The sequence below is a fragment of the Pungitius pungitius genome, chromosome 9, assembly GCF_949316345.1.
Source record: "Pungitius pungitius chromosome 9, fPunPun2.1, whole genome shotgun sequence".
Classification (NCBI taxonomy): Eukaryota; Metazoa; Chordata; class Actinopteri; order Perciformes; family Gasterosteidae; genus Pungitius; species Pungitius pungitius.
Genome location: NC_084908.1, coordinates 6,763,438 through 7,051,795, shown reverse-complemented (window position 1 = coordinate 7,051,795; position 288,358 = coordinate 6,763,438). Strand labels below are relative to the sequence as shown.

Sequence of the window (288,358 nt, the reverse complement as noted above, 5' to 3'; positions counted from 1 at the left end):
AATGTCGCTTTTGTTAATAGAGATATCTCAAATAAAGGCAAACTTTATTTGATAATTGATTGTGTGTTTTTATGTGTGATGAACCAAATAAGCATATCTAAATAGCTCATCTCAACTCAAACCCCTTGATGGACTGTGAACCCCGTTTGTCTTGTTAGTGGACCATTCAAGGCCAGGTCTAAGTGTCAGTGTTGCTCCCATGACTCGAGCAGCCTCAGCACACTGCTGCCATTGATAATTGGACTTACGGTTCACTCCCATTATGTGCTTGTCGAACAACAATCCAACACTCTGTTTGTGTTAATGTTAATATTTTTTTTTCCCCAATGTTATTGTTCCAGATGGCTTATAATTGCATTGTTTCTTCTGCAGATGTTTAATGGTGCGGTTTTGGAGCATAGCCAGCTCTAGTTTGATAAAGCACTGAAACAGTTAATGGGAAAATAAACGCTTTCACAAGCAGCTTCCAAGTTTTTGTCACTATTCACACAAACAGTGTAATTACCACAAATGGGGCTAGGGTAACCATGGAATGACTGGAGGCCATATTAGCATGGGTCCACAATACAGAGGAAGAATTCAAATTTAGACTATGGCAGTGGCTAAATTCACCATGCTGAGAATAAATTAATCTCTTGGCACTGTAGTGTAGAAGGAGCTCCAAATGCACATTATGCGGGGAAATCTCATTATTTTGTATAGAGGGAGAAACCGCATACTAGGTAGACAGCGATAGCAGCAGGAACAATAGCAGCAGGAGTTTCAGTTCCAGGCATTACGTTCTTCTAGAGGTTCGGTTACTGTTCTGTTTTTTCAAAGTGTCTGCAAATATCCATAGTATTCTAAATGGAACCGCTTTGCTCTTGTGAAGGCAGTAGCTGTCCAGTTGCCATCCTTTGTAACAAATGTGCTATTTATTTGAAAAATTGCATAACATGTAATGCTTATGAGTAAAATAAGAGACAGTGACTGTATAGATTTCCTCTGCCTTGAGATGCTGAACCACAGCCTATTTTCCCTAATCGCCTGCGTGAGCACAACACCGCTGATTTAATCTGAATTTGACAAATGTTGCTGACTAGAAGAGGACAGCTCTGGCATCCTACATGGCAATTTTGAAGACGGCCTCATTTTCCTTCTCCATTGTCTGCATGGCAATAGTGTCTGAGATGGACTGGAATCACATTATCCTGCAGTCACCTGGGCAGCAGCTGTGCTGTTTGAGAAGCTGCTGGGAGAAATGAGGGTCACCACGACTCCCCCAGCCCCTGATTCATCTACTTAGATAAGGCAAAGGTCAGCTCATGATTCAGGCTCATCAGCTGAGCTCACCCAACCAGCCAATCAGTAGGGAAATTAAGTTTGGTAAAGGTAGAAAACAGGTGTAGGGAAGTATGGAGAATATTAATGACCACATTTAATATATATATTTGTATATCACACAATTATTATTCATCAGTAATCATCAATAGCAATCAATTCTGTCGTTTTTAACAAGTTCCTTGGAGTGATGTGTTATTTTACCGAGGACAGTAGATGTCAATCAACACAACAAATGATTACAGAAGCATGACAAAGGGTTTCTACTTTCCTCCACATCTTCACTTTTTAGACGCCAAACTATCTTCAGCACATTTCTCACCACTCAGAATTTGATGACTACAAAACGGTAGCTATTGTATTCCCATTTAAATAGCGTTCTGTCACAAAAGATAGTGGCATTGACAATGCTAATCTTACAGTGAGAAAGCGCAGCAGGCCATCGGGTGTCAGTAATCTCATTTCCTTTGTGTCTGAACCACCTCCTGAATCTGTTTAATTATATCAGGTATAATTGAGAACTTGAAAACCCACATGTTCGGACTGCTCAAGGTGCCATACTTCAAAAGGTGGGTGCCCATGTTGCAGTTAGCCTTTTCACTTCATTGCTAATGAAGCCGAAGGTTTCTGTGGAATGAATGGAACGGACTGCAGCATCAGGGTGGCTTTGTCCTCGGACCAGCTCGTTGGAAACTTATAAATGCCACAGAGGCCCTCCAATATACAGGGAACAAATTAAAAACAGACCACATCCACCAACAATGTTTTCTTTCCCTGCAGTGAAATGAGGCTCCTCCTGTGTTGGTGTATTAGACTTCATCAAGAAATGAGGCAGAGTAGTTCGATTAGCCTGAAGTAGCTTACACGAGATTCAGTAAAACACGAGGGGATCAGTGAGCTGAGAAAGGACAGGAAAAGGAAGTAGCTGAATAGCTGCCGTGGTTCAGGACACATCCAATGGCGAACAACGAATCATTGGCGTTATAATAGCAATCCAGAAAGAGTGTTATGTCTCCATTCGCTGCAAAGCAGGGGATTTAGGGGAGATTTATAACTCATATTATCTCCACCTTTCTGTGTGAGACGAGCAGGTGAGACGATGTAATGGCTGAACACAATGTCACCCCTTTACAGTATTTTTAGAGGTCAGGGTGATCTAATCTAGTATACATGTGTGATTGGAGACACTAATTTGGGATTTATCTAGTAGCTTCTGGATGTGGCCACGTTGTTTTAGCTTCTTCCCTCAGCAGTCGATGATTTTATTTTCACATAGTGTTCTTTTTACTGAATCAGCGTTTTGGTTTCAGCAGCTCAATGACCTGCTGTATTTGCCATTTCCCACCAATCAGATGAAAGAGCAGAACATGCTTACTATACTGCTTTTAAATCACTTTATCATGAGCTACTTTGAGAAATGCCAATACAATTGATGTCAAAGTAATCTTGTTCTTTACTTTTTGGCTCGTAAACAAGTGAGGACAAACCATCACAGGGGAATAAAATCAAACATGAATTGTGTTCAGAGCCATTGTTTTTATTTACTCAAGAGTTTGGGGACACCTTTTAATCTGTAACATTAAGTTGAATCAATGTCAAGGTCAATGAAACAATGGAGATTTTACAATTATTGGCCACAACATTTGACATACATCTCTTGGGTGTAAAAGGCTTCAGTGTTTTATTGTGAATTTGTAATAGAAATGAAGTATATCACTGAAATTGTGAAATGTGTGCTCTCTTTTCTGGATTGGCAGCCATAATGTGATGTAAATTAAATCCAAGTCAAGGGGACTTCTGACATTCAAATAGACCTTTCTTAAGGTGATAATGGCCTAAGATATAAACGCCTTCCATAACATAGTCCACAGATAGATTTGCTTGATTGGTCAAATTAATCATTCCATAAGGGATGTAAGAAAGGTTTGCCACATGGACTGTATTAGCCTTTCGCAAAAGTATTATTATTATTAACATTGAAATGTCTTGTTTTTCAACACTGCATTGATTGTTGCTGAAGCCTTTTAGGTTCAGATTGTTGTCCAAAAAACAAACTTATGAGTTTCTGACTCACTTTTCATTTGTTGGAGCAATGGCAATCAGATTAGTACTGACAAAGTGGGAGAGGCCAAGGGTTTTTAATGGGAGCTGTGGCAACCCACGGGTGCAGGCCCCTAGGAGCAGAAATCAGCACCAAGGTCAGGTGACCAAAAGGGGAAACGCTCCGCCCCCCTGGAGACAACGAGCGGCTCAGCTGCGGCTCATGAGGCTGATGAAGGTTGGCCACACTATAAAGGACCAACCATTCCAACAGCAAAGGGGAACTAGACGGGAGTAGGAGCTGGCGGCAGGCCGGGGCATTTTCTTCTGTGGTTCCCGCAGTGAGGAGACCGAGTGCTGGACAGTCGAGCGGGACTGAGTGACCTGATCTCTCAAAAGAGGAAGAACTTGTTTTTGCCCTTTTCCCTTTTTCTTTTGTTTGGACGTTAAAAATAAATCGTACCTTTTTTTTTGCAACCAGTCGTGACTCCAAGCGGAATCTTTTTGCCCACACCCGTCAGTTGCCACAGAGCATATTAATTATTTTCAAAATGAGTTCATGTAAATCACTAGATCCTGTAAATGGCTTTCATGTCCCTGTATCAGCTAAACGCTTTGTTCTGTAGTCGGCCTTTATATACTACATGGGTTATCTGTTATGCTGATGACCAATTGGTGCTTTAGAGTTAAATTAAGGGTCCGTATTGTGATATTGCGTTTTTTATTATAAAAGCAGGTGTAGGCCCTCTATATACTGTGAAAGTATCAAAAGAAATTTGGATCTAAAGAGTAAAGTTGTTGTGAGTTACAACATTTTTTTATATTTGGTCTTATGGCACCACAGAGCCAACATAATAGGAGCCAAGGCCTTTCATTATAATTCATATACAGACAAGGGAGTTATTTTTCTTCAGAACCTCAATTTTTGGTCTGTACTGTTCTGTATGTTCAGGCTACAAGGCAAAATACAGATATTAACTTAAAAGTCAAGCATTCTTAGTGTTCTTGTCATGTTACAATAGTTTGTTTACACTGATTATATACAAAAATCAAAGCTGATACTGTATGCTAATATTAGCATACAGTATTATTATGACTGCTTTATCTATTAGCGTAATAGATAAAGCAGTCATAATTACATGTTACATGCTTTGAATTCCTTATATATAGCTATGTAGTGTTCTAAGCAGCCTGGATGGGACGCCGTACGTGTGGCAACACTTATTATAACCACAAGAGACTTGAGAGCATCTCTGCTATACATTCAAGACCCAGAAACCTGCCTCCTTAATTTCTTAGATCTCCTGGACCCCTTGGAACTTACTCAGGATATAAGTTAAACATGCAAAGAAACATTAATATTCAATTACAATCCACCGCCAATTATAAAATGGTTTATTATAATTAAATACCGTGGGATATGGTTAACCCACAGCAATAGTGATCTGTATAAAAAGAATATGACATTGTATGTAAAAAAAAAATTAAAGATCAAATTAACTGGTCAACACCCCTATTGAGTTTAATTGAAAGAATCAAAATCATAAAGACGTCCATTTTGCCTAGATTACTATATCTTTTCATCCCCATTACCCGTCAAAATCCCAACTAGCCAATTTCAGGACTGGGACCGACTAATATCACGAGAGACTGTTAAGTGTTAAATACAGACAGGCGGGATGTCGCTGCCTAACCGTAGAAGCTATTTCTAATCCGCCCAGATAACAATGGTAGTTCTTTGGTGTGACGCGAGGTACGATTGTTTTTATTACCCTATATGCCTAGTTTGATTTGCACACAGCAACCCTCCTTGTCGTTCTTAATAAAACACTAACAACATGAAAACAACGTAAAGTGCTGCTTCATTTTAAATGATTACAGTACAATGTCTGCTTACCTCCGTCTCGCTCCTCACAGTCGCCTCCCGTCAGAGTTTAATGGCGGAACAGACGCCAAGTGCCCAGTCGATCCACCAATAGAAACTCCTGGTTCATTCAGCGGTGTAAGCCCCACCCACCATGTACAAAATCCGAGAGAGAAAACCTTTTGATTAGAGACCAACGGTTTAGTTAAAGTTAAAACAATAGTTTCATAAGCAAAACTAAAATAATTAATTTTCAGTTTATGTATTTTTACTTAACTTTATTTTTGCTTGCAATGCAAGAAATTTGCTCTCAAAACATTTTTTTTGTTTGCATAATAAAGACACAAATCTACCTTCATACATTTCCCCTTATGCCATATCGCCTACTACAGGTGTTAGAAGGTCCGGCGTATATAAAGCGCGTTGAAATTCCGGGGGGGGGGGGTGTATTAGTCGCTGCAGGCGGACCAACTGGTGGGGCAGGGTGGGCGCTGGTTTGCGAAACTGCACACTGAGGAGTGAACAATTGTGATGAGCGTGATATATAATGTCCATTCACTGGTGTTTCTTTCTGCACCATGATGCCCATTTCTGAACCACGTGTTGGATGAAGAAGCGCTAGTATGGAGACGTGCTTTCAGACGTGAGAGGGTGTTTGGGGACAGATCGGACCAGCACGAAGCACTCACCATCCCACAGGTGCTCTGGATAGCACTGCGCTTTTTAAATGAATGATGCTTTTGGCACTGAAGTCCTTAGCACACATCTTTATTACCTTCCCTGGCCACAGAAAACGATGAGGTTAGCAGTCCCTCGCAGGCCTTCTTTGGTTTAAAAAAAGGGCCAATTCCTAAGCTGGGGTGAAGCCTGCACGGTGCTGGTACCCCTCCCCCTCCAGTGCCAGACAAATGAGCCTTTTTTTACTGCTAAAAATCAGTTTAGATAAAATATGTGAGCAGACATCTTGATTAAGCAATTTCTACACCATTTGCAAACTGTTAAGGCACTCATATTTGATCTTGACCCATTTCCTGGATCTTTTCCAGTCTGTTTCTTCTGTGCACATTATTTTAGAAAGATATTTAGAATTTGACACAGCTTAGAGATTTGTGCATATTGTAAAACATTCTTGCATTTTGAATAAGGGTTTCAAATGAGGCCTAGTATTTAGGGTAAATTTCCAGAGGAACATTAATTCCCTCTGCTCACTTTTAAGGCAAAGTATTGTCACGAGGAGTTGCTGCTGGTGCGGAGGGAGGCAGGATTCCAAAAAGTGCTCTTTAATCCAAAACAAGGCAGCAACCGTCAGCATGACGTAGACAATGACGCGACAGAGGACAACAGGCACACATGGCTTAAAACACTAGGGTGGTGCAGGTGATTGGACACAGGTGGAAACAATCAGACAATCACAGGACAAGGCAGGAAGTGAAGCTATACAAAATTAAACAGGAAGCAGAACCAAACCGTGGTCCTTTCTCAATATGCGTTCTCGTGAGGACTTTTGTTCTCGTGGGCTCGTGAAACGTCATCAGTCGCAGCCCGAGTACTGTTCCAATTCTAAAGTCCGCATCTGGCCGAGAACGGTCATAATACCCGGATGTGACTCGCCCCGCCCATTTTACTGGGCATATATCGGAGCAGGCTCGTCTGTTCTTGTGAGAGCCAAATATCCCAGAATGCATTTCACCTCAGCAACAGGCAACAACGACAGAGGAAAATAGACAACTTTATGTCGAAGTTTATAAATACTACTATTTAAGTAACGTAATGACATTTTATGACTGAAGTTAGTTGTTAAAGCAAATGTTTGTCAACATTCAGCCTTCGTAACAATTAGCTCCGTGGATGGAGATGTGAGGTGTAGTTAACGGACCGTCAGACCCTCCAGTACCGAGCGGTCAGCTCATCTCAGCCCGGAGAGAGCAGCCTCTTTTCGGCGAGTCTTCTGTGAAATTCTCCGCTGGTTTTCACGTCTCTGTAGCGGTTATACATGAGATTTAACTGTACTATAACGAGTCTTCATAAGTTTTAATGTGGTGTCAGAGACTGATGTTCACCGTTTACGTCTGTTTAAGGACAGAGTTTAGATTCATAACTTCATCTTTAAATGTAACTTTAACATATTGTCTGTATCCGCAGAGTGCAGCTTGTTTATTGTCCATCATTGTGAATTAAAACTAACGATGTTTTAATTAAAGGACACGAGGAGACCGTCCTCAAGACTCTAAACCGACAGCAGAACTTCAGCTTCAAAGAAACTCTGAAGCTCTTAATTATAATAATAATAAATAAAAAAAATTCCATTCCATATTTGATGTGTGGTCAGCTACTTGCTGTACGAGGACCACTAAACTGATTATCAGCCTATTGATGTTTGAGTAACAAGACAAACGGTAGGTGTGTGTGCATTAAAATATTGAGTGTTTATTTTTTGTTACTGTATCCATCCTCCTCCTAAAATGACTGTAAAAAAAGCTAATTATTTAAAATAATTAGCTTTTTTTTAATAACTGATTATATATATATATAATCAGTTATAAAATAATTAGCTTTTTTTTACAGTAATTTTAGGAGGAGGATGGATACAGTAACAAAAAATAAACAGTTTTTTTTGCTCAATTTTATACCATTTTAAATGAAAATGAAACAAAAGTTGTTAATAGTAAAATATTTAAGTCAAAAAATAAATTAAAACGTATTCGCAAGACCAGCTGACATGGTGACGTCATCAAGTCAGCTGCTGTTACGGAAATGTCTGTTCTCCGTTCTCCCGAACCTGCGAGTCAGGACTCCCGAGTCTGTCTCCCGAGTCTATTCTCGCGAGAACGCGAGTCCGTTCTCGCCGTCTTAGGTATTGACAAACGGCCTGTGACAAGTATAAGCTAAATAATACGTTATTTATATAGTGCTTTTCATTTTAGGTTACTCAAAGACACTTTACAGTAAAACAGCACATTTGGAACATGAACACAGCAATAAAGCCAATACATAAAACAATCATTGTTAAAGCAATTTATTACAGAGTGTACGACTTTCCAAGTACCGTATTTTCGCGACTATAAGGCGCACTTAAAATCCTTTTTTTTCTAAAAAAACAGCGCGTGCGCCTTGTAATCCGGAGCGCCGTATATATGGCTCAATTGGTTGATCCATACTGGTTAACGAGGATCCATTGGAGGGCAAGTCTGGTGCCAGCAGCCGCGGTAATTCCAGCTCCAACAGCGTATTGTAACGGACTGTGTTTTCATGTTCTGGAGCGGCGTTGCACTTTACAGAGTTTTGGGATGGTCAGTGAAGGGCGCACTATGTGACGTCACTCATCTTAGTGCCACCTATGGGGACGGGGGAATTGTTGTTGTTTTGGAGAGCGGTGTGTTTTTGTTCGGCGTAGGCTACGGCCGACAGTAGCCTGTTTCTCCACAATAAAACCAGAAGATAAGCACATTGTCCAGAGACAATTAGCGAGAGTGGCTACAGTATATTAAAGCTCGTAGTTGGATGTCGGGATCGCGCTGACGGTCCACCGTCTGTTCCAGCGCTGCCTCTCGGTGCAAGATGCACCAAAGCATTTGCCAAGAATGTTTTCATGAATCAAGAACGAAAGTTGGAGGTTCAGAGATATTGTTAATATCCACATTAACGTTTGAACAACGTTTCCATGGGAGTGAAGAGTTTTCAGAACGCTTAATAACGTTTGATTTAGCACAGCCCGATCTAGTGGATGCATAACGCAGCCCCAGTCAAACGTTTTACTGCAGTTACTTCTATGCGCCTTGTGATCCGGTGCGCTCTATATATGAAAATAGTTATAAAATTGGCGATTTATTGAAGGTGCGCCTTGTAATTCAGTGCGCCGTATAGTCGCGAAAATACGGTAGATATTTTTTAAATCCTTCCACTGGTCCGCGATTGTCTGGTAGGCTTTGTCTCTCTGTTAAATTACTGTTTAATTACCGTATTCCTTTTTTTGCATATTGCTTATTATGTGCTTCACCTCCTCATATATTTTCATGATCAGTTGATCAGCAGGTGAGAAATATCCTGCGTGCGGTGTCTTCTCCATTTCTGCATCAGTAAATCTGTGATCGATAGCGTGGGCTACTTAAAAAAGCCGTGGACGCACACTCATCCCAGCTATGTGCACCTGAATCAACTTAGCTCCTTCTTCTCATCCCAGCTCGGGAAACGTGCACGAGTTACACTAAGTCAAGCGTCGCTTTAACACTTAGCCTGGATTTCTTAACCTACTTTTGTGCAATACACCCCAGGTCTGTGTCAGTTCCCTCATATAATTTTGTTTGTTGTCTACAGAGTTGTTTGCTTTTTTCAAAAGTAACACTGTCACACCTAACCAAGATGCGATCTTATGCATATAACCTTTGATCAAAGTCTGAGAAATAAAATACAAGTTTGACCTGACTGACTGACAATATTGTTTGTGTGTGTTTTAGATATTTTGTTACGTTTGTGTTTATTTATTTTTGTTTGTGTTTGGTTGGCTTTCTCCTCCCTGGCCTCTGCCAGAGAACGTATATTTTACTTATTTTCTGCTGCATATGGATGTGTGGTTCCGCCTACAAATTCAAAGAGAGAGAGATACAGAGATACATGGAGGATTTGAGAGTGTGAGATATTGATAGGTTTCTAAATGAGATTATTAGTGGCGGTGTCATTAGCATACACAAACCTGGAGCCTTATTATGAAGGCAGCTGGACCACTCAAGTAAGTGTGAGACTCACTGTGACCTCATTAGTGGGAGCATATGGGAGGCCGATCTGCGTTTCAGTGAGACCAGCCCAGCATGATCTTCACCCTGCACTATATTGTGTCACTCTAATGCAGTGGTTCCCACACTTCTTTTATTTAGCCCCCCTTTGATGATATAATCGCCTTCCCCTTTAGCACACTTATTAGAGATGAATGTCATTTAATGTGTGTTTAAAGTGTTTTCCCTTCATCCTTATCGGTTAAGAGTGAATGATTGGTTAAAAATACCATTTATTTATAAAATTCGATTCACTCCACTTAAATATTGGCGTGGCGATGGTGGCGCATGGAGTAGTGCAGTGGGCGGGGGGGCTGCAAGGTTGGTGGTTAGAATCCCAGCTGCCCCCGCGGCGGCCAGCCGTGGATAGCTGGCATTCACTGACAGCCAATCAAATTGCAGCTTTATTTTCACAGAAGACCGTGGTTCGATTCCCGGACGGGGAGAAATCTTAATTTATTTTCATTCATTTGCTTTACAACAGAGTGTACACATGAACTGTTTTGTATTTTTTTGTTTGTTTGAAGAACAACAAGCCTTGTTATCATTGGCCATTTGTGGATACCTGGCACTCACTGACAGCCAATAAATGTGCATCACTGTTGCCACTGTCTAAGGTGCTGAAACACCTTGTCCAAGGCGCTTTAAAGCTATTGTTATTGTGCTTTTTTCAGCACCTTGCACTGAATTGTTCTCCTGGACTCTGGGGCAAAGAGACACATGAATGATGAAGAGCTTTTTTACAAATAAATTAATGTTTACCTCACTTTGCTGTCTGCTGGTTATCACTATTTTAGTGGAAAGAGTTTGTCCTTTCGCCCTCTCTACACACACCTGGCTGTACTCAGGTGATGTCTCAATATAGTTAACGTACCCCTGACATAATCGTTTGCATCATCATGACAATCATTTTAGCTATTTATCAACATGTAAACAGTATTTCATTATGATCAGCATAATTTGATGGGTGGTACAATGATTAGAATTCACTCACAGGATGTAATGAAGCTAAAGTTCAAAACCAGTGTAATGGCTTCAAAACTCATTGATGACATGTAGACAGCGTGAATTAGATGTATTTATTAAACACAACAGGGACATTCCATGTTGACTACAGAGTATTGTAAGTCCTGTCTCCTTCAGCATGTCCTTCTGCTCACTGTGTTTATAAAGCAGGAAGTGGAAAGCTGCTCCATCGCTTGTCTCCTTCCTGTCTACAAAGGTCCAGTTGGTGAGGACAGCAGGGGCAGAGACGGACAACGTGGCATCTATAAAAACAGAAGACAGAGTACGATAAGTCCTTCTGACCTACAGAATCATACACTTCTGTGGGTAAACATATAATTTAATGTAATAGGACGTGACCTACAAGTTAGTTACTTCTAGTTAATGCTGAATTGTTGGAAAAACTTAAATAATGTTTTGTCTTTGTTGTCTAAGTAATATTGACTTAGACAACAGAGAGACTAACGTGTCTCTCTCACAGAGACACGTTGTGTTCATGGTCTGCTGATAGTCAAGATGTTTGTGTGTCAATGTCCAGATGATCTAGAGTGAACTTGTGAGGTAAATGTGTTCTCCTAAGGTGAACAGCATGATGGCATACATTTAAGGATTATTACCATCACTCTGTGTTTCCTAAGGCCTTTTTAATCTTAAGTTTTAATGTTTATCTTCCAGCTACATATTCCAGTCCTTGGGAAGAAGACCTTTGAGTAGCATCAATGCACCGCTTGTTTGTGTCTCCCGCTTGCAAGTATTATTCAATAAATGTGCTGTTTAATGATTTACACTGGTGTCTTTCACAATTATTACTATTGATAGTAAGTTGACGCAAGAAGGTAACTTTACATCTTCACTTTACTGCAGCTGTACACTAGAATGCTCCCTAGATTTAGTCAGAAAACAGTGCACTGGTTTCTAATTGACAACAAGGAAACCACTTTGAAGACTTTGATGAACACTATTTGTGAATATTCTTAGGATGCAGATAGAATACACAGTTTACAACAAACTGGCGGAACTGTAAGTGATTGAGTATCTTCATGTGGTAGAAACAAAGAATTAAAAGAGAGCAAAAGTTTACTCACAGCTCTGCACTTGATGCTTTGAAGGAAAGATGGTCAACATGGGCCTCCCCAGCTCCTGCTCTTCATCCTTCACTGTGATGTAAACATACAACAATGAACATGTCATTAAATGAACATCTGAAGTGCAAACAAGATGATGTGCATCTCCTTCTGTGTATGGAGGAGCCAGCTTCTTCTGGAGATACACCTGGAGCTTGTGCATCTTCGTACCTGGAGGACAGCTGTTCTTCAGGATGAAGGGTGCAGAGCCGTCATCCCTGCTGTCCCAGATTAATCTGTCACGATGAAGAGCATGACATGTTAATAAGTGTATTGAAGTGTGAAGTAAAGTTCACCTTCTGACCATTAAACTATGTAATAAACAACATAACCATGTTTGCCTGTCTGTTCTCTCATTTCCACACTGATGCAGATATTGTACTACAGTAAGAATATCTATCAACACCACAACCTGCTGTAAATACTGTATTTATAAGTAGAAATCCTTCATTCAAGTAACTTGTTACTTAATCAAAGTCTACAGACAAAAAAGTGAGCATCAAAATAAACCATGAGGATTAAAAACAAAAGTAGCCGCGATGCAATATATATCATACATTATCCTAATCATTGAGGCATTAATGTGTTTACATTTGAATGACTATAATCTAATAATAAGATCCTCATTTGTTAGTTGAGTAATGTTACATCTGTGATATGCAACTAGTAAACAATGCAGCCAAACACAACTAACAGGTGACGTGACACTAACATAAATGCATTTATTGGACGTAACACTTGTATAAAGTACAGTATTTATGGCTAAAGACGTTTTAAAGTTGACTGTTCTAAATACGTTTACAGTATATAATGTTTAAATTGTATAAGCTGAACATCTGGTGAGAATCTATATTAAATAACATACAGCAGCAAACGCTGCGCATTTATCTGAATAATTATTACACATTACATTTAATGTACTTACAGTTCAGCGTGACTTCCACACAGCGCGAGGTCCGGTAAAGGTGCGCCGTCTCTTCCGTGCTCTTTCCCGGCTAGACTGACGGAGAGTGTCCGGAGATACTCTTTACATCCGGGTAATCGCTCGGCCCGCACCACAGCGCCACAGATGGCCAAAGATATATTACATCAAGACAAGACACCTTACCCCTAATTGCTCCCCAGGCAAAAATGTAATGCATGGGTTATACTGCAATGTAAGTCGCTTTGGATAAACGCGTCAGCTAAATAACATGTAATGTAAAATACATTAAAATCTGATTCCTTTCTAAAGCAGTAGATAGCTTCTGCTTTATGTGGCAAAGTATTGAGACAAATGTATCCGACATTAGTAAACATCTCATATGCTTTTCGTTGTTTTGCACTGACACCATTTGAATTCTGTCTCTTCGTTGTCCATGATTTGTCCCAGATTACGCAAGAATTGTTTAGTGATAAACCTTTATCTGAACAAATGTTTTGATCATTTTATTTCATGGAAGTTGCCGACTAACGTAATTGGTTGGGAACATTATCTATCCCTAACCGTTGATTAAAAAAGTGCTTACATTTGTAATATAACATTTTGCACTAAACTCTAAAATAGTTCTGCCACTTTATGCATATTTAAAACTGCACATATTAAGATATCTTAAAGAAATTTTTATAAAACCTAAACTCCTGTACCTTTCAATTCAATACATTTTATTTTGTATAGCCCAATATCGCAAATTACAAATTTGCCTCAGAGGGCTTTACCTTTCACTGTATTGGCAATAAATAAATTAAAGTGATTCTGGTTTATGGCAACGCAATGAAGAACACAATGACATATTTGAATGGTCATCATGTCCTATGGGACAAGTCAAAGAAACCGCATAACGACCTTCAAATAGTCTGATGGTAAATTATACTCTTTCTACATATCTGTCTTAATCAAAAAACAGTCACTGCTACATGGTGTGTCCAGTCCTAATTGTAATTCCACTCCCAGGATCCTGATTGAACATTGTCACCTTATCTCTGAAAGGAACCAAGACAATGACATACAGGTATTACGCTTTAGAGGAAAGGCAGGTCATTTGGAAACCAAAATGGAGCTCATTACTACCTGCAGTGCTAAACTGGCAGAGATTTTCAGAATGAACGTTGCAAAGGTGCATATCCTGCACAACTTGGCACAAGGCGCTCCGGTGTCAGATAGAGCTTTGATGATGCCTAGGGCTGCTGCGCTGTCAAGAACCCCAGGGGAGCAACAGTGAAGTGGAAAGCTTTTTCGAAAGGTTGGAAACTACTTTCATGTTCCCCAAAATCCATCTGGTAGAGAATGAGGCAGGGTGGAGCATGCGCATTGTGCTCCACCTCAAATTCATTTTCCTGTCAATGATGGCTTTATATATATATATATATATATATATATATATATATTATAAAATCTGGATGAAACTAAAATCAAGATTAGTTGATAGTGAGATATAGATCATAAGAGTTGAAATAAATGCACTGTGTAACATGCATTTTAAATGTATAATCTCTCACTATTCATGACTCTTTCCAATTTTCCCCTTTTTTTCTTCAGGGACTATAGAAACCTTTTGAGTAACTCAATGTGTTTCAACCACAAGGACCAGGGTCTGAATCAAGTGCCAGAGGCATTTTACCCCCAATTATGCCATGTAAGGTAAGGAAGGAATTTTAAAAAATGTACAGTCGCTGGTGTACTTCCTGTATACCAGTGTTTCTCAACTGGTGAGTCGAGGGGCCTTTGCATTTTTTTTTTTTTAATTCATCCTGTGATTTTATTTTGAATGGACTTTTTCTAATGCAGCGGAGTGTCTGTTTTTTTTCCGGCTCGCCCGTCCATGTTTTTAGTCAGCGCGGCAATTAGAACGCGAAAGCACCCCCCCGTCGACACCGCTAGCGCAACTTCCTCCCCCCCCGTTGACGTTGGGTCGCAGCTTGTCATTAAGGGGTAAAGGTGGGTCCCGGAGCCAGACAAGTTGAGAGCCACTGCTCTATACCATTTTAGGACAAGGGGAAGGCATTTTACTTTTAAAGCTCAAATAAAAGCCATCAAACATCCACCCGAATTTTGGGTAGGCAGACACTCATCTCACACATTTGACCACATTCTAGTTAGTTTTTATCTCATCTGCAAGTTTTCTAACTCTCCTGTCATATCAGATCCTACCACATTAACAACTCATTAACCTCACCTGGTTCTCGTTACCCTTCTCATCTGCAGCACATCCCCTCATCAGCCATTCACCATTTAAGCCTGTCACGTTCTGTTGTTCCCAGCCAGATTGTCGAAATATCCAGCAGATTCCCAGTTACCCCGGTATATGTTTGTTCTGACCTAGCCTGTCTTTTGTTCACGGATTCCCCTCCTTCTCCGATTTGATCGCCTACCTTATCTCCATCCTGGTTTGTCCCTGCCTGCCCCTCTGGATTTGTTTGCCTCCTGACTGATCTGCCAGATTTGAACCTGCCTGAACTTTGAGTAAAGCTACCACTCTCTGTGTGCATTGGTACAAGTACGTACTTAGTGTCATTTCCCTCTTTTATTCATTACAAGAAGCATTAATAAACCTAATACAGTAGCTTATGATGCAGTCTTTTTTTAGAGGTTCGAAAATGAGGACTCAATTCTGGATTGGTAGAAAGCGCTTTTTGCAGCTGAGATGTAGGCAGAAAAAGAGGAGAGAAGTGACTGAAACGCATGCAGGTTGTTTGTATTTACGCCATTTCTTTCCGATGCCCGCAGAGCGGCTCTCACAGCACGCACCGGTTCAGAGAACCACGGAGCCGGAGGGGATCTGCCAGCCCGTCGAGTCTTAAGCGGACAGAGAGAGAGGAGGACAGAGTTGTTAGGAGAGGCTCTGCGGCAACGTTCGGGTGCAAGAGTGCGAAAGAGTCTGTTGAGGGGAGGCCAGAGAGGAAGGAGAGAGTGAGCGAATGTTGCGGCGGACGGGTGGGGTCGTTAGTTGGGGAGAACGGAAGAGAGTATGATATGAAGAAGTGATCAGAGACGTGGAGTTACAGTGAGGTTAGTCCAAGAGTGATTACTACTAGTGTTTTTGAAGGCACAATTATCACCAGTGACATCTGGGATGATTGCCGTTAAAGAACACACGAAACAATGTAAATGTCACTACCAATACGTTTTGAAAACTTGTTGCTCTGTTGTTTGCTTCAGACTCCTGTTTCCTTTCAGAGCAGCACTCTCACCTTTTTAAGGTACAAAGCGCATGCTGCTGGGATCAATGCACTGGCATTCAGCTACAGTCAGATCAGTCTAAAAGGTTATGAAGCCACAAAACATCAATATGAAGCATTAATATACTGCCATTCTCTCATGAATCCAGTCACATCACATGTGTTTTTTGGCTTCTATACAACTTTGATAGATATTTTCATCTTAATGATTCCAGCGGTTATTTATGAAATAGTTTTCCTAGTTTTGTGCAATTTAACAGCATTAGCTATTTATTAGTATAATGAGCCCTAAATGGCATGAATTTAATATTAATATTCATCTTTCAGTACGATGGGGCCACGCTAAATGAAGTTGCCAGTGGCAGTTGAACATTTCCAACGAGAACTGTAATGTATATTAATAATGTGTTTCATAAAGCATGGTGCTTGTTTCCTCCAGAAGCAAGAAATGGATCATGAGTCATGTGAAGGGCCATGCAGCAGGGGTCAAAGCGCCTGTGTGAGCTTTAAGAGAAACAAGTCTCAGTTTAGAAGACGACATAAAAAGATACTACTGTTGTAAAGACTGCGGCTGCTCTCCATTTGCTGTTGCACACCTTCCATCATGTCACTAATATATCAAGGCCAGGCTAATGGTTTATCATATCACATGTCCATACAGCTAAGAAGGTGGAGTACTGGAATCTACATCCTTTTCCTTCCACAGCTTATAGTTGTTGAGGTCTTAACAAAACGTGCTATCAAAGATAAGAGTTACATCACTAATTCAGCTTCTTTCCGGGAGTTCTTTGTGCTTTCTCGCCTAGCAGGTCTCCGTGAATCAGTTTTGTGCGGACCCCGGTTCTGACTCCTGGCATGGCTCTGCTGACACCTGCTGCTGCCATCATCATAAACCAACATCTTTCTGCTGTCCTTCCCAACAGAAGCCTCTGTGGATGGTGGTTGTCCCTGCAGTGGTCCTGCCGTACACTTCTATCATTTTTTACATTGTTGATTCTGTACAGATGTCGTCCATCCCGGGAGAGGGATCCCTCCTCTGAGGTTCTCCCTAAGGTTTCTTCCCTAGGGTTTTTTCATATTTTGGGGAGTTTTTCCTGTGCCGATGTGAGTGTTTCGGGACGTTGCATGTGTACAGACTGTAAAGACCTCTGAGGCAAATTTGTAACTTGCGATTTTGGGCTATACAAAATAAAATGAATTGAATTGAAATCTTCTGTGTTCCATTTGATATTGTGTGGCTCTTTGGTTCCGTCTAGTACTCAACCAGTCAGGTAGTTTGAAAATCAAAGACTCACTGCCAATGTCATCGTTAAGAACCCTTAGACTTTCAATGTGAACAATAGCAGCTACGCAAGAAGTCCACATCGCTGTAGCAGCACTTGATAAGGAGTCGTGTGCATACTCGATTCAGGGAAGATACGCACACCAGGCTGAGGGATTCCGAGCTGTTACGCACCGAAGCCCTGGTTGGCCCGCTCCGCCTGCCCATTTTTCTGTATTATTATCAAAGCATTAATTAAGAACTTACTATAATAAAAATTCTGCAAGAACTTGTATAAATGCAAACATGTGAAATTAGTATCACATGTAATGTGATGTTATGGAATTTAACTATGGCAATTAAGTGAGAGGAGATGGAAAGCTATGATGGCTATACAATTTCAAATATTTCTTGTATGAAGATAGTGCTAAAGAAGAAAATGTATAACAACATCACTCGTGTTTTTCTTTTATTTTGTCAATCAAGCCTTTTTTTTGCAATGTCAAGTCACTTCCACACATTCACATTAATGCAGTTTCTAAATGGCTGAAAGGTCATTAGTCTAAATGTTGCAAAAAAAGTAATCATCATCCCATATCTATCTGAGCATTTCACTGTGGTTAATTAATTTTAACACAATGTCAACATTTCCGTACACGGTTTTAACGAAGACACTTGTCTTTAATTTGAGATACTTGTACAGCTCCGCTACAGCGTCGCGTGCGAATGACGTCATCAACCGCGCTGGGCCGCTTGTGGATGACGTCATTCACATGCAGCTGCGATCGTATCTTTCGCGCCGAAAGATAACGGCTGGGACTAAGTAAAAAGTAGTAAAAATGGAGACATAGCGAAACGCTGATGTCTCCATTTTTACTGCCTTTTACTACTTGAATGGACTGAGGGTGATGATAGTGGGGCGCATAGTATTTTGGCGATTGACTGTGTCCGGAACTTTTCAGTTCAAGATTTTTTTGCCTCGACTGAACAAAACGAGAAGCTGGTGGAATGGCGAAACGGCCGCCAACCCTGGCCGGTTCACCCAGCCAAAATTATTGACGTGGCAAGTAAGTTATGTTACATTATGTATATATTACATTAAATTTTGCTCGCACGTAAAGAAGTGTAAAATGGATCTTGCTGGCTGTTAGCTACATTAGCAAACATTAGCTATTTGCTAATGTTAATGTTAAGTCTCTTAATTCGGCAGGGGAAGACTGAGAAGGCTTAAAAAAGGTAACTGACTGCACCAATTGGTGCTTTAGTTTAAGTTATCTCCCCTCTCTTGTTTCTTAATGTGTATGTTTGTAGGTTTGTAATTGTGTCATCTATGATGATTTAATGTGCTTTGCCAAGATATATGTGCAAGGTGGTGTAACGCAAGTTAATAAGAGTTGGGCTAAAAGTCAGTGTCTTGTGGGTTGACAGTAAAAAGGGAGGGTCTACCAAAAACAAGCACCAGGAGGGTGAGAAGCAGGAGGAGGGTCATGACAGACTTTGAAAGAACAAGGTACACTACCAGTCTGCATCCTGTGTCTGTGCTGTTACATTACATTACAATACATTCATGGTTCCTCTGTTTCTCCCTCTCCCTCCAAAGGTTGTCGTGAAAAAGAAAAATGTTTCTAAATACGAGACAGGAGGAGGAGGAGAAAGTGGATGATGAGGCGCGTCATGACACAAAGAACAAGGTACACTACCAGTCTGCATTCAGTGTGTGTTATTAACTAAGCTATAGAGATTTTTATGTTTGGAGAGTTAGTGGTAATATGTAATTTACTTGCCCCACATGCATAAAATTGTTGAAAAGATGTTTTTCTTCTCTAACAAGACTGCGGCAACAACTAAAAACTCAGCGAAACCACAGGTGAATAACATTATGTAGTAAGGATGAGTATAAACTGTATGCTTTGTAGGATCCAATTATGGCACTTTTCCACTGCATAGTACAGCATGGTACGGCTCGCTTTAAATGGTACCTGGTCTGTTGATGTTCTAAGCGTACCGTAACGGTACTTTAAACGTGACATGAACACACTGAAGTGGTACTTCTGCAGTGGAAAAGCAACTCAGTTAAAGCGAACCGAGCTGTGCCGTACTGAGACGAGTCGTACCACGCAGTGGAAAAGCAAAGCGAGCCGAGCCGAGGCGTTACATGCAGTGGAATAAATCATGTTTGTGTGCGGGCATACCATCGCTTTTTTACTTGCTATTTTTGTATTTCCTTGCACCTCAAGAAAATGTGATGTGTGTGTATATATAAAAAAAACTCTTGCTTACTCCACCTTCATTTTACCCGCCTTTCATAATAATTTTGAAATATTACTTTAAGGTGGGAAGCCAACCAGAGGGGACGGGGAGCAGCTGGTTGCCCTGGACAAAATAAAAAAGGCAGCCATTATTGGTGAGTAAATGCATAATGTGTTGAGAAGGGAAAACAAAACTTTTAAGACTTTATAAGTTCACCACTTTAACCATAGCCTACTTGTATCAATGTATATTAGGCATCAATGGAGACTGGATAAGGTAGGGCACCCATTATTGTTAATGTATCTGCTTAGCACCTATAATACTAATTCATTGCTTGCTCACTTTTTGATCCCACCTTTCCTTTTCTAAAGCCACATTTCTGGGGTATTGCGCTCAATGTGCTGTAAGGTGTGTAGTCCTCTATTTTGTAGAACATATATTGTTGCAAATAACCTCATGGCATATTGTTGTTGTCTGAAGTGTTCATAAATAATATTCACCCCTCCTTCACCCTTAATCCCCTCTGTCCTGCCTTATTTTGTCTATGCCGGTAATTGATTTGCTTGATTTTAATGCATACCTTCTTCGAGCATGGTGTGTGTGTGTGTGTGTAAAACAAAGGTCTTGTTTGCTCAAAGCCCAGCCCAGAGAACACGGAATGTGTTAAAAAGTCAGGATTTGTTAATTCAGAACAGATGGCTGAATGCCATTCGCTCATTATTGTTACAATATTATTATATTGTCTAATTATTTTTGTCTTCTCTAGATGCTACATTGAAGAAATGGCCGGCAGCCAGCCGAGGGCAGATAGGCACAGCTATAAATTCCAAGCTCGCAGAGATGCGAAGATCCATTAAATGATTATTTTTTTTTGTTGTCATTTTTGTACATTTTGATAGTCCTTAAATAAATAATGTAAATTTCCACATTTTGGGCTTTTATTTTTGTTTCCTAGTTTGGATTTTAATAATTTTACTAATGTATAGGTGGACATATGTGCATATATGTACCTATATAGGTACATTTATGCATGTATATATATGTGTACATGTATGCGTGCATATATGTGGCGCATACAGTATATGCCCACATGTATGCGTGCATATACACTCACCGGCCACTTTATTAGGTACACCAGTCCAACTGCTCGTTAACACTTAATTTCTAAGCAGCCAATCACATGGCGGCAACTCAGTGCATTTAGGCATGTAGACATTGTCAAGACAATCTCCTGCAGTTCAAACCGAGCATCAGTATGGGGAAGAAAGGTGATTTGAGGGACTTTGAACGTGGCATGATTGTTGGTGCCAGAAGGGCTGGTCTGAGTATTTCAGAAACTGCTAATCTACTGGGATTTTCACGCACAACCATCTCTAGGGTTTACAGAGAATGGTCCGAAAAAGAAAAAACATCCAGTGAGCGGCAGTTCTGTGGGCGGAAATGCCTTGTTGATGCCAGAGGTCAGAGGAGAATGGCCAGACTGGTTCGAGCTGAAAGAAGGGCAACAGTGACTCAAATAACCACCCGTTACAACCAAGGTGGGCATAAGAGCATCTCTGAACGCACAGTACGTCGAACTTTGAGGCAGATGGGCTACAGCAGCAGAAGACCACACCGGGTGCCACTCCTTTCAGCTAAGAACAGGAAACTGAGGCTACAATTTGCACAAGCTCATCGAAATTGGACAATAGAAGATTGGAAAAACGTTGCCTGGTCTGATGAGTCTCGATTTCTGCTGCGACATTCGGATGGTAGGGTCAGAATTTGGCGTCTACAACATGAAAGCATGGATCCATCCTGCCTTGTATCAACGGTTCAGGCTGGTGGTGGTGGTGTCATGGTGTGGGGAATATTTTCTTGGCACTCTTTGGGCCCCTTGGTACCAATTGAGCATCGTTGCAACGCCACAGCCTACCTGAGTATTGTTGCTGACCATGTCCATCCCTTTATGACCACAATGTACCCAACTTCTGATGGCTACTTTCAGCAGGATAATGCGCCATGTCATAAAGCTGGAATCATCTCAGACTGGTTTCTTGAACATGACAATGAGTTCGCTGTACTCAAATGGCCTCCACAATCACCAGATCTCAATCCAATAGAGCATCTTTGGGATGTGGTGGAACGGGAGATTCGCATCATGGATGTGCAGCCGACAAATCTGCGGCAACTGTGTGATGCCATCATGTCAATATGGACCAAACTCCCTGAGGAATGCTTCCAGCACCCTGTTGAATCTATGCCACGAAGAATTGAGGCAGTTCTGAAGGCAAAAGGGGGTCCAACCCGTTACTAGCATGGGGTACCTAATAAAGTGGCCGGTGAGTGTATGTGGCGCATATATGCGGGCATATATGTGGCGCATATATGCGGGCATATATGTGGCGCATATATGTGCGGGCATATATGTGGCGCATATATGTGCGGGCATATATGTGCGGGCATATATGTGGCACATATATGTACATATATAATAAAACATATAGGAAAACGGCCAATTTTATATATGTCACATATATCAATTACCTATATCAAAACATATATTAAAACATATATGTTTATATAGGTTCTTTCCATGTGGGAAGGGCCGTTTCACACTGCAGCCTCTTACCCAGCCTTTACCAACATCCCACAATATAATAGGGTTGCCACCCATTGCATGAAGTAGCGCGTCCCGTTTTGAATCAATACAGGACAGGTTTTGTCCCGTATTTTTCGAGTTGTCTTTAATGCAGCATCCCATGTAAAACATCCCTCCCGAGTTCTGTGAAGACTTATCCTATTCGCCCCTGATTGAGTAAGTCTCGCTGCCATCGTTGGTTTGATTAGCCATGTACCTGAAACGAACCAGAGGAGGGTGGGTCTCTTGGCGGAGTGTCGATTGGCGGAGGTAGCGCGGAAGAGTTCACTTTTGAATGTAACATTAAGTAATATAATTCACTTGAATATCTACCGCTATAAATGTTATAATATATAATATCAATTTTTAGTTTATGAAATCACTTAGGTTACGTGACTGAAATATATCATGCTCCGGAGAAGCGTATCTTCTGTACTTTAAAAGATTTGGGGGTTTTAAGGCTTTAATTAAGCTCAGCAGGTTGCTAGGGAGCAGCGAAAGTAATGGTTATGACGCAAGCAGGACGTCCCCCCGTAGGCCAGACCGTTCGGTTTAGCCTATGCGGTTGTTGGAGGACTAGGTCTACCGCAAAAGCTGCTGAAGGCTGGAGACTACAAGAATGCAGCCTTGAATATACAGGCTGAAGTCTACCTCAGCCTCTCATACAACAGTAGTCCAGGGCTGAGCTAGCAGCCAATACCCCTTTCTCATCCGCCCTTCAACTTAGTGATTTTATTAAACAAAGCAGTCAAAGCAGCAGACTTTCTAGATGTGCTTCAAGAAGGGATTGTGTTATTTCACACAGGTCAAGCAAATATGCATTCTCTGTGAAGGCAGCTCACTCGTGGAATGCTGTGCCGCAAAACATTCCGCACGTACAAAACCTTCAAATACAACCATATGAATTGGCTTGTTGCCAATCAGGTTTGCAAGCATTGATATGTGGTCTCTGCCTGCTTGATTCACTTATATGTGCATATGTCCTACTTAGTGTTGCTATTTTTGTCTCTGTGTACGTTATGTACTTCAGTGGTATACTGTTTAAGTGCTTCCACTGTAGGTGTATGTTCTGCCTGACTGATGTGGCAGCCTGTTATGGTTGCTCTAGTCTATTGTCGTACTTTTGATGTGTATTGGTTTAATGTACACGTTGGGTCCGTTTGTCTCAATTCTTTTTACATTTCCTTTCGAGATTTTTGAAGTTTTTTTTATTTTAGGGTGCCTTAAAAACATCTGGCAGCAGATGGAAATTAGGCTACCATATTTACAGTACACTTGTTGATAAGTGTGGATTGTCCCTGCAAAATAAATAACTATTTAAAATAAACCCCATCCTTCCCCAAACCGTATTGCCCTCCTCTCCATAATCCAAATTTAACCAACATTGAGTTGATGTAGTGAAATATTTCAAGTGAGAGCAGGAAAGAATTGAAGTTCCATAGCAAGATGGTCTTCAGTCAACATAAGCGACTATGAAAGGTTGTCTCTCCTCTTCCACTAGCCCTTTTCCTAACGCTGTTTTTTTTCTTCTCAGTCATTAATATGTCCGAAGTTTTGTTTTCTTTGCTACATAGTTTGTAAATTATACTAATCACTTTAACAGCTTGTTGTTTAGTCTTGGATTGTTTGGTAGATCAGCCGATTGATCATTTTCCAACATTCTACTCTATGTAGAAACACAAGTGATTGAGTGACATATTTTATATACATATAAATGCAGTCCTGCTTATTGATATGACAACTGCAAATGCATAGTCACAAGGCAGAATGTTAAGTTAACCCAGTGACACAAGAAGCATGAAACTACAAAATAAAACAGGACATGACCCCAAACTGTCACGGTTGATGTCTCCACACATGATTGTTAGGATTTCCGATCCCGTTGGTTGATGAGAAGAATCAAAGAATCAAAGTTAAAAAAAAGTTAACATTTATTTAGAAGAGACGAAGCTAAATATAAATAAAATATAAATGCTGTTAATATATATCAGCATTTATATTTTATTAACAATCATTTTCATAAAAGGATGTTCAGTTTTTTTAGCATCGTGTCAGGATTATATTAGTTGAATTTAATGTAACAAACATTAAATAGTCAACAAACCGATTGAACTGATTTGATTGTCAACATCACAGAAGGTTCATATGAGAGATGTATCTTCCTGTTTGTGCGCTTTTAAATTTTTTTTTCTTATAGAACAGATGTGACAATGCAAAAAATAACGCTGTGACCATATAAGGCAAATATGGGCACTAAGGTATGGAAAAGAACAGGAAGCGTGAAGATAAATCACTATCTGACACGGTACACCTGGCACAGAGTGGAGATCAGAGAACCTCCCGTGCAACAACCATCTAGGATGAACCGGTTCAAACTAGTTTTCAAGGGCATGAGATTATAAAAAATGTCAGTGGGACTTCAGACAGACTATTAAAGGGATCGCTTTTGATGCGTGCTTAGTGTCGCCAGATATATCTGTTGGAACTGCTCATGTATTCTTTTTCTCTTCTAGATAGATGTTAACCTTTTTGACTTTAAATGATTGACGCATTGGTTTCTTCTCATCAACCAACTCGGAGGGATCGGAAATCCCAACACAGTAAAGAAAACACATTTATATTTAATTAGTTGTCGGATTTGATCTGGTATCAATATGTTAATGTAGGTCAGAACAACTAAAAGACCACAAGTTACATGAGAGCTGGAGACAACACAAAATACTTCTTTATTTCCTTTCAGTCACGTCTGGCTGAATATTTGGCCTTCATGGGTTGTATCATCTCAATCTCTTCCCAAACATGGAGCCTAATATATTAATTCCAGTGGTCAAAAGACACTATCATATTCTGGGTTTTTAAATAATGACTTTATAATTAGAATTGAAAAACATATGCAAGTGCAAGTAATTAATATATAACACAAACACGTTCCACCGTTAGGAAGCACAGAATAAATATTCATTATTTTTTAACATGTGACAGGCTACAAAGATAACACATCTCTAGTCTGGCAGTGTTGATTACTGTGTGTCTTTATTCATTCTTGGTATTATTATAAAATACATTGATCATGTGAGATGTATGTTCCTGTATGTGTTTTTAAAAACATTATTATTCTTGTAGAACAAAGGAAATAATGCAGTAAAAATAACAGTACATCTCCAACAAAATGTCACAGTGGAAACCACAGTGGACATCGTGTGCAACAGGACGCAGCGGTTCAAACAAGGTTCATCATGTAAGGTAAAAGAATTAATGCTGTGCTTTTTTTAAAACCATTGCAGGGTGACTGAAGAACTGAAAGTAAAAGGAAGTTGACTTTGTGCGAAGGGGGGGAGCGAGAATATAAAACAGTTCACAGTTTGACAGCAGACAGACTCTTGGATGGATTCTTAGGGTCTTCAGGTATACCTGCACAAATTGCTTATCTAGCTTTGTCTCTTCTAAATAAATGTTAACTTTTCTTTACTTTGATTCTTCTCATCAACCAACGGGATCGGACATCCCAACAATCATGTTCTCAGACTGTCACGGTTTGGGTTCATGTCCTGTTTTATTTTGTAGTTTCATGCTTCTTGTGTCCCTACGTTAACTTAACATCTTGCCTTGCACTGTCATCCCCTGTGATTGTCTGCCATGTCCATGATTGTTTCCACCTGTGTTCAATCACCTGCACCTCCCCTGTGTATTTAAGCCATGTTTGAATCAAAAGTATTTAATAAATGAAAGGGTGTTGTGCTAAAAATAACATCTCAGCTGAGGAACTCTGTTGCAAACTAAGAGCAGAATTTATAGCTTGTGCTTTGCCAGTCAACACAATGTGCAATAGCAATGTCCAGACCTCGACTGCCCATCCCAAGCTGGCAACACTGATTTGGAGTGAAAGAATGAAAAGTGGTGTGCACCATGTCTACCAGAACTTCAGACATCCAGGAGATGTTAAATCGGATTAAGTATCTTTTCTTTAACCAAGCTTGTCTGCTAAACTTGTTGCTTCTGCTGTTTTTAAGTGAATCTTGACTGCTGCTTGCTTTAGCTGTTACACTTTCTTGTTTTAAGCTAACTTGACTGGTAGTTGCTGTCTATAGTGCCAGTTCTCATTGTAGATTCTGCTATTCTACATTCATTGAAGTGTATCCTATCTTTGTTTATCAAAAAGCACACGGTGTATGATCACTGATTAGGGTGTCAAAGTGTATGGAAGTAAATCTGTGCCATCGGGGGTTGAAATAAAAGGTTGATTGAATTTCTAGCACTGAATATTTATGCATTGAAATTATGTACCTGAATGTTTTTCAACATTAAAACACCGCAAAAAAATTCAACCTAAAAAAAAAAAATGTTGAAATATTCGAAATGGAGGCTACAATTTTCAACCCCAAAAAATTCAACCTTGGCACACCAACATCCGGAGGCTACAATATTCAACCCAAATAAATTCAACCTTGGCACACCAACATCCGGGACACTAAGGAAGAGCAATCGATTCTAGATTCAAGATCAGGAGCGTGCGTCAAGCTAAAGGAGCGAGCACCCAAAACACCTTCGGCTTTGGATTGTAAACATGTCCAATAATAACGGGGCTTTAACTCTTCTTCATGTCATCAGTGTGGTTTGTTTCTGTAAGATTCCGTAATAGACAGCTGACATTTGTACATTAACAGACTGTATTGGACATGAACTAAGCGGAAGTTAAACGGGAGCGTACAGCCGCTCACAATACGCCTCTTCTTCTAGTTTTGAATTCATTTAATGATGCTGAGATCCTTGGACAAGCTGTTAGGAGTGATTGGCGGAGTTTTGAATCCAGGAACGCGCTTGAAGAGGCACATGAGCCGCTGTATCGTAGTGGGGGGGCAGCGGCTTTAGCGGAGCGTGCAGACGCATAAACCCGACAGGACATGCAGGAATAACCGCAGTAGCGTCGGTGGAAGGATCCTTTTTCACAGCGGCACAAGCCGATCTCAGTTGGGTATTAATCGACATTCAAAGTCCACTTAACGTTAAATGAGTTTTCATGACCATGGGTAAACTTTATTGAGGATCTGGCACAACACAGCGACCTGCAAGTAGCGCAGAGTCTTACATAAAGGGATGTACGTCTTAATGCGAGGCTTTAGAATTTATCTCAAAGGGATCCTGTATTTGCTCATAAAGTCTGAAACGAGAACCCATTTTTCAGTGACGGTGTTACGTGCCTACTGGTTTTTGAACTACTGGTTTGGCTACGGGTGCGTGTTTGTTTTCCCCCGACAGGCAGGTGTTGTCTGCCTCCGTCACTTGAGTCGTCACACATTTGCAAACATATTGTTCTGAAAATGTTCAAAAATGCCTCCCATAGCCATTGCAGCGATTACGATTGTATAAGTGAGCACTACGTCACTGCCACGTATGAAGAAATACATAAAAGAACATTTATTAAAAGTCCGCCACAACCGGGATTCGAACCGTGTCGCGCAAAATAACATTGTGCCACAGAGCGGCTGTGCTACACACTCGGCCACCCGAGCTTAAGGGATTTTATTTTATTTGTATATTTTAATAGAGTTGTATATCGTCAGTGGCAAGCAAACGTTTTTGTTTAGGGTGAACATTATATGTTCTTTTATGTATTTCTTCATACGTTGCCACACTGATGGCATGAAGAAGAGTTAAAGTCCCGTTATTATTGGACATGGATACAATCCGAAGCCGAAGGTGTTTTGGGTGCTCGCTCCTTTAGCTTGACGCACGCTCCTGATCTTGAATCTAGAATCGATTGCTCTTCCTTAGTGTCCCGGATGTTGGTGTGCCAAGGTTGAATTTTTTGGGGTTGAATATTGTAGCCTCCATTTAGAATATTTCAACATTTTTTTTTTTTAGGTTGAATTTTTTTGCGGTGTTTTAATGTTGAAAAACATTCAGGTACATAATTTCAATGCATTAATATTCAGTGCTAGAAATTCAATCAACTTTTTATTTCAACCCCCGATGGCACAGATTTACTTCCATAAAAGTGCTCATTGTTTTGCATTTGGATACGTTTCGGCTGAGGTCAATCAACTTGTTGTTTCCTAACGAGGGGGAGTGGTCAGCGCAGCCGTAGCCGACTTCCATTAACGATGGAGTATTTAACTGGAGATTATGTGAATCGTTGGCAAAGACTCGCCGCACGTAGACAAGCAGGACCAAGACAAAGCAGTCTTTTGTGGAGTCTTCAGGGTGGCTGAGTGCAGCGCCATCTTATGTTCATTCCTCACGATGTGTTTCATCCCTGTACCTTTTCGAATCTCTACCCGCAGATACTATCGCCCTCGGACTAGATCTGCTCTCTATCATAACCTCTCCTATCTTATGTACCCCACCCGCTCCACACATGTCCAACACCTTGTCACAGGAGGCCTCGGGAACTGCCAGTCAGTCAGTAGACTTCATTTCTGGCTTTGCTATCCTGCAGTCGCTTGACTTCCTCGCTCTCACTGAGACCTGGGTCACACCGTAGAACACATCCACCCCAGCTGCTCTGTCCTAGAACACATCCACCCCAGCTGCTCTGTCCTCTGCCTTCACCTTCAGCAACACACCCAGACACACTAGCAGGGGTTGTGGCACAGGCTAATTCATTTTACCTAAATGGATCTTTTCTCTCTACCCTCTTTCATCCTCCGCCCAACGGTCTGTTGATTTCCATGCTGTAACAGTTACTCACCCGCTACAATTAAACATTGTTGTCCTCTACCGTCCGCCAGGGTCTTTGGGTCATTTCCTGGAAGAACTGGACATCCTTCTTTCAAACTTTCCTGAGAATGGCCCCCAACTCATCCTCCTAGGAAACTTCAACATCCCGAAAGAGAAGGCAAGAGTTAACCCACTCCTGAAGAGACCCACCCTAAACCCTTCTGAAGAAAACAACTACAGACCGGTATCTCTTCTTCCCTTTCTTCAGCTCAGTCATTCGCTCGCATGGTTTCTCCTACCACAGCTATGCTGTGACACTTGATTTCAAAAATCACAGCGACAACACGATCCTGTAGGTACACGCTCGCACAACATGTTTTATTGCCAAGACATCACCTTTTCTCCTAGTCTCCCCCCCAATCTCAGAAACGCTGGACAGAGATAGCACCAGTGTTATAATGTAGTTGATATAATAATTTGTATCAAACAGCAATGCCAATACTTACCTCACAAATAGATACCAGTCTGTGATTCAGTGCAACAGTGAGCTGTTTCTGGCTGGGTTTGTCTCTCAGCTCTTCTACTGGTAAACCTCAGATTTTCACTCTGCAATGAAACACAGTCCTCTTTTTCATTACAACAGAGTAGATAATTACAGGTTGGTTCTTCAAATTAAATTCTTGAAGGACTCGAGGATGTGAAAAGGCTGACACAGCAGAATGCTGTGGGATCCCTGTAGCCTCTCTGATAAGACTCACACTGCGGTGAGCCCTGGTGTCTACTGGATTGCAAACATCCTAGTAAGCAACGTCATTTTGATCTCTTCAACTGCATAACACAAAGCCTAGGATGCTATTTTCTGATCTTTGCTTTTACAGGTCAGCTCAGTTCAACATAAAAGGCAATTATTATAGTACTTGTGGGATGATTCACAGCATGCCTGACCTTGGCTAGAAAATTTACCCTGTACTTGGACAATATTGAATATATTTAACGTGACTCTCCACTTAGTACTCTGGGAAACTGTTAATCTGGTGGACAACATTTTTGGTCCATAACATTTGAAGTGCTTTTGGATGATTCTTCTTTAATAGCATTTAGAGCTCTTGTCAACTTAAAAAAAGCTTTGCAAAGACAACTTTTTATTCACAAATCTTCTTGCCTTTAAAGGGTAAAGGGCCACAACTGAGAATTTGATTAAACCAAGAGCTGCTTTTATGCTGCATATAAAGAAGCCCATGCATGACAGCGACTGCACCGATGGACAACAGCGGACCTGCCAATTGATTATCATTCAAGGATATCTAGCACAGCAGCATTTTTAGTCTAAACAAAGTCATCATAAACTCCACACCAAGGTTGTCCCGGAACAAGGAAGTCACTAATACTTGACAATCACTGTCAGCTTTAGCAAACAAAATGTCTTATCCCAGCCATATCTGAATAACACTGAGATAAATATTGAGGTGGGCCTCATCATTATTCATTAGAAGCCACTTTCTCTATGAGACAATGCGACTATTATATCAAAATCCCTGTCAGCTATTTTTATCATATCTGCCACTGATCTAGCTTCAGTGAATGCATAGGGAGATAATTACCTCACACTCAGGAAAAATATGAGGGAGACCGACAGAGGGAGAGGAGAGGTTTGGCACCAACCAACAACCCCAGGGTTGTCTGACTACAGGAGCAGTATGCAGGAAGGCAGTTAATATGTTTGAGATAAAATCAGAGAGACAAGGAAATTTATGATTACCGTGTCACCCCGAAGAGAGCTGTTGTGGAAAGCTAAATGTCAGCAGCAGTTATGAGTTTGATTAACCACATTCCCCGGAACCAAGTCGAAGGCAAACTGTGAGCTACTGCAATCCAGAGCGACACCAGTGATATAATTCATGGCCATCTTTGATGGAAAAGGCACACTTGATGTAAGCTTTTTCTATTATAAGTTACCCATAGGTTTGATTTTGTGGCATGTCTTATAGACTTGTTAGCAGCTGATGAATGTAATTTTAGAGGTGGTTATCTAATGTTGTAGTTTCACATTTTACTCACATCTAGAACAGTTTCCGCTCTTCCATTGTTGGCTATAACATAACAAACATCCATGTCTCCGTGCCTGACTTCACATTCAGAACATATCACATAATCAAATAGCTTTTCCAAGTTAACGCTAACTCAACTACTGACTGTCAAGAACATGCTGGGAGTAAGAATGTGTTTGGTATGCAGATGCTGTGTGTGAAATATAAAGAGCTCATCAATGTTGGATTTTATTGGCAGACACTACTACTACTGATAATTCCCCTGTCATATTGTCAGAAAATGCTAATCCCTAACACATTAATACATGCAACAAGCTTTACAGAAACAATATGGGTGAAGATTTCAGGCATGGATTAACTCATGGCTCTGGAAAAGCACCTGTCTAGTTTTCTAAAAACTCAGAGAGCTTTACACTTATTACACACATGCAATTTAGAGTTAATAATTAAAAAACACTGACAAAAGTACTTTGAGGGCAAGGGAATTGAACCTCCACCACGAGCCACAACCGCCCCAGAGGTCAGAATATCCTCCCCATACTGTTTGACACTGGGATGTATTGCACCAGCAAATGTTGATCTTTAGGATTATAGTCTATTGCACTTTCACGTCCACATTATATATGGAATTTACTCGCAACACACCTGATGTAATCCCTCCAGTCCAATGACAGATATGTGTGCGTCCATTTAATCAACTGGTTGCAGAATAATCTCATCATAAACCACCTCAGCTGCTCGTCCCCTGGAGTGAGCGATGCTCTACTATGAATCAATGCTTAATCAAAGTATCTTTACCTGGCTTGGTGCCAGGTAAGATAGCAGCGCAGCCTGCCAGACAGCCGGCAAACTGGCCTGCAGATCCCCCACTCCGGCCGAGAAGCCCACCCGGTGTTAATTCAGTGCAGACACCAGCCTGGCAGGCGCACTGTTGGGGAGATTGATGATGTTGCTGTGTTTAATTACTTTTATTTGTGTTTTTGGCACAGGAATGTCTCTGAATTTTTTTTTACTCTGTTGCCTTGTCAGAGAAAACCAATCATGTTGACAAGGATTTAGAGACCCAAGATTCATCTTGTCTCCCTCTTTTAAATGCTCATCATTTTGTGTATTAGGAAACTCTATGCTGAGAAAGGAAGTCCCTGAAAGAGACAGTTTGGGTGACCTCATAGTGCAGATTGGGGATATACTACACACTCTAAATGTACTTACAGGTATTTGGGGAATATTCCTGGAAAAAAGGCCCTTTCTCAAATCATCTGCTGTTCTTAGTACGAGCTGTTAGTGTTGCATACTTGAAGAAAGTAAAACTCTCAACATTCTGCTGGGAAAGGTTGTCTCCATTCATTTATAATTTTCATGGATTACTGCTCACTTTACAAAACAAAATTATTTTCGCGCTCTCGACCACTTCTTCACCGTCATGAAAACGACATTATCCCAGTGCCATCTATAGTCCAAAAAATCATGGAAAGGGACCAAAGAAAAGAAAAACTGGGGGATATGCCACACTCTCCCCTGCTTAACTAAATGTCGTCCCGACATTTCCCATTTCAGTTTGATCTCTTACATGTTAGAGTCCATTATTCTAGACACACATCTGATGACAGATTTCATTTGTTAAATAGAGGAAGTCATTGTGCACTACGACAACCATCCATTTACTCCGCTGTGGTCACGGGTAGCTTGTCTTGACTACAACAGGTGTGACCTTTGACCTGTACTGTAATCACATCACATAGAATCTCACACTTCAATTATACCAATAACTCACTTTTCATCATATCGTCGTGTTAAAAGATTCTTTTCACCGCTAGTCTTTTCAACCATACCAATGTAAACACAGTATCTTACAACCACAATTATCTTTGGGATTCTAATAGAACAAACTGACTTTGTGTGGGCCTGTATAAAAGTAACAGTAGCTTTTCTTTAACATCTTTCTTCACAACACTTTTCCATTTACATTGACTTTGACATTGACAGGAACTTTGCCAATTGCATCCATCCTAAAAGATGATGGCTAGATGGCAATAACTTTCTAAGAATCTCTAAAATGCATCATAAACCTAATTCAGCTAACAGTGGGCTGCCCCAACCTATCATACGGGAATGTTTTGGGAGAGTGTCTATTTCTAAAATGATACTGTCTTGCAGATGGTGAAAATGGTGGAGACACTTCTCCCTCCTTGTTTGCTGTCTCCAGCTCATAATATTCTATATCCTCACTTGGGCCTCCTGTCACTTCATTTTCCAGTTCAGTCCCAATCAGTTCTTTTTGCTCTCTATCCATGTCTGATGTCCACAGGCTCTGTTCTCCCATCACGTCTTCTCCCTACGGTGCTAGTGTTGCAGCCTATGCCTGGAACTCTGTAGCTACTAGTCTGAGGTTGCTCCTGGTTTGTGCTGCAGCATCTCTTTGGGGCCATCCGGACATGACATGCCCCGCGAGTCCTCTTCAGAGTCAGCTGAAAACTCAAGTTCTGCATTCTGACCCGAATGACCCGAGTTTCCCTGGTCCACCTTTTTCATTTAAGTTCCTTATTAGAGCTCTGCACCTTGGACCTTCCGGTCATACAGTTGTTTTCCCCTGTCTCAGTTTGCTTTTGCAGCCTTGGAGGCTAACTGGTAAGCCTCTTCCATCTTTTTCCATTTCTATGCATAGTAATCATGAGATGCACTGCCATCACTGTGAGGGATACCAAACATGATGTCAATAGGCAACCTGGGGTTATGACTAAAGAGCAGGTAATATGGTGCATATCCGGTGGACTCATTTCGTCATGCAATTGTAGGCGTGTATTACTTTGGCAAGAGTTTTTCCAGTCTGCTTTAGCTTAATCATCCAGATTATGGCCAGCAGGGTACAATTGAAGCGTTCCACTTGACCGTTTCCCTGGGGATGGTAAGGGGTGGTGTGAGAACCTTGGATGCCACAGTATTTCTGGAGCTCTGCAAATAGCTTATTCTCAAACTCTCTACCCTAATCATTGTGTAATTTAGTGGGCAAACCAAATTTGAGGACAAAGTCACCAAATATCCTCTCCGCTGCAGTTCAACACTGTTATTTGTACACGCATATGCCTGAGTGAATCGTGTAAAATGGTCCATGACTATAAGAATGTACTCGTATCCTCCTTTACACTTCTCCAGATGCATGAAGTCAATCGAGTTAAGCTTAAAGGGATATGCGGTCACAATATTGGTAAGTGGTGCTCTTACTGCTTTCTGTTGGCTTTTCCGTTTCACACAGCTACACACCTGGTTGATGTGATGCTCAACGTCTCTCTGCATGTGAGGCCAGAAAAAGCGCTTACGCATTAGATGGAGCGTCCGTTCAACGCCCATGTTACGCCCCAGTCAAGGGGTGCCTTGGACTCAACATGAATAGGCCCCATATTCCCCGTCACCCAAGTAGCCACAGCCAATCAATTTACTTTAAATAGTATACTTATTTATTTCAATAAACAAATAAATATAATGAATAACCATATTCATATAAGTAACTAATACATGGCTTCACGATGGCCTATAACCAATATAACAAACAAACAAACAAAACTATCCTGGCTAGAAATAAGCTGACCTACCAAACAGAAGAGAAAAAGAGTGACAAAAGCCTTACATACCTATCTACTAAAAAAAAAACAGGAGAAAACAATATCGAAAGAAACGGTATACAGGTGAAACTCGAAAAAATTAGAATATTGTGAATACAGTGCTAAAGTTGACTTATTTCAGTAATTCAACTTAAAAGGTAAAAATATATTATATACTCATTACAAGCAAAGTAAGATATTTCAAGCATTTATTTGATATAATTTTGGATGATTATGGCATACAGCTTATGAAAACCGCGAAATCTCAGAAAATTAGAATATTACATGAAATCAATAAAAAAATGATTTTAAATACAGAAATGTCAGCCCTCTGAAAAGTATAATCATGCATATGTACTCAGTACTTGGTTTGGGACCCTTTTGCATTAATTACTGCCTCAATGCGCCGTGGCATCGATGCTATCAGCCTGTGGTGTTATGGAAGACCAAGATGCTTCAATAGCGGCCTTCAGCTCGTCTGCATTGTTTGGTCTTTTGCACAATATTATCATTTTTAAAGTTTCACCTGTATACGATGAACAAAGTTTCACAACACAAAAAGGTGGCCGGTTGGGAGATGAGGACGAGGACTGCGTGCTGCTGCTGCTCTCCCTGCTATTCTAACGGACGCCATCATGGCTTCTTTTATATCCTGGTATTCCCCAGCTGCAGCCAATCACGGTACGGAGAGGATCCTTTCCACCAATCCAAACATGGCTATGGCACACACCTATTTGCAGGAGGGAAATGAAATGCAAGAAAAAATCAAAGGAAAAACACAGGTCACACACAGCCAGTTATGACTGTGGTACACATATGACCACAGTCATAACACCCAAGTGCCCCATCTCTTCATGCAGCTCCTTCGGAATGAGGGGACGGAAATTTGGAAGCACAACCATTTGTATTCGAGTTGCTGTTTGCCACCGGATAACATCCTCGGCATCAATCACTAACTTTCCTTTTTCCCTTGCAAACACCGCCAACTCACTGTGAGTGTCCTTCACCTTCGGCCACTGCTGTTGTGCGACCTGGTGATTAACCTGCTTCTGCAGTGGATCGTCGTCTTGAGCTGCTCTCAGTGCTTGAGGGATGATCTGCTTCGCTGCGCTCACCCGTGGCTCATTGCTCAGTTCTGCGATGGCTGTGGTGATGGTCACTGGACACAGTAACGGGTCTCTCCACCCGGGGGAGCTGACAACCCTTTGGTGACACTGGACAAGATTTCAGGCTGTATCTGTGTTGAAGGTTAGCATATACTTCTATGTCAAGGGGCATTTGCGATAGCCCGCCTGCGTCAGAATTAGACTTCCCTGGCCTATATCGGAAGTCTGCCAATTCAGCCACCCATCTCAGCAATGTGGTGTTCAATTTAGCGGTTTTGAGCACATATGTGAGAGGGTTATTATCTGTATAAACTACAAACGATGGAGTACAATACAAATTATCCCTCTCGCATATGGCCAATTTCATTGCTAAAAACTCTAGCTTACCAGAATGTAGATGGTAATTCTTCTCTGGAGCAGAAAGTGCAGGAGCCATACGCGATGACCTTTAACCTTCCCTCCTGTCTTTGATAGAGCACCGCTCCAAGTCCCTCATGGGACGCATCACAATGCAGAATGAACGGTTCTTCAAAGTCTGGGTAGCCCAGGACAAGAGGACATCTATCAGCTAGCTGAGAAGCGTACTGTCTTCTGTCCATATGATACACTGGTGTAAGGGTACCTTGCTTTGCGTTCACTGTAGCTGGCTTCTTCTGCTTCATATCTTGCACTTGGGCTACCTCTGCAGGATCCATTGTGTAGCTTTCCTTTGATAATCAAAAGTTTCTTTGATACAATCTTTTCCAAAAATCTGACTTGGTTCTTGAAGAGCTCACATTTCTTTGCAGTCAGATTCACCTGTGCTGTTGGTAGCGCTGAAGCACCTTTCTCACATCCGTTTGGCTATGCGCCAAGGTATCATCGATTTCTATTCTGAAAATGCCTTTTCTGAGAATTGTCAGGGTGTAGGGTAACCCGCTCTGTTGTTCTGGAGTGGCTGGGGAGGAATATTCTACAGTCTGTCCTTTTGCAATTACCTGAATCAGTGTTACCCCTTGCGTCCCTTTGGCCTCTGCATCCTTTCGGTTCGGTTTCTGCTGGATTTCTGCTGGGCTTTTTGCAGCTTGTATCTTCTGGCTTTTCACACTGGCCTTGACTGCAGTGCTGCGTTCAGACTGTTGGCCAGATTCTGTTTCCCTCTCACTATACAGCTGGTAAATAGTTGTTTCTGGCTGGCTTATTTAGGATACTTTTCTTCATTTTCTGCTGTATCTCCACAGCAGCAGCATCATTCATTTTCACTATTAATATCTCGTCAGTCACTCCTAGATCATCCAGGTGAGGTATCACCTGCAATTAAACATTATCACTTAGTAGTCAGGTACTGACTGACCTAAGAAACTTCTTCTGAATGAGGTCCGGGTTATACTGTACATCTAAGCTGGCATCGTTCGCAGCTGCCATTTGCCTCTCTATGACAAAGTTCTGAGCGGATTCTTTCGCATCTTGTGTTATGTTAACGAGTCTCTGGAAAATATCTGTAGTACTGTTTTCTTTGAAATGGGCTTTAAGAATAGTCTTCAAATGCACCAGATTCAAATTACTTTTAGCTTCCAGCATATCATGTAATCCAAGCCCTGGTGTAGCAGCTTTTACTACAGTTCAAGAATCTATTTGGTGCATGAGGTTAGTGTACGATAACTTGTCTTTGTGTCCAAGCTTACCTATCTGGCCATAAATGCGAATTCGTCTGGAAATTCAATTGCACTTCCGCATACTGTTTTTGAATCCTTTATAGCTCCTTTCCATTTCGTACACCCCTCTTTGATTCGGGCGCCGTTTCTCTCAAGCACTTAGCTGTAGCGAACAACTCTTGCACCCATGTCTCTGCTACGTCATGTTCCTCTTCTTCAAAAACTATCCACTGTATCATTAATTGCTCAAATCAACGTGTGCCTTTTCTCCTCATCTGATAAAACTTTGGCTTGGATACACACCTCTTTTAGCTGTTCAATATTTAGCCGACACAGTAGCTCCATTAGCTGATGTAGATAGCTGTACTGTTTGACCCTCGGGTGTTACTGTAGTAGAAGTTGTTCTCGCGGGATTAGCTTTGAATTATTGTTATGTGGTTGGCGGAAACGCAACTCGGGGATTTGTGATGTTAAACTGTGGTCACAAATAAAGAAGGTTCCAACTCCCATTCCGATGCTTTATTACGCAAGGCAACATGGTGTCAGAAGTGAGATGTCCATCCAGAAGACATCTCTCGGATTACTTCGTCTCTAGGAATTAGCCTACGTCAACTTTGAATTCTCAACCGCGACAGCGTCGAAATGGCAGATGTATTCAGACGTCCGGACCCGCTCGTTTTTGACGAGAATGTGGCAGAGCACTGGCGCAAGTTTGAACGAGAATATGATATTTTCATTGCCGCCGTACACAGCGATAAACCTGCCCGAACGAGAGCGTATATTCTCCTAAGTGACCTTACCACACCACTACGTCAGCTGCTTCACAAAGAAGTGGTGTGGAATTGGACGGAGCATCAACAGAATGCTTTTGACAGGCTCAATACCTGCATCAGCAGCCCACCTGTACTCCATTACTACGATGTGAGGCAAACCGTAACACTCACCTGCGATGCATCACAATATGGTTTATGGACTGCTTGCCTCCAAGAGGGGAATCCTGTGGCATACGCGTCTCGCACACTGACCCAGACGAAGATGAGATATGCACGAATCGAAAAGGAACTCATAGCGGTGGTCTTCGCCTGCTACAAGTTCTACGACTACATCTATGGCCCGTTGTGATTGAGACTGACCACCAGCCCTTGGTCACTATTCACAACAAGCCATTTCACACCATCCCAGCTCGGCTGCAACGCATGATGTTACAGTTGCAAAAATTTGACCTGACTCTCACCTACAAAAAGAGAAAGCATCTCTACTTATCCGACACCCTTTCCTGTCCACCGAGATGCAACGTCAGTCCCCGGAAGGACTGACACTATGGCATGGGGCGTCTGTAACAGCCTGAGGTCCCACCAACAAAAAGAGCCGCTAAAATTACACACAGTCCCAGACCTACCCTCCACCCGCCACAGACATATTTGAATGGAAGAACCATCATTACCTGGTACTTGTTGATTCATATTCAGGTTGGTTTGAAATTGACCAGCTCAGCAGCCTGTCATCTCTGACTGTCGTCAATAAGCTAAAGCGTCACTTCTCAGTCCACGGCATACCACAGAAGCTGTACTCAGACAATGGCACTCAGTATACCAGCCAGGCTTTCCATGACTTTGCCCGATCTTGGGTTTTTCAGCATGTGACGAGCAGTCCAGAGTATCCACAGTCCAATGGACTCATTAAGAGGGCCCGTAAGGAGTGCAAAGAAACTGTTAGAGACCACAGAGCGAGATGGGACGGATTTCTACCTGAATCTGCTTGGGCTCACCTGCACAAAGGTTGTTGTCCCGTCGCACTCAAACCATCCTGCCCATCTGCAAACAATTACTAAAACCGGCCGCAAGAACCCCAACCAGCATTAAAGCACAATTAACAAAGAAGCGGCAAACACAAAAACACTACTATGACAAGACCAGCAAACTACTACGACCCCTGAAACCAAACCAGGTGGTAAGACTCCAAACCAAAAAGGGACATGATAAAGTGGGAATTGTGAAGTGAAAGTGTGATGAGCCACGCTCGTATGTGGTAGGTTCTGAAGGGAAGGAATATAGGCGTAACCGACGCCACAGCCTCCAAAGAGCGCCACAGACGAAGATGAATCGAGCACTACAGGTTACACACTTGACCCTGACATGGATAAAATACAAGGGACTGAAAGAACTGAACAAACACCAGCAGAACAGTGTCACAGACAATTAAGTCCAGAAAACGCCCCCACCTCATGCACCAGCAAGGCGTGGAGTCTCAACAATGCGTCAAACCGCAGGCCAAAAACCCAGTTCAAGTCGCCACCTCCATGTATCTCACTAGATCTGCCAGAGCCTCTAGGCCAAATAGAAAATACCTGAACTGATATAGCTGCTCAAGTTCATTCAATACAAAATGTTAGAAATAATACTTTGTTCTTTGTGATCCACATGTTTTATTCTGTTGACAATGCACATGGTTGTGGGCCACTCAGTTACTTTTAAGCAACCCGGATCATATCTACATTTCTATTATAAAACTGCTGCTCTTGCAGAAGTGTGTGACTTTATTTTATCATGTTCAGGGGCCGCAGCTAAAGAAGGGGGGATGTAGATAGCTGTGCTTTTTAACCCTCAGGTGTTACCGTAGTAGAAGTGGTTCTCGCGGGAGTAGCTTTGTGTTATTGTTATGTGGTTGGCGGAAATGCGACTAAGGGATTAGTGGTGTCGAACTGTGGTCACAAATAAAGAAGGTTCCAACTCCCATTCCGATGCTTTACTACGCAAGGCAACAGCTGATATTGTAGTTCTTCCAGCTTCATGTTGCGCGTACCAACATTGCTTCTTTTTTTTTTGATGTCTTTTTGCATCACATTTTTTTTGTCTCCATTTATTCATCATTTTCGAGGATTACTGCTCACGTTACAAAACAAAAAACTCTTTCGTGCTCTCAACCACAAAGAAATTGAACAAATTAACTTCTTTCCATTTGAACTAGAAAAATCCTATAAGCATGCTTTACATGTAACATATAATCATGTAAATATAATCAATATATCAAACTTATTTTGACTTGATGATAGTTAAGAAAGGCATCAACATGATAAAGAATAGTTGCTTTGAACAGCGATAGACTATGTATATCTCAGGAGATCTTTTAAATGATGTGAGTTGATGACTGACGAATAGTTCTTGGAGAAATGACTCACAAAGGTGAAGACAGAAGTGTGGACGGCTGTCTCAACTATCATCTCCAATCACCCTAATATAAAATTCTTTCGATCTTTTTGAAGTGGCATCCTTCAAATAATTAGCAGCCGTCTTTGGATCTGATGCTGTTCGACATTGAGTGAAATATTGTCACCCTGAGTAACCCAATGTGTTCTCATTAGTTTTAAGGACAACATACAGAAACCAAGGTATTGCGCTGACATACAGAGAAATTAATCAGACATTGCCCCTTTCTTGGGTGTTTATTTTCAGAGAGGAGATGACAGATTGCTTACTGCTCACGAGAGTATCTGCACCCCCAGGGTAGTTTGCTTCTTCTTTTGCTGAGCTGTCATTCTAAAGCAAAAGCACCGACTGTCAGATTTCACTGCAATGTGCTACTGCTCATCCAGCCGGACTGGCACTGGATGATGAAAACCCCGAAAACCCTGCTTGGACATGAATTGTACATTATGATATTCTATTAAATAAGATGGGGAACTACTCATTGAGGAAAATTATCCTTGAATGAAAAAACAAACCTTAGGCAGAACAGCAAAGGATCCCCCTTCCAGAATGCTATGGGTGTCATGTGTACACACTGAAAAAAGTCAAAAGTTGTGTCATTGACTTGAAGTGAATTGTGATTTTTGGTTTACACCAGGGTTTTTCCGTTTGCCTAAAACTATACACCCCCAGAGTAAACAAACAGCAATACTTTAACTTAAAGCGTACTATAAAGGTTTTCATGTCATGTACAGGGACATGACATGAAACACAGGGAGGATTAGGAACATGTACGGGCAGCACGGTGAGGGAGTGGCACAGCCGGTGATCGCGCTGGGGCAGATGCTTGGAGAGATCGCTGCCATGCTGCAGGATCAGGCGAAGGTGAACCGGCATTACCTGGGGGCGCTGCAAGCGCAGGCGGACTGGCAGACCTGCGTAATGGAGCAACTGGCAGCCCGCATCTGGACGAGAACGGTCAAAATATCCGGATGTGATTCGCCTCGCAGAGAGCAGCCTGTTTTCAGGTCTCCGTAGCGGTTATACATGAGATCAAACTGTACTATAATGAGTCTTAAGTTTTAATGTTGTGTCAGAGACTGATGTTGTTCACCGGTTACGTCCGTTTGAGGACAGAGTTTAGATTCATAACTTCATGTTTAAATGTAACTTTAACGTATTGTCTGTATCCGCAGTGGAATGTTTTAATTAAAGGCCTTGAGGAGACTGTCCTCGAGACTCTAAACCGGCAGCAGAACTTTAGCTTCAAGATAACTCTGAAGCTCTGAATTATATTAATAATAAATAAAAAATTCCACATGAATTATTGTATAGATATTTGATGTGTGGTCAGCAGCTTGCTCTACGAGGACCACTACACTGATTATCAGCCTCTTGATTGTTTGAGTAACGAGACAAATGGTAGGTGTGTGTATTGACTTGATTTATTTTATGACTGATTATATGTGTATATATATATATATATACTAGGGCCGTGACTTTGTAATTAATTAATCTTAATTAATGTGCTAATGTGAATTAAGATTAATGTGTTATTTTTTGTGTAATTAAGTAAACATTTTTTACGCATTTTTACACTTATTTTTTGCACCGCGGGACGTTTCTCACTGGATGAGTTTCGGCGGCAACAAACCACAGTGAACATGAACGAAGAAGCTGACGAGACCATGTCGGTTGGCCCCGTCAATGGGAAATCTTATTATAAAAAACAAACGGATGGAAGTGTCGATAAGAGCATGGTTGTGTGCAAGCTATGCAACAAGGAATTTGCGTATCACCTCAATGCAAAACATTTAACAGCTAGCGTGGACGTTAGCCCGACTCCGAGTACAAGGACCCACACCCAACCCACACTGCACCAGATGACTGGTTTAAGGACCAGGGTAACTAAGTCCACGTCTGAAAAAATAACCAATCTTCTGAATGTACTTGAAAGTATTGGTCTACTTAAACAAAACATAGTTTACAGAAGGTCTACTTACCTGTAGGCGACCTGCATTTCTGAAAGTACTAAATTTCTAAAAATGCTATTGCTACACTTGTCTGCTGGAATTGGTTGAACAAAAATAAAAATCCATAAAAATCCATGTGAAAAAAATTACTTCTCACTGTTCCCAGGTCAAATAGTTATTCAATTAAAATGCAATTAATTACAAAGCCTCTAATTAATTAGATTAATATTTCTAATCGAGTCCCGGCCCTAATATATACATATTAGGTGCACCAAATTTGAATGGGACATTTTAATTTCAAAATATTAATTTGGCTGGCATTGCATTTTGTTCCAATTAACATAAAAATTACTTTTGCAAAGTTTGGAGGAATTCTATTGAGATTTAGGGGTGCCACCTAAGACATGAACTTACGAAATTACTAAAATGTGCAATTTTTAGTCTAATTGCTAAAGGTTTGACCTGGAAATGCAGTAACATGTTCTAGAGGGTTATTAAATTGAAAGTTGTTTGCTTGCCCTTTGGGCAACTTGGGAATTTCTCAGAATTCAACTTTCAAGATTCTCCATTCATTTGTCCTATAGAAAACATGAATGAGGTCAAGACATAAATTCTGGATCAATGGTGCATCCCAAACCAGCAATCCTTATTGGTCAGGTCAGCCAAGCTGGTAGTTGACAAGAGGGTGGGGAATTTTTGGCTTTGGATTTTGCCAAATCCAGTGCCAAAGCGCTGCTCAGGAATGTGCATGAGGAGATCAGCGGGCTTGTGCTCCAAGATCGCTCTGGCAAGTGCACGCTTGTCATCATCGGGCAACTTGCTGCTGAAGAGAGCCAGGGGTAGCATCTCACCCGTCAGGTACCAGCGATGCCTCTCCAGCGCCTTGATTGCTGATGCTGCAATGCCCTGATCTACAGCCTTGTATGCCTGCAGGTGGTGGTAGAGTGTCAGGTCATTCCAGGCAGCATCTACAGCTTTCTCGCAGGTCAACCACCACTTTGCACAGATGTGTGAAATAAAAAAGGCAAATGCCCGAATCTTTGGGACCTGCTGCCGTGTGGTGATTGTGCCCTGGGAAAGCAATGCATGTGCTGCTCCATCAAAGCCAGCTTGAGAGTATAAAGCAGCTTGGCCATCCATCGTGCCTTGTGAAGTGCTCCCGGTCGTTGGAAGGTCACTGCAGTCTGCTCTTCACCATCTACATCCAGAAACACAAGACACGGTTGCACAAACTCATGGTAGTCACCTCGCTTGTGGCCAGTGACTTCTTTTGCGCACCTGACAAGTTCAGCACGTAAATTGCCCAGGAGTGGTTGCTCGGTGTTGCCAGGAATGTAGCGGGACCATTGGCTGCTGGATCCTTGTGGTAACAGGTTCCATTTCTCTCTCAGACGTGTGAACAAGGTAACCTCTGGTGACCGTGATGACTCCACCTTCAGGTCTGCAAATACCTGGTTCAGGAGGACCTCACCAATGTGGTGCCGGCACCCAGACCAAAGCAGTGGTCGGCACAGTGAGAGCTGTATGGCAATGCAGGCTGCGGTGAGATGGCCAGTGTTTGACGCAGTGGTGTCAAATGCCATGTTGAGAACCTGGTCAGCACAGCACCAGTCCTGCAGCAACTTGCATGACAACCGGGCAATGATCCCTCCACATGCCTCATTGGTCTGTTTCTTATAAGCCGGGACACCAAGCAGTTTCAGTCGCTCTGCATCTCCAACAACCACTGTAAGACGCTCCTCCAACTGGCACACATTGCTGAGCATCGGTGTTAACTTTCTGTCCCAGTGTAGGGTGCACAATGGAGGTGGTGTCCACTGCTTGTGCTGTTCCTCACTGATGGTCTCCAGCACTTGGCATCTTGCTCGGTCAGCTGTTTGCGTGAGATGTGCACATTCACCACCCGACTCTGCAACAAGACCACGTGTGAAGGCAGCCTGTTGCATTGGTGACATCTTCAACCTTGTAGGCAGTGACACAACACTTGGTCGGCTAAGGATGTCATGTGGAATGAAGACGTTTGTTCCAGTCTTCTTATGCTTGTGGAATGGTTCACCCAAAGATGGTGGATAGACTGTGTTAGTATCCTCCTCTGACTCCTCCTCACTCTCCCACTCCAGGCTGGACATTGCCGTCATCTCCTCCAGCTCCTTTTCACAATGGTACTGCCTGGCTGCTGCGGCAGCTTGACGCTCCTCTCGCCGCTTCACCTTGAGCTGCAGCTTTTTGTCCAATACACCAAATGTGGCCACTCTGTCAGTCTTCATGCTGGCCAAGAAAGCTCAGTCTTCTGGGTAATCAATCAGCTTTTCAACATTTAGAGGTCACAGCGGAAATGTGGCATCAAGTCTGCACTCCATTTTCTTCAATTGTTTCGCTGTAGTCTCACTGGAGCGCTTGCCCTGGGAGATTTTCCGCAGCTTGTTGTTAGCATTGACAATTGTATGGTGTCAGATCATTCTCAATAATTACAACTTCACAAATGCGCACTGAACACTCCACAAATATATTTGATTTACGATTCCCAAATATATTTCTGCATTTACCGTAAATCCTCAAATAAAGACCGGGATTCAATTAGTGGCCGGGGTTCAGATAGTAGCTGGGGGCGTGGTCGATACGGACAAGTAAAGGCCGGCCCCAAATACAGGCCGGGGGTAAAAAAAAAATATATATATAAAAGTAGTATTTCATAAATACATGTTCCTTATGTTTAATGTTATTGGCTATTTTCATGGACTGTTGGCAATAAAAAAATACATTTTACCACGTAGGCGAATTTGTTATTGTTCATGAAGGTGCGTCTGGCAATTTGTTATTGTTTAGTCTAAATGCACGTATTGTAGCATATAAAGCAGTGCACTATGGCGCCAAGGCGAAAATTCGACATACAATTCAAAGAGAAGGTTTTAAAGTTCGCAGAAGAACATTCGGGAGAAAAGGCAGCAAAGGAGTTTAATATAGACCCAAATTCGATATTGGAAGAAGCAGAAGAATGAATCCAATGCGACCAAAAAGAACAGAGCCCGACTAGCGGGTGGAGGTAGGTAAAAAGTTACCCTGCATATGGAGACCAGCCTGGTCGAATGGATTTTTTCAGTCCGTGATAGGCATTCTAGGGTAACCAGAAAGATGATACAAAATAAAGTTTTGGAAATATTTCCCTCTGTGACAGTGGAGACTGTAGCTTCGTGGCAAGCAGGGGCTGGCTCCAGAGATTTCTGGAGCGCAATGGGTTTTCAGTCAGGAGACGTACAACGGTGTCTCAGAAAGACCCAGACCGGGTGTTACGTTCTGCCTCCCCAGGAGGGGAGTGGGATCCACGCCACTGCCTGACGGCGTCCTGTGGCCAATAAACAGGGTGTGGTGTTGAAGGTGTAAGAATTAGACATGGGCTTGAAGTTGAGGTAAACAGGCTTGTTTTTATTTATACCGCTGTTAACAGGGGAAATTAAGAGAGCTGGCGGTACCAAAGCAAAGAAAAGAACACAATGCTTCCCACCCCCTTACCTGTCCTATCTCACAACCTAACTGGCACACTACCAAGGCGCCCTAACAAAACTTACATTAGGTGGCCCAGCCAGGTGTAGCTAGTGTTGTTAGACAGGGGAGTAACACTACGTGCAGGTATGTAGACTCCGGAGCAGGGCTAAACTACTCCTCACCCCCCCCTGTAATAAAGATAACAAAGAAACAAAAAGAACACTTATTAATTGCATACACACTATACCAAATCATCAGAAATACAAATATTCTACCATACACCAGCACTCACGTATACACAACCAGAGTGCCAACCACCCAGCTGAAACAAACACAGGGGTACATATGCTGACAGAAGGGCATGATGGGATTGGAGATGAGTGGAAACAGCTGAACTGGGTAACGAGCGGGGGTGGAGTCAAGATGAATGGAGATCATGGATGATCAGTACCACCTGTATGCACACACACACACAACACAGAACACATACACAAACCTATACACAGAACAGGGGACGTAACACCGGGTGGTTGAAAAGCTGGTTTCCTACATTGACTATGTGGGCGGAGGACTCTATCCATGAGTCTCTGAAACGTGGCTGGTGCCCCATGGACCCCGAAAGGGAGAACCCGGTACTGAAAAGCCCCCTCAGGAGTGGTGAAGGCGGTTTTTGGTTTCGCTTGAGGGGTTAGAGGTACTTGCCAGTACCCTTTGGTCAAGTCAAGGGTTGTGATGAATCGTGCTGCTAACTGCTCGATCAACTCGTCTATTCTTGGCATAGGGTAAGTGTCAAACTGTGAAATCTCGTTCAGTTTCCTGTTATCATTGCAGAATTGTGTGCTTCCGTCTGGTTTTGGGACTTGAACAAGCACTTTGAGACTCTTCTATGACTCCTAACTCAAGCATTTTCCTTACCTCCTTCTGGATGACCTCCCTTCTAGCTTCTGGAATCCTGTATGGTCGAAGCCTAACAATTTTCCCGGGTTCTGTTACTATATCATGGGATATCAGAGAGGTCTGTCCCGGGAGATCGGAGAAGACATCTTCACGTCCGGAGTTACAGGGGAATGGACACTGGCTATGAGTACATCGCTTGGCAGGATAATAGGTTCACGCCATGGTTTTAAGAGGTTTATGTGATAGATTGGTTGGCCCTGTCTTCAGCCGAGTTGGCGTACTCTGTAGTTGAATGGGCCTGCCTTCTCTATAACCTCATAGGGTCCCAACCACCTGGCCAAGAATTTACATTCGTTGGATGGGATTAGAACCAGTACCTTTTCTCCAGGGTGAAATTCTCTGATCTGTGCCCCTAGGTTGTTGTGCCTGCTGCATGTGCTCCCTTACGATGGGCCAGACCGTAGTCATTCATTCGTGCATCTGTTCCACATGCTCAATGACGGTGCAATGGGGTGACGGCTGCTGTTCCCAACTCTCTTTGGCAAGATCCAGCACCCCACGCGGTCGTCGTCCATAGAGGAGCTCAAAGGGTGAGAAACCAGTTGAACTCTGTGGGACTTCTCGAACAAGACATATGGCAAGAGCTGATCCCAATTTTTCCCATCGACATAAATCACTTTCTTTAACATTTAAGAGTTTTGTTAAACCTTTCTACCAGCCCATCAGTTTGGGGGTGGAATATGGAGGTTCTGAGTTGCTTTACCTTCAGTTGTCAGTTAAACATTGTTGTCTTCTACCGACCACCAGGCTCTCTGGGTCACTTTCTGGAAGAACTGTCAAACTTCCCTGAAAATGGCCCTCAACTCATCCTCCTAGGTGACTTCAACATCCCAACAGAGAAGTCATCTGACCTCATACTCGTACTTTCTTCATTTGCACTGTCACTCAATCCCTCCCCTCCTACTCACAAAGCTGGCAATCACCTTGACTACATCTTCACTAGGAACTGCGCTACAACTATCCTCACTGTAACTCCACTGCATGTCTCTGATCACTACTTTGTCTCATACGCTCTTCCGCTCTCACCAACTAACGACCCTGCACCCTCAATCGACTTTATACCCGTCCGCCGTAACATTCGCTCACTCTCCCCCCCCTCCCTGGCCTCCTCCGTTATATCGGCTCTCCCCTCAACCAACTCTTTCGCACTTTTGCATCCGAACGTTGCCACAGAGACTCTCCTAACAACTCTGTCATCCTCTCTCAACTTGCTGTGTCCGCTTAAGACTCGACGGGCTGGCAGATCCCCTCCAGCTCCGTGGTTGACTGAACCGGTGCGTGCTACGAGAGCCACTCTGCGAGCATCCGAAAAGAAAATACAAACAACCTGATGACCTGCATGCGTTAAAGTTGCTTCTGTCATCTTTTTCTGCCTCCATCTCCGCTGCAAAAAGGGCTTTCTACCAATCGAGAATTGAGTCCTCATTTTCCAACCCCAAAAAACTATTTTCCATCTTCACTAACCTCCTCGAACCCCCCAGTCCTCCTCCCCCCTCAACCCTTTTTCCTGGAGACTTTGTCACCTACTTTACCAAAAAAATAGCTGACATACGCTCCTCCTTCTCCAACCCACCTCCTTCCAACTATATCCCACAGACCTCGCCTCAATCGCCCTCACTTCCCTGTTTCACACCCCTGTCTCCTAACAAAGTTCTTACCTTGGTAACCTCTTCCCGTCCCACCACCTGCACCCTGGACCCCATCCCATCCCACATCCTACAGTCGATCGCCCCCGATCTTCTTCCCTTCCTCACATGTCTCATTAACAATGCTCTGTTATCTCTTTTGAAGAGAAGCAAGAGTTAACCCACTCGTGAAGAAACCCACCCTCAACCCTTCGGAAGAAAACAACTACAGACCAGTATCCCTCCTTCCCTTCCTGTCCAAATCAATTGAACGAGCCATCTTCAACCAACTCTCCTCCTACCTCCATAGTAACAACCTCCTAGACCCCCCTACAGTCAGGCTTCAAGGCGGGCCATTCCACAGAGACTGCTCTCCTCGCTGTCGCGGAGCAACTCCACGCTGCAAGAGCCGCCTCGCTCATCCTACTGGGCCTTTCTGCAGCATTCGACACAGTAAACCACCAGATCCTTATCTCCGCCCTTCAGGAACTTGGTGTCACAGGATCCGCGCTCTCTCTTCTCTCATCCTACCTTGATGGTCGCACCTACCGGGTAACTTGGGGAGGATCAGTGTCGGAACCTTGTCCCCTTACTACTGGAGTTCCTCAGGGCTCCATCCTGGTTCCCCTCCTCTTCTCAATTTACATCAACTCCCTTGGCTCCGTCATTCGCTCGCACGGTTTTTCCTATCACAGCTATGCCGACAACACCCAACTAATTCTCTCCTTCCCCGACTCGGACACTCAGGTGGCGGCACGGATCTCTGCGTGGATGTCCGCTCATCACCTGAAGATCAACCCCGACAAGACCAAACTACTTTTCTTCCCTGGAAAAACCTCGCCCACTCAGGACCTGACCGCTAACTTCGGCGATTCAGTGTTAACGCTCACTCAGAGTGCCAGGAACCTCGGCGTGACACTTGACTCCCAACTCTCCCTGACTGCCAACATCGCAGCGACGACACGATCCTGTAGATATGTTGCGCCCTCAGTACGCATGTATAACCAGTACACCAGCTTCACCACTAGGCGGCAGCAGCGCGATTCGAATGATGGTGGCTTTATCTAAGCCTGCTCCTGCGGAGCCGGCTTGGTCCAGTTTTCAGCAGGGGAGAATGTCGACAGTTGGCGCTGTGGTGCTGATAAGTGTGTTTTTGTGTTTTGCAGGTGAGCTGGTGTCCGTAATAATTAGATGTGTGTATGAAGCTAAAATACCATGTTATGTGTCGTAGAATGTGAGTTTTGATGCGTTAGTGGGTTGAAAATAGGTTATATGTGTGTTAGCTAACTAGCTTGTTTCAGTGTTATTAGCTTCGCTGATCGGCCATCCCCTCCCACCCGTCTGAAGTCGTCCGCTACCGTGACAGGCAATCCTGTGTGTTATCTTCCTCCTCAACGCAAGACCAGGCTGATTAGTCTAATCGGTGAGCGATGTCTAATACAATGTTTTTTTGATGACGTGCCCGTGGAGGCACTTTGGGACACAGGCGCACAAGCCAGTATTATTAATGAAGACTCACCTGTCCCATCGTCCAATGCACCCCATTGAAGAACTGTTAGGTCCACGTACTTTAATTGGCATTGCTGCAAATCAGACACAAATACCCTTCTTATGCTGGGTAGAAGTAGAATTCAGACTACCTCAAGACCAGGGCTCGTCAGAGCCACTGTTAGCCCAATTGTTAGTCTCAAGTGATTCGAATGTGGCCGAGCAGCCTATAATCGGGTATAATGTAATTCAAGCAATAATAAGTCAAGGGGATGAGAAGCAGACAGCATCACAGACGATTCAGAAATTAAGTCAAGCTTTTTCTGTAACATGCAAAACAGCAAAGTTAGTGATGAAACTCATGAGAGAAGATTCGGAGTGTGACGTTGGAACTGTTTGCACTGGAAAAAGGACAATCCGCTTGGCTGCCGAAACAGTGACCACTGTGAATGTGAGAGCATGTGCGGGAATACAGTTCAAAGGCCAGAGCCTGCTGTTTGTCCCCGGTGACCAGCTGAACCTACCTGAGGGTGTGTCTGTAGAGGAAGGATTAGTGGCAGTGACACAAGGGAAGTCTATGTGTGTTCCAGTCCCTCTCATGAACACAAACAAATTTGATGTCACAGTAAATGCACGCACTGTTCTGGGCTACCTGCAACCGGTGAAAACAGCATACGCAGTTCAGTCTGAACCGCTGACTCCAACTGCAAAACAAAACAATGACAGCTCGCTAGTCCATCAGAGAGAAACTATGCCAAACAAGGAAGTGAAAGAGAAGTCAAGTTGCTGGGATCCACCGGTGAAAGTAGACCACTTAGAGCCCACACAACAAGAGAGAGTAAGGCAGATGTTGCGAGAGGAGTGTCATGCCTTTTCTTACAACGATGATGACATTGGGTTGATCCCATCCCTGAAGTTACACATCACACTTCACGACACCACTCCTGTAAAGAAATCCTATATGTCTGTGCCCAAACCTTTACACCAAGAGGTGAAGGAATACATTCAAGACCTGCTCAATCGTGGCTGGATTACTCAGTCAAGGTCGCCATATGCTTCGCCCATTGTGTGCGCCAGAAAACGGGATGGGGCGCTGAGACTGTGTTGTGACTACCGTGAGTTAAATAAGAAATCAGTCCCAGACCGCCACCCGATCCCTAGAATTCAAGACATGCTGGACTCTCTTGGCGGTAGCTCTTGGTTTTCAGTCATGGACCAAGGTAAGGCCTACCACCAAGGCTTCCTGGATGAACAAAGCCAAGCCTTAACAGCTTTTACAACACTTTGGGGTTTATTTCACTGGATTAGGATACCCTTTGGGCTAAGCTCAGCTCCCGCAGAATTCCAAAGAAATATGGAGGAGTGTTTAAGTGGCCTTAGAGATGTCATGTGTCTGCTGTACCTGGACGACAATCTGGTACACAGTGCCAGTTTTGATGGGCATCTCCAGGGCATCAGAACAGTGCTGCAGCGATACCAGAAGCATGGTGTCAAGCTGAGTCCACGCAAGTGTGAAATTTTCAAAAGAAAAGTACGCTTCCTTGGACGTATGGTCTCCAGTGATGGATATACCATGGACCCTGCAGAGTTAGCCCCGGTCCTGGCTTTGAAAGAGAGGAGCCCTGCGAAGACTACTTGGATTTCTCTCCTATTACAGAGCATACATACCGAACTTCTCCAAGTTGGCAACACCACTGTACCAGTTGCTGTCCTCCTCTCAAGTCAAACATCCACCTGCAGCAAGGGGAAAAGACAAGAGGGGAGCGGGCCCAAGAAACAGAGGTAACTTGTCACCAAACAGTCCCATTGTATGGACGCAAAGCCATCAAGAAAGACTGAACACTCTCATTGATAAATTGACTGTTCCACCTATATTAGGCTACCGAGCCCTTTGTACTCCACTGCGATGCATCACAAGAGGGGCTGGGTGCCATTCTTTACCAGAGGCAGATGGGGAAAGTGGTCGTCATAGGATACGGCTCACGGACACTGACCCCACCTGAAAAGAATTATCACATGCATTCTGGCAAATTAGAGTTTCTAGCACTTAAATGGGCTGTCTGTGAGCGCTTTAGAGATTACTTGGGTCAGTTTGTTCAAGCTGGATACTTTGAGCCTGTTAAGTGATGCATCTTGGGGTCCTCCGCGTCAGCCTTTAACAGCACAACAGATGCTAGAGAGTCAGGAAAGAGACCCTATCATAGGGCCAGCCTTGAGACTGAAAAGAACAAATCAGCCCCCATCATCCAGATGCTTTGCAGACGATCAGGAAATCGACATCAGCAGGTCCTCCCTCAAGAGTATTGTGAAACTGTTTTTACAGAACTGCACAGAGAAATGGGACACCCAGGTGAGGACAGGACATTAGACCTCATTCGGGAGAGGTTTTATTGGGCCAGGATGCAAGAGGAGGTAGAACACTTCCTTGCACATGTCTGCGAGTGCCTGAAGAGACGCAGGATACAAAAGGTAACAAGAGCACCCCTTGTTCCAATTGTTACAACACATCCATTTGAACTAGTGTCCATGGACTTTCTGCATCTGGAAACATGTAAAGGGGGCTACGAATACATACTTGTATTGATAGACCATTATACACGGTTTGCACAGGCATATGCCACTAAAGACAAGTCTGCGAAGACTGTGGCCCAGAAGGTATTTAATAGGGATGAGCGAGTACAGCATTATCTGTATCCGTATCTGTACTCTGATTGGGCGGGGCCTAACCCGAAAGTGGGCGGGGCTTAATCCGGAAGTAGGATGTATTTTACCCGTAAGTTGTTGGGTTGTCTTGAAATGGGCTGGGCTTTAACCGTTATGCTCTTTTTTAAGCATGCAATTGAACCTTTACAGAGAGCTTGATTAGCAGGTGACCAATATAAAATATGAACTTTGAAAACAGTGTACTGTACTGACGCATTTCTGCGGTTAAAACAGCATTCCTTCTTAATTATTGTTTGTGATATATTGTGTGTGAGTGTGAACAGAACCAGCAGACGGTAAAAAAAACTCCGGCAGAGAGAGGTCAGTGCATGAAGTAAAAAAACTAAAAACTTGTTCGAGCCAAATGAAAAAAAAAAAATCTCCGACAGGCAGAGATGCAACGCGAGTCGCATTCTTAAGAACCACGTCTTAATAAACCCCACGTTTACCTAAACTCTACGAATTAACAACAACCGAAGTAAAAAAAATAAATCTGAAGCCGAAGAAATCCTTTAAATTTATGGCGAAAGACCCGTGAACCTGACGACAGAGAGGGAGAGAGAGCTCTTCACTTCTCAGTGTTCCGTGTGTGAGCCGAGCGGGACACAGCAACACAATAAACAGTATGTGTGTAGGGGAGGGGCGCTGTGACTACCAGCCAATCACAGAACGCAGACACAGACAGCTACCCAATGAGGACTTTTATTCAATCCGAGCACAGATATTGACTCGTATTACTCGTATAACACTCGTACTCGGCAAAAGTGCTTTATCCGTACCGGATACTCGTTTCAGCCGAGTATCCGGCTCATCTCTAGTATTTAATGACTTTGCCCTCCGCTTTGGTTTCCCAGAGAAGATTCACCACGATTTGGGGGGAGAATTTGAGAACCGGTTAATGGATCAGCTCAAGAAATGCGCCGGGGTGCGAGGCTCTCATATAACGTGTTACCATCCTGCTGGAAATGGAAAGACGGAACGTTTTAATAAAACCATCTTGTCAATGTTGCGTACCCTGACTGACACAAAGGAAGCTGACTGGAAGAACTCCCTGGAGAAAATGGTGCATGCCTACAATTGCACACGGAGTGAGGCAACAGGGTTTTCTCCCTACTATCTGCTATTTGGTCGTTCTCCACGTCTGCCCATAATGACATAATGTTCAATTTGACAGTGCCTGAGAAACAAGAGAGCTACTTGGAGTATGTGCAGAACTCCCCTTCATGAGCCCAGCAGGTGGTAAGGAGATGGCAGTGGGGCCTTGATGATTCGGTGGTACTGGCCGTGGGCATGAGTTCCTCTCGGCCTGGGCAATCACGGGCCAGGTGTCCCTCCCTTCCACACGCGAAACATCGGAACGGACCAGGATCTCGCGGAGGCCTCTCATCCTTCCAGTTTCCTTGGGTACTTCTTCGAAGTCTCTTGCATCAGTTTCCAAGAGGGGGTTTTGGTTGCTTCAGTCCGCCATGGGCCATCTCTCTCTTTGGGCCGTTTTGTCAAAGAGGTCGAGGTAGGTTTCAACATCGTCTTCTCTAGTAATTTTGATCAGATAATTTTGGGGTCTCCTACTCGGTGACTGCTGCGTTCAGTGTAGTTTGAGCTTGCAGAATGACGTTCAGCGCCTCCTCCATCTTTTTATCGTTTCACGTCTGCCCAGTCTGAATCCAACGCGAGGCTCGACTCATGCCCGCATTCTCCACCATATGTAGCCTTCCGACACGAGGCTTGGAGTGTTTCTGTCAACACAAGTCACTAGGCAAAGTTTGGTGGCAACAAAACGTAACTTTTATTTCTCATAAAGGTGTGGGAGAGGGGAGTAGGAGAAACTAACTTAGGTTCGCCTTCTTAGGTATTTCCTGGCTTCCTCAAGCGTATATCTGCAGGGGCAGAAGAGACGTAGGGTTAGTACGGGGTTCCTCAGCCTACTCACGTCCTCCAGAGTGGGAGGGCGTCCAAACTGCTCCAACGTTTTGGTGATGTCTCGAGTGCTCCGTGTCCTCTCCTTTTCTCCCCCTGCTGTGGCTGCTTCGCTCACTTTTATGCCGCTCCTAATTGGTCCAACAGTCTGCAGCTGAGGCTCCCTGCCGGAGGGGGGGAATTGCCTACACCTGTTGTGTTGTGTGGCGCCATGTTTCCTTCGGGCTGCCACAGTATTCAGATGTTGCTGATTAATTTTGTATTGTGTTTGTGATTGCTGTCCTTTGCAGGACCAGATATTGTTACGTTGATAAAGTGCTATACGCGATAAACCTTTTTTTGGCCGAGTGGAATTTTTGACTTGCTTGATTGTAATTAAGAACATTGGAAAAAATCCGCAATTAACGATGTATCTTAAGACTGACACTATGGTTTATTACTGATTCATTTCTAAATGGTTAGTCCCCAGAAAGTTGATTAGCTCTAGGTCTACCGGTTTCATTCTACCGGTAGCCTATCGGTAAATGGTTGCAGGAAGTGCTGAACGGATATGCAATGAATGATATTAGCCTACTGTAATTATGCCCATTATTTAATTTAAATAATACAATTCTATAACAGAAGAAATGTAAGGCTTGCCCCAAATATAGGCCTGTGCGCTATACTCCTTCATCTCTCAGTTCCCATATGTGTCTTATATGGTTACAGCGTAATTTCCTGCATTGTCACATCTGCTCTATAGAAAACGATGTAAAAAGCACACGAACGGGAAGATACGTCTCACAATACAAACAATCTAGGATCATAAGCTAGCTTAGTTAGTAAATACATTCATTATAACTAACTTCCCACAACATAGCCTCACCAATAAATAGCTTGCTTGTTCAAACATTATGATAAAAACACAAATTTAGACAAAAAAAGACAACTAGATTGTGTTACTAAGTTCAAAGATTGATTGTCCGTGTAGCAACTCTTCGATTCTGCGTCATCTGATTTTAGCCAGTAGAGATGGTTAACATCAACTTCAAACAACAATCATTGCCATTGGAATTAATGAATTGGCCTTAAAATTTTTCAGTCAACACACATTTTTCTGATCCATTTCTGTAATCTTTTTTGTTTATTTATCTATCCTCTACAAATCACTGGGGCGAACATCCTTCAGATTATTGATAAACTGGAACACATTGTGGAGGAAAGATTTTTTGAAGGGCTACAGATAGCATGTTTTGTTGTGTGCTCTACAAGTCTGTATTTATTTACTTAAGACTTACTATGTTCTAGTTTATATTTACTTTACTGGTGAAGATACATGTATTCATATATACACAGACATTTTTATTTTAGATTCATTTGGAGAAGAGCACAATACTTTATATATGTACTTTATATATATATGTTACAACAATGTTACAATCGCTAAAGGAAATAATTGTATTATTATCTACACTCACCTAAAGGGTTATTAGGAACACCATACTAATACTGTGTTTGACACCCTTTCGCCTTTTGACATTGATTCAACAAGGTACTGAAAGCATTTTTTAGAAATGTCCCATATTGATAGGATAGCATCTTCCAGTTGATGGAGATTTGTGGGATGCACATCCAGGGCACAAAGCTCCCGTTCCACCACATCCCAAAGACGCTCTATTGGGTTGACATCTGGTGACTGTGGGGGCCATTTTAGTACAGTGAGCTCATTGTCGTGTTCAATGATTCAAGCTTTGTGACATGGTGCATTATCCTGCTGGAAGGTGGCCATAAAGGGATGGACATGGTCAGAAACAATAATCAGGTAGGCCCTGGCATTTAAAAGATGCCCAATTGACACTAAGGGGGCCTAAAGTGTGCCAAGAAAACATCCCCCAAACCATTACACCACCACCACCAGCAGCAGCCTGCACAGTGGTAACAAGGCATGATGGATCCATGTTCCCATTCTGTTTACGCCGAATTCTGACTCTACCATCTGAATGTCTCTACAGAAATCGATACTCATCAGACCAGGCAACATTTTTCCAGTCTTCAACTGTCCGATTTTGTTGAGCTCTTGCAAATTGTAGCCTCTTTTTCCTATTTGTAGTGTAAATGAGTGGTACCTGGTGGGGTCTTTTGCTGTTGTAGCCCAATTCGCCTCAAGGTTTTGCGTGTTGTGGCTTCACAAATGCTTTGCTGCATACCTAGGTTGTAACGAGTGGTTATTTCAGTCAAAGTTGCTCTTCTATCAGCTTGAATCAGTTGGCCCATTCTCCTCTGACCTCTTGCATCAACAAGGCATTTTTGCCCTTAGGACTGCCACATACCGGATGTTTTTCCCTTCTCACAACATTCTTTGTTAACCCTAGAAATGGTTGTGCGTGAAAATCCCAGTAACTGAGTAGATTGTGAAATACTCAGACTGGCCAGTCTGGCACCAATAACCATCCCACGCTCAAAAAAGCTTAAATCACCTTTCTTTCCCATTCTGACATTCGGTTTGCAGTTCAGGAGATTGTCTTGACCAGGACCACACCCCTAAATGCATTGAAGCAACTGCCAGGTGATTGCATAAATGAGAAATGGAACAGGTGTTCTAATAATCCTTTAGCTGAGTGTATACCTAGAGGCAAGTTTTTTTCCGCGTAACAAAACTGAAAACATATGGTATAAATAGCTAAATTTAAAAGTGTTTCACAAATTCTGGACAGACCTTCCTACACACTAAATAAAGAATATGTAACATTTGGTTGTTGTTAAAATATAAAGTATTTAGACAACAAGGAAATATGATGAATTACAAATTAGAGCATTAGTCATTATCTAGAACAAACTGAAGCACTCAAACACTCCTTGCTATATAAATATTGTTACACAAACTTGAATGTGGTGAAACTTCCCATGGGGTATCATGGGGATCTACGAGCCATTCTGTGGGAATGTCAGATTGGAAAAAAAAATGTTTACCCAGTTGGGTTGCCCATTACAGTCTGATTAATTAAAGCATGTTCCCAAATCCTGGAGACTATGTTGTGATGGGTCAACTGCTCCTTCTAAGAGAAATTGAGGGAAAAGGTCTTAAATTGTCAACGTGTCCTTGTCCCAGCCAAAGAAGGGATTAGGCAGTGGGATCAGGGAGTGTGTCTGTGCATGAATCAAGCCTTGTTAAAATACAGGGGCACTCTTCTGATTTCAAATGAGAATAGTTTGATAGTATTATACACATCCCTCATTTGTAGTTTTCCAATGACCTTGTGGAAAGCTAGCCGTCAACCAAGCAACAGCTGAAGCAAATGGTATACATATTACTGTTTGAAAACATTTAACTTCACGGATGATGTTGAAATATAAGATTTAATCTAAATAAAAGATTGTTTTGATTCACACTAGTCCGACACCATAGAGATACATCACAGCTGCAGGATTTCCTGCAGCGAGTTCAATAAAGTTTCATTTTACACATTATTCTCTGCGTAAGCGTATAAACATGCTCTCACGCTCCTGCATTTAAACACAGCACAATGTTGTGGGTCTATAAGTTGTTCAGTGATGTGTATGCAAACGTTAATATGGTGAAGATTTGTTTGTTTTGGTAATGTGTGCAGTTTCTATAGAGCAAAATTACTAAGGGGTTTATCTCTCGGTGTCTGAATGCACTCCTACTCACCTAGGATTTAAGTGGAGAGCAGCTTGGGTGTGAACGTTGGACATATAAAAGAAAAAAATTCTATTCTATTCTATTTGTTGGTGTTGAAGTCATATAACTACATCACCTATAGAATGGGCCCCTAAAATATGGGATTGGGACAGGGACATTGGCTTTAGTGACCTTCTTATGTTTTCCCATTATTAATTTTGACAAATGTTTTGCGACAACTCACCATTATTTTTTTTTGTAGCGCCGTACTGGCTCATGTGTTATTGATGTCTGGTGATTAAAACGTCCGCTCTCAGTCTCACCGGTGGCTTCGTTGTCCATAGAAAGTGCAAGCCGGCTTCTCGATCAATTAACCACCGCTTTTAAGGGCCTTATGTGTAATTGCATGGAAATTGGGTTCAATCCTATTTGATGCACACCCTATTCACCTGACCATGCTACATGAATTAAATGTAAATGTGATGGCCTTATTTTTATGGGGCGCAGTTTTGGTACATTTAGCATTACCGTATGAAAAATATTCATGTCACTTTTTCAAACATTTAGAGAAAAATTAATATAAATACAATTCCAAGGATAATGTTTGGTAGTAACACAAAGTTCTTAAATATACATATATAAATATTAAATCTAAATGTCAGACATGATGACTGAAAATTACAATATTTACGGTATTTCATGCACCAAGTGGTGTCAATCTGTCTCGTGTCTATGTCTCGTGATTTCCTGTTTTATTTTGAAAAATAACCTTCCTCTCGTTTCAGGCAGTTTTCTCCTTCCCCTTGTGTGCTGGTTCGATTGTCCGCCCTGTCCCTGATTGTTTCCACCTGCGCCCTTACCCTGTGTGTGTGTGTGTATACATTGCCTGCGTATCCCTTTATCCTGTGACACTTCGTCTTGTCCCATGTCAGAGAATCAGCCCGTACCAGTGTCCACCGTCAAGCCTTATCTTATCTGTACCTTATCCAGGCTCGCCTTCTTTCTTCAGCCTAGTGTTTATTTTCTAGATCCTTTTTGTTCTTAGATTTAGTATAGGGCCTTTTTTCCTCTACCAAAAGTGATTTTCAGTTTCCACCTTTTTGTTTAATAAACTTTGATTTTGAACATGAATTGTCAATTTGGGCTCTGGGCCATTGTCCGGTCATGACAGCCCAACAAAAGGGACATGCTTTTGAGATTTTACAGGACAATCCTTTGCTCAATAACCAGGGCAATGCTTGTTATTGTTAGAATTGAGCGGACAGTTCCAACGTCACCTTCAACAACTGTGACTATTCCAAGTTGAACTCCCTTGACACAAGACTCCTCTGGGTCTTAATTTTACAGAGGAACAAACAATAATCACCCCATTAAAGTTCTCATTTTTTACTTGCCATTCTGTTGAAAATACAACTTATGCAAATTTTAAAAACTAAAACATTTACACGTTAGTCTTACCAGACAGTTGTTCAGCAAGCCGTCCAGTTTCTCACAATGAAAGGTAAGACCATGTAGAATTGAAGACTTTGATTGGGCAAGCACATCTGAAAAATAACAATTTGACATAAATGTGTGCTGAACACAGTAGAAAAGGGGTCGAACAAATTGGCGACAGACCAATTTGTATTTTGGGACTTCTTAAAAAAAGCTGGAAAGATGACACATCATTTATTTGTCAGCAAATATACAAAATACCCATGATACTGATGGGCACAATTATTAGTGTAACTATAACGGCAGAAGAGGCATCTTTTCATTCAATCCATTTTATGATTGATGTTGTGTTTCCGACTTAATAGTCTGCAAATGTTTCTTGTGGGTGCCCACGATTTTGGTCCCAGCTCTAATCAAATTTAGAACCCCTGTTATACCACATTCCCAAACTACTTGTTGAGAACCTGCTTATCACAGTTGTTTAGAAGGATCCTCATGTCATTCCCAAGTGATCTGTACTGCTTAATAAGCTGCAATGAGTGTGCATCAGAAGATGACAGGAAAGTCTGCATCAGGTCCACCTGTGTAAAGGCTGGCGCATGCTTCCTCATATGCGTCTTTACGCGCAGTTGTATCGACCGACTTGTTTCAATTCATGGTTCAAAAAGGCTTGCCCGTGTTGCAAAGCAATTAGCCACTGCTTTTCATCACGGACATATTTGTCCCGTATTTTTGTACGCCCCTCAACTGGCAAAGCAACGTTTGCAGAGATCTGCGGGCTGCACTGGGCAGCCAGCCAGACACTGGCCGCAAGTTTGACATGTGTTGTAGAGGAACCTATTGTATTTCATTGAATTATTAATATTTTCCCTTTTCGAGGCCTTTATCATATTCAAGAAGTTGTTGAATTTGGCATGCATATCAGAACTGGTGACTCTACAAAATGGTATGAAAATGTGCCTGACTACTGTTAGGATATTCCTTATCCACCCGAGTTGGTTGATAGAAGAATCCACTGCAGGAAATTAGTTAAAAAGTTTAACATTTATTTAGAAGAGAAAAAGTTGTACATGAGCAATTCTCCGCAGATATATCTGGAGACAATGAAATACATCGAAATGCATCGCAAGCAAATCCCTTCCAAAGTCCGCCTGCCTTCTGGCACTGACCTGTTTTAATCCCTCTGGTGCCCTTGAACGTTGGTTCAACCCAGTTCATCCTTCTGTAACAAACGCCTTCCCCGAACAATGAGTGTCTGGTACTCTCTCCTGCAGCCTTCGGCCTTGCCCTGAAAATGGGTTCAAACTGGCTCTCCCTTCGGTCGCAGGTGTGTTATCTCAGATAATATTTTATCTTCATTTTTCCTGTGCTCTCTTTTCCACCATTCACATTGTCTGCCTTATAAGGACCGATCCGGTCACGCCATCTGTCCTACAAGCGGACATCTATTCTACAAGCTAAAAAGTAAATACAAGAAGACACACACAGAGAACCCCACATCCCACAATTTCCCCCTTTTGATCTCTTACAGAGATCACCCTAACTAATGGAGTAAGTCTGCCGGGTCGACCTCCTCCTCTAAGTCCTCTAGTATACCCCACACTATGGCAATCGAGATTAGTACCATGAAGCCCATACATTTCCAGCCCCCCAACGCGTGGAGTCCTCCACCCCTGGAGCCGTTGCCCATCATGCCGGTCTGTTGTGATACTGATGGAGGAGGGCCTCCCCTGGACCTTTAAACCTCTTACCTTACACCACGCCCTGTCTTTTCGTGTCTGACTTTGAGAAGGGACCCCCAAGTGTTGGTTCTGTCGCTTACTGTGGCTCGCTCTCTTTCCACTAGATTACACAAACCACTCACAGAAAGATATACCCAAAAACAACCCAAGCTATATAGTATCAACACCGTAATAACACTCAAACAAACAAGGTGGAACCTGTGACAGCTAAGTATATAAGAGCTAATGCAATTACAACCGTTACCCCCCCCATAGCAATTATGGAAATATTAAGCGTACTCAACATTCTCTATTTCAACTAAACTAACTGCGGAGAATTGAGAAAGATAGAACAGAGGAGAGGAGAGGATAGCATTGTGCATTTCTTCGTCGCTGGTCTTCTTCTTTCGTTGTAGACAGTCAACACAGAACACCATGCACTGGGTGTCTGTCGGTCACTGCCCGCCGAGAGCACGTCCGGGCACTATCCAGTGCCCAGTTCCGTCTCTTTCTGCTGCGTTGTCAGGATGTCCTGAAGAGTGCGACCCGGTTCGTCCGCGGGGGCGCACTGGCTCCAGTGGTACCAGGTGTCCCCTTTCCCTCTCAGCCTCACAGCGTGTGAGGTTCTCTCCTCCACCTGGTATGGTCCTGTCCACCGTGGCTCCGACCACTTCCTCTTAATGACCCTCAGGAGGACCCAGGCTGTTGTGTGGGGATCAGGGGTGTTCTGCCCTCCGGTTCTGTCTCGCACCTGGACTGCAAAATCTGAAACGAGAGCTCGTAGTTCGTTATAATGACTTGCATACTCACCTGTCGGTGTCTCCGGGTCAGGCTGGAGCTTCAAGCCTGCGCTTGGTCCGGGAAACTGTCTTCCAGTGGTCAGCTCGTATGGGGTGAAACCTGTACCCTGATTGACTGAGCTTCTGATGGCCATTAATGCAAGTGGGAGGGCTTGAACCCAGGTTAAATTTGTCTGTGCACAGATTTTAGCCAATTTTTGTTTTAAGTTTTGGTTCATGCGTTCTACTTTCCCTTGGGATTGGGGGTGATATACTGTACCAAAAGCATGTTTCAGACCCAACATTCTCTCCACTTCTTGTAGGTCATGATTTTTGAAGTGTGTGCCGTTGTCAGACCTGACTTTCTCAGGGAACCCATGTCTTGGTATGTAATGGTTTATCAAACATTTGATAACGGATTTACTGTCCTCTTTTTTTGTGGGCCACGCCTCTGGCCAGCCGGTCAAGGCGTCCACGCATACCAGGAGATACCTTTTACCTTCGCATCGGGTGATCATGTCAGTGTAGTCGATGACTATTTCCCGTCCCGGGACCAATGTCAACGGAAACACCCCCATCTCCGGCTTCACCGTCGGTTTTGGGTTAAACGTGATGCATATTTTACAGGTCTTAACATATTCACGTGTCATGTCTGCCAAAAACGGATGCCACCAGTGACAAAGATTCCTATTCATCTGTTTGTGTCCCACATGTGCCATCCCGTGTGCCTCCTGCAAACACCTGTTTCTGATTTCAGGTGGTAGCACTGGACGACCGTCCGGGGACCTCCAGAGGCCTCCAGCCTCCGTAGCCCCTCTTTGTTTCCACACCGTTTTCTCCTGTGGAGACGCCCCCTTTTGGGCTTCTGCAATTTGCTCCTCATTAAGTTGTGGCCCCAACTGTCCCTCTTCTTCTGCACTTACCATTTGGAGCCCCATTTGGTAACCTGCAGCCTGTTTTGCAGCTTGATCTGCTGCCTGGTTTCCCTTTGCCACCGTGCTGTTGGACTGCTCGTGTCCTTTACACTTTATAATGGCCACTGTGCTTGGTAGAGCCAAGGCTGCCGCCAAGTCTTTCATTTCTGGTTCGTGTTTAATCGGTTTTCCTCCAGCCGTCAGAAAACCTGCTCTTAACCACTGCCCCAGCTCCACGTGAGCTGCTCCTACCGCATAAGCCGAGTCAGTATAGATGTTTACTGCCTTCCCTTCTGCCAGCTGTAGCGCTCTTATCAGCGCGAGTACCTCCGCTCTCTGTGCTGACTGTTGACCCTGAATTCTTCCCGCTTCCAGAACCTCTGTTCCTGCCCCATTACTTCTGACTACCGCGTATCCGGACTGCAACCCATGTTGTGGATGTCTGAAGCAGCTGCCATCAGTGAACAATTGCCAATCAAAGTGTGTCAGTGGTGTGCTTTTTAAGTCGGTTCGTGCTTTTGCTTCCAGCTCCACCTTGTACTCACATTGGTGTGGTTTCCCCTCTCTCATGTGATCAGCCATGTTGATGCCTTCATGTGTGAAGGTGAGGTTTGGAGCTTCTAACAGCTTGCTCAGCCTTCTTTGTCTTAGTGACGTCATCGTGAAAGTTTGTGAGTTTACATAAGCTACTATGCTGTGTGTTGTTAGCACGTGTAGTGGGTGGCCCATGACTATGTGTGCTGTTTTCATTAATAGCTTTGCAACCCCTGCTGCGTGTTGTGTGCATTCATGGTGTCGTTTTTCCATGTTGTCCATCATGGCACTGATATACAGAAGCACCTTCCTTTTACCCTCCCCCTTTTTCTGAAACAAAACCCCATTTACTACCCCTGTTGTTTCAGAAACGTCCAGGTAAAACGGCGCGCTGTAATCTGGAACTGCAAGGTCTGCGGCCTGCGCCAGCTCTGTTTTTAGTGTAATAAATGCCTCCTCCGCCTCTTGGTCCCATTCGAGTTTAGCAGTGAGGTTCCTCATCCCCTTCTCGTTTACCTTTGCACGTAGAATCTGAGTGAGATTTGAATAACGCGGAATGAATTGTCTGCTGAACCCCGTGAGTCCTAGGAAGGAAAGCATTTCCTTTACATTCTGTGGACGCGAATGGTGGAGAATACTGGACCTGTGCGCGGCTGAGAGCCCTGAGCCACTTCCTGACAGCACTCTCCCCAGAAACGAAACCTGCCGCCTGGCGACCTGCAACTTTGACTTACTGACCTTGAAACCGGTCGTGGCCAACCAGCGTAAGATGGTGTCTGTTGCTTCCACACAGGATTCAGCTGAAGTGGATGCGAGGAGGATATCGTCGACGTATTGGATCAGCGTCGTGCCCTCTGGGAGCGGACAACCTGTCAATGCTTGTTTTAACACTTGATTGAAAATACCAGGTGAAAGAGCAAATCCTTGCGGTAGCCGAGTATAACGTAGTTGCTTGTTCCCATATGTGAATGAGAATACATCCCGCAAGTCTTCCTGTAGGGGTATGCAAAAGAACGCGTTTGCCAAATCAATGCACGTGAACCATTGTTGTTGTGGTGTTAGACTAGTCAACGCAGTGTATGGGTTCGGGACGGGTACCGTTGTCGTTACCAGCATGTCGTTTATCTTTCTGAGATCATGTGCCATGCGATATTTACCAGTTGCTTCCTTTTCTACCGGGAGAATGGGTGTGTTCCAGGCGGACTGAGAGGGCTCCAGTACTCCTGACTTAATGAGTCCCTCTATAGTGTCCCTGATCCCCTCTGCCGCGGCTGGCTTGTGAGGGTATTGGGACTGCCAAATGGGGGGTCGCTTTTGAATTTCAAACGTTACTGGTTTACATGTGTTACAAAAACCTACGTCCGTCGGGCCTTCGGACCAGAGGTAGTCTGGAAGTTTCTCAAGAAGGATAGCTGTGTGGGGATGGTCGGTCTTCTCCCTTCCGTGGTCTCTGGACACCTGTTCGTGCGTTAAAATGACAGTGTTAGTCGCTTTCCCTGAAATTCTGTACATCTTAGCGGAAGGAGAAAAACAAACATCAGGCAGTTGAGTGCACACCCAGTCATCTAGCAGCACTGCTCGTTTAGTCATTGGACCCAAGTCTTTAGCCTGATGTTTGGGATGCAGAGCCAGCGATACATGTGGCACCGCCTCTTGGCTCATTAAATACCATTTCAATTGATCAGGAGAGAGGACAACAGCTGCGGCTACCCCTTCTGGGCCCACATAGAGGTTTTGGGACGTCACCTCCCACTCAGTGCTCTCTAAGTGCCCCATAAATTCATCCCAGTAGCAATCATCCCCTTGTCTATCATAGAACAATGTTACATGAGGCGGGTCAGGAGGAGAAACATACGGATCAAGAAGAGTTATCCAAGGCTTCCACTTTTGGTAAAGAGCCATCACCCCTGGGATGTCAGGACACTCAGGCTTTAGGAGGCCCCAGTAAATGTCTGCGCACTGTTGTTGTTGCAGTGGCTGCATCACCCACTGGCCATTAGTCTGTCCATTGTCATTGCAATGCAACACAGTTCCATCCAGCAATGTGACACTCAGTCCGTCCGGGCCGCACAAGATTGAAGCCCCTGTTTTGATGAGAAGATCCCTTCCCATAAGATTCACTGGAACTTGAGGTGAGACAACAAAAGAGTGAGTCAATGTCTGATTTCCCACTTTCACCGGTAGGGGGACTGTTATAGGCAGTTTCTGTGACACCCCGGAGAATCCCATAACGCTGACACTGTCTTTGGACATAGCAGACGAGCCCGCTGCTTGTATGGTGGAGTATGTGGCCCCAGTGTCAACGAGAAACGGAAGTTGTTGTTGCAGTACCGTGAGTGACAGCATGGGGTCTGCCCTGCCCCTGCTGTCGGAGTCTCCCATCGGGGTGTGTCACTGAGAGGCATCCGCCTCATAGCCCCAGTCCTCCAGTGCAGGGTATTGTCCCCTAGGTGGCGCAGCATGTGGATTGGGGGCCCAAGCCCCCTGAGACGGGACACCCCTGCCCCTCCCCTGTCTCTTCTTTTTGCTAGGACACTCCATGCGCCAGTGCCCCTCCATACCACAGTTGAAACAAGCGTCTCTCCCTTGGTAGCCGCCTCTTTCTCCTCCCCCACCGTATGATCCTCTCCGACCAGCGCCACCCCTGTAATTACTTCTGTAACCTCCCCCTCGGTTTGGGCCCCACCCCTGGGCTGTCCCATACGACGTCTCCTCCCATGGTGGGAGTGGATACAAATCTGGGGCGTTACCTTCAGCTGGGGCAGCCTGGACTGTCATCTGTCGCTCGTCTTTCCCTTTCTGCTTCTTGTCGCTCACTTCCTGTTTGACCTTAGTGAGCTGAAGCCTAAGAAGCTGAGCCTGTAATTCTTTTAGCTGCTTCTCTTCCCCTGTCGCTTCCTCAGTCGCGTCCTGTAAATGGTGCAGTAAATGTCTTTCCCACACAGCAGATTCACTTCCTGGCATGTCTGGATTAGTGATCATTTTAGCTTTTACCCCCTCTGGTACTCCCTCCAGCACCGCCTGTCTGAACCATTCTCTCTGTATGCCCTCCGTTCCCGGATGATGGCTAGTGCTTTTTACCCAGGTTTCTTTACATTCGTCCAAATACGCGCGCGGGGTTTTCTTCGCGTCCCATGGTAATTTCGGTATTTTAGTCGACATTAGAAGTGGCCATTTCTCGCGCATTGCGTCCCCGATCTCCGTCGCGAAATACAAAAATCTGTCGTCATCGGCTTGTCGGGTCACCCCCGCTCTGTTTTCCACGTCCGCTAAATCATGTGCGGTCATGCATCTGGCTGCTACAGCCCTAAAGTCGCCGAGCGCCAGCGTGTGTCCGTTAGTAAGCGTATCGAGTTGTTTTAGCCACTTATCTCCCCCTTCAGATGGTGCAGGCATTTGCGCGACTAGAGCAGACACGTCTCCCAGCGACCACGGCTTGTATTTATTAACCCCTCGAGAAGACATGAATAACGGATACATTTTTCCCGGTTCCCCGTGAATCTCTGGGTCGCTGTTATCCCCGCATTCCCCGTTTTGCTCCTCCTGAGCCGAGGCAGAGCCTTTTTTTTCTCTCTCCCCCATGTCTGGTGATTCCCCGTATCTCAATTGTGTTTTCACCCGCTCATTCGCCCCGGCTAAATACTTTCTCTTATCCGCCTTATTTCTCCGCTGCACTTCTGAGCTGTCCCTTCTCCCCGGAGTGCGTGAGTCCGTCCATTCTTTAAACCCCTCCCGATTTTGACGCGCTTCGAAAGGCCGGCTTTCCCCCGTTACCTCGTTGCCCCGACAACCCCGCAGTGGTACACTTTCTTCAACTTCCAACTCTCCCCCCGTTATATTTAATACAGGATACAACCCAGCAGGTGCAGAAGCCGAATTCACACCGTTTATTTCAACATCGTATGCCGGTGGTCTTTCCTCATTACACCGTTCCTGGTTATTTCTCCCCACGGCTTTACTTTTTATCCAATACGAAAACAATGCGGACCTCATGTCCTCCACATCCTCCATCTCTTTACGAAGTTTTCCTTTTTTCAACACACTCGCCTTCTCGCGTTTCGACTCAAGCTCCTTCTTTTCTTCTCTACAATCTCTCTCCTTCTCCCACAAAATCTGCGCCAGTGACAGCCTGTCTGCCAAACTAACGCCTTTCTTTTCTAACAACTTTCTCACCGCGCGTTCCGTGCGCTCCACAGCCTCATGCTTCTTTTTCCCGGTGGTCTCTCCACCCACCGCCACCAACAACAGCCTCAGCTGGTCGTTTATTATTTTCCATCGATACCCCGGCGCTGGCCCCCAGCCGCCGTCAACAGTTTCCTGATCATATTCATCTTCCATTCCAACCACAGTTCCCAGTTATATCGCTTTAACCCGCTCGGACAGCTGGTCACCTCAGTGTGACACAGTAAATGTTCTCCGCAGCTCCAGCAAGCTTCCCCGTTTGTTCTGAGAACTTATGTTATACTTCCAGAATTCTTTTATTGTAACGAAGGTTTATTTTAACCCTTCGAAATCAATGCATTATAACGGAAGTTTATCTTAACCTTCCGAGAATCAATGTATTACAACGAAAGTTTATGTTAACCTCTCGGTCATCAATGTATTACACCGAAAGTTTATGTTAACCTCTCGGACCGTCTATGTTCTCAGTTTCCCCTCTTTTTTTCTTTTTTTTTTTTTTTTTTTTTTTTTCACTCTCCTGCTTGCTTGCACCCACACACACACACACACACACACGAGCTGCTCAGAGACTGCAGCCCAGGATTTAAGGAGCTTTTACTCCTAGGGACTCCAACCCTGGGATTCGGGGGTCCTCAAATCCCCAGGACTCCAACCTAGCTACTTCAGCCCTCGTCAGGGTCTGATGGGGTTGCCAAACCAAAGACCAGTTTTCGGGGGTCCTCAAATCCCCAGGACACTCACCTAGCGACTTCAGCCCTCGTCAGGGTCTGATGGGGTTGCCAAACCAAAGACCAGTTTTCGGGGGTCCTCAAATCCCCAGGACACTCACCTAGCGACTTCAGCCCTCGTCAGGAACTGATGGGGTTGCCAAACCAAAGACTAGGATTCAAAATCCTTTTATTTGTGTCAGATCATTGATCCCTTGGTACTCGCCGGTACCCACCAAACCCAATAGGATCCCTGATCCTTTAATTTGTGTCGGATAGAAGATCCCTTGGTACTCGCCGGTACCTACTAAACCCAATAGTACTCGCCGGTACTATTGTTGTGCACTTTTACCGGTTTCCTTAATATTAACTTTAGTGAATTGCTCATGTATCAATTTGGTTCCTTCACCACCAATCCACAGCGTACTCCTTATTTTAGATTAATCAATATGCAGAATTAGTAACAGGTTTCTGCTTACCTTGTTTTGAGGCCGGCCTGGGAGTACGCAGTGTTCAGCAGATGAAAGCTCTTGGACCGAATTCCCACCTGCAGGAAAACTCCTTTCCCGGACGAGCCCCCAAAATTGTTAGGATATTCCTTATCCACCCGAGTTGGTTGATAGAAGAATCCACTGCAGGAAATTAGTTAAAAAGTTTAACATTTATTTAGAAGAGAAAAAGTTGTACATGAGCAATTCTCCGCAGATATATCTGGAGACAATGAAATACATCGAAATGCATCGCAAGCAAATCCCTTCCAAAGTCCGCCTGCCTTCTGGCACTGACCTGTTTTAATCCCTCTGGTGCCCTTGAACGTTGGTTCAACCCAGTTCATCCTTCTGTAACAAACGCCTTCCCCGAACAATGAGTGTCTGGTACTCTCTCCTGCAGCCTTCGGCCTTGCCCTGAAAATGGGTTCAAACTGGCTCTCCCTTCGGTCGCAGGTGTGTTATCTCAGATAATATTTTATCTTCATTTTTCCTGTGCTCTCTTTTCCACCATTCACATTGTCTGCCTTATAAGGACCGATCCGGTCACGCCATCTGTCCTACAAGCGGACATCTATTCTACAAGCTAAAAAGTAAATACAAGAAGACACACACAGAGAACCCCACATCCCACACTACATTTTCAAGTTTTTTATATATTTTAAGAAAAGCTTAAAAAAGTTCAATCCCAGGTAATATCCGGCAAGAAATGGGGTGCACCCTGGACTGGTTGACAGTCATTCATAAGGCTGACTGAGACAAACAAACAATTTACACAACTACAGGCGATTTAGTGACCAATTGACCTTACCCTCCAGATAGGAAGGTATAAGATTTCCTTACAGTATGAATTTCACGTACCGTTCATACCAATTTTTTTTTTGCGCACAGCGGTCAGAGCTACTTGTCATAATGTGTTGAGATTGAGACATGATTAGAATTTAACAGGGTAAAACACAAACAATTCATAAAAATGACCCCGCCAAACTGCATGCTGGGTACAGCTCACAACAAGTAACTCTGTGGCTACAGGAGATGCAGCAACACAACTTGTGCCCAGGAGCTGTATCTGTTTGGTGGGTTTTTGGTTTTGGAAAAGTTACATCAGAAAACCTAGCCATTGGCAACACGCTAACGAGCAAGGCCAGCGTGTGGCAAACAGCTATTTGGGTCCTTTCCAGGGTAAATAGATTTTTGTATTTGGTCATACCACCCAGCCCTACCCCCAGAGCATGTCTTTGGGTAGTGCGGCTTCCTCCGTCCTTAAAGAACCCTCGCAGACACGGGGAGAACTTGCAAACACCAAACAGAAAGGCCACTGGTAGATTTCAATCTAGGACTTCCTTGCTGTGAGGCTACACCACGTGTTGCCCTTATTTGGTTGGGACATTTTGACTTCAGAGGTAGAGAAATTAAATTAAAGTTTTTTTCCTCAGGTTTACCATGGAACGCAGAAGTATTAGTGTCACAAAAAAGTGTCTGAGAGGGAGATAAATGGAGAGTCACTAATGGGATTATATTATATGTCGTCCTTTGACATTTAGCTGCACCTGCTTTGTTCATCAGTGATGCAATGATTATTGTTTTTCTAAAAACACAGCCAGGAAAAACAAAGGTGAAAATACAACTAAAATGGAGAAACAACATTTTTTTTAAAAGAAAGCTGGGTAAACCAGCATAGCTTTGCCGCAACCCTCACATTGGCACACAAAAAAAACACAAAAAAGGAAGGAACCTTGCGGGTAACGTGCAACGGACACTCGCCGACCAGATACGGCGTGTGGAGCGGACCAACTCGGACTTTTTGGTTATTGTCCTTGGGGACTTTAACAAAGGAAACCTCAGGCCACGAACTTCCCTAAATTCAAACAGTTTATTAAATGCCCGACCAGAGAGGAGAACACGCTGGATCACTGCTACAGTAAGCAGGGCTTATGCTGCTGTCCCTCGTGCTGCGCTTGGACACTCCGACCACGTCATGGTCCCCCTGATTCCTGCATTCCGGCAGAAAATAAAGCTCTGCAACCTGTGGTGAAGGAATCCTAGTGAGTCGTGTGTGTCGGGCGTGTTCGGACTGCACAGCCTGGGATGTTTTCAGGACTGCTAATGTCAATCTGGATGACTTCACAGAGGCCGTGACTTCTTACATTGGCTTCTGTGAGGAAAGCTGTGTACCATCATGCACCAGGGTGTGTTATAACAACGACAAACCCTGGTACACAGCGGAACTCAGAAAACTACAACTGCAGGAGAATCAGGCCCCCACTCCATGAATGTCTTTCAAATCTGCAGTTAAACTCAATGTCCTGACTCCATCCCCCACACCTACACCACCCCCCTCACCAGAAACAACCCTCTCTATTCTGGAGAGAGATGTTAACCGGCTCTTTAAAAGACAGGATCTGGACTCGCCCCTCACCCTGAAGCTGTGTGTGTGCTGACCAGCTGTCTCCTGTGTTCACTGCCATCTTCAACACCTCCTTGGAGACATGTCACATTCCAGCCTGCTTCAAAGCCTCCACCATCATCCCTGTTGCCAAGAAGCCCAGGATCACAGGACTTAACGACTACAGACCCGTCGCCCTGACCTCTGTAGTCATGAGGTCTTTTGAACGGGTAGTCCTGTACCACCTGAAGATCCCCTTCCGGACCCCCTGCATTTTGCCTACAGAGTCAACAGGTCTGTAGACGATGCTGTCAACATGGACCTCTACTTCGTCCTTCAGCATATGGACTCGCCAGGAACCTACGCCAGAATCCTGTTTGTGGACTTCAGCTCTGTCTTTAACACCATTGTCCCGTCTCTGGTGCAGGACAAACTCTCCCAGCTGCACGTGCCCTACTCAATCTGCGTGGATCACCATCACCCTCATTGGACTGATCTCTGGTGGGGATGAGTCCGCCTACAGGTGGGAGTCTGACCACCTAGTGACGTGGTGCAGCCAGAACAAACTGGAGCTCAACGCCCTGAAGACAGTGGAGATGGTTATGGACTTTAGGAAGTACGCTGCCCCACTTTCCCCCATCACCCTGTGTGACTCCCCTGTCACCACTGTGGATTCCTTCAGTTTTCTGGGCTCCATTATCACCCAAGAACTCAAGTGGAAGCTGAACATCAGCTCTATCCCCAAGGAGGCCAGCAGCATTGGTTCTGAGGCATCTGCCAAAGACAATGATGGTGCACTTCTACACAGCCATCATCGAGTCCATCCTCTGCTCCTCCATCACCGTCTGGTACGCCACATCCAAGGACAAGGGCAGGCTGCAGCGTGTCATCCGCTCTGCAGAGACAGTGATTGCTGCAATCTGCCATCTCTTCAGGACTTCTTCGCTTCCATGAGTCTGAAGGGAGCTAGAAAGATTGTTGCCGACCCCTCTCACCCCGGTCATAAACTGTTTGCGCCCCTTCCATCCGGCAGGAGGCGGAGGTCCATCAAGACGGAAGTTGGGTCCCCCACTGATTGACTCATCACACTCTACATGTACATACACTTTGTCACTTTCACTTTCTGTTGGATGGCGCACTTTATTTTTAACTAACCCATAGAATTGTATTTTATCTCATTCCTGCACTATGTTGTCTGCTGTCATGCACCAACCACCAAGTCATATTCCTTGTGTATGTGACATATATTGGCAATAAATGTTTCCTGATTCCTGAGAACGGCAGAGAAGGGATCCCAGTACCAGGATGGAGTGCATTGTATGTCACACCTTTACAAATGCTAAAATGCAGAGGGCGTTTAACTTATCTACATTCTCATAAATAAAACCAAATCTTTAACATGAGGCTTTAATTGACCCTCGATTGGCTTGAAACAGGCTCAGTATTCTAGGGAATCCTCTCTGCTAGCGATGCAGCTAAACTGAAATAAAATATCTGCAGCTTTAGAGGACATCCTCAGTATGACTCTCCGTTTGCTTTTGCCACATCAATATCCTTGATATCCTCATGCAACACAAAAAAGATTAATGTTTTCGTACACATTAAATCGTTCTGAAAATATCACATTGGGGAGAAATAGTTCACCTCTTCAACTCAGCTGGGGAAAAGTGGTTAGTATTCCCTGTGATCAATTATAGGCTCTATCATCTTGAAAAGCAGGCGCACAGCGTGGTAGGGATGCCACTGTATGAGATACTGGCTTCTTGCTGTCTGGAGCACTAGCTCTTTTAAGAATATGCTTTTACACTTAAAGTAAGAGTGAGGGTTGCCGGTGAGTTGGCAAATGGGGAGATGCAATGAATACGGAACATCTAGTCATATTATGCATCAGGATCAACAGGGCACCCGTGTTATTGCATTACTTGTTCATTATAAACCTTGTACAACATCAGCGACTATTTAAAATGATTACTTGACATAACATATGCTGAACACCTATGCACACAATCTCAGTGTAATGAATAAGGTTGTGTGTTACAAGTTCAGAATAAAAGGCATTCATTAAAAGTGTTTCTATTTGACAACTTGTGTTGTCGTGATAAGCAAAATATTGACATATCGTATAATGCATGAAAATGAGTGATCATTTTCTGTTGTGAGATATCCATTTTACATATGAATGAATGTTGAGCTGTCCTCTTGTCTACTTTCATTGTTGGAAGCGGAGGCAGGGCTTAGCCATTGGCTTTACACAGACATGCACACCAAAAGGGAATGCGTGAACCCACTGTGTTATGAAGTGTTATTTTTCGTGACATCTACAGACAATTAGGATAAATATGGTAAATCTGTGTCATCGGGTTTTGAAAGAAAAACGTGATTGAATTTCTAGCACTGAATATTTATGCATCGGAATGTTTTTCAACGTTAAAATACTGCAAAAAATTCAACCACAACATCCGGGACCTCAAGGAAGAGCAATCGATTCTAGATTCAAGATCAGGAGCGTGCGTCAAGCAAAAGGAACGAGCACCCAATACAACTTCGGCTTGTCGGCAACATGGTGACCGGATTGTAGCCATGTCCAATAATAACAGGGCTTTAACTCTTCTTTATGCCATCAAGGTGGCCACGTATGAAGAAATACATAAAAGAACATTTAATGTTCCGGTCATGGCGAACTTTTAATAAATGTTCTTTAATGCATTTCTTCATATGCAGCAGTGACGTAGTGCTCACTTATACAATCATAATCTCTGCAATGGATATGGGATGCATTTTGAACATTTTCAGCACAATATGTTTGCAAAGCCGAAGTTGTGTTGGGTGCACGCTCCTGATCTCGAATCTCGAATCGATTGCTCTTCCTTGAGGTCCCGGATGTTGTGGTTGAATTTTTTGCAGTATTTTAACGTTGACAAGTCTTCTGTAAATTTCTCTGCTGGTTTTCACGTATCTGTTATATTCAATTCAATTCATTTTATTTTGTATAGCCCAAAATCGCAAATTACAAATTTGCCTCAGAGGGCTTTACAGTCTGTACACATGCAACATCCTCTGTCCCGAAACCCTCACATCGGCACAGGAAAAACTCCCCAAAATATGAAAAAACCCTTCAATGGGAAAAAAGGGAAGAAACCTTAGGGAGAACGTCAGAGGAGGGATCCCTCTCCCGGGATGGACAGACTGCAATGGATGTCATGTGTACAGAATCAACAATGTAAAAGATGTACAATACATTCAATTTCTCTAACAGAGATGATACAAGTAATTGCAAATAGCAGAAGAGGTGTACGGCAGGACCACTGCAGGGACAACCTCCATCAGATCGAACCACCATCCACAGAGGCTTCTGTGGGGAGGGAGAGCAGAAAGATGTTGGTTTATGATGATAGTAATATGAATCATATTTAAAGTAATGGTGATGGCAGCAGCAGGTGTCAGCAGAGCCATGAGCCAGGAGTCAGAACCGGGGTCCGCACGAAACTATGATCCACGGAGACCTGCTAGGCGAGAAAGCACAAAGAACTACCGGAAAGAAGCTTAATTAGTGATGTACATTAATAAAACATGGATGATTGTGGGAGGAGAGAGTGAGAGTGAAAGAGGGGCTCGGTGTGTCCTAAGAAGTCCCCCGGCAGTCTAAGCCTAGAGCAGCTTAACTAAGGGCTGGTCCAGGCTAACCTGAGCCAGCCCTAACTATAAGCAATATCAAAGAGGAACGTTTTAAGCTTTATCTTAAATGAACTGACCGAGTCTGCCCCCCGGACTGAAAGTGGAAGCTGGTTCCACAAAAGAGGAGCTTGATAACTGAAGGCTCTGGCCCCCATCCTACTTTTTAAAACTCTAGGAACCACAAGTAGCCCAGCATCTACGGAGCGTAGATGCCTTGTAGGGCAATACGGTGTAACAAGCTCTTTAAGATAAGACGGTGCCTCACCAGCAAGTGCCTTGTAGGTGAGGAGAAGTACCTTAAATTCTATTCTTGATTTAACAGGAAGCCAGTGCAGAGAAGTTAATACAGGAGTTATACACTCACCGGCCACTTTATTAGGTACACCTGTCCAACTGCTCGTTAACACTTAATTTCTAAGCAGCCAATCACATGGCGGCAACTCAGTGCATTTAGGCATGTAGACAATGTCAAGACAATCTCCTGCAGTTCAAACCAAGCATCAGTATGGGGAAGAAAGGTGATTTGAGTGACTTTGAACGTGGCATGATTGTTGGTGCCAGAAGGGCTGGTCTGAGTATTTCAGAAACTGCTAATCTACTGGGATTTTCTCGCACAACCATCTCTAGGGTTTACAGAGAATGGTCCGAAAAAGAAAAAACATCCAGTGAGCGGCAGTTCTGTGGGCGGAAATGCCTTGTTGATGCCAGAGGTCAGAGGAGAATGGCCAGACTGGTTCGAGCTGATAGAAGGGCAACAGTGACTCAAATAACCACCCGTTACAACCAAGGTGGGCATAAGAGCATCTCTGAACGCACAGTACGTCGAACTTTGAGGCAGATGGGCTACAGCAGCAGAAGACCACACCGGGTGCCACTCCTTTCAGCTAAGAACAGGAAACTGAGGCTACAATTTGCACAAGCTCATCGAAATTGGACAATAGAAGATTGGAAAAACGTTGCCTGGTCTGATGAGTCTCGATTTCTGCTGCGACATTCGGATGGTAGGGTCAGAATTTGGCGTCTACAACATGAAAGCATGGATCCATCCTGCCTTGTATCAACGGTTCAGGCTGGTGGTGGTGGTGTCATGGTGTGGGGAATATTTTCTTGGCACTCTTTGGGCCCCTTGGTACCAATTGAGCATCGTTGCAACGCCACAGCCTACCTGAGTATTGTTGCTGACCATGTCCATCCCTTTATGACCACAATGTACCCAACTTCTGATGGCTACTTTCAGCAGGATAATGCGCCATGTCATAAAGCTGGAATCATCTCAGACTGGTTTCTTGAACATGACAATGAGTTCGCTGTACTCAAATGGCCTCCACAATCACCAGATCTCAATCCAATTGAGCATCTTTGGGATGTGGTGGAACGGGAGATTCACATCATGGATGTGCAGCCGACAAATCTGCAGCAACTGTGTGATGCCATCATGTCAATATGGACCAAACTCCCTGAGGAATGCTTCCAGCACCTTGTTGAATCTATGCCACGAAGAATTGAGGCAGTTCTGAAGGCAAAAGGGGGTCCAACCCGTTACTAGCATGGGGTACCTAATAAAGTGGCCGGTGAGTGTATGATCCCATTTCTTAGTTCTTGTTAGTACACGTGCTGCAGCATTCTGAATCAGTTGGAGAGGTTTAAGCGATTTACAAGAGCAGCCTGATAACAAAGAATTACAGTAATCCAGTCTAGAAGTAACAAATGCATGAACTAGTTTTTCTGCATCACTTTGAGACAGGAAGTTCCTGATTTTCGATATATTCCGTAGATGAAAAAAGGCAGTCCTTGAAGTCTTCTTTATATGAGAGTTGAAGGACATATCCTGGTCGAAGAGAACTCCAAGATTTCTGACGGTGCTGTTGGATACCAGAGCAATTCCATCCATAGAGACTGTATCACGTGACAGCTGACTTCGAAAGCGCTCTGGGCCTATCATGATAACTTCCGTTTTTTCCGAGTTTAACATCAGGAAGTTGCAGGTCATCCAAGTTTTGATGTCTCCAAGACAGTCCTGAAGTCTAACAAGTTGGTTGGTGTCTTCTGGCTTGATCGATAGATACAGTTGAGTATCGTCTGCATAACAATGGAAGTTTATGCGGTGTTTTCTGATAACGTCGCCCAAAGGAAGCATGTACAGGGTAAATAGAATCGGTCCAAGCACAGAACCTTGTGGGACTCCGTGACCAACATTCGTGGTCCTCGATGATTCACCGTTCACAAACACAAACTGGGATCGATCCGATAAATAAGATTTAAACCAGCTGAGTGCAGTTCCTTTGATGCCAATCGAGTGTTCCAGTCTCTGCAGCAGGATACGGTGATCGATGGTGTCAAATGCAGCACTGAGGTCCAGCAATACAAGAAAAGATACAAGTCCTTGGTCCGATGCAAGTAGAAGATCATTTGTAATTTTCACCAGTGCCGTTTCTGTGCTGTGATGCACTCGAAATCCTGACTGGAAATCCTCGAACAAAGCATTGTTTTGTAGAAAGTCACATAATTGATTCGCGACAGATTTCTCCAGGATCTTAGCGAGGAAGGGAAGATTAGAGATGGGTCTGTAGTTAGCCAACACCTCTGGAGCTAGGGTAGGTTTCTTCAGAAGAGGTTTAATTACAGCTACCTTGAAGGACTGTGGTACATGTCCTGTCAACAAAGACAGATTCATAATATCCAGTAGGGATGTGCTAATTAACGGAAAAACTTCCTTAAGCAGCTTAGTTGGAATCGGTTCCAGGAGACAAGTGGAAGAGTTGGATTTCAAAATTGTAGAAGTCAGTTGATCAAGGTTGATGGGAGAGAAACCATCCAAGTAGGTATCAGGGCCCACGGCTGCATCCAAGGATCCTACATCCCCGGATGGGTTGGCTCCGGTTGGGGGTAGTAGACCATCAATTTTCTCTTTGATAGTCAGAATCTTATTATTGAAGAAGTTCATAAAGTCGTTACTACTGAGGTCCACAGGAATACACGGCTCGACAGCGCTGTGACTCTCTGTCAGTCTGGCTACAGTGCTGAAGAGAAACCTGGAGTTGTTTTTATTTTTCTCGATTAATGATGAGTAATAAGATGCTCTTGCGTTACGGAGAGCCTTCTTATATGTTTTAACGCTGTCTTGCCAAGTTAGCCTAGATCCTTTTGATTTGGTGGAACGCCATAACCGCTCAAGTTTCCGCACAGTTTGCTTTAGGTTCCGGGTTTGAGAGTTATACCAAGGGGCGGACTTCCTTCTTGTTGCCATTCTTCTTTTGAGGGGAGCAATACCGTCCAGCGCCATTCTCAAAGAGCCTGTGGCAGTATCGACAAGATGGTCGATTTGTGACGGACTGAAGTTTTCACAGGAGTCTTCTGATATCTTGAGACAGGACACAGAACTTAGAGCAGAGGGAATGGTTTCTTTAAATGAGGCTACAGCGGTGTCCGATAAACATCGACTGTAGAAACCCTTGGCAGGAGGAGGAGATTCTGGCAGTAGAAATTCAAAGGTTATCAGACAATGGTCGGACAGGAGAGGGTTCTGTGGAAAGATTGTTAAGTGTTCTATCACAATACCATACACAAGAACCAAGTCGAGGGTGTGGTTAAAACAATGAGTTGGTTTGTTTACAGTCTGACAGAAACCAATTGATTCCAGCAAAGAGAGAAATGAAGTACCAAGGCTGTCGTTATCGACATCCACATGAATGTTAAAGTCACCCACTATAATTACCTTGTCCGTTTTAAGGACCAAACTCATTAAGAACTGTGAAAATTCACATAAAAATTCAGAATAAGGACCTGGGGCCCTGTACACTATTACAAAGAGAACCGGCTGGATTATTTTCCAGGTTGGTTGTGAAAGACTGAAAGTCAGACTTTCAAATGAGTTATAATCCAGTTTAGGTTTAAGGTTTATTAAAAGGCAGGAGTCATAAATAGCTGCCACTCCACCCCCTCGGCCTGTGCCTCGGGGGATATGAGTATTAACATGACTTGGAGGAGTCGCTTCATTTAAGCTAAAGTACTCCCCATCCGATAGCCATGTTTCAGTAAGACAGAAAATATCAACATGGTTGTTAGATATTAGTTCATTTACTAAAACAGCTTTAGAGCACAGAGATCTAATATTCAAAAGACCCCCTTTAATTCTCCTAGTTTGTTGCACAGTTGTATTGTTACATTTAACTTTGATTTGATTAAGTTATTAAATATAACTCCTCGGTTGTTTACCTTTAACTTAAATAACGGTGTCCGTGGGGCAGAAACAGTTTCTATAGAGTTAATTACGCTGAGTGACTGCTCGGAATGAAGCGCAGAGAAGTGTGTAAGACTGCGACTCTGCTTCCTGGTCTGAACTCTGGGTCATGGATTAAGTCCATTAAGAAACTGGGTCAGGTTCTTAGAAATGAGTTGAGCTCCATCCAAAGTTGGATGGATGCCGTCCCTCCTAATCAGACCAGGCACTCCCCAAAACGTTTTCCAGTGATCAACGAAGCCCACATTATTTACTGGGCACCACCTCGACAACCAGCGGCGGAATGACGACATGCGGCTATAAATGTCGTCATTGATCAAGTTTGGGAGGGGGCCAGAGAAAACTACGGTGTCCGACATTGTTTTAGCGTATGTACACACCGATTCCACGTTAACTTTTGTGACTTCCGAGTGGCGTAACCGGGAGTCATTACCGCCGACATGTATTACAATCTTACTGTATTTACGTTTATCCTTAGCCAGCAGTTTAAGATAAGACTCAATGTCGCCCGCTCTGGCCCCGGGGATACAAGTGACTATGGCCCCTGGTTTCGCTAACTTCACGTTCCTCAGAATGGAGCTACCTATAACCAGAGTTGGCTTCTCAGCGGGTGTGTCGCTGAGTGGGGAGAAGCGGTTTGAAACCTGAAGTGGTTGGTGGTTAACCGTGTGCTTCGACTTAGACTTATGCTTATTCCGGACAGTCACCCAGCCTCCCGGCCGCTCGGGGGTTGCCGGGGGACGGTTAGCAGGAGCAAACGATACGTCTATGTGGTCCGCACCGACTATAGGAGATGGCTGGTTAACAGCGGCTACCTCCATGGTGCGGAGCCGTGCTTCTAACTCACTAAGCCTCGCCTCCAAGCGATCAAATATACTGCACTTCTTACATGTACCATTATCCGTAAGGGAGGCAGAGGAATTGCTAAACATGTGACACACCGAGCAAGAGAGAGCAGGGGAGGTAGGGAGGGAAGACATCACAATGTTAGCTGCTAAGCTAATGCTAAAAGAGGTAGCGCTAACGCTAAACAACGTCTAAGCAACTATTCGTTTAAACGACAAAGTGCTGGACGGTGAGGCGTTTAACAACGTCTCACGTAGATAATTCGCCGCTTGTACTGACAATATCACGACAGAATCAACTTGGTATCGCTAGAGCTCTGAAAAAGTTCAAGACATCAAACACGCTGTCGACAGGAAGTGACGCAACAGACTCACCGCAACGCTGTGTCAGGATGGAGTTTATATATGAACTATATCTAGGGTCTAGGTCTTGTCAGATACAGATGTTGTTCCTCGGGAACATTCCGTCTGTTTGAAGACAGAGTTTAGATGTATAACTTCATGTTTAAATTTAACTTTGACGTTGTGTCTGAATGCTGCCTCAGAAAACTTGATTTTTCTGCTTTGCCAATCATTCAGCTACAGACACTATTTAAACTTTAAAATGTTTGAGAAGTCTAAACTATTTTACAAAAAAAACATTTGAAATCTTACTTTTACAATCACTGATTATTCATTCGTTTTTTGTCGCTCTCTTGCATGGTAAAGTTTTCTTTTAAATATAAATGTATTTTTGTTTTATACAGACATTTGAGACAACAGACTTTTTTTCCCCTATTAAGTAAATGGTAGGCTTTTTAACATTGATTTTCTTGAGGGGTTTTCTGCTGTGTTGACACAGTGATAGAGCAGCCATCCTGCATGTGTTTTAGTCATCATATTTGATTGGTTCCTTTGAATTGTTATTTTATGACTTTACTTTATGGTTTACACCTTTACGCCTCCCGAATGTTACAACTTAGTCCCACATGATCTATTGTCTGAATTGGTTTTTCTTTGAAACTAGTATTTATGCTGCTATTACTAAAATGAATGACTAAAAGTATCTTGTCAAATTTTAAATGAAAACTAAAAAGCTTGATAATAGTAAAATACAGTCAAGAAATGTATTAAAATGTATTGGCAAGACTAGCTGACGTCATCAAGTCAGCTGTTCTTCCAATTGCTGAATTTACTTCTCCATTCTCCCATACCGTAGTTCGCGGGAACGTGAGTCTGTTCTCGCCATCTTAGGTATTGAGAAAAAGCCTGTGTCGACTGCTTGTTTTGTCCCATGTAGAGTATTAGAAATAAAGTGACGACCCGGTTCATAAATTACTAATTAATAAAATGTATTTTATTGAGCCATGATTTTGGAACTATGTAATCAATTAAATAATACCAATGTACAGCTATGATTGTAATCAATGTAATCAACCAATATGCATGCATGTAATACTTGATAGCACCAAAACTTAGGCCCTTTCTCTATATGTGGACTCGTGAAACGCCAACGGCGTCGGAGATGTGAGGTGTAGCTAACAGACCGCCAGACTCCTCCAGCACCGGCCGGTCAGCTCATCCCATCCCGGAGAGAGCAGCCTGTTTTCGGCAAGTCTTCTGTGAAATGCTCCGCTGGTATTTAGGTCTCCGTAGCGGTTATACATGAGATAACTATACAATAACTGGGCTGGGTCCTCATAACTTTTAATGTAGTGACTGATGGTGTTCCCTCTCAGGGAACTCGAGCTGCGTAAAAACGCGGTGGGAACGCCTTTGCGTGACCGCGTCAGGAAGCATGTGTGAAATCTAACCAATGGCAAGCTGGTACGTCATAGGCGGGCGACGCCGGGACCAGGGCGCTATAAAGGGACCCGAAGGGCAGGACCATTCATCTCTGTGCCTTCATCTAGTGCGTGTGAAGTTTTTCCACTTAGTATTGGCTGAGCGGTATGTGCAGTGTGCCCCCCCTTGCACTCGTTTTATTACGGGCAGGGACTCGCACGCCCTATGCGTTGCCTGCTTGGGCGTGGCGCACGCTCAGCTAGCCCTCAAGGGGGCTAGCTGCGGAGACTGCAAGCGCCTGTCGTGGCGCTCCCGTCTCTCGCCGAGCGAGACCTCCCTGCGCTCCGGTCCGGCTTGTGCTGAGGCCGAGCGCCGGATGTCTTCGTGGGGGTCGCAGGTGGATCTCAGTACCCAGTGCACTGGACCACCTTCCTGGGCGTTATTTGGGATTCAACCATGACGCGGGCACATCCGTCTCCCGCTCGAGTAGTTTCGACCCTTCCTGCAGTCAAGCTAGGCCAGCCACCCACTGCGGGTCAGTGGTGGCGCAGGGCCAAGAGGTTCTTCCTGAGGGGAAACCAGCGCCGTCTTATCGAGGTCACTCGGCGTTGCCTGCGGGCTCTGGCCCAGGGGGCAGGCACCCTGTCGAGTCAGGGGCCGAGGCCCAGGGACTGGAGACTCCATCCCGTTGGGGTGGAACTCCGTTGGTAACACCTCGGCACGGCCCAGGTGGACCTGTTTACCTCCAGGGAGACTCTAATTCGTCCTCTGTGTTTTTCCCTGGTTGTTCTGCTCCCAGGGGTTCTGGCGGTCCGTCAGGACGGTGGCCAACTGCTAGTAGCCCCGCCCTGGCCGGCCCTAGTATGGTTCACGGACCTTTCGTCACTCCTCGGTTGGAGACCTCCATCAGGATGGACCTGAGGTCTCAGGCGTTGAGGTCCCTCGCCTCGAGCCGTCGGCGTGGCCCTCGAGGGGACCCGCCTCCTAGGAGCCGGTCTCTCGACCCAGGTCACGGAGACCATCGTTCACTCCAGAGCCCCCGCCACGAGGAAGGCGTATGCCGGTAGATGGAATCTCTTTGCCACTTGGTGCGGGCAACGACAGCTGGACCCAGTTAACTGCCCAGTCGGCTCGGTACTGGAGTTCCTGCAGGAGCGTTTTGCCACAGGTTTATCCCCATCCACCATCGAGGTATATGTGGCGGCCCTGTCGGCATCTCATGCCCCACACGACGGGCGCTCTCTGGGGAGACACCCGCTAGTATCCCGCTTCCTTCGTGGCACCCTGAAGCTGAGGCCAGCAGCCAGCACTAGAGTTCCGTCCTGGGACTTAGCCATCGTACTAGAGGGTCTCTCAGGTGCTCCCTTCGAGCCCATGGCGGAGGTCGCAGTGAAGTTTGTGGCTCTTAAGACCCTCTTCTTGCTTGCTATTTCTTCCGTCAAAAGAGTTGGAGATATGCAAGCCCTCTCGGTGGCCCCATCGTGCTTGGAATTTGCACCAGGTATGGTGAAGGCGTTCTTACTTCCTTCCCCCGGCTACATTCCTAAGGTCCCGTCCGCTACGGTCGGGCCTATTGTGCTGCAGGCTTTCTGTCCTCCCCAGTTTCTGACGTCGGACCAGGCAAAGCTTAACCTCCCCTGCCCAGTCAGAGCCCTAGACCTGTACGTCCGCAGGACCGCCCTGTGTAGGCTCTCCGAACAGCTGTTCGTATGAGTCGGGCCCCCCAATACTGGCGGCCCGGTGACTAAGCAGAGGATGAGCAAGTGGGTGGTTGAGGCCATCACACTTGCTAATGAATCGTCCGGCCAGCCCGCACTTTTGGCAGTCCGGGCCCATTCTACTAGGGGTATGGGGGCATCTAAAGCCGGGAAGAGTATCGCTACACGACGTTTGCATGGCGGCAGGCTGGTCCTCTCCCCACACGTTCGTGAGGTTTTACCACCTTGACCTTAACGCTACACCTGGAGCACAGGTGCTCTCGCCTGAGTGTGCGTCTTAAACTTCACACCACGGTCACTGGCTCATATGGTGAGTGGGTATTGGGTTCCCACAGCGTTTTTACGCAGCTTGAGTTCCCTGAGAGGGAACGTCTCTCTGTTACGTATGTAACCTTCGTTCCCTGAAGGGAACGAGACGCTGCGTAAACTGTCTGCCATACTCCCGAAATGCCCGTGGCACTTGATTCGGCCCTTCAGAGATGAATGGTCCTGCCCTTCAGGTCCCTTTATAGCGCCCTGGTCCTGGCGTTGTCCGCCCATGACGTACCAGCTCGCCATTGGTTAGATTTCACACGTGCTTCATGACGCAGTCACGCAGAGGCGTTCCCACAGCGTTTTTACGCAGCGTCTCGTTCCCTTCAGGGAACGAAGGTTACATACGTAACCGATAGACGTTCACCGGTAATGTTACGTCTGTTGGGAGTTTAGATTCATAACTTCATATTTAAAAGTTTTAAATATATATATATATTTTAAACGTCTTGTCTGTATCCAGAGTGCAGCTTGTTATTGTCTATCATTGTGCATTAAAACTAACAATGTTTTAATTAAAGAACTTGGGACTGAAGCTCTGAATTGTAATAATATATAAATAAAAAAATATTCAATTTCTGGTCAGCTGCTTGCATATTCTTGAAAATGTTTAGAAATGACTATCACCATTAATCCCTGCATTATAGATATTAAATGCTATGTAATCATTAATGATGTCACTTTCATGATCACTATCATAGATAATAAATACTATGACATCACTAATCACTAATGATCATGTCATCTATCTTACGGTATGTAGCCTCATTTATCACTATATCATACAGTATACATCTATACTATGGAGGTCAATCACTATTAATGTAGAGACACAGAAGAAGTTCAGGTACATTGTTAGGTTCTGAAGGCCGAAGGGGAGACCAGCTTCCCTTTCTTCTCGTCCAGGCAGGACACGATAAATCAAAAGTCAACTAGCTCGGGTTTTAAAAATCAAAATGTATTTAATAACTAAACAAAGAGTAAGGCCTACAATTTACAAAGTGAAAAACAATGTGAATAGTTATATATTTCGCGAAATAGAGACTTCCCCGGCCAAGTCAAAAGTGACTCCTCAGGACGGCTGCAGGAAAAATCTGCCTGTTCTTCTCCCGGTTCGATGATTTGAAGCTCCCGGGGGGGGGTGGTCTTTTGGGTGTATTCGAATGTCATTGGCTCCTTCAATGTATCTCCTCCTGGTCCAGCCTTTTCACATCAAGGTGTGAACTGCCACGTGTGACTCTGGATCTTCCTCTCTGTCTCTCTCTCCCTCACCTTCCAATGCATTCTCTTGTAAACATCTGGCTTTATGCCTCAAAGAGTGAAAATAACATCATATACATAGTTTGTCTTCATCTTATAACTAGTACACTTCAATTACAACACAACATATAAGATCACAGTACTTAATGGTTTATCACAGTTCTTAATGGTTTATCACAGTTTATCTGGTGCAACACATTGCCTCATGCGGCTGTCTTGCATCCAATTGCTAAATTAATACCTGACAGGAGAAAAAACTTCTACAAAAAACCCTCTCTGGGAAAAGTAGAAGAAATCCATCAAGACAGACTGTAGCTTCTGTCCCCAGGTTTTAACATTACATCATGACAGGATGTTAATGTGTACAGTATTTATATGATTTATATGACTTTAAATTGTTATTGTCTATAATACATTCACTTTATTTAACATACAAATGTAATATCTACTATCTAACATCAAACAAACTACAATTCTATACTAAACATTGATACATGTAACATACTTCCCACCGCTAGGGGTGCACTTCTACTTAAATTCCTAACAACATCACCAATTCAATTAAGTGAAATACTCCTGGACGCGCCCACATCACTCCCGTTCTTTATACCCTACATTGGCTCCCTGTGCGTTTTAGAATACAGTTTAAGATTTTATTGTTTGTTTTTAAGGCCCTTAATGGCCTGGCTCCGGAGTACTTATCCGAGATTTTAACCCTGCGTGAGCACAGTCGGTCCTTGAGGTCTTCTAATCAATTGTTCTTAGAAGTACCAAGATCAAGGTACATGGGGTGATCAGGCATTTGCGGTTGCTGCCCCAAGACTTTGGAATAAGTTGCTCCCTGATATTCGCACAACTACAGATGTTGCTCGTTTTAGGTCTAAACTCTAGACCTACCTGTTTAGAATGGCTTTTAATACTCAGCAGTGGTGTGACAATTTCTTATGATTCTTTTTTTAACATATCATTCTTTTAATTGCAAGGTATGTTGTTTTATTATTTACTGATGTGAAGCACTTTGTGTCAGGATCGTCTATGAAAAAATATGAGTGATTGATGGATGTTTGTGCATTTAACTGTATCAGCCTCTTGATGTTTGAGTAACAAAAAGACAAACGGTAGATGTGTGTGGAATGTGTTACTATCCAGTAAAATATTTACTGTTTACGTGTTACTGTACCCAACTTCTTTTATGAAACCATTATAAAGCTAATGCAGTATGATGGTGTTCAATATTTTATATACACCTTTATAATTTTAAATAAAAATTAAAAATAAGCTTGACAATACGTAACAGTCAACAACTATATTAAAACGTATTAGCAAGACTAGCTGACGTCAGCTGCTGTTCCAATTGCGGAAATGACCGTTCTCCCGAACCCGTGTGTCAGGACTCCCGAGTCCGTCTCTCGAGTCTATTCTCGCAGGAACGCAAGTCCGTTCTCACCGTTTTAGGTATTGAGAAAGGGCCTTATATTGACTGATAGACATTCAAAATCCTAGTTACATTGAACTCACCAGGAGACCACTCCCAGGGGCGTGGACAGTAACTTTCACACCTTTGCGGATCCGATAAATACTTGTAATAATCCATTGTTCTAGAAGGCACTATGGTACAGTCAATAGGCTGGCCTGTTTATTGCAGAGACCAGTGGCTCCTCAGCTTCCCACCGCATCGCACCAAGCCGGATGCTTCGCCCGCTCCCTGTCCCTACCACTTCTTATTTTGTTAAGGATATATTTTTTCACATTCCAATTCTAATTTCTAGATATTCTGACGAAACGTCCCTTGTTCTTTGAACGCGCGTACTCATATTACAATGTTACTATATACTATATGCAATAATCACACAACTTTGATATCATGACAGCCCTACTAGTTCAAAGTTCAGTTCACAAATTTTAAAATGAACTAGTTCAGTTCATAGTTCAAACTTCAAAATATATTTGAACTAAGTTCCAACTAGTTCAGTTCTTTTTTTCCATATATTTTTGCAAGCTATTATTTTTCTAAATTATTGCCGAAGCCCATATAGAACCACAGACAGCAATTATTTTATCAGTTTTAACACTATGCTATGCATGAGATTTAATCTTCATATCCAATTTTGAATCCTTATCCAACCAGGGTTTACATTAGCATAAAGGGGACAGCATTTGAGACCAAAATAATGCGTAAAATAATAAATACTTCGTAACCGAAGTATTTAGTCACTTCTGGCATATTTTTCATCAACAAGCCGAGGACGGTCAGCAGCAGTTCCTGCACATGAGGACATGTCTTCCTGAGATGATTCTGTGAGTGACGGCTGCCTGTTGCATGTGAGACCTGGTAGCCCCGCCCACCCAGTCAATGCGTGCAAGCAGCCAGACAGGGAGCAGAACACTGAGTGCGCTTTTTTAATAAAACGTTTTTAAATAAGGAATACAAACACGACAGTTATCATTAAGGTGCAAATGTTTGCAAAGAAAGGTCAGATTCCTCCCATCCTCACCGACCTTGTCAGTAACTTCATAAAACTCTTTTAAATTATTATACGCCGCCTCTTTGCTACACGCAGCTGTCACCTCCATGCATTTCTTTTTTTTTTGATGACGCAAGCGGCGGTGCGACGCTTTTGGCTGGTGTTGCTAGATTGGGTGTTTTTTCCGCTACTTATTAAGGCGCGTTTACGGTGTGTTTTCTATAGAAATCTGGCATCCTATTTGAACAACGTTAACCTGAAAGAACGTGCCGTTCATAGACACCAGAATGAACAAGTTCACAGTAAAGTTCATCAGGCATTAATACAGTACGTTCAGTTCACATTCGCCCAAAATATGAACGAGTTCATGAACTATCGTTTAATGAACGTGTTCACAACACTGGGTACTTGTACATGACGGGGGGGTCATCCGAGATCACAGGTGACTTTATTGGTATAAAGACTCCAGATAATCCAATATGAAGCACTTCCTCTGGTGGTCATTAAGGATGAAATACTTATAACCCTGAGAAAACAAGTTTTATCTGACGGTTGGATGGGGGTCAGTGAGCAGATCAAAAATAAAGCAGTGTAAAGGATTTTAAAGACATTTTTTTCCAATGAATAAAGCCAATGAAGTGACTAAAGTTTCAGAGAAATTTCCATAGTGATGGATGATGATCTCATCTCCTCCACCCTCTTCCACTTTGAGTCCTCTTAATCCCATTTATAAGGATCCATATTCTACATCAAACATTCCTCTCAAGGCCCCTATCAGTGAAAAGTGATGATGATCAATGACACACAAACACATGCAGCAAGGGCCCATTTGTACAGTATAGCCCCCCCACACACACACTGTGTAAATCATGAACATGAGAGCAGGACCGGGTAGCCATTTCATACGCATCGACAGCTCAAGCCTTCAATTTAAAGGGTAGGTCTGGGAGTTCAGTCAGCCTCAAAGGGCCCATAATTGGCATGCTTCTTGTCTTATTAAAGCGAAAAGCACTGTTACAGATCCACTAAGCCAGATCTTGGCCTTTATTAAAACGACGTGTAAACAGAACCACACAGAGTCAGCTAAAGGCATTACTCATCAGTGTTTTGTTCTTAAGCAGCAAATTAAAGTAATTAACCACTGTAAATGAAACTTTTCGTTACTCAAATATTGTTAAGACAAAATTGCTCGAGTTCTCAGGTGCAACTGTGAAGAGTACTTGTAAATAGATATTTCTATGTTTAATAAGATTCTACAAATGAGCAGAATGCTTTTGTATTCTCAAAAGATTTTCTTTCAAGACAATTTCCTTTTGCTACTTGGTTAGATTTATTCTCAGCCTTGAAAGCCCATAATGCAGGTTTTTTGTGATGTCTCTGGCCAAAGACAGGGTTGAAATATTCTAGCGCTCCTCTCCAACTTCTGGTTCAGTAAAGCCTGTTGAATTAACAAGTCATGGCCATTCAATGCTCTAGGTCTTAATCCCCCCAGGGGAGGAAACAAAGACTTCTTTGCAAGTGTTCTTGCTTCTTCTGACTGCTGGCAATAAAGACACCTATTCAAAATCCAGCCGCCCCCACTGAGCTGGCAGCTACCATCAGTCCCACGGCCATACCTACCCCATCACTATTACTTCTCACAGCTGAACTACCAGCTGTTTTATCTTAGTGCCTGTAGGTAACGTGGGTCGTTCGGGCTACGGACACAGGGACTTGAGGCCAGGTAGTATAAACAGTTTTATTTCGTTGCTTCCAGGCGGAACCACTCCGGCGTCCAGCTCCCTCTCGCCCCCTCTCTCCTCATTCCTTAAATGCCGGAGAGCGCACACACACACACACACACACAATCACCAACAGCTGATTATTGCTTTCACCTGGCACTGTTCCCCGAGCCGCTCCCCCTCTCTCCCACCTGCAGCCGAGCTGAAACCACGCCCGCCACCACAGTGCCCTATTTAGAATATGCTGACATGTAAACAATTATCTATTTGCTGTTTAGGTAAGTGTGCTTCAGTATTGATCATCAAAAACGTTTTTCTTAGTGCTTATTTAGGGAGTCACAGTCTTGTGCTAGTTGAGGAGTGCAAGGTCAAAAGCAGAAAGTGCTAACCAGGCGACATAGATCTGATAAGGATGAGAGTTAGAGACACACCAAGCACCATACAACACTCATGCTTTGTTCCTTATGTTTACATTAATGTTAGGAGACCACACATTGCATGTGATTTGATCTTGTGTTGCGGCGGGATGACCTGCTCTTCCTGGATGCCAGTTTAGGGCCAATAGAAATCTTTCCTTCAATATCTAACAAGAATTATAAAACGATGTTCTTCCTGATGTTAGTCAGTTGTTCTTCTGTCCTGTGGGCATTCAAACGTTCTTTCTTTCAGTTTTGGCGAGTTAATAAATCCTCTGTCAGCTGAGGTTGGAAAACTTGAAAGTGCTCTAGAGAGGGTTTGGTGGAGATGGCACCTAAACAATAATAATGTTACCCTTGTGGTTCTCCTTGCGAGCTTGTTTTTCCAACGTTGGCCAAATCAACTCCATGATAAAATTGTTGGGCTCCAAACATGTGCTGTATACCGCGCTCTGCAGCATAGACACTGTAGAGCAGAGATCACTAACTGGCAGACAGCAGCCAGGATCCATACACAGAAGCCATCTCTTTACAATCCAGACCTAAAGGTGAAACAGAAGGTTATGATATAAAACCTGACGGGGCACTTTTCAACCGGAGAAGCTGTGGTAGTGGCTGAAAGCACAGACCAATTGCATTCCACTCGACCAATCAAATCTTTCCATTCCAGACAGGATAATATCGATCGTCTCAATAGTGCGGCAATTTCCAAATAAAGATAGCAATAGTTAAGAAAAAGGCGAGTGAGATAAAGAAGGTTCGAGACGTCACGTCAGATAAATAAGGAATAAATGTCTCTCCCCGAAAAGTGGACAGCAAAAAAGCATTTAATCCAGAATGGCCAGACTCATTTCAATTCATACTTCTCACTGAGAGCAGCACTGTATTTGGATTTTTTATATTTAAATGGCTGAAAAGCTTTCCTTCCCCGTATTTTATGTTGCTTAATTGAACATATACAAATTTTCTCTTATTTAGAAATGCTGTCCTACTTATTTAGTTAATCCATCTTCAAACCGCTCCTCCTGCACACAGGGTTGCAGGGGGCTAGAGTCAATCCCACCCAACTTCAGGTGAGAGACGGGGTACACCCTGGATTAGTCACCAGCTAACACAGAGACAACCATTCACACTCACATCCACTCCAATTTAGAGTCACCAATCGACCTAATCCCCAGTGCTTGTCTTTGGACTGTTGGAGGAAAGCGGAGTACCTGGAGAGAACCCATGCAGACACAGGTAGAACATGCATATTTCACACAGAAAGGCCATTGAGCGGAGTTAAACCCAGGAACTTCGCTGTGAGGTGACAGTGCTAACCACCACACCACTGTGCCACTTATCTAGTGTGAGATGTAGGGCCTCTATGAATGTGTTATTTTGTTTTTCTGTTTTCTAGCCTGGACCAACGTCAGAAATTACGCTGTGCTGATATGCATATACAGTAATATGCATTGTGTTAACATGGGAACTCCACTCTCTCCAGTGTTTGCTTTCGTGATTTATGACTTTGCCTACTCTTGACTTTTTGATTTTACTTGCTCTCTGTTGGAACTTTTTGCCTCCATTGACTGACCGAATAACCGTGACTTAATAGTCACGGTTATTCGGTCAGACCCACCTCGTCTCCTGTGTTTTCCTCTGCTCTTGAGTGTGTTCTGACCAAGAACTAAAATTTCACTTTACTTGTTTAAATGTGTGGTGACTTGTGTTAAAATTCTTCATTCTGTTGTCCCTTGTAACAGACCCTCTAATTTTGCAAGAATATCCCATTATATTGGAAACCCATTTGTCCATTATCCTCTTAATAATGACAATATTTTATTCATGGTTCCTTGCATATAGGTATTTGCAACCTTTGTCCCTGGTTTGGCTTTTCTGCCTCAAAGTGTAACCCAGTTACCAGAAAAAATGTTAGCTTACGTTTCCATAGAGATGCTCATCAGCCTCAGGAAATCATAAACGCACAATGTCACTAATTAAGGTTAAAACGACAATGTAACTATTGTCAGTAATTCAAACAACCACCCTTAGTTACTTGACACGTTACTTAACAGGTATTAAATTAATCTTTACTTTTGAGTTTTCCTCATGAAATAGTTTTTTCCTCATAATTTTTGTTTAACCCACTGAACGAAAATGCCAAACCTTGGTATTCAACGTATCCATGGTGGGATAAAAGACCCAACACAACAAGGTAGAAGGATATATCTTTTTTCAAATATTTAATTGGACAGATAATAAATAATGACACTCTTATATGTGAAAAGTTATGTGTAGCAATCAAAGAAAAATACATTCTACTGTTGTGTAATTAAAGAAATCCTTGTTGTTGATCGTGGAAGGGGTTTGTCAACTAAGTAGCATCTGCCTGATGCGATAGTACACATTTGGGATTTGAAGGTCTGCCCACCAGCTGTTTCCACGTTGGCAAGCCCCATACACAAGTAAATCACTCTTTGACATAAAATTGTCATCTAGGACACTCAATCTCGCAAAAAGAGAGATGGAGAAGGAAAAGATAGATGGCCAGGAAGATTGGACAAGTGAGGCAGACAAAAAGAAGGCTGTTGGAGGAAGTGGGGATGCAGCATCTTGCTCCAAGATTTTGATCTTGAGGACGTGTGTTGGATGCAAGGACATAAATGATGGATCTCTTCAGAACCATCAATAATACCCAAAGAGGACATAATGGAAGTATAAAACTGGACAGATAAGATGCTTTCATAAATCAGCCACTCAGAATGACCTATAAGCCAATAACACTACGGGCCACATGAATTGCAAATGGACACTACAGGAAGTATTACTGTTATTGTAACTATTGTCAAGGGAGGGGGGGCTGAGGAGGAGGACTCGGACGCAGAGTGAAGGTTCAGTTGACAATTCTTTATTCTTCAACATACAAATTCACAGGAGAAACCCTGGAAATAAAAGACTCCTCCGGAGAGGGGTGGAGAGGACAACCAAAAGTCGCTCTGAATAATATATGCAAAAACTCAATCTCTCTTAATGAGGGAATAAGGGAATGATCCAAAATGAGAAGACAAACCAAAGGGCTCCGTAATAATTCGGGAAACCCGTGAGGGTTCGGGACAAACTCCACTAAGGCCTGGGCTTGACTTGTGACGTGAGGCTGATGCGCAGGACAAAACGACATGACACTCTGGCACAGGACAAGGGGATACGCAAACTATAAGTACACATGAGGGAGGTGTGGGAACAGGTGGATACAATCAGACTGGTGACACAGGAACCTGAAACGGGAGGGGAGTTAATTTTCAAAATAAAACAGGAAGTCAAAAAACAACCATAGAGACAGGACAAAAACTCAACTTGACATACAGGTGTGACAACTATTTCAAAACATAGTGGATGCTGGAAACCAATGTATTAAGTATCATGGTAAAATGCATTGGGGTTTAACTGAAAAGGGATATCATTCATAAATTATTTATAGTCCCGCGGATATCTCTTAATACTACAATAACAGTGTCACGGTTTGGGTTTTCTTCCTGTTTTATTTTGTATTTTCATGTCTCGTGTTCCTGGGGTTGGCTTCACTTCCTGCCTTGTTCTTTGATTGTCTGCAGTGTCGATGGTTGTTTCCACCTATGTCCAATTACCTGCACCTCCCTGTATGCCCCTTGTCGCTTCAATGTTACATGTCATTGGTGCACGTCAGTCCTCGATTTGAATTTATTAAAAAGCACTTTGCTGGAAAACTCTGCGTCTGAGTCCTCCCTGCCTCTACGTGCACCAGCTCATATCACAAAGCAGTTCTTGGTTTGAAGAGCATGTCTTACCATGAGTTGCTTTTAATGACATTAAATAAAGCAATCAAATACTCTTTGGGTCTGAACACTGGGGTGCGTGGGCATCAGTACATATATGTACAAATCAATCACAGGAAACATCTCCTTAATGCAGTCACTGTTAACTATTGGGTCGCAGATCTGGGCATGCACGTTTAATTTCCAGTCTGGGTTTGTCTGCTCTGACTGTAGCGGAGAGGGCTGCACAAGGAGTGGGCTACCTGTGTGTGCTTTTGGAGGGAAGGGAGGAGGAGTGCTCAAGGCAACACGTTGAGAAAAGAACTAAGACAAGGGATCATATTACTCCTGTATTATGATAATCAAAAGCGCTTTCATAGTGCTCAGTTAGGGAGTCACTGTCTTGTCCTGGTTGAGGTCAGAAGGCCAAGCAGGATGGGGGATTAGAGACACACCAGACACCATACAACACTTACGCTTTGTGACAATGACAATTGTTACGTCCCCTGACGTAATAGTGATGGTGCATTTGCTGGTGATGTTTTCTCCCCTCCTCCTGTCTTTCTCTCTCTCTCTCTCTGCCATGCAGCCCTCAAACGATCCCCAGCTGATGTCCATTAGCTGGAGCCTGGCAGTCGGTATAAGGCAGCAAGGAAACCAGGTGGAGGCCGGGATTCTTCCCCCGCGAGCTATCACAGCGTGTGTTCATGGTAGAGACCTGTCTGTGGAGTTGGTCTCACCACAAACGGTGTAAATGGTGTAGGGAGTTGGGTGCCATTTTGTTTGGAGGTTCACCTCAATACATTTTTCTCTTGTTTTTCTATTAGTCAGGGAGAGAGGTAAGATGACTGTCTTTTGTTTTATCCCTTTTGTTTGTTAGGGAAGGTAGCTCATCATAATCTTTAGGAAGCCTTGTTTTGTTTGTTATTTTGGCCTGGCCCTCTCCTGACGATTTGGTTACCATTTGTTTGTTTGCCGTTTTGTTATGAGCTGATCTGTCCTACCCTAAGGTTTTATTAAACCTATTAATAAAACTATAAATACTTACATTCGTTCTGTTTCCCTTTTGTGACAGCGTTAGAATCTAAGGGTGTTGTGTCATGCATTTGGAAGTTCAGTGTAAAGTGCGGTCAGAGCTGGGAGTAGAGAAGGTGATTTCTCCATGTTTAACATCTTTTTTTTTGTTTTGTTACGTCCCTCATGGAACCCCTAGACAAATACAGAGAGACGTGACACAATGTATGTTTACATTACGGTTAGGAGACCATACATTGTATGTGACTGGATCTTGTGTTGCGTGGGGAGAACCTGGTGCTCCTCAACGCCAGTCTTCCAGACGTTCCCAACCGGGCTGCCCATTTTTGAGCACGTTTGTTCGATGGATTCTTTCTTACAATTAGCTTCTAAACCACGGGGCGGTCGACCCCCCCCACCTCCTGGGACAAAACGGCCCCCAGCCCTCTGTCCGATGCGTCGGTCTGCAGGACAAAAGGGAGAGAAAAGTTAGGTGTGTGGAGGAGCTGCTCCCCACAGAGAGTCTGCTTCACAGTCTCAAACGCCCGCTGGCACTGCTCCGACCACTGGACCGGATCTGACGCACCTTTCCGGGTCAGGTCGGTCAAGGGGCTGGTGAGGTCCGCAAAGCCGGCGATGAACCGTCTGTAGTAACCTGCCAGCCCCAAAAACCGCCTCACCTCTTTTTTCGTCTTGGGGCGCGGGCAGGCCGCAATAGCTGCCGTCTTGTCTACCTGAGGGCGCACCTGCCCCCCCCCCCCCCAAGTGGTACCCCAGATACCGTACCTCCCTCCGTCCAACTGCACACTTCCCCGGGTTGGCGGTGAGCCCGGCCCGCCTCAGCGACGCCAGCACCGCGTCCACCCGCCGCACATGCTCCGCCCAGGTGGTGCTGTGGATGATTACGTCGTCCAGGTACGCAGCTGCATATGCGGCGTGCGGACGCAGCACCTTGTCCATGAGGCGCTGGAATGTGGCCGGGGCACCGAACAAGCCAAAGGGAAGCATGGTAAATTGGTACAAACCATACGGAGTGGAGAAAGCCGTTTTCTCTTTGGACTCTGACGACAGGGGAATCTGCCAGTAGCCCTTAGTCAAATCCAGGGTCGTAAAGAAACGTGCAGTGCCCAGCCGGTCCAGGAGTTCGTCGACCCGGGGCATTGGGTAGGCATCGAATCGTGATAGGTTATTCACCTTGCGATAGTCCACGCAGAACCGCACGGCCCCATCTTTCTTGGCCACCAGAACGATGGGGCTGCACCAGGCGCTGTTGGACTCTTCTATTACTCCCATCTCCAACATAGCCGCCAATTCTTCCCGAACTACTTTTCTTATGTGTTCGGGCAGTCTGTAGGGTCGTGACCTCACAGTAACACCCGGGGGAGTCTCGATTCTGTGCATTATCAGGTCGGTCCGGCCTGGCAGGGGGGAGAACACATCAGCAAACCGCTTCTGCAACTGGGCCACGTCTGCCCTCTGGTCCTCAGAGAGCCGGGCCTCACACGGGAGCGGGGTGGGATTGGCCGCTTTTGGCACCTCCGGTCCCAGGTCCTCTCTTTCCGATACTGTGGAAATCAGAGAAACAGACTCCGCCTCCCTCCAGGCTTTCAGGAGGTTCAGGTGGTATATTTGTGTAGCACCGCCCCTGTCAGACCGCACCACCTCATAATCGACATCCCCCACCCGGCGTGTGACCTCGAAGGGCCCTTGCCACTTAGCCAGGAGTTTTGAGTTGGAAGAAGGAAGTAATACAAGTACCTTTTCTCCCGGTGTGAATTCTCGCAGCCTGGCTCCTCTGTCGTACAGCCGTTGTTGTCGTTCCTGGGCCTGGAGCAAATTCTCCCGTGACATCCTACCCAGTGTGTGGAGCTTTGCTCTCAGGTCCAGGACGTATTGGATCTCGTTCTTACCGGGGCTCGGACCTTCCTCCCAGCTTTCTTTAATAAGGTCCAGCACCCCTCTTGGTGATCTGCCAAACAAAAGTTCAAAGGGAGAAAACCCTGTGGAGGCCTGGGGGACCTCCCGAACTGCAAACAGCAGAGGATCAAGCCATTGGTCCCAATTACGTTCATCTTCGCTAATAAATTTACGGATCATAGACTTCAGCGTCCTATTCATACGTTCCACCAACCCGTCAGTCTGGGGATGGTAAACGCTTGTGCGGACCGACTTAATGCCTAGTAACCCGTAAAATTCTCTCAGTGTGCGCGACATGAACGAGGTGCCCTGGTCTGTCAGAATCTCTTTCGGGATTCCAACCCGGGAGATGACCTGAAACAGAGCCTGCGCGACGCTCTTTGCAGAGATATTGCGCAATGGCACTGCCTCCGGATATCGTGTTGCGTAATCCATGAGGACCAACACAAAGCGATATCCGCGTGAGCTCCGGTGAAATGGCCCGATTAAATCCACGCCGATTCGCTCGAACGGAACCTCCACCAAAGGCAGAGGCCGCAACGGGGCCCTCGGAATGGCTGGTGAATTGACTAACTGACATTCCGGGCAGGACGCACACCAGCGGCGCGCGTCTCCCCGGATGCCTGGCCAATAAAATCGGGTCATTATCCGGTCTAGTGTCTTCCCGTATCCCATGTGACCCGCCATCGGATTATAATGAGCCGCCTGGAAAATCATTTCCCGGCGGCTTTTCGGCACCAGCAACTGGGTGTTTTCCTCCCCCGACCGAGTGTCACGACTCACTCTATACAGCCTGTCCCTAATCAACGAAAAGTGCGGATACGACTGTGCTGCGTCAGGGCGCACCAGATGACCATCAATTTTTATCACTTGGTCGTAGGCTGAGCGTAGAGTATCGTCACGAGACTGCTCGAGTGAAAAATCTTCCATGGAGCGGAACTCGGGAACCGCCGGAGTCTCCACGGGAGGCTCCGCCGGTTCCCCCTCCCCCTCGGCAGCGTCGGACAACCTCGCGTCACCGCTGAGCACCGCACACGTACCGCATATCCCTGTCGGCCGTGAACGCACCCCCGCAGCCTGCCCCATTAGTGTGTTAAATCCCTCCCAATCCGTTCCCAAAATTACGGGGTGCGTCAGGTGGGAGCTAACCGCGACCTTTATCCTATATTTTTTTCCCCTGGACCTAAGTTCTACGGATACCATGGGATACTCGTGAATGTCCCCGTGCACACACCTAATCCTCACCCGCGATGCCTCCACCAATGCCCCGGGCCGAACCAGGCTCTGATGGATCATAGACTGTGAACAGCCCGAATCAATCATCGCCTGGCGTATACCCCCCTGGATTCTTACCGGAACGCGGTACGTCACTCCCGGGCCGGGGAGGGTGCTGGGGCGACGGCAACCCGGATCACCTGCCCCACCTCCATCAGCGGGCAATCTCTCCGGAGATGTCCCGGCTGCCCGCACCTCCAGCACGCCTGCCCTGGCGTTTGAGACACTCCCCGTGGGTTGGGAATGGCGCCGCCGTCTGCTGCTGCCCGTGGGTAGTATGCCGGGGGGACCGCGGCCTGTCGCGGGGCCGGTGTGGGTCGCTCCGCTGGCCCTGGCTGCACTCCCCGTGGGTTGGGAATGGCGCCGCCGTCTGCTGCTGTCCGTGGGTAGTATGCCGGGGGGAACGCGGCCTGTCGCGGGGCCGGTGTGGGTCGCTCCGCTGGCCCCGGCTGTCTTCCTCCCCCGCTGGGATGCACCGCCAGATGGTCCTCGGCCAGGGTAACCGCCGCCTCCACGGTCGGGGGTCGGTGACACTGCACCCACGCCGCCGTCCGTTCCGGGAGCCCCGCCATCAGCTGCTCTAACACCACCTTTTCACTACGGCCTGCGCCCCCCCCGGCCCGTTCGGGAGCAACCATCTGGCCGCGGCGTCCAGGAGCCGCTGTCCGTATGAAAACGGCCGGTCCTCCGGCCCCAGCCTGGCCTCGCGAAACCGGCGGCGGTGGTCCTCCGGGAGCAGTCCCAGCCTGTCTACCACGGCCTTCCGGATGGCCGCATACTCCCGTCGTGCCGCCGGTGGGAGTCCCATGGCCGCCGTCTGCGCTTCCCCCGTCAGGAGCGGTAACAGCCGCACCGGCCACTCGTCTTCCGGCCAGCCACACGCCTCCAGGTATGTCTGGACGTCATCCTCCGTTGTCAGCCGGTGGAGTGTCAGCCCGGCCAACGCCGCCATCCCGGGCGCCGGCGGGGGTGCGGCGGGCCGCCCCACGAGCTGCTCCAACACCTGGGCTTGTCTCCCCACCTGGGCTCGGAGCGCCCCCAGGAACCGACGGTTGGTCTCCGCCTGGTCGCGCTGGACCGCCGCCAGCTCCCCGATCATCCGGCCCAGCGCCACAAACGGCTGGGTTGGCATCTCCTGCGTTTTGTCGTCCATCATTGTCCCCCCTCCCCGTTGGGCGCCACTGTAACATCTGGGTTACTATAGGGGGGAACGGAATGACCCACAGACACTGGTTCACCGTCGGAAATCGTTTTTATTGTTGTCTCTCCGGCTTGCTCTCGCCTCCACCAACCCTCTCACTCGCTCCCGTCCCTCTTAAGTAGACCGGGAAGCATTCATTCAATTGTTCTCAGCTGGAGGTTCATTACATCCAGCTGTCACCATTCCCCGAGCCACTCCCCCTCTCTCTCCCTCTGCAGCCGAGCCGAAACCACGCCCGCCACCACAACGCTTCACTAAGTTTGTTTCTTCCACAGAGTATTTGTGCTTTCTCGACTCACAGGTTTCCATGGATCAATCTGGACGCTGATCCTGTCTTTGCTATCATCATTATTCCTATTTTAAATATGAATCATATTACTATTATTATCATAAACCAACATATCTTTGCTTTCCCTCCCCACAGGAGCCTCTGTGGATGTTGGCTCTATCTGATGGTGGTTGTCCCTGTAGTGGCCCTGCCGTACACCTGGCTTAATACTCGCTATTATTTGAAACATTTCAGTTACAGGAATTTTAAGTATTGTACATCTTTTATATCCATTGCAGTCTGTCCATCCCGGAAGTGGGATTCCTCTGCTGACGTTCTCCCTAAGGGTTTTTCATTTTTTGAAAAGTTTTCCTGTGCCTATGTGAGGGTTTCAGGACAGAGAATGTTGCACGGACTGTAAAGCCCTCTGAGGCAAATTTGTAAATTTGGGCTATACAAAAAAAATGAATTGAATTTAATATTTTTCAATGAAAAAATCAATGTTGATACTCTTATTATTCTGAAGTCTAAAGAGATAAGAGTTGATATTATTTTCCCATTGCTTTAAAGACACTGTGTAGAAATGTGGCAAAAGACTCCTTGAGAATCTAATTTTGTTATTGATGATATAATGGATTGTCCCACAAAAATCACATGTCTACCATTTATCACCTTAATCATTTCCTGCAGATTCCTCAAGACCCTATTTAGTGAATACATCCATCTTTCTAGCCTGTGGACAAAGATGGATAGCCTGACTTTTAAGATTTAAGGACTTCCCCTGCCAGACAAGGTTACAGCCATTAATTTTTGACTCATTTTTTCAGCACCATTTTGGTTGTGTGGCAATTGGTTTGTAGAAATTTGATTATCCTCCCAATTGGCTAAGAATGCTGCTAACGGGCAGTTGCTATTCTTGAAGCATGGAAATTAAACATATTAACGCCAAGTATTACCTGTAAAAAGGCCATTGACTTCCCGGAGTCTCTGCTGAGAAGTTACTATTAAACATTTATATTTTTGTATGAATTTCTTAAGGGGTCTTGTTAAGTAGTTTATGAAGTTGAGACTAAAAAAAACAAATGGCTAAACGAACACTGTTTGCAATCAATAAATCATAACTGCAGTGTTGTGTCTGAACGCATTCATTGAACGATATTTCATGAACCCGTTCATATTTTGGGCGAACGTGAACTGAACGTACTGTATTAATGCCCGATGAACGTTACTGTGAACTCGTTCATTCTGGTGTCTGTGAACGGCGCGTTCTTTCAGGTTACCGTTGTTCAAATAGGTCTCCAGATTTTTATTGAAAACACACCTTAAACGTGCCTTAATAAGTAGCGGAAAAAACACCCAATCTGGCAACACCAGCCACCAGCGTCGCACCGCGCATGCGTCATCAAAAAAAAAGAGAGAAATGCATGGAGGCGACAGCTGCGTGTAGCAAAGAGGCGGCGTATAATAATTTAAATGAGTTTTATGAAGTTACTGACAAGGTCGGTGAGGATGGGAGGAATCTGACCTTTCTTTGCAAACATTTGCACCTTAATGATAACTGTCGTGTTTTGATTCCTTATTTTAAAAAGACCATTTAAGCAGCACGTGTTTGAGAATGTACTGTAGGGGTGAACGCTGCAGCTGCTGCTAGTGTGGAGTGAATGGACAGCAACATTAAAGCAACAATGGGGAAAGGCTGTCCCCTCAATGCTAATGTAAACCCTGGTTGGATAAGGATTCAAAATTGGATATGAAGATTGTGATGTTACTAGATGTTACTGGTTACTGTTAAGGTAAAGAACTCCATCACCCAGCATTCCCTAGTCTGTGTTGAAGGACATGCGCAGAGCAGAGCGCGGCAGACCCCAGGTAGCATTACAGCGGACTGTGCTAGTTGACATTAAAAGTTCATGAAACGTATATCACGCCTCGTCTGCTTCTTATAAGAGTAAGCAAGATACAACAAAGATGAAATCTGATGCATAGCTTCAGTGTTAAAACTAATAAAATAATTGCTGTCTGTGGTTCTATATGGGCTGTGGCAATAATTTTGAAAAATAATAGCTTGCAGCAACATATGGAAAAGAACTGAACTAGTTGAAACTGTGAACTTAGTTCAAATATTTAAGTTTGAACTATGAACTGAACTTTGAACTAGTTCATGTATAAAGTGAACTTTCCCAACAATGCATAACTGTATATATGACAGGGCACATTGATTGAAAAAAAAATCCACTCTTGTAAAAACATATACATACTTTTAACACACTGATTGTATTACCAGCCTATCAACGGATGATTGAGACGAGCAGGTAGATGTGCGATAATTCCCTCTCGTAATAGCACAACGGGGTCCAGAATGGGTTTGTTGGGCCCACAGTCCTCTGTGGACTATTATCGCACAACACTGTAAGCACACTTTATAGCAGTCCACTCAAATATGAAGGATCATATGTATCATTTATATTCCGTTTCCCTGTGAAATACACTCACCGGCCACTTTATTAGGTACACCTGTCCAACTGCTCGTTAACACTTAATTTCTAAGCAGCCAATCACATGGCGGCAACTCAGTGCATTTAGGCATGTAGACATTGTCAAGACAATCTCCTGCAGTTCAAACCGAGAATCAGTATGGGGAAGAAAGGTGATTTGAGTGACTTTGAACGTGGCATGATTGTTGGTGCCAGAAGGGCTGGTCTGAGTATTTCAGAAACTGCTAATCTACTGGGATTTTCACGCACAACCATCTCTAGGGTTTACAGAGAATGGTCCGAAAAAGAAAAAACATCCAGTGAGCGGCAGTTCTGTGGGCGGAAATGCCTTGTTGATGCCAGAGGTCAGAGGAGAATGGCCAGACTGGTTCGAGCTGATAGAAGGGCAACAGTGACTCAAATAACCACCCGTTACAACCAAGGTGGGCATAAGAGCATCTCTGAACGCACAGTACGTCGAACTTTGAGGCAGATGGGCTACAGCAGCAGAAGACCACACCGGGTGCCACTCCTTTCAGCTAAGAACAGGAAACTGAGGTTACAATTTGCACAAGCTCATCGAAATTGGACAATAGAAGATTGGAAAAACGTTGCCTGGTCTGATGAGTCTCGATTTCTGCTGCGACATTCGGATGGTAGGGTCAGAATTTGGCGTCTACAACATGAAAGCATGGATCCATCCTGCCTTGTATCAACGGTTCAGGCTGGTGGTGGTGGTGTCATGGTGTGGGGAATATTTTCTTGGCACTCTTTGGGCCCCTTGGTACCAATTGAGCATCGTTGCAACGCCACAGCCTACCTAAGTATTGTTGCTGACCATGTCCATCCCTTTATGACCACAATGTACCCAACTTCTGATGGCTACTTTCAGCAGGATAAAGCGCCATGTCATAAAGCTGGAATCATCTCAGACTGGTTTCTTGAACATGACAATGAGTTCGCTGTACTCGAATGGCCTCCACAATCACCAGATCTCAATCCAATAGAGCATCTTTGGGATGTGGTGGAACGGGAGATTCGCATCATGGATGTGCAGCCGACAAATCTGCGGCAACTGTGTGATGCCATCATGTCAATATGGACCAAACTCCCTGAGGAATGCTTCCAGCACCTTGTTGAATCTATGCAACGAAGAATTGAGGCAGTTCTGAAGGCAAAAGGGGGTCCAACTCGTTACTAGCATGGGGTACCTAATAAAGTGGCCGGTGAGTGTATATCACTGTAGATTAGCTCAACCTTGTTTCACTGGGTTAGCAAATGATCACTGCCATCTGATGTTCAAGCACACTTAAGGTCAATACAAAGAAAGTCTGCTTAGTAGGATTTCAATCAGGAGAGACTGTTCGAAATAACAAACCTTTATTACACCATATAAATATAGTGTGGCACAGTTCAATGAGTGCAAGGACACCAGGTTAACTGGAAATAATGTTTTTATTTCCGTTCTGGGGGTTTAACAGAAATTAACGTTCTAAACTGTCAAACTTCAGTAGATCCTCTCCTTGAAGTGAAATTATGATGCCGGTTCCCTCCGGTAGTGTTGTTACCTCCAACCCTCCTGCTTCGAAGCTTGTATGGAAATATGAACCAGTGCAAGGCGAAGCAAATGTATCGGTGCTTGGTTTGTTCACTGCTGATCACGTGATCAGTGACGTCCGAAGCTTTGTTACATTACATGTCATTCAGCTGACGCTTTTATCCAAAGCGACTTACAATAAGTGCGTTCCGGCACACGTGACCACTTCGATTTGATTCAAATGGGTGCGAAACCGGGTTCGGGCTTGTCTGTCTGATCACTCAAAAGGTCAGTGTTGTTGCGAGTAGTAAAGAGGTCGCAGAGAGATGTGGGAGCCCTTACATTTGATTTCCTCTAACAAGGTTGGCAATAGGCAGGCCAAGTCTGTCATTTGTATTGGGTAATCATTAATTATAGATGTTCAGATCCTCTGTAAATCACTTCCCATATTCCAGATTCAAACAATTAACATACGTCCCTGTGACTGCAATGAAGTGCACATGCAGTAGGAAGCACTTGCTGGTATTTTAAATTATATTGCTTACATATAACTCATATATATTAATTACTCTGCTCGTATGATCACAAACATACATGCTCAAAGGTGCAGAAAGACACATAGATAAGTGTTTGTTCCACTTCTTCCCAATGTACAGAGAATTGAAATACACAAACAAGGACACAATTCAAACCTGAAAAACAATAGTTGTATTCATATAAGAATCCATGTATTTATTAGAAGATTTATTGGTCCAACTTTTCATAATCATGTTCAACCCACAGAGACTGGGCCAAATGATACTGGTAGGCTATTGGAAACATGCACTACAAGTAGTCAACAGCAGAGGTCATCATAGAGTTTGCAATGCATTGAATGAATAAACCTTTTTCCGATACAATTGGCTGGAAAGTTTCACTGGTTCAGAAAGCTTCACTTTGTCATCACTACCCTCTGGCAGGAAAGTACCCTTTTTGGTCTTACTATATCTCCTGCGGTGCGTAGCATCGCGTCCGTACTTCTTCAGGTGAGTATTCCATGGTCTGGTCCTTTTCTGGGAGCTCAGTCTGCCGCTCGTATCTCCAAGCCTTCCTCATCCACTCACTCTCCCTGACTCTTAAAAACCCTTCAGTTTATTAGGAGTTGATCAATTTCAGGTGTGCTGGACTGGAGGGGTGGGGTTCCCGAGTCCACCAGCAAATGGGGCCATAGCTGTCCCTGAAGACAGACATCTTCTGGGGATGTAGCGCCCCTCCAGGACCCAGCCTCTCGTGACGCCCCAATATATATAAATAACATTTAAATAGTGGAAAATCTTTGGACTCCATCCTAAACCAGGATTATCAAGGGGCCGTGATTCTGAGTTCCACTTGGCTGGAGGTGCCTGCGGTGGAGGAGGGTTGCATCCAGTTTTGCGCTGAAAAGACACCTGACAGCAACCGAGAGAACTCTTTCAAAAGTGGGGCAGCAACCGTATGATTTAGAGCCACTGTGCCGCCTCTGGTTGGTTGGTTATATACACCTGGACGCAGCCATTCTCAACTGATACCATATTGCTGAGACCAGCTGCGGCATATATAAATTATGTGTGCCGTAAAGGGAGTTTTCCTTCCTTAACTACCGCTAACGCTCCATAGAAAACGTGTATACTGCATATCCTTGTACACTATCCTGTTGAAATGGCATATTTATTTTCAGTAATTTCCTTGTTCAGTTCTCTTTTTCTTTGGTGTCAAATAATTTCTTTTATGGAGGCACAAAAACAACTTGTTGAGATTTTGTTGGTGTGTTTTATTTTGGTGAGCAGTTTGAGTTCCCAAACAGCCCAAGGACTCAACAACTTTATCCAACAAAGATTTTAGCAAAAATGGTTAGGGAAAGCAAAAATGTTTTTCCTCCTAACCACATGAACAGAAAGCGTCACTCAGCAAACCATGAAACTGAAGACCCTCTGTGCAGTTATAAAAGACTTCAAATCTCAGATATTCATGTGTCGCTCCCACGCTTCCCGTACAGAAACATCTTTATGCTGCATGTGGCCAGTCAGAGGTCACGACCGGTCATTAGTAAATGCAACCGAAGGTTTTTCTGCAAGATGTTTGATCTGAATTACAGTATTCTTTAATGCAGTGGTGCTAATGCTGTGAAAAAATACTTTCCTGTTTGCCCGCAGTACCATTTCGGTATATAATCACCTAGCTCATGAAAATTGCAAAGGTAGTGAATCATTTAAGGTGGCTGCAACGCACCAGTTTAATTGTTGTTTAAATTTTATTGAGCACATTTTCTGCACCCCAAATGGTAGGAAAATGTGGCAGGAATAGAAGAGCCGTCAAAGCTACAGAAACTCTATGGTGATGAAAACTAAAGACCTTGCATCGATCCAGACTTCAAATAACAATTGACACGATAATGGCAGCATTGGGAAGTTTAAACATTTTTTCTGGCTGTACCACCAGAGCATTGGCTGAAGTGTGGGAGACCTGCGGTGATGTTGTTTGTTCAATTGCATTCAGTGAATCACATCAAAACCAGTAAGGAACTCCAAAGAAATGTAGGTACATATATAGATTTGTTCAGAGCTTCATGGTTGAAATCACCCATCCATTTTCCATATCGGAGTCAACCCCAGCTGATATTGGGTGAGAGGCAGGGTGTACTCTGAACTGGTCAAAGTAACTACCGTATTTTCGCGACTATAAGGCGCACTTAAAATCCTTTTTTTTCTAAAAAAACGGCGCGTGCGCCTTGTAATCCGGAGCGCCGTATATATGGCTCAATTGGTTGATCCATACTGGTTAACGAGGATCCATTGGAGGGAAAGTCTGGTGCCAGCAGCCGCGGTAATTCCAGCTCCAACAGCGTATTGTAACTGACTGTGTTTTCATGTTCTGGAGCGGCGTTGCACTTTACAGAGTTTTGGGATGGTCAGTGAAGGGCGCACTATGTGACGTCACTCATCTTAGTGCCACCTATGGGGACGCGGGAATTGTTGTTGTTTTGGAGAGCGATGGTGTGTTTTTGTTCGGCGTAGGCTACGGCCGACAGGAGCCTGTTTCTCGACAATAAAACCAGAAGATAAGCACATTGTCCAGAGATTCATTAGCGAGAGTCGCTACAGTATATTAAAGCTCGTAGTTGGATGTCGGGATCGCGCTGACGGTCCGCCGCGAGGCGCCACCGTCTGTTCCAGCGCTGCCTCTCGGTGCAAGATGCACCAAAGCATTTGCCAAGAATGTTTTCATTAATCAAGAACGAAAGTTGGAGGTTCAGAGATATTGTTAATATCCACATTAACGTTTGAACAACGTTTCCATGGGAGTGAAGAGTTTTCAGAACGCTTAATAACGTTTGATTTAGCACAGCCCGATCTAGTGGATGCATAACGCAGCCCCAGTCAAACGTTTTACTGCAGTTACTTCTATGCGCCTTGTGATCCGGTGCGCTCTATATATGAAAATAGTTCTAAAATTGGCGATTTATTGAAGGTGCGCCTTGTAATTCAGTGCGCCGTATAGTCGCGAAAATACGGTACTAAATGCTGTAGTTGCTTCATTTATCAACAAGGGTTACCCCCAGGATCACTTCATGAGATGAAATTCTGAATGAAAATCAATCAGAAATTGAGTTGAGTCACATACACAAGTGGAACATTTGCAATTAGTGCTATTGTGTACTTCACCCCCCTCCTTTCCTAAATTTACATGCACCTAACAGACATGGACAAAGTACGGCCCCCGTACGGCAGTTATTAGTTATTAGTGTCATGATTAGAGGAGAGCGAGGCATGTTGTCACTTTTCACACAGTCTAACATTTACTGAGCACCATACAACACAATGGTATAAATGTCATACCAAATGAAAAAAGGAAGTCTTGGGCACATATGTTGTATTTATAACATTTTCATATCTTATCTGATTATAGAGTTGTATACTGTAGAATAGAGAGAGTGCACTTGAGACAACTTGCCCCATCGGCGGGTATGTTGTCACAATAGATTATCTAAAAATATGAGCAAAACTACTTAGTGACTAAGAGTCAAGCACTCTTAGTCATCTGATGATGACTCTTGCTTTTTACTTTTTTTATCTGCCTTGTATTTGTAGGCCCAGCTAACCTAAAGTCAGCCTTTATGTTCAAGTGGGTTGGAGCCAGTGGATAGGCAATTGCCACAATCCCTGGAATGTCATAAATTGACATTGTCTTCCCGGGGGTTGTTCCTCATCCAGGCATCACATGTGTTACAGGTACCAGGATTGGTACCAAGTATGCAGATAATGTGATTCTGTAAACAGAACACACAAATGACACGCAGCTCTTTCACATCTTGGTCATTGCGCTTCGCGCCGCAGAATGAGGACATTTTTTAACATATTCACAATAAAGTGCAAAACATGGTAAACGATTAACAGTCTTTTACAATGTCACAGGAAATGTTCAGAGCCAACCTACAGTACTCTCGGTGGATGTGACGGCGTGGCGCCATTTTTGCTAGTGCGGCGCACCGAGCAATAAACTAAACATCCACACAAACACTCATAGATACAGTTACAGACATTCATATGCTGGCAAGCTAAACGCCAAAACAATACTTCCATTCAAACAAAGTCATTCATTACTTATTATTTTCCTCACCCACCTGTAAACAGAACACACAAATGACACGCAGCTCTTTCACATCTCGGTCATTGCGCTTCGCGCCGCACAATGAGGAAACGTCACTAACAACGTTGTGGTGGTAAAGTGTTCCACTGCCGCGAAACCGGCAAAATAGCGCCACTCGGCCCCCTGCTGGCTATAGGGTGTAATGTACACGCAATACAACTAATAACAGTTTCAGTTACATACAATATACTGTACACTATACTGTGTTACCAAACACATTGACACACATGTGTAAACACATTGGTGGGCGTCACACATGCGCTGTTGATGTGCCTCTTTAGTGGTCCGTAGACAGACCTGTCTAATGGTTGGAGCCAATGTGAGCAGTGGGGTGGGAATGACAACATGATTATGCCATTTTCTTTGGCATTATTGAGTCCATCAATGGACAGATGAGACTGATTGTGGTTGTCCAAAAGGAGTAAACAGGGCTTCTCCTTTGAGCACTTTGTATGTGTACTAAAATGTTTAAGGAAGTCAACCAAGTGCGTGTCTTTCATCCATCTAGAATAATTTTCCCCTTCTTTGCTGCTAGTTGGCCCGCTAATCAGGAAATGGTCGCGGAAGTTGACACAGGGGAAAATAAGTATGGAGATATACTATTTCCTGTGGCTGAGACGGAACATGCCAGTGTAAAAAGGGTTTCCCTTTCAGCAGAGGTCAGTGACCCTACTTGTTTGAATCCACGTCTGGCCACCACTTTCTCTGCTTCATGGAGACGTGGCTCTGCGGATCCATACCGGACTCCACGCTCCAGCTGGCCGGCTTCCAGCTGCTCAGAGCGGACCGCGACACGGAGCTCTCCGGCAAGACGAAGTGTGGAGGTATCTGTTTCTACTTCAACAACGTAACAGTGATCCAACAACACTGTTCTGCTGCTCTGGAATCTTCTATCATCAACTGCAAACCCTTCTACTCCCCCCCGTGAGTTCGCTTCATTCATCCTGGTCTGTGTTTACATGCCGTCGGGGGGCAACGTGCACGAGGCACAGCGGACACTCGCCGACCAGATACGGCGTGTGGAGCGGACCAACCCGGACTCTTTGGTTATTGTCCTTGGTGACTTTAACAAAGGAAACCTCAGCCATGAACTTCCGAAGTTCAAACAATTTATTAAATGCGCGACCAGAGAGGAGAACATGCTGGATCATTGCTACACTACAGCAAGCAGGGCTTATCACGCTGTCCCTTGTGCTGCGCTGGGACACTCCGACCACGTCATGGTCCACCTGATTCCTGCATACAGAAACTAAAGCTCTGTAAACCTGTGGTGAGGGAATCCAAGAAGTGGACCAGCAAGGCTCTTGAGGATCTTCAGGCGTGTTTTGACTGCACAGACTGGGATGTTTTCAGGACTGCTTTTGACAATCTGGATGAGTTCACAGAGGCTGTAACTTCCTACATCAGCTTCTGTGAGGACAACTGTGTACCATCATGCACCAGGGTGAGTTATAACAACGACAAACCCTGGTTCACAGCGGAACTCAGAAAACTACGTCTGCAGAAGGATCAGGCATTTAGGAGTGGGGACAAAGACCTGTACACAGAGTGTAAATACAGGTTTAGCAAGGCGGTGAGAGACGCTAAACGACTGTACTCTGAGAGACTCCAACATCAGTTCTCAGCTAACAACTCTGCTTTGGTTTGGAGAGGCTTTAAACACCTCAAACTGCAAGCCAAAAAAACCCCACTCCATGAATGACCTCCGCCTGGCAGATGAGCTGAATGAGTTCTACTGCAGATTTGAAAGACAATGTCCTGACTCCATCCCCCACAACTCCACCACCTACCCCGACCCATCAGGTGCTCACACCTTTGGATTACTCTCCCCTCCCCCACTGCCCCTCTCTGTCTTGGAGAGTGACGTCAATCGGCTCTTCAAAAGACAAAACCCCCGGAAAGCAGCCGGTCCGGACTCAGTCTCGCCCCACACCCTGAAGCATTGTGCTGACCAGCTGTCTCCTGTGTTCACCGCCATCTTCAACACCCCCTTGGTGACATGCCACGTCCCAGCCTGCTTCAAGGCCTCCACCATCATCCCTGTTCCCAAGAAGCCCAGGATCACAGGACTGAATGACTACAGGCCCGTCGCACTGACCTCTGTAGTCATGAAGTTCTTTGAACGGCTAGTCCTGTCCAACCTGAAGACCCTCACCGACCCCCTCCTGGACCCCCTGTAGTTCGCCTACAGGTCTGTAGACAATGCTGTAAAAATGGTTCTCCACTTCGTCTTCCAGCATCTGGACTCCCCAGGAACCTATGCCTGGATCCTGTTTGTGGACTTCAGCTCTGCCTTCAACACCATCATCCCGTCTCTGCTGCAGGACGAACTCTCCAAGCTGTCCGACATGAAGCAGGGGAAACATGTCTACCTCTCGGACCATCAGCACCGGTTCCTCCCAAGGCTGCGTTCTTACACTTCTGCTCTTCTCCCTGTACACCAACAGCTGCACCTCCAGTCACCAGTCCGTCAAGCTCCTGAAGTTTGCTGAAGACACCACCCTCATTGGACTGATCTCTGGTGGGGACGAGTCCGCCTACAGGTGGGAGTCTGACCACCTGGTGACGTGGTGCAGCGAGAACAACCTGGAGCTTAACTCCCTGAAGACAGTGGAGATGGTCGTGGAAGAACGCAGCCCCACCTTCCCCCCTCACCTTGTGTGACTCCCCCGTCACCCCTGTGGATTCCTTCCGCTTCCGTGGCTCCATCATCACCCAGGACCTCAAGTGGGAGCTGAAAATCATCTCCATCACGAAAAAGGCTCAGCAGAGGATGTTCTTCCTGAGGCAGCTGAAGAAATTCAACCTGCCAAAGACGATGATGATGCACTTCTACACGGCCATCATCGAGTCCATCCTCTGCTCCTCCATCACTGTGTGGTACACTGCAGCCACAGCCAAGAACAAGGGCAGGCTGCAGCGTGTCATCTGCTCTGCAGAGAGGGTGATTGGCTGGAATCTTCCGTCTCTCCAGGACTCTTATTGCTGCACTATGTAATTATTGTACTGTCTTCTGTCATGCACCAACCGCCAAGACAATTTCCATGTATCTCCAACATATTATGGCAATAAATGCTTCCTGATTGTTCCTGGCCCGGCGCTTCTGTCTAATTTTAGAACACATTGTGGCCCACGAGTCAAAAAGTTTGCTACCCCTGCTATAGACCTATCCTAGGAGGGATATCTAATGGACAACCTAAGTACTGCAAGCTAGACTAGACTATTGTAGTCACAACACAGGGGGTCCCTGGGCCTGAGAATACTAAGACTACTAAGACTAAAATGTAATTAGTTTTCGTCTATGAAAACTAATTAACTAATTTTGGGGCCTTTATCATTATCAAAAAGTTGTTACATTTTGGCATGGATATCTGGACTTTGATTGATAATTTTTGGGTCATTCATCCGAAGTCTCAGACGAGCCGTCAAACTGACGCGGGCCAACCATTTCTTTTGTAGTGCCGGGTTCGGGCCGTTATTAGGTTATTTCTAGAGATGAGCCGGATACTCGGCTGAAACGAGTATCCGGTACGGATAAAGCACTTTTGCCGAGTACGAGTATTATACGAGTAATACAAGTCAATATCTGTGCTCGGATTGAATAAAAGTCCTCATTGGGTAGCTGTCTGTGTTCTGTGATTGGCTGGTAGTCACAGCGCCCCTCCCCTACACACATACTGTTTGTGTTGCTGTGTCCCGCTCGGCTCACACACAGAACACTGAGAAGTGAACAGCTCTCTCTCTCCCTCTCTGTCGTCAGGTTCACGGGTCTTTCGCCATAAATTTAAAGGATTTCTTCGGCTTCAAATTAAATTTTTTTACTTCGGTTGTTGTTAATTCGTAGAGTTTAGGTAAACGTGGGGTTTATTAAGACGTGTTTCTTAAGAATGCGACTCGCGTTGCGTCCCTGCCTGTCGGAGATTTTTTTTTTTTCATTTGGCTCGAACAAGTTTTTAGTTTTTTTACTTCACGCACTGACCTCTCTCTCTTTCCTCTCTCTGCCGGAGTTTTTTTTACCGTCTGCTGGTTCTCTTCACACACACACCACAATAATTAAGAAGGAATGCTGTTTTAACTGCAGAAATGCGTCAGTACAGTACACTGTTTTCAAAGTTCATGTTTTATATTGGTCACCTGTTAATCAAGCTCCCTGCGAAGGGTCAATTGCATGCTTAAAAAAGAGCATAACGGTTTAAAGCCCAGCCCATTTCAAGACAACCCGACAACTTACGCGTAAAATACTTCCTACTTCCGGGTTAAGCCCCGCCCAATCCGAGTACAGATACGGATACAGATAATTCATATGGTTCAACAGATACTGATACAGATACAGATAATGCTGTACTCGCTCATCCCTAGTTATTTCTAAGCACATCTTTGATGTTTACCAAGTCTTCGAGTTTTATTTGCACTGTAGATGCAACATGCAAGTTTCAATTCAATTCATTTTATTTTTTATAGCCCAAAATCGCAAATTACAAATTTGCCTCAGAGGGCTTTACAGTCTGTACACATGCAACATCCTCTGTCCCGAAACCCTCACATCGGCACAGGAAAAACTCCCCAAAATATGAAAAAACCCTTCAATGGGGAAAAAAGGGAAGAAACCTTAGGGAGAACGTCAGAGGAGGGATCCCTCTCCCGGGATGGACAGACTGCAATGGATGTCATGTGTACAGAATCAACAATGTAAAAGATGTACAATACATTGAATTTCTCTAACTGAAATGATACAAGTAATTGCAATTAGCAGAACAGGTGTACGGCAGGACCACTGCAGGGACAACCTCCATCAGATAGAACCACCATCCACAGAGGCTTCTGTGGGGAGGGAGAGCAGAAAGATGTTGGTTTTTGATGACAGTAATATGAATCATATTTAAAGTAATGATGATGGCAGCAGCAGGTGTCAGCGGAGCCATGCCAGGAGTCAGAACCGGGGTCCGCACAAAACTATGATCCACGGAGACCTGCTAGGCGAGAAAGCACAAAAAACTCCCGGAAAGAAGCTTAATTAGTGATGTACATTAATAAAACATGGATGATTGTGGGAGGAGAGAGTGAGAGTGAAAGAGGGGCTCGGTGTGTCCTAAGAAGTCCCCTGGCAGTCTAAGCCTAAAGCAGCATAACTAAGGGCTGGTCCAGGCTAACCTGAGCCAGCCCTAACTATAAGCAATATCAAAGAGGAACGTTTTAGGCTTTATCTTAAATGAACTGACCGAGTCTGCCCCCCGGACTGAAAGTGGAAGCTGGTTCCACAAAAGAGGCGCTTGATAACTGAAGGCTCTGGCCCCCATCCTACTTTTTAAAACTCTAGGAACCACAAGTAGCCCAGCATCTACGGAGCGTAGATGCCTTGTAGGGCAATACGGTGTAACAAGCTCTTTAAGATAAGACGGTGCCTCACCAGCAAGTGCCTTGTAGGTGAGGAGAAGTACCTTAAATTCTATTCTTGATTTAACAGGAAGCCAGTGCAGAGAAGTTAATACAGGAGTTATATGATCCCATTTCTTAGTTCTTGCTAATACACGTGCTGCAGCATTCTGAATGAGTTGGAGAGGTTTAAGCGATTTACAAGAGCAGCCTGATAACAGAATTACAGTAATCCAGTCTAGAAGTAACAAATGCATGAACTAGTTTTTCTGCATCACTTTGAGACAGGAAGTTCCTGATTTTCGATATATTCCGTAGATGAAAAAAGGCAGTCCTTGAAGTCTTCTTTATATGAGAGTTGAAGGACATATCCTGGTCGAAGAGAACTCCAAGATTTCTGACGGTGCTGTTGGATTCCATCCATAGAGACTGTATCACGTGACAGCTGACTTCGAAGGCGCTCTGGGCCTATCATGATAACTTCCGTTTTTTCCGAGTTTAACATCAGGAAGTTGCAGGTCATCCAAGTTTTGATGTCTCCAAGACAATCCTGAAGTCTAACAAGTTGGTTGGTGTCTTCTGGCTTGATCGATAGATACAGTTGAGTATCGTCTGCATAACAATGTAAGTTTATGCGGTGTTTTCTGAACGTCGCCCAAAGGAAGCATGTACAGGGTAAATAGAATCGGTCCAAGCACAGAACCTTGTGGGACTCCGTGACCAACATTGGTGGTCCTCGATGATTCACCGTTCACAAACACAAACTGGGATCGATCCGATAAATAAGATTTAAACCAGCTGAGTGCAGTTCCTTTGATGCCAATCAAGTGTTCCAGTCTCTGCAGCAGGATACGGTGATCGATGGTGTCAAATGCAGCAGTGAGGTCCAGCAATACAAGAAAAGATACAAGTCCTTGGTCCGATGCAAGTAGAAGATCATTTGTAATTTTCACCAGTGCCGTTTCTGTGCTGTGATGCATTCGAAATCCTGACTGGAAATCCTCGAACAAAGCATTGTTTTGTAGAAAGTCACATAATTGATTCGTGACAGATTTCTCCAGGATCTTAGCGAGGAAGGGAAGATTAGAGATGGGTCTGTAGTTGGCCAACACCTCTGGAGCTAGGGTAGGTTTCTTCAGAAGAGGTTTAATTACAGCTACCTTGAAGGACTGTGGTACATGTCCTGTCAACAAAGACAGATTCATAATATCCAGTAGGGATGTGCTAATTAACGGAAAAACTTCCTTAAGCAGCTTAGTTGGAATCGGATCCAGGAGACAAGTGGAAGAGTTGGATTTCAAAATTGTAGAAGTCAGTTGATCAAGGTTGATGGAGAGAAACCATCCAAGTAGGTATCAGGGCCCACCGCTGCATCCAAGTATCCTACATCCGAGGACGGGTCGGCTCCGGTTGGGGGTAGTAGACCATCAATTTTCTCTTTGATAGTCAGAATCTTATTATTGAAGAAGTTCATAAAGTCGTTACTACTGAGGTCCACAGGAATACACGGCTCGACAGCGCTGTGACTCTCTGTCAGTCTGGCTACAGTGCTGAAGAGAAACCTGGAGTTGTTTTTATTTTTCTCGATTAATGATGAGTAATAGGATGCTCTTGCGATACGGAGAGCCTTCTTATATGTTTTAACGCTGTCTTGCCAAGTTAGCCTAGATCCTTCTGATTTGGTGGAACGCCATAACCGCTCAAGTTTCCGCACAGTTTGCTTTAAGTTCCGGGTTTGAGAGTTATACCAAGGGGCGAACTTCCTTCTTGTTGCCATTCTTCTTTTGAGGGGAGCAATACCGTCCAGTGCCATTCTCAAAGAGCCTGTGGCAGTATCGACAAGATGGTCGATTTGTGACGGACTGAAGTTTTCACAGGAGTCTTCTGATATCTTGAGACAGGACACTGAACTTAGAGCAGAGGGAATGGTTTCTTTAAATGAGGCTACAGCGGTATCCGATAAACATCGACTGTAGAAACCCTTGGCAGGAGGAGGAGATTCTGGCAGTAGAAATTCAAAGGTTATCAGACAATGGTCGGACAGGAGAGGGTTCTGTGGAAAGATTGTTAAGTGTTCTATCACAATACCATACACAAGAACCAAGTCGAGGGTGTGGTTAAAACAATGAGTTGGTTTGTTTACAGTCTGACAGAAACCAATTGATTCCAGCAAAGAGAGAAATGAAGTACCAAGGCTGTCGTTATCGACATCCACATGAATGTTAAAGTCACCCACTATAATTACCTTGTCCGTTTTAAGGACCAAACTCTAAGAACTTAAGAACTGTGAAAATTCACATAAAAATTCAGAATAAGGACCTGGGGCCCTGTACACTATTACAAAGAGAACCGGCTGGATTATTTTCCAGGTTGGTTGGAAAGACTGAAAGTCAGACTTTCAAATGAGTTATAATCCAGTTTGGGTTTAAGGTTTATTAAAAGGCAGGAGTCATAAATAGCTGCCACTCCACCCCCTCGGCCTGTGCCTCGGGGGATATGAGTATTAACATGACTTGGAGGAGTCGCTTCGTTCAAGCTAAAATACTCTCCATCCGATAGCCATGTTTCAGTAAGACAGAAAATATCAACATGGTTGTCAGATATTAGTTCATTTACTAAAACAGCTTTAGAGCACAGAGATCTAATATTCAAAAGTCCCCCTTTAATTCTCCTAGTTTGTTGCACAGTTGTATTGTTACATTTAACTTTGATTAAGTTATTAAATATAACTCCTCGGTTGTTTACCTTTAACTTAAATAACGGTGTCCGTGGTGCAGAAACAGTTTCTATAGAGTTAATTACGCTGAGTGACTGCTTGGAATGAAGCGCAGAGAAGTGTGTCAGACTGCGACTCTGCTGCGGACAAATAAATCCATAAATATTGCCTTTCCCTTTCTAGGTAAAACCTGCACATAATTTCTGTCTATTTTAAGTGGTTTTGAAACTCCACATTTTCAGAAATGGTTAACCAATACAGAGATACACCATTTACTCATTATTTTCCTCTGTAATCTGAACAAAGCAGACATAAATAATAAAAAACAGTACCATCAATTTAGCATATTCTTGTTATTATGCAGAAACATCTCACATGGGCAAATAGACACTAATAGCTGCTGAGAAGCAACACACACTGCTTATTAGTGAAAGAAAAGGAGCGAATGCATCGTGATAAAAAAAATTGGAAGCCTGGTTCGGGATGTCTGGAAGAATTCAGCGAAATGACATCTCTCGTTCTTGTATATTTATTTGTCAGATCACAAGTCAAGTAGCAGTTCTGTCGGCCCGCAGGCCGGAAGAACACCTGACTAACATCAGGAAGAACATCTTGTTTCATAATTTTTGTTGGATATAAAAGGAAAGATTTCTATTGGCCCTAAACTGGCGTTGAGGAGCAAGTCCTACCGCCGGCAACACAAGATCCAATGTGTGGTCTCCTAACAAACAAAGCATGAGTGTATTGTATGGTGCTTAATGTGTGTCTATAACTCTCATCCTTCTGCCTGGTTGGCACTTTCTGCTTGGCCCTCAGACCTTGCACTCCTCAACCAGGACAGGACCATGACTAAATGAGCACTATAAAAAGAGCTTTTGATTATCATCAGGCATGCTCAAACCAAACTAAAAGCCACCACCCACTGTCTTGAAATTATTACAGTTGAATTGACCTTTTCATAATCATACTGTTGCAAACTATTCCGCAGGTCAAAGTTGACCGGCTGGTGAAGGGCACTGAAACTTAAAGACATCATTAGGAAGTATTCCCTTATAATTATTCCCACAGGTTGGTGGCTGTGCTCAGATGTGAGCTAAATGACAAATATAAATATTTGCATGGAGAAGAGAGGCATCCTTTCAAGCCAAATCCGGTGTTGGTCCCGCCATCGTGCTAGTAGACCTCACCACGTTTTTCTTCACTCAATACAAAGGAAAAACACAGAAACATGGAGGAAGACCCTCATGTTGGCTTTATAACAACGACCACCGCTGGGATCCAAGCCAACCAACTCTAACCCCAAAGCAGTGACACTTCCTTCCCTGGCGAGTTGAATAGCTTTTACGCTTTTTTTAGGGACAATCTGGAGGTTTCCATTAAGTCTGTGCTCACAACAGACCTCTCACTCTCTCCCCAACTGACATGTGTCATTTTCAACCTGTTACTGGCTCAGGCAGCCATCCCTACTTGCTTTAAAAAACCACCTACATCATGCCGGTGCAGTTAGGGTCGGTTTATTCGGGATGCAGACACCGAGGCGGCAGGATAGGTTGGGAAAAAATATATATTTTTATAAATTCATCCAGTCCAGTCTGCAGTGGCGAGGCGCTGTTTGGGCGGCGGTGTTGTCTGGAGATCCACATTCTGGTGGCAAAACAATCTGGTGATGAGACCACTGGAAGCTGGGGTACTTCATCTGCCATAGACGAGTCTATTGATCCACAGGTGAGGAGCCCAGATGCCAGCTGACAGAACACAGAAAACAACCGGGAGTAGAGCTGGCGCCACGGTGGAGGCGTGATAGTACCCCCCCTCGACAGGTGCCCCCCGGGCTTGGTAGGATGAGCTCTATGGAAGTTGCTCACCTGGGAGACGTCCGTGTAAGAGCTGCGAGGAATCCATGACCAATACTCCGGACCATAACTGATCCAATCCACAAGATGCTGGAATCTGGAGGTTGGCCTGGACAGATGGCACTGTTGGGCCGGAAACAGAGGGGGCTGATACCAGAAGGGGGACATGCCAGTGGCGGTAGTAGTGAGAGCGTTGTCCGCGTACTCCACCCACAGCAGGGGCATGGACCAGGAAGAAGGGTGGTGAGCAGTGACACACCGCAGACCAGATTCCAGATCCTGGTTGGCTCGTTCCGTCTGGCCATGGTAACCAGAGAAGAGACTAGCAGGGCCCGCAGCGCTCGACAGAAAGCCTTGCAGACCTGTGACAAGAACTGCACCCCTCTGTTTGACACAATATCCAGGGGAATGCTGTGGAGTCGGAAAACATGAAGGACCAGGAGATGTACAGTATATGTTCCCGTTTGTGTGCTTTTTACCTTCTTTGACTTATAGAGCAGATGTTGTGACAATGCAGGAAATAACGCTGTGACCATATAAAGCAAATATGGGAACTGAGGGATGAAGGAGTACAGGAAGTGTAAAGATTGTCGGGATTGCGTGAATTTGATTGAGGTTGGATGAGAAGTGTAAACATTTACCATCCAGACACCCTATTGGTTTATCAGCGATTCGCCTCAGATGACGCAAATCAGAGTGATGCTGGGTGCGTAAAGTGGTGAAGGATCTTTTTCAGGACGGAAGATCGGTGGTCGCGGTACAAGTTGATCTCAGTTGGTATTTAGCGACATGAACCCGCCTCCTCCTCCTCATGCAAAGTCCATATAACGTTAAATGAGTCTTCATGACCATGGGTCGGCCGTACATGTTTTTTCTAACTTTATTGATGATCTGGGACAACACAGCGACCTGCAAGTAGCGCGGCGTCTTCAATAAAGTAATGTACATCTTAATGCGAGGCTTTAGAAATGAACACTAAGGGATTCTGTATTTGTTCAATATTTTGTTAACCGACCGCTCCCCATCATTATAAAAGCGATGCGCGCCCCCCCCCCTATGAAGTAGTAAACCATGGGGAGACACTGCAGTCTAATCAATGGGAACCACGTGTGTCCTCTGACTCGTGTAATTTAGCCGTCACTGGAACATGTTTTTTTCTTTGTTTAAGTCATACAGCATGCGGGTTGATACGTGTGATACTCTGTTGTTGTAGCGTCGCCTTTCTGAATGTCGCCATGTTTCCATCATCCGGCAGGTCACGTGATCTGAAGGCACCTTCCCATCGTGTTGTAACGGACTGACGAACTGTTTGTTCTTAATGGACATTTTTTTCCCTTTCAATACTTAAGTAAAAGTACTAGTTTTAAGTAAAAAGCTTGAGTTGATACTTCCACTTCTACAAAAGTATTTTCAAAACCTAGTATCTATACTTCTACTTGAGTAATGAATGTGAATACTTTTGACACCTCTGCTGACGGCATTGCTGGACGTGTGCTCAGGGCATGTGCGTCGCCTTTCTGAATGTCACCATATTTCCATCATCCGGTAGGTCACGTGATCTGAAGGCACCTTCCCATCGTGTTGTAACAGACTGATGGACTGTTTGTTCATAATGGACATTTTTTCCCTTTCAGTACTTTGACTTTTTTAAATAATTTTACTTAAGTAAAAAGCTTGAGTTGATACTTCTACTTGAGTAATGGATGTGAATACTTTTGACACCTCTGGCAACAAACATCTAGGACAGGGGTGTCAAACTCATATCAGCACCGCTGACGGGGGGCGGGGGTGGCGTGCGCTAGTTTGAACCGGTTCAAACTAGTATCAGGGCATGTTGAGATTATAAAAAGGGTCAGAGTCGGACAGCAGGCAGGCAGAAGTTAACACAACGGCTGATGTTGCTTAAAGGATGGACCGGAATGGGAGGCGTTCATTGGTTCAATCTCTATTCGGAGGTCTGGTTGAAATGAAGGGTTTACTACAATTACGTCTCGTTCAGGTCGAATGTGTGATTTTAAAATGTTTAGCCCACTGTATGATCTGTATACCCATCTCCAATCGAATAATACGCTGTATTTGGTATGAGAGTACATACAGTGTTTATCACCTCACTTGCCGTGCAGTTAGTTTCGGCAAGAGTCATATGCATTGGATATGGTAACCCTTCTTGGATGTATTTTCTGTAATAAATTAATCTGAACAACACCACTAGCTTAAAACCTAGAAGTTTATTTCCACTATTAAATTGTATAAATGCAAAACCTATAACTTCCCCATTTTCATCCTCATAGTCAACTGTGCTTTGCGCTGTTGTTGTGGCGGAGTGTAACAGTCTTCATCGTTACACAAATTGACGAGATAGTTCTGGCCACCCCATGACACCCTGGTCGGCTTCTGTAATTGGAACAGGAACCAGCATAGGTGCTCTAGATGAAGTGGGCATATGCTGACATTTGTTTTCTTAGCAAATCAATTCATAATAGCCAATGCAATATTGTTATGCTCGTACGGTGATATACAGGTTGGAAGTTTTTCTTCACTCTAGGCCTACTTTGCATGCATACCTCCAATCTAGCAGAGTGAGATTGGCTGGTTCTGTTGTACAGTCTGCAGGTTGAGCGCACCAGCATGTGTATTCCCAACTCGCATCTTACCTAGAACTTAATGTCATCCGTCTGAGTTCAGGACCGACCAGTGACCTAAGTGCGGCGGACTCAGTCGTAACATGTAAGCTTTACAACCCCCGTCCCCACATCCCCCTTTTGGACATTTAAAAGAGACTAACCCTTGCCTCCTATTTTCTCGAGTGGGGGAACGCCCTGGCCTGCTGGGGGTTAGGGCCCGGGGGTTTTCTGCCTCGTCAATTGTTTCAGGCTTTGTTGTTTCAGACTGATACGTTTTATTGCATGCCTCCCTCCAGTTGCCGGAGCCACTATAGGCTGGGGTCTCCTGACACGATTGTGGCTTACTGCACCAGAAGGGTGGATCGGCTGAATAAAATCTGTGCACCACAAGTACAGACTATCTTCCTTTAAATTACATGATTTTCTATTTTAACCCATGTTCTATTGTGTAGCGCAAACACTCAGTCTTATCACATGGTTCATGTGGAAAATTAATTTTTCTTCCTGAAATTTCCTATTGGAGCAATGGAGAAGGCTGGACTCGGTGGCGTTCACATGAGGGGGTTGCAATTCATTGGGGATCAGTACTAATGTGGCCCGTGACACATGTTCATACTCAGGCTCCAACCATTTCTCACCGGAAGTGTTCCTTGGGACTGGATATCTCTGTCTTCCATTGCTGTTTTCCGGGTGGTGTTGACTTTGCTGTCTCTGCCATGTCTTGGAACACTGCAGTGGGGGAGGCGCTGTCATCCTTCAACCCCGTAACCAAATGGAGGTGCTCCTTCGCCTCCTGGATTCGGGATGCATTTGCAGTGGCTGGCGTAGACCCACGTCGCTTTCCCTTCACCCTTAGCTTCAGTCTCTGTGGTTAGGAGTACTTGGAAGGGCCCCGTGTAGCATCTCTGCTTCCAGTGCTCCTTAATGAGGACCAGTCTCCTGGTTTCATGTGGTGCTGGACATGCCGCTTTCACCTGTCCGTGCCGTACTGAGAGTGAGGGGGAGAGGTTAGCACAATATCTCAGCGTGCACATCCCCCCCTTTGCCCATGTGATCTCTTCCATGAGACAACTAAGCATAAATGTGGGGGAGAGCATGTGGCAAACACGGCCCACTGTCTGGCCCCGTCCAGATTCCGAACTCAAGAATGGCACCAGGTTGTTTCCACAGGGAACATTCCTGTGCACCGGCAAGTGTGGAAGGATCAGCATAAGGACTGGAATCGGTTGCTGTAGAAAGCGTTTGAGTGAGGGGGAAAATGGATACCGCGTGAGGCTACTTCCTTCACGCAGCATCGGCTCCCCTGTTCCCTATGAGTAACAAAATGGCATCCAAAGAGCCGAGTCAAGGGTATGATGTGCAATAGACTTGCCAGACAACGTAAGAAACCCCCCGTGTCTCCAAAGAGCTCCAGAATCATGTACCACGCCAAAAGCATAACGTGAATCAGTGTAGATGTTAACTGTTTTACCTTCAGCTGCCTTACATGCCTCCGTGATTGCAATTAACTCCGCTGCCCGTGCTGAGAAGTGTGAAGGAAGCCTGCCACTAACAAGTGTGCCATGTGATGTAACCACTGAAAACCCAACCTGACCGCTGCTCGTTTCGGGTGAGCAAGAAGCAGAGCCGTCTACAAACAGCTCAAAATCTGCATTTGGAAGAGCTGCAAGACCTCGACACAATCATGAGGCTCTCCATCATCTGCAGTTGGAAGAAGCGTAGCTGAGTTAAGGACATCGTTTGACAGTAATGTTAGGCAGTTCTAACAATGTTGTATGTTATCTGAGCCATCTCTGAGCAAAGAGGTGAGAAGTCTTCTGGGCATGTAAAATATGGGAGAGAGCATGTGGGACCACAAGTGTAACATCAGAGTAGCCCACAATGTCACATGACGCTAAAATGGCATTCTCTGCTGCCGCCACTTTTTGCAAACAAAGAGGAAGACCTGAAGCAATAGGATCACGTTTTGAAGAGAACTAGGCAACAGGCCGAAGTTTTAAAACTGATGTCATATAACAGTCCTTCTTCTGGTCTATGAACTGAGCGTACGGTAAGTCGGGTCTTGACAGGCCCAAGTCGGGGCCTGTGATAAAAAGTCTTTAAGTTCTGAAAAGCTTTTTCAGCTTCAGTAGTCTAAGTCAGTTTGTCATGCGCACTGAGGCCTTTACCATGGACCATGGGCGAGAGGGATCCCTCTCTTTCTAAATAATTTTGGGATCCACTGTCTACAGTATGAAGTAATTCCTAAAAAGATCATTATTAGTTTCTATGCAAATTGGTTTTGGTACCGATTGAATAGCCGCAATACGTTTGCGAGAGAGGGATTTGCCTTCTGCTGGGATCACATGTCCCAGAAAAGTCACATGTTTTAGAGCAAATTTATTCATTTTTTGTAGGCTAGCCTCATGCTAACATTTTACAAGCCTCTTTTGATGAGCTGCAAATCATCATCTGTTTGCGAATACACTTTGACTTTTGTGTTAACCCATTGGACATTTAGTCCATGTATAGCCACCCCTATTAAAGGAAAAACACAACCCAGACAAAACTATTCGGGTGGACCCCGCACAAATCTCCACTCTAAGGGCGGACCTTAATCGCAAACCCTTTTTTTTTTACTGGAAAAAAATGGTGTTCGCACCGGGGAATTTTCACATGATACATACATCATATAATACCGGATTTCAAAAGGGTTATAATCGATGGCTTCGTGTTTGAGTGAGTATACAAGTCTGCGTGTTGTGTGTATTTCTCGATGAGCTCTACTGCTCCGTGTACACCAACTCGTGTGATTAATGTAGTGCAACCTACATTACCACTAGGCTTGGACATCGAGTATAAATTGGAATCGGGACTAGCTTTGCAATTTACCCGGTATCGTTCAAAAGTAAAATTCGATTCTCAGACTGCCAGCGCCGACAGGAAATAGAAACCGCTGAACGCCAATGAAGAAGCGTCCACCGGAAGTGTTGGCATAACAGAGCGATCGAACATGTATAGCGTGCGTTGGCGGTCCAAAGTGTGGTTACACTTTTCGAAACAAACTGAAAACTCTGCAAAATGAAACATTTGCAGCAAAATTGTACATCAAATATGATTAAGCACCTCCGAGGTCATGGAGTGGAAGTAAATGTGTGGCTAGGGTTGCCAACCGTCCCGTATTACCCGGGACATCCAGAATTATGGGCAATTTGGATTTGTCCCGTCCGGGACAGCTCCAGTCATGATTTCCAATCCTCCTAAGTCAATGGCATGCGAAAAACTCCCGGTTGTTGTGATGCATCAGACCAGTGTGTGCGCGGGTGCCGGGTGGTAGACAGGGGATAGGAGGGCTAACAGGTAACAAGGCCTGTGGAGTAGGGCGGTGCCAGCGTTCTGTCAAAGCAAAGAAACAAAAAAAAAGGACCCTGAGCTTCCCTATTCCTCTAAACATACCGACCACAATCTAAACTATCACACCACTTACCTAACTGCTACAATACACTGGGTGAGTCACTGGCTTCTAACCTAGTGTGTCTAACAGAGGTTTTTCCTATGGGTGTATGGAGACCCCAGGGTATCTTACCTAGCCCTGCTTCACAGCGCTCTTTGGGTAAGTACATAAAACACAGACCTGGGAGTACAATATACAACAGTTTTAACAAACACATACTCCACATATATCTCAAAGTCTATCTCTCTCTTTCAATCTCTGCCTCAACACAACCTCCCTGCAAGCTCTCACAAATAAACATTTTAAAGAGGAGAGCCGCGCTGGATTGGCTAGAGAAACACCTGGCCACGCCCCCATCATCATCAGCAACTCACCACACCTGTGAAGAACAGATTGGAACAAAGACATGGGGAGGAGAAAACACAAACAGCAGCCGGACGTAACAATGAGAGAGCATTGAGGGACGTTATTAGATACATGAAATGTAATTAAAAAATCCCCAATTGAAACGGTTGGAGACGAGGTCAGCTTTGAGTTGTGCAGCGACAATACGTTGCAGGTCTTGACAAGAAGTTTGAGATGGGCAGCAAGCTGGTAGTTTTGAGAGCTACCACAAGTCCTATATTCATGTCTGCTAACTAGACGGAAAGATCCCGGGAGGGTAAACCGGTGGGCTCATGCTAGCAATCTAGCAGGCAGACCGACCGCTGTGGCCCGAACCTGGAAGCACTCGGGCTAAATACTTCTGAGTTAAGTTGAAAGCTTGCTTGAGTGTTCAAAATGTATTCCCTAGTAAATGCAACCAGAGAGCTGTGAGCTAAAAACTTAAAAAATAAGACCGCATCAAGGCTGCATTCCTTGGCCATCTTAGATTCAAGAACAGTGCACCCTGTACTCAAATACAAAAATCTACTGTCTATGTCCCTTGGCAACCTGACAGACAACCAATTTCTTTCTCCACATGTCTGTCTGAAAAGCCTGATTTGGCCAATGTTCGGCAGAACCAGTTTTAGAACTTGGGGCCGAAAACCCGGCTGCCATGTCTCAACCAGAATATGCCAAATTCTATAATGCCAGATTCGGTACAGGTTCGGCAGCTGTCAATGGGCCAGAACGGGTTTCAATGCTGGTTGCTGATAAACCAAGCTCCCAGCTACATCTGGCCGCATCGAGCTGCAATAGGGCCGAGTCCACTGGCTACCTGGGTGCAGCATCATAGATATTAAATACTATGTTAATCCCTATTTATGTCACCTATCTAAATGTTGCCTCCATGATCACTGTTTCATAGATATTAAATACTATGTCAAGCAAAAATGAGGTCACCATCATGTAGGTAGTCTCATTGATCACTATGATATACAAACCCTTTACAAATTGTGAATAAGAAAGCAATGCAATAATTTACAAAACTCATGAACTAATATTTTATTCACAATAAAATATAGATAACATATCAAATGTTCATAGTGAGACATTTTGAAATGTCATGCCAAATATTGGCTCATTTTGGAGAGCTGGACAGGAAAAGTAGTGTATGTACATTTAACTTTTACGGCCTCTTATTGCTAGGATAAGGAACAGCTGGAGGACCATTTTGCAACTTATTAGGTCAATTGGCAACAATATAGTCAAGGCCTGTGGAATTTAAAAAAAAGAACAAGATCATTTAGACCACGGGTGCCCACGCAATGTAATAAAAAATAAATAATTGAAATGGTTGCAACAGATCTTTGGAGATGAGGTTGGGTTTGAGTTGTGCAGCGACAATACGTTGCAGTTCTTTGACAAGAAGGCAAGGCATCATTGATTAGATTAGATTCAACTTCATTGTCATTACACATGTACAAGTACAGAGCAACGAAATGCAGTTTAGCATCCAACCAGAAGTGCAATAGTAGTAGGTACAAATATACAGATAAGTATCTTACAGGTATAAGTTAGCGAACTGTAGTACATAAATACAGGATATGCAGATTGATTGAGGTAATATGTACACATTATAGAGGTTGATTAGTGAATTTAAATGTAGGTAGACTATAAGCAGGAACTATAAACATAATTTATAAAAGGCAAATGGGCATATGATAAGTTAGGTAATACAGATTGAGTGAACGTTAAATAGTCCATCATAGTAAACAATAGCTACCTAATGCTACTAGACTAGTGAAATGTTCAGTGCAAACAGAGTCCAACGTGTTTGAGTGCAGGAAGGTCCAGGAGCTTTTTTCACAAGGCTAGAGGTGTTGGTGGTCCAGGACAGGTTTCTAAGATGTGGGTCCCCAGGAATTTGAAACTGGAGACACGCTCAACATCCATCCCATTGGTGTGGATGCATGCGTGTTTCTCTTCTCTTTGGTTGTGGTGGTGTTTAGGAGCAGGTTATTTTCAGCGCACCATTTGGCCAGGTGCTGTACCCCTTCCTTGTAGGCAGTCTCATCGTTGTTAGTGATAAGGCCAATCACCGTGGTGTCGTCCGCAAACTTGATGATGGAGTTGGAACCATGCACAGATTTGCAGTCGTAGGTGAAGAGGGAGTAGAGGAATAGACTGAGCACACAGCCCTGTGGCACATCAGTGGTGGGGCCTGACCTGACATGTTGTGGTCTGTTAGTCAGAAAGTCCAAAATCCAGTTGCAGAGGGAGGTGTTGGTGCCCAGGTCTCCAAGTTTTGGCTAGCTTTTAGGGGATGACAGTGTTGAAAGCTGAGTTGAAGTCAACAGTCTCACGTTGGTGTTGTCCAGGTGTGTGAGCACAGAGTGCAGTGCTGTGGAGACGGCATCGTCTATGCTCCTATTGCTGCGGTAGGCAAACTGGTCCAGTGTGGGTTGGAGGGAGTCCTTCAGGTTTGGCAGGACCAGCCGCTCAAAGCACTTCATGATGATGGGTGTGAGTGCTTCAGGGCGGTGGGCTTGGAATGTTTCGGCACTGGCACGATGGATGTAGCTTTAAAGCATGTTGGCACAGCTCCTTGCCTTCTGGCGGGTGGGTTGGAGAAGGAGGAGAGTATGTCAGCTATTTTTCTGGTAAAGTACACTGTAAACCCGAATTAGTTGACTTTACTCGCAAATCGCGTGGAAACCCGTTGCCTTATCCCACTTTAGTTTTTACACCAGCTGAAACTAGAAATGTTGAGTTGTATTAACGTGGAACCGTAAGCTTTTACACCAGCTGAAACTAGAAATGTTGAGTTTACTTTACTCGCAAATCGCGTGGAAACCCGTTGCCCTATCCCACTTTAGTTTTTACACATTTATTAGTAGTGTGTACTCAAAATCATTAGATAAAACTAACTATTATGACTTGTTATTGAATAACTATGATATTAAACATTGTTTCAATTAAATTGGATTAAAAAAAAAACACAAACACTTGTAAATGCTCCAATGCATTTTACTTTGAAGAAAAATGGCCAAACACAGCTAATCTTATTATGAAAAACTTCACATCAGGTCAACCTAAAATGATTAATCTGAAAAAGTTAAATTTCAAATAAATTAAAAACAATCTGTGTGTGGGTGTTGTCTGTGTTTGTGGGTTTTGTCTGTGTCTGTGCTGTCTGTGCTGTGTGTGTGTGTGTCTGCGTTTTATGCGTCTGTTTGTCCACCTGTTTTACAGAAAATAAATACGTTTACCCCACAGGTAAGAAAAAAAAATTGTCAACAGTTTCATCTCTTTACATTGAAAGCTGATTTTTCAAAGTCTGTAGCTCTTGCTTTAGGTCAGTGTGGCCTAACAAGAGCAATACCTGTTGGATGAACTGAAATGTGAGCTTTATAGTCTTGGGGTAGTTAAGATGGAGTGCATACAGTCCAAACAGAATGCACATTGCTTTTGGCAGATCTTGAATGTTGTCCATCACGACTTCTCCCTCAATGATGATTTTCAACGAGGCTGGACTGAGATGCTGGGAAGATGTGAGCACAGCACCTTCACGCTCAATAAGAAGTATCCCAATGTCAAGGTCACGAAAAGAATCGTCATCGTTAGATTCCTAAATAAAGATAAACAGAAGAGAACAATCATTACATTATATTTCTCATTTGAAAAAAAACTTTAATCAATAGAAGAGTGTCATGGTGAAAAATAAACAATATTAAAAATTATAAGAAAGCAAGAGCTTACTTACAAAGCCTGCTTTGAAGAAGTCTGTGGGGTTGTCCCCAAGGATGATAGGAAGCCCTCTGAGCACTTGTGTCTGGATCGCAGTTGGCTCTGTAGTCTTACCGACTGTGCTGGTCTCATAGAATTCCGTCTTGAGGTTCTTGCCCACAATCCTGCTGAACTCCATCCATGAACACCGGAAAAATACAGAGAACAATAAAAATCTGAATTTAGATCAACTGAACTATACAAGGCAGCTAAGCCATCTGCAAAGTGGTGCTGTCCTGACAAACATCCATGAATGTCCTTTTTATACATGCATTCTGTACATGTGCATTTGAAAATCGATCTTTTTTTTAAAATTACATTTGTATACCTGCATTTATTTCATAAACTCGAGACTTTCAAACATTAACATGCCATTTATTAATATGTATTCGTGTCAAAATGAAATATAATAATATATCTTGCGTGTGGCGTGACAAATAGCCGTCGGTCCCATTTCGCACAAAGATAACTAGGCTACAATAGTTATTTTACATACTAATCATTCCACTTACTTGGATTCCGTCTGCTGCCGATGCCTGTGCTCGTCCCGCCAGGTGAAGAAGCCCCTTGGACGCACGTTAGACGTTGGTCTGGTCACGTGACCAGGCAGGTTTTTGAATTAGCCCCCTCCCCTTTCTTCCAATCCCCTTTCTTCCAAAAGTAAATATACCGAGTTATCTGTGCTAAAAATGATTAGTGCAATTAATTTTTCAGCTAATTAGTACAAACAACTAATGTTGTTTAATAATGATAGCAGGTTTTTACTAAACATAAAAGAATAAGTAATGATCACTCGTAAGTTTAATTAGAAACAAAATCTGGGTTTACAGTGTAGGTGACAAAGTCTCCTGGAAGAAGGGTGGAGGGGGGAGGAGGACTGGGGGGTTCGAGGAGGTTAGTGAAGATGGAAAATAGTTTTTTGGGGTTGGAAAATGAGGACTCAATTCTGAATTGGTAGAAAGCACTTTTTGCAGCGGAGATGGAGGCAGAAAAAGATGACAGAAGCGACTAAAACGCATGCAGGTCATCAGGTTGTTTGTATTTTCGCCATTTCCTTTTGGATGCTCGCAGAGTGGCTCTCGTAGCACGCACTGGTTCTCTGCCACAGACATTTTCAAAATGACGTCATCAAGTCAGTCGCTTTTCCAATTGCGGAAATGACCGTTCTCTGTTCAACCGTACATGTGAGTCAGGACTTCTGAGTACGTCTCCAAGGGAGTCTATTCTCGTGGGAGGGCAAGTCCATTCTTGAGACAGAGCCCTTGTCTTCGCCATAGTCTGTTGTAACTCCCTCTGTGGTTTTAAGTAAGTTGGACACTTCCCCGCCATGTTGCTCCTGCTCGCCCCTCATGTTGGGAAGTCACATTAGACTATTTGGCATTCTCGACTTCAATGGTGGTTTGAGCCAAGTCTCTTTTCCGCCACGCTTGCTCTCGCTCACCCCTAGTATGATGGTTGGTACTCCACTTATTGTCACTCTCAACCTTTTCTCCCTCCTTCGCGCGTAGGCATACACACACATACTTGTTTGTTTAGTAGGTTTATAATAAGTGTTATAGGGATTGTTGTTACAGTCACAGGTGATCTTGATTGTTGTCTGTGTTAGTAAACCCTGCTATACTTTAAATAACCGTTTTCCTGTGTTTACTTGTGCATTTATATGGGGGTGACAGTTGACATACATTGCCAGTGCTCAAATCTTTCAAAAGTCTTCACTCTCGAGGAGTGAATATCAATCATGAGTCTTGATTTATAGTATTGGTTATTGGTCTAATTTACTTCCATGCTTGGTATTAATCCAATACGACCCACCTGCCGTTCACAACACCGGCAACTTGCCAAACCATGGTGTCGACTTTTTTTTTTGACAAAAGCTTTTCTGGTGTGTTTGGCGTGAATGCACATGTCGTTCTTTAGTTACTGTCCTCAGTGAGTCAGTCTCCCATAAACCTCATGGTTTGCGCAGATTACAGGTATGCAAGTAAAATTGGACATTTTTCCACAGCACAGCTGACAATCTCGGCACAGTGGTTGGAAATCCAACTGCAATACATGAATTCTAACAGATTTCTAGTCTATTGAATCCTGATTAAGGCAATGATGGGCTTTGCTTTCCTTCGACCAGCAAAGTGGCCTGAAAATGAGATTCATTAATAATTATCATTGCCTCATTCCCTAGATACTGGTAATGCCCTTCAGCAGAAAATATTTATGTCTCAGCCCCTGTAGGAAAGCTTTTAAAACAGTCACTCGTTTGGAACTTCAGATGGATTAGGACTGATCCAGTTCTTCCTCTTTACCTGGCTTTTCAAAACTTTTCTTATATTGTTGCCAATGTGGGTATGACATCTCACTGTTGCAGGAAAAGCCAGCAAGCCAGTAAAATATCTACTCTCTCCACACTCTTAAGTAAATTATTAGAAAAGCCAACCAGATAAAGATAAGGTAATAGCTTTGCTCTGACTGAAGAAAATCTGGTGGATGAATAACAGGTGTATTCAGTTGCTGAACTCAATATTAGGAGTTAATGATAATGTGTCCAGTCATCACCACTTTATAGTAGTCATTTTACCCCGGGACGATGTTCCTCCATTTCTAGGAAGGCAGAACTTCTTTCAGAAGAATCTGAATGGTGCTGGTGAGAGCCGGCTTTGTGTGAGAAATATGCCCATTTCTCAATGCTTATGAATGAAGTCTCTGTGTGGGGAAATGCCTCCTCCAACAGACGAATGAATCCCGCCTTCATCCTCTGTTGTTCACTGACAACTCCAACTCCAACAAGCCACACAAGTTTCTCCCTGGTCCATTAGCTATACTGCAAGAAAATGTCTTTGTTTCTCTATTTGCCATCAAAAAAGTAATTATTGTGCATTAAAGGCTGTGGTGTAAATTTGGCATAAGGATCTGAGATGAAGTCCAGTATAATGGGAAATAAGCAAGTAACTTCTACAGAATTAGGGTGAAGTTGAAATCTTACAACGGGAAGATTTTCTTAGTTTCAAACACTGTGTAGCTATATTAATGACTCCAATGTTATTTGAGATGGCAATATTATTCACTATCCCACTTCATCTAGGACAGGGGTGCCCAATAGGTTGATTGTGAGCAGTTGATTGCCACAGCAGTGCTGGTAGATTGCTTGCCATTAGAAAAGAATAACATGTCACCATGATTCATATTACTGTCATCAAAAACCAACATCTTTCTGCTCTCCCTCCCCACAGAAGCCTCTGTGGATGGTGGTTCGATCTGATGGAGGTTGTCCCTGCAGTGGTCCTGCCGTACACCTGTTCTGCTACTTGCAATTACTTGTATCATTTCAGTTAGAGAAATTGAATGTATTGTACATCCTTTACATTGTTGATTCTGTACACATGACATCCATTGCAGTCTGTCCATCCCGGGAGAGGGATCCCTCCTCTGACGTTCTCCCTAAGGTTTCTTCCCTTTTTTCCCCATTGAAGGGTTTTTTCATATTTTGGGGAGTTTTTCCTGTGCCGATGTGAGGGTTTCGGGACAGAGGATGTTGCATTTGTACAGACTGTAAAGCCCTCTGAGGCAAATTTGTAATTTGCGATTTTGGGCTATACTAAATAAAATGAATTGACTTGAATTGAATTGCATGTGCGGTCACCCGTGATTGCTAACGGGAAACTTTTTTTCCCCGTGGTAATTGCTTACTAATGGATACATTTAATTTCACTTAAAAGCCACCCTGGCTGACTCCAAATCAGTGCCAGCTATTCCACGAAAGTAAAGACTAAGAATGTATTACGGTTGGTTTATTCTGGACCCAATCGCAGAAACCAAGCCGGCATGGATGGTGTTGCGGCTGTATTGGATGTCTGTGTTACAGGTCTCCATGTATTGACATACCCGGTGAAGGTGGGCGTGGCCTCCAGTTGAATCCCCGAGACCAAAGGGACGTCGCGGGCCGGAGCGAGCACCACCAAACAGCCTTTGTTGTGGCAGCCGTTTTGAATTATGCAGACATGTGAAACAACAGTCAATAAACGATAATATATATTGAAATCGAAATCTTCTCGTTGGGAATCCTTCCTTGTACATTACAGATGGTGGAAAAAGTTATTTATTTTGATGGTATGTGGATCCATTTAAGAATGCAGCGGCAAGGCGGTGGAAGAAGCGCTGGCTGGGCAGCAATGTGGCACAGAGATGAACTGAGCACTGACCAGAATGTTTGTCATTCAAACTAAATGGACTTGGTAAAATAGATGTGTGCAACTTTTCTAGTCTTCTGACCACTCAAAGCACTTTAACACTACATGACGTCATTCATATACTAATGACAGAATCCACCATACACAGTGGCACCTGCCCATCAGTAACTAACATTCACACACTGTAGTCACAGCTAGAGGAGGAATGCTCTGATTGGAATTGGAAGACGACCACGCTCCCCACTCACCCAGTCGCCCTAAGTTAAGGAGTTGTTAATTGATGGGCCTTATCATTACAGTAAGAATTACAACCATGGTGGGTTTATTTTGAAATGATGGGAAATTATAAGAGCTAGAAAGCTGAAAAGCACCCCTCTCCTGAATGAGCTGAACATTTTAATATTTGAACGGTTTAAATAGCTGAGTATGGAGGAGTTGAGAGGAAGCGCGGAAGAAATAGTAAAATAAAAAGAAGTTGAAAAAGATTTTAAGGATACTTGGAATGCTTGACGCATTCCAACAATAAGTTGATTAAAGATGGTTGTGACGATTTCCTTGCTTCTGACAGCCTAAGGTTTCCATTGTAATCCTTAGACACACTGCTTTTCAAACGCCATGACAATACAGAGAAGAGATGTGGACAATTTGGGAGACACTGCTTGAAATTCAATTCATGAATCGGAAATGTAATCTTAAGTAACTACTGGTCTATATCGGTATGCAGCTTTTTTTAGCCTTGTGAAGCACAGGCTTAGTCAAGCTCACATTGTTATGGGTGGACGAGTGCCAAAAAGAGTGAAAGCTGAAGTCAGATGTTAAACTCCTTTCTGGAAAACTGATTGCTTCTGACCCCATGCCTGCTGTCTGCTGTAAGGGAATGCCAATACAGTATGTTACTGGGACAACTTATTGGTCCAGACACAGTATTTGCACTGGCTTGTCTTTCCTTCAACTTCTCAACTGGTTCACCTCAAGGTCTTTAATCACATATCTATTGGATTTATCTATCGTTAGAACAGGAATGTTTTGGCTGGTGGAAAAAGGCAATGAGTCTAATTCTTGCTTTTGTTAATGCTGTTAAAATGACTTTGTGTCATGGTTAAATCAAGACTAAATGAAATAAATATGTGGCTTTGGAAGAAGATAAATGTCACACATGGTGCTAGTTTTGATATCCGTATAGTTATCTGATTTTAACTATGATTAATGTAAGGTTCAACGTCTTTGGTGGTATTTCCACTGTTCAAACAATCAACAAATAGTGTAAAATGTTGGCAGCAACTTGTTGCCAAGCCAGCTCGGCGCCCCAAGCAGTTGCTTGTTTTGCTTGCCTTGTCGCGACGGGCCTGTGCGTGTATCGAAATTTCTTGCCGTACCGGCTTACTTTCACCACTGATCATTATTCTACAAGAATTCCCACCACTTAACATTTACTGTTTACTCGTGGCAGACTGTCCTGTTCATTTAACTGTATCGTGAGAATAGCAGATTAAATGAAAAACTATAGCATTCTAATACGCTGTTCACACCGTTTTGCGCCGAAGGATTACATACAAAGTCTATGTCACGGCGGGACACTGGAGGGACGCGAATCTGCGACTGGGCTGCGTGTTTCTAGCGTCGAGTTCGTTGTATTGTTTAACGACACACTGATACTTGATATTAAGTAAGACGTTTACTCAGTAATAACGTGTGTGTAGCTTTCAGCGGCGTAGCACCAAATTCTGGGCCCTCTATACTCTCAATGCCAGTGGGCCCCCTACACATGCCATTGTATGATGCGGGTTAGCAAAGGGCCCTCTCCCTTGACTGGGCCCTGGGTAGTCAGGTCCACTTTTCCCCCTACTACCACGCCCCTGGTAGCTTTTAAAAGAGCCTTTTGGTTGTGCTTAAGCATACGATGGGACAGTTCCCTCGGCATGGAAGTATGATGCGAAGGCGGTGAAGTGCGGTGCCCGATCCGAGCCAACAAGCTTTCAAACGGGCAACTGCTAGCACCAGAGTAGCGTGGTTAACGTTATAATGTGTTCACTAATTAACAATAACTACAGTTCTTACCTTGAGAAAAACTGCAACCCCACGTCGGGCAGAAGATGTCCATTTGAAAATGTCAATTTTTTGCATTTGACTTTACTGGAGCAAAATTAAGTAAAATGTAATTAACAAATAAACATTTATTAAATTCAGCTCAATGTAATTCAAAACTAACCTCTGTGGCATATCAATGGCTTCTGTTGCGTCACAACAGGAATACTCGTTCTGCACTCGACCTACCAACTCAAGCTACCAATTAAAATAAAAACGTATTTTCTTTACAAGCAGCTCGGAGAGAAGACAGCAAACACTTTAGATGACTTTTTAATGAATACTTTCTACACCTATCCTGTGAAGCTTGATCTTTAGTGTGTTATTTAACATTTGTTGAAATTAGTTACGGCCATCACTTGAACTTTAATAAATGTAATTACAAGATGTGTGTCACGAATGCAGCTGGAGCAGGTGCAGTGAGGACTCAGGCGCAGAGTTTTTCAATCAAAAGTGCTCTTTATTCTCAAACTAATAACGTGCTCCAACGACGAGGGACATATTGACAATGACGCGACCAAGGACAACAGGCACACAGGGCTTAAATACACAAGGGAGGTGCAGGTGATTGGACACAGGTGGAGACAATCACGCAATCACAAGACAAGGCAGGAAGTGAAGTTAACCCAGGACCACAAGAGACATGAAACTTCAAACTAAAACAGGAAGCGAGGCCAAACCGTGACAGAACCCCCCCCTTAAGGACCGGATTCCAGACGGTCCTAAAGGAGGGTGGAACCTAGAAAAACAGACAAGGGAGGGAGGGCGGGGAACCCAACAACCCCCGGCCGCCCAGGGGACTCCAAGGGTCGGCGGCACGGTGTCGGGTCCCTCCGGCCGGGATGACCGCCGGCCCTCAGGGTCTCGGGGGGCCGACCGCTACGGCGGCCGGGCCTCAGGGTCTCGGGGGCCCTGCCGGGTCGGTGACCGGGCCTCAGGGTCTCGGGGGCCCTGCCGGGTCGGCGACCGGGCCTCAGGGTCTCGGGGGCCCTGCCGCTACGGCGACCGGGCCTCAGGGTCTCGGGGGGGCGGCTGCTACGGCGACCGGGCTTCGTGGCGGGGGGCGTCGGGCGGTGCGGCTCTGGCGTCGTCGTGGCGGGGGGCGCCGGGCGGTGCGGCTCTGGCGTCGTCGTGGCGGGGGGCGCCGGGCGGTGCGGCTCCGGCGTCGTTGTGGCGGGGGGCGCCGGCGTCGTCGTGGCGGGGGGCGCCGGCGTCGTCGTGGCGGGGGGCGCCGGGCGGTGCGGCTCCGGCGTCGTCGTGGCGGGGGGCGCCGGGCGGTGCGGCTCCGGCGTCGTCGTGGCGAGGATCACCGGGCTGAGCCCTGACCCCAATCCCCCTCCAAGGACCGGATTCCAGTTAACCAATTTCAAGCACCAAAACAGCGCCTATACCATCACGTGGCAGTATACATGTATTTAAAAACATTAGTAGTTATCTGTATCCCTAATACAAGAAAGATGAATTTAATTTTTATTATTAAGGGTTTACAGCTATAGGACTGTAAGTGTAGCTTGTTGGGGATGTGTGACCACAGCGGTGAATCAATCAGGGCGATGGTGGTGCATGGAGTAGTGTGGTGTGCTGGGAGCCGCAAGGTTGGCTTCTTCTCAGTCAAAAACTTGGGTTACTTTTGATCGTAGCATGAAATTTGACAAACAGATGAGTAATGTTGTTAAAATGAGCTTTTTCTAGCTTCGTCTCCGGGCTAAAGTTAAGCCTTTCCTGGACAGGCATGATCTGGAAAAGGCGATCCAGGCTCCCATCAGTTTAAGATGTGATTACTGTAATGCTCTTTACCAGAGGTGTGGACTCGAGTCGGACTCGTGTCATGAATTTGATGACTTGAGACTCGACTCGACAAAACGTACAAAGACTTGCAACTCGACTTGGACTTTAACATCGATGACTCGTGACTTGACTTGGACTCGAGCCTTTTGACTCAAGAAGACTTGCTACTTCCCATGAAAACTGGGGGAAAACATTTTCACACGGCCGCGCTCTGTTTATCTGCATCTGTCAAAAAATGTGCGCCACCTGTATGCAGAGAGCGCGTGCTGCCTGCACAACAACCAATCACTGCAGTCCATTTTACCGTATCAACGAGACAGCTCGTTCATGGTTACAAAAATCTGGATTTTTGAACCCGGATTCAGACTCCGATGGAAATCCTCGCCAACATTATGTCAACGTCCGTTTTAAAGTACTGTAATGAGTGGAGTTAATGTTATTAGTTAATCAGTTATGCAGATGTTGCATGTGTTCACGTTATGCTCCGTTACCAGCTGTAGTTACGCGAGATAACCCGAGTTTTGGGGGGCCGTGTATGCGGAAGTGTTCGTTCGGCGTGGTGACGGCCAACAGTGACCGAAGTTGAGTTGTTTTATATAAATAAATGCACCGGAGTTGCAAGCCAGTCATCGCCTCCTTATTTACGCTGCAGCATTGGGGTGAGCGTTACAGTACTATAACACAGTCACAGTCGATCCACCATTACCCTTCCCTTCGTAGTCTAGGTCTGTGAGGCAGCGCACCATCACCCAGTGTTCCCCGTCCCCACTATAATAAAAGGACTCGAAATGACTCAGAACTAAAATGGTAAGACTTTGGACTTGACTTGGGACTTGACTCGGGACTCGAGGGCAACGACTTGAGACTTGCTTGGCACTTGCATAACAATGACTTTGTCCCACCTCTGCTCTTTACGTTGGTCTGAGTCCTCTATCTCACGTCTTCAACGCGCTGCTTTGCGCTGCACATATTAACCTAGTTCTTTACACTCTACATTGGCTCCCTGTGCGTTTTAGAATAGATTAAGATTGTATTGTATGTTTTTAAGGCCCTTAATGGCCTGGCCCCGAAGTAGTTATCCAAGATTCTAACCCTGCGTGAGCACAGCCAGTCTCTGCGGTCTTCTAACCAACTGGTTTTAGAAGTGCCAAAGTCAAGGTACAGTATATACAGTGGGGTGATGAGGCTTTCGCAGTTGCTGCCCCAAGACTCTGAAACAAGTTACCTCCTGATATTTGCACTATCACAGATGTATCTCTTTTTTGATTTTACTGTTTTCTATGTTCGCTCTTTCTATTGTATGACACGTGTTTCTGATGTTAAGCACTTTGGATACCTGCTGGTTTTGTAAAGTGCTATATAAATCATTTTTGATTGATTCTTTATTGATTGCGTGAATGTACAGTAATGTGTGTGTGGTTCAACAAGAAATCAGTCACAAAGAAATATCAGCGCAATACACAGCAGGATAAATGGGCAGTAACTATGTACACCTAACTATGGGTAGCCACGGCCCTCCCAGCCTCTTGAGCGGATGCTCAACATGCTCAGCAAACCCAAGAAATATTTAACATTTGAAAAAAAAAAACACAATGGAAAACGGATAGAGTGGCATTTTGGAGACGCCTAACAGTTTGCCACATAAGCCACATCCCACAGAACCTGCGGACATGAGATTGAAATGGAGAGTATCTGGTCCAAACTTAAAAATAGCCCTTGCTTGCCTCAAATTAAAAAAAAAATTTTTACGCCAGGTGACCTGTCATACACACAACGGCTGTTTTCTAGGAAAACTTGGCTCCGCCCACTCGCTACTGTTGCCACTCACTTGCCTTTGTTTGCCAGTGCCACAAGGAGGATCTCGCTGTTTCTCAAAAAAAAAACGTATCTGTGCTACATTTTGCCATGGCCCTGCTTAGACCTACATCTAATATTATTATTCATTACATTACTATTAATTCAAATCAATTCACTTTATTTTGTATAGCCCAAAATCGCAAACTACAAATTTGCCTCAGAGGGCTTTACAGTCTGTAGACATGCAACATCCTCTGTCCCGAAACCCTCACATCGGCACAGGAAAAACTCCCCAAAATATGAAAAAAAACCTTCAATGGGGGAAAAAGGGAAGAAACCTTAGGGAGAACGTCAGAGGAGGGATCCCTCTACCGGGATGGACCGACTGCAATGGATGTCATGTGTACAGAATCAAGAATGTAAAAGATGTACAATACATTCAATTTCTCCAACAGAAATGCTACAAGTAATTGCAAGTAGCAGAACAAGTGTACGGCAGGACCACTGCAGGGACAACTACCATCAGGTCGAACCACCATCCACAGAGGCTTCTGTGGGGAGGGAGAGCAGAAATATGTTGGTTTATGATGACAGTAATATGAATCATATTTAAAGTAATGATGATGGCAGCAGCAGGTGTCAGCAGAGCCCTGCCAGGAGTTGAGAAAGCACAAAGAAGCTGAATTAGTGATGTACATTAATAAAACATGTATGATTGTGGAAGGAGAGAGAGAGAGAGGGGCTCGGTGTGTACTAAGAAGTCCCCCGGCAGTCTAAGCCTAGAGCAGCTTAACTAAGGGCTGCTCCAGGCTAACCTGAGCCCTAACTATAAGCAATATCAAAGAGGAACGTTTTAAGCTTTACCTTAAATTAACTGACCGAGTCTTCCCCCCGGACTGAAAGTGGAAGCTGGTTCCACAAAAGAGGAGCTTGATAACTAAAATCATAACTCATTACAGTTAACTTCTTTAATTTGAAGATTTAGCAGTCAGTGCTGACGTGTCCACGGGTGTAGGGACCTACATGGCAGCTGTAGGACCTGATACATATTTAGATAGCTTGTCTCCCATGCCTCACCTATCTCTAGCCAGTGTGGCTTCTCAGCGGAAGACTAAACAGAGAAACAGACTGGACATTTAGGAGACCTCAGAGTAGCCTTGTTAAGTAGAACTCTGGACTTGAGCTAAAAGCATGTCCAGTTCTCCCATAATTAATTCTTGTTAAATAGTTTGAGTCTTTTTTCAAAATACTTGTCAGTAGTTGCATCATTGTTTAGGCTTGTTTTCTCTCATGTCACCCACTGTGATTGTCTGCCGTGTTCCTGATCGTTTCCATCTGTGTCCAATCACCTGCACCTTCCCAGTGTATCTAAGCCATGTCTGTCTCTTGTACAACTGGTCATAGGCATTTTGAGTTCTCGTTTTGAATAAAGTAAATTCTGCAAGATCCGGGAGCTGGCCTCTTACCTCTAGTCACTGGATCAGATTATGATCTAACTGGGGTATTTAAAGATTTTTTTTCTCATTATTGTGCACATGTCAGGATTTGGGAAGAGACCCAAAAGCAGACCAGAAACTCAGACTGATGGCGGAAAAAAAAACTGGTATTTATTCATAAATCAGGGGAGGAGTGAGCATGCCAGCTGGCTGGGAATGAGGAGTGGTGGTGATCCTGTGGACAGAACAAAATGGAATCAGAAACAAGAAAAAGGCACCGGCCAGAAAAAACATTCAGGTAGGTATCCTATCAACGCACAAATAAGACACAATGATCCGGCGGGGATGAGATGTCAGGACCTCCTCTTTATCCTGTTGTTGATTGTGATCTGGAGCAGGTGTGTTGGCCCGAGTCACTATGACTCCTCCCACCAGCAGCACTCACAAGGAGGGGTTCGTGACAGCAATGTCCCTTTTCGAATAAACCTATAAAATTTGATTTAGATTAGAAACTAGAAAATGCATTTCCTGCTGAAAATGGTTGGAATGCATAAAGCTGAGATTAATTTAGGAAAATAGGAGAAGCTGAAATAAATTAAAAAATTGCTGAAAATACAGAAATGAGAAAAGCTAAAATAACCTTGAAAGAAATGCAAAAAAACAAATGGGAGAAGCATATATGAATTTGAAAAAATACAGAAATAAGCAATGCTGGGGTTAAGTGTCTTTCCCAAGCACACATTGACATGCAGGTTAGCCGGGCCTGGAATCAAACTGCCAACCCTCTGATTGAAAGACGGCCAGGCTCCCCACTCACCCACACTTGCCCTAAGCTAAGAAAACTAAGAAGTTATTAATTGATAGGCCTCATCAAACACTACATTAAGAATTTCCTCCATAGGGGGTTGGAATACTAATAGTACTACTAGAAGTAGTAGTAATATTAGTAGTGGTTGTAGTACTATTTGAAAGAGCGCCAAGTATTCAACGAAACAGCTTTATCCTAACCCAGGTTACCTAAATTGAGCTGAGAATGGGGATGAATGATGCCGTCACTGCGCCCTAATCGGAAATAACCGGGGCCAGCATCGGCCCAAACAGGGCGCTAGAAAAAGAAACGCGTCGGCCCACGTCCGGTTGCCGGCTCGTCCGAGAGTCGGTATGAATGACGCCCCACGATCGGGCCGAATAGACTGGCCCAAATCCAGTATACGACACTGCGCCATAATAATAAAAAAAGAAACGCGTCGGCCCAAGCCCGGTTGCCGGCTCGTCTGTGACTCGGTATGAATATATTCTTCATGTCACAAAAATACACTTCCAAAATCAAGACAAGTCAAGATCACATTTTTTGGTGATGACCCAGGAAGCCAGCGGACCCGACCATATTGCGGCTGAGTATCGGCTAGCTCGGCTGTGTTCCGGCTTGATGCGGCCAGATGTGAGCCAGCTTTGGCCCATTTCATTCATGCCATATCTGGCCCACATTTTGCTGTTAAAGACATGGCCCTATTCTGGCCTTTGATTCCAGCAAAAATCTAGTAGTCGCAGCCTGGTAGAAACAGACAAGAAAGAGTTGTGAGATCTCACAATTTACAAAACAAGAATGGTAAATCTATCAAGAGTATTACATACTGTAGCAGCTAAGCCGAACTTGAAGCCACTGAGGGGCTGCGTAGACAGGCTAAAAGTTGCGTTTGACGCGCTGGCCACCTCGTCACCACCTGTTTCGTTTTGCACAATAAATCATCATCCAGTCTCTGCTGTTGAAGCACTGAACTCAGAATCCTTCTCACCATGCGGATTACACGCTCCAAGACTCCACCATGATGAGAACCTGCTGGAGGATTGAACCTCCAATTAACTCCATCCTTCCGCAAAGCTCCTTGGATTTGTGCATGATTCAATGATGCGAGCGCCTCCCTCAGTTCTCTCTCTGCTCCGATGAAGTTGGTTGCATTGTCGGATTGAATATGAGCAACTTGACCTCTCCTGCAGATGAAACGACGCAGAGCATTGATGCAGGCATCTGTATCCAAAGAGTTAGCCACCTCCAAATGGACCGCTCTGCTGGTTAGACAGGTAAAAACCACACCATAGCGCTTTACTGTTCCTCGTCCTTTGCTCACAACAATTGGTCCAAAATAGTCGATGCCAACGTTTGTAAACGGCGGATAATCAGGAAGAATTCTTTCCTTTGGCAAATCTGCCATTTGTTGCTCCCCCATTCTTCCATTATACCTCCTGCAGAAACCACATTCTGCTATGACCTTTCTCACCGCTGAGTTGGCACTTGTGACCCAGTACTTCCTTCTCAGTGTGGACAGCGTGTGATTGCGCCCACTATGGCCTAGCTGCCTGTGAATATGCTTTAGAATGAGAGAATCAACATGTTGATCCTTTGAGAGGAGAAGTGGATGCTTAGTTTCTTCTGGCAGAGAGCCCTTAGTCAACCGTCCTCCAACTCTCAAAAGCCCATTATCTAAATATGGATCCAACCTGTAGAGACTACTGTGTCTGCCCACAGTAGCTTTCCCAGATGACAGCGCAGCAATCTCCTCTCCAAATCTTTGTTGCTGGCAGTACTGAATGATGGCATGCTCGGCCTCCGAAAGATCTTTTGCCGACAAAGCTTGTCCCTTTGGCCGGTCTGATTTTAGCTTGCTGGTATTGGATGTCTCTGCCTCACTCTTCCTGCAACATCTTTCCAGCAAAATGCCTTTCAGCTTAAGGAACCAGGCAACGGATACCTTGAGCTTCATCCAACTTGAGAAGTAGGCCATTAGCAGACCAGTGGCATCAGATGCTTTCTCCACATGGATTACATTCACCACAGCTTCCTTCTTGACCTCAATGTCATCTGCTGCTATTGCAGTTTCAACTATGCTTGCTGACCAGTCCTCTTCTGGTTCATACAAGAACTTTGGACCCTCAATCCACCTATGGTCATGAATGAAATCTCCAACTCTCATTCCTCTGGATGCAACATCAGCAGGATTCTCCTTAGAGCTCACATGCCGCCATTGCGCAGTTCTTGTGGCTCCTCTGATAGTCGAAATCCTGTTGGCCACGAACGTATGGAAACGCTTGTCTTCATTCATTATATATTTCAGCACAGAAGTGCTGTCTGTCCAAAAGACTAACTCTTGCAGCTGGAGCTTCAGCTCTGCCTTTAGCATGAGGTCAACACGAACTGCCAGAACGGCAGCGGTCATCTCCAAGCGAGGAATGGTAACAGTCTTTAAAGGGGTAACCCTAGCCTTACCAATCAGGAATGCAACATGGATGTCATTTTTATTATTTTGCATATAAGATAAGTGATGCGGCCAGAAGTGACCGCTCCATATCCTGCTTCACTAGCGTCTGCAAAATGATGTAACTGAGCATGTATGAGATGTCCAAAACCCTTAGGTTTAATGCACCTTTCAACCTTAAACTCAGAGAGCATATCCAGGTCCTTTGTCCATTTTGTCCACTGCTGCAAGATGTCTTGGGGTGTGGTATCGTCCCATCCCAAATTTCTTCTACACAGCTCCTGTAGCATGATTTTAGCAGGCAGCACAACTGGTGCAAGAAACCCCAAAGGATCATATACGGAACTTGAGACGGACAACATTCCCCGTCTGGTGCAAGTCTTTTGTTGAACATCCATCTTGAAGTTAAATGCATCAGTCTCAGCACACCACTGCAGCCCAAGAGCTCTTTCCACAGGAAGCTTGTCTCTATCCAGATTGAGTTCATGGAGGTCTTTAGCTCTGTGTTCCTCAGGAAGAGTATGCAACATGGTGCAATTGTTGCTAACCCATTTGGTCAGAGTGAAACCTCCCTTTTTACAGAGTGAAGTAAGATTTTTGACCATGAGGGTGGCTTCCTCTTCAGACAGTCATCAACGTAAAAGTTCTCCTTGACTGTTTGAACCACTGCAGCTGGAAAACCAGACTGATTGTCATCGGCTGTTTTCCTCAACGCAAAGCTGGCACAACTTGGAGAGGATACCGCACCAAACAAATGAGCAGTCATACGAAACTCAGCCAAATCCTTGTTCAGATCTCCTTCCCTCCACCACAAAAAGCGCAGGAAATCTTTGTCTTCCTCTTCAACCTTGACTTGATGGAACATTGCTTGGATGTCACCCAATACTGCCACCGGTTCCTGCCTGAACCTAACGAGGACGCCAAGCAATGTACTTGTGAGGTTGGGACCTTGCAGGAGCTGCTGGTTCAATGATGTTCCCTTGCATGCTGCACCGCAGTCAAACACCACCCGCAGAGTCCTTTTCCTTGGATGATATACACCATGGTGAGGGATATACCAAACCTTTCCACTCCCACCATCGAGCTGGTGCACAGGTACTTGTTCTGCATAGCCCTTACTGATCATCCCGTTGAGGCATGTTTTGTACTCCTCATAAAACTGCCCATTTCTCAGGAACTTCCTTTTCAGGCCAAGTAACCTTTGTTTCACAATAGAAAAGTTGTTGGGCAGGGACACATCGTCCTTCTTAAAGGGCAACTTCAAGCTATAATGACCCTCTCTGAGTGTTGCAGACCTTTCCGCAATCTCCATGAACCTCATGTCCTCCCTTGAGAGGCCCTTTTCCTCTGTAGCTCTCTCATTAAAGTTATGGTTATACTGCTCATTCAGCATTCTTTCCAGTTTGCTCGCAGAAATCCTGTTGACAACCACTGACGGGACCTCAGCTTCCAAGCTGCTGCCGTTTCCTTGCAAAGGGCCATTAATGACCCATCCCAGTGCGGTTCTTATAGCATATGGGCCTTCCCCATGGCTATTTACGACCTCCCAAGGTTCCAACATCTTGGAGGCGTTGCTTCCAATCAACAAATCCACATTAGCAATTATGCTGGGAATTTTTACCTTCGCAAGGTAGGACCACTTTGCCAGATCCTCTTCAGTCACGATGTTGTCCATGTTTACAGGCATCCTCCTCTGGGTGAGTACTTCAGGAAGTTTATAGAAAAGGTTAGTCTCCAAACCAGCAATTTCCAAACAGGATAGTGAATATGCTGGGACAACTCTTTCCTGTCCCATAGTTTGTAGGAGAAAATTGGTTCGCCTACCAGCAAGGTTGAGCCTTTGCATAAGATGTTCTGAACAAAAGGTGGCTGTACTGCCAGGATCCAAAAATGCATACGTATTTATGATACGATTTCCCTTGATAGATTTAACTTGGACTGGGAGTATGGAAAGAAGACAGCGGTTGTCTCCAGCCCCTGTATGACCACAAGTTTTAGGAGATGCTGGGATATTACATACAGGCTCCTTGTAATACCCTGTGTTTGTGTTACTTTTGTCCCCTTTGTCAATATGAAGCACACTGGGGTGGGCTTGACTACAAACTCTGCAGGTCAAACGCCCGTCACAGTCATAGCTCCTGTGCCCAGCACATAGACAGCCAAAGCAAAGCTCCCTCTCCACTAGAAAGCCTATTTTGTCTCTATGTTTCTTCCTTTCAAACTGCCGACATTCCTCCAATAGGTGACCTCCACAACAAAACACACAAGTCGACTTCATTACAGAACCATGTGCCAGTGCATCCTCCTTTAAGCCTCTGGAGTTCTCATCCGCTTTCACCGGTGAAATGGTGGCAGCAAAGCTGCTTCCCCTCGACTTATTCACTGGCTGTGGATTCATTCTGTTGCTGACTTTGGAAGTAGGTGGTTGTGGTGGCGGGCGTGGGTTCAGCCCGGCTGCAGGTGGGAGAGAGGGGGAGTGGCTCGGGGAACAGTGCCAGGTGAAAATAATAACAATCAGCTGGGGATAATCATGTGTGTGTGTGCTCTCCCATATAAAACAGTGAGGCGGGGGCGAGCGAGGAGAGAGGGAGACCGACCGAGCAAGCGAGCGGCGTGTCCTTGTGAGCCGAACAAATAAAATATTATAACTCACCACCCTGGTGTCAGTGCCTGTGTCCACAGCCGTGCCAACCCACACCGTACAGTGGCGCCCAACCCGGCAGAATGGCGGACGAGGGACAGCAGGCGATGCCGGCCCAACCAGCACTGGGCCAGATGATTGGGGAGCTGGCGGCGATCCAGAGGGACCAAGCCGAGGCGAACCGGCAGTTCCTGGGGGCGCTCCAGGCCCAGGTGGGGAGGCAGGCCCAGGCGCTGGAGCTACTGGTGGCACGGTCGGGACCCGCGCTACCACCACCGGGCCCGACAGCACTGGCGAGCCTGACCCTCCACCGCATGACAGCAGAGGACGACGCCCAGGCCTTCCTGGAGGCCTTCGAGGCGACGGCGGAGGCATGCGGCTGGCCGGAGGAAGAGTGGCCGGTCAGGCTGGTGCCCCTCCTGACCGGGGAGGCGCAGACGGCGGCCATGGGGCTCCCCCCGGCGGCCCGGAGAGACTATGCGGCCGTGCGGAAGGCCGTGGTCGACCGGCTGGGGCTGCTTCCCGAGGACCACCGGCGGCGATTCCGGGGGGCCAGGCTGGGGCCAGAGGACAGGCCGTTCGCCTACGGGCAGCGGCTCCGGGACGCCGCCCCCAGGTGGCTCCGGCCGACGGGGGTGGAAACGGCGGCAGAGGTCCTGGAAGCGGTGACACTGGAGCAGTTCGTGGAGGGGCTCCCGGCCCGGACGGCGACGTGGGTCCGATATCACCGACCACCGACGCTGGAGGCAGCCACCACCCTGGCCGAGGACCACCTGGCGGTGCACCGTAGCGGGCAGGGCGGCCGGGAGGGCGCGCCGCCGGCGACGCAACCAGCAGCAGCGCCAACCGGAAGGAGCCCGCAGCGGACCGCGGGGCGGCCCACACCGGCCCCACGTCGGGCGCCGACAGCTGTACACCGGGACCCCCCGACCGCAGCAAACCCCGGCACCCTTCCTGACCCACCGGGAGATTCTCAAACGCCAGGGCAGGAGTGCTGGAAGTGCGGGCGGCCCGGCCATCTGCGGAGGGAGTGCCCGCTGATGGAGGTGGGGCAGGTGATCCGGGTCGCCGGCGCTCCATCACCCTCCCCCGGCCCGGGAGCGACGTACGGTAAGAATCCAGGGGGGTACACGCCAGGCGATGGTGGATTCGGGCTGCTCGCAGTCCATGATACACCAGAGCCTGGTTCGGCCAGGGGCATTGGTAGAAGCGTCGCGGGTGAAAATTAGGTGTGTGCATGGGGACATTCACGAGTATCCTATAGTGTCCGTCGAACTTCGGTTCAAGGGGAGAAAATATAGAATAAAGGTCGCGGTTAGCTCCCACCTGACGCACCCAGTAATTTTGGGAACGGATTGGGAGGGATTTAACACGCTAATGGGAGAGGCTGCGGGGGTGCGTTCACGACCGACAGGGACATGTATGTGTGCTGTGCTCAGCGGTGACGCGAGGTCGTCCGACGCCGCCGGGGGAGAGGGGGAACCAGCGGAGGCTCCCGTGGAGACTCCGGCGGTTCCCGAGTTCCGCTCCATGGAAGATTTTCCACTCGAGCAGTCTCGGGACGATACTCTACGCTCAGCCTACGACCAAGTAATAAGAACTGATGGTCATTTGGTGCGCCCTGACGCAGCACAGTCGTACCCGCACTTCTCATTGATTAGGGACAGACTGTATAGGGTGAGTCGTGACACTCGAACGGGCCAGGAAAACACCCAGTTGCTGGTGCCGAAAAGCCGCCGGGAAATGATTTTCCAGGCGGCTCACTATAATCCGATGGCGGGTCACATGGGATACGGGAAAACACTAGACCGGATAATGGGCGGACGTGCGCCGCTGGTGTGCGTCCTGCCCGGAGTGTCAGTTAGTCAATGCACCAGCCATCCCGCATGCTCCGTTGCGGCCTCTACCGCTGGTGGAGGTCCCGTTCGAGCGCATCGGCATGGATCTAATCGGGCCATTTCACCGGAGCGCACGCGGATACCGCTTTGTGCTAGTCCTCATGGATAATGCAACCCGGTATCCGGAGGCAGTGCCATTGCGCAATATCTCTGCAAAGAGCGTCGCGCAAGCACTGTTTCAGGTCATCTCCCGGGTTGGAATCCCGAAAGAGATTCTAACAGACATGGGCACCTCGTTCATGTCGCGCACACTGGGAGAACTTTACGGGTTACTGGGCATTAAGTCCGTCCGCACCAGCGTTTACCATCCCCAGACTGACGGGTTGGTGGAGCGGATGAATAGGACGCTGAAATCCATGATTCGTAAATGTATTAGCGACGATGAACGTAATTGGGATAAATGGCTTGACCCTCTGTTGTTTGCAGTCCGGGAGGTTCCCCAGGCCTCCACCGGGTTTTCCCCCTTTGAGCTTCTGTTTGGCAGGTCACCAAGAGGAGTGCTGGACCTTATTAAAGAAAGCTGGGAGGAAGGACCGAGCCCCGGCAAGAACGAGATCCAGTACGTCCTGGACCTGAGAGCAAAGCTCCACACACTGGGTAGGATGTCACGGGAGAATTTGCTCCAGGCCCAGGAACGACAACAACGGCTGTACAACAGAGGAGCCAAGCTGAGACAATTCACACCGGGAGAAAAGGTACTTGTATTACTTCCTTCTTCCAACTCAAAACTCCTGGCTAAGTGGCAAGGGCCCTTCGAGGTCACACGCCGGGTGGGGGATGTTGATTATGAGGTGGTGCGGTTTGACAGGGGCGGGGCTACACAAATATACCACCTCAACCTCCTGAAACCCTGGAGGGAGGCGGAGTCTGTTTCTCTGATTTCCACAGTATCTGAAAGAGAGGACCTGGGGCCGGAGGTACCAAAAGCGACTAATCCCACCCCGCTCCCGTGTGAGGGTCGTCTCTCTGAGGACCAGAGAGCAGACATTGCCCAGTTGCAGGAGCGGTTTGCTGATGTGTTCTCCCCCCGGCCAGGCCGCACCGACCTGATAGCGCACCGAATCGAGACACCCCCGGGGGTGACGGTGAGGTCACGACCCTACAGACTACCCGAACACAAAAGAAAAGTGGTTCGGGAGGAATTAGCGGCTATGTTGGAGATGGGGGTAATAGAAGAGTCCAACAGCGCCTGGTGCAGCCCCATCGTTCTGGTGGCCAAGAAGGATGGGACTGTGCGGTTCTGCGTGGACTACCGCAAGGTAAACGACGTGTCACGATTCGACGCCTACCCAATGCCCCGGGTCGACAAACTCCTGGACCGGCTGGGCACTGCACGTTTTTTTACGACCCTGGATTTAACTAAGGGCTACTGGCAGATTCCCCTGTCGTCAGAGTCCAAAGAGAAAACAGCTTTCTCCACTCCGTATGGTTTGTACCAATTTACCATGCTTCCCTTCGGCTTGTTCGGTGCCCCGGCCACGTTCCAGCGCCTGATGGACAGGGTGCTGCGTCCGCACGCCGCATATGCAGCCGCCTACCTGGATGATGTCATTATCCACAGCACCACCTGGGCGGAGCATGTGCGGCGGGTGGACGCGGTGCTGGAGTCGCTGAGGCGGGCCGGGCTCACCGCCAACCCGGGGAAGTGTGCAGTTGGACGAAGGGAGGTACGGTATTTGGGGTACCACTTGGGGGGGGGGCAGGTGCGTCCCCAGGTAGACAAAACAGCGGCAATTGCAGCCTGCCCGCGCCCCAAGACAAAAAAGGAGGTGAGGCGGTTTTTGGGGCTGGCAGGTTACTACAGACGGTTCATCGCCGGGTTTGCGGACCTCACCAGACCCTTGACCGACCTGACCCGGAAAGGTGCGTCAGATCCGGTCCAGTGGTCGAAGCAGTGCCAGCGGGCGTTTGAGAAGGTAAAACAGACTCTCTGTGGGGAGCCACTCCTCCACACACCTAACTTTTCTCTCCCGTTTGTGCTGCAGACCGACGCGTCGGACAGAGGGCTGGGGGCCGTTTTGTCCCAGGAGGTCGAGGGGGTCGACCGCCCAGTGGTCTACATCAGCCGGAAACTGTCGGAGAGGGAGGCCAGGTACAGCACGGTGGAGAAGGAGTGCCTGGCCATCCGGTGGGCTCCCTGCGCTACTACCTCCTGGGACGCTCATTCACCCTCTGTTCGGACCACGCCCCGCTCCAATGGCTCCACCGCATGAAGGATACTAACGCCTGGATCACTCGGTGGTATCTGGCCCTGCAGCCGTTTAACTTCAAGGTGGTCCATAGGCCGGGGACGCAGATGGTCGTGGCGGACTTCCTCTCCCGCCCTCTGGAGGGAGGGGGGGGGGAGTAAGCTAGGCCGGACGGCTCCCCGGCCTAAGTCGGGCGGTGGGGGTATGTGGTGGCGGGCGTGGGTTCAGCCCGGCTGCAGGTGGGAGAGAGGGGGAGTGGCTCGGGGAACAGTGCCAGGTGAAAATAATAACAATCAGCTGGGGATAATCATGTGTGTGTGTGCTCTCCCATATATAACAGTGAGGCGGGGGCGAGCGAGGAGAGAGGGAGACCGACCGAGCAAGCGAGCGGCGTGTCCTTGTGAGCCGAACAAATAAAATATTATAACTCACCACCCTGGTGTCAGTGCCTGTGTCCACAGCCGTGCCAACCCACACCGTACAGTGGTCCAGAAGGTGCATCCCAAATGTCACCAAATAGAGGGTCAGATAGTTTTCGGACCTGTTTTTCAATAAATGCAACCAGATCCTTGAAAACGGCTCTATGTTCAGATGCTTCCAGTATGTCATATGCAACAGTCCTCCATCGCTCTCTCAGTTTAAATGGCAGCTTGGACATGACAGCTCTCATGGTACTTGGAGTGTCCAATTCCCTCATGTAATGCAGCTTCTCCATAATATTACAGCAAGAACGCAGAAAAAGAGAGTAAGCGTGTAATTCATTTACATCCTCTGCCTTTATTGCAGTCCAAGCAAACACCTTTTCAATGTATGCCGTGGCGATCTTATACTCATTGCCAAAGTGTTCCTGAAGCAGCCGTTTTGCTTGAGTAAAGCCATACTCTGGAGTTATATGCTGGCAGCTCCGAACCAGTTCCCTTAGCTGACTTCTGGTGAACTGTTCGAGATAATACAAGCAATCACCTCTGCTGACCTTCTCCTCCACTCCTTGCTCAAATGCTCACTTAAAGGAAATGTATTTAAGAGGATCCCCATCAAATATTGGAATATCCCGTGCCGGCAATAACATTAAACGTTGCTGATGTACAAGAGCTGCTGTTATTTCATTCTGCCTTGCCATTATGGCACAGATGTTTCCAAATTGCCTTTCATCCGCTGACTGAGAGACCAACAGTGTGGGTTCCAAAGGCTGTGAGGATGCCTCCAATTGCGCTGTACATGGCTGACTAGCCTCCTGTGGTAGCATAGCAACTTGTGGAAGGTCATATGTTGGAAGTGACCAACTTGTTGGCTGTCGTTTGCTCTGCTACAGGTCTGTACTCCTTTGCCCTTGGGTTGAGACTATTAGAAGCCGTTGCCTTTTTTTTCTTGCTTAGGTAGGACGCTTTAGAACCACTTTGAATGCCAGCGGCCTGTAGCACTGCTAATTTAGCAGCAGATGCAGCTAACTTGGCTTCCATCTCGAGCTGTTCCTTTTTCCTTTTAAGCTGTTGCTCTTGTTCCTCCAAAGCATGCATTTTCTGTTCACACTAGCAAGCAACTCCGCTCTTTCAACTTCTGCTTTAATTCTTGCAGAGGAAGTAGTGCTGGATTTTCCACTATGTGAGCTTTTTCTGCTTGAGTGGTTGCTAGCGACATTTGAAATACTGTCCTCTGGATTAACCTCATCATCATCATCCTTTATTGCTAATTCAGCACATGAGACCCATTTTTTCACACATGAAATAAATTCATCATTTGATATCATTTTTGCTTTGAACCATATGTCGTGTTTCTCTTTTTCATCATCAGGTAAAATACACATTGAAGAGTCATGAATACCTTTGGCTTCATCACACAAATTGACAAGATCATCAAGAGCACCATGAACCTTTATTTTGTCTTTGCTTTGCATAAGCACCTTCATTTTTTCTCTTAAACAACCCGCTTTATTTAACTTTGGTTTCCTAGTAGCTTGTAATTTATCACACCTTTCAGTAAAAGCTTTAGCAGTTAGAGTTACAACACGTTTTGGTTTGTCCTTTTGCGTACCAACGCTGCTAGTGTCGATGTTGATCTCAGCTGATTGCGCAATAGCCTCAGCTGGCTCAACCTCAGTTCCATGCGCATCCATCATGATGTCCCCACACGCGCAAAGTTCATGAAGTTAATTGTCCCCTTTTACCACCAATGCATTGGATTTAAATCCCGTTTGTATGTAGCGAACAACTGTGCACTTAAACATGAATGGCCATTCATAAGCTTGTAGCGCTACTACTCACGGTGGGCGCCATGATGATCCCGGTGAGTAACTCTTGTGCCGCCGGCGTTTGTAGGTCGACTCCCGGTGTCCTCACGCTGGCTTGGCCCGGCTCCACAGAAAGGTGGTGGATGCTGACAGCGTTAGCTGTCCATAGCCGGCTTACCGGCGGTTCTCTCGCAGACAGCAGTATGCACACAGGTGGACCATCAGCAAAGTCCAGTGTCCAATGTTAACGCTGATGTCCGCTTTCCAGGATCCTGTCCGCTGGAAACTACAGCATCGTCTGCCCCCTCCGGTGCCAATAGGGCATGATTAAGCAAGTTTTCGACTTGAATGTAGCGGCTAAGCCGAACTTGAAGCCACTGAGGGGCTGCGTAGACAGGCTAAAAGTTGCGTTTGACGCGCTGGCCACCTCGTCACCACCTGTTTCGTTTTGCACAATAAACCCGCTCACGCCTTTGATTTTTTGCTTGGATATTTGGTTTATTTGTCAGACTGTGGAGTCCATATAGCTGTCACCCATAACCACGTACTTGTGACGGAGCCCGGAGCGGTCGAAAACTGTGTGCTCCTCCGTCTCGCAACACCTGCCACCTGGCTGAAAGTGCCCACCTAATAAGGCAAGTGCACCATGGTGACACCTGCTGGCCCAATTCGGTATCTTCCACCCAATATCAATTAAAACTGGCTCCTACACATACCATTATCACTCCTTATGCCAGTGGTGGTACTCTTCAGACCTTGTGCAGCGCTGGGAAGATGTTGAAATAGATGTAGCTTAGCAGCTAGCTTAGCCGTGCAGCTAGCTTGTAAAGTGTCCCGTTTTCCACTCATCCCCGTTCTGTCTGACACGCGGAAGACTTTTGCTTGTTTCCATTCCAATGCAAAAATCTATCCCGGTCATCGTTGTTTACTTCCGGTTTGCTGTAAGTAAACTAAAGTGACCCTTGTAACAGGGATTCAAATATTTTATTGCATTCATTCCACATCGCATAGATTAATGTGTTATTTTAGACAGCCCTACAAATAAAATTCAAATACTTACTAAAAAAAGTGGATGTTAGTAAAGAATGAAAAGAAAGTGTGAGTACGAGTTCTGTTCCTATTTATACCCAAGTGGAGGCTGTTCCTTTTAAAAACATTCATCAAACATTACAGTAAGAATTCCCTCCATGGGCGGTTGTTTTGAAATGATGGGATTGGGGGGAGAAAAAGAGTATAATGGAAAGGGGGAGGGAGGAAGAGGGTAAGGAAAGGAGAGATGTCTGTTGACAGAAAGCATAACTGCGTCATGAGACTTTAGCTGTGTCAGACAGTGAGACAGAGTGCAGCGCGCTTGTGTAAGTATCCACGGCAACAGAGCAGCTGGGGAGGGTGGGGAGAAGGAGGTCATGTCACGCTGCACTTATCACCTAATATGTATCAGCTGTGAGTCACAGACAGAGCCCGCGAGTAACCGTGACAACGGAGCAGCTGCGGTTACTAACGAGCTCACAGGAGCAGAGACAGACAGTGATTTACTCAGAATCCACACGTCAAACAAATGTCCCCCGGAGCAAAACTATCCAGGTGATCCAAAAAATAATTGTGAGAGACACAAGACTCTACCGAACGCATGAGTGTAGTTTTCATGTCTCTATGTGTTTTAAAACTACTCAACTAGCAGTTTACAAAACATGTACCTTCTGTTTTTTTTCTTTATATGTCGGCAGATTTGTATTGGAGCCTATGGGGCTTGAGACAGACTTTGTCTCACTCTCGGGCTCCTCGCGCAAAAAGTAAATAACTGTGGGATTCCATACTCATGAGTCCAACCATCGTTTTAATCCAAAAATGAAGCCTGAAAAGTAAATATTGTACTTGTGAGGGCAAAAGTGCCATTTTTTTTTAATGAACTCTGACACAACTTCCACTCAGCTCCACTCTAAGAAACGCAATACACTTCAAGGTGAAACATGAAATGTAACATAATTAGTGATTATGTATGAAGTATAATAGAAATGAACAAGCTGAACAAGCTCTTTTAAATAAAATTGTTAAGATTTTAAAGTTTAAATGGTGTCTCTAGCTGAAAGATTGGCGAAGCTGAAAAAGTTGAAATTTGTAGAAGTTTAAGAGGATTTGAAAACAAACTTCATTTGAAAACCATGTTAAAAAAGTTTATGATTTTAAATAATATGAATAATAAAAGCTAGAAAGTTGAAAATTCTAATATTTAAACGGTTTAAATAGCTGAAAGTGTGAAGGAGTTAAAACGTGCAACGGAAGAAAAAGGTGAATAAAGATTCAAAGAACAATACTTGGAATGCATCAATGCATTCCAACAATTAAAATCCACAACTACTTCCAGCCACCCTGAGATGACCTACACTGTGTCATTTTCAATTATAATCCTATGATAGGATGCAAACACATTCACCGCAGCTGTATGTGGCAGAAATAGAATTCCAACATTTCTTCCTAGCCTCAGGTGTATGTTAGTCCGCTTTTCCTAAAAAATGATTCATGCTCGTCATGTCCAAAAATATCTTATCTTACGTAAACACTGTTCTGTATTAATCTGGCCAAATAACAAACAAATTGAAAATGAAATACAAAACCTGCACAATGTAAACTAGGTTTTAGTTATACCTATAAACAAAGTGGGTTGGTTTAGTCATCTAAAAGGCAGTTTCTGCATTCAATGCACAACACTGATTTACACTCCATGGAAAATAATATATATTATAATAATAATCATAATGCTTACTTAAACACTGACAGGAAACATGTATTTACAATTATGTATGACACTCGAATTATATAATCATTTACTATTTCCAGCTAATTTGTAACCAGTTTTCCTTGAGGTAAAATGAATCTGCTCCCAAGGCGCTCTGTCCATTTGATTCCCCCCCTGGCAGCATCCTGACAGCATCCAGCTGGTGTAGTTGTCTGTGACCATTTGTATATCCCTTTGTGCTCATCAGCAATCACCATAACTTTACGGTCATTACACACAGAGAGCTGCAGGGTTGACATCAAAGGGATGAACTTCCAGCCTTGAAGTTTTAACCAGTTACTGTACACTGGTTTGCAACGCCAGAGACTTTCTGGGTGCTTGTTGCGGCAGAATTATAACAATGAACATAATGTCTCCTTATTCAAAAAGTAAAAAAAATCATCTCAGCTGGTCTTTAGAGAATTTTATCAAGCTGGAAGAATGTTAAATAAATAGTTAAACACATCCAGATTGAGATGTGTATATTGCAACATAAACTCATCTTACTTTAGCTGCTGTTGAATTCTTTATTGCTTTAAAAAGACACTGCACAATGCACATAGTTGACTTTTTTTTTTTACCATATATATATTACATAAAATAAATTAAATTATTGCCAAGACATAAAAAGTTGTAATTGTTGCGCAGGTATTTAAACCACTCACAAATGTAGTCTATATGTTCAACCCAGTCTCACAGCAAAATGCGTAATAGCTACGTTGGTCCACAAGGGAAATCGTAGTATTGTCACAATTTCGGGGGCAAATTGTGACAATACTACGATAAATAAATAGTTAAACACATCCAGATTGAGATGTGTATATTGCAACATAAACTCATCTTACTTTAGCTGCTGTTGAATTCTTTATTGCTTTAAGATGACACTGCACATAGTTGACATTTTTTTTTACCATATATATTACATAAAATAAATTAAATTATTGCCAAGACATAAAAAGTTGTAATTGTGGCGCAGGTATTTAAACCACTCACAAATGTAGTCTATATGTTCAACCCAGTCTCACAGCAAAATGCGTAATAGCTACGTTGGTCCACAAGGGAAATCGTAGTATTGTCACAATTTGCCCCCGAAATTGTGACAATACTACGTTTTATTTGGCCTATTCCATTCCATTACCTTGCAACTAGGTGACGTGACCATCAAGTTTCCCTCAGCTAAAAAAAAAATGGCGGACTGTCGGCCAATTATCTGTGAAAAACACAATATTTTAAGAAAGCATCAGCATTTGTATGCATTTCGATGGCATTTCTAGCGAGAAGTATGCGTTATAATTTCATAATCTTCTAGGGAAATCTATTTTGTATTGCAATTATAGGATATTTACAGATATATAATAAAATATATTTTTACAACAGAACCCAAACGCTGCCCCCAACAGGAGGAAGAGGAAAAATATTTTCAGATGCGCAGGAAAATGCTTTTGTTGACATGGTAGTTGTCAACAATGCAATAAAACTGCGGGAGATTCAAGATAGAGTGCTGGCTGATAATTATATATTTGAAAATGTTAATTCTGTCAGCACAACAACTATTGCTCGAGTCCTAAAGAAACACCAAGTACTGTTTATCTGACTCTTGGTAGTGCAGACTGTAGTTAGTTTTGCACGTGACTCCAGTTGTGCCCACTGTCGTTTAGCAATCGAAAAAAAACTGTAACGCACCTTAAAGAATAGACGAATAGACATTATTTTTAAAGCCGTGGCTCACTTGACCACCGTGTGTGTCTGCTGAACCCCTGAGAATGACTTAACCCATTGAACCCAGGTTAAGAATCACTGAACTAGGTGGCCTAGCAGCAACAGCAGCGTCTATAGCAACCACTATAACAAAGGGAAAAAGCGTTGCATTCACACTTTCCTAAAGAAACACTAAAATCTTCGTAGAAACTGATAAACTGATAGAAGATTATGAAAATATAACGCATACTACTACAAAATGCATACAAATGTTAATGCTTTCTTAAAATGTGGTGTTTTTCACAGATAAAATAGGCTGACAGTCCGCCATTTTCTTTTTTTAGCTGAGGGAAACGTGATAATCACGTGACCTATTTGCAAGGCAATGTAAACAAATAGGCCATTAGGATTAGACTTAATATGGAGATTAACACCTGTGTGTAAATGAGAGCATCCATCCACCAATCATCATAGCTAAAAAACACAATAGTGCTCCAAGTCCTGCTCCATATGTCCTGTGTCCTACCTGCAGCGATCCAGTGAGTGAAGAGGGACCTGCTTAAGCTCACAAATCTCGACAATAACGGTGTTAATGTAAAAGACTGAAATAAAGAAGAAAATGTGAATAAAACCTCTCCACAATGAGGCCATCAGGGACTGCAACATGATATTATATAGTGTTATTTAATAACATCAATATACAATCTATATTAATGCTGATATTGTTATAGGAATACATTTAGAACTAGATACATTCTATTTTAAATGCATTGGAAATTATAATGTATTTAGTTAACAATGACATGCAGCAGCTTTGCTCATGTCATCTTTAATTACGACTACAAAGAATGTTATATCAACATGACACTTACCAGCATTCACACTATAATAAGATTATCATTCTTTTCCATTACACGTTTCCTTGAAAATGGGGCATTTGCTAACTTTCTGTGAATTTAGGAAATATGAGTATAAACTCATGGCATCAATCTGTGATCATAGTCTATGTTAACACAGTGCTACAGAGGATGATAATGTTTAGTGAGCAGTCACCATCTAAGAGCTGTTCATTTGTTAAGACACCAAATTGAAGACTCTTTTTGTGTGAGATGTAGCTGGGGATACAATCTGCATCAGGAGAGAGCCAACAAGTCCTAGAAATAGCTGTGAGGGCTAAAAAAAAAAGAGCAGCAGAACAAAATTATATTACTGACTGCTATAATTATTGCCGACCATATGGTGGGACATAACAAATATGGAGAAAGTCAGTGCAGAATGATCCTCCATCTCTGTGTGGATCAGCTCCTCCCCCATGCGTGCAGAGCTTCATTTGATCAAATCCTTCAAGTTGGACCACTTTTCTTTTTTCAACACTGCATTTGAGCAACGCCACAACTTGCGCAGCACTTCCTCTTCCACAGCCGAGCGGCAGTTTTCTCCCCGAAAAGGCGAAGGGAAGAGTGAGGCAAAGAGCTTCTTGCATCTTCAGCATCCTTCTCTGCCTCCAGCGATGGAGAGTGAGGTCATATTTTCCCCAAAGTGGCACAGTTCCTTCAGGCTTTTCGTTTTTATGGTCTTCTGTTTCTTTCGTGTTGCCAAAGCAGAGATAACATGCAGGTCGTGCCAACCTGGAAATAAATGGCGTGCACAGGAATTACTGCTGAAATTCGACACAAGTGAGTACCCAACTGGATTAAAGAGAGAAGTTTTTGAACACGGCGACGGGGCGGTGAGATCCGCGGCTGCAGGTGCGGAAAGTCGGCTGCTCCGTTGCGCTGCTGGTTCCGCCGAATGCGCTCCAGACATTCGGGTGGAATCCGCGGAGCAAACGCTGGCTCGGAGCACAGAGAACCAGGACGCGGGGGGGAGCAGCGGCGAGAGCAAGTTCGCAAAGGTGAAAGTTTCCAATGTCGAAATGAGTGGCGACCAGAAGACCAGACCCGGGGCCAGCCGCTACAGAAAGAACAGTGACAATGACGACGATGATGACAAAAGCAGACCCGCCGGTAGAAAGCCGAGAGAAGACAGGCGCCCTGCGCCCGGGCGGCGTAGGGTGGCCCGCTCTGACTCGCGCTGGAGAGGCGCCGGTTCGAGGCAAGAGGAGCAGAAACTCAACAGTTCAACCTTCGCCTTGACCGGGGATTCGTCTCACAACCAGGCCATGGTGCACTGGTCCGGCCACAACAGCAGCGTAAGTGACTCATCCGTCACCCTTTTCCCAGCGCACTGGCCGTAAGCGGCAATTCACAGCGGGGTCTTGAAAAGTGCTGGTGTTGGCCATTAAGTGGGCACCCACCACCTCACGAGAGAGCGACTGCTGTGTTACATTCATCCGTGTTACATGAACGTGTGTGAGTGAGGATGCGGTTACTTGTCCCCCATCCCATTTGTCACTAAACACATCACATCGCGAGTTTTCAAAAACATTTTTCTTCCACAATAAAATAACTCATTAGACCAATAATTCCAGGGTGGCTATTTCATCAACTGTATGGACATCATTGAATTATTGTATATATTCTTTTTCATACAAAGTAGAATTTGACCTGAATATGCAGTTTTGGTTGGCCTTTGTCTGTATTTGTGGAGAGCAAGGAGAAGAGGCTTTGTCTCAGGAGCAGCTGAATTGAGAGCCGGTCACGTTGAGCACTTTCAAATAGTGCTGTGGGTTGTGAGAGAGGTTAGGGAATTTTAGCCCATCTCCATTCCTTTTCCAGAAGCCAGGATTCTGGAGTCTGAGGCCAGAAGGACCTGCACCTTTTGGAGCTGAAGCCGCCCTGCTTACATGTAGACCTGAGCACATTTTAATGTGATGCAGTGCTTCCCATACCATTATAACAAAATTATGATTTTTGTTGTTGTTGCTATTTTTCCATGCACTGCAGTTCCACACGGACATTAACATTTCGCAAATAAGTCTGTGGGCAGACAGCGACTACCCCGTTCGGCCAACTATTAAGCCGCCCCCCCCTCGGCCGGACCTTTTGTCCGACTACTACACCTTTACAGGTGCTCCAGACGATATGGGATATTATCATAAATCGCAAATCAAAGTGAAAAGCACTTGCATTAAGGCTGTATACACACTACACATACGTTTCTTTATGTCATGAATACTTTTACACAGCATGGGGATATTACAACATGAAAACATGTTTCATGAATGAGGTCAATTTCCCTGGGCTTTCCCAGTACAAATGAAGCCTTATTTATGAGAATTATGGAACTAAAAAACAAAGGCTCTGGAGTCTCAGACTCAGTCTGAACCCTCCTGTTATTACCCATCAAAATAACAGACGTAAATTATCGATAGGCAAATATATTGAATTTCCACGTTGACTCCTTTACACTCATGTGTAAAAAATGTATATGGATCTTGGCAAATTCCAATTTTGAAATAATTTAAATTGTTTCTTGTCTCTATCCCTCACGCGTCTCTCACACACACACACACACACTATGGCGGCAAATCACTGTCAAAATTCAAGAGCGCAAATCAGGTTGATGCACGCGCGTAAATCAAACATCCGCGAGCAAATGTCCGTCTCACGATCTACCATGGAGACATTGCTTCATACCCCTTACTGTCAAAAAGAACAACAGCGAGCGCGTGGAAAGCACCTTCGAGCGCGAGCAGAGATTAGTCTCGCGAGCAAGGAAGTTCACGTTCAGGGAGTGAGAAAATATCTCGCGCAAGACAGACTTTTTGCTTACACGATACCATACAATCTTACCTTACAATGGACCATCTCCGGAGGCCTTCCCTTATAATAGGCCATTAGAATATTCTTTTAGCAAGCCCCGCAAAATCTGTTGCTCTGAGAGTTGCAGACTGTTGTTGACTGCTGTTACAAGTAGTATAGGGTGTGAAATGTGTATTAGTGTCAATTGTGTATCGTTATATGTATTGATGTGTGTTTCAGTACCACGTGTTTTGTATTTACTCAAGAGCGCAAGTTCGGCTGTACAAATTAATGTCATAATGACCATTCATGTGAACTTCAATTTAGCAGAAATCTGAGCTTAGCGCGTTAATGTCCAGCTAGTTTTCTGCTACATTGTAGCCGGCAGTGCTGTTAAACGTGGTTTTCTGCTCCAGCGCATTTAAATACTTCTAAACAGCTGCCTTTTATGCTGCATTTTGTAGACAACAAATACTGGTTGAAGTTTCTTGTGTGCCATCTGAGAATGAATCAAACTATCGAACACATGTTTTATTTATCCACAAAAGATAATTTATGCGTTATATACAATTTAGATCACTGCTTTAAAGTTTAATTAACATAGGAAGAAGAAAGTCTTCATTACTGGCATACATTACTGGCATCCTTTATGTCTGGATTGGAGGTTATAGGAAACATTGGCCACAGGAGTCAAATACAGGGAATTACACACAGGCCTCAAACAGCTGAGAGGACTTATGGCAAAATGTCATCATCTTTAACTGTATGAAAGAGGTGAACATAGTCACTGTGGTTTGATTTGTCTTGAAAGAATAGCCTTTCAGCCATTGGTCACCAGAAGTCACTGGAGTGGGTGGAGCTAAATACAAATTGATCTACTTTTTTTTGTTAATACAATGTTTTATAATACACCTTTATGGAAGTCAAAACACACTTAAAGTTCTAAGTCAGAAACTTTCAGCTAACTTCCAGACGAGACACGCACATGGTGGGGACCTTTTCCATCTGAATGGACCTAACCTAAGACTAAAACTTAGATTGAAACCAGGGAATACATCTTTAGAGAAGTAGATTAATGTTCTCATGTTAGACATGAGATTTTAGAATAATTGCAAGTATCACAACTAAGCTTGCAACAACGAATCGATGGAATCGCTAAAAATCACTTATTACAAGTGTTGGCAACAAATTTCATTATTGATTCTTTATGTCGCGCAATTATTACGTCACTCAGTGTTGCGAAAATGTGCGCGGAGCAAAAAAAAGGCAAAATATGCAAAGTCAACATAACATGACAAGAGAGCACTACGCTGTCCCACTTTGACGTGAGGAACGTGAAGCCTCCAGCAGCTCCTCTGCTGCTGCTGTTTACTCGTCATCCAGCTGATCAAGCTAGCGTTAGCTCCCTAATAACAGCAGTAAAGCAGTTAGCAAGACCAAAGACACGTTTTTATTTACTCGCCTCTTTTGGACCATTCATTTTTCAATCTCTTGTCTTGTATATATTTTGTGCTTTTGTCCCATTAGGGTTATTGTTGACAAATATATTTAAATGTGTTTTACTTTTTAATGCTATCATGTACGGCAGTCTACTGCGCTTGTGGGTTTTACGGTAGTTGATGTTCTGCCCGTAAAGGGAGACACACGGTGATCTATTAAACCTAACTAAAAGAAGCCTCTAATGCATTCATTCACAAATGCCATTTTAAATTATAAATCTCATAGCACTTGCTTATTTTTTAATCTATATTTAGATGTGGTGTATATTTTTAATCAACTCGCACTACAATGATGATAATAATTTAATGAATAAGCTTCAAATTAACATGGGGGTGTGTGTCCAACTCGCTGAGGACAGTAACTACAGAACGATCCATGCTTTCAGACACCAGAAAACGCTCTAATAACATCAGGAAGAATTGCTAGATTTGTTGCTGGCCGCTTTTGACGAAAAAGAAAATCTGAGGGGGGTTTGGAAAGTCACCAGATTTTGTGAGAAAGTCGCAAAGTAGACAACACTGAATTATAGCGAATTTTGCAGGTATGAAGTATAATACACCTTTACACAAGTAAGATTTGTGGGAAACTTACTGAAACCTCTGCTCACTGCTCTGATTACCTACAATAATCTTCTTAAAGGACATTGCAACTTGTACTACAGAATACAGAAAAATCCTCACCAACGAATCGCTAATACCCATTCGTACACCGCAGGCCCTTTGGAGGTAAGTGTCCGACATGGACATGGACAAGCAAACTGGTGATCACTTGTTCCCTCTCGCCCCCCAGCTCTGTCAGAACGCTAAGCAGAGATATCAGGAGAGAGTTGTTCTACAGTGAAGATAAATAACGATAAATAAAAAGTCTTGCCATTCATATTTTTTGGGGGCAACTGTGGCACAAGGGGTTGAAAAAGTGTGCCGGTATTCGCAAGGTTGGTGGTTCAAACTGGTTCTAAAAATAGTTAATTGGATAGGCGTGATTTATACCCAGATTTTTTCTTTACAATTGATTATATATTCACTGACACATTTAAGTTAATTTGGTACTTCAAATAAACGTTGCCCTGTTTAAATCAGCAGATTTTTTACAATTCCCAAAGAGCTGATATTCCCAAACTACTTAGATATTCAGCAGTAGACACTGAAATTAAATGACCCAGCTGCTTCTTTTGCTCTTTTTACATACAATTCTACTTTTTAATGAACTGACTTTATTGGCAAGGTGATTTACAAAAATGTATTCAATTATCATTGACATGATATATTCCCAGCAATTATTTTGCTACCATAATTGATACAATAAGTATGGGGCATAGACAAGGGGGCATAGACAAGTTAGGGCATAAACTACAATAGTCAAAAGGCAAACTGCTGGAACAGCTGTTAAATTACATTTGTAAGTCACTATTTGTAGTCTAATAGGTTTAATACTGCACTATACGTCACAACCCTAGTAATAGACTGAACTGGTTCGGAAAAGCAGGCACGTCTGAGCCTCCTTACAGTATGAACCACCAAAACTTGTGAAATGTTTATTGATATGTTATTGGCAAAGCAGTGTTGAGATTCTGAGAAAAAGGTTACAGGCAAAGAGCAGTCTCACCGGGGGGCTTGTGGCATATTGCTCGAATGAGATACATGCATTATCAAAATGTCACACAGTCAGTACTTTACTCCATCACTCAGATGGATTCAGGCTGACATATTGTCTAGGAAGATTACTTTTGAGCTTTGATGCTTTCACACAAGTAGGCCGTGTCCTGCTGAAGCAGAAGCAAGTGAATTATAAAGTAAACCCCTTAAGAGAAAACAGTATTGTCTCGATGTATGGCACTAATTTACGAATAGTTGATCATGTGACTTGAAGATGCATTGTGAGAAACTCCCTGGTATCAGTTGTCTCACACCAACTGCTATGTATGCATTCTGAAAGCCATGGTAACGGCCGGTTTACTGTCATGCCCCAGATTTCTTTTTCACCCAAGTCACACCTTAACTGAGAAGTGCGGGTTTTCCTCAACACCATCAAGCTGTCAGAATTAGCTAAATATCCAGCATTAAGTCGTAGACAAGAAACAAATTGCACACATTTACAACCCAGTGAGCATCTTTTGGTTGAAAAGATGTTGAATAGACGTCTATGCCCGACGTTGCAAAATGGTTAAAAGTGAAAGTCGAACGTCGAAGTTGAACGTCTAATCGTAGACGTTGAAAAGCCGTCTATGTTTAGACCACATTTCAACGTGATTTTTAATAATTCATATTATTTTACGCATTTTTTTGGTCTCAAAAAGAGGAAATGTCCAGGTAAAAGGATGTCTGCTTGGTCTTGTGTTGCATTTGCTGATGTTTGACTGTTAGGGAAGTTGTTGTCAAGCTAGCTAACACAGCTACAGGGCTGCCATCTCTCACAGTTTCCCTGTGTGACTCACACGCTTTGCGTCTCATGCGACTATTCGCGCACGTAGCGTTCAAAGAAGCCGACGTGAGAGCACTTAATAGTAGCATCAATGTCCGTGTTATAACCAGCTGCTAACATCGCTAACGAGACGTCTTGCTAGCAGCTTAACTTAGTGAAACCTGTTGAAATCCGCTTACTTTGTTTATAACCAACCAGCACGTCAACGTGCAGCGTCGGAGATGAACCAGCGCGGATTGTTTTTTTGTGTAATAAGTTCCACGTGTGTGGCGTGAGTGCGTGTGAAAACATGCAAAAGCATGTGTCACACAGGGAAACCGTGAGAGATGGCAGCCTGTAGCCGTGTGACTGTGTTGACAACAACTTTCCTAACAGTCAAACATCAAGCAAGTGCAACACAAGACAAAGCAAGACAGCAAATAAGTTACTGAATAGTCCAGCAGAAATATAAACATGCAAAATGACCTACAGTTTCACTCATGTGGGACTATGTGATCATGAGGTCAGAATGCACACAAAATTGTACAAAATACACACAAGATGCAATTTTCATTGTCGTTTTTCAATAAAGGGGAGAAATTGCCCTTTAATTATGTGTCAATCTTTAATGTACCCAAGCCACATAGCTTTAGTTTTTTTTCCACCTCAAACACACATCTGTAAAATTATGTAATTCATACTTATGGAATAACGATGTAGTCATATAGATACGGACAGTAGGTCTACATAGCCGTGTATAATCAATACTATGATTTTACCCAGGGTTCGAAATGACTTAGGACTCTTGGGGGGTCCCCTAAAATGTAACTATAAAAAATACTGATAACTAACTTGCTACACTATATACTGCAGGCAACATTATATTGATATATTTTGAAGGTGGGATAATGGTCTTGGGATGTTTTTCATGGTTTAGGCTACTCCCAGTATTGTAGTGGTGTATGGAGAAGTGGATTGGCTATAATCAAACAGGTAACCCTCTAATTCTGGAGCAACAAAGTTACAGCACCTTATATAAATCCCTGACATGACAAAGTGGATGAAGGTCATTCTTTCCTTGAGCAAGGAAGTTAACTAAGTTACCAAAATCCACTAGGTGTACTCATTATGGCAGCACCATGCACCTTCAAAGGGTTTGATGAAATACAACTGGTGTTTCTCATCCCTTATGTTAATGGAATTTGTAAAACAACTAGCCGCTGGATTGAATAATAAAGATGTCTATAAAGACTGTTCCTGGCATCTAAATAAGGCACCGAAATCAGAGTTGCTATTCGGTCTGGTAGATAACGTCCATTAAGACACCTGTACCGCAGAGGCGAACCTGTGAATCTCCATAGCTCACTGTGTAGAGCAGTGGGCTTGTTGGCTTTAGGATGTTTTCACCCACGGGGTTCGAATCCCGATCTTTTTTTAAATATATTTTCTTGACTACATGTTTTCATACGTAGTTGTGATGTAGTGCTCACTTATACAATCGTGAACGCTGCAATGGATTTGTGATGCGTTTTGTAGATTTTCAGCAATATGTTTGTGAATGTGCTGCTGTTAGCTAGCAGATTGTTTGGCTTCATACACATACAGCAAGAAACGTTGACAAACGCAATCTTCTAATCATTACGTTTCATTGGGTATCTAAGTTCGTTAATGCAACTTTTGATATAGGAACACCAACTCCAAATATTTTACTAGAATAAGCCATTATTATGGAGATATAAACATAATCGAAGCACTTACAGCATTTTCATTAGGGATTTCACTTTTTGTGAGGCTTCGTTTTTGCCGCGTTCAACAACAACCTATGTGTCTGCGCCATAGACCACAACAACAATCTGTGATGCTATTAGCTGCCCTGATTGCTGCCCAATCGCGGTAGAAAATTAATTATTTTATAAATCACAATCATTTTAATGTTAAAAACATTTGTCGGGGACCCCCCAAAATCTAAAAATAAATTCTTATAGGGGGTCCCTAATGACTTATAGGGGGTCTGGGACCCCCCCCAGACCCACGTCATTTCGAACCGTGATTTTACCATGTCGTTTTCATTAATATCTTGCTGTGGGCTAATACTAATATGAATGACGAATTTGTTAAGTGCAATAAGCTGGGCAGGAACAAGCTGCTAAAAAGGGAACCTTACAGATGTTTTATTTATTACTATCATAGATAAATATTCCAGAATCTTATTTGTGGTATGGTATCGAAAAATATTAGTATTGAAATATTTTGCTAGGTATAGTATCGAAGTCATCATTTTTTATATCGGAACAACCCTACACTATACAAAAACAGAATACACAAATAAAATATTTTGGGGAAATAAATTAAAATGAAATTATAAGTGCAGCAATAACATGGAAAAGTTAGTTTAGAATGCTGTGCTTCTAGTCCATTTTTCTGAATCATTGGAACTTCATTTTCAGATTCTGTAAGAGCTGGCTCTGAGTGACTTGAATCGGGATAGTATACCTGAAATCAGCTCCTTCTCCCTCATCGTCACTCGATGATTCTTGTGTTAAGGGAGCTGCCTCAATTGCAGATTCCTCTGGTCAACGTGTTTATTCAATTCAAATTGTATTATTTTGTTCAACCCAAAATGAAAAATAATCCTCAGGGAGCTTTCCAGTCTGGAAACATTCAGCATCCTGTCCCAAAACCATCACATCGTACAGTACGTTCAATTCCTACGACAGAAGTTATTCAAATATTGGAAGTAGTACACCCAGTGTAAGGCAGTACAACTGCAGGGACATCCTCCATTAGATGTTACCACCATCCACAGGAACCTGTGAGGAGGGGAAGAACAAAGACTTCAGGGAAAAGACAAACAAATTAGCATCACACAAAAAATATTCTGCGATGTTTACTTGGTTCGTCATGTTGAACGCTAGCATGCTAACTAGCAAACTATGGGGCGCTAACGCTAACTAGCATATCAAAAATAACAGTATTATATCCTGTATTGAGAGGGCAGCACAAGTAAAACAACTGGTTATAGTTCCAGGTGTGCTTCATTCAAACACTCACATACTTGCAGAGTATTGGAGCCGGAAGCCGTGGTTGTATCAGCCCGTTCACGTCGTTCTGCTCCCGGACATACTTCCCGTCTTGCTGCACCCGGTGGAAGAACTTGCGCATGCGAGTTACAGATGTGAGCATCACAATACAAGTAATGTTACGGCCCGCATTATTATGTCGTTAAAGCATTTTGTTAACGACACAGTCTGTATTTCCTTATTCATGACGTTTTAAGAAGAATATTAAATTCGTTGAAATCTCATCTTACGTTACAACGTTATCAAGAAAATTACCTTTTTCTGCCACGTTGATGTTTCACACACTTTTTGGCTGGTTGAAAAGACGTTGAAATGAGGTCTTAGACGTTCAGACCTAATTTCAAACCGATTTCAACCAAATTTCAACGCTGAAATTACGTCTTGTGCTCACTAGGAACCTGCTCTTTCGATTGGTATTAATTTAGAAAGCCATTCAGAGCTGACAAATGGTAAATTTGCAAGAGTTCTACAACAATAAGAATGTTCGACTTACCCTCTGACACACAAGTGCAGTGCTTTCTGTTTAATCACATGGCTCTTTGATGGTGATATTGTACAAACATAGACAAAGCTTGTTTATGTTAATATAAGGGTGGATTACAGCACACACGGAGCGGCACTAAACAGCCCTCTACCCATTAAAGGCTTTTTAACAGTTTTTCCCTCAAGACTGCCTTAATTCTTTTTAATCCAATGTAAGAGAGGAGAGGTGGTTTGCAGAAAATGAACTTGCAAATTCCAAGGCCTTCTGTTTGTATTTGTTTTTGACCTATAACCTCCAGAATCATAGATAGATAGTCTTCGCCAGCTGGGATGGACCCCCATTAGGACCTCGACCAAAAGCTAAAAAAACTGAGAAAGACTGAGACTGAGAAAGCGAGCGAAAGGGACAGGTGAGAAAAATAAGGATCCAATGATGCAGCACTAAACCGGTGTCTCACATGCACAGATCACGTTGAAACGCCATCATGAGGTGCAATGAGCTCCTCCACGTGACGAGAAGAACGGCCCTGATGCATTCAGGCCCAGGTTTAAAATCGTGGCAGGAAAACCTAGATGTTAATTCTCCCAGTTACCAAAAAAGTGGGAGAGTGGATATATATATCCTGTTAAACTGTTCAATTGTTAAAATATGCAAGCCTATTTTCCCAGTATTTTTTTTTTTAATTGAAGCATTTTATTTAAACATATATATTTTTTAAATGCAGCCTTACATTAAATATATATTATATTTGCAGTCACATATATGTTCAGTTATTTGTTATGTGACAATAAATATTGTCAAAGGAGTTTTAGAATCATACTGAATTTGATTTGTTAGTCTTGAATTGATCACATGTAGATGTTGATACATATCTTTCTCTATTTAATCACACTAAGTAGTCACATTATGATCTTCAGGAACATTGCTTCTAGAAATCTTCTCTTAACTGGACCGCTTCACATTTTAGTTGAAGACCCCTGTTATAGATGATAGATTTACATTATTAAACATCCATGTCGGTCTTATCCTTGGGTGGAAAACATCTCTCTAATTTGACAAGTGATATTTTTTTAAGGGTTCCTTTTCTTTTTTTTGTTAAATCTGTGTCCATTTTTCTTTCTACCGCTCCTTTCTCTCTCCCTCCACTTGGCTCACAATCACTTCTTTACTCGTCTTGTGTAATGCAATTACAATGTAAGCTTCCAAATCAGGTTGTGAACAACCAAAGGCAACACAAGCAGAATGCGCTTTCAGACTTGATACTTACCACATCTTGCTGAGAGGAGAGAAATTGAAAAACAATCCATCAAAGAAGACAAATAGAAAAGACACATTGCAACAGCAAACTTCACTAACCCCACATAATGTGTGTGCACCGGGACCTCACAGACTCGGCTGACACTACCCCTACACATTAACCACAAAAAGTTTTTTGTCAGGAGCCGGTTCACAGGCGGGCTTGGATCGTTACCGCATAAAACCTCAGGATATAATTACTTCTGTCACGGTTTGGTCTCCCTTCCTGTTTTAGTTTGAAGTTTCATGTTTCTTGTGGTCCTGGGTTAACTTCACTTCCTGCCTTGTCCCGTGATTGCCTGAGTGTTTCCACCTGTGTCCAATCACCTGCACCTCCCTCGTGTATTTAAGCCCCGTGTGCCTGTTGTCCCCTGTCGCGTCATTGTCTTTGTAACTCGTCGTTGGTGCACGTCTTGATTTTTGAGATTAAAGAACACTGGCTTTTTTTGGAAAACTCTGCGTTTGAGTCCTGCTTCCGCCTGCACCAGCACCGATCCTGACAGAATGACGCGACCAAGGAAGGACTCAGCAGGGTTTTACCCAAATGAAGAATATTTGGGAACTCGCCTTGCGTTTGGGGGACCCCGGAGCATGCAGCAGGCTGCCCGGCGAAACACCAAGACCGGCATGCCAGCGGACTCCTGGAGCGACCTGGGGCCTGACTACCTCGACTTAAGAAGCCCATTTTTTCAATGGAAAACGAATGTCGTTGTTGGCCCCAGGAGCTACCAGGAGGAATGCTTCAGGCTCCGGGACCTCCTCAATCTGAGGAGAAGGAGCCGACGAACCCCCGCAGTCCCGGCTCCCGACTCGGCCCCCAGACGCCCGTTCCAGCCTGAGCGGGCCCCAAGACGCCCGTTCCAGCCCGAGCGGGCCACCCGACGCCCGTCTTCGCCCGTTCCGGCCCCCAGAGTCTCGTCTTCGCCCGTTCCGGCCCCCAGACGCCCGTCAGCGCCCGTTCCGACCCCGAGACGCCCGTCAGCGCCCGTTGTTCCTGCGCCGAGACGCCCGTCAGCGCCCGTTGTTCCTGCGCCGAGACGCCCGTCAGCGCCCGTTGTTCCTGCGCCGAGACGCCCGTCAGCGCCCGTTCCTGCGCCGAGACGCCCGTCAGCGCCCGTTCCTGCGCCGAGACGCCCGTCAGCGCCCGTTCCTGCGCCGAGACGCCCGTCAGCGCCCGTTCCTGCCCCGAGACGCCCGTCAGCGCCCGTTCCTGCCCCGAGACGCCCGTCAGCGCCCGTTCCTGCCCCGAGACGCCCGTTCCTGCCCCGAGACGCCCGTCAGCGCCCGTTCCTGCCCCGAGACGCCCGTCAGCGCCCGTTCCTGCCCCGAGAACCCCGTCAGCGCCCGTTCCTGCCCCGAGAACCACGCCCCCGGTCCCGGCCCCGCGGCGCCTGACCATGACCCCTCCCTCCCACCCTCTTGGGACCGCCTGGAAGTCGGTCCTTGAAGGGGGGGTGGGGTCAGGGGTTGGGCCGGAGCCCCACGCCACGACGACGCCGGAGCCGCACAGCTCGGCGCCCCCCGCCACGACGACGACGCAGCCGCACAGCTCGGCGCCCCCCGCCACGACGACGCCGCAGCCGCACAGCTCGGCGCCCCCCGCCACGACGACGCCGCAGCCGCACAGCTCGGCGCCCCCCGCCTCGACGACGCCGGAGCCGCACAGCTCGGCGCCCCCCGCCTCGACGACGCCGGAGCCGCACAGCTCGGCGCCCCCCGCCTCGACGACGCCGGAGCCGCACAGCTCGGCTCCCCCCGCCACGACGACGCCGGAGCCGCACCGCCCGGCGCCCCCCGAGACCCTGAGGCCCGGTCGCCGACCCGGCAGGCCCCCCGAGACCCTGAGGCCCGGTCGCCGACCCGGCAGGCCCCCCGAGACCCTGAGGCCCGGTCGCCGACCCGGCAGGCCCCCCGAGACCCTGAGGCCCGGTCGCCGACCCGGCAGGCCCCCCGATGGACCCGACACGTGGCCGCCATCACCCGGAGTTCCCCGCGCGGCCCAGGATCATCGGGTCCCCACCCTCCCTCCCCTTGTCTGATTTTTTCCGGTTCTGCTCCCCTTTAGGACCGTCTGGAATTCGGTCCTTGAGGGGGGGGTTCTGTCACGGTTTGGTCTCCCTTCCTGTTTTAGTTTGAAGTTTCATGTTTCTTGTGGTCCTGGGTTAACTTCACTTCCTGCCTTGTCCCGTGATTGCCTGAGTGTTTCCACCTGTGTCCAATCACCTGCACCTCCCTCGTGTATTTAAGCCCCGTGTGCCTGTTGTCCCCTGTCGCGTCATTGTCTTTGTAACTCGTCGTTGGTGCACGTCTTGATTTTTGAGATTAAAGAACACTGGCTTTTTTTGGAAAACTCTGCGTTTGAGTCCTGCTTCCGCCTGCACCAGCACCGATCCTGACAACTTCACATGGGGTTTTTGCTTCTAGGAAGAGAGCAGGATTAGGAGCCCACTTTGTTTATGACCATATGCAACCCGATCGCGAATAAACGTTGTTCATTGGAGCGTGTCAGCGTCCGCCTGCCCAATCACTCCCAGGCACAAACCTTAAGGGCCGCCAAGCCCACACAGTGGGGTTAGGAGCCTTTGTTACTCGTTAGGTATTGTTCCTATTGCTCCCGCCTCTCCATTTCTTCATTGTTCTTTTTATTATTTGTCAATCGTGCAACGACGAAATACTTCCACTTGTAGCGGCTTTAATTTACAGGAAGTGGGGTACATTTGCCACAATTCCTCAAGAATATGGTTCATACAGGAGACTGCTCATTTTTATTCATCTCTCTTGAACTTGATTGAGCCAACAAACAGGACAGTCTCCTAAGGGAAAATCCTGTGTTTGAACATTTTATCCCTGAATCCTCAAGCACAAGGTCTTTGTCTGAAGATTAAGCCATGCTCAACAAACACACCTTGAGGTAATACTACCTCTGGCTTTATTTTCAGGTTGGACTTTCCCGCTTCCTGCTGTGTATCAATTTCAAACATCAACCTATTTAGTAGGTGACCTTTTACCAACTTAATCAGAAGACGTTTCCTTTTAACCTGAGAGAGTGAATAGTGATAGTTAAGGAGAACATTCTCTGGGTTCCAGAGACGCACTTTGAAAGAAATACCGCCGTCTTAGCAAGAAACGCAAATTTGACAATTCAAATCCAGCTTCTGTGTTACAAGAGTCTGGGAGCATGTTGCCTCGGAATGTTTCGGCACTGGCATGATGGATGTAGCTTTAAAGCATGTTGGCACAGCTGCTTGGGCAAGGGACAGGTTGAAAATGTCCGTGAAGATCCCAGTGTGCTGTTCCGCACATGCCCTGAGCACACGTCCAGGGATGCCGTCAGCAGAGGTGTCAAAAGTATTCACGTTCAATACTCAAGTAGAAGTATAGATACTAGGTTTTAAAAATACTTTTGTAGAAGTGGAAGTATCAACTCAAGCTTTTTACTTAAGTAAAAGTATAAAAGTACTAGTTAAGAACAAACAGTCCGTCAGTCCGTTACAACACGATGGGAAGGTGCCTTCAGATCACGTGACCTGCCGGATGATGGAAACATGGCGACATTCAGAAAGGCGACGCTACAACAGAGAGACACACGTATCGACCCGCATGCTGTATGACTTAAACAAAGAAAAAAACATGATTTTTCCGGATAGCTTTTTTGTGTGTTTTTGAATGGTGACATGCCGGAAAACAATCCGAAATGAAATAGTGACGAGGCGATTTTTGAAATGTAAGGAGTAGAAGTAAAAAGTCGTCTGAAAAATAAATACTCAAGTAAAGTATAGATACCCTAAATTTCTACTTAAGTACAGTAACAAAGTATTTGACACCTCTGGCCGTCAGGTCCGGCAGCCTTGCGTGTGTTGATTTGGCTCAGTGCTGTGTGGACAACCGTGGAGGAGAGTGTGGTGGGCTGGTGGTATTCCTAGCAGTCCTTGGCTTTCTTGATGCCCCTCCTCAGATTAGTCCTGGATGTGCTGTAGGCCTGTGCATCCCCTGATCTGAAGGCCTTGTTACGGGCGTTTAGCAGAAGCCGCACCTCCTTGCTCATCCATGGCTTCTGGTTGGGGTATATGGTGATCTCCTTCTCTGTCGTGACACCATCGATGATGGTGATAATGTAGTCTATAACAGAGGAAGCATAGGTGTTATTGTCTGTGTGTGAGCCACATGTGGCCTGAGAAGCAAACGTACTCCAGTCCGTGTGTTGAAACTTGTCCTGGAGTACATAGTCTGTTCCCGCTGGCCATATATTGATGGTCTACAGTGATGGCTTCACATGGTTGATGAGGGGTGAATATCTGGGGGTGAGGAACAAAGAAAGGTGATCCGACTGTGCGAGGTGGGTCGCAGTGTACACTGTTAAATGTTTCCGTTAATTTACACCCAAATTTCAACATGATTTACCTGTTATTTGTAATAACTGCAGCTTACTGTAAATCTTTAGGGAATACATGTTAAATAACGCCTCATGTATGTTATTTAACACCTCATTGCTAAATAACATTCATTTTTGTTATTTAACAGCATAACCGAACATTCAAAGATGGCGGCCAGAGTTAGATGGTCTGGTATGGTCATGTTTTGGGGATAAGTGCCGATAAACACAATTTTATGCTTAGATTATAAAAAATATATTATTTATCATTGGAGAAGTTAGCAATTTTTCGTTTTTGTAAGTTGCAAAACAATGACTAATTCAATATTGTCGATGTTGCATACTAAGAAATTAAATATTGTATGCATTCACTGAATGAAGGTTAGACAGAACACCACGTGATTTCTGTACTGCAAATGTTATAAAGAATCATCTTGCTTTTATTACCATAATCATACCTCCCGAATTTAAACGAGACACCTAACATTTAATTGACTAACTGCGCTCCAAATCTGTGTGTGTGTCTTTCTGATCACGTTCGCGCCACTTTCTGAAATAACAGGTTCATACAGTATTTTTTGCATTCTGGCAAAGAGCGAGTAAGAATGCATTTGAACCTGCAACGCAACGGACACACGGCCATTCCATGTCGGAGGATCGCTCTGGTTACATCGAGGAAAACCACAACAATCCGGTTAGATTAACTAGAATTTCTTTAAAGTCATGCATAGTTAACATTTATCAGTGATGTTGAGGTATACTAAACGCCACGGACTTGCACTATGAAGTTTAATTTAGCTAGCTGCTAATGAGCCGAGGTGATTCAAGCTAGCAAAGTTTCGATAGTTTGTCCATTAATCTTACAAAACAATGCGCTTATTATATGTCCGTTCATGTATACGATCTAAATCTATAAATAATGCTAGTGCTAGCGGTCTCAACGGGGGAGGGGGGGGGGGGCTAGCGTCGGCGGCCGGGCTTGAACAACTTCACATGCTCCGCTCTGGTCACCCGGCACCCGCGCGCACTGGTCTGATGCGTCACAACTTCACAACAACCGGGAGTTATTCGCGCGTCATTGACTTAGCAGACTGTGATTGGAAATCGGGACTAGAGCTGTCCCGGTCGGGACAAATCTAAATTGCCCATAATTCGGGATGTTCGGGGTAATACGGGAGGGTTGGTGTGGGATGGTTCTGATTCCGCTGTGTTTTTTTTTAAACCGCCCGCTGGCGCTCCTGCGAGATTTGCGTTGGGTCTCGCGGGACCCGGCGGCACACAATCCCAATGTAGCCCTCTAGTCTGTACTTCAGATTAGCTATATGTGTCACAGACTAGAGCGCTGAAAACCACTCCACCCGCCACTGTGGCTTGTATGCGAGGCAAAGTCACCGCCATTGGCTTGTGGCAGGTGCTAATTTCCCACCCTGGGTGTGTCTATTTTACATTACATTTGTTTTTGTTTTTAATTACAGATGCAGATGCAGGGCACTATCCCTGATCACACTGCTGATCAAGAAGATCTCACTGCATGTATCCCTCAGAACCAGGTGGAAATTTGAATGGTGTCTTATAATCTATCAATAAGTCTTGTGTTGTTCAAGACTAAACCGACAAATGAAAGGATGAAGGAAGTTCTTCGTCAGCTTGATGATGATGTCGAGCTGTCCTATCAAGTCATCCATCTTCTTCTGTCTCACTTTTCCGAAGATGTCTCAGGACTTGATATGCCAGTGCAGCTGACCTTGAGAGTTCACTAGCTTTACCTGCAACGCCTCGTCTGATACTTCTTGGTAAGTTGGTTTTAGTGTTGTATGTAGTGAATTAAATGGTATCAAACTAAACTCTGTATTCAAAATGAAAACTAAAACAGAAATTTGACAGTTAAAACATTTCTGTTTCAGGAGAAACAGGAAACCACTTCCAACGCTGGATGCTCAGCATTGAGGGCCAGATTGTGGGCGAAGGGATCCAGTCGACCTTTGTGACAGGGCTGGCGTCTTTTTTCTCCGGTTTTTATATCTTCAACCTACAGTACCAAGAGGAGGCAGCGTGCACACTTGAATTCATCCAGAGGTAAGACATTGTCTGTTAACACCTGCATTTGTTCTGGCCTAGCTGTGGCTCAAGCATGGTTTCAGCAGGTCTGGTGATGGGATTTAGCAATTAACTTTGCTTTAGAAAGTTTTAGTGCAACTTACAATATTCATAGATGCATAGGATAGTATGTTGAGGATAGTTCATGGACATTTGTTGTCTTGTTGTAGTGTTAGTCTGTGTGAATTACTAGATTTCCAACCCGTGTATAATTTTTCAGACGCTTTGTGGGTATAAACCCAGAAAAGGGGACAAAGGCTGCAAAGGGGAAAAAAAGAACGGTAAATTCACACATCGCCAGCCTCTTGCGCAGACTGATGGACTTCCAGTGGGATTTCATTTCAAAAAGGTGAGATAGATACATACATTCATGCTCTTTGCCATTGTTTCAATAAATTTTACTTTTCAGACTTTCTATTATTTATGTCTCTCTCTTTCAGTGGAGGTGTGTTCAGGTGCATTCTGGGCAATGTAGTGTATTTTTCTGTGATTGATCCGATCTATATGTGCCTACATTTGTAAGTATTTAACTTTCAGTGTTTCTATTACAATAAAAAAGTTAATTTGAACATGGAACTATTCGTTTTCTTTCACTTAAGTGTTATGTGATGTATTATGCCTATTCTTATAATAACTCAAGCTAGAAATATGTATATTACAATCAATGGTATACATTACTATGCAAAAATAATAATCAATACATTTTAAAAGCAATATTTAAAGGAAACTAAATAAATGGTGATTTAACATGAAAATAATGGTAAACATTACGGGTGTGCACTGTAAAAAAAACATTAACAGGAATAAACTGTTAAAATAACATGAAAATAATGGTAACCCTGCTGCCAGTAAATTCCTGTTATTTAACGGGGAAATAATTTACAGTGTAGGAAGCGGCCATGTTTGTGTAACAGTCCTCCACCTCTGGTCTTACCGGAGTCATCAGCTGATCTATCCGCTCGTTGTGTGTAGCGTCGGGCTAGCTCGATTGCAGTCCTGGAGTCTCTCCAGCGGAGTCGTATCTCGTCCATTTTTTTCACCATCTTACATTAGCGAGGAAGATGCTGGGCAGAGAGCCGGTGTGCTGTTAGCTTTAGCTTAGCTCTCAGTCCTCCGCGCTTCCCCTGCCTTTGTTTACGATCTCGGCCCCGTCATCGTTCACTTCCACCCGGCCGGGTAGAGTGCAAAGCCTCCGCGTTCTGGAGATCTCAGGGATTAGTGGCAGATCGGTGATAAAACTGTCCGAAAAACCACTACTGGTTTACTACAATTCCCCAAATTGTTTCCCAGGCCTACAAGGCACAATAACCAAAAGGATTAATTTCCTGTAGGAAGAACATGTGCCGACAAAAATAAGGAAAAAGCTGTGGGTTTGTGCAAGGGGAAAAAAGATATGCTTTTTTAACATCAAAGCATGTAAACGTGTTACGGTGGAAATCCTAAATGAGTCTTCAAATGAGCATGATATGTCTCCTTTAACAATCAGTCATGGCCCCTTGCAGGGAGGACTTTAACGAAACAAAAGTTTAAACTTGGTCTTCTGACCACCAAATAGAACTAACTTATAGAACTAAAGCAGATATAATGTGCTACAAGCAAAGTCATTCCAACAGACTTTGTTTGGAAGTGTAACCAGATATCCGAATCTAGACCTAAGCCTCCAATTTTAACTCTCCACGTCACACTGCAATTCCATTTTCTCTTATCACATTTCAGCAAACTGTATTTTCCGCTATAGCTGGTGACATCACTGCTACTGCCACGCTGCCGTGTAATGTGAAAGACACTCTGAAGTGAATGATGGTGATCAAGGTGACTGGTTTGAGAGAGAAAAGAGGGCTGCAGACCATTAGTCGACTATGAAGCGCAGCTACAGGCTGAGCTCTAAGGTGGAGCACTCACATATTGTCGGAACACTTGAGACAGTTATGGGAGCAAATGAAATTTATTAACTACCCAGAGAGTATTAAGCAAGAGCAAGGAGTTAAATTAAATCTTTAATATCTGAAAAAGTTAAGCTACCTGGATGGACATTATGGCAATATTGCGGATGCAGATTTTCAGTCTGAGCCACAAATATCGAAATACTGGCCATGGTGTTTCTATATTATGTGCTTTCTTACCCCTCATAGCAATTTGGCTCGACGAGGATGGTTCAAGCATCTATTGCAAGGCAGTCAAAGGTCTCCTTTCAGGAGGAAGACATCCCATCTCACCTGCTGATCGGGTTTACAATTGCATGGGACATTTCTGTGGCACAAATTGATTCCCTGTCAATCTGTAAACCACAGAAACGTACCTCAAAGTAAAGATGAAAATTGTGTTTTTCAGGAGCGTCTCGTGAGTGGGAGAAGTAGATGAGCTGGCCGGCCAACTTAATTGGCCGAGTCTGATATAAGGCAGAGACATAGCCTTGTGAAAATAATCTTAACAGACCTTGAATAGCACAAAAAAGAACAGGAAACGGATGAATGTCTGCTCTTCAATACACAGCATGCTTTTCCCTAATTAACTGTGTAACATGTGTAACAAAATCAGTCTTAAGAAACGGAACTCGTTTGCCCAACTGTGCTTTTGAAATTGACATCTAGTATACGAATTACTTAATGTTCAAAAGGAAGTGCAAATGAGCCTTTACAACAGCCCACACACTTCCAGGCTCCAACTGAACAAAACATTATACAAATCTGTTAATGAGCTCGTATGACATTACGATCAATGCATTTCCCCAACGACTTCCCAAGTACAATACAAGGAAGTCTATTTAGAACTTGACTGTGTAATCATTATTTTCACATTTTCAATCTTGTTTGAGTGGTGAAGTTCACACAAATTTTCTTTTCTCCGGTTGCTGCCACGCTTTTGAAGGACTCGTGTAGGTCATTGACCGTGGGTGCGTTAGTATTTTAGTCTGTGTGTGCTGTAGCCTGTGCTGCAGAATCATAAGTACAACACTAAAAACACGTAACAACAATGCCTCGTTTTTTAAATTTTCCTTGTTGGATGTCAAATAACACCAATAGAAAAAGTCACAAATAATTGTCCGCTGCTAAGTCTTTTTGTTACAAATAATCAAGATCTACAAAACATGAGTGTAAATTCATCAGACATGTGGCATTTCAAATACTTATTTCAGTGTGTGATTAATGGCCTCTCTTTGGTGGAAGTGCATGATGTCACATTAGTGCTGCAAATCAATGGATTTGATTTGGTAATGCAAAACTACAGAGTACAATCTAAAATAGACTATGTACTCATTTCCAAGGAGGATATTTTTTATGGCTGTCTGTTATCAGAAAAACTACTGGAGCAGTTTAAATACATGTATTAAAATTCACTTCCATTAAAGGTTTCATTAATAAGTTAAAAAAATTAAAATAAAAGAGTTAAGGTTGTGGTGGTAAACCGTAACAAAACAAAATTGTAATGTCTGCTTTTTTCTGTTATTCTGCAAAAACGGTTTAGCTAGTATGTATGTAGTACATAGAGTATAGAATTAGTGGGGATTTTGGGTCACAGCTATTGTCTCCATACTAAATACTGTTTCTATTCAGGCATGTTGTTAAGGAGTCATCCTTGAAAAAAACTCACTAGGGACAGATGAACACATCTGGAGATACAGAACCTGCCACATCTGTTAATGTCTAAACACATTTACCTCATCCCTGTCATTACCAATGGAATTAGCATGTTTCCCTCGGATGATGCTTTGATCGGCCCAGCTCGTGTCACAGCTCTTGAAGCTTGATTTCAGCTATCAGAGCCATTTGATAGCAGCAACGTTAGGCTGTCGACAATTCAGCTGCTGCAGCAGCATTGGATCGCATTCAAAAAAATAATATGGCTGGGGACTGGCTGCTATGAGCCAATGATGGCTAGTTCAAAAGATTAAGAAGTCACAGAATGACCAGTATTTCTGTTTCTCACCTGGTGGATATAGTAGGAAGTACATGTTGGACACAAAACTCCACCTCTATCAGTCCATGTTGCTTAAAAATGATCAAGTGTATCTCTTAATGGGAACGCACTTCAGTGGCGTATCCAGAACATTTTTACTGGGGTGGCCAAGATGGGACACAAAGCTAGTGTGAGGTGGCCATGGTAGACGGCGCTGTGCCCATTTAAGCAGCAATTTAACAGAACCTATATAGAATCCGTTACATATACATAAACAATTGTAACAAAAAACAAGTAAATCTTAACTCCAAACAAAGTATATACTATGAATTAATGTTATGTAAACCTTTAAACTCTCATGAAAAATAGAGGATTCTAATAATACTAACAAAGTGCAATAGAGGTAGCTAGTTCTTGCTTTTGCTCATTCTGCTGCTACAAAATGCTTTCACATAGGGCCAAGACCACAAGACAAGACTTAAAGTCCAATGCAATGCCACCAGACCAAATATAACTAAAGGGTTAAGGTGCTTCTTCATTTTGTAACTTGTGAAAATTGTACATAAACAGTTGTAACATAAACCAAGCAAACCGTAACAACACAAAAACAAGACCATTAGACAAATTATGGGTTCATCCATCTTACATCAGATGAATTCTCCTGTTTTGGTGATTGGTAGCAAAAAGTTTAAAAATAAATTTGTCCATGTCAAGGGACTTTGCTCTTCTAGCCTCAATGCTGAGAACACCCAGGTTGCTCAGTCAGTCATCTGTCATTGTTGTGCGCAAATGGGTCTTGATGAGTTTAAGAGCTGAGAAGCTGCGCTCACATGCGGCACTGCTTACCGGGAGGGCAATGGCTATCTTGCACAGACGAAAAAGCTAGTGAAAAGCATCCTTATGAGGTTCAAGGAACACTGCAAGTTCAACAATACCGAACAAGTTCGGCATTCCACTTTGCTGTTTTCTTTGCAAAAGCCTCCTTGTCTGGTGGAGTTCATGACTGACATCTTCAGAGTCACTTGCCTAAATTTCTCCCAGGCGAAAGACGGCTTCCCCTTGAAGGAAACATCTGCTTTTTGGGGTCCAAAAGACGCTTGTACTCCTCTCATTATTTCACAATTGTCTTTGACCCAATGTAGAGGTTATGACAGACCCACCAAGTCAGGAATTTGAATGCAATTTGCTCTGCCTCTGCCTATTTAAACATCTAAAAAAATGTGAACTGTGAAGATGAGCTAATTGATACAAACAAAAAGTCCTTTATCTCCAAGAGCAAAAAGTTTTTAAACAGCCCTTAAATCACAGAGCAAATAAATAAGTTACAGCTTGTTCTTGTGTTATAGCTACTTAAATCTAGACTGTCACACTATATTTCAGACACTGTTAGCTCTATTGAACACACATCTGCAAACAAACACCCTCAGTCTTCAGTCCAGAAAACAGCGTTTCATATTTCATGGCGGTATCCTAATAATTAAAAAAAATAAAATGCTAACGTTCAATGCTTAACTTGGTTTGCAGGCTGCTAAGCTAGCCAGCTAGTGCAGTGTAGTTCGACTTTTAGCTGCTACTTAGTGCTAGATAAAGTTTTCCTACACATTCAGAGGGAACAACGATATAACTAAACATTAAATTACCATACCTCTCAATCGACAAATTCCGGCGTTTTTATCGTTGTATCGTCGCTGTTGTAAACTGTGACTGTCTTCCTGTTTTACAGACCAGCCACCTGACCTGCATGGCCAAACGTCCGCTGAACAGAAATCAGCTCTCACAGTCTCAGTACGACCATTACTGTGTTAGTTAAAAATTTAAAACTGACCCTAAATCAGTTGTTCAGCTGTCATCATTGATTGACAGCATTTCTCTTTTCTTGTGTTGACGAACTTGACCAACTACCTATCAGATCTGGGGTGGCCACAGGGGTGGCCAATGAGCTTTTAGGGGTGGCCACGGCCACCCCAGGCCACCCCCCAGAATCGCCATTGTCGCACTTACCTGAGGAAAACATGGATCTGTCTGCAGAGCTCTCTTAATGTTTTCTTCTCTGCTCTTTATGACCACACTTAAGCAAATTAAATAAATACTCATTAGTGATGAGTTATTTCATTCATGATTTTGATCGCAATCTCAATTTTTATAAGGATCCAAGGATGCTGTCCTAGTTTGGATTTGGAGCCTAAGCCCGATAATCCAGTACATGAATATAACAGTACACTACAAGTCATTCCAACAGCATGTGCTACGCCTATGCTCAGTAGTTGGCAGTAGTGCTTCATAAGCCTTTATTCAATGACCTATAAACAAATTTTTGTTAATTCAAAGTGGAAACCACCGTGTTATCCTCCGTCCATCCAGAGCCAAAACCAAAAATTGTATACTACCTATTTTTGTGTTGTCTTTATTATATTATATATCACATAAGGTTTGTCTTGGGCATTTCTGTGTGAAGCAGTTGGAGTGCAGCTGGCAGGATGATAAATGGATCTGACTACATCAGGCATTAGCTCATTAGTATTTCCGGTCTTTCTGTTGGACGTCAGGATCACAGGGGTCTAATTAATTCATCCACTCAGTAGTGAGCAGGTCCAGGGGGGAGACCTTCATGAAGATGAACCACATAATACCTTTTTCCCAAGGTATTGATATCACGGCGCTTTCAGCATTTCCTTAGTGCTTCATACCTTTCACACTTAGTGTGATTTTCTTTGTGTGAGCGGTGGTAGGCGCTTCACATATTTTAGTCACCACTTGCCCTAGTAGTGCACTGTGGGGGTGTGTGATAGTGGGAAGCAGATGAGAGGAGTAGTTCAGTGAGTTCAGGACAATTATAGTTCTAAAAAAGAAGAGTTGCAGCTGACTTGATGACGTCACCACGTCAGCTGGTCTTGCTAATACATTTTTAATACAGTTCTTGACTACTGTTTGTGATGAAGATTTGTGGATTAAGCCCTAGTGAGAAATCAAAAGGGGTCTGACGGTCCTGTTAACTACACCTCACATATCCAACATCAACGGAGCAAATTCTTACCAAGGCTAAATGTTGACAAACGAAATGTTAAACAACTAACTTCTCGTCTGAGAGTCTTAAAATGGCGTTCCGTGACTTAAATATAAACGTTTTACTTACAGTTGTGTTGACTTTTCTCTGGCGTTGCCAAAGATATATCTATGGTCGTTGCTGCCTGTTGCTGAGGTGAAATGCATTCAGTGATATTTGGCTCTCACAAGTACGGAACAGCCTGCTCTGATGCGTGCCCGGTAAAATGGGCGGGGCGAGTCACATCTGGAAATTTATATTGAATATTACCAGCCTTATACTTTAACAGAAACCTGCTAATGTCTTGAATTAAAAAACATTTCAACTTTCTTTTACTGTCCTCATTTTTAATGGTCGTTTTGGTTTAATAATTAATTGCTTGTTCTGACTGTTGAGCCATCACCGAAATATTAAATATTTCAGTGTGCGAAGGCAGTGCCAGGAAATCGTCTGCCATTGAGAAAGAATTGCCTGTTTTCTGACACATGGGTCACCATGCATGCTCTGTCGACCGCAGGAACTAACGTAAAACAGAGTTTTGCTAATTAGCGATCCGGATACATATTTTCATTCAAAATGAGTGGGGTTGTTTGTCCAAGCAAAAATAAATGAGCAGAAGGTGCGGGCAGTGAAAAGGGAGGCACTGAATTAGCATTTTTAATGTAGGTAGATCTCAATGACTTGGTTGCTTGAAAAGTAGCTTGCGAGCCCTGCTCTATTTCATATTTGATGATTCATCTCTTAAAAGATGGCCTCATTACTGAAAGAGCATCTTCTTTTTGGACTCCTGCTGAGTTGCCCTTTCAACTTGCTTGGCTCCATTTGGTAACCTTCCAGCCAGAGGACTTCCATGCTGAGTGGGCCAGGAGAAAAGCCGGATCTTTCCATATTTGGGACACCGCCATGGCTTAGCCTGCCAGCTTTACCAGGTGCCCATGGCCCCGGTGTAGGGGTCAGATTCAGGTGGGTTTTTTTCAGGCCAGATGGCCCATCCACAGTGCTTCTTTACCGAGCCCTCCTGCTCGGCCCTTCTGGACACCACTGGTCACGGAATGAAGGATGCAAAAAAGAGAGAAACAGCACAGCAGAGATAAATGATAAACAAATGTGTATGTTGCCATGTCATGTATGCATGCATGTTTGTATAGTGATAGTGTTATAGCTGTCTATCAATATAGATTTTTACGTATATCGTATCCTAGTCCGACCAAGTTTGAAATTAAATACAGGGTATTGCCAATCAGGATGAATTGATATTCCAAGTCCATCCACTCAGTCTACCAGCCTACCGGCCATGGAGCCCCTTTCCAAACTTCTCCCATTACTTGATCTTGATTGCTGTAAATGAGGGATGGAACCCTCGATGGTCAAATGACAGCTTTGCATGCTGGGAGAAGTGAGGGCTCAAAGTGATCCGGCCATTCTCTCTATAAGATGCCCACTCACCCCCTCCCCACCACCCAGAAAAGCCAAGGTTACAGACTGAACAGTACAAGCTTATCTACTCACTTCCCATCGGTAAAAAAGCAGCTGAGTCAGTGGGTCATATGAAACCTCCTCTGGGTGGCAAAGGCCAATCTGTTGACATGATGCTATCTATTTCAGATAAAGGGGTTTACGGTTTTCAATACACATTTAGAAAGATTTCTGAGGGTGATAAAAAGGGTTAAAAGTTCCAAATATCCATTTTATCTTGACCGAATGAATGTAGTGAACTTCCAACCGCTCTCTTAAGAGAGGATTAGCTTCATCCGTTGATATCTAATGGAGGAAATAAGGAGATGGTCCTTCTATGCTTTGCCACTTGCACATGCCCACAGGCTGATACTGATTCCCAGCTTGTATGTTTATAAAACAGTTAATAAATGTGCTGTGAAAACATCTACACAAAACTACTTTGTTTCCCAAAGTAAACTACATTTTGTTTCAGAACACAGATCACAGGTGGGACGTTTAATATGACAGCTCTGTCCCTTTCACACAGACCAGCATTATATGGGTACATATCAAATTCAAGATATGGGTTTGTCTGGTTTTCAAACAGATTTAAACCTCCCACGCGGTCTCTGTACTATGAACCAAACTTCCCTCAGACAGGGCAGGATGGCACACTGGTGGCCTGTCAAGGGCAAACCAAAAGGACATTGTGATGCAAATGAAGTGTTTGGGCTCAGTAAGGAGCAGAGACTAGGAGAGTACCGAGTCGCACCTCTGTACTTAAAACAAAATCTAAGATTTCCATCTCAAAATAATTATGTTTATTGTCATTAAACGAATGTTAAAACATGAAGGGGGTAGCTTATTTTTAAAGGGCAATGCCCATAGACTTTTTCATTGTGCTCAAAAACTATCAATAGAAATATTGAATCAGCAAATGTTATATTTGATACAGACGGCTGCACTTCATTGATGTAAAAGACACAATTGGCGGTGAACATGTCAATATTTTACGAATAAACCAACCAGTAACAACTGGTGGGTCCTATTTGGCCATTATGTCAGTATTCTTCTTATGTTAAGCCAAATAACCAAAACACAACATGAAATCTCATATTTCTCAGTGGCAGGGAGAAAAAACAGGAACAGTGTTTGCTTTGAGTGCGGTACTTCCTTAAATTCCTCTCTCTCCCTTCTTCCACCATTTCTTTCCATCTCACTCTTTGCTGTCAGATGTTGACTGAATCAGGTTAAAGATGGGCGGTGCAGAAACAGAAACATTGCTGATGAAAATGACAATGCATCTAGCCTGTTGGATATTGAGATGCTTCCTTCCCCAGGAAATCAGGAGCTTATGTAACCTGTAAATAGGTGATGTGTGGTGCAGGTGTGCAGCACTAATCTATAATACTTACAAAATAAAAGATTTTGTATTACAACCCATTTTGGAGACATATGCAGCACAAAAACATCAGCTTTGCTGATAGTGGTGCAGTGACAGAATGCTCCAAAGCTTTTATGTGATGGGACTGTGACATTTACAAGTCTGTTTTTCATAGTCGGACACAATGAGAACAGATAGTCCTGACATTAAGGAGCTGCCTGTCCAGTCCGTCAGTCTCTCTGTGTGTCTGTCTTTATTTCATTCTATATGTTACTTTGTTAATATAACTGATGGTGGTTATTTAAATAAAAGCGAGCATGAAGAAACCTCTTGTTGACGAACATTAGTCATCAGTTTTCATTAACTAAATTAATACTGTTTAGGCTCCACTTTACCTTATAACTGATTTAGGAACCACAATTTCTTCTCATTTCCTCGACTCAGATTTAAAGCAGTATGCAGATTACAGAGTGATGGTGTAGTGTGATAGACGTTCCTCTGTTTGCTAAGCAGATGGAAGGATTCAGCAAGTGTGGCTTCAAGTGCTCAGCCTCCTTTATGGCAGTGTTATGCTTCTCACAGCTGTAAAAGGTGCGATAAACCTTTTACAGCCAGCAGCAAACCGCAGAAAGACAAAGTCAGCGGGTCGCTGTGGAACCCGGGGAGTTTACAGCCGGAGATTTGATGGCAACCAAACGGGGTGAAAGGGAGAGTGAATATAGGACTTTGAGAACATTCGTCATGGGAACAAAAAATTGACTCACTATGTACAGCAGCTTTCGTCACGTGTTCGCACCATGGGTAAGTGGGAAATTTAATGATAAAATTAAATGAAATGTCAGATGTTTTCTTCTTGGTTGGTTTGCTCCAGGTGACCATACATATCAATTAATGGCCCTACTTTAACAATCTGTGGTCTACTTTCATAATTAAATGACACATTCTGGGCACAATGGATTGTATTTATTCATCTGTATGTTTAGGCCATTACGTGGTTTAAACTTCTGTCGTCTTAAAAGCCACGTGAAAGTAGCACTCCTGACCTCATCGTGACATATTTATTGGAAATTGGGTGTAGGAGAATCACAAAAAGGAGTGTGTGACTAATGTTGCCCGGTGTTCCGGTACTAGAAGGTTACCCTTACGTTGAAAACGGTACAATGTTTAGTACTGGTACTTCATTAAAAAAGTAGCAACAGGGTGGGCGGGGGCTACCAGCTCACAGGCAGCCGTCACTCACAGTCATCTCAGGGAGACATGTCCTCATGTCCAGGAGCTGTTGACCACTGTCCTCGGCTTGTTTAAAGAAATGATACCAGAAGTGAGATCTGGAAATACTTTGCGTATGAAGAAATTTATTATTTTACGCATTTATTTGGCCTCAAAAAGAGGAAATGTCCGAGCAAAAGACGTCTGCTTGGTCTCGTGTTGCAGTTGATTGATGTTTGACTGTTAGGAAAGTTGTCGTCAAGCTAGCCAACACAGCTACAGGCTGCCATCTCTCACGGTTTTTCCGTGTAACACACAAGCTTGTGCATGTTTTCACACGCATTCACACCACACATCCAGTGTCTCATGCTAAAAACACAATCCGCGCTCGTTCATCTCCAACCTTGCTGGCGGTAAATAGCGCATCTATGACGCTATTCACTACACGTAGTGTTTACCCCCGACAAAATCTCTCAGTCGACAGCTCTGTAGCGATCACAATAATAAAGAAGCCGACGCGAGAGCACTTAATACTTGCATCAATGTCCAAGCGTGTTATAACCGCCTTGCTAAAATCGCTAACGAGACATCTTGCTAGCGGCTAAACTTAGTGAAACCTCGCTTACTTTGTTCATGACAAACTAGCAAGTCAACGTGACACGAATAGCGTCACAGATGCGCCATTTACCGTCGGCGAGGTTGGAGATGTATGGAGGACAAAAAATGACTTAAGTATAAATAAATAAATAAATGTCTAGATAAATGAAGATAAATTAATAAATGTATGAATAAATTAAAAGTTGATAATAAAACAGGTCATAAACAAATACATACCATTTATTTTTTTCTACATTTCTGTTCTCCTAAATTTCTTCATTACATTTATGATATTTTCAAATTGCGATCATGAGCAAACGATTTAGAGAAGAACGTTAAGAAAGACACGCTTCACTATCTGCTGGATAAAGTGACGGAGGACTTGACTATATTTTATTCTCCTTTGGGGGCAACATGGCGCAGCTCCTCGGAGGATGCTGCGGTACGGAATAAGGTAATAATGTCAAGTGTTTTTTCTGGTTTTATTTACTATCTTTTAAAAGTGGCTTTATATCATTTTGCAAATGTACGTAATGTTTACTGATGGTAACTTTTATGAACTTTTTACACGGTTGCCATGGAATAGACTCTTCAGCATATCAGATAATTTGCAACCCCATTAAATTGATTGATTAAATGAAGTTGAATGTGGTCTGATTTTGCACTTTTTTAACTAAGCACAATTGCATCATTTTGACCCTGATTTGACCATGATTGTGCTGTATTCAGAAACTCAACAAGTGAAATATGACTATAAAATATAAATTGCATGTAAAATGGATATGGCCAAATGTATTTAGGCAGCAGGTTCAAGTTAAAGCTCTATTTATATTTCATTTATTTCTACAGCACATAGCTGTGTTCAAACTAACACAGGAACACAGTCTCTTAAAATAATCTCAATTTTTAACTGCAGTTTGCGACAGATCAATGTTGACTTGTGATCAACGTGTGCTGTTTGTACTGTGAGGTCACATGCTTTTTTGTCTCTTCTGAATTTCGTCTTGTTCTTTATGATGACCAGAGTCCACGACCTATAAACTCCATTAGAGGACAACGATTTAGATGAAACTGGGACTCAAATTCTGCAGCAACATCTCAACACTGGATACCAAATGGTGGTTGGGCCTTGAATTGTCACGGTTTGGGTCTGCTTCCTGTTTTATTTTGTAGTTTCATGTCTCTCGTGTTCCTGGGTAACTTCACTTCCTGCCTTGTTCTGTCTTCCCCTGTGATTGTCTGCTGTGTCAATGATTGTTTCCACCTGTGTTCAATCACCTGCACCTCCTTTGTGTATTTAAGCCGTGTCAGTCTCTTGTCTCATGTCGTGTCATTGTTTCCTGTCCCTTGTTCAGGTTGGTGTATGTCGGTTCCTTGTTTTGAGAAATATAAAGAGAGCTTTGTTTGTTGGAACTCTGCGTTTGAGTCCTCCCTCCCTGCCTGCCTTTGACCTGCACCCTCTCGTGACATGAATAGGGTTTGGATTAGGGTTGGACATCATTATACATCATAAAGCTCTCTGTTCCCCAATATTAATTCATCGGCTGTCTGGGTTTGTAATCCATCTCTTTCTGTTGTCATAGCTGCTCATATTCATCCAGAATCCAATGAAGTAATAAAACCAGAGATATTTACAACAAGGTTCTAAAATGCAAAATAACTAACTGAAAATAACTGCTCAAGTTTTGAAACAGGAAGGTGATCTGACGCCCCGCATGTATATAATGAATCACGCAGAACACAAAATATTCACAGGCCATTAACAAAATCAACCTCAGATCATTTGACCAACACAACAGCAAAATGTTCCAACACGTTGGAATTCGAATGGTCAAGCGCGTGAGCAGAAAAAGAGGCCGTCATCGCCATACTTGCCAATTCAAAAGAACCGGGGGGGTGCGGGTGCTAGCGGTCAACGTGGAGGGGTCCCCGCTAGCGGTTTTCCTTGCAGCGCCAGCCTCATCTTTTTCCGTTCTAATTACCGCTCGACTTCAAGGTGTAACTTTTATTATTGTCCGGTGGAAATCGGGAGAAATTCGGGAGGGGCTTTGAAATTCGGGAGTCTCCCGGAAATATCGGGAGGGTTGACATGTCTGGTCATCGCAGTCCTGGACCATCAGGAGCACAAACTCGTTTTGCCGACCGCAGCAGAGTGGGATAAACTGCAGAGGCTCGAGACCCTTCTAGAGCCATGCAGGGAAATCAGTCTGTAACTTATCAAAGAACATTGATTTGATTATTTTCTCGAATGGATTAAAACAAGTCAAATATCAATAACATGTATTAATGTAAATAATAATAATAATAATAATAATAATGATGATGATGATAATGATAATTATGTATCTGTGTCCTGAAAAAATGGTTAGGATTAAGGTGTAATTGCAAATTGTGATTAATCCTGATTAATCCACTGAAAATTCTGATTAATTTGATTAAAATTTTTAATCATTTGACAGCCCATAGAGATGAACCAATTCAAACGCATCTGTAAAATTATATAATTCATACTTAATAATACTATGTAGTCATAGTCAGATACAGACAATAGGCTTACATAGCTGTGTGTAATCAATGCTATGATTTTACCTTGTCATTTTCATTAATATGAAAGCAGGTAAAAAAGGGAACCTTACAAATGTTTTATTTATTACTTTCATAGATACATATTCCAGTATCTTATTTGTGGTATTGTATTGAAGGTATCGGGGATCGTAATATTTTGGCAGGTATATTATCGAAGGCATAATTTTGGTATCGTGACTGTACGGTGTGCGGGGTCGGGTTCGGGAGGAAGACGCTGGAGACCAGGTTGACAGTTTACAATTCTTTATCTCTCTGCTCTTGAAGCACACGTGCCGGCGTCCTGCTCGCTCGTTTGTGCACTCCGCTCGCCCGCCTCACTGTCTCTTAAATAGGGGCGAGAGGATGCATGTTAGTTATCGCCAGCTGGTCGCTAAGCGTTCCCACCTGGCACTGTTCCCCGAGCCACTCCCCCTCTCTCCCCCCTGCAGCCGAGCTGAAACCACGCACGCCACCACAGTGACCAAGGAGAATGTGCGGTTTGTGACGGGAGTCCCTGTTGATCATGACGGGAGGAGCGCTGAGAGTGTGCTGCAGGCACTGATTTTTGATTGACTTAGAGGTTCTAATCAAGATTGTTTCTGTTTACTCTAGTTTTAGTCATCACTTGAACTACACACACACACACAGCCAGAGGAAGAGAACCAGTATTAGTTGTCTCCCATCCTTTACCTACTCAATCAGTCAGTCAACAAAAAATTTTGTTTTTTCTGAGTCAAAACAAAACACTAGTGCATCCAATTGTGTGTATGTGTAACAAGCAGCAAGTGCTTTGTGCTATCTGAATGAAGCACATGGTGATAGCTACAGTCAGATCCATAAATATTTGGACATTGACACATTTTTCAATATTTTGGCTCTGGAAAATGTTGAAATGAATAAAAATCAAGATGTGCTTTAAGTGCAGACTTTAGATTGAGGGTATGTACATCCATATCAGGTGAACAATGTAGGAATTACAACAAATGTATAAGTTGCCACCCCGTTTTTAAGTGACCAAAAGTAATCGGACAATTGCATTGTACGCAGTTGCTGTTTTAATTTCATATATATATATATATATATATATATATATATATATATATATATTGAACCAAGCCTCCATAACTCCTACCAGGTCATCTCCGTGCACAGAAATACTCAACTGTAAAAATTCAGTTGAGGTGAGTCGTATACCTTTTTACTGCATTTTTAGATACGTATATTGTAACAGACCAGCATCCCATTGAAAGGTTTCTTCCCTCAACAAGCAATTGATCAGACTTGTTCGAAGCTGTCTATTTTTATCTCCAGAGCTTTTTCTTCCTGTTATCTTGTTGGGACTTTTTTCTGTTTATATGTGCCTCGTATGCAAGAACTTTGGTTCTTCCACCTGGGAATCCAAAATATTGCTGGTAAGAGCACTTTCACTTCATCTCATGACAGCAAATTTGCAGCTTGGCAGCTTTTTCTTTTAAGCGTCTGCTTCAGTGCCACTGAGGCATATCCCGACAAGCAGGATGTCTTTGTTTCTTCAGGTATTTTCAGCGTCCTTAAACTTGACTGCTGGGATTCCGACAGTGAGATGGGGCAGCCAAGAAGTATTGTGCCTAATGAGATTTCCTCGTGCTGTTTCTCTTCGCCTGGGGGCTTCAGGAGCCTTGCGTAGTTCAAGTTGAGGTCTTATTACCGTATTCCTCATTTGAAGGACTTCTTCAGATTCACACCTCAAGCAAATTCCAGCGTGTTTGATCATTCAGCACAGCACTGATGAGTTGATCCGAGTAGGGAAAAAAACGAAATCAAAAAGTGCTTTACTCTTAGATGATGAGAGATGGAGACATGCAGCGTCTTTCCAGGATTTAGTCGCTGGTCAAAGGGGGAACAGGTCAGAATGTTGCATGCACAGTGTGAGGAACTTTCTGTCTTCTCAACCAGATTACGTATGGAAAGGAGAATTAGAGCGGCTTTAATTAGCATACCTTTGGATGACAGGCGGTTGCGTCTCGCTATGTTGACTATTTTCAAAGGTACCTTTTTTAAATTTGCAACTCGTCTCTGACAAGCTTTCTTTTAGTCTGTAATAAAGTCTCAACTGTATTGCGCTCTTGATACCTTAGGTGTCTATTTCAGTTTACTGTTTAGATATGCAGACACACAACTGGAGCTTCTTTCATCGTACTAACACAACACATAAAACGTAGATGTTCTGCTTCCATGATGGTGTTGAACTTGGAAAATTGAATTCACAGGGAAGGAAATTTCAGACAGTTTTTCTTCATTACCATCAATCATGAAATTGTTAATTCCAGTGATTAATGTTGGCTTCAGTCTCCTTTGCTATTTCTGCCTGTTTTAATACACATATTTAGCTCCTTAGGAAGGTTCCAGCTATAGCAATGTCAAAGTCAGAATTTTCTTTTCATTTAAATGAATGTGGCAGAAACAGCTGTAACATCATAAAGTCTTCATCAACCAAAAGAAATGTAAGACCTATAGATAAATAAAAAGTGAAATGTTTGCTTAAAAGTAATGTTTAGTAAGTGCAGATGTGTTTGTCCACAACCATTATGTGTAATTGAAGACATTACCAGATGTACGTTACCTGACTGTAATATACTCATTGTATAAGGGATATAACAAAACACAACAACATTTAAATATGAACATATTATAGACACTTAAAAGATGTGAATGGATTCTGGGTGTGCATTATTATTAGTTTTTTTCCCCTTTTAATTGACTCCCCCCCCATTCAACACAATATGTCTTAAATCCATTCCAATTCATCATTCCCCCACAAAATCATAATTTGACTCACTCTTTCTAGTGATGGTGATGATATTTATTTCTAATGAAGACCAATTAATTATTAGAAAAAATGTGAGCAGTTCTTCTATCTTAATTTAGCTTGAAAGTCTTAAAATGTAAATATATTCTACATCCAATCTTGTTCAGTTATCCGTGAATATGTGGTTAATTGTAAACTAAAGAAATGCAGCACACGTTACCTGGTACACCGTTTGACTGGTACTGTCATGCTTATATGTAGTTTATTTTCCAAAATCTAAAAACAGCTAATAAAAATATACTAAAGCACACAGACATAATAGCTTTGAGTTAGATATTTAGACAGTCCACACCATTTGTCGCTCAAACAGCAAAATAACACGCTGAAGTTAGAGACCATCTTAAAAGTTTAAGAGAGGGATTTCATGCATGATCACCATTTATTAATCCATCCATTTTTAAATGATGTATTGTGTAAATTCAACTCAATTTATTATGTACAGCCCAAAATCACAAAAAAATAATTTGCCCCAGAGTGCAACTTTTAGACATATTTCTGTTACTTGTGAATTTCTGTATCCTGCAATATTTTATTTGATCTATCATGGTACATGGTTGAAATATTGTTATTTTTTACAAAAAATATAGGAAGACTAGCTAGTAATAGATTTGAATTTAATAACAGAAGTGAGACATAATTGTACTGTAAACCAGGTACCTGTCGTCCAATTCAAATAATCACATTTGGCGTTGTATTGTACATTCTATTTGTTTGTATTGGGGCTGCGTGTCCACAACACCACCAACATTTAACAAATATTTCACCTTCAGGTATTGATGGGAACCTGCTACTGCGTACTTGGTAAATAATCAGTATTTGTGGGATGCTTCTTATTACCCGCACTAGTGTCAGCAGGATGCTAGAATTATGATCCGCAGCATGGCCTTGGATAATTAATACCACTTACTTCTAAAGATAGGAAGTGGAAGTCAAGATCTACAAGAGCAATGCTGTGAAGTGAATTATGCATTAAGGCACAGCACCTGAGGGCCCCGTCACCCAGTAAATGCTGTTTTGCTGTAATTACAATGCAGCGAACCCAACAAAGCGGCACAGCGACATCTTCACGGTGCGGCGGGTTAATGTCTTCTAATAGATTTCATCAGATGTAGACGGAAAGTTTGCAGCAGAAAAAAGCATCAGTTATGATCCATCATCAAAGTTCTGTAAAAAGTGTGGTTAGCAGTGCCCTGCTTTGTTTCACAATCAGACATTGTGCATGACAAATCCAGAAATTGGATGAAATGGAGAGTGAACAATTTTCTATTGAACTTCTTTTAGCCGCAAATTGGACAGACATCTGTTTTCTTTTCTGTACTTCTGTTGTTATTCTCCCGCTCCCCCTGCGTGGGGGTGATAATCCAGCTCTTTGCTGTCATTTGAATAGCATGTTTGTACGGATCCCTGCAGTGTGCATCCGTGTGATGCTTCCCTCTGATCTCCCCCCTCGAGGACTGTAACTCTCTCTTATGATGTCACCGGCATCTTTTATTCTGACTCCAGCCCGTCAGCCTCTAGAGGAGAGGACAGGTTGTTCATTTCCATCAATCAGTCAGTCAGACTGTATAGTCATTACATCAAGCCAGACATCAAATAGTTAGGAGTTTCAGTACTCTGATGTGCACCATATCGTCACGCGTAATTTCTTTCTCACACCTCCTAGTTGCATTGGAGAAGAATAATGTTGCACAAAAGAAGGCCTAGGAAGCTTTTTTATTTTCTCTCGCATTGCAGTGATGGGCATCATGATTTGAATTTTGTCATGACCTAAAATACTGTGTCGGGATTGGCTTCTAGTGGTAAAAAATGTTTTCATTAAAGGGTCCTAATGAAAACAAAACTGCTTCAAGGTTTTGGGGGAAAAGGTCTATTAGTTGATATAGAAGATCTAATCTTTGCACACAGTTTACTAAACTAGGAGCTGAATGAAGTTTTATGTTATGTTCACTACAAGTCAAATTCCTTACTTAATGAAAATAATACAATGTACTAAATTGACATATATTTACAAAAGGAGAAGTAGTCCTGCATAAGAACAAGCGGCCTTCCAGTGTGGAGTTTGCATGTTCTCCCCGTGTCTGCGTGGGTTCTCTACAGGTGCTCCGGCTTCCTCCAACAGTCCAAACACATGCTCTGGGGGTTAACTTACTTCTGGAGACTCTAAATTGCCCGTATGTGTGTGAATGTGGAAGTGAAGGGAGTGAAGCCTCCAACACGCCTCTTCCGATATTTCTATAAATACAACTCAACCCACTCTTCTCGTTCTCGAATACGCATTCTAAAAACCCCACCCCACCAACCCCTGTTCTTTTTTGTTTCTCTCCCTCATTTTTTTCCAACTTTTCGTAGTGCCCAGGGCGCACGTCAGATCCTCAGACGTAGCTCCCCACAACCCATCCGACCGACCAGACTAAATCAATCAACGACACATTCACTCATGTTAAAAGCCTTCAGTGGATGATGGCGTGTTCTTAGCTAGTGAAATGGTCATTGTTTATGCAAACAACACATACAATATTGCAAAATGTATTTTTACTTTAATTGTAGATCTATGGTATTTTTTTTAAATTTCATAAAATACACAATGACCGCTTAGACTAAACATAAATCGAATGCAGCTGTTTTCACCGAAGTGCACAAGGACAGGGGGGTATTGCACATTCGTAGAATAAAGAAATCCAGGCTAAGTGATAAAGTGTTGCTTGACTTAGTGTGACCCACTCGTCGTGAGAGCTTCGTGCTGGTCCCCTCTGTGCCCAAACACCCTCTCATGTCGGACAGCACGTCTCAGTGTCACGTGGTTCAGAAATGGGCATCACTCCTCACTGCGCAGTTTCGCCCACCAGCGGACCCCGCCCCGTCGGTCCGCCCGCCCACAACGACTAATCAACCATTTAATTAATCTTCACACATTCAGCGACACACAAGTGTATGCAGACCAAACTGAATCATTTTTCAAAATTCACTTTTTTCGTTCATACTCCACAAACTGCCAATTTGCAGGATATTTTTCATATGCTAACATACTGCTTTCAAAACTGATAAAAGCACCCGAAAGATGACAAAGATTTCTGCAGTAACTATTTTAAAGTACAGAAAATCAAAGCATTATCAATCCAAGCTAATTGGAATTTCAGCTCAAAGCCGACCCAGGTGTCCTGCTTTACACTCACTACCACTACCACTACCATGTTTCAGAAAAAAGGCAATGGCTTGGAACTGATTTTTTTTCGAAATATGGATCACAGAAGACAGGTCGGTGGGGGAAGAGGAGTGGTACGAGGGAGAGTGTGGAGGACAAAGGAGAGCGGTGATATCTGATGAACTACAGTAAATGTTGTGAACATGGTTTCACTTTGAGAGGCTGGTCTGAGGCTGCAGCCAAATCTGCACCGCTCAACAGTCGTGTCAATAGTACAACATTTCCGGCAAAACAACAGGTGAGATGATACTTGTTACAGTACAATACATAGTCTACATTTTGAAACCTATTACAATACAGTAATTGCTGTGGTTTAGGATCATAATGTTGCCTAATACGTTTGCTTTAGTACTTAAGTTTCAATAAAAGATTCAATAAATTGAAAAATGTGTTATTCTATAATGAACGGTTTCTTTAAATACGATGACTTTATCAATATATTAACATGACTTAAAACAGGGGACATTAATAATGGCAGAGTATGTTTATAAAGAACTTCAAAACATTGAATGCGTTCCATGAATTTTCCTGAGGAACCAAATCCAGACTATTGACGGTGCTCAGTGTGAGTGTGTTATCCCAGTTAAACAGCTGTCCTAGACAGACAGCTCTGTGCTGAGCTGAAGCTGAATCTGCTTTGGGTTTGTTTTCCCTATCAAAAGGCAGCAGAGAAATGGGCATGATGGAGAATGCATTACTCTGCATAATTACAGCACATTATGCACCATCGTTTGTTATCCTGTGCTAAAATGTTCGTCAGACAAATGTTTAGTCTCTCAGTCGTTGCCCCATTTGTAATTGTATCAAGTCTCTTTGTAGGAGAGCAAAATCTGTAGAGTAATTTCAAAGGATTTATGTGTGTTGTCACAAAGAGGATGGGATTTTCTTTTTTGTAGGCAGATGGCAGCTCAAGTATATTCATGGTCATTTTTTGTCAACTCAACAAAGGATCAATGTTACTCTCAATCAGAACCAAAATATGTATATTCCTACACTATGTTCTCTTTAGCACGGACCTTTACTTTGTCTTTATAATGAAGCTTTTTTTCTAGAACACATTCGTCAGTGATTTCTTGAGTAGAGTGTATAAAATTCAAGGGATTTCTGACAACAAGTTCTCTACATCATGTTAATAGATTCATACAGTCATTGTATTTAAAGAAACTGTTTATTATTCATGGACCCAAGTATGAGCTCCATAGAGTCATGCGCTGGTCAGAAGCTTTAGAACTCTAAGGTAAAAATGAACTGCTCTGCTTTCTTAGGGTTGTACTTCAACCAGAGATACAGTATCTTGGGGAACTTAAATACAGGCTTCAGCTAAATTTGCTGTCTATTACTTGAGCAAGCTGGAACGGCAATCAATGTAACCAGGGGCATCAGGGCTTTCCACAACATAGTTCTTTGTATGATTTATGTTTATTTGGGGGTTTAAGAAATGCGAGGATAGTGTGTTCATGGGGTGGAACAGACTTTCGTGGAGGTTTTTAATGCAGAGTCAGTGCAACTTCAGGGCTGCGCCGTAACTATTGGAGTTGGTTTGTCTTTGCTGTGAAACTGTTTGTGTATTTTAAAACGTATTTTTATTTTAAAACATTGGTTTGTTTTCACAAGCCGTAGGCTTCGCTTGTTGCAGTTTGGACACACAACATTTCAAGTTTTGGCTGAGCTGTTAAGCTGCTGGCCAACAGGGGAAAAGCCAGATATATTACGTCAATCAGCAATGGAAAGGTCCACTGTGTCTGTGACTGTGACTTTTGAACAGTGTGAAGCATGTATTTGAGAAGAGTCTAATACATTTGTCCTTGGTAAAGACTCCCTATTTAGTTTTTAATTAAATGCCATATATGACCTAAATCCTCTGGAGGTTTGTTAATGGGTCTACACTCATTTATGATGCTTATTTGATGTTTAAATACTGTACTATTTTTTATTTTTTAAGTAGTTTTGTTGCCCGAATCTAACTATAATCTTTCCTTTTAAAATGAAATCATGTATGAAAAAAAGCTTAAACTGCGTGGCATGTTGAACCGTTAATAGGCCTTCCCATGGGATCATATTGGAGGAGAGCATATGACAAACGTATACATTTTTGTATATGTTTGTCAATGGTTTATTAGAGATGGTACAGTAACACAGTATTTGCAGTGTTTGGACTTGTTCCATCATAAATAGATGTAGAATCGTCTTGGGATGTGCACAGTTTGTATTGGTCCAAAACCACCTTTGGTCACTGGTTTTGTAAGCAGAATATTTATCTCCAGATGGATTACCCCGGATCCTCAGGCCTTTGCTTCGTCACCACTAATGACCACAGTTCCCTCCCTCTCAATCTGCTGTTGTTTCACCTCTGATAATGGATTGATTTGTGACTCACAAAGCATCTGTGAGGGAGAGAGAGACAGTTTGAATTGAACTGAAGTTTGAATTATCTAGTGTTGACACACTGATTATAGCAAAAGGGGGCTTCCGTCACAGCTCTGCATAATTTGCCCAACAATGTTTTTGCTCCCATCAAAAATCAGCACTCTACACTGGCAGAGTCAGGTTTAAAGTAAAGTGCTTTATGTATTGTCAGTGAATGAACATTATGTAAATTATGTTTTCATGGGGTTCTCCTTGGCGCCCCCTGTGTCATTCAATTAATGCAGTTTGCTATTAATCTGTTCTACAAAATTGAATTGGCTTACTGAGAAATGAGATTGACTTTCTTCTCATTAAAGGGTAATGTTGTGCGTCTCTCCTGGAAGTCCTTCCTCTAGATGAAATTAGCATATTTCTCCGTAGCCCTGTTAGCATTCTGGACTGTTATTTAAGAAATGACCCAGTTAGTATTGTAATAAGTACATAATATAGTTTTGTTTGGATTTTTTGTTCATTACTGCTATACTAATATTCCCCTACCTCTTTCCTCCATACCTCAAGTACCTTATTGCTTTTATACCACAGTTGCCAGCAAATTTATAAAAAGTAAGTAAATAGCTGCCTTTCAGCACAAAATACTTGTAGCCACCAAACGTTTTGTATCACATTTCATCAGTCTAGAGGAAAAATAGTCCCCGTTCGTGCATGTAAACAGCATTGTGGTCCGTCACATTCATTCACATCGCTCATGACGTCCACCTTAATTGTCCGGTTGCAAAAGCTTACATTGCCTCAAAACCATCATTTGCCACCATTTCCGAGTGTTTTTCGGCGATCGCCACCGAGCTAAAAGCTAAAATGTCAACTGTCAACGGTCGCACAAAGTCTAACCTGTTACTGTGAGTGCGCAGTGATATTTGAATGGGTCAATGTGAACAGCAACTGAACATTATCGCTTAATAATGGACCCCCCGTGGCTCACTCACAACTAATCAGAACGCTGGATTTCATCTACCCGTGTTATAATACTAAATAGTACACATTAACAGGACCAGGCTAGACTACATCATATTAATAGATTTAGTGTCACAAACTAGAATGATCTTCTTGTGGTCGAAGGCCTTCAATCAGGCATGACTTGTTATCTCTCAGTATAGTCCATCACTGTTATTTTATCTCACGAGATATTTTGCATAGTAGATGAATTCTTCCGTTATGCACAAAAATGTGGCTTGTGTTGTCACAGTGACATTTATAGAGAGGCCTTTTAACATAACTTGTTAAAAGGCTTTTCTACTTACTTGATGTAAGTAGAATTAATGGAATAATGGGTAAGAGTTGCTTTCATAGGTTTTCTTGATTTCTGCTCTGTTTTGTAATTTCAGTCCCAGAACTCCAGTTTGACCAACATATTAGCCAATGCTTGCATTTCATATTTTGGCCAAAGTCCATTTATATATTCATATGTATTCAGATCTACTCACTAGTTTAGTTTTTGTCCTTGTTGCTCTTTAAACAATTTAAATTTAAACAAAAGTAAAATCCCAGCATTCACTTCACAATCTGCTGTCAAATTAAATTGTACAGAAATCATGTAGTTGGTCCATAAACCAGGCATTTATCAATAGTTTATAGTACAAGTGTGACTGGAGTCCTTCAAATTTGGACGTAGCGTGCACTAAATGTGCAAACTGGCCACTATTCACAGAACAACCATGATAAACCTTTCCACCTTTAAGCTCTTACAAGGACAAGAAAAAAGGAGATTCCTAAGAGTCCTTCTTCGGTGACCATATAAGCAGATCAGAACTAATAAGCTGTTTCCAGCATTGAGTTAGCATTTACTTAAATCCTTTTGTTTGGGAGCATGTCTCACCTTAAAAGCTCAACAATTTTTAGCTGGCAAGCCTTCTTGATGCTAGTAAAAGATTGTTGCTGTGTTCACTACTCTTTGGAGCTGAGCCCAATTTTTTGGAAACAAATTAAACCTAGACTTTGAAGTGTTTGGACCAATTGAAAACATTATTTTAGACATCAAACCCTATGAATATGATCAACAAAGGATAAGATATTCGTTCTTCAAACACAGACGTTCTTAGGTCATGTCTTGTTTTGAGCAGTCAGTCTTTGAGCGACTGGTGGAAAAAATAGAAAAAAACACATGTTACAGCTTTGGTGTTTGCCTGCACATCTGGATTTACTGCAAAGCTGAACGAAAACAGTTTTTGTATTTCTGGGCTTTACTAATTAACTTTTTAGAGTAAATATCAGTGTCTTTTTCAGCTAATGAAGCCAGCAGCTTCATGGGGATAAAATTGTTCATTACCCATTAGTCCACTGTTTTTTGTTCATCCTTTTAAGGGTTTTAAGTGCCTTGTTAAGTTGCCTAGTAAACTAGTAAGTCAGCTCATATTGAACTTACTTGGCGCTCTGGGGCTCACTAACTAAACCATTTAAAAAAAAAAAAAATTCTCCATGCTTTTTTTTTCTTGACCGTAAAATGCTTACATACTCATTTTTGTATGTATCTTTACCCCTTCTCACCTTCAGTGATAGATTGTTTATTGTTTTTCTGCAAATGGTCATCTTTTTTTACTACTGCATGGTGGGTTGTGTTGTGCAAGTGTTGTCTTGTCTACGGGGCTCTACATTGTCAGGGATCAGGAATCGTTTATTGCCATAATATGTCAGACAAACATGGAATTGGACTTGGCGGTTGGTGCATGACAGCAGACAGTACAATAATGGACGACAACGTAGTGCAGGAATAAGATAAAAAATATAATAAAATATATGCTATGGGTTAGTAAGCTAAAGCTATGGGTTATTAAGTTAAGAAATAAAGATAAAATAAGAATAAAGATACTTTCTCTATTTTTATTTTATCTTTATTTCAGAAAGTGAAAGTGACAAAGTATATGTACTTCGAGTGAGAGTCAGCCAGTGGGGGACCCGGGCTCGGTTGATGAGCCCGACTGCCGACAGGAAGAAACTGTTAGTGTGGCAGGAGGTCTTAGTTGTGATGGACCTCAGCCTCCTGCCGGATTAAGGGGGGCACAAATAGTTTATGTCCGGGGTTAGAGGTGTCAGTTACAATCTTTCTAGCCCGCTTCAGAGTCCTGGAGACACGGCAGATTGCAGCCAATCACCCCCTTTGCAGAGCGGATGACACGCTGCAGCCTGCCCTTGGCTGTAGCTGCAGCGTACCAGACGATGATGGAGAAGCAGAGGGTGGACTCGATGATGGCCGTGTAGAAGTGCACCATCATCGTCTTTGGCAGGTGGAATTTCTTGGGTGATGATGGAGCCCAGGAAACAAAAGGAATCCTATGTGGTGACGGGGGAAGTCACATAGGGTGAGAGGGGAAGGTGGGGCTCCGTACTTCCTGATGTCCACAACCATCTCCACTGTCTGCGTTGAGCTCCAGGTTGTTCTGGCTACACCACGTCACCAGGTGGTCAGACTCACACCTAAAGGCGGACTCATCCCCAGCAGAGATAAGTCCAATGAGGGTGGTGTCATCCGCAAACTTCAGGAGCTTGACGGACTGGTAACTGGAGGTGCAGCTGTTGGTGCACAGGGAGAAGAGCAGAAGGGTAAGAACGCCTTGGGAGGATCCGGAGCTGATGGTCCGAGAGGCATGTTTCCCCAGCTTCACGTGCTGCTTCATGTCGGACAGGAAGTCAGTAATCCACTTGCAGGTGGAGTCGGGCACGTGCAGCTGAGAGAGTTTGTCCTGCAGCAGAGACGGGATGATGGTGTTGAAGGCAGAGCTGAAGTCCACAAACAGGATCCAGGCATAGGTTCCTGGGGAGTCCAGATGCTGGAGGACGAAGTGGAGAACCATTTTGACAGCATTGTCTACAGACCTGTTGGCTCTGTAGGCGAACTACAGGGGGTCCAGGAGGGGGTCGGTGAGGGTCTTCAGGTTGGACAGGACTAGCCATTCAAAGAACTTTATTACTATCGAGGTCAGGGCGACAGGCCTTTGATCCTGGGCTTTTTGGGAACAGGGATGATGGTGGAGGCCTTGAAGCAGGCTGGAAGGTGGCATGTCTCCAAGGAGGTGTTGAAGATGGTGGTGAACACAGGAGACAGCTGGTCAGCACAATGCTTCAGGGTGCGGGGTGAGACTGAGTCCGGACCGGCTGCTTTACAGGGGTTCTGTCTTTTAAAGAGCCGGTTAACACTCTCTCCAGAACAGTGGTCGTTGAAAAAGGGGGGGGGTAATCCAAAGGTGTGAGCTACTGATGGGTCGGGGGAGGGAGGGGTGGTGGAGTTGTGGGGAATGAAGCCAGGACATTGTCTTTCAAATCTGCAGTCAATATTGTACTGTCTTCCGTCATGCACCAACCGCCAAGACAATTTCCATGTATGTCTAACATATTATGGCAATAAACGTTTCCTGATTCAGCTTGTCTGCCTGGCGGAGGTCTTGCATGAAATGGGTTTTTTTTGGCTTGTAGTTTGTGAGGTATTTAAAGCCTCTCCAAACTGAAGCAGAGTCATTAGCTGAGAACTGTTGTTGAAGTTTCTCAGAGTACAGTTGTTTAGCTTCTCTCACTTCTTGGATTCCCTCACAACAGGTTTGTAGAGCTTTAGTTTCGACCTGTATGGAGGAATCAGATGGACCGTGACGTGGTCGGAGTGTCCCAGCGCAGCACGAGGTACAGCGTGATAAGCCCTGCTTGCTGTAGTGTAGCAGTGATCCAGCGTGTTCTCCTCACCGGTCGGGCATTTAATAAACTGTTTGAACTTAGGAAGTTCATGGCTGAGGTTTCCTTTGTTAAAGTCCCCGAGGACAATAACCAAGGAGTCCGGGTTGGTCCGCATCACACGCCGTAACTGGTCGGCGAGTGTCAATTGTCGAGATTCGTGTGATTTTTTTGGACTGACCACGGCTCTGCCCAGACTCGAAAAGAGCTTTCTCTCCGGTGGATGCAATGGACAACTCGAGAACTGTTGATGAGTGTTGATCTTTTATTTTTAAGGGTGGTTTGGTGGATCAGACAGAACAGTGCAGAGCAGGTTGATAACCTTTCAAACACAAAGCAAAACCCATGAATTAGTCGACTGTATTTCGATAATCACTTTCTTAAGGTAATAATAAATAAATGCGGCTACAAACTCAAATCAAACCAAATAATCCTGATAAACCTAGAATATGTCTCCATTAATTTAAATGACACATTTCATTAAGTAAAGTAAAGCATGAATAAACAATAAATCATACTGTCCTACCAGTTGCGTCTTTGGGAGATCAGGAGCTGTGGTCACAATGTCCTTTTCCTCAGTGAGAGGGCCATCTGAGCTCTCCACAATAATTCCATGCCATGCGGTTCCTGTACGCAGGCACTTCCTGTGGGTGGAATCCCCATTAGTCACATCGTCGCCCCCTGCGGTCTGGGAGCGCTCCGACTGTCCAGAGTGAATATGGGCCTTGAGCACTCCGTGCGGCTTGTGGCCGAGGGTGACACAACATAAATCAAACAATTAAACAATTCAAATCAAAACAACAAATAGCACCGAAACACCGTGACAGCCATCTTGGATGAATGGGTATGTGATAGAAGATTTAGCCCTGATCCACTCTTAAACTTGTAAAAGTTTTGCCACTGTTTTTAAACAAAGTCGACGTACTGGCGCATTCCCGTTATTGGCTCTCTTCTCTCACTTGGCTTAAAGACAAAATGTTCCCACACCGCAGCTGAAGATTGCGGCTTCGTAACCAAGTCCATTGGACTTAACAGAGTGGATCAACGCATTCCCTTTCGGTGGCCGCTCTGCGTGTGCACTTGTGGAAGCGCTGCCTAAGCCCCGCCTCCGACAATGAAAGCTGAGGACAGTCCGATCAACTAGAATGTTGGTGAGGATCATTTACAGCGGGTGAATTAAGTATTGAACACGTCACCATTTTTCTCAGTAAATATAGCATAAAGTGCTGATGGCATAAAGAAGAGTTAAAGCCCCGTTATTATTGGAAATGGCTACAATACGAAGCCGAAGGTGTATTGGGTGCTCGCTCCTTTAGCTTGACGCACGCTCCTGATCTTGAATCTAGAATCCATTGCTCTTCCTTAGTGTCCCGGATGTTGGTGTCTCAAGGTTGAAATTTTTGGGGTTGAATATTGTAACCGTCATTTCTTTTGCGGCTGAATATTTTTTTTTTTTAGGTTGAATTTTTTTGCGGTGTTTTAATGTTGAAAAACATTCCGGTACATAATTTCAATGCATAAATATTCAGTGCTAGAAATTCAATCACCTTTTTATTTCAAACCCCGATGGCACAGATTTACTTCCATAGAAATGACACAGGGAAAAAGTATTGAACACATGAATAAAGGAAGGTGCAAAAAGGTATGGAAAGCCAAGACAACAGCTGAAAACTATCTGTAATTAAAGTGCAATCTAGACCCTTATCAGTGCAAATTAATATCAGCTGGTTCAGTCCCAACTAATGGCCTACAAAAAGGTCTCATTGCCAAGGTGTCACACAAGACACATCCCATGATGGGTAAAAGCAAAGAGCTGTCTCAAGACCGTCACAACCTAATTGTTGCAAAAAATAATGATGGCATTGGTTATAGGCGCATTTCTAAGCTTCTGAATGTTCCGGTGAGCACTGTTGGGGCCATATTATGGAAGTGGAAAGACAATCATTTCACCATAAATTAGTTTCGATCAGGTGCTCGTCGCAAGATTTCTGACAGAAGAGTGAAAAGAATAATCAGAAGTGCAAAGGACCACTTGTGGAGAGCTTCAAAAAGCCCTGCAAAGTATAGTATACTTAATACTTATTTCACCTACTGTTAATTAAATTTTGCACCACCAAAAATTATCGCACTCATTTTTTGTGTCAATATATCGCGACAGGCCTAGTCTTGTCTGATCAATGTTCAGTATGTATGGAAGGCATATAGAAAAACTCGCACTCAACCTCTGGTTTATCCTCCATGTAAAATTATTTTTTTTTGCCAAAAACGCTCGTCTGCTGCCTCCGGACCTGTGAACCTATTTCAGAGGATAATGACAATGATGCACAATCCGTCCTGGGGGGAAATGATGGATACCACACATTGGAAAGACTAAATTGCCACAATTTGTTTGGATCCTTGGCAGAGAATATTTTGCATTGATGAAACATTATCAATCATTAGCATGCATCTTTGTGCAGGAGCCTGAATGCAAATTAGTCTCCCGTATTAACCAGAGATGTGTTTCTCATAAAAACAAAAACACATATGTCTTGTCTTGCAAAAGTGTAGAAATTGGATTGAGCCAAATAAAACATGTTGGTGTGCTTAAGGCTTATCATGTGTCTGAGAGATGTGCTGACAGTATGACTTTTACTGCTTTTTCTCCCTGCGAGTACAGTTTGTCATCATTTACAGTCATCTTTACAGCACTCAGTTGCCATGATTACACTGTAAAGTGATGAATCTTCGGCCTGGATATGATATTTATGTGATATTAAAGACAACATAAAAACGATCTATGATCTTGTGACCTCTTCAATTATGTTTCTATGATTCAATAGTTCTGATAAATAAGGGATCACATTAAACACACGCTTCTCCCACATATTTAATGTGAAGGTTAGCCCTGCTAGGTACTGAGTTCTGATGACACATTCTAGAGACATGTGACACAGGCCAGCAAAATACAGCTTCGCTTTTTTTGCAAAAACATTAAACGGATATATAGTGAAAACTTTCAAATGTGACCCACATTTCTACCTCTGCTTTTGTAATTAATATTATTTTAAAGGAATTTATTGCGTAAATACCTCACCATAACAACAAATCGTAGCAGAAAACCATTATGAGTCAATCAGCAAATAACTAAAAATGGAAAACCGCTTCTCGGCCTAACATAATAGAAGTACCGAATCTATTAATGTATAATTCTGTATAAAGGATGAGGAGCAAATGCAGAAATCTAAACTAAGAAAAGGATGGGAATAACAGGTCAAGGCAGAGAAAGTGTGTCTTTGGTCTGTGTGCTCTGAGCATTTATATCATTATTACAACTATAGCGTTTTGGGCACACAAGGGACTCATGCTTTCTTGATGAGTAGAATGAGAGAAACATAAATGGTAGTTATAGAAAAAAAGTACTTTTGTCTTTAAATGCTCTATATGGCCCATTCTCCAGGATGAGATGCTGCTTTCCCACTGAGAAAGGAGAGCAAACAAAGGGATGCAAAGTAGTCCTCGTAAAAAATTGGGCTTTTAATGACAATCTGCAGGAAAAATACCTCTTCAAGTAAATTTAAGTTGTTGACATTCAATAGCTCATCCAGCTTTTTGTCTTCCTACCTGATGATGATTGACCACCACGCTTGATCAAATCAACTGGAAACGGAAATTATGGAGACCTGGATGAAAAGATCTCTAATTAACATCCAGTAGGCTGTGCTGGGTATCATGGGACTTAAAAAGGAAACATGTCCACCAATCAGAACCAACTCCGATTGGTCAATACTCACATGATGCCTAGGTCATGTTCAAGTATAATGTGTAATTTAATCGTGTCCCATTGTTTCTTAATTGGATCTGAAATTTGATTTGTCCTTGTTCCCATGCTATATTGGAAAAAAGTCCAAAGACGAAGGCTACAGTTAACACCTTGTCAGCAGTAAAGGATTCCTTCTAATCTGTTCGATCACTTTAAAATGCTCCATAGCATGTGGACCTGCTACAGCTCGCTCTTTACAGCTGCGAGTTCAGGGAATGTAGTTACGTCATGTGTATGTTTTTTCTAATTTCTAGAATACATTCGCAAGTTTGGACAGTCTAAAAACATGGAGACATTGAGACGGGCTTTGAGCGTGCTTATAGGAAGAATGACAAAGCAATGAAGGAGGAAGACAAGGTGGGGAGGATAATATGTAAATTGATCAATAATATAAACAATCCAAATGGAGGATGTGTGGGATTTTAGTCTGATACTGTTGTATGTACTGTCATTAACGGATTGTCGAGAGCTTTGTTCGTGTTTCGTTGGGGTGCTGCTGCTGCTGGCCGCACCCATTTGGGCAGGTCAGGTCCACGGCTAAGGTCTCATCAGAAGATGCCCACCAAATGTTGAAATATTATTGAATATTGAAATTCCTCCTCCTGGGAAGTAGACTGTACCGAAATGTCAAATAGCTATATCTACTATATTGTTACTACTACTACTAACGCTACTACTGATTTCACTACTACTACTACGGGTACTACTACCCCTACTGCTCCTACTTTCAAGTGGCTATTTGAGGAACTGCATTTCCCAGCAATGGAGGACACCTGTTGATGGTTAGGCAGCATATGGCTCTTTTCCGAAATTGATTGTCAGTTAACCTTTACATTCAATTAAATTAATTTAATACTATTGATTATTGAGAACTACGCATGCTTAATGGGTTTAATCTAAGCACCATCTCATTAAAATACTAATTACTATACATTTATTTTGATCTGAGACCATAGTGCCGCCCTTCTGGACAACACATTGAAATGAAGTATTTATGATATGCTATTCTACTAATAAAAAGTCCAGGTAAGTTGCAGAGACAGCAGCTTGCTGCCAGTAGGGAGGGAATGTCCCCTGGTGGGACACAGGACACAATCTACATAACTAACATTTTGATTTGCTTTAGAGTTAAAATTAGGGCATGTGCTATGTTCAATTACCTGCACGGATCTCCTTGTAATTAAAACTCTGTGGTCCCCCACTGTTCAATAACTTTGTAGCAGGAGTAGAGTAGATGAAGAGAAGGGCGGGAAAGAGAAAAAAGAGAGGAAACTGCTGCTTCATCATGTTTTTATCGGACATGGCCTTGGCCGTCACAACGGAGGGGTGAGGATATCGCTGGAGAGGAGCCACACTATCCAGAAGTTGAAAGTTAACGTGAGGAGCATTAGCCATGCTGGCCCCCTTGGTTGCACCCTCGTCAGCTGTTGTATGGAGATCAGCAGCCCCCAGTCGCTGGCCCCTAATGAGATGTTTACTCTTAAATTGATAACATAGGGGAGGGCTTATGTTGTGCTGCATATTGCTGAGTACTTTTGCTTTCAGGTTGATTGTTTGTTATTCCATCACAAGTCCCTTGCTCTTTGGTAATTGCCGTAATTCAAGCATTTAAGAGGATGTAGGATTCGTGGAAGGATTACAAAAAGAACAAGGAGCTTTATAGCTCTATAATCACCACCTTGATTGCTGTTTCTGATTATGGGGGAGTGATGGGGCAGACCAGTGCTGCAGAGCAGTCTCCGGTCTGTGGGGTGGTTCAGTGAAGACAGTTGAAACACGTCATTATGATATGGTGTTGTTCTAAAACTGTGTTGGCTTCCATGCTTTACTTTCATGCAAGCCATTAATCTTTATTTTGTTTTCTATCTTGCCTATACAATGCATGTAAAGTGGCTGTTTTATTGGATCGGTTAGAGAATTTTAATTAAGCCATAATCCCTAAATCAACAAGGTTGCTTTCAAATGTATTGCAATGTTTAATTCATGAGAAATAATATGCACACGTAATACATCCAGCGTTTCCCACAGGGGGCTGACCCGGGTTGGGGGGGCGATGGCGACCACCGACCGCTGAACTGGAATTATTTATTTGTACAGCAGAACTTAATTGGCGTGAATACATAACACGTCGTACTATATTTCTGATTGTTTGTAAAGGATAGCATATAATGCAGCCATTAAGTTTTCCGTGTGGTAAAACCATGGCTTGTTCAACCACTCAGGGTTGAATCCAGTGCCCCTGTGTTTGGTCCTTTTGGATGTTGCCAAAGTGCCGTCTGCCAGAAACAGAAGAATATTTATTTGTTCCCTTGTCCTGAAACCTGCTTTCTTACTTGCCTGTTTCTACATCTGTTTGTCCACCTCACCAGTTGCTTCAGTTGGCACTTTTTTTTAAATAGTACTTTTTATTGTGTGATTGTGCAGGTGTTCATGAGATACCAACCTATCGCGAACTTTCGCCTGCCGTCTTCTCTGCACCAAATAGGCTGGGCCACGCTCCCAGGGAGGATCTCGTTTTCATTACACGCAAGACAGACGCGGTGTGCACAGAGGGGAGGGGCTGTGTGTGTGGTGGCAAATCAGGTTTATGGGCGCGCATAAATCAAACATCCGCGAGTAAGAGTCCGTCTCGCGCAGAACGGGAACTTCCTTGCTTGCGAGGCTAATCTCTGCTCGTGCTCAAAGGTGCTTTCTATGCGTTCGCTGTTGGTGATGGTGGCGCATGGAGTAGTGCAGTGCGCTGGGGGCCGCAAGGTTGGTGGTTCGAAACCCGGCTGCCCCATGTGCCATGTTGAAGTGTCCCTGAGCAAGACACTTTACCCCTAATTGCTCCCCGGGCAAAAATGTAATGCATGGGTTATAATGCAATGTAAGTCGCTTTGGATATAAGCGTCAGCTAAATAACATGTAATGTTCTTTTGACAGTAAGGGGGCGGGGCCAGTCACCATGGTAGATCGCGAGACGGACATCTGCTCGCGGATGTTTGATTCACGGGTGCCCATCAACCTGATTTGCGCTCTCGAATTTTGACAGTGATTTGCCGCCATAGTGTGTGCGTGTGAGACGCGTGAGTGACAGAGACAAAGGGGGGGCAGGGAAAGGAAATGCAGCTGAACGTGCGTGATTTAAATAGCGGCGTTGATTAGTCTGTGTGTTGGAAACACTGACATCTGAAAAGGCCCCAAACCTCTTTAACATGATGCCAACCAAGCTTTAGACAATTTCACATGTTTCTGAGATTGCTGTTATTTTCATGTTTCATCAAGGTAAAACAAAGTTAAATAAAATGCATTACCCTAGCTGGAAACAAGGTGTCCCAAATGATTGCATGTAGTGAATTTAAAGGCTACAGGGAACTTTCATTCTCTGTTGATTTTGGAGCTGTGTAGTGTTTCTGAGCACTTCTTATTCCAGGGTCTGCCAGGCGGCTCAGCCCTAGTTCTGGTCCCCCCCTTTCCTCCCTCCCCTTCAGGCGGCCCTGCAGGATGGCCTGGCTCCCCAGTAGTGTGTTTCCGGTGTTGTCACCTAGCAGGGACCGGAGGAGCTCCGAGCCAAAGCCCTGAGGAGGGACGCTGCCGCCGGGCGTATCTGGGTCTGCCAGCGGCGGCAGTCGCTGTTGGAGCTGATGATTTGCTCTGATTTTGATGGAATCTGACCCAGTGGCACAGATGAAGCATTAAGAATAACTATATGGAAATAGCCAATATTCTCTCTGATGGTGTTGTTTACTAATGGATGTCATATAGACATCAATATTAAACTGGTAATTTTAAACAGTAACTTCAAAATATATTTGTTGCAGTACTTTCATCCTTTTCGCATTCATTTATATCTGGTTACAAACCAGCTTGTGTTAGAAGTCCTGCTGTAAAGCAATGCTCATGGATATCAAAGATTTGCTGACAGGTGGTGGGGAGCAAAAGGCAAGATAGAGCCTCTTTGAAATATATATCTTTTTTAATCACAAGAAAGGTTAATCCTCAATCAATGGAAATGTAAAGCAGCAGCTTTGGGTTGTAGTGGCGCTGATAGCAGCTTAAAGGATCACTGTGGAAGGGCTCAGGCAGATGCCTGTACGACTTCTCTTCGTGTCTCGCCAGCGCTGACAGGGGGAAGAATGCCTTTTCCTTTGTGGATTTCCCTTAAAGGTTGGGTCCGTAACACTCTACATTTTCCTCAAATGCATACGCGTGAAGGCTGTAAGAGGTGGCCTGGTACTGAACAGGCTGCTGTCTGCGGCGTGAGATGAGGCTGACCGCCTGGTGCTGGGGGCATCAGGTGGTCCCGTTAACTACCCCTCACGTCTCTGACATCCTCCATGGAATTTTTTACGATGGCTGAATGCTAACAAACCGACCGCAGAAATGTTGCTTAAACACCTAATTTCTCGCCTGAAAACGTCCTAAAATGACATTCCGTCTCTTGAATATGGTAGTATTTATAAACTTGGACGGGCGATCCCGGACTTCAAGGCATATGAAGGAAGGGCGTATGATTGGCGCATTGCGCTGTTCAAAATCAGCCTTCCGGTGTAACTTAGATGCTCTCACGTTGTATAGTGAGATGCTCTCACGCACACTAGTGAGATGGCATGAGTGTCTCAGTAGTGTGTGTGAGAGTGTCTCAGCAGTTAAGTCCTAAACGGCCCCTCATAGCAGATGCGTCTGTTTCCTGATTCTCACACATTCACAAACATATTGCTGAAAATCTACAAAACGCATCACAAATCCATTGCAGCGTTCACGATTGTGTAAGTGAGCACTACATCACAACCACGTATGAAAACATGTATTTAAGAAAATATATTTAAAAAAAGATCGGAACCATCGGGATTCGAACCCCGTGGGTTCAAACATCCTAAAGCCAACAAGCGCACTGCTCTACACAGCGAGCTATGGAGATTCACAGGTTCTCCTCTGCGGTACAGCTGTCTTAACGGCCGTTATCTACCGGACCGAATAGCAACTCTGATTTCGGTGCCTTATTTAGATGCCAGGAACAGTCTTTATAGACATCATTATTATTCAATCCAGCGGCTAGTTGTTTTACAAATCCCATTAACATAAGGGGATGAGAAACGCCAGTTGTATTTCATCAAACCCTTTGAAGGTGCATGGTGCTGCCATAATGAGTACACCTGGTAGATTTTGGTAACTTAGTTAACTTCCTTGCTCAAGGAAAGAATGACCTTTATCCACTTTGTCATGTCAGGGATTTATATATGGTGCTGTAACTTTGTTGCTCCAGAATTAGAGGGTTACCTGTTTGATTATAGCCAATCCACTTCTCCACACACCACTACAATACTGGGAGTAGCCTAAACCATGAAAAACATCCCAAGACCATTATCCCACCTTCAAAATATGTCAAAATAATTTTGCCTGCAGTATATAGTGTAGCAAGGTAGTCTTCAGTATTTTTTATAGTTAAATTTTAGGGGACCCCCCCAAGAGTCCTAAGTCATTTCGAACCCTGTACATAATAAATGTAAGTTAGAAAGCTGTTGCTTTTGAACATTCTCATAGGCTCCCTTTAATGTCTAATCAGATCAGGGGTTTGCTTGTTGTTGTAGCCACATCGCTGACACCAACAACTCTGCTAAGTCATGTCATGGTAATATGTCAGCAAGCGTGTCAGACCCTGATAAGGAAAGTCATTGTTCACCCTTTCATTTTTATGGCTCTCACTGAGCAGCTCCGTGTAACGGTCCATAAGAAAGGCCGCACCGAAGGGAATCAGGTATAACAGGAAGCATTCAAATTATAATTACACATGCTGCCATTCTTATTGTGGGTTGCCGATAAACAACAGCTTAACTTAACACTTTCAATAAGGCCTGTGTCTATAATGCATTATAAAGTAACTAATTATTCTCTGCTTATAGCAATGAATAATAATCACTTATTCTTAATGATTAACAACATTAATCATTTTATATTTTGCGGTGAAGTATCATAATTCTTCATTATTGTTACTTGCTGACTTTTTCCACTCATGAATTAAAATTCCAGTAGTTGTAATTTACATTTATATGCAAACATCATCACTTTTATAATGCATTAGAATGTCTTATTTAATTTAAGTAAAAGTGTTTGTATTTAAAAGCCATGCAAGTACATGGAATGAATGAATGCATACTACAATAGTACTGCATTCATTCATTCCACTACATTTTTTTACTATAGTACTCCATTATAAACATGTCTATAATGTATTTTAGACCTGTGTGACTTACAAAGTGCGACCAAACTCGGCAAAATGTGTTTGAAAATTGTGTTTTGGAACAGCCATAGTTTGTAGCCGCCATCAGCAACCCCCCAAACATACACTGTGGCAAAGCATCTCATTGGAGCTGGATTAGTGGGTTCATTAATATCATATGAACACTCCTCAACTGCTCCGCTGTAAATCATAACTGCAGTGCCTCCAAGAACCGCTCAAAGCTGACATCCCTCTAACTTGACACCGTTGTAATCACATTGGCCACCTGTTGGTGTAGCCGCTGGGGCATTTTTACACACAGAGACACCTAATTGTGTGTCATCTGATGCTATTTCTGGGATAACATAGTGGAGTTGGAACTCTTTCAGGATTCGCATTAGCTTTTGATGGTGATACAACATGCGCTTGTTTATTGTTTGCCGTTGTGCACAGAGAATGATTCAGTTTCTTTTGAATTCCTCAAGTTGCTGGAAACTGCTGCTACTACCACCAAAATGTCTCAACCCGATTTAGCAGTAAAGTCTGCCGTTAACATCGGTATAGGGGAGTTAACCGGAGGCAGCGTCGCTTTGCTGTAGCAGTGTTGCTCTCTCCCCTCTGCAGCTGAGCTAACCACAATAGATTTTTTCACCTGTCCAAAACTTTGGTTGGACCATGAGCATCAGATGTACATAGTGTTTTCAGCTAATTATCAAAGGGTAACGTACTAAGCTAAGATCAATAACATCACAGCTATAATAATTGATGTAAAGGGTGACATGTAGCACAAATAGCTTCCTCTGAGAAATGAGGGCAACTGAGGCACATTCAAAAGGAGAGTAAACTTATTTTAGGATGCAGTGACAGTTGTGTCATGAAAAATAAATGATTAAAGCTCCCCTTTATGTCACTTTGAAAAGTACAAGACACAAAAACAATGAATAAATAAATTTAAAATGAAGCTGTATCAAGGAATAAACAAATTACCCTTTACCTCTACCTTATATCCTTCACTTCTCTACTTTTCCATTTGCTCTGTGTTATTTGCATTCTTGTGTCTCTCTGGCTGACCCCTCCTGACCTCTGCTCTGAATCACCCCTCACAACAGTCGCATTGGCCTCAGGAACATTTATACTCGCTAATATAGATAATTACAATCACACAGGAAATTGCATTTGCTTCAAATGCAAATAATACGCAGTTCATGGTTGGATTAGCAGCCGCGAACCATTCTTTGTTAATTGGCTCCTGAGGGTTAGTTTAGTGTAGATGGATTACTGAAACCCGGTCACTGTGTTCTCAGTGAAAAAATGAAAAATGGTCTAGGTAGACTTTCTTCACAACTTTCAATTGATTTGTGACAATATGTGCAAATGACTTTTTGCATTAAAGTAAATGGTTGGTTGACATCAAGAATACATAAAATTGCAGATTAGTGTCCTACAAATGACAGTGTGCAGTAACTTCATATCATTTGACAACTACTTCATTTAATGTAATTGCCTTTAAAAAAATTGAAATACCTAACTTATTGGGTGTTATAAATTGCTCCTGCCGTGTATATACAACAGATAAGTAGTGTATTTTATTTCTTTCTAAAAAAGTCAAAAGGAATTCTTTTCTGTAAATTAGCATTATTTACAGAGAATCGACATAATGAAATAAAAATGTTCATCTCAGTTTAACGGAGTTTTGTTAATAAAAAAAATACATGACGTTACAAAGGCATATGTTCACACAAAAATATGGATTGATTCAATCATTGAGATGTTTTATTTCCCCCAAAGATCACCCAAAACCAAATTATTAAAAATAAGTATGAGGTATCAAAAGAACACAACAAGCTCAAGTGATATTACATTTCAATATAAGACACAATATTGGAAATGATCAATGTAGTAAACCATGGCACACATAAAATCAGGTCATCATGTCAGGCACAGAGAGGACATTTTTGAATTGAAAATAGTTTGGAACAAGAAGTAGCCAGTCATGAAATGCTGGATGGGTACAATTCATGTTTAGAGTGTGTCAAACTCTAAAATGTTTTGGAGAAGCAGCCTGAGGAATGCTTGGCCTCTGCCAGAGCTCGTTGGAAATTGAAGCACAGTGAATGTGACTGAACCTCGACAGATGAGATATCAAATTGCCGTGCAGGAGTGTGATAATCAGGGAATTGGAGAGGTAAAATTGCATCAGAATGGAATCATAAGCCTGTCCAGACGTGAGTATTTGCTGATCCTTGACCTTGCAGAAGTGAGGATTTTAGGTTATGAGATCAATACAGTGAAACGAGATACAAAAAGCAAAGCCACTGGATTCAACAGACATTTAGAAATGTACAGTGCAGAAAGACTCCAAGGGTTGTAAAGGTACAATGACATTTTGCTGCAATTCATAGACCTTGCATGAAGGTATTGTCTATCCCAGTGTTTCTCAACTCAACCCGTTTGTGGTGGGTCGCGGGCCATTGCAAAAAAAAATAATTCATCCTGGGATTTTATTTTGAAAGGACTTTCGGTGTTTTTCCGGTTCGTCCGTCCATGTTTTCAGTCAGCGCGGCAATTAGAACGCGGAACCCCCCCCCGTCGACACCGCCAGCGAACGCGGAAGCACCCCCCCCCCCGCCCCCCCCCCCGATCGAATTGGGTGGTGGCTCATCATTAAGGGGTAAAGGTGGGTCCCGGAGCCAGACAAGTTGAGAACCACTGGTCTATCCTACTGTCACAGGAAACAGCTGCCTGACAAACAAAACAGTAGTGTATTAATTTAGCCTGTATGTGTTAACTCTCATGCATGCTTTATCTTTTTTTCGTAGAAGTTTTCTGTGACGGCAGAGCTCCTCGTTCCTTCTTGTTTTTAATTATCTGTCTCATTTCCTTGGCATTAATAGCAGCTTAGCAAAACTAGAGACACGGTGTAATAAGTCCATCAGTCTTTTCACCTCTAATTGCTCCATTCATGTTATTTTGTTTGGAAATGATTCCAAATTAGGAAGACAGCGTTGAGAATCCCCTCATAATTTGCCTTTCATCGCTCGTATGATTAAATCACACTCAGAGAGTTGCAAGAGGTTTGAATGGCCTCACATGTAGATTTTCACATTTTCCGCAGTCCAGTGAAACCTATTTAATTCAGATCATTAGTCTAAATAATGCACCTCCTTACACAAATTTGGTTTATTCCCATCACAGATTGTTAGAGGCTGTCTCTAATGACAGCATTTACACCAGTAAAATAGGAATATTTATCTTAATGGTGAACGTCTATAGGTTACATAAATTTGTTCAATTATCTGTGATTTATGCAGCAGTATTTATTGCAAGCTAAATTATAATTTTGATGCTATTGGTCGGAGTAGCACAATGTAAAAAATATTTCTCAGAAATAGCAGAATACATTTGTATTAATCAGAAAAGGAACCATGTATTTTCCAAGATTGTTAGTCATACAAGGAATTTGTCATGGCAGGTGGTACAAGGTGGACTATGGGACAAGGTGAGAAAAAAACCCAAAACAGAATAATATAAAATTAAATGGCACTTAAGTACGTATATGCACAGGCAAACAGAATCACACCATGCAATTGTACTCTGACTGTATATGAAAGTTTCAAGTGTATTTGAATAAGAATTATGAGGGGATGTGCAGGGGAGTCAGCGGTAGGAAGTCGGGATGACAGAGTCAGTCAGTGGGGGACCCGGGCTCCGTTAAGGAGTCTGACTTCTGACGGGAAGAAACTGTGGTCTTCGTCTTGGTGGACCTCAACAGTTTATGTCCTGGTTGAGAAGGGTTTGCTACAATCTTTCTAGCTCGGCTCCAGGATCCTCGAAGTGAACAAGTCCTGGAGGGGTGGCAGATTGCCCTTGGCAGTGGCTGCAGTGTACCGGATGATGATGGAGGATTTGAAAGCTTAACCAAGCTGCTGCCCCCTGTCGATCAAATCATTTAAAGACTTTCAGATCTTCAGTAACCATAATTTGAAGTTTACAAAATGGAAACGATCGGTCCATGATTTGTTGGAATGATTGTATAGTTTATGACAGGACAATAATAAGCTGTTAAAATAATTACCTTTGGGTCAAATTTAATGATACAACAATTAAAAGCTTAACAGCTGTGAGGACTAACAGTAGCCATCTTTCCTGTTTAGGCTGATTATGATATTTGTGTTTTTTAGGGATGCCTGAAGACACCGGCAGTAAGCGTTGTCAAATTGCCATCTTTTTCTCTAGATGTAGCAACAATGTAGCATCTTTTAGCCAATGATTAAAATACTTGAATTGGCTAGGGAGGGGCGTCATCACGCGTCTCAGAAAATAAGAGTATTTAGGGGCGAACCTAAGACTGAAAGAAAACCGGAGACAGCAAACTCTTATGTTGACATTTGGAATGTCTCCCAACTGCAGAGTTGATAGATCCAGTAATTAATAACCGGCATCACTGATAGTAGAAAAGAAGGAAAAAAACACACACACACTGAGACATCCAGTACAAACATGGACTTCATGGACTAAAAAGTCCCTGCTCAGTAAATCCAAGCTAAGTTCTTAGTGCTGGACCACTTCACTCTAACAGGGACACGTGCTACTGAAAATAATTATTGATGGGTAATTAATAGATAGATGGACTGTTTATGATGCGTGTTGATAGAGAAAACCTGTTCATGCTGGTACATGTTCAGAAAAAAAAGAAAACACTTATGTTAACTTATAAATTGGTAACTTATTTTTCTATAACAATCTAGATAAAATGTTACTGCCCTGACAGTGAAACATATATTTGATAAATCATTTTTTTGATTTCTATAATGTTTAAGTTGATATTTATAACATTTACATTTCAATTGCTACTAATGTACTTACTAACTACTATTCTCATAAGCTTTGCATTTCTTTGTTTTTATTAATGATTATTGTATCCACCAAACACCAAGGCAAATCTTGCAAATGCTTGCCACTAAGACGTATTCAGATTCTAGACGAGGCCTCTCTTTGTGCCCCCACACTTTGGCCGCCATATGCTCCAGCTTCTTAAAATAATTATACGGAGCTCTCCTAGTTTCAGTTAGCTCTTGCGTGCAGCTCACCAGAGAAGTATGCGTAATGCAAACATCAGTTTAAAAAGTGGGCCTGGCCCAACCTTTGATGTGATGGTGGAAAAGAGGTAAACCTGCTAAAAAGTGTATGAATACTGCTAAATGAAACCTGCAGACTTCACCCCCATTTTTTAACAACACTATTTTAGACACTTAAGAATCCATATCAGCATAAGAGTTTTACTTTAAATAGTTTCTAAATATGTTAGCATCTAAAATACCTGATCAGTACAGTAGTACTACACGGGCTATGGAGAAGAACCCTAAACAACCACACACTGTGACTGCGTGGTGTGGCAGGACTTCCCCTTGGCTTTATTTTAGGGACTAGAAACTTACACAGGACCGAGGTTCGGGGGGGTGGGACATTCGAGAGGGACACTCACAGACACCTTTCAGGAATGACATTCAATAACTCGACAAGAGACACACATAGCTTAAATACACTGGGAAGGTGCAGGTGATTGGACACAGGTGGAAATGATCATGGACACTGCAGACAATCACAGGACAAGGCAGGAAGTGAAGCTAACCCAGGGACACAAGAGACAGGAAACTACAAAATACAACGGGCCCCTGAACCCAAACCATCCCTTTAACCAAAGCACACAACATTTTCTTCTCTTTAGATAAGATAAGATGGACTCTACATACTATCTAGAGTTACAGCTTTACACTGTGCTATCCACACGGATGCAGTAGAAAAACAGCTGGAAAATTGTTCAAAACAAAAAACACAAAAGATGTCAAGCTATTTCTACACTATTCATTTATTCTACCTAATCAAATGTCTGTTATTACCATTACACCCTATTCTCATTCTAATCCACTTGGTATTAATCTTCAGGTTCATATTTCTTGCATATAATGTGCGATCAACTTGATTTAGAATTTTCTTCTTTTTAACTGCCTGAAATATTAACATTTGGCCTAAAGCCTTCTCTAAAAGCTGCACGAATGTGAAGGCCTAGATGTTAAGCCAAACACTACATCTTTATTACAAATGTCTTTTTGCCTTAAAAATAAAAAGTCTAGTATTTCTCTCTCTCTTTCTCTCTGAGGTAGTAGCATTTAAAGAAACTACAGACAGCTTACGGTGACACCCATTTTTTGTTTTTCTGACTACGGTTTGAAGCTCTAAGTTTGGCGTTTTTGCCTTTCGTTTGCTGTCTTCCACCTGATTTTAAGCTTTCTTTCACTATCTGCCAAGCACCAAACAAAAAGTTTGTAGCATGGCTATGCTGTTACACTTTGGGGTGAAGTCGAAAGATGAGCATGTCCTTCTCTGACTTTTTTTGTGTAGGACATCATCCATGTTCTCTGGGCGATTCTCTCTTGTAGCCTGTCAGGGTTTATGACAGTTTTAGACTTAAGTGGCATTTCATGGAATTGTTACAATGAAGTCATTAGAAAAGGAATTCCTTTCAAAATGGTCTTACTTTCTTACACTGGTTTATTTTGAGTTCTGTTAGTAACAATTATCTCATTAAATAGTGGGACACTTTTCAATTATATTAGGTAAATATGCAGACAGGGAAATTGATCGGGCAGATTATATGTAAATGCTGATAATGCAAATTTGACAAGAAAAGGAAATAATTTGAATATTGAGCCAGGCCCTTTCTCCCCACTGCATGTGTACACCCTTTTCTAATCACAATACTTCCTAGATACACAATAGTAATTACATTCCACGGAATGCATGTGCTGTCGCTGAAGTATAAAGCCCCTCCATTGATATTCCTCCAACCACAAAGAAAACTTTAAAATGTAATTTACTCATCAGGCATGTGCAGATTTACCACGGTGTTTTCAAAGTCCACAAATCAATCTCCTCATAAAAAAATTGAAAAGGCATCATCAGACCAAGGAGCTTTATGACATTTTACGGACAAAAGGTAAGGTATCTGGTCTAAACTCATCCATGCAATCCTCCACTTTGCCACCAAAAAGCCCCATGTGATTCTTTTGTCATCTTAGTTTTTGTTGTGGATTTTTTTTTCATTATTGATAAAAAACTTCAAGCTACACATACAAGTGGCAGTTAGTAATGGTTTTGTCCATAATCTGCATGAAACTTTTCTGAGGAATTTACTTGGATGCTTTCAGCTAGTCTGTTGGTTGGTTATAGACCATTAAGTTATGGTTTATCAATAACTCGGCAGTTTATTGTTGTCCATTGCAGAACCGTATTTTGAGTCTTCTCCTGTGCTCTACTTTGCTCTACTTTCTGCAATAGGCTACACATTCCCCCTCCTAGTCAGCCACCTATTAATGTATGCATTAACTTGGAACGAGTCCAGTTGGAAATTTCCACTGGCATCCATTCAGCGCTACAATCTCCAATGATACACACACAGTAAGTAATTGGATGGTGCTAGGAATAACGTCACAAACTACAAGCAGCTGGCAGAAGCAGGTCAATAATCAATCACTTTCTCTTGTTGACCTGGGGTCTGTTTCAAGAAGCCGGTTTAGTGGAAACTCAGAGTTTGTTAACCCTGAGATGAGGGAAACTCTGGTTGTCTGTTTCAGAAAGGGAGGTAACTAAACCTCAGGGTGAGTCGCTATGGTAACTGAGCCTGTGAACCTAACCTGGTCAGGAGGCTTCTTTCCATACATCATAACATTTCATATCAGATTTTTTGGAATTTCTCTGATTGTTACTCATTGTTAACTCAAACAATTTCATTTTAATTTGTGTTAAAACTGCAAACTTGCATTACTTCACATCACAGGATGTTTTTCTGATTTAAAGGCTAAGCTTTTTCTTTGAATGTGGCAACATCACATGGACTGCAAAACCACTCTGAGGAGCAGAGCAGTACAACGAGGCAGAAGTGCTTCCCCTGGCGTGGCACACTCACAATTACCACATACCACTTTGCTGAGGCCCTGTCCACACGAACACGGGTATTTTTTATAACCGTGACTTTTTTTACGTGGTTCGGCCTTCCGTCCACACGAAAACGCAGTTTCAGGGCACTGAAACATTTTTGAAAACTCCGGCCAGGGTGAGCATTTCAGAAACGCTGGTTGCAGTGTTGTCGTGTGGACAGTATAAGCAGGTTTTTTGCCTTGCGACGTCAGAGTGTGCGCCGTTATCCGCTGTGTTTGACGTCAGCTTGTGCACCACTAACTGCTTTGTTGATGATTCTTTGCAATGGCGGATGTAGCCCAAATCGTGCTTATAATAACTGTGCTGCTAACAGGGCTTCGAACACGTATACAGATACATGTTATATCACTATATTGAGGAACAAAGGTGTCAGAATGCAATTCTACGCAGGGCACTGCTAATGACGACACTCGTCCTACGCACCCCCCCACTGAAATGATTGCCCTCCTGAAAAGTCTGGAATTTTTCCACGCACACCGATTCTGCTACAACACGTGTGCGTATATGTGCACACACGTACCAGCAGAGAGACACATTTCTGTCTTTACATGGTTGCATTTACAACTCTCCTTTGCGCTCTGTATCGCTCACAGCGGAGTTTCACCCCAATGCGCGCAGAGACGTCCGCACTTTATCTGGCAGTAGAAAGCGGCAAAAAATATGTTGCGTCACCAGCAAACAAATATATCTGCGCTCCCACGGTGGTCACGATGGGACAAGTTGCTCTCCTGCAAGTAGAACTCTGAGTACTTCTCCTGCTCCGAGTTCAAGTGCAGAAACGAACAGAGTCCCCCACGTTAGCTGAACTATCTGCCCGACTCTACCTACCCCCCCCGAAGTTGTAAACCATGGGGAAACACTGATACCAAATTCTACCATCTAAACAACAAGCAATGTTTTTGCATTATTTAGAGGAGCTCTGCAGCCTCTAAACACACACAATCCCTCGTTAAACAATACATTAATGATCATGTTTAACTCAACATCCGTTCTGTCCTTTGCGGGAATCGATTGGGAGACAACGGTGCTAGTCCTTTCAAAGGCCCAATTTTGAAGAAGCTGCCGTAGTCTCTTTGTGGATCTGTGGAGCCGGATCGAGGGGAGTCGAAGAAGCTTTCATCCTCACTGAGTGTTTACTGCTTAGGCCGGGAGTGAGAACTGGGGACGCGGGACCTTAGGGGAGAAGGCCGGACAAAAAAAAAAGCCAAATGTTTTTTATAGCGCTTTTCTTGGTACCGAAAGACGCTTTACAGTTGAAATCAAAGTAAGGGAAAATGTACAGATAAGAGGGACAGTAAACACTAAAAAAGAAAAATAGAACGGGAGAAACTGGAGAATGAGAGGTAGAGAGGGGCCAGGTTGTTTAGGGCTTTGTTAGTGATGAGTAATATTTGGAAGTCTATCCTGTATTTTACCGGGCATTCGACCGGGGTGATGTGTTCATGGCGGCGGGTGGACATCAGGAGTCAAGCAGCAGAGTTCTGAACATATTGCAGTTTATTGAGGATTTTGTTGGGAGACCCTTAGAGGATGCTGTTGCAGAAGTCGAGTCTGTAGGTTATGAGGGCATAGATGAGAATTTCGGTGGTGGCAGAGGAGAGGGAGGGTTTGAGCCGTGCAATGGTGGAAGAAAGCAGTGTTGGTGATGTGGTTGGGATGGGGTAGGAAAGTAAGGGTGGGGTCGAGGATGGTTGCGAGTAAGGTTGTGGAGCAGGCTGGAAGAGGCGACGACGGAGCCATCAATGTTGAGGGAGAAGGTCTGTGCTGAGTGGCTGAGGTTGGTAGGGCGGATGCTGAGTATTTCAGATTTATTGCAGTTGAGTTTGAGTTCTGTTGCATCCAAGATTTAGTTAGACAGGCAGTGAGAATGGAGTGGGTGACTGCGGTGATGGTCTTGGAGGCGAAGTAGAGTTTGGTGTCGTCGGCGTAGCAGTAGAAGTTGAGGCCATGATGCCGGAGGATTTTTCCAAGGGGAAGGATGTAAATGATGAAGAGCAGGGAACCAAGCACAGAGTTAATTATTTTGTACAGGTAGACTTGGTTAGCGGGAAAGGCGATGCATCCTTCTCAACACACATTACAATCCACACAGACAACAAGACAAACATGATGAAAGTATACAATGCTGTGAATCAGTAAATCACGTAGTAAAATCAATAGGGCTGCAACAACGAATTTGTTTGTTGTGTTGCGCGATTATTAAGTTACTCAATGAGTTGCAGTGATGCGGCCGAAGCAAAAATTAAAAATTAAGCGCTGAGCCGACGTAGAGGAAAGCAGCCAGCAGCACTGGCAGTTGTTGCGAGTCACATGGCGCAGTCAAAGACGTGAGTTAAGTCGTCCAAGGTGTGGGAGCATTTCACATTGAATGAACTAAAAAAGTGTGTCAATAGCAGAATATGCAAAGTCAACGTAACACCATATTGTACCACGTTGTCCCGTTTTGACGTAAGGAGCCTCCTTCTCTTCTGCTGCTGTTTACTTGTCATCCAGCTGATCAAGCTAAAGTTAGCTCGCTAATAACAGCAGTAAAGCAGTTAGCAAGACTAAAGACACATTTTTATTTACTCGCCTTTTTTGGACCATTCATTTTTCAATCTGTTGTCTTGTATATATTTTGTGCTTTGTCCAATTTTGGTTATTATTGACAAATATATTTGTATGTGTTGTACTTTTTAATGCAATCGGTAAGGTAGTCTAGTGCACTTGCACATTTACTGTGGGTTTTACGGTAGTTGATGTTACCCCTGTAAAGGGAGACACCCAGTGATCCATTCAACAAGCCCGGCTAACTAAGCCACTAATGCAGGGGTGTCAAACGCATTTCAAGGGCGGGCCAGATACTGCCCACTTCGAACGGGCCACTGACGATCGGTACGGCTGACGGGGGGGGGGGGTTGTGCGCGCCGACGGTCCGACCGGCAAATGGCTGACGGGGGGGGGTTGCCGATCCGACCAGCGAACGGTACGGCCGACGGTTCGTTGACTGATGTGATGGCTGTCACTCGGCATATGCATTCCGGCGGCGGGCCGCACTGGACGCCCCGGCGTGCCGAGTTTGACATATGTGCTCTAATGCATTTATTTACAAATGCCATTTTAAATTCATCTCACAAGGCTTGCTTATTTAGAGCCATTTAGCTGTATTGAGATGTGGTATACATTTACTTAATTTAATGAATAAGATTTAAGTAAACATGGTGGAGTGTTTCGGAGTGTGTCTGTGTGTGAGTTTGAGTGTGTTCGTCCGTGAGTGTAGTATAGAGAAGTTCTGATGTTAAATGTTTTTGTATTTTTCTTTTTTTTTTATAAATTATTATATTCAAGGAGCAACCTGTACTCAGAAATATTTTTGCAATGTGAATTTGGAGTTCAGTTTTAGAAAAAAGGGTTGGAAATTAAACCTTTTTCATGCTGTTTTTCTTTTTTATACAATTCATCGATTAATCAAGAAAAAAAATCAACCTATTTATCAGACATATAAGATTGATTGAATAAAAGCACGCAGCGACACAGTTTGCCTCAAGGTTCAGTTTTGAGTCAATAGTTGTACGTTGTAAAATATTCGTAACAACACATGCACATAGTCCTCTGGCTGACCTTAAATTGACTTAAATCCCTCACCTCTGAAGCAGATTTGTGTTTTGTGACTTCGGATTATGCTAATACATTTAATATAATTTAATTTAAATGAAGACTGGATATCACAGATTTCAATATTTTTCAATCACTATTTCTAAAAAATGATCAGCCACATTGTCATAGATGTAATCACATCAATAGGATTTTATATAATTAATATCTTAACCACCATAACGACTTTGGGTGAGGACCTATCCCTGCATATAGGTTCATATTGTAGGGCTCTGCTCTCCTACGCCATACTGACAGACACCAGCAAATGGACATTGATCATGTTTACTAGTCTCCATTAACGTTTACGCAATGACACCAGATCAATAGTTCTGACAACACCATCTGCAGATAGATTCAGTGGCTGCAAGTCACTGAGCTTCCACTGATACCCAATTCCTTTAATTTTCCTATGTTCCTTTAACTTTCAGTCATGCCAAGTTTTTTCCTCTGTCCTTGGATTCATTCCTCTAATAATGGAGCCAGCATGCCTTCTACCACAGCCTGTGCATACACTCAGCAGCCTTGAATGACTTTGTGTGGGGGCTGGGTTGAATTCTTGGTCAGGACTGGTGTCATGATGAGACACATCAAATGCCAAAGGCAACTCAATTACTGGTAACTCATGTAAACTCTGACAGTTGGGTTTTGACCTTAAAAGCTGTGTCTCTATTTAAAATAAAAAGCTGCAGCCCATACACTAGACTGCTGATACATCTAACGAACATGCGTGAAGAGGGCTGCTTCCCGGGGCGATCTCTGATCATCTCATTATCATGGCGTTGAGACAAGGTCAAGAACAGCATAATCACAGCTTTCATTCCTGCTGTACAACAACTCTTCCTCCTGTCCGTCTTTTGGGTTGTCTTCTATCTAATTGTCGATCTGGATGATCACTTTAAGAACTGTTTGTTTTTCCTAACACAGATAGCGAAAGCAATTTACACAGTTCTTTGATGATACAGGATGTGAAGTAGCAGAAAAAAACAAAAGACATCAGTGTCAGTTCTGCATTGTTTTGTGTGATGATCAGTGGAGGCAAGGTTAGTAGTTAAGAAGTGCTCCTTACTTCACAGCCTTGTATAATCATGCTTAATGAAATGCTAATGGTAAGAATAGGGAATCTTTAAATCTGAAGGGGAACAAAGGGATAGATGGTGGGGAAACATAAGAGCTCGTTAGTTAGCACCATCAGTTAGCTCTTCAGGCAGGTCCTGAAGGGGCTTCTTTTATTCCAGCATTGCCTTGGGCAACAGCGGCTCAGCCCTAAAGCGTTTGAACTGGATGAAACTAAGCAAAATCAATGAGGCCTAATTCTGTTTGAGAAAGTCAACGCAGTTTAACTTATCACACATTATTTTATAGGCCTGTTAAAAAATTAGGCAACCACAGATTATCTTGACAGCCCCCAGAAGAAGTATTATTTATCTATATGTATACATTATAAAATATCACATTGGCATTCATTTGATTGACAACACATCATCTATTTAACTATATAACTAAATAGTCAATTTTAATGTTGATTTGCCAAAACAGTGGCAAAGAACACTCAGAGTTGAGTTTTCCTGAAAATGATTATGACATGACATGAGTACACACCAAACAGCCAAGTTATAATCGGACCGGTTGCTGATAAACACAGTGGAATGAAGAAGGCGGACTCGTCAGAAAAAACACTGGGGCTACATAACTTATTATCATATTAAATCACTTGAAGAGAACAATGAGGATCTGTTTTTACAGAATATTCTCTGATGTAGCTCAGACAACAGCAGACCAACAATGAATCCCTCACCAACTTGACGTCTGTTGTTTACTAGTTTGTACCTGCTACACACAACTGTGTGTTCACTCATTCTGTTTGTCCAGGTAGTATTTGTGTATGTATCTATGAACTATAGATATATGAAGAGTGCAACGATGAAACTAGATTATTATTTAGTACAATACTCTAGTTTCACATTTGCACTTTTCATATATTTATAGTTTACCTTTATTTTCACATCCAAAAAGAAAGTGAAAATAAAGGTATAGTGTACAGCTTATACGCACCTCATATTGTACATGGGGTAGATCGCCATGACTTGAGGAAAAGTTGAGTGAATAGTAACTCGCGAGCCGAAAATGCGTGTCAACCTGCCCCCCATTACATTGAATCCTTTTTCTGCAGATTTGTAACCCTTACCAGTAGACGTTTTGTAAGACATTAGCAACACACCATTTTGAGAGATTTGCTCTTTAACTGTAATTATTTTCATGATCCAAATAGCAAATTAAGATCAAAGAGTTAAATAATTAGCAGGAAAAAAGAAAAAAAAGGTCTCATTGGATCAAATGAGCATCACATGAAACTGCAGCTCAGATTCCTCAGTGTATAATCTGCTCTAGCAGAATCCAAACTAGAAAACTTTGTTATCTGCATTTTGATTATATGATGACCCCACCCTGTCCACAGCGTGTAGGTATGTAACTTAATATGCTGTACATTCTGTCAATGCAGTGAACACTGTGAGCGATCCGGCTGACTGAGGCCACAGAAGAGAGATCATTTGCTGGCTAATAAGCAGCACACATTGCAGACACTAAAGAACCTCGCTGGGACACACACCTCTGATTTGGATACACGGCAAGCACCGAAACCCGTCTCATAAGTATATATTACTTTTATATTAGCGATTGGCAAAAATAGTGAACAGTATGAGGGAATCGTAAATATAATCATACAATAATCATATGTGTGTATTGAAGTGTGATTTTTCTGAGTTATCACCATAGAATGAATTTATTGCAGAACACTGATCTGTGGCAAGAAACGTGTTCCTGGTTGTCTTCTCTGTTCGGGCCATCCTCTTCCCTAATCTCTGTATTGAAATGGTATAAAATCCCTGTGGCCTGGAGAAATCTGGTCTCACGTGATTAAAAAGATGCGATGTGTTAATAACAAATAGTCAGTAAAGCCTTGCATAACATGAACAGAATGTATGCTAATATTCTGTATTTCATATTTGTTTATTCTCCTATGCCCCAGGAAATGGTAATGTTTGTTTGTATATGCATGTTTGGGTATTTTGATTGATGATATTTTCACTTCTCCATCCAAAGACAATTATCAAGCAGAGAAAAAGATAACAGTGTTTGCTAGCAGCAAAGGCATACTTTTGATTAAAGAGAAATAATAGGGAGCTATTTTAAACACCTACATCTTTGCACATACACAGCTGCTACTGATCCCCACCCGGAGCGGAGGCTCCTCTTTGTATTTCTATTGCCGCTTTTTTTTCTGCATTTGAAAAGCCTGAGATGCATCCAAGGTTATTTTCTTTGAACTGTTCTCTTTAAATGTATTATATGTGCAACACAGACGCTCATCGGTTTCTCAAAATTGTGGGTTTTTAACAAAGAATGAATGCCATTTTGATGAAATGATTATGGTCTAAAAATGCTGGTAAAACAAGGTACCACCAATGTGTTCTGAATGATTGTCTGAATTAACATTTTTTTAGAAAACAAGCAAAATGAGAAATGAAAGGGGCAGTTAAATGGGATAGAGATTTCTATTACATGGGCTCATTTCTGTGCAAGAAGCTGATTATTCCAACATATACTATTAATTAAAATGGTTACTTATAGGAATGGTGTATTTTAATCTCAGTGATCACATTAAGGAATTAGCTTACAGACCAACAGAGCATAAATCATGTGATCTAAAATTATATTGTTTCATTATTAATAACAAGATAAGCATGAGTGATTTGGCTCACCCTAGAAACTACTGCTGAAACGCTCTTTTTGTGTTTTTTGTCTGTGTCGTCCATCTCACTGTGACGTGAACTGGCTTCATGCATGCAGCTTTAACCTTTTCTTCGAAATGCTGTGTTCCTCTTGTCCGTTTGTAGATCGCGATTGTTCCCAATCAGATTTCTTGGATTTCATAGCAGACAATGTTGCATTATTTTAATTTTTGGTTGGAACATATGCATCTCAGATGCCATTTTCTCTTGTTTGGTAAATGCAGCCACTACCAAAGTTCACATTAACATTATAACTCAGACTCTACAACCAGGACGTCAGTACAGTTTTACAAATTAGAAGTACATGGGGGCTTGGGACTGCAGTTCTTTGAAGAATCTGTTATTCAGTGTTTCTCTATTTTCAAACTGTAGCACATATCCTCATCCTGCTGCCTTCATGCTCCTCTGCTCATCTCGAAACTGTGTCCATCGGCCATCTCTGCTGCCTCATCAAAAGACTTTACAGGAGGACAAGCCCACGGGCCTAATTGGCATGGTCAGCGATGGAGCATATGCATTTTCCGGTGGGAGCCCAACTGACAGAATCCCTCACTGATGACTGCCTACATGGTCTCCATATGTAGCAGACAGAAGGGCCTGTACGGACACTGCCCCCCAACTAATGAAGCCAAGTCACCCTCAGCCTCTGCCTTTTAGAGGACTTTCTGCAGGATCTAGAGCCGGAGCACTGCCCCTCACTGCGCACGCTCACACGCACACGCAGAGGTCATAAGGGAAAGCTCAACGTTGTAAACACTGCCCCCTCACCTTCACCTACGTCCAGACGGACACTCTGACTCACCAACACACAGCCGAGAGACTCAGAGAGCTAAAAAACATAATTGCACCATTACCCTAACCTTCAGCCCCCCATCACCCTGCCCTGCTTCTCTCTCCACCACACACTCCCTCTCTTTCACATGCAGGCGTAGACTTGCAGGAGAAAATGGTGTGGAAATGTGACAGGAGACAGAAAAGAGGAGAGGGGGAATTTTCTTTTTTAAAGAGGCGGGAGAGAAGCTGCATGGTGCGAGTGTGAATTCAGCCTCCAGCTGGGCAGCTAAACGTACTTGGTCAGTCATTAGCATGCAGCGGTCTAGTCTGGTCTTTTAAGGTTATTCATTCCACAGAATTAAACCTCCCCACACTCAAAATGCTCGTTCCCTCTAGAGTTACTCTGCATTTTTACAAGTGGTTGTTTTCCACAACACACAATAACGCTCCAAAACACTGCCAGCTGCCGGTCAGTGTTTCTTGGGGCTGCAGATTTTTTAATAAGCTTCGTCATCCGAGCCCCAACCTCGCAATCTAATTCTTCTACCCAAGGTGCATCTGTTCTGCTTGTACTCACAGGAGGAACCCCACTGGGGTAGAACTGTTTCACAAAGTCACACAAGTCATACGGCGACTTAGACAGCGTAGTTATCAAAAGGCAACCGAGCAAAGGGAATCAGATATTTGCCGTGCTCAGCGTGGTGCACGGCTTCAAGCCAACAAGTGCAAATTGTGTGGCTGTTTATTTACCTGGGAAATATCTATGTGCATCACCAGCCTTGTACATGCAGCCATTTCCCCACCGATGGCGAAGGTGGAGATAAGGATGTAGCGGCGCATCGCAGGCAAAGGATTGTGTGAAAAGATGTTTTTCCATTAACCCCCACCATACCACCAGGCCATTGTGCTGCAAGTTATCTACAATGCAGATAACTTACAGAAAAATATCTCTGGGGAATTTCATGCAGATTGTTAGAAAGTTCTATATTGAACTGAAACCGTATTCCCCTTTTATTAACTTCCAATACACCTCCAGTCTCAAAGAACTTGCTGCTTTACTTTTGTTATACTGGGAACAAGAAGTGATGTTTTCGGGCATCTTTTTTTTCCGTCAGGACTTTGGCTGACCCACTTCCCTCATTCCGTTTACAACACAAGGAATATTTACTGTTGAGCGTCTAGAAGAAGTTAATGAGTTTGAGTTAGTGGCAGAATAAATGTTATTGAGGCTTCCAGAAGCTCTGAGAAGACTGGTCGTAGACACCTGGTGTCTACTACAAACCTATTCATGGTTTCAAAGGTGCAGTGGAATAGCAGTTAGGAGTTCCATATAGCAACCAGCTACCATATCTTTAGACACATCACAATGTTGTAACAATACAATTTACCTTTTGTATTATGGCTAATTGATCCTAGAAATAGCAATGAGCTAAACCAAGCTAATACAGTAACTACAGGTCTTCACAACTTCCTTCTGAAAATGACCTTAGGGCTTGTGGCTGCTCCCAGAAAACCAAAGACAGATCCGACAAACAATCACTGTAACAGTTTGTTCATGTTTTCCACACAGTGCTTTTTGAAATCAGATCATTGCCATTTATTCTGCAGTGGCAGTGTCCGCAACTTTGTAGTAGTAGTTTTGTTCCTATAATATTTGTAACATAACCCAAACATAACCGATCTTTTCAAAATAGTAATTTTGTGGCAATTCTTGTTTCTTGAAGCGAGATACGATGTTGATACAAAACATTTTCATGCAACATGTTTCTGGGTCAGACATCGACTTTTTCTGTTTCACAACTGTTTCTTAATCCCACTTTCATACCATTTAACTTGCTCTGCAGGCATCTAAGCGGCACTCCAGTTTACTGACTGCAATACTTGTCTTGTTTTGCAGGTGATTTTGATGCTGACCAAACTCTTTGACTTCAACCTCAACAGTGTGACTGAAAGTTCATTATGGAGGTAAGATTATCTACATGACATTTCTGGAGAATCATAGACCAGGAGTTTGACGCAACAAAGTGGTTGACAAATGATATATTTCTAGATATTTGTATTAGTGTTGTTTGAACTGAATTGGTACTCATTCTAAAAGGCAATAGTTAAGGTACTATTACACATTAAGAGCAAAAAATAACCAGTCCTATATCATCATACATACACACATTATATGTCAGATTATGTTTTTATTGCAGTATATTAGATTATCTTGAAGTATATTATCCACTGATCTGTGATAGAAGAGTAATTATTAGATTCCAATTAATCCAATGATTTTTATGGTCAGTGTGTGTGTATATATATATATATATAGTGCCACTGTGTATGGTAGCTCCTGTCATTAGTGGGTCAATGGGTAAATGATGAAATGAAATGTTAATGAGTTTTGAGTGGTCAGAAGACTGAAAAAAGGTTCTTAAAGCATATGTGAGCGAGTTGGGAACAAGAATGAGTTTGGACAACACCTTAGTTGTCACGAGAGGGTGCAGGTCGAAGGCAGGCAGGCAGGGAGGGAGGGAGGGAGGACTCAAACGCAGAGTGCCAACAAACAAAGTGCTCTTTAATATTTCTCAAAAAAGGAACCGCCATACACCAACCTGCACATGGGACAGGAAACAATGACGCGACATGAGACAAGAGACTGACACGGCTTAAATACACAAGGGAGGTGCAGGTGATTGAACACAGGTGGAAACAATCATTGACACAGCAGACAATCACAGGGGAAGACAGAACAAGGAAGGAAGTAAAGTTACCCAGGAACACAAGAGACATGAAACTACAAAATAAAACAGGAAGCACACCCAAACCGTGACATTAGTCATGTTCCCATTATGTTTCATTCATATATGGAGAACATAATAATGATCCCGTTTTGTCTGCATACATTGATTTAGGTCACGCAGCTCATGAACAAGAGTGGGATCAATTTCAACATCAGAAACAAATATGCAATTTAAAAGATTTTTCAAGGAAAGCTTGTCAGAGAAATTATTTTTTCCTAAATGTTTTTGTAATCAAAAAGAGGTTGTACATGGTGATGAACATGTTTTTACAATCTCTGCAACATGAGAACAATAGTACAAAGCTTGCTCAGTAGAACAAGCTCTCCAAAATGACAGTGCATTCTAAAGTTGAACTGAACCTTTTTAACAACAACAGCACAACCGGCATTTCCCGGCATGGAAAATATGAAAAAAATCACATTTTCCATCCAATTTAACACAGGTGATAATCCAACTGGGGAAATGTTGGTGCATTGTAAAAATAGTATTAAAAATGCTGGTTTTAGCATCTGTCCAAAGCAGCCGTTGCCCCATCATATCCTACTTAAAATGCAGTTGAATCTAGGGTTTCCTCATATAGACAAGTGAGGCTAGAGTTCTGGCACTGATTGAGGTCTTACATTACCCTTCAAATGGTGCACATGAAAGTACTACTTTATTTAAGTTGCTATAAATCTTGGTGGGTAATTTACAGCCATGAAGATAGACAGCTCAGCAAAGCAACCAATAATGCAATTACAATAACCAAATGGTCCGCTGGAAATCCAACAGTCCTCAGGGGAACTTTCAAGCTAAACAAGGCGGTATCTCTGCCGGTTGTGGCCCCTATATAGCAGCTTGAGGTAACGGTGTGTGATATAAATAGCTATAAATCACATGTTGAAATGTGAACATGAACAACAAGTCTGTCAACCTGTCTTTCATTGCTTTACGCTAAAGGACAATTTAAACATGTAAACATCTCACATTGGTAAGCTGTGATGCAAGTTCTTTTTTCCCCTTCATTAACAACTTTATATTCACTTGATTTCTGCAGTGCAATATGACCTGAACTGGACCACAATAGCCCGATTGGTTTGTCATAACAAAGTTAAATTGATTGGAACTTCCATGTGCACTGGACTACTGTGTGCACACTTTCTGAAAATTGGTCAGATTATGTTTTCATTGCAGTAAAACCGCATTATTGGATTATCTTGAAAAATGCTTTGATTAAGTCAACAACAGAGTATGTTGTCCACTGATCGGTGATAGAAGTGTAATTATTAGATTCCAATTAATCCAATGATTGTTGTATCACTGAATTTGTGTATTTTCCTGTTCAAATACGGGGAGGCGGCAGCAACGAGCTGCGCCTCCTAATGCAATCCCTCATAAACCCGGTTGAGCTCAACTTGACCACGTATAATTAATGTCTCTATATGTCACCAATGTACTGTTTGTACACACATTTATCCTCACATCCCATAGTCTGGGTCCTGTATTTCACGTATTTTAGTCTTTAGTTAATCTTTAAACGCCACAGTGAATACACGGTAAGGGAGGCAGCTGGACTGTGCTCCTCCCTTCCTGCTTTTTTTTTTAGACAAAGGGACTGTTGAAACTAAAAGAAGATAAAGGGGACTTTTACACCAAGGTCATAGAGATGTTTGTCGAGAAGGAGAGGCGAATGGGCTTAACATAATTTACAAAAGTAAAGGTAAGAGCATGCAGACACTGCTGTACACGACAAAAATAAAAGACCAGCCCTATTTAATAATAAATTAAAAATATATATATATAATAATGTATGATAGGCTGTACGTTACCCTAAAAAATCAAATAATAATAATATAATAATAATAAATAGCCTAATTAGAAGATACAACTTAAAGAAAAAGAAGGAAACCAGAAAACATCTTGGATAACATCAGCCACAATGCCAACACAGGGTAGGAGTGACCTCCTACCTCCTTCTACGAGCGACCTACCTCTCACCAGACTCTGTTTTGAATTCAACTTTAATTTGTCACGTCGACCTGTGTTCACATTGGGTAGATAAAAAAAATATATAATTACTGCTACTGGTTGGTTAGAGTTCCACAATCTGTAATAATTATTTAATCAACGTACACATCCCGATGTGTTCTTTTTGAGGGTTTCATTAATTCATCCTGTCTCAAGCAGTGGTGTTGGTGTTTTTTGCACTTCATTGAATGGCCTCATGTTCAATATCCCGAGATTCATCCAGCTCCCAAACCATGATAAATCAAACCCTCACAAAAAATGTTCAAGTAGCTTACTATCAATGTAGGGTGGACGCAGAAAATTATATATATATATACAGTATATATATGAAACTGTATCTAATAAGCCGGTTAATCAGTGGCCATAAATATCATATTCTCTATCTCAGAGAAAAAAAGAAGAGTCCATTTTCCTATGTGAGCAATTCCAAAATGGACTGATATCATTAATGTCTCCTTGCACAATGTGTCAGTTACTCCCTCCCATCCAACATGTGGACAGTGAACAGCATCAGCTGATCTTGTGAAGCCAACATCCACACAAAAAATGAAAAAACAGCGGTGTGGTCACTCAGAGCAGCTTTTCACACCCACGCAACCCCTGAGTAGCCCTTAAAAAGGCTGGTAGCCAGGCGGACATACTCTGAAGCATCGTCCTTGAGAAATTTTCATCATTTCATACATTTTCCATTAAATGTAACTACCATCATACCGGGTTGTTTCATCTGCTGGGGTTGAGCTTTTTTATGGGTTCATTTAGAAAGTTTCTATCGCACTAAAAATAAGTCATTAGCCCATATTATTGTCCTTCTGAGGAGCCGATCAATAACCCTAGCGACGTCATACTTAATTCATCCGGCAGAGTATTCGCCTTGTGGCTATGTAGTAAATATGTCCGTATTAGAAAAAATACGTGCATGTATAATTTAATTTTCCAGTGTTCCAAACGTGTATTTTTACGTAATCCAACTTAAATTGTGCAAATTTCCATTTTGTTCAAATATGATATTTTGCAGAGGATGACTGAAATAAACTACTGGATCTATAACTCAAAGAGTGGGGGTAATTGAGAAAAAATTGCTGTGACTATTTCTTGTATTTTCATGGCTCAAAACTTCTAGCAGGAAGTCCTCTCTAAACTGCTTCAGAGCCCTCGAAACAAGGACTTCTTTGAGGAGAATGTGGATAGATTGTTTCATTTGAAGTCACACAAGGCATTTTAGGGTGTCTTTGCTAAAGTTTTAAGATTTGCATCCATTAGGCTTTTTCTTCTTCATGTAAAATCAGAATAGCTCATTGAGCTATTTGAGCCTCAGACCCCTCAAATAAGTCTGAAAAAACAGTCTATTTCATCCCTTCACACCTTGCCGTTTTCTTTACTGTTGTTATCCATTTATACAAGGCATCATTTACAATTTGTTTTCAGGGTGATAAGCCACGCCCCCTCTCTGCCACATCTAGGGCATTCTCTATTATTTATAATATATTTATATGGGCCCTGATTTGAAGCATCTTTTCTTAACAGATTTCTCTGTTTTTCTGCATTACTTCATTACTTTTGACCACGTTGTCATACTGCGTTCATATCCTCTGATCAAGATGCCTGAGATTCTGAAATGTACCATTCTTATTTCTCTTCAAAAGACAAATATCAACATTTGTGCTGTACAACACTCACTGTACATGGTGACCACAGTTATTATCTTTTTTTTTTTAAATCACTCCAGTACAACTTGGCAAATAGCCAATCAAAATGGCCTTTAAAAGGTTGGTCTTGGAACTCTATTGTGGTATTAGTTTTTGAATTTTAGTATAATTTGTGTGATTAGTAAATTGAAGAATGAACTTGTATTGAATGCCAGTGCTAATGAGCATCTGGAGGAACTAACTGTGTGTTCTGGTTTGTGGGATGGGTTGTTTTTGTGCTTTGTAAAAGCAGCAGCTAAAGTCCCCACACGGGGGCCGTAATGATGAGGCTACTGTTATCCTTCTGAATCCATATTGTTATGTTGGGCACAAAGGGGACTTAATTATGTGCTCTTTCCTGTCTCCCACTGAATTCTCGAGGGTGACTTTTAATTGCAACAAGTAATTCATTGAGTGTTCATCCGAGCTTTCTGATTAAATTTCAGGTCAACTGACTATGGAGCAACGTACCAGAAGCTGAATGACAAAGTGGGATCGAAGACAATACTCAGCTATTTATACGTGAGCCCCAACAACAAGAGAAAGGTATTGCTCTACTTTTATTTCCTTTGAACTTGATTGATGAAGTGATTTTAAAACTGTTGCTTTTCTTTTTTCTCAACTGTGAGTCTGTGAGGCAAATTGAAATGCAGGCCGGGCTCATGGCTGGATGTCGGACTCACATTATATTCATTTCTGCATGTCAGCGAGATTCATTGAACAAAAAAACTGTAAGAAAGAACTGAACGTGAATCATGGTTTAGCTAACCTCCACTGGCCTGTTCCTGTACACAAGACTCATTTAGGGGCTTTAGCCTGCTAAGCCCTTGTGCTACCTCTGCCTAACCTTGCATAACCTTCTCGGCTGCTGCACCTCCTCTCTGGAATGCCACCCCCATTCATCAGGCTCCCACCGAAGTATCAGTCAAACAAGCCCTCAAAATCCACCTCTTGAAACTTGCCTTCAGCGGCTAAGCCCTACGCCCTGCCCTCCACATGACCCATTTCATGCAGTTTCTCCAGTTTTCTTTTTACTAAAACATTTGTTTTGTTTGCTCCTCTTTTTTTTTGTTCTGTCTGTTTTTGCCCTTTGCAAAGCGTCTTTGGGTATTTAGAAAAGCACTATAAGTGTAATTATTTTTATTCAGGCCAGCTCTGTTCTGTACCCTGTGGAGGTCTTAGATGCTACTTGTTACATTTTGGGTTTGTTTCCTGTATTTTTTTGTGCTTTCCCTGGTTTAGCATCACTTCCTGTCCTGTCGTGTCCTTGATTGTTTCCACCTGTGTCCAATCACCTGCACCTTCCCAGTGTTTTTAAGCCCTGTGTGTCTTTTGTCTCTGGTCGCGTCATTGACTTGCCCCTAGGCATTTTTGATTTTGGAATAAAGTCTTATTCCAGAATTATTTGGAAATGTGCGATGGAGTTCAGCTTCCGCCACCCCGATGTGAAGCTACTCTTCCTGCCTTTAGTTTACTTTTTGTACTTAATCCAAGTCAACTACAAAGGCTTATCATTGTTTTTAGATATAGATTATCAAATATATATACCTAGAATTAAGCTTAATTTGGCTTCTTGGGACAAGGCATACTTGTCGCTTCAGTCCTGTATACCTGTTCTCCACCTTGCCTCCCTGGGTTAGGGTTATCATAGGATCGCCACATAAGCCTGTATAATAACCACATAGTATATATAAATACTTTGCATTTGTGTGTGGTTTTAGTACGTTATCCATGTCCAGGTAGGTTTATTTAAGGGGGTTTTGGGTCCAAACATCATTGTCATTTTCATCTTGATAATAACAAAAAGGTAATAAAGTTCAACTTGATTAATACACCAAATAAATATGTAAATCTCTAGCAGATCGGAAATGTAAGTGAACATTCATAAAAGAAAATTCAAATTGTATTATTACTTTATATTATATATTGACATTTTATCCTGCTACCGTAGCATTAATAGAGTGAAGCTGAGGCTGACAGAAACTAGTTTATGAGCTATCAGCCTAAGTTCTCGACATGGATATTAGACACTACTGGATTAAAACTGGAGATCAATTCCCATTTATGCCATTAAAGCAGCTCGGGAAAGAAACAGCGTGGGAAGCCCTAACTTAAACATTTATTTGAGGTGTGCTACATTCAACAGCAATCCATTTAAAAGCTGTTTAGATATTACACCCTGGATTGAAGCTTGAATCAAACTGATGGAAGGAAAAAGCCAAACACGAGTAAAACATTTCAGAAAAACATGTTGGAAAACAAACTTCTTCATTCTGAAATACACTCGAAAACGTAAACACTCACATCTCTGTTCTTCCACCCACATGCAGTTCATTCCTAGCACACAGCTTGCATGTTGGTGAGGGAGAGCAGCAAGGACTGCAGGTTCCTAACGCTTGCCCTCGCCCCCGGCATGGCGCCATGTGACTGCTGCTAGTGACAGACAAAAGCTCCTCTCTTCTCTCAGTAGTGGAAGTAAATCAGGCCTCTGTGGTTGCAGGGTATAGAGGGGGTAAAGCACTGGAGAACGTAAAGAGACAGCTAATAAAGTGATAGATGTCAAGTTAGCGCTGAAGAGGATAGAGAGGAGGAAAAGGGGAAAAAAGTGACAAAGTTAAAAAAAGTAGAGCGATGGCCCAGGGGTCACTCATGGAGAAAACATCACAACAATTACATACATTTATATTCTGTGGCTTCACACTGAGCCGTACATGAGAGAACGCATCTCACGTACACATTAGGGAAAATGATTGAGGGTTTTAGCTTGAGAGCACATTATTACAGTAAATGGCTGGGGATGGTGAGTGCTGGTAAAAAAAAAAAAAACTGTCAGTCTCCTACAAATGGGTAATGCCTCTAATGGTTCGAAAACAAAGAGGTATTTTACAGAGAAATCAGATGAGTGACAGAGAGAAACAGTCTCTGATTCCCCTTTTAGGAATACAGAACTGCTTTTTTTCCCTCAAGAACATATTGACTAAGGGAGTGTTCACAGTTGGCTTTATACAAAAAAGCGGTGCCTTCAGCGCTTTTTGAGTGCTCGATTCTACTGATACATGGCTTGCTTTAGCTTTGGCATTTGAGGAGAAGGGTGAACAGCCAAGGCGCCGTTTATGGGTCCATTAAAGATCTATCGATCTGTTCCCAGTTCTTTTACGTGTACGTTGCTGTATCTTTTGCGACTCATGTTAATTTCTAAATTGTTCTACTGGTACCTTCTCCATCTTGGTATAATTTGGGGGCATCGGTGACTAAGGTAGTAGGTTACGTACCCACTCTCCTCATCCTGACGTCACCCAGTGCTTTTCTGCCATGGGGGCATCCCAAACCACCTCAACTGGCTCTTTTCAATGCCAAGGAGCAGCGGCCCTACCCCGAGCTCCTCACGAATGGCTGAGCTTCTCACCCTATCTCTAAGGCAGACGCCAGCCACTCTCCTGAGGAATCCCATTTCGGCCGCTTGTTCCCGTGACCTTGTTCTTTCAGTCATGACCCATCCTTCATGACCATAGGTGAGGGTAGGAATGAAGATTGACCGGTAGATCGAAAGCTTTGCCTCTCGGCTCAGCTCTCTTTTCGTCACAACGGTGCAGTAAAGCGAGTGCAATACCGCCCCCGCTGCTCTGATTCTACGGCCAAGCTCACACTCCATCTTCCCCTCACTCGTGAACAAGACTCCGAGGTACACAAACTCCGTCACTTGGGGTAAGGACACCTTTCCTACCCGGAGTTGGCCATCCATTGGAATCATGTCCTCAGATTTAGAGGTGCGAATCCTCATCCCAACCGCTTCACACTCAGCTGTGAACCGCTCCAGTGAGAGTTGGAGATCACAGAGAGATGATGCCATCAGGACCACACATCAAAGCGGCAATGAAATGCGCAGCCCCCCTCATTACGATTTATATTTGCAGATCGCACTGCATTTATTTGCGGATGGCTTCACATTTGTGTGTGGTTTTTTTGAGACTCGTCTTAAGTCGCAGATCCACAAATGGTTTTTTTTCAACATGGCTACATCTGTAGCCAATCAGATGAGCACAACTCCGCCCTCCTCTCCAATGCAACTTACGATCCCAAGTCAGCAAACAATGGGGTCTGGTAGTGACGACTCCCCGCTTAAAGTCTAAGGGATAAAGGTTCTATGGCGTGCGTGATTGACAATAATTACGTTTGAGTTGTAAATTATTGCTACATCAAATATGTTTTGCGCATTTTAATACAAGTGTTAGCTAACTGCTTTGCAAGGTAACGTTAATGCATACAGACAACCTTGGATCATAAGCTAACATTAACTTAGTCACTATACAATCATGTATACTAACTTCACACAACAAAGCCTCGTCGGTCATTTGCATGGAAAAAGCTGGCTTGTCAAAACATAATTAAAACATGAATTTAATACTAAACCTTGATTGTCTGTGAAGTAAACCTTTGACGTTAATTTACTGCTTCACTGTGGTTCAAGGAAGTGGTAATTTTTATGGGTTAACTGTATTCAATACTTGAATGAAATAATCAAAGAACTTCAGATACTATACTAGGACATATGTGAACAGGAATTCAAGTGCATTTTCTTCTACACAAGTCCAAAACGAGAAGAACTGATATCTATCATAATTCTGGTGGAACATCTTCTGGTCTGGAAGTGGCTGGGGAGCTTGAATTTGAAGAAGCAGGTGAATCGGGAAAATTGAGATTACGACCTCAACCATGAGGTTTTTCTCCAGCAGCTCCCACCAAACCCAGAAGGTCATAAGGTCATGGTGGACCACCTCGGCTGATGGAAGTGAAAATGTTATGCATGCGACACCTCACATTTAATTTAAATGTGAGCAACTCAAACTTCCCAATATATCACACACATCATGCATAGAATCACACCGACCTAAAGGATTATTAGGAACACCATACTAATACTGTGTTTGACCCCCTTTCGCCATTGATTCAACAAGGGGCTGAAAGCATTCTTTAGAAATGTTGGCCCATATTGATAGGATAGCATCTTGCAGTTGATGGAGATTTGTGGGATGCACATCCAGGGCACGAAGCTCCCGTTCCACCACATCCCAAAGATGCTCTATTGGGTTGAGATCTGGTGACTCTGGGGGGCATTTTATTAGAGTGAACTCATTGTCATGTTCAAGAAACCAATTTGAAATGATTCGAGCTTTGTGACATGGTGCATTATCCTGCTGGAAGTAGCCATCAGAGGATCGGTACATGGTGGCCGTAAAGGGATGGACATGGTCAGAAACAATGCTCAGGTAGTCTGTGATATTTAAACAATGCCCAATTGGCACTAAGGGGCCTAAAATGTGCCAAGAAAACATCCCCCAAACCATTATACCACCACCACCAGTAGCCTGCACAGTGGTAACAAGGCATGATGGATTCATGTTCTCATTCTGTTTACACCAAATTCTGACTCTACCATCTGAATATCTCAATAGAAATTGAGACTCATCAGACCAGGCAACATTTTTCCAGTCTTCAACTGTCCAATTTTGGTGAGCTTTGCTGCATACCTCGGTTGTAACGAGTGGTTATTTCAGGCAAAGTTGCTTTTCTATCAGCTTAAATCAGTTGGCCCATTCTCTTCTGAACTCTAGCATCAACAAGGCATTTGTCCACAGGACTGCCACATACTGGATGTTTTTCCCTTTTCACACCATTCTTTGTAAACCCTAGGAATGGTTGTGTGTGAAAACCCCACTAACTGACCAGATTGTGAAATACTCAGACCGGCCCGTCTGGCACCAACAACCATGCCACCCTCAAAATTTCTTAAATCACCTTTCTTTCCCATTCTGACATTCAGTTTGGAGTTCAGGAGATTGTCTTGACCAGGACCACACCCCTAAATGCATTGAAGCAACTGCCATGTGATTGGTTTATTAGATAATTGCATTAATGAGAAATTGAACAAGTGTTCCTAATAATCCTTTAGGTGAGTGTTTATCTGTTCCCCATTTTGTATACAGATTTTGCATCAGAACTGGCATCCCTTTCTTTTTGTGTTCATTCTTACCAATCACAGCACCCAAACAAGTAAATAGAGATGCAATAATAAGTATGTAACTTAGAGAGGATCAGACAAGTGCTGCTAGGTGACAGACCCGGTCACACACTAGTTATTTTCAATAATTGTAACTTAAATTCAAGATGTTACTTCGCAGAAGAAAGAAATTAACATTCAGAAACTGTAGACAACACTAGCTAGCTAACAAAGCTTATGGAGCCTCAAGATTAAAGTGAATATTCACAGGATTTACTCCGCTAACATACCATTAATGTATCATCACGAATAATACATGATTCAAGAACCTGAGATTACTTTAGACTTGTTTCACTTACACTGCGCGTCGTCATAAATAATTGCAATTATTGAGACTGATCTAACCCCATATCAAACTGTCCAGAAAATGGCATTGACAAAAAAAAGTTTACTAGAAAAACAAACAATACATTAGAAATCAAAGGGTTCCAAAGAAAAGTATGATGTGGATACTTAAAGGGATTTCACTACTCAGTATTATGTAAAATTGAGGCCTTAATCTGGTGTCGCAGAAACATCCGTCTCAAGCTCTTGTCACGGGGGGAGCTCTTGAGGAGGACTCTGACGCAGGGTAGAGGTTCTGCTGACAACCTTTTATTTCCCAAAAAAAATACACTGGGAAATCCCTGAAAACAAAAACTCTGCTGAGGGATGAACAGGGAAAGGCTCAGGCTAAATTATAGAGCTGGGCAATACTAAATGACGTGAAGCAAACAAAACCCTCTCTTAGCGAGGAAAGGAGAAAATAACAAAGTAGAACTTAAAATGCTCTGATTTAACTCCAAGAGCTGCAATGTCAACACGGCAAAAGCCAAACCAAAAATCTCTCTTATCGAGGGAGGTATTAAACTACAAGGAAAGCCAAAAATGCTCTGAATTAACTCGAAGAGCTGAATAGTCAAAAATGCAAAATGCAAATCAAATTATCTTACCGTGGAAATAAGAGCATAATCAATCACTATCAAAAGGGCTCTGAAATAATTTGAAGAGCTGTGGAGCAATAAACGGCATAAGGGCAACTCAAGAATCTACAAGGTTCGAGACAGACAAAACTGTGACTTGGACTTGATACTAACATGAGGCAGGTGTGCAAGACGAAAGGACATGACACACTGGCACAGGACATGGGGAGATGCACACCATAAGTACTAGGGCTGCAACAACGAATCGATGAAATTGATTAGAATCGATTATTAAAAGCGTTGGCAACGAATTTCATTATCGATTCGTTGTGTCGCGCGACTATTATCTTTGAGTTTTAAAAGAAAGTTGCGCGCGCCGCGCAGAGCTGAGAAAAAAAAGTTGAGCGCTCGCGCAGCAGAACATCGGAGAGACCCGTACTACTGTTCTGAAACATGCGGAGGAAGAGAAGCCAATGCGACTAAATATTTCACACTGAAATGGGGGGTGCGGGTCCTAACGGGGGGGGGGGGGGTGCTGCGGTTTTCTTTGCAGCGCCAGTAGTTTTACGTTCTAATCGCCGCGCTCGACTTCAAGGTGTAACCTTTATTATTGTTCGGTCTGAAACAGCGCGCCCAGTGACGGGTGGTGCAGCAATATTGTTGTCCGGGTGGAAATCAGGAGAAAGGTCGGTCCGGGATATTTTCGGGAGGGGCTTTGAAATTCGGGAGGGTTGACATGTCTGATTGTAAGATATGCAAAAGCGACATGGCCTGGCACGGGAGCACCACGGCAATGATTCATGATTTTGTGCCTAATATATTTAATTTGGCGGCTGTAAAGTATACATCATGCGATGTGTGTATGTTTTTTGTGTTAGTCCATTTTATTTGCTTACTTAGGGATGTTCAAGGAGCAATCTGTTAGTGCAAAAGATATTTAGGAAGTGCACAGTCAGTTCTATTTTTCAATAAAGGGTTGGAAATTAATGTTTTTACATTTTTTATTTTTTTATCCGATTCATCGATTAATCGAACAAATAATCGACAGATGAATCGATTATTAAAAAAATCGTTAGTTGCAGCTCTAATAAGTACACATGAGGGAAGTGTGGGAACAGGTGGACACAATCCGTAATCAGGGAAGACAACCAGACTGGCGACACATGAGGAAGAGCAAGGAACCTAAAATGAGAGGAGAGTTAATTTCCAAAAAAATCACAAAACAAACGTGGAGACATGACAAAAACCCAACTTGACATACAGGTGTGACAGCTTTTTTAAATTGGTTTGAGAGGCACATATGCCTTTGCTTGGACATTTTCCATTAGGTTAGATTGATAAAGTCTTGCCTATAGTTGGCTGATTGTTGAATCATCTTTTTTTGCTAATTGATTCATATTGTCATTTTAGAGATTGGCTTCCATTCATTCTACTCCAGACAAAAGAGCTGAGAGATCGATATGAGGTATTTGCTTTCTTGACTTGGCTAAAGAACACATTCCATAATAGGAAGTGTTCCATTCATTTTTCTCCAAGCCCCTTGCCTTTAGGAGGCAATGCTGATTGTTGTGCTTGTTTGTGTGTGTGGCGCCGTCTGCAGCACTGAAACGGAGCAGAGAAATCGACAAAAGGGAAACAACACTCAGTCAACAAGAGCGAGATTAATATGGTCCCACAAATTTGTACGGTGCAATTTAGCCTGCATGGGATTGATTCACGCACAGTTAGAATATTGAAATTACATTGTAGTACCATATATACCTGCTGGAATGACCGTTTCCATTAGAAATTTTTATTTCATGACATTTTGGATTTTGACTATTAGTCTTTTTCTCGAGAGTCTGCATTTAAGTCCTCCTGCTTCCGGCTTCTGCCTTCTCCCGCACGTGACAATTTTAAACTATACTATACATGGACAAAGACATTTCACCCCCTGAATAACGGAAACATTCAATCAACACAACCTTTACCTGCAGAAGGCAACCAAGCAGGGGAGAGGGAGGCAAAGTGTCTTCATGTCCAGCAGCTTTTTAAGGACACAATGCATGCCGAATGAATCAGAGTGAATCAGCCATGCTTAGCTGGCTGGAACATGCCGTGCACGCAGCGCTGGTAACGCAATCAAGGACAAGCTAGCAGATGATAGTGGGAGCGAGGGGATAGAGGGGGGGGTTTAACATCTGTCAGCCCAGAGGCACAATCTAGAAATGGCTGCGACGAGCAGAGAGGCGAGTGCCCTGGACCCTGAGAGAAGACCGAGAGTCAGAGGCGAACGGAGACAGGTTGACAGAGTGTGAGACACAGAGATGGAAGAGGGAGAGCATACAAGTTTTGCAAAGAGGATGGGTAAACCGATGTGAGCAGTGGGATTCCATCAATGTGCTTTCCCTTGCCTTTACTGGGCATTGTCTACTTTCTCAGCATGAGAGTAAAAGCAATCCAATCGGGCTTGACACAGTCAGCATGGAGGACCTGAATCCTCCTTTTGAAGGCATTAGCTCATGCCGACAGACAATCTTCATGAAAATGCGTGCTCAGAATGGCATATGCTGTTATGTTATTTATGAATGATCTCTGTGAAGACTTAATTATTGCAGCAGCTCAACATGGATCAACATTTCTAAGGAGGGAATACTGGTAGTTATTATGTAAACATAGCTTGTCTCATTCACAAGTAATGACGGTGTAGTTCTGTGTTTTCATACACGGCTTGCACTCTTTCCAAGCTATGTACTGCCATGAGGGGCAACTAGCTCGCTGTAGCTCAGACAGAAACCCAATTATACTAGAGGCAAAAACCTGACATGTTACTGCTTGTCAGGCCTGGCAGGAGTCTAGGGGAGCTGAAATGTCAGGCGCTGTTCAATTAGGCTCAGCGTAAATGTTCCGATCAAGAGACAGGAGTTTACTAAGACTGATCAAACTGTTTGAAAAGCACCAGGTCGATGTAGGGAAAGTTTATAAATAAGTGTGTCCAACTCTTTATTTTCCATGTCTTCTACTTAGAGCCATGTAGCACATAGCCAGTATGTGTCAAGAACATTTATGGTAGAAGTTGCAAGTGAGTGATTCTGTCGTTTCTGTCTATGCAGACAGAAAGGTTGCACATGGATATCAACACCTGCATCTGAACAAAATATATGGACTGAACCCAGAGCTCTGTTTTGTCCCTTCCCCAATCTATAACTATCATTTACCTGTGCATCCGGTTGTGAGCTCCCTTATGTGGGGTCTGCATGTATTTGGGTATTTACATCCTGCTTGTATGCTTGAAATGAGAGGAAAGTATTACCTCGTAGAGGGCTCCACCTGTGCTATTGGAAGAAGGGATACATTATCATTTTATCCATTTTCTCTGGGTTCCAGTCTTACTGTTTTTTCCAAGTGGTTGGCAGGAGATGTTGAGACCTTTAGCCAGTCCAGCCCATGTTTACTACTGACATTCATCAACCTCTTGTGAATACTTCACCCTCTTCTGGCTAGACCTGTTTCCCTTTGACTGCCCTTTGGCTTTAATCATTGGACTCTGTATCACTGGTGTAAGTAGACTTTTCCCCCAGTCGCTAATGATATAGGTGTGGGATAAGTCAACGGCTTCTGTAGCTTTGAGCCATACATAATAACCAATATAGTCCTGTCCTTAGTCAAATCTGAGGCCCTTTTTATTGTATCACGTTTTGAAAGCTTTTCCATTCTGAGTGCTGTCTACAACAAAAAAAATCTATTTATTGACGGGTGGGAAATTAGTAATAGATTCATTCTGAGGGGTCACAATCCAATTACTGGGTGACTGGGAAATGGAAGTGGAAAGTGTATGTAGCTAATTTAAATAAAAATCTTCAAGTGTTTACGGTACTCTATCGTCTGAATGAAGTATTCCTTACACATATCCTAAATGTCCTCCAGGTAGCACATGTATGCTTCATTAACCTTTGTCATTTTCAACCTTTTGGCCTCATGATTTACTGTCTCTCACGCACACACACACGCACGCACGCACGCACGCACGCACGCACACACACACACACACACACACACACACACACACACACACACACACAGTATATTCCACCACTGATTCTCTGTCTATGAGTGTGCAAGGATTGACTTATCCAGGACTCTTATAAAGAGTTTTATGTTAAGTTCCCAAGACAACTGCAGTTTTATGAAGTACTTGGAAGTCTTTTCTCAGCCTATTAATCCAAAATCTTAATGGCCTTTTGTCGTAAAAACCATGATCTGACTAGTATGGCCATTGCTTTGGAAGCAAGTAGAAGAAACACCCAGCTTAATGATGAATCGTTTCACTCACTTCAGTGGTCTTTTACATGCCAGTTTTGGAGAAAGAGGGCCAATTCAGGACTGGTTTTGACTTCCTGGACGGAATAAAAAGTGTGATATAGAAATCCTTGTTTCTATATGATATGATAGTATTGAAGAGTTTAGACTAAATGCTCGGTAAATGAAGCAACCAACTTCAAAAAACGATTTTTTCTCATGTCTCCTGTGACTGTCAACACTTACAGATTTAAAATATTGCAATTAATTATTTCATTCTAATCTATATGTGGCACATTTGAATTTTATGCCCTGCTGTTTTTCCAGTTTTGTTTTATTTTTGCATGATTCTTTTCCTTTGCATTCCAAAGTGTAATCGAATATTCTTATTCAAGCCTGCACAAAAGACATTTATCGGATCTCGTTTACTCATCAGAATGCAAAAAGTAATATTTTGAGACACGTGTGTTCAACGACCGAGGAAAGAGAATACCTGCAGAATGTAAACAACACTCATTTGAAACCACCATTTCCTGAACTGAATAATATTATGCTAAGTCCTCCAGGCTTCTCTCTTGTTTGTTTGAGAACAAAAAGGTTAAATAAGGTTATTTATTTCACGGAACAAAAGAATACATGCCTTTTCATCAGAACTGTAGCAATCTCCATACATATGTCACCCGGGTCTATTAATCTTCTCATTCCAATGTATAGTACAAAGTGCATGCTGAAGCCTATATGTATACTGTATTCCTGTGATTCAGTGATAAAGTTGTCCACTCTTCCAGCTGAGCTGCAGTTCAATGTGAGCACAATGGTGATTGCGATGTGTAGTTCACACTTTGAGTATATTTGATTGAATCTGTCAGCATGTGGCTCACGTATGTGGCATTAAATCTGCCCTTTGGGATCGATGAACTGGTGTTAGTGGTAAATGCTGTTACCCAAGCGAGTACTGACAAATGAGTCACTGGCATGAGAGACCAGAACCACTTTGCTGAACGGTGCCATACTGAGAATATCGAATCCTAGAGTAGTGTATTCTCTTAGTCCCGGCTGTCCGTTGGCTAAAATGGCCACAAAGGGATCGGCATGCGAAACCCCATCTCTACAGCACATGTAAGCCTCAGTCCTCAATACTTTAGGGCCGACTTAAAAAACGCCACACATTAACAAGTTCACATGAGTAGCCAGTTTCCCTTTCATTTTAACGTGAACTGCACTAAGCCTATTTTCTTAATACAATTTGAATTAGTCCTCAGTGACTATTATACCCATAGGGGTGACTAAAAATAAAAGTTGCTTACCATCCCTTTTGTCTGTTATGAGCTGATTGCTAATCATCTGTATGTTGTTCTTTAGTCAACGTGCATCTTTAATGACACACCATGGGCATTCTTTTTCCAGGACAAGAATAGACTTAACTAAAGACATGAGCATGCAATGTCATGCAGTATTAAATCCACACAGCCACAAGCGAGCCTCTGTGCCTCTGCACTCTCCTAATGATGAGAGTTCTTGTGTGTCTTTGACGTCCACTGATTCAATTATATTTGCATTTGATATTATCTAGGGATTTCTTTTTGATTTTGTGATTTTTCTATGGGGGACTGTTCTGGAAATAAAAAAATAAAGAAGCTCTTGGGAAATTATTGCGTTCAAGGCTTGAATGAGCATAGACGAGAGAATGAAGAGATGTGAAATGAGAATAATGAATAGGGATTCCAATTAAGCACATGACATAATCACTGTGTTAATTTATTAGTCAGGTATATTATGTTGTACATACAAGGATATTTTCATGGTGGGTGGTGCTTACATGGAAAAAAGGAGAATAATGTACAATTAAGTTAACAATAGAATATAAAAGTATATAAAATAAGATATAAAATTAAAAGAAATTTAAAAGAGAAAGTGCACAGGAAACCCGACAGCAATGTGTCAATGTGAAAGTGTCCAACGTTGTTTTAAAGTAGTCCGTCACTGGGGTACCTGGGCTCTGTTGATGAGCCCTTCAGAAAGGGCAGAAAAAAACTTGGGGTGAGAAGGGTCGGCTACGATCTTACTAGCTCGCTTCAGGGTCCTCAGAGCAAACAAGCCCTGGAAAGACAGCAGATTGTAGCTGATCACCCTCTCTGCAGAGCGGATAATGAGCCACAGCCTGCCCTTGCCTGTGGCTGCAGCGTACCAGGCGATGATGGAGGAGCAGCGGATGCACTCAAAGATGGCAGTTGTTTTTGCTGTAGTCATCCAGCAGTCCTGACAACATCCCAGTCTTTTCAGTCCGTGCATGTGCAAAGCTTCACTGGTCCACTTCTCAAATTCCCTCACCACAGGTTTGCAGAACATTCATTTCTGCCTCTATGCAGGAATCAAATGGACCATGCCATGGTCAGGGTGTCCCAGCGCAGCAAGAGGGACGGAGTGATAGGCCCCTATTGGGCCTATATCACCAATTATTATTTTCAATGGAAAACTGTCTTTGCATGACAATCTGCAGCCATAATTGTAATCTCAGATATGTAATGAGTCTTGACTGACTTGCCTCTTTATATTTTTTCCTTCTGAGAAGAGTTCCATATTGTCACTAATCGCTTATACTTCCCTCATCTTTAGATCATGCTGCTGACTGATCCGGAGGTGGAGAGCAGCCTCCTAATCAGCTCTGATGAAGGGGCTACCTACCAGAAGTACCGGCTGAGCTTCTACATCCTAAGCCTACTCTTCCACCCAGAGCAGGAGGACTGGATTCTGGCCTATAGCCACGACCAAAAGGTTAGAGAGCGGGCCCCAAGGCCAGTGCAGCAGGCAGCCACTCCAAGGTATCAAAAGAAGCTGATCGTAGAGACAGATTAGAAGCAACAGTTAACTGTCCCAGTCATATCAAATGACTGGGACAGTTGTACTATATCCTAAGTTTTACTTTGTACTTTAAAAAATCTAAGTCAAAATGGCAAGCAACTTTAAAGCTATGAGATTCTAAATTTGAGTCAGTCAAAATGGGGCTCCAAGATGAAGGTGATTTTGTGGTGTGTCTTTCAACAATGTTCTCAATTCAATTGTGTCTGTGTGGGTTCTCTAAGGGTACCGTGGCTTCCTCCCACAGTCAAAAGACATGCTCTAAAGATTAGGTTTATTTGTGACCCTAAATTGCCCATTGGTGTGTGGATATGAGTGTGAAAGGTTATATATCTCTAGATCAACCCTGGGATTGACTCCAACCCCCCCCCCCCCCTGTATGAAGGATAAATGACTTTGAAGATGGAAGGAAGGATTGATGGATTTGATTTTGTTCTGCTGGAGTCTGTGAATAAGTAAAGTGAAGAGTTAGGACTTTGTGGTTCTTCCTCAGTTTCTCATATTTCTCATAATGTGCCAGACATACAGTATAGTAACAGTTGTTTTGCTGTTAAAATGGATTTTTAATGAAAGATCAAAATGCATCTGTTAATTGATCCTTTGACTGTTTATTATAAAAGGCGTATTGTATCTCCCCACTGAATGCTTTTAACATTTAGTAATATGAATTGATTTTTTCATCATTGGACGTCTCATTGGCCATTGTGTTACCTCACTTGGTGGTAGACTGTGACTTACAGCAGCAGAATGTAGTATTTAGAAGGTTTCAGATGGCATTCACTACTTTTTTCCATGAGCTATAAGGTAAAGAACACTAACATAAAACATTAGGTTAATACATATCTTGAATTTATTTTGAGATTGCGGTAATGAAACATTTACTTAGAGCTGACTTGGGTTTCTGGTCTAATTTATAATCTATCTATCTATAATCTCAGTCAAACTTCTCATCATTAACTATTATTGTACAATCAAGTTACCTGGCTAGAGTTTAGAGACACAGTGCAAATAAATAATCATCTATGGAGGCGGTGCACGATGTCCAAACATTATTGGGAGGCGGAGGGAGGCAAACTTTACACACATTTTTAAATAACCGTTTGTGTTAATAAAATGGTTTCCGTGTCTAATGTTTCAGAGGTGATGAATAATGAAGGCATCCTCATTAGCTGACGGGTTGGTGTGTGTTTGTGAAAATACTCTGCAGATTGTAAGTGGGAGTCAGAAAGCCATGAATGTTATTTTTAAGTTGTGTTTTCAGCCCTTTTTTTTACTTCATTTTATCTTTTTTGAAATTCAACTTAGGCTAAAGGACTCAGTCTGTCTACAGACCTTGTGGTAGGAGAATAATTTTCTTCTCCCTCTGTCAACTTTCTATGAACTTTTACTGTAAACATCCCAAAGAAATACTGTCAAATTGAGAGAGTGAATTTTGAGTTTCACGCAGGAAACAAACAGCGACTCAAGGTCCCGCGTCGATTGAACCATTTAACTTCTCCTCGTCCACCTACACATAGACCTTTCACTGGGGGGGTGATATAGCCTCTAGGCACCAAAGAAGATACATTAAGGAATGCTCTTGTAGAACCCCTAAAATATCCAGACATTTATTATGTTGTATGAATAATTAAGCAAGTGTGTTTAGTCACAATGTTGTTATAACATTAGTTTACTGCTAAGTAATACAAATTTATACATTTACAACTACTGAATAGCAAGGCTCTTATACTTTTACGAAGAAGAGCTGCTTTTAGATCCATTCAATCAACTAATGAGGCCCTGAAACATGGTGTGTGATTCTATTTGGGTTTCCAGCCCCTGGGTAGACAAACACTGACGATAGTTGTGCCCATGGAGTAAATGCCGCATTTAAACTGACACTTGTTATTGAAATTAACAGACTGACATGATTTAGCAAATGTTTGGGCCATTGTGAAGGTTTTATTGAAGTCCTGTGGATTCTCCTGAACAAAGGATTTACAGCCTGTGTACATGTACTTATTAAAAAAAGATGTTGCTTTGAAGTCCCATTGATGAATGTAGTTGATATGAAGTGCATGATATTATTATTGAAAGTGAAGGTTTAGGTTGTTTCTCCAGTCTTGACACTTTTAGAATTATTGCAAGGAATGACTAAGCTCTTTAACAATGTGTCAAGAAATACAAATCATTAACAGTGACTTAACGCTGGAGCTCTGGCTTCAGGAGCCAATGAGTTCTTGACTGAGTGGTTGCGCCTGTTATGTCAGGGGCCATTTTGCTCCCATCAATGCACCCCCCTCCCAAAACTGCTTCTCTTTCGCTTTCCTCACCTCATTTTGGCAGTGCTGCTGCATTTGTTGATTGAGAGACATTTGGAGGTTGTAAAGTCTTGACCCCTCCTATCCCTCACTTTCCCTGCCTCCTGCTCTTTGCCTCTTTACTGTCACTTGCTTGGCTTAATACTAATTTGCTGTGTTAGGGTAATTAGGCAAAGTGATTCCCTGCACCGCTCTCCTGCCTCACCCCATTCACTTGCATCTTCTTAGCAAAACTTGGCAGAGACGTCATGGTAATGTCATCCCCTGAGCCATGTGCCTCTCTCTCTTTGACATGGAAATAAACACACATCAGCTACAGTAGTTACACTGAACATGTAGTTTGCATATGCTCACGATGGAAGCGCTAATGAAGCACATACGAGGGAGGGGGAAAATAAATATGTGTCACATTACGTCAAGAATGCAATATCCTTATTATAAGGGAATATACATTCATTATATATAACATATATACATAAGGATATTGAATAAGACATTTTGTCCATAAACAAAAATGAGTGACGAGTTTCTCATAGAGAAACCACACATACCTATGTGTAGTGACAAAAGGATTTGTGAGTGAGTTGCTTATTTATTTTGGGCGTTAGGGGTTACTGTTTCTATCTTCAGCTGTCAAACAAAGTTATGCCGCTCAGAAATATGACTGAAAGTAATAATTTGAGGTAATTTAAGAGGCAGGGAAAAATACATTCTACTGATTAGTTTCCTCAAATCTGATCTCAATTGTTTTCTCTCCTGAGTTTATGACAGGTGAATAAGGATTGTTATCAGTCCAAACTAAAAATTAGCAAATATTCACACAAAAAAATGGACCACTTCCTATGATCCTATTGTAGAGCATGGTCTCAGGAGTCTCCCTGTCATACATACATTTTTGAAGTCAAACGGGTTACTGGGGTCTCTTCGTTGCTGCCTACACTAGCATCGTGAATATGAAATTTTGGTCATTAATAAAAATGTTACTTGGAGTTAACATTTTACATTTTGAAGAAAATTGACCAAAAATGGATGCCAGGCCATGGCCAGGTATTTGAACAAAAACTTTCTTTTTACTTTTGAACACAGGTCTCAGGATCAATTTGCCTGAAGTTGAAATCGATCAGGTTTAATCTCTCGAGGAGTTTGTCCACCGTATTATAATCCATAAATTAACACTGCAGCGCCCCCCCTAATCTTCAAATATTCAGAGAAAATGAGGGTATGCTCAATGTGAACATATTCTAGAGTTGGTGAAATAAAGCCAATTACTTTTGTTGTTATAGGTCTAACTATTAGGTTACACTGCTTACGAACTTTTCCTGATTCCTGATTGGCCCATAACCTTTATGAAAAATGAGATAACAACAAGCGTTTTAGATTAAATTCAGGTTAGAGCATTGAGCTAATAGTGATTTCCTGAAAATTCCATGTGAATCAGACGCAGCGTCTTGGAGGAGTTTGCAAAAACGTGTTTTTCACCAAATTCAAAATGGCGGAACACCTAGTTAGGCGCATTTTCCTACCATGATTGACTTTTTTATATAGCATAACCAAGAGCACCTGTGTGTAAAATTTCAAGTCAATGGGTGAAATTGGGCCAAGATCTCCCCAGAGAAAATCCTTTTTTCACAAATGTTTCATTTAGGTGAAGCAACTCTTTAATATTCACTCAAATATTTTGTCTAGTCATAAAGTCGAGCTTTCCTCTCACCCCACACTATCCCCCCACCACCCTCCAAACCTACCACCTAACCCCCTTCCTGCGACAGCATGTTGCATTCCTCTTGTGGAGGAAACTCACGACCTGCACATCTTTCTTTTCAGACCCATTGTTAGCTTGGTGGCCATTGTATGTATGTGTGTGTTGCAATTATCATTAAACTTTGCCGTGTTTAAATATAATGTAAATGAAAAAGACCTCCATGCAGTATGTGTGTGTGTTTAACAGTGTGAGTAATACGAGTTACACAGCAGCTGATCAAAGGGTTACTGAGGTAATTAAAAGTAAAAGTAACTGAAAGTAAATCAGAGTGTCAAAACAAACTGGCTTTAAGACCGATGGATTCTCACTGTGCTTGGTTGTCTCTTACAGCTCTACAGCTCGGTGGAATTTGGAAGAAGGTGGCAAGTGGTGCACGAGAGAGTTGCCCCCAACCGGTTCTACTGGTAAGTACAGAGATTTGGACATTGACAAACAATTTTGAGGAAATAATAAATTATTAACTTAATTCAACTTCATCCACAATGCTGCACTGCACTGCTTTTGTTCTCCTGTCATAACTTTAAATTAACTCATATTCTTTAATGCAGTCAAGCACAAGCTAATCTATTTTTTCCTCCATGAAAGTAATGCATGAAGCATGATGTTGCTTGTTGTTTCTGTCCTCCAAGATTTACTCATTCAAACTAGTCAGAATAGATAATATTTCTACTTTGAGGTAATTGACTAGTAACCAACCTAGCTACTATTGTACTGAATAAATACCAATTTAGTATTTGTATTTCTGTCAACGCCTTAGTTTCCACCTGTTATGTGCATAATCTCCAAGAAATGGGGGGGGGGGGGATTTTTTGAGTTAGAAGAGTGAACAGATTAACTGAACATTTCAAAATAAGCGGTCCTAAAGTAGGGCTGCCACGGAGGGCCGTGGCCATTGTGAAACAGTCACTGGAATGACATTGATCTGGCTTTCAACTGGTTTATAGAGAATAAACCAACTCTGAAACTGTTGAATGTGATCAGGAATCAGGAAACGTTTATTGCCATTTTATGTTAGACATACATGGAAATTATCTTGGCGGTTGGTGCATGACGAAAGACAGTACAATAATGACAACATAGTGCAGCAATAAGATAAAAATAAAATAAACGTATGATAAAATATATGCTATGGGTTAGTATGCTAAAGCTAAAGCTATGATGTCACAATAACAATGTAAAAACTGTACAGATTTAAGAGTTGCTGGATTATTTCATTCTTTCATACAGTTCTAGACCCACTATTACATTGATAGGAAGGAAACAACAATTGTGTGACTTGTGTAAACTTGCATAAACACATGCGTCCTGAAGATATCACTGGGTCTCCATAAAGTGAGTAGCAGATGAGCTAGAGAGCTTTATAATATTCTAATTATCGATGTGTCTGGAATTCCTGATCTTCCTCTATGGCAGGCTGTTACATTATGTGACCAGATGTGTTCCGTTTTTTAACACTCTCCTTTGATTTGAAATAAAGAATATGAAGGATCAAAATAACCAAATGGTTCCTGTCAGCAAGGCCTTCAAAGTTGTGATTGAATGTGTATATCTGGAATTGTTGCGCCGACACTTTACATTAACATTTGTCTCACACCGCATTGTGTCTCGATATGATTTGTACTGATAACTTTACAGCTAGTAGTAACTCAACAAGTGTCCACAGTAAGATCTGACTGAGATCTGATTGTTCTGCTAAAACAACCAAACACCACTTTGTCCTCTCGTTTTGGCAATATTTCATTTTCAGTGTTGGTTGTTAATAGAAAAAGCAATTCTACTTTGGGTCATGATGCACCGCTCTACCTTGTGGTTTGGACAACTGCATCACATTGTGAGAATGAACTTTTATGTGTTCAAGAACCACTGAGCTAGTTGAACACTAGTTCAAGGTATGAAGGTCTGAATTGTTTTGACACAAAGGATCTCAATCAGCGACATTAGGAATTAAATAAACAGACCAATGCTTTCACCTCCATACTGTATTCCATTCCTAAGTAAAATTTGTTGTTACATTTTCCTGATATATACAAATACAAAAAATATTTACCTTGCAGTCAAATGCATCAATCGGGAGCCATATGAGAGCAAAATTAATAGCCTTAATGAACAATTTAATGGGGCAATCCACCTATGTGTCCTTGGGGAAGACAATTAACCTAGAGGTTGTTCCTGCAGTGTATTAATGGGTGTGAATGGCTAGTTGGAGTTCTAATGGGCAGGGATCACATTGCATGGTTGCTCATGTCATTAGTGTATGAATGAGTGTTAATGGGTGTGATGACACGTAGTGTTACAGTGCTTTGAGTGGTGAAGAGACCATAAAAGCACTATACAAGTACAACTGTTCATCATTTACCAATAGTTGGGATTAATTAAAAGTGTGATTAATATGTCTGGCCTCTAATATAAATCGTAATTTATTTATTTGTGCATTGAAATGTATTATTTTGTGCATTGAAATGTAAGTCCTCCTGTGTGCATTTGTAAATCAAATATATTTGTGAATTGCTCTGTGCGCATTTGTCAATCTTGTGAATCTCTTTTTGCACTTTTGACTCCTTCTGTGTGCATTTGCAATTACTGAGACTGATCTGAACCCATAAGTATTAGCCAGGAGTGAAGGGTGCCTGCAGGGCTTATGCTGCAGAGGCTGCAGAGTTTGTGGTATCCTTGTTAATTAGGCTGCCCCATGTAAAGGAGATGTAGACAAGTCAGCTCAACGACCAGTGATCGCTCACACGGCCGGTGTACATTTGAACAAACTGCATTCCACATTCCACCACATTCAGCTATAAATTAGCTTAGCTGGTGGAGCCGTGAACCTTTTTGAATATGACATTACCAATCGCTGCATAAACATCTGGAGCTGCCTGAAACAGCTCAGCTCTGAGTATGGTAGGTGTCCTCAGAGACTACACAGCTGTATGAGCTGGATGTACACAGAGCTTTGCCTCCAATTGCTTAGTGCGCAAGATATATACGTTTAAACAAAACCTCGAGGCTCCACTAAGTAGAAGAGTTTCTTTCGGACTGGCTCACACGGTTCTTAGGTGGTTAAATGGATTGTTCAGTGAAAATGGAAATGAGGTTTGGATGAGAAGACCAAGTTGTGTTTCATTGGTGAACACAACAATAAAATACATCCAACATTACCCTACGTTTCCCTCCCACAGACCCCCTTTATCTCGCTTTCGATTGATGTGTGTGCTGCCTGTGGACACCTATTCTTTCTCCTCTCCCCCCTCCTTCTCTCTCTCCACATCCCTGTTCTCCCTCCATGTGTGTGCTGTGTTAGATTCTCCTGTGATCCCGCAGTCTTTTTAATACATATTTAATGCCCTAATGATTATATGCTATTCCAGCTGCGGACATCCCTGAAGAGGGAATCAATGGTTTTTCCTCTTCTAATGATGCCAGGAAATGTCTTTGTCCAACTGTCTGGAAGCAGGATTAGAGGGGGGGCTACATTTGGTTTCCGCAGTAAACCTGAGTTCCTTTTTCCTTACACTTTAGACAGGCATCCAAAATGAAGACAAAGACAGAGCAATTCCTGCACCCAACTCCTGTTGATGTTTAAGGGCACATGACTCTCTGTGGTTATACTTTAGTACAACCTAACAGCATGCAATCCATCAGGCCAGACAGTCACTACAGTTGGTGGTATTTGCCTGAATACTAAAGACCAACGTTCAGGAAACACATTTGTCTTTCTTTCAGGTCCAAAATGGGTTTGGATAAGGAGCCAGGCTTAATTCACTTGGAAGCAAGCGTTTCTGAAGGACGTGAGTAATTGGCGCTCTATTTTCTCCTGTCTTTGTTCTATCTGAGCATTGTGCTTAAGTGGAGACGAATTGGGAAATTGTGTGGATATAAACAACTGAAGGGTAATGTCTGGAAATGGCCGAGACTTGAGACAGACAATGGCAATGAATTAACTAAATAATTATTATTAAAAAGAATTAAATAACGCATGTAACCCAATATATTATTTGATAGTTTTTTTGTTTTATTTGCTTACTTAGCCTGGTATCAGAATGCTATAGAAACACATTTTTTTCTTTGTTAATTTAATTTAATGCATCATTTATTTTTTGCATATTATATTTGTAAATATCTTTTAGCACATTTTGAAACTTGCTGGATTAATTAATCTGCTATGAATATGAAAAACATCATCAGTCATCAACCCCCCCCCCTATGGAAGCCCATTTCCGCCACAAAAAAAAAAAAAAAGAAGGGTTAGAAAGTCGAAATTATGACTTAAAAAGTCGAAATTATGACTTAAGAAAGTCGAAATTATGACTTAAGAAAGTCGAAATTATGACTTAAAAAGTCGAAATTATGACTTAAGATATGCGCATGCGCAGCTTCCGTGACGCGGTCACAACGTCGCTGGTTTTGCAATGTATACGCTATCCTTTGTGATGTTGATTCATACACGGAAATTAATACTGTTAGTAATCAGCGATGTGTTTTCTGTATTCCTCAAAGGGGGATGACGTTACAGCAACATCAACATAGCTACTGGTTTTTGAACCTACTGGTTTGGCTACGCGTGCGTGTTTGTTTTGCCCCGACAGCGGCAGAGGTTGTCTGCCTCGGTCACCTGATCCGTCACACATTCGCAAACATATTGCTGAAAATGTTCAAAATGCATCCCATATCCAATGCAGCGATTACGATTGTATAAGTGAGCACTACATCACTGCCACGTATAAAGAAATACAGAACATACAAGAACATACATTTATTAAAAGATCGCCGCAACCTGGATTCGACCCATGCAGTCGAGCAAAACCGAAACACTTTATAAGACAGCGGCGCTACGCCGTCGGCCAACCGAGCTGTCCGGTGCCGCTGCTGATTTCAATACGTGTTATAAAGTTGCACATCGTCAGTGGCAAGAAAACCTTTTGTTTCAGGGTGAGCCAAGACAACTGGTTTGGTGGCGTATCATGGAACACTTCCAAACATGTGTATCGATACTTTTTTCGCGAGGCTGCAGCCTGGAACCACCGAAACATTTGGACATAAGAGGATTTTATGTTCAGACGGTCATACAGTGACGTGCATCACAGACATTTAAGAAAGTAATTCAAGAAAATATATATTAATGAAAGATCGCCACAACCTGCATTCGAACCATGTCGAGCAAAATAACAACATATCCAGGACGGATGCCTTACGCCATCGGCTACTGGAGCTTAGAGGCTTTACGGCTGTTTTTTGTACTTGTCAAATAATTGCACATCGTCAGTGGCTAGAAAACCGTTTGACCTTTGGAAGCTGCGCATGCGCATATCTTAAGTCATAATTTCGACTTTTTAAGTCATAATTTCGACTTTCTTAAGTCATAATTTCGACTTTTTAAGTCATAATTTCGACTTTCTTAAGTCATAATTTCGACTTTTTAAGTCATAATTTCGACTTTCTAACCCTTCTTTTTTTTTTTTTTGTGGCGGAAATGGGCTTCCATACCCCCCCCCCTCAAGCACTAGCTACAAACACATCTGAATGAAGCATACAGCATAAATACAGTAACAAGCTTCAGGACAAACTTCCCTATCACCAGCAGAAATAGAAAGTGTCATAACTTTTGGAAAAAAGACAACAAAAAAACGTAAATTAAACGACTCTCTTATACAATACCAAATGTCGCAGTTTAAGATGAAATGTTTGTATATTAGTAGGAAGTATGTTCCATGGAGAGCAGTAACAGTGTGTACGTAATACCACCCTCCGCTTCCATCACAACACTTTTTGAGGATGAAGACAATAGGGAAAATGCCAATCATTCAGAAATACATATCAAACATAAAATGTGATTGCAGTCACACCGCCAAATACTATTGATCATGTGCTTCACAACAAAGCTGACATATATTTGGAGGCTAACATGCAGGGCTTTCTACCGCCGGCGCCGCGATTGAAGGCAAAGAAAGCAATTGGCCTCAGTGGTCATCTATCTCCCACTCAGACTGCGATCACTTTCCTGACACAAGAAGCCAAAGAAGGCCACTTAGCTCTAGGTGAAGGCTTCCTATGTTCATTGGCTAATCCAGTTATGCCATGACTTGACGTTTGTGTGTGTCTTCATGCCTGGGAGCAGAGGCGCTGTATGTCACCTGCAAGCTGCAGAACTGCACGGATGCCAACAAGGGCAAACCCTTCCCAGGCTACATTGACCCCAATTCTCTGGTTGTGCAAGATGAGTATGTGTTTGTCCAGGTAGGTAGTTCTCCTGTTTGCTCAGTCATAAACATTCCAGCCATGTAGGAGAACATTTTTCAAGGTTATTCTCAGCGAAGTTGTATGTGTGCAGCTGTGTGGGTCTACGTAGTATCATCTGTATTTTATTCTACGTGTCTCCAAAATGTTTTCACTCAACAATTTCATCACCCGCAGGTGTCAACGGCCGGGAGGCCGATCTACTATGTGTCTGCTAAGAGGGATGTCTTTACCCCAATGAAGCTGCCCAAGTACACCCTGCCCAAGGTAACAAATATATCACCAATTTAAAAACAGTTCACCAAATGGCATGATATCTTTACAATCAACCGCCTGATTAAAATGTATCAGCTAGGTCAACAGTAGTTAGTAGTTACTAGTGATATAACATGAGCAATGGAAGAAGTCCTTTCACATACTTGTATAACTATTTGGGTTTAGTGGATGGGTCAACACTTTCACCCAGAGGACAGCCGTTTGTGTCCTATTTGAAATCTATAGTCAATGTTGACTTCATTTACTGTACTTTTGTCATGATCATATATCTAACTAACGCAGCGTACATATGTTATGTAACAAAAGTAATCCTTTTAACCCAGGCCACAATATTTTAAATATTAGCTTTATTGAAGCATTAGAAGGATGATAACAACGGATTATGTCTGTTCAATAATCTGACAAAATTGTAATTGTGTAATTAAAAATAAAAGAATTGATCCATGCTAAGATTTCATATATTATCATAGGTAACCAATAATACTTAAGATAAATTAAATTAAAATGTAGTGGCGGTCCTTGTGGTTTTGTAGTTTGTTAAAAATACAAAAGCACATAATACGCTGTCAGCTCTTTTTTGTCTATAGATGCAGTTCAGTTCATTGCTGGCTCTGCATGACACTCTCTTTTTGTTATGTATGGGCAAATCAAGGCCAAAAGTAACTCACAGTGGTTTCCGCAATTGTTATTCTGTGCTGCTCCGTGTGCCCATGGCCTCACTTGTCACATCCCTATTGACAATTAGACATGTTTTATTCAATCAAGCCCTGGGCGCCCCGGTTGCTGTCGGCTCATTGCAAGGTGTTATTGGCACAGCCAGGGGTAGATGAAGCACAAAGCCAAACAGCATGGCCTCGCTGCATAATATCTGCCCGTTAGGCCTGACGTAGTGATATTCATTTTACTATCCTCTCAATAAAATAGGTGAATACAGTGGAAGGAAAAATTCAGATTATGAATAAAAGCAGTAAGTCAAGTGTAAAAACACAATACACAGTAAGGCTTTTGCCTATGTGAAGATAATGCAGTTAATTAATGAAGATAATTGTGAAAAGTGTATACAAGAAATTCATTCTAAAATAAGCATTCTGCTCAGTTAGTATCATTTGAATAGGCCACAGAGCGAGGTTTACACAAGTTGAGTTCAGGAATAGCCAGGCTCAACTTCAGCTGGCCTTCAAATTTGGCGGTACTCTAATATACTAGGTTTTTGAGTAAACTGTATAAAAGAACAACAGTGACCATAAACTGACTTAATATTAATCCCTGATACCATACTGTATTATGTATCATACTCTCTGTCAGGACCTGCATGTGATCAGTACGGATGAAAACCGAGTGGTGGCAGCGGTTCAGGAGTGGAACCAGAATGAAACATACAACCTGTACGTGTCCGACACGTCTGGGGTGTACTATACTCTGGCTTTGGAGTATGTGGTCAGCAGCATGGGTCCCGAGGGCAACGTCATGGTTGACCTCTACGAGGTAAACATCTCTCCTTCCACGCTCCCATCCTTCCTTCTAACCGTCCTTCCTTCCATCCATCCTTCCTTCATCTGAATATCCAGAGCGGTGGCAGCAGGCCTTAAAAGTGCAAGATGTTTCTCTCTACTTTATCTCTTCTTGGAGCACTCATAAATGAGATATTTAATCCCTCCAGCAAGTTTTGTGGTCTGTTACTAGTTGGACGTGCTCAGATAACATCTATTGGGCGGCGTCCAGGAGGCATTGAATGGCTGTACCACCTTTGCTAACCCCTTTTGACCTGAACGAGCAACAGCTCTATTTTCAACAGAAGCTAATTTAAGCCGCTATCCATGACCTCAATCTTTTGATCACAACCCAAAGTTGATGACAATAGGTGAAATCTATCGAGAGCTTTGCCTTCCTGCTCCACGTCGTCTTTGCCACAAAGGTACAATGGCTGCATTACTTCTGATGCCACATCAAATCTTTTTTCTCGCACTTTGTTTTATGATGAACAAGAGCCCCAAGGTCTGAGCAGGATGAATGGATTGGGATGAATGAGTGATTCATTGCCCGAAGCCAATATCTCAGGGTCATCAAGTATCATGCTTTGCTGGAAGTTAAATTATTTCATTTTAAATGGCTTTATTACTATGACTGGACAGAGTACATAGCCAAAGTATATTAATATGTTGAAAATGAAATGATTCAAATCTATTAAATAGGTATGGCAATTGACTATGCAGTAGTGTTTAATTGTGTATTGTGGTTGAGTCTAAATGCTGGTGCGTTGTGTTCTTAGTGGCCCTGGTATATTGGGGGAGCCGGTTCCTGAGCTCAGCCACAATACCTGCTGATCTGCAGGGCATGGTAACGATATGGGTGAAGGGGGCATTACCAAAATGTAATGGCTATTGTTTTGTATTTTTATCCCTGGATATTGGCCTTGCCTGCATTATTTGCAGCTCATTGCCGTTGAGTGCAATTGGTGAAATAACACAGTCAATGTGTTCTAAAAGGTATTATGGATATTTTCTTTTAATAGCACAGCTTTCCCTCTCAGCTCATGAACTTCCTCATTAAAGTGTCTCGTTGGACTGTAGGATTGGGGCCAGAGCCTTCAGTTATCAAGCTCTTCTTTTGTGGAACCAGCTTCCACTTGAGTGGCAGACACGGTCATCTTATTTCAGATAAAGCTTAAGACTTTCCTCTTTGGTAACGCTTATAGTTAGAGCTGGCTCAAGTTAGCCTGGACCAGCCCTGCGATAAGCTGCTATAGGCCTAGACTGCTGGGGTACTTCCTAGGAGACACTAAGCTCCTCTCTCCAATTCTCTATCCCATTGTTATATAAATAGAAGTCCAATACATCAGACTTGTACCAAATGATTTATCATTCAGATTCCCTTTATTAGTTTACCCGTGTTTGGTGATATAGTATTTAGGTTTAACTCTTGGCTCAGTGAGTAACAGATGCCCTTTACGTATTGTCTCACACAGAGACGGTGTTCGTTTTAAGCCCAAAGTTTAAGATTTTCACTCATTTGTTCAGAGTCCATTTGACCTTGGGGGGCACCTACATAGCGGTTCTGGTGTGGTAAATGTGACTTCTATTTTTGCCTGCTCCAGTATTCATTTGGCTGTTTCCTTTTTTCAGGTAACAGTAACAAATAAAAGGCCTGCTTGATGAGAGCCCAGCCCACAATTTTATTATGACCACCGATCAATATTTTAGAGCTATGAGGCAGAGATGATGTTTTGTCATTTTGGAAACAGCCCTTACTGCTGTAGGCCAAACGTCTTCAGAGCACATTGTGTGAATACAAAGTAGTTTCAAAGTGCTGACATCAACAAAGGCAAGAGGGGATTGGGCCGGGATATAGATTTTTTTTGAGGCTGAGATTATTTCTTTCTTTGATGAATAACTGCGGATATTACTTTTCAAATTGCACCTAATCCAAAAAGGAAAAGAAGTGTAGTCGGGGCTAATGTTTAGGCTTTGGTACGTATGCATGCATAGCTTTTAAAGCCATAGCAGCACCAAACATCTGCCAAAATATCTGAATCAGATAAGTAAGCAGTTGATGACACTGCATGTGTCTTACTGTGGCCTCTGCGGTATAATTAAATCTGCTGTCTGATTGGGGTCACCACCCAACCCGTAGGAAATGCTAAATTGCTATTCCAAGGGAGATTGAAGTATCTGCCATTACCAAAGTGGACTTTCATCGCCTAATGTGACTGTCACTGACTCGGTTCAGTATAACTGAGCTATTCCTACCGGCTTCCGACCAAGAGTCCGATTCGTTTAAGGCACACTTTGATGACTCAAAGGTCCCTCAGACAGTCAATCGTTTCCACTCAGTGTTTGGTTTTGAGAGAGGTAGCTACATTTTCTACAACATGACTCGGAGATGTAAACATAGTTATATATATATATTTTTTTTAAATGGCAAGTGTGCATCCTTTTCAGTTGAGTTGGACTCTGTTTTTATTACACAGGTAGCAGGAATAAAGGGGATGTTCCTCGCCAACAAAAAGACGGATAACCAAGTAAAGACGCACATCACCTACAACAGAGGCAGAGACTGGAGTTTACTGCAGGCACCGAGCAAAGACCTGAGGGGCAACAGCATTCACTGCGTGCTAGTAAGTGCCTGTGTCTGTGCCAGCCCTCTGCCGCGTTCATACGTGCTGTTGCCAGTGTGTGCGCTTCCATCAAAGAGAGGCCTTGACAGGAGTTGACTGATCCCAGCAGCAATAAGAGAGGCCGAGCTCAGAAAGAGCAGCTCACGTCAAAGCTGAGTGCTCTGAGGCTGCTGAGCTGAAAGGTCAGCCATTTTGATTCAGTCCAATAAGCTGACCTCGCGTTTAAAAAAAAAACAAGACAAAAGGTGTCGGATAGAAAAGCAGACTTTTCCTTTTTCCCGGAAAGACCTTGAAAGTTGTTTCTTATAGTCTAGCTATCACTCAAAGGCCAAGGTTGGACTGTTTAAAGTAAATAATCTAACTGCCTACCTTTTAAACAACGGGTTTGGTTTTGTTGCTTGAGCCACTACCACCTCCCTCTTCTCTACTATTCTGTGTGCATGAATGAGAAGAAATGAGAAGATGAAGGTTTGTGTCTCTGCTGCACATATTCTTGTAGCATTTGCAAAGTACTCCTCCACCTTTTTCTTGCTAAACCAATTGGTTATTCCATGACATGCCTCACCTTCTATCCATATTATACAGTCATTTGTCAGGAAATGTCAGAGTTTTAATAAACGTCTAAACAGCCGTCACAACATGGCCTGCACTCATGGCATTTTGCTGGGTCATAATGAGAATTGTGTCTGTAAAGGTTAACCCAATCAAAACTAATGGTGAAACCAGCCAATGGGGAAATAGTGTTTGTGATCAAACCTGCGAGGTGGGAGGGTTGTGAATCCGAGACGGTGCAACAGCCGTTTCATTCAGAAGCGCCTTTTTGGTATAATAGTTTTGATAACTGAGTTGTGTCATTTTCTTCTCGGCAGCCATACTGCTCACTACATCTCCATCTCCACGTGTCGGCAAATCCTTACACATCTGGAAACATAGCTAGCCGGGACACAGCACCGGGGCTCATTGTAGCATCAGGTAAGTGAGAGGGAATCTCTTTAGAGTGACATGTTTCTCTTTTTTTCAGTCGCCTTGTTGTTCTGAGGGAGAACAATACAAGTAATGATATATATGTATTGACTAATAGAATGGAACGTCTACCAGGTGCTTACAGTTTTTATGCGTCAGAAGCGGGTGAACCTTGATGTATTTATGTGATTATAAGATTTGCAAATTCATGCTGGAATTTGGTGTCAGTGCAGTTATCTGGAGATTACTGCCTTTCAATTAGGAGAGACAAGTCAGATAAAGAAAGATAATTTATTACGTTCATTATTAATACATGATAGGTGATGAAAAATTCTTCAGAGTCTCAGGGAGATAATAGGGGGCTGCTCGCCTTGATCAGCAGCAGGATAACCCCCTGCGTGGAGTCCACACCTGGTGTTGATGGTGGCTGATGAGGTGGATACAATGCCGAGTTGATGAAGCGCTAGAGCACATGTGTGGAACTTGTGGCCCGCGGGCCAAATCCGGCCACAGAACGGTTTGGACGCTTTTGATCAAAGTGGGCACTGTCTGGCACAGACCAGGAATGAGTTCGACACCCCTGCGCTATAGCTTCATGGATTTAGGATTCCCAAAATGGCCAGTAGCTTTAAAACTGAGCCCGCTATAGCCTCTTAAAGACAGCACTGTACTCGTGATCACTAGCTAATCTGTTTGTCTTCATCCAGCCACTGGATTTATTTAGCTCACTCCTCTGCTTTGAACATTTCAGCGCCACAATGTTTCCAATATAGAACTGCAGCTCTTAATGTCGCTTTGAAGAATGCTCTTTACTTCTGCTTCTAATAGTCGGACATCTGATAACCTGCACGTGTCACCTGACCAAAGGGGCAAATGACAGAACAAAACAGTGTCCGACCCTCAATGAAGCTCTTTTATTGTTCCTTATAACACAGGCAAGGAAACAAATACTCAGTGGAGGGAAAACCATTAAATGGAGGAACATGAGATCAGGAGCACCTTTGGGTGAATTTACACCTCAGCGATATTTACTCCTGCACGGACCGGCACTGTCAATACAACACGTCCCTGCACACCTCGGCTGTCTGGACCTTTGTGGAACATTGAGAATGAAACATGTTTCAGGGATGGGAGATTAAAACAATTTACTGATCTAGTTTGAGGTCTGCCGTAATGCATGCTATGAAATGGCAAAAAACAAAAAGAGCTAGAGGTAATCTGCTGTTATCACCTTGTAAAATATCCAACCCTCTGAGTCTAACCAACCCTCTGAGTCTTATTGTGGCTTTGCCTCTCATTTGAGATGCTGATAAAGGGAAAGCTGCAGGTCCCCATTGACGGGGTGCACAAAGAATTTAAACAAAACTAACTAATTGGGGAAGAATTCGTCTGAGCAGTTGGTGGCTTGAAGTGCACATTTTCAGACTTGTTTTTAAATGTTAACATCTACTGACAACACAAGCAAATAGCAAAGGATCACCGAGGCACACAGAGAACATCACACCCTGTGCTTTGAGAGGGGGTTTTGAGGATTACGCAACGTCCTAATGTCCTTCTCCTGCAGGTTAAGCGCTCGATCCTGCTGTGATTTGGCTCCACTCAGTATTGGCATTACATACATTACATGTCATTTAGCTGACGCTTTTATCCAAAGCGACTTACAATAGGTGCATTTCAACCATGAGGCTAAAAACCCAAAAGAACGAGAAACAAGAAAGTGCAATTTAATCAAATAAGCCAATTTACAACTTGCTAAAAATAACAGCCATTATAAGTACAATTAGTGCTACAATTTGTTTTGTGTTTTTTAGTCAAGGAATAGTCTGAAGAGGTGTGTCTTTAGTTTGCGGCAGAAGATGTAAAGGCTCTCTGCAGTCCTGATGTCATCAGAGAGTTCATTCCACCATTTAGGAGCCAGGACAGCCATGTGATCTTGACAGTGATCTTGTTATGGTTAGGGTATTCACAGGGACAACCAGGCCTCTGAAACACTTACACTACTTTCCAGCTTTGCGTTTAACCACCTGGCACAAATTACAGGCTAAATTAAACCAATTACAGCAGTGTGCAAAGCATTAGGAAAGCTTGTCTTAATGTGCTGAAAGACGAATACAGTAATCTGGATTTATTGGTTAATTCAGGGGTTCGGGTAAATGTCGCACCGCACAGTCGATCTTCTGGAGCTCTGTAATTACAGCTCCAGTCTGCAGCGGCATGCTGAAGCCCCTCGCTTTATTACCACCACTGGTGGGACCGCTTTTTAAAATATTATTTGGGATGCATTTAATCTCTAATCCCAAACACTTACTGTAGTTTGTTGTCTGCCTGTCTGCCGCGTTACCTCCAGGCTCCATCGGCTCAGAGCTGACCAGCACCAACGTCAGTGTGTTCGTCGCCTCGGATGCAGGAAACACATGGAGACAGGTGAGGCTGCTTTTTGACTGTAATTATACTGATGGTACTGCCATACACTGCCATCTTCAATATTTACATAGTATTTACCACGAGGGGCATTGCCCAACCAATGTTTTTTAACAAGTGAGACATGGCAAGAATTCAGCATGAATTGTGATTTCTCTTCACTCTTCAAGCCGCAACCTAAACAACTTTGATTAACAACAACAGCCATGTTTGTTGTTTTTGTGAATAATAATACTTTGGAGGGTGGCTGGAAGGGTTGTCAGTGTTACAGCTACTTTCATTGAAGAAAAGTTGGCAAGCTTTTTATTTGGGTAGGTGAACTGGTTCTCTGACCCCAGCTGTAATTATTCCCATCAGTTAGGCTCATTGTCATTTATCCAATGATGCACAGCCACTCACTAGGAACTTAAACACCCTGGTACGACTAAAAATATCCTCCTTTCTCGCTCGCTGATTTGATCATATAGCTTTTTCACCCTCACACACTAGTCAGAGCTTTTTAAGGTCATTAAATTTCTGAAACGATATGAGTCACCCCCTGCCTGCAGTTCCTCTTACCTCATTAGATCCTGGCACTTTTAATTTTAGGGTTATTATTACTTGATTTGCTTAACTTCTAAATAGTGGGTGGTGTCACACATGTAGACGGAAAAACAAGCTCCTGCAGAATGAGCCCTCTCTTTTCTTCTGTCCCTGCAGATCTTTAACGAGGAGTATGCATTGCTGTATCTCGACCAAGGAGGAGCCTTAGTCGCAATAAGACACACTCCGCTTCCCATCCGACACCTGTGGTGAGTCATCATGACGGAGACGCCATTCGTCACACCGTGACTAATTCCCTCAGAGGAAGCTCTGGGTCTTAAGTTAGTCAAACAAAGGCTTATTAATCTGTCCAGAAACTGGGGGATGATCATATCACAGTAAGAAACCCATCAACCGTGGAGGAATCTTTTCCATTTTTTATTTCTGTGTTTGAAGCCATAATGAGTCTAGTTTGGCTGATGTGTTCACTGAGCAGAGTGCCTTACAATACTCTCCGAGTCATTAGCTTGTTCTCACAGTCGGAGCCGGGTCAGTGCGCCGTGTGCAACATCTGTTTGCGTTCCCAGGTTGAGCTTTGACGAAGGACGCCAGTGGAACAAGTACAGCTTCACCAACACACCTCTGTTTGTAGACGGGGTGCTGGGAGAGCCTGGGGAGGAGACTCTAATCATGACGTGAGTGACAAAGATTTCTCAACGTGAATCAAACAACAACTACAAATAGCCTATGTGTGTATTTCTGTGCGCGTACGTGTGTGTGTGTGTGTGTGTCCTCTCATCTGCCTTAACTGATGCATTGATATCTGAGCTCGGTCAATTAAGCATTGCGGACTTTATGGATGAAAAAGATTTCCCTCAAGGTCTTCCCAACATCAAAACTGTCTGTCTCCGGATTATGATCACAGGAGATCAATGCTTTGGCAGCCAGCGATGGCACGACAGTCCATTTTGAGGAACATGAAGGAAAATGATGACAAAATACCTGAGAAAACTGACAAAAAACTTTGGTCTAAACTTTTGACAGCATTAAAGAGCAGGAAGAGCAGTTAGTATCGTTTCATTCAGCGTGTCCTCAGACACCAGAATCATGAAGATGCCTCTGTTCTCTCACATTTATCAGTAGAATAGCCCAGAGCGGGACTGTGTGCATATGGTAAGCACAGCCCTACTCCCACAGTGCAGCAGAGATTTAGGTCTTTGGGATGTGTCACCAAAGGGTTTGCGCAGCTATTACATCAATGTTTCAAGACACCTGCCATAGATGAGAGACTGACGGTCGGCTCTGCAGGAGACTGGAGGAACAGAGAGAGAGAATAGGAAAATATACAGCAATAGTCTCAACGAGAACCAAATAGAAGTTGGAAAACCAGTGTGGAAAGACAAGTCTGGCAGGTTTGCAGAGAGAAGTTCCACCCGCAACCCCCATCAGTTTTCATAAAACCATAATGCACTGTTTTCTTCAATCAATTTGTTTTCATTTTTACAGTAAGTGCCTGTCATGGCCCGGGACCTGGAGAGCAAATTGATGAATTGATTGTGATAAATAGGTTGGGGTATGAATGGTGAGAGGGGTCAGTGCAGGAAAACACACCCACTGAATTTTGCAAGTTTATCTGTCTCATAACCGTGGCGATTGTTTTTGATCGCTGCATCTAAAATTTGATATTTATTAGGGCCTGAGCCCTAATAAATATCCGCAGCCCTTTTGAGTTCCGAAGAATTATTATTATTTATTTTTTTGCCACTTCAATTGCACTTTTGGGGCCTTTATCATATTCAAAAACTCTTGTTATTTTTAAAATTCAGAAGGAAAAGCTCATTCTTTTGGAAAACACAATCACTTCATCAACAAAACTCACACTTTTATATATTCATTTAATGTTACAAATCTTGTCTTAAGTTCAAATTAAAAAACAGTGTTCAGGTGTAGTATAGAATAGAATAGAACCCCCCAGTCAAAAAATCAGTCAAAAAATGGGCAACCCTATAACTCATATGTAGGGTTGCCCATTTACAACCCTACAACTTATTTGGGGTAAACAGGAATTATTTTTTTATGTTGTCGGCAACAAGTCATACAAATAAGTTTTTACCTAGACCGTATTCTGTCTCTTCAACTACCTCTTTGTACCACTTCCCTCGTTACCATAGAGACGTTGACCCTTAAAGACATTCAACTAACTCAAAGTCCTCAGCTGATTGAGTTTTCCTTCATAATCAGTCACTACCCAAAGCAGCTAACAGCAGTAGCCTGAAGTGGTATGCCCCCCAACATTTTCACCCGTAGCCGTCCCCCAGCAGTGGTTTGTCCAGCGCCGACGGTATATATGGTTTCATGATGACTACAGAAGATGAAACTTTTTAAAAGCCAAATGGCGACTGTATACACAACGTTACACAGGCGTAGGGGTTGTCTTCAACCACAAAATGTTGTGGTCCATTTATTGGGTTGTATCATTAGCAGTGGGCCAATGCACATGTTGTGCTATAGATATAGGAGGATGTAGGATCCACTCATAAACCCCACTGGGTGTGTTCATGGTGGGAAAGGAACATGTCAGTACAACATTGCGGCTCACTGGTGTGCTGAATAAGGAAAGCCTATAGAGCCAGCCTAATCTATATACAGTACATTTAATCCCTCATTATATATATTATCTGTTTTGTATATAACAAGATCGCATGGCTATTTTCCAGGATATTCGGCCATGTAAGTCATCGGTCAGAGTGGCAGCTGGTGAAAATAGACTTCAGGTCCATCTTCAATAGGAGGTGTACGGAGGCGGACTATCAGACGTGGCACCTACACAACCAGGTATAGTACATGCCAGCAAAGAGCTCTTATCACAGTTGTTTGGTGGAGGAATCTCACCTTAAAGCTCAGATGCCGGGACATGTAAATGTTAACAAAACACTTTGTTGAGGAGGCTGTCTGACTCTTTGCTAAAGCAAATCCACACAGTATTTTCTCTGCAAACGTCATAGAAAATAACATAGGCCCCAATGCAAACACTTCATATTACCATCTGCCTCTAACATGGCTTTACTAGCACAATGGCGCTTTCTTCATGTATACATATAGGTTTTCTTTCAATAAACTCCTAATGACTGCTTATTTATTCAGTCAAGACATAATTTCCTGCACTAATAATTATCACTATATGTTTTTTTCTTTGGTGACCTAATGAGGTGGTAATTTTGTGTCAGTGATCAGAATATATTCTCACGCTAAAGTGAGCTCTTGCTCCCAACTCATTCACTAATTTGACACACATTAACCCACACAGGTTCCCCTTAGTAATGTTCCCTACTCTTCACAGTTGTAGTAAATCCATTATAGCACACAACTACTGCAATTAACCCATACCATTGTTAAATCCTGGAGGTCTATTGAATTGCACAGGGTCTATTTCCATTCAGTGTTAGAAGAGTCAGCACACACAAATATCACCTTTATCATTAGATCACTGATGAGATTCTGCACATATGTGTATGAATTTATGAAAAGATATTTTCAAAGCAATTGAATCTTAATATCTCAGTTGACCTCCATTTTATTGAAGTATTGACCCCATCCTTAAGCTTATCTCTCTGCAGATTTTGAAGTGCACTACTAACACATATAGCGTTGTGCTTTGTTTCATATAATAGACCATATTTATTGAATGGTATTGGACAACGACTATTCTTGTGGTACTACAGTGTTACACGTCCTCCAGTAAGCACAGCCAACCCGTTCTCATCACCATCACATACGGGCACTTTGTCTTGCTGCAGCATGGTGGAGCGGTATCGTTCACCAATCAGAGGATCGTTAGATCCTCGGCTCCATTAGTCCAAGTTGATCTTTCCTTGGGAAAGACCAAATTGCTTTTGAATGGATACAAATGTTAGTCCTGGACAGGTGGCCCCTTGCACAATAGCCCCCTACGATCAGTGTATCAATGGACTTAAATAAATAAATGATGTAGTGTTACATCGCCTTGAGAAGCTGGACTAGAAAAGAGAAATACAGATGTTAGATTGAGATGGACATCCGGCTGGAGCCTCAGGCTATGCCTGGCTGCATGGTGAGCGAACTAACCCTGGACATTTCTCAGTTCCCAGAGCACTTATGCAGATTTTTCTGTCTTTCTGCTGATGCTCCAAATGAACCAACACTGAGCCCCAAACATACTTTAAAACTTTCCCAAAACCTCTCAACCTGGCTGGGCCTAAAGCAGAGCCAGAAAGCCTTTAGTTATGATCCCATCCTGTAATTGGTTAAGACACCCATATGCTCAGAGCAGGCTAATGATCAAAATATATAATAAGGAAGATGAGGAGGGTCCAGGCCAATTATAGGACTATCTGACCATATTTAGAGGTACTGCAGATCCTAGTCTGCGGCAAAAATAATCTCAACAAGGCTTCAAAACAGTCCGTTTATTTAAAGTTGAGAACATTTGCAGGAGTTGTGCTATTTGAGCACATGGCCCGTTTTTTTAAGCATCTCACTACTGACACCTAATGCGCAAAAAAAGAAGGTTCTGGCCATGTGAACAAAGCACCAGTGTAGCACGGAAGATGCAGTGTTTTTTGAGAGCGATCTGATTTTCTATTCACTTTTCACACCTAGATTTCAGGCTAAAAATGGATTATTCAATCATGTCAATGTCCTGAAAAAACAAAAAAGAAGAACTGAAGCAGCACAATCTCCAGTGTTACATTTGCAACGCAGGAACATTTGTTGAGTTTAGAACACGATGCAGCATGATGGCGTAAATATTCGCTGAACAGTGATGCAAGGCAACCCAGCTTTTCACAAACACGCTTGGTTGCATTGTGTGAATTATTAATGGTGGCCAGTTACAAAAGCAGCTCATTTTTTAAACTCTCTTCTTCTGGTTCGCTACTGAATTGGGCCTGCAGGGTGAGCCGTGTCTCATGGGAGTGAAAAGAATCTACCGAAAGCTGAAGCCTACGTCCAGGTGCGTTATGGGAAAGACGTACTCTGTTTCGATGACATCGGGCCCCTGTGATTGTACAGAGGCTGACTTTGAATGGTGAGTTTACTTATTTCATCATATCTTCAGTATTCTGTATTTTTGGGGAATATTTGCCTCACTTTTCATTATGTTGACAGTTCTTTTTTTTTATCTCTACCACTTCCCAGTAGCTGTCTATAATATGTGCAGGAAATGATTACATTATCATTTAGCTGATGCTTTTATCCAAAGCGACTTACAGTGCATTATACCAATAAGTTACATTTTTCCTGGGGAGCAATTAGGTGTTAGGTGTCTTGCTCAGGAACACATCATCATGGCACACGGGGCAGTTGGGATTCAAACCACAAACCTTGTGGCTCCCAGCGCACTACACTCCATGCGCCACCATCGCCCCAAATAATGAATGTATATGCGTGCTGGTGGATGTGACCTAAACAGCCTCTGTTGAGTGATGCCATCATGAGAACCTCAAAGAAAGGGGGAACAGAGGGGTTTTGTGAATATTAAACTGAGGGTCTCCCAATACTTACTCCTTTTGCACGCTGCACTATACACCATATTTCCCTCCGGATCCTCCCAGTTCAGAACCCCAAACGTTAACAAGCCATGGCTTAACCATTGATTTTTCTGTGGCACAATAGAAGGCTCAGCTTTCAACTCTTTTCCCATGTCTGAGAGGAGATGACATGAAGAGACCAGTTACTTAAACATATAGCAAATTTATCGCGGCGACTACTAAAATCTTTAGGAAAGGCCTCAATCTAAAAAAGTTGATTGTTTGAAAAACACATTCACCCACTAAATACCAAATGTCTATACAACTACTACTCTGAGGTCTTTGGGCAGTTCAAAAATATTGTGTGTGTATTTGTCGCTGGAAACTAATAAATAATTTCACCCGAATGCAAATGACGACAAGTGACTCTTTCCTTTAAAAGTGTAGATACACATCATTACATTCCGCATCCTGCTTTCTTTCTGGTGTTAATTAAATTATATTAGGGTTGATTTTATTTCCAGCTTTGGACATAAATCTGCGGGTCTCTCGAGTCACGCTGCTCTCGGAATAAGCACCATAAAAAACATAAATCACCAAGCTAATTGCTTTCATTAACAATCCCAACACTTTTGCGTCTGTGTGCATGTCGCACTAATTGGGGCAATCTGTCCCTCTCATTTCGGGGACACAGTGCTCTGCCTACAACAACTTGTAGGTAATGTTTAAAAAGAACCTATTTAAAAGCAAAGAAAAGTCACTGTTACTTCTGTGGACGCAAAACGGTATTCGATTTACATGTATTTTTTTCCCACAATTCTGAAACAACAATATCCACAATGCGAAAGCAACATTTTTCGGCCTGAAATGCATATTTTTCATTAGTTCGTTTTTTTTGGTCAAAATTATTGGTCATTTTAATTAAAGGTACCTGCTACACTGAAAAGATTGTTTCTCATTTTATAATTGTATGAGTGTGATCGGTTTCAGTGCTTCCTCAGTGGATAACTTTATTGTCCACTGTGATTATTACAGTGATTATGGCTACGAGAGACGAACCAATGGAAAGTGCACCCCTGCCTTTTGGTTCCATCCATCAACAATGTCCAGGAGTTGCACCACAGGGATGACATTCCTGAACAGCACCGGGTAAGCACACACCTTCGTGCTATCCAACTTTGAAAAAGATGTTCTTAACCTTTTGCAGAATTTTTGCCTCTTTTTTGGCCTCTGTTCACTTATGACAAAACGCGTAATAACTGACTACTTTGTCTATTTGTGCAATTCCTACGGGAACCTCTGTAAGTGATACAATGTGTGACAATCAGTTGCTTTTTGTTGTGGAAGATTTTCTCATGCAATCAGGAATCAGTTATAAATTGTGAATCAAACTCATTTGGCATCTTCTCCTGGGTTTATATAATGTATTTTCACATATTTTTATTTAACTGCAGTGTAAGGAGAGGAATCCATTTTTGTCAGTTCAGAAACGTGACACATGCAGTAATACTAAACCTTGAATAAACAACTTAGTGTTGGGCATCAAGGCTCAGAAGGCCGAGTCGAGCAAGCAACGTGAAGTTTCCTTCACTTTCCTGGAGCCATCAAGGAATGGGCGGAAACGCACAATGAACAAACTCACCCCGAATGGGTCCTCCACCACAAACTGGGCTTATTGATGAACAGATCATGGAGGCTGTGACTCCTCCCAAAGCGACAGTCAGTATAGAATATGTGCTGCTGGTGAGGGAGCAGTAGGAGCGAGAGGCCTACGAGCCGAGCACGAGGGGATGGTCTTCCTGTCTGAACGTTTGCTATTGCATCATTTGTTTGTTCACTAACGGGTTGTACCGCCGTATATCACATCTTTTGACAACTAATTATTTCACCATATTTTAAAGAAAGTATTTTTCATTGAACCTAACCTAAGTTGTTGTGTCGCTTGTAAGTAACAGAGTTTCCTGTGAAGACAGGGGTTTCTTTTGAAAAAACAAAGTATGAATTGACACACGCTGAAATTGAACCAAATGACAAATGAGATGGAACTCTTAAGATAAGGTGTCACATGCACATATAATTGAAATACTTTGTACTTAGTATGTACATTCTTGTACGTATGACAGTAGATATCTCGGTTACATAATATAGACATCTCCAACATAACCTCAACTCTCTAACCTGTTGATGATGTTTTGATGATGTCTTTTAGCATTGCACATCATCAATATTCTGTCATTTCTCTCCTCCAGCTACAGGAAGTTGGTCTCTAATAACTGCACAGCTGGAGTCAGTGTGGAGTACAAAGCCAAGAGGCAGCAGTGTCCTATCCAAGCCCCCAAAGGTCTCCACCTGGTCACCAGAGAGGGAACGCTGACAGCCACACTGGGCACCAACATCACCTTTCTTGTCTTTTTGGAGGAGGTAAGCTGTTTTCTGTTCTTGTCACAAGTTCAAATGAACACCAGGTTCTTACATCCACAATGTAAATGTGAGTTTAGAGACTGACATTTGGAATGCAGTATTTCCTATAATCAGACTGGCTCATCCAAGTGACACTTACACCAGAGGCCCTTTGACATTATCCTCTTCAACTCTGACATGGAGTTCACACACCTACTGGCAATGTTCGAGTCACCAATAACCTAACCCCATTAGCATGTGTTTGGACTGTGGGAGGAAGCCCAAGTACCCAGAGAAAGCCCACGCAGACACGGGGAGAACATGCAGACTCCACACAGAAAGGCCACTGGGTGGATTAGAACCCAGGACCTTCTTTCTGTGAGCCACTGTGTTGGGTTATCGTTGTTTGAGTTATTCATTTGAAAATGTAAAGCTGAGCTGATAATCCTGCTTATAAATACGTGCTCTTCTTGCATCACTGACCATGGATGTGCTAAGAGAGCTAGAGACTGGGCCATCTCTCACTCTTGCTGCTGAAAAGAAATTAATAATCTCCTGTGGCCCATAGATCGTTTCCCCCATCGGCCGCTCTAATGACAGAGAGGGCTCTAACCCATTTGAGACTCCAACTGAAAAGGGTTGTCTCTCTTTATATTATGGGTTTTTCTTTTCATTCATTACCTTTTTTTATTTATAAAGCATCATTTTGCAGTTTTTTTATAATACCTGCAATTATCTGCTCCCTCACTTTCTGAAAGAACTTTATTCATAATAAATGAGACAGTAAAATTAGTCTGACAGAAATGATATCCTATCCTGAAGCAAATGACACAAAACAATACAAAACAGATCATTGAATGTATCAGACTTAATATTTATGGCACGTTCTGTTGGCCAAATGACAAATTCTATGATTGGTATGGCATGCCTGATTGGTTAGGGTAAGAATATCAGAGAAAGCCAGTATGAAGCAGAGGAGGATGGGTAATGCATTCACAATAATGCAAAGAAAATATTTGGTCCTGGTTCCTCAAGTTTATCGATTTCGCTCAGAAGGCATTACACATTTTTATTAGCTAAGATAAGTCGTGAGTTTGCAAATTAATTCAGTAAATAAATCAGACACTGTCCCCCCCAGTTTAGACGTTATGTTGAGCAGGACCTCAGGGAGAGGACAGAGTACTCTGAGCCCCTCCGTGAGAGACAACAGGGCAAAGCTGCACAGTCCCTGAGAGTGTTTGCCTGTGCAGGGCGACGGAGCGAGGACAAGCATCACGCTGGACTTTGGAGACGGCCAGGCTCTGACATACTCCAACGTGAGCTCCATCGAGGACGGAATCAAACACATCTACAAGGCTGTGGGAATCTACCGGGTGACTGCCACCGGGGAGAACAGCCTCGGCTCAGAGGCTGTCACGCTCTACCTGCACGTAACATGTGAGAGGCTGAGGGGATTTCTGAGATTTGTATTCTAAATGTGCATATGTATTTATTTAGATAGGAGAATCTCCATTTTTTTCCGCTCATGCTTGGGGCTCTTTCAGCTTTCCACTTAAAAGCTTTCTTAAAAGCTTTCACCTCACAGAACAGGCTCGTCTTCCATAAGCACACAGACAAGTGGGATGGAACAAATCGCATTACACTTCCACTCAAACCGCGGCGCAATCTGCTGACCGCTCCTGGCTTGTTCGGGGGTGACAGATGTAACAGAGCTGATGTATTGATCCGGAAGCATCGTTGCTTCCACCAATCTGTCGATCCTACGTGCCGGCTGAACAAATAGAGCCAATTTAGGCACCGGGTGAAAAATAACACACATATGGCAGCCAACAGTCCAAGTACGGAGCTCAACTTTCCCCGACTGAAAACCCACATTTATTTGTCGAAGGAAGAAAAAGCCGTTCTGTCCTTTTTTTGTCCATATTTCTGCATTCACTCTGTAATGAACGTGTGTGTCTGAGTAGGTCAGCTGGAGTACATCCATCTCTCGGCTCCCTTTGTGGCCGTGAGGAATAAGGAAGTGAACCTGACTGCTGTCCTGTGGCCCAGCCAAGTGGGAACAGTCACCTACATCTGGTGGATTGGAAACACGGAGGTACACTCAAGCTCCCCCCCCCCCCCCCCCCATTTGTAATTAAGCAGTGTGCTGACTCTTCTGCTGCGAAAGTGGAGCATCATTATTTTGTTCGCCTAGGCTGCACACATGGTTGCATTGTGGGCATGCTGACATATCAGAGACACACCGATTACTGACAGCCAGTGAAGTGCATCTCTCACTCTTTCTTCTTGCCAGGCTAAGCAGATCGATCCCACGCAGTTAAAAGCTTTTAATGCACCTTAGTAGTATCTTGTCATGCAGATAGTTTGGACTTGATCCGCGTAGATTAAAGGATCAGCAATAAAATGTAGGATTTGTGTCATTATATTCAAAAGGTCACATCTGAATATCAGATAGTGGATTATGATTTCAGCTCTATTAGTGTCATATCAGCTTAAATAACAGTTCATTGTTATTACAACATATATATAACAATGGGAGGTTATGCTCATTGAATTTTTCCCTTGGCTCTGTGTGAATGGTTGTCTTTGTGTGTAGGGATCTCTTCCCTTTAGTTTGGTCTTGCACATTGCTGTAATTGTAAGTCGCTTTGGATAAAAGCGTCAGCTAAATGACACAAATGTTCCTTCACTGGCCCGCTTTTTTCAGTTTGTGCTATCATCAATAATCTATTTTAAAGGAAATGATAAAAGATCTCTTTAATCAATATGAAAATATTTCTATTCAAATAGTAATATATCTGTGGTAGAAATGTGGTAGTTTTATATTGGGATTGGAGCAGCAATTTGAGCTTGTACAAAGAATTAGGGTTTCTGTTATATAATATTATCATATATCCTATAATATTTATATATAATATAATATTTGGATCATCATTGCTCATTATGTAATGAATAAACCACAAATTGGGAGTTACTTTAATGCCTAATTCAATTCCTCTGAAACCTGCTCACATTGTGTGAGAAAATATATATATTTTTAATCTGAATAAATTAACCCTTTAAAATGTTTTAAAAGGTGAGGTTCTATAACTTTATAACACTGAGATTATTCCGACATTTACACAACTCCATCTTGTACAACAGGTGCGCTGGAAGCCCTTTGTGTACAAATGGGACACTTACTACTTGTCTTCATAATTGTTGTAATGGTTGTTCTCATGTGTTTTTTCAACACCATCAGTGGCCTACGAACAGAAACGTATCAGTTAGTATTAGTAGTTGTAATAAAACACAACATTACGAGGAGCTGTTTGATGAACAATTGGAGATTGTCTGTGTGCTTAAGAGTGTGTGAATAACAGCAGTGTCCCTGGCCCAAACCCTACCTCCTCTACCTGTCTTTCTCTTTGTCCCCCAGCAGCCAGTAATCACCCTGGAGGGTAGCATGGCGTGCACGTTCCCCCGGGAAGGCGTAAGTACAGTCACAGTGCAGGTGTCTGCAGGGAGTACTGTTCTGCAGGACCGAAAAAACATCGCCATCCATGGTGAGTCAGCTCTGAGACTCAATCTGCTCTGTGTTCTTTGCACTAACACGATATCTCATCACACCGATAGATCTGAACTTCTTCATTGGTCCAAACATATCGGTTATATTGTATTTCTCAAGTTTGTTTGACCTCCTTTTCTACATAGGCTTTGTCCTTCTTTGTACAACTTCCTCTTGTCCCGTCACAATAACTACCACCATGCAGAAATTATATACCTAGATATATAAAATGGATGAACTGATGGCTCATGAACAGCTTGTCTGATGGTCTGATCTCTCATGGCTTTGCTATACAAGTGGTACTGTGGCCATTACATGACACCTGAAACGGAACAACGATAATGAGACTTCAGTCGCAATAATCAACAGAATATTCCTCTCTGCGGTGCCATATTTCCATGCACATGATCTGAATCTAAAGGCTGAACTCTGGATGTATTGACAGATGAGGAGTAAAGGCAGCTTACACACATTTACTGCTCACCCCGCAGAATATTTCCGCTCTCATCTGCTTGCCTTTTCACCAAACCTGGACGACCACAACCCTGATATTGCAGAATGGAGGCTGGATGTGAGCAGAGTCATCAAGAACGCTCTGATCCAGGTAAAGCTCTCTCAGGTCTTTTCATAGAATCCGTTGCTTTGGTCCGGTAAATGCTGTCAGCGCTCGACTAGACCACTAACGTGCCATTAGGCCAGCGTGACCTCTCTCAGGCTTCAAGATATCTTTGTGACTGTTATGATGATAAATGACAAGGCAAGGCGAGAGGACAGGGGGAAATACAGTTCAAGAGCACGCTGATTGCAGTGGATCACACTCTGTGGGAGTTCAGGGTCATGTGGTAACAAGGTTGTGGATGTTGAACAGGAGAATAAATATCAGGATGTGCCTAATGTGTTCTCCACTGACCTGAGAGGACGCTCAGAGTGGCCTGGCAAGTGTAAGACATGAACCCACACATGCCATGTCAGGTACACATTTTGCATTGTGACTTCTATTTCCTTGCAGCCAGCATTCTACTCCTTGCATCATATATTTCACACTTTTTGATGCCGCCAAATCAAAATCGATGCCAGAAATAAACCTGACTGTTCTGACTTCAGTGAACATGTCTGCTTTGTTATTTTTTATAGACATCATTTTTCCATGACATCCCCAGCCTGCAAGGCAGAACACACATCAACAAAGAACAGAAAATATAACACGGTTCCTCACCTCAGTCAGTGAGCTGGGACAGGAAGTAGAGGATCCAATGACACACTGTCCTTTTGTCATGGCAGAACAAGTAAAACATCCACATGTATGCATCAAGCTAGACAGTTCAGCTACATGATGCAGCTAATGACGTTTATGAATATGGTTGGTAGGGTATAGTACGGTTAGTAAATGTGCTGATTGTCTACTTCCAGGGAAAACTGACCTAAAATTAGGTTAATGTTGTAGATTAGAACAAAACTACTCGTAAAACATCACAGTCTGGCACATCGCTACCATCATGCTGCCTTCTGCTTTCACATGGGACACTAACGGCACGGTCTTGGGGGAGACATCGTGTTCGATTGACATTTTTTTTACAAGATATGTTTCAACAAATAATAAGTGAGTATTTCATTCAAAAAGATTGATTTTGTTTGAATCCAAAAAATTTACAGCTTTACTAAATATTGTTTTATGTTTATTTTAAACACAATGTCTTGTGTTAAATAATAAATCCAAAATGATAGAATAATTCAAATGGATAACATCTCTTTTCTATTTTGAGAACCTTGAAACAAAAGAAATCTCACAGAACTTGCTACAATAATTAAAGTCCAAAATTGGCAAAAATGTAATGTAAAAGTTCCAGTAAAGACAGACATAAATCAAAGACAGCATTTCATGGCAGACTATGCTGGATGAATGGGTCCACTTTTCGTTTTTGTATTCCTCTCCAGGCCACAGGAGTAAGAGAGAACCAGCTGCTGGTCACCCTCCTCCCAGGTCTCCCCACAGCAGCAGAGTTCTTTCTTCTCCCGGACAAGCAGCTAACTGAAGGAAAAGCAGAGAAGGGCTCTGCTCGTTTGGATCAGGTGAGCCTGTCAGCCCACTTGTGCCTGTGGAAGGATTCCACCTCATTGTCCTTGTTAGAGTTCCTTTCTCTGTCTTAGTGAATCACGGGCTGATCCTTTTCCCCAGCAGCAGTTTGGCCAGTAATTGCTCTCTGAAATGGAAACCAGAGTTAAATTTCTCCTTTCTCCACCAGGTGTCAGTATCTATCTACTGAAGCATGTCCAGGTGTTTCAGAGGGTCTAATTTGAGAATACGCCTGAGGCATCTCTGCAATAGACTCATCTATAAACCTGACAAGTAGTAGCAAGTTATCAGGGGGAACAGCTTTTAAGCTCCCTCAAGTCCCATCCTGTGGGTGTTTGGGAGGGTTTGGGGGGGCTGGCCAAAGTCCCGATCCCATAAGAGCCAGAAAAAGAAATTGTCATGCTAGATTGGTTCACTAAATCACCGACCTATCAAGATGGACCAAATTAGCTCTGAGTCTCGCTAATAGATAATGACTGATTATATCGTTGGATGTGCTCTCCGTGGGAAGAATACCACGGGCATGTGTAGAGAAGGAAACTGGGAAGGAAATCAATCTGATTTCCCTTGTCCCTCCGCGCTCACACCTGGACGATCCTCTCTCCTCCATAAATCCTCACTGGCATGTTAAAAGTGTGACAGCACACTGCTTATTAGAATGTAGAACGGATTTACGGATCCTGGTATGCAGTGGGAAAAAGTCATTGGTATAGGAAATGCTAAATTTATACTTAAGAAGTATAAAGGGGATAATTAAGTGCTACAGAAATGACTAGTCATTTGGTAAATGAGGCAGATGAGATAAATGAAGCCTCTGCAGAGCAAAAACTCGGATCTGCAGGGAGAAAATAATATATAGTTTGCTTTATGTAGTCTCTATGCAGAGTATAAGAAAGATCTGTGTGGGGAAATAGATTGAGACTGTGGGTCAGCGGTAATCGGCCCGATTTGTATCAAACTTGGACGTTCTCAGTCCAAAAGGTTACTTGGCAGCCTGGAAGGAGCTCACGTGAGGCTTGGTCCTGTATGCATTATGCAGCACAGTGGAAAGGTCCCATGGACTAAGACGCTTACGTGAACAGGACAGCACAGATGGGTTGTTTCTCTCATACGAGTAGTACAGTTAAGTATTACCGTCATAATGTTCAGTGTCTAAAGTGCATCACAAGGGTAATTTGTGTGCTCTGCAGAATAAACTGTTTAGCCCAATATCTTGTCTTTTCCCTGTGGTGCGTAACATGATTTGGTCATGTCTCAAGCTGTTTTGAAGGGTTTTGGATGCAGCAAAACGGGAACACAATACAAAAGTTATGCTGCTCTTTGTGCCACAAGTTAATGAGAGGAAAATACGCTAATGTTGTGTTAAGATCTGTTTGTGCTGCCTACGAGTGACCAGCTAAACCTTTATAAAGCTTTATTCAGGCTCAGCATGTATCTCAGCTTTTGGAAGTACTGTCAAGGGCGAGGGATATCTGGGCTCAATTATTTTCCAGTCTGACATTATAGAAGTAGGATCTGTGTATGATTGATCAGGACAACAAACCGATTGCTCTGAAATGTCAGAAGAGAGTTATTAAATGATGAGTTCCAACGACAGCTCGATGAGACTGAGGTTTAATAATCTTGGCAATGACTTTACTTAATAAAAATCTAAAAATGAAACTATTTTGTTTCTCCACAGCTCTCAGAGGTTCTGCTCAGCGCCTTAAATCAAAACCTTGTCCAGTTCATGTTGCGGCCGGGGGTGCAAGTCACCGTGTACGCAGCACACCTATCAGCAGGTAATCAAGCAGTGCTCCCCAGCCGGGCCTTATGGATCCTGTAGTAAGTAGGACAGGATAACGCATGCAGACCATCAGGAGACCTAAATACACTGGCCTATGGAAGCTGACAATGTGCACCAACGCATTAAAATGTTCCACATATGTATATGTTATTTGAGAAAAAACTTATTCTAGTCTAATTAAAAAGGAAATAATTCAATGTTTGACTTCACATACCAAATGGCCTTTCCATAAGCATTTTAAGAACAAGCGTCAAACACGACAGTCACTATTTAATTTTGTACATGAAATTGAAAATTGAAATGAAATTTGAAATATGACTCGTTTGGGCCACATTTATCAAGTGCAATTTAACAACCGTTTGAAAAAGAAACCACATTGTACATAGAAGATATACATATGTGGATAAGTGTAATGCTGTTAGGAAATTACTTTTACATCATGTCCTTAGTTTACATCGAGTCCTTCCATATTGGACATTCAAGTATATCATTTTTTTTGCTCCCTCCGTTGACTAATATCCTTGAGTGTGATTGGCTCCCTCCATGTAGCTACACAGAGACATTCAGAGAGGGAGCATCGTTACAATTATGTCTGCTTTTTCATATAAAGTCCATAATATTGTATTCCAAAATGATTGATTAATGATTAAATAGGTCTAAAAGATGCTGTTGGCTGCTCATAGTTTTGTTTAGCCAGGTGGAAATGCAGGTAGTGTCGGAGTGTCTAATTGCTTACACTCTGGCTCTTGTCATCCTGTCCCTGCAGCGCCTCTAGTGGACACCGGCGAGAACCACAGTGGCTCTGCCATGCTAATGCTGTTATCAGTGGCGGTCGTAGGTTTAGCTGTATTTGTCATCTACAAATTCAAGAGGTAAAGAGTTCAAGAAATGTTGTGTGTATATAGTCGTCGTGCTGTACGTGCTAGGGAGATGGTGAAAGGTGTCATGGCGTCCCAAGGTTTGAGGTCCTTCTGTCAGGTCGTCCTTTGCTAAATAAATGTCAGTCAGGCTTCAGCCGCTATCAATAACAAGCCCTTTGAACGTGGCCAGTTGACCTTTCAGAAATGTTAGATAATTATGTAGTGTAGTTTCAAAGGAAAAGGGCATGAAGGATCATGAAGATGTACAGAGACAATGCAAAAAGTCGGCTTTTTAGACTTAACATTTTGTACTTTTGTACTTTTGGCAGTAAAAACTGATTAACGTTCATGTGTGCTTCATCATAATATCAAACGTTACAAACAAGTCGGGAGAATAAGAAACGTTGTGTGGTTGCAGATGGCTCCTGTAGTTGTGTCCTTGCTCTCTTTGTCTTAGTTAGGCTGCTGTCTATCCGTTTGCCTCACTATAAATCTTTCCTCAAGGAAGATCCCAGGCCTCAACGTCTATGCGCAGATGCAGAACGAAAAAGAACAAGAAATGATGAGTCCAGCTAATCCAACAGAGGGCACAGCCAGCTCGCAGCGGGAGTTGGTGCATTCTTTGGAGGATCTGGACTCAGAGTTGAACTCCCGGCCCATAGGTAGACATGCACACTGCCTTGCTTTTCCAGTGGGTTTCGTCCATTGCTTATTTCACACCATTGTGCCTGTGATTTCATAGGACTCATCCTGTGCTTTTTGTTGTGTGTTTCTCAGAAATGGGGTCCGGTCATGGGGTGAATGACAGCTAAGCACAAATGAGTATGATGATAAAAAAACTGCTGCTTCTCATTGATCCCCTCAGTTCCTCTAATCAACTGAGGATACAGATGAGTGACAAATAAGTTGAAAAAAGGGAAATACTTAGCTCCAAAGTCCCCACTGGTCTAACGCTGGGTTGAGATCTGATGCTGTACAGGCATCTTACATGATCAATTGTTTTCATATGCATTCAAGCATTTAGTAAATCTTTTTGAGCTGTTGTTAAGGACACATTGGCCATTTATTCATCTCATCTGATTAATTGAGGTTCTTCATATAATTTGTCACCCACCTGTATTATTCTCATATGATGTTTGATTGTGTTAGCCTGACGTTACAATCCTAACTTATTAATACATTTCTGAATACAGTCTTTTTCAGGACGAGATAAACTACGCAATATTTGTTGAGCACTATAAATAGGAAATGTAGCATGTATTTACATTTTTAGAGCTAATGCTAGTTAGAGATTGCTTGCAGATATATCTTAACACACTACAATTAACACACTACAACTGAAAACTACTGCTGCTCCATGTTTGCTGGATGTCTAAAAAGTTTTTCAGGTTTTCTTCATGAATATATCTGAAGTGGTGTTTTAAGCATGTTTGGCTGCCCCCACGTGGCCCAAATCTATAAATTCATAAATGCATTTTTAATATTTAGATTTTTGTGTACTGTGAAGCCACCTGGTTGTTTATTTAGCTGGTGTTACAAACTCTTTTTCCTTCTATCCCCAGGGTGTATAAAACCTCATGCACACGTGAAATTCTCCACAGAACTCCCTACGTACGTCGTCTAAGCTCTGGACTGGATTACCACTCCAGCTGCATCTTTTTTATCATTTGGGACATAATGGTTTTGAGCTTTATACCTGTGCATGTTGGACCTTGCTGACACATCCTGTGCTCTGTTCAACCCAGAAGAAACTGTATACAGGTTTTGATTTTCTTTCAACATATGTGCCATAATCCATACAATTTAGATATATTTCAGGGGAAACACCAGCATGATATATAGAAGGTAAAAAATAGAATAACCACATGGTTTTGCCTCATATTCAGAGATCAGCAATAGTGTATTATTTATTCATATGAATATACTCAAGTATGTTATCAAAGTGAATTAGACATTTATTTTGTAAATCATGAATGTCTGTTATAAATTTGTGTACTTTATTAACAAATGTCATACTAAACAGAAAAGCTGTTATGAAATGTGAATAGGGTACTTCAAAGCTTTTTGTCCATTGTTTCATGGAAAGCTGATTAATGGCACAATACACATTTTCTACTGACGTTTCCTTTTTTTCAGGGTTTAAATTATTAACAGAAATACTGTTTGGTTTTCTGTATAAATATAACCTTTCATGTTAATATAAAGCTTCTGGTACTATTCGTAATACAAACAAATTTCTAAAATGTTTTGTGCTTTAGAATTAGTGACCACTCAATGGCTATGATGCTACACTGCACCTTCAGGCTGCAAGTGATCACCTACTAGTATTAAACCATTCAGGAAATGGAGGGCGAAACAGGAGTAACGGGAGAAAAGAATTCCTAAATTATCCGCAGCCCCCTCCCCCTCCTCCCTCCACCCTCCACCCCTCCCCCCCGATCAAAGCCAACGCCCCTTCTGAAGGCAGAGTAGAAATAGAGAGACGGAGGCGTAAAGAGCTTATTGGGACCAAGACACATTGAGAGCGTGCTATTGGACGGAATAAGAAGAAGTTCTTGAATATGTAATGTGCCCAGCCAAGCTCAAGGCTTGGTGACACATTCAGGCTAATGTCCCGACCCGCTCTTGAGTAGCAGCCATCTTCACCCTAGCTCATTAAATCCCAGTGTAGAAGCAGGAGAAGTAGAGCGCAGATGCTACCATGCTACACTGTCCAGCCCGTCGGTACTTTGTGCACTAAATCTGACAGAAGTAACTGCCCGATTAATGCCTTTCAAACCGCTTTAGTTTTCCCTCTTTTTGCTCTATAGAGATGTGCCTATAGAGATGGTGTGGTTTTGTCATCCGCGGATGCGCTTTCCTACAAGTGTTCAGTTGTGGTTGTAGAGACTTTTCCCCAGGAGAGAAACCCACAACACAATCAATAGAGAATGTAACTAGGGTCTTTACAGAGTACTAATGTAGAGACACTTGCAGCACACACTGGCAGCTTTTCCTCCACTGAACACAATGCCAAGGGAAGAGAAGTATACAGCAATTGAATTTAGATGGGATGCAAGTGAATTACCTCATGAGATGTAAGGGGATATCAGGGGAGGACAGACTTCCCATTAATGAAATAATATCAAGGGTTGCAAGTTTAAAAAGAAATCCAATGAGGGTGTTCCCTGGTCGCTCCACAGTGGAAATACTTCAAGAAACTCGTGGAATGTTTACCTGTTCAAACCAGTGCATCACGTAAATCGTTGAGTGGAATGTTGCTTAATGTACAAGATTGGACAATCAACGGAGGAAAGTGGGCCAGGACCTCAGGAGCTTGAAGACTGTGTTCATTTTGAATAAATTAGTTGACTAAACAAATCAATTTGGGTTCGAATGAGTAGACCCGAGTATAATGAGTTTTTTAATTCTGTAAATCAGTCATTATTATTATTATTTGTTCATATCAAGAAAAGAAGCAGGTGCTCTTAACGTCCGCCATGTTTCTACAGTTGCAGAGCCAGATGAGTAGGGGCCCACCCCCACTGCTGAAGAAAAGCGCTATTGCTTGTCTGCCCAATGTTTATTGATAGCGATAGGTCGCATTGAGCCAACTTCAGCGCCGCTCCTCCTTGGGTCCCCAGCAATACACTAAGTGTGAAGGAGATCAGATGAATGGTTCCCAAGATGCACACTCACTGACACTTGTGGACATAAATTTTAGCACTTGAGGGGCGTCCGGCATCGAATTTAACAGCTGGAGGGAGACATGTTGTTGCCTAAAACCTCATACCCAAGGAACCCAAAATGTCATTTGCCAGACCGATCAGGAGGTCTGTGATGATAAGAGCCCCCTCTGACCCTGCTTCTCACGGGGAAAGTACAGTTCACCTCCTGGTTAGTGGGAGCTGTGATGTGACGGCACCTGAAAGCTGAATGTAGATGTGGACTAGCTTTGATCTACTCTTTTTTTCCTCTTCCTCCCTCAGTCATTCTCCCTAACTCCTTCCTCCTGCAGAATTAGCAAGATTATTATTTTTTTAGACAAATATTTATAAAATATTAAAAAAAAGTTTTATTACTGTACAGCTTTTGTATAAGAACAGACGGTGTTGCAATGTTTTTGTTTGATCTCAACTGTGCTTTGTGTAATTGTTTAAGGAATTTCGAATCATATTTATTAAATGGAAAGACGTCTGTTAACTGTGTCCTCATTTTCTTACAATATTTTAATATTTACAGAAGTACAAATAAAATGTATTTGATGAAGTACTATTCAATGTATAATGAAAACAAAACAAGCATGTGTTGGTATTTAATTATATATTTATTTTGTGCTGAAAGAAACTCTTCCAATCACATTTCCACTTTTCATTTGGCTGACACTTTTACCCAAAGCGACTTCCAAGTCCATTCAACCAAGAGGTTACCCAGAACAACACAAATCAAGAAA

General features: G+C 43.1%; 2 protein-coding genes and 4 long non-coding RNA genes across 17 annotated transcripts; 4 read left to right on the top strand and 2 right to left on the bottom strand.

Moving 5' to 3' along the window:
- Window positions 1–11,058: 11,058 nt before the first annotated feature.
- LOC134132733 (uncharacterized) lies at window positions 11,059–13,139 on the bottom strand. Its single transcript, XR_009956925.1, has 4 exons — window positions 13,048–13,139; window positions 12,294–12,358; window positions 12,084–12,155; window positions 11,059–11,261 (listed from the first exon to the last, which is right to left on the bottom strand). It is a non-coding gene; the product is annotated as an uncharacterized LOC134132733 (long non-coding RNA).
- Window positions 11,151–11,783, top strand: LOC134132734 (uncharacterized). Its single transcript, XR_009956926.1, has 2 exons — window positions 11,151–11,281; window positions 11,674–11,783. It is a non-coding gene; the product is annotated as an uncharacterized LOC134132734 (long non-coding RNA).
- A 4,998-nt stretch (window positions 13,140–18,137) lies between the features above and the next one.
- Window positions 18,138–20,837, top strand: LOC134132736 (uncharacterized). Its single transcript, XR_009956928.1, has 5 exons — window positions 18,138–18,608; window positions 19,142–19,232; window positions 19,874–19,945; window positions 20,046–20,067; window positions 20,558–20,837. It is a non-coding gene; the product is annotated as an uncharacterized LOC134132736 (long non-coding RNA).
- A 40,027-nt stretch (window positions 20,838–60,864) lies between these two features.
- Window positions 60,865–69,795, bottom strand: LOC134132725 (uncharacterized). Of its 6 annotated transcripts, none has more exons than XM_062564485.1 (3): window positions 69,156–69,795; window positions 61,584–65,245; window positions 60,865–61,424 (listed from the first exon to the last, which is right to left on the bottom strand). In XM_062564485.1, exon 2 carries the CDS (start codon window positions 64,931–64,933, stop codon window positions 62,045–62,047), a length of 2,889 nt encoding a protein of 962 aa, XP_062420469.1. In that variant the 5' UTR covers window positions 64,934–65,245; window positions 69,156–69,795; the 3' UTR covers window positions 60,865–61,424; window positions 61,584–62,044. The 6 variants fall into 6 exon arrangements, with proteins under 6 accessions (XP_062420469.1, XP_062420470.1, XP_062420473.1 ...); XM_062564486.1 differs by lacking the exon at window positions 69,156–69,795 and adding an exon at window positions 66,538–66,757; XM_062564489.1 differs by lacking the exon at window positions 69,156–69,795 and having other exon boundaries at window positions 61,584–64,641; window positions 65,147–66,498.
- Window positions 69,796–157,442: 87,647 nt separating this feature from the next.
- LOC119218173 (VPS10 domain-containing receptor SorCS1) lies at window positions 157,443–288,108 on the top strand. 5 transcript variants are annotated; one of them, XM_037472387.2, is made up of 28 exons: window positions 157,443–158,402; window positions 230,486–230,553; window positions 235,516–235,615; window positions 248,924–249,082; window positions 253,559–253,632; window positions 256,946–257,010; window positions 259,338–259,456; window positions 259,634–259,723; window positions 261,038–261,217; window positions 263,700–263,846; window positions 264,716–264,818; window positions 267,157–267,233; window positions 267,930–268,021; window positions 268,340–268,447; window positions 270,470–270,587; window positions 272,684–272,817; window positions 274,295–274,408; window positions 275,509–275,680; window positions 276,910–277,096; window positions 277,624–277,754; window positions 279,078–279,204; window positions 279,698–279,810; window positions 281,142–281,276; window positions 282,962–283,061; window positions 283,833–283,938; window positions 284,431–284,588; window positions 284,704–284,748; window positions 285,489–288,108. In XM_037472387.2, exons 1-27 carry the CDS (start codon window positions 157,524–157,526, stop codon window positions 284,736–284,738), a joined length of 3,891 nt encoding a protein of 1,296 aa, XP_037328284.2. In that variant the 5' UTR covers window positions 157,443–157,523; the 3' UTR covers window positions 284,739–284,748; window positions 285,489–288,108. The 5 variants fall into 5 exon arrangements, 3 of the variants coding, with proteins under 3 accessions (XP_037328284.2, XP_037328283.2, XP_037328282.2); XR_005120352.2 differs by lacking the exon at window positions 284,704–284,748 and having other exon boundaries at window positions 284,435–284,588; XR_005120353.2 differs by lacking the exon at window positions 285,489–288,108 and having other exon boundaries at window positions 284,435–284,588; window positions 284,704–284,746.
- On the top strand, window positions 173,585–175,783 carry LOC134132705 (uncharacterized). Of its 3 annotated transcripts, none has more exons than XR_009956889.1 (4): window positions 173,585–173,720; window positions 174,502–174,576; window positions 174,737–174,819; window positions 174,931–175,783. It is a non-coding gene; the product is annotated as an uncharacterized LOC134132705 (long non-coding RNA). The 3 variants fall into 3 exon arrangements; XR_009956887.1 differs by having other exon boundaries at window positions 174,502–174,819; window positions 174,931–175,102; window positions 175,344–175,783; XR_009956888.1 differs by having other exon boundaries at window positions 174,502–174,819.
- Window positions 288,109–288,358: the final 250 nt, after the last annotated feature.

What these genes read in the sequence shown, in the direction of transcription:
- LOC134132725 (XM_062564484.1), bottom strand. Translation starts at nt 66,169, where the DNA reads ATGGGAGACTCCGACAGCAGGGGCAGGGCAGACCCCATGCTGTCACTC.
- LOC119218173 (XM_037472385.2), top strand. Translation starts at nt 157,524, where the DNA reads ATGCGTGCAGAGCTTCATTTGATCAAATCCTTCAAGTTGGACCACTTT. An exon ending in GCCCCAACAACAAGAGAAAG is followed by an intron (nt 235,616 to 248,923) that starts GTATTGCTCTAC and finishes CCTCATCTTTAG; the next exon opens with ATCATGCTGCTGACTGATCC. An exon ending in GTCATCTACAAATTCAAGAG is followed by an intron (nt 283,939 to 284,430) that starts GTAAAGAGTTCA and finishes TCTTTCCTCAAG; the next exon opens with GAAGATCCCAGGCCTCAACG.